The 271,403-nt window shown below is 39.8% G+C and overlaps 17 protein-coding genes and 1 long non-coding RNA gene across 75 annotated transcripts; 5 read left to right on the forward strand and 13 right to left on the reverse strand.

The window, feature by feature from the left end:
- Positions 1-14,280: 14,280 nt before the first annotated feature.
- On the reverse strand, positions 14,281-34,808 carry LOC108891710 (uncharacterized). 50 transcript variants are annotated; one of them, XM_018688992.2, is made up of 23 exons: positions 34,695-34,808; positions 33,271-33,431; positions 31,837-31,941; positions 31,567-31,671; positions 31,268-31,411; positions 30,879-30,983; positions 30,490-30,594; positions 30,220-30,324; positions 29,921-30,064; positions 29,532-29,636; positions 29,143-29,247; positions 28,873-28,977; positions 28,653-28,717; positions 27,898-28,512; positions 27,024-27,752; positions 23,916-24,536; positions 21,452-22,084; positions 20,596-21,327; positions 18,285-20,085; positions 17,625-17,801; positions 16,625-16,801; positions 15,916-15,962; positions 14,281-15,654 (listed from the first exon to the last, which is right to left on the reverse strand). In XM_018688992.2, the coding sequence occupies exons 2-23, from the start codon at positions 33,288-33,290 to the stop codon at positions 15,128-15,130; spliced, it is 7,272 nt and encodes a 2,423-aa protein (XP_018544508.1). In that variant the 5' UTR covers positions 33,291-33,431; positions 34,695-34,808; the 3' UTR covers positions 14,281-15,127. The 50 variants fall into 50 exon arrangements, with proteins under 50 accessions (XP_018544508.1, XP_018544511.1, XP_018544512.1 ...); XM_018688995.2 differs by lacking the exon at positions 31,567-31,671; XM_018688996.2 differs by lacking the exon at positions 31,268-31,411.
- Positions 34,809-46,707: 11,899 nt separating this feature from the next.
- Positions 46,708-51,494, forward strand: LOC108891724 (uncharacterized). The gene is made up of 3 exons (XR_001962349.2): positions 46,708-46,809; positions 47,217-49,022; positions 49,516-51,494. It is a non-coding gene; the product is annotated as an uncharacterized LOC108891724 (long non-coding RNA).
- Positions 51,495-51,873: 379 nt separating this feature from the next.
- selenok (selenoprotein K) lies at positions 51,874-54,162 on the forward strand. Its single transcript, XM_018689015.2, has 5 exons — positions 51,874-51,994; positions 52,500-52,590; positions 53,047-53,121; positions 53,517-53,612; positions 53,818-54,162. Exons 1-5 carry the CDS (start codon positions 51,976-51,978, stop codon positions 53,819-53,821), a joined length of 285 nt encoding a protein of 94 aa, XP_018544531.1. The 5' UTR covers positions 51,874-51,975; the 3' UTR covers positions 53,822-54,162.
- A 367-nt stretch (positions 54,163-54,529) lies between these two features.
- Positions 54,530-60,138, reverse strand: actr8 (actin related protein 8). The gene is made up of 13 exons (XM_018689014.2): positions 59,854-60,138; positions 58,790-58,960; positions 58,551-58,661; positions 58,176-58,280; positions 57,890-58,063; positions 57,312-57,405; positions 57,059-57,191; positions 56,718-56,871; positions 56,521-56,616; positions 56,203-56,343; positions 55,775-56,084; positions 55,338-55,501; positions 54,530-55,111 (listed from the first exon to the last, which is right to left on the reverse strand). The coding sequence occupies exons 1-13, from the start codon at positions 59,986-59,988 to the stop codon at positions 54,968-54,970; spliced, it is 1,932 nt and encodes a 643-aa protein (XP_018544530.1). The 5' UTR covers positions 59,989-60,138; the 3' UTR covers positions 54,530-54,967.
- A 374-nt stretch (positions 60,139-60,512) lies between these two features.
- LOC108891664 (uncharacterized) lies at positions 60,513-65,660 on the reverse strand. 3 transcript variants are annotated; one of them, XM_018688908.2, is made up of 10 exons: positions 65,632-65,660; positions 65,449-65,531; positions 65,330-65,354; positions 64,583-64,697; positions 63,464-63,567; positions 63,214-63,349; positions 63,039-63,131; positions 62,838-62,918; positions 62,042-62,325; positions 60,513-61,591 (listed from the first exon to the last, which is right to left on the reverse strand). In XM_018688908.2, the coding sequence occupies exons 4-10, from the start codon at positions 64,614-64,616 to the stop codon at positions 61,157-61,159; spliced, it is 1,167 nt and encodes a 388-aa protein (XP_018544424.1). In that variant the 5' UTR covers positions 64,617-64,697; positions 65,330-65,354; positions 65,449-65,531; positions 65,632-65,660; the 3' UTR covers positions 60,513-61,156. The 3 variants fall into 3 exon arrangements, with proteins under 3 accessions (XP_018544424.1, XP_018544421.1, XP_018544420.1); XM_018688905.2 differs by lacking the exon at positions 65,330-65,354 and having other exon boundaries at positions 62,051-62,325; positions 65,632-65,649; XM_018688904.2 differs by lacking the exon at positions 65,330-65,354 and having other exon boundaries at positions 65,632-65,649.
- chdh (choline dehydrogenase) lies at positions 65,637-76,357 on the forward strand. Its single transcript, XM_018688887.2, is given in 11 exon segments — positions 65,637-65,765; positions 66,964-67,417; positions 67,767-67,997; positions 68,947-69,113; positions 69,246-69,397; positions 69,541-69,670; positions 69,757-69,891; positions 71,178-71,296; positions 71,298-71,321; positions 72,755-72,857; positions 73,125-76,357. Coding segments are annotated over 10 exon segments (1,905 nt in total). The 5' UTR covers positions 65,637-65,765; positions 66,964-66,992; the 3' UTR covers positions 73,544-76,357.
- cacna1db (calcium channel, voltage-dependent, L type, alpha 1D subunit, b) lies at positions 76,035-160,474 on the reverse strand. The gene is made up of 50 exons (XM_051071136.1): positions 158,834-160,474; positions 152,098-152,566; positions 151,299-151,404; positions 121,406-121,545; positions 120,754-120,896; positions 118,847-118,999; positions 117,047-117,243; positions 115,059-115,162; positions 114,593-114,762; positions 108,894-108,981; positions 108,638-108,664; positions 107,942-108,102; positions 107,589-107,814; positions 106,900-107,107; positions 105,622-105,742; positions 105,279-105,393; positions 105,069-105,129; positions 104,851-104,911; positions 104,082-104,223; positions 103,722-103,851; positions 102,095-102,154; positions 100,543-100,649; positions 99,427-99,514; positions 99,155-99,262; positions 98,997-99,049; positions 98,765-98,911; positions 98,401-98,602; positions 97,984-98,142; positions 97,431-97,541; positions 96,905-96,982; positions 96,127-96,210; positions 94,602-94,643; positions 93,600-93,728; positions 93,329-93,394; positions 93,105-93,196; positions 92,819-92,978; positions 92,575-92,702; positions 92,271-92,367; positions 92,073-92,175; positions 90,570-90,671; positions 86,655-86,791; positions 86,118-86,234; positions 85,044-85,498; positions 83,098-83,124; positions 82,669-82,809; positions 82,338-82,495; positions 81,718-81,830; positions 81,412-81,546; positions 80,835-81,020; positions 76,035-80,275 (listed from the first exon to the last, which is right to left on the reverse strand). The coding sequence occupies exons 1-50, from the start codon at positions 158,970-158,972 to the stop codon at positions 79,970-79,972; spliced, it is 6,852 nt and encodes a 2,283-aa protein (XP_050927093.1). The 5' UTR covers positions 158,973-160,474; the 3' UTR covers positions 76,035-79,969.
- On the forward strand, positions 156,936-166,356 carry dcp1a (decapping mRNA 1A). Its single transcript, XM_018688897.2, has 9 exons — positions 156,936-157,118; positions 157,443-157,483; positions 158,420-158,547; positions 160,632-160,698; positions 160,874-161,012; positions 161,430-161,525; positions 162,493-163,077; positions 163,245-163,472; positions 164,248-166,356. The coding sequence occupies exons 1-9, from the start codon at positions 156,987-156,989 to the stop codon at positions 164,326-164,328; spliced, it is 1,497 nt and encodes a 498-aa protein (XP_018544413.1). The 5' UTR covers positions 156,936-156,986; the 3' UTR covers positions 164,329-166,356.
- Positions 166,357-168,520: 2,164 nt separating this feature from the next.
- Positions 168,521-183,710, forward strand: LOC108891653 (transketolase). Its single transcript, XM_018688888.2, has 14 exons — positions 168,521-168,844; positions 171,127-171,244; positions 171,750-171,863; positions 172,689-172,786; positions 175,896-176,087; positions 176,709-176,827; positions 177,929-178,125; positions 178,242-178,406; positions 179,104-179,260; positions 180,188-180,318; positions 180,429-180,512; positions 180,615-180,708; positions 180,890-181,012; positions 182,881-183,710. Exons 1-14 carry the CDS (start codon positions 168,738-168,740, stop codon positions 183,066-183,068), a joined length of 1,887 nt encoding a protein of 628 aa, XP_018544404.1. The 5' UTR covers positions 168,521-168,737; the 3' UTR covers positions 183,069-183,710.
- A 3,519-nt stretch (positions 183,711-187,229) lies between these two features.
- On the reverse strand, positions 187,230-192,428 carry LOC108891670 (L-glyceraldehyde 3-phosphate reductase). Its single transcript, XM_018688927.2, has 8 exons — positions 192,168-192,428; positions 191,876-192,034; positions 191,303-191,403; positions 189,757-189,843; positions 189,320-189,467; positions 188,882-188,961; positions 188,685-188,778; positions 187,230-188,211 (listed from the first exon to the last, which is right to left on the reverse strand). Exons 2-8 carry the CDS (start codon positions 191,985-191,987, stop codon positions 187,802-187,804), a joined length of 1,032 nt encoding a protein of 343 aa, XP_018544443.1. The 5' UTR covers positions 191,988-192,034; positions 192,168-192,428; the 3' UTR covers positions 187,230-187,801.
- Positions 192,429-192,478: 50 nt separating this feature from the next.
- Positions 192,479-196,545, reverse strand: nsun5 (NOP2/Sun RNA methyltransferase 5). The gene is made up of 4 exons (XM_018688899.2): positions 195,361-196,545; positions 193,757-193,964; positions 192,929-193,093; positions 192,479-192,757 (listed from the first exon to the last, which is right to left on the reverse strand). The coding sequence occupies exons 1-4, from the start codon at positions 196,283-196,285 to the stop codon at positions 192,583-192,585; spliced, it is 1,473 nt and encodes a 490-aa protein (XP_018544415.1). The 5' UTR covers positions 196,286-196,545; the 3' UTR covers positions 192,479-192,582.
- A 686-nt stretch (positions 196,546-197,231) lies between these two features.
- Positions 197,232-206,991, reverse strand: mybl2a (v-myb avian myeloblastosis viral oncogene homolog-like 2a). Of its 5 annotated transcripts, XM_018688868.2 has the most exons (13): positions 206,551-206,989; positions 206,253-206,312; positions 204,817-204,919; positions 204,534-204,605; positions 204,172-204,264; positions 203,836-204,056; positions 203,565-203,685; positions 202,237-202,290; positions 201,811-202,055; positions 200,933-201,635; positions 200,083-200,325; positions 199,350-199,550; positions 197,232-199,147 (listed from the first exon to the last, which is right to left on the reverse strand). In XM_018688868.2, the coding sequence occupies exons 1-13, from the start codon at positions 206,559-206,561 to the stop codon at positions 198,551-198,553; spliced, it is 2,724 nt and encodes a 907-aa protein (XP_018544384.1). In that variant the 5' UTR covers positions 206,562-206,989; the 3' UTR covers positions 197,232-198,550. The 5 variants fall into 5 exon arrangements, with proteins under 5 accessions (XP_018544384.1, XP_018544389.1, XP_018544387.1 ...); XM_018688873.2 differs by lacking the exon at positions 204,172-204,264 and having other exon boundaries at positions 206,551-206,991; XM_018688871.2 differs by lacking the exon at positions 206,253-206,312 and having other exon boundaries at positions 206,551-206,988.
- Positions 206,992-212,145: 5,154 nt separating this feature from the next.
- Positions 212,146-224,068, reverse strand: sgk2a (serum/glucocorticoid regulated kinase 2a). Its single transcript, XM_018688924.2, has 14 exons — positions 223,835-224,068; positions 222,186-222,288; positions 221,966-222,033; positions 220,790-220,851; positions 220,421-220,478; positions 219,514-219,597; positions 217,573-217,704; positions 216,721-216,833; positions 216,561-216,597; positions 216,342-216,428; positions 216,146-216,241; positions 215,320-215,475; positions 214,875-214,964; positions 212,146-214,217 (listed from the first exon to the last, which is right to left on the reverse strand). Exons 3-14 carry the CDS (start codon positions 221,978-221,980, stop codon positions 214,056-214,058), a joined length of 1,092 nt encoding a protein of 363 aa, XP_018544440.1. The 5' UTR covers positions 221,981-222,033; positions 222,186-222,288; positions 223,835-224,068; the 3' UTR covers positions 212,146-214,055.
- Positions 224,069-224,813: 745 nt separating this feature from the next.
- On the reverse strand, positions 224,814-241,162 carry l3mbtl1 (L3MBTL histone methyl-lysine binding protein 1). The gene is made up of 22 exons (XM_018688874.2): positions 240,904-241,162; positions 239,331-239,523; positions 238,051-238,232; positions 236,381-236,510; positions 235,580-235,742; positions 234,006-234,144; positions 233,694-233,742; positions 232,916-233,004; positions 232,200-232,304; positions 231,888-232,023; positions 231,170-231,261; positions 230,826-230,977; positions 229,850-229,926; positions 229,414-229,499; positions 229,020-229,130; positions 228,583-228,724; positions 227,846-227,948; positions 227,566-227,754; positions 227,431-227,480; positions 226,832-226,989; positions 226,691-226,753; positions 224,814-226,377 (listed from the first exon to the last, which is right to left on the reverse strand). Exons 2-22 carry the CDS (start codon positions 239,491-239,493, stop codon positions 226,243-226,245), a joined length of 2,514 nt encoding a protein of 837 aa, XP_018544390.1. The 5' UTR covers positions 239,494-239,523; positions 240,904-241,162; the 3' UTR covers positions 224,814-226,242.
- Positions 241,163-241,274: 112 nt separating this feature from the next.
- LOC108891668 (serine/arginine-rich splicing factor 6) lies at positions 241,275-246,327 on the reverse strand. 2 transcript variants are annotated; one of them, XM_018688922.2, is made up of 6 exons: positions 246,105-246,327; positions 245,530-245,690; positions 243,707-243,825; positions 243,373-243,575; positions 243,166-243,252; positions 241,275-242,995 (listed from the first exon to the last, which is right to left on the reverse strand). In XM_018688922.2, exons 1-6 carry the CDS (start codon positions 246,209-246,211, stop codon positions 242,542-242,544), a joined length of 1,131 nt encoding a protein of 376 aa, XP_018544438.1. In that variant the 5' UTR covers positions 246,212-246,327; the 3' UTR covers positions 241,275-242,541. The 2 variants fall into 2 exon arrangements, with proteins under 2 accessions (XP_018544438.1, XP_018544439.1); XM_018688923.2 differs by having other exon boundaries at positions 245,557-245,690; positions 246,105-246,325.
- A 1,278-nt stretch (positions 246,328-247,605) lies between these two features.
- eif2s2 (eukaryotic translation initiation factor 2, subunit 2 beta) lies at positions 247,606-253,535 on the reverse strand. The gene is made up of 9 exons (XM_018688928.2): positions 253,383-253,535; positions 251,400-251,583; positions 251,178-251,278; positions 250,843-250,972; positions 250,660-250,760; positions 250,261-250,409; positions 250,045-250,101; positions 249,856-249,941; positions 247,606-249,032 (listed from the first exon to the last, which is right to left on the reverse strand). The coding sequence occupies exons 1-9, from the start codon at positions 253,395-253,397 to the stop codon at positions 248,857-248,859; spliced, it is 999 nt and encodes a 332-aa protein (XP_018544444.1). The 5' UTR covers positions 253,398-253,535; the 3' UTR covers positions 247,606-248,856.
- Positions 253,536-254,572: 1,037 nt separating this feature from the next.
- Positions 254,573-259,894, reverse strand: LOC108891678 (charged multivesicular body protein 4b). Its single transcript, XM_018688940.2, has 5 exons — positions 259,555-259,894; positions 257,448-257,625; positions 256,905-257,019; positions 256,245-256,371; positions 254,573-255,992 (listed from the first exon to the last, which is right to left on the reverse strand). Exons 1-5 carry the CDS (start codon positions 259,736-259,738, stop codon positions 255,928-255,930), a joined length of 669 nt encoding a protein of 222 aa, XP_018544456.1. The 5' UTR covers positions 259,739-259,894; the 3' UTR covers positions 254,573-255,927.
- A 1,535-nt stretch (positions 259,895-261,429) lies between these two features.
- LOC108891677 (vesicle-associated membrane protein-associated protein B/C) lies at positions 261,430-268,896 on the reverse strand. Of its 2 annotated transcripts, none has more exons than XM_018688939.2 (6): positions 268,605-268,896; positions 267,182-267,334; positions 265,965-266,068; positions 265,612-265,692; positions 265,061-265,192; positions 261,430-263,525 (listed from the first exon to the last, which is right to left on the reverse strand). In XM_018688939.2, the coding sequence occupies exons 1-6, from the start codon at positions 268,660-268,662 to the stop codon at positions 263,364-263,366; spliced, it is 690 nt and encodes a 229-aa protein (XP_018544455.1). In that variant the 5' UTR covers positions 268,663-268,896; the 3' UTR covers positions 261,430-263,363. The 2 variants fall into 2 exon arrangements, with proteins under 2 accessions (XP_018544455.1, XP_018544454.1); XM_018688938.2 differs by having other exon boundaries at positions 265,061-265,243; positions 268,605-268,895.
- Between the last annotated feature and the right edge of the window lie 2,507 nt (positions 268,897-271,403).

The following is a 271,403-nucleotide window of genomic DNA, read 5'->3' on the forward strand; positions in this document are numbered from 1 at the left end:
GTTTCTCAGTGGTGAAAATGAACAGATACCTTTCAACGATGTCTCGGGATCAACTTCAAACTCTAAAAAGATCAACAAGTCAACTGCAACCAATGGGTTGTCACCACAGTTTTGAACATAATATAGCAGTAATAGTAGAGGTATGTTGGTAACCATTACTGCATTGATATGGACACACAAATTCTCACCAGTCAAAGACTTTCTCTTGTGGTGTGTGTGTGTGCGTGTGTGTGTGTGTGTCCATCTGCAACTTTGCCCACGAGGAGGATTCCTTACATGTTCAGCAGTGTGACAACAAGCATTACACCCCCATCACTCTACCATACACTACTGTCACTACACATTACAAGCTACATACACACACTCGCATATGTTGGTCTAAACCCAAATTCTAAATCTAATCAAAACCCTAAAACCAAGTCTTAACTCTCAAACAGCCCTTTGAGGTGGTGAAGGCTGGCCAAGATGTCCTCACTACAGTGGTCTCCAGTTAAAAAATTTGTCCATGCAAACATAAAAACAAGTGTACATACACATAACCACATACACACATATTCTAATATGTAAAAACAAGAATTCACACATTCAGTAAATACATTCACAGACACTCATCCATTCACGTCATGTTACAAATACATCCACACGCTCTTAGAGGGGGTCCCATCATAACCTGCAGCACATCATCCCCCTCTCTCGCATCACCTCCAGGACTGAACCCAACTTTGTTCAGTTTCTGTGTGTGTGTGTGTGTTTTAACCATGCTCTCCCCTGCTGAGTGACAAATCTCTCTGCCAAGAGGCAATCCGTCAAGCCTACAAACACACACACACACATACACACACAAACACACACACACACACATACACACACACACACACACACACAGACAGACACACTGTGTGTTATGAAGATTAAATATCACAGTAGCCTCTGATGATCCAAACCAATTCTCATCCTGTATTCTTGTTCGAACCTGCAGCTGATACACAGATCACCACAGGAATGCATGCTAAAAATGATCCAGACCAGTGTGTGTGTGTGTGTGTGTGAACTGCACACATGCACGCAGACGAGGAGAAGTACACACATAGCAAAACACACTTGCACATGCTAACACACACATACAATAGTTGGAACAGAGCCCTGTGATTTGGTGCGCTCAGCAGGGAGTCTGTTGTCACAATACGGTTTCCCATGGCTGGACTTAAAAGGAAAAATCCAGATAAAAACTACTTTCACTGAGCCTTCCACTCTGCTTAGACTGACAGGGCAACAGTTTAGAACATACAAATGATCCCATGATTGGGGAATTTCACACACAAACACTTTTACAGCCATCCATACATTTTTATTATACATTATGCACACATACATTATGCACACATTCAATAATCCAATAATAATGATAAAGAAGTTTTTTTGTTGTTGTTGTTTTTTTGTTGTTTTTTTTTTACCATTCTGACGTCTACACTTTTAGGTTGTGTGACAAAAATTGTGCAGGAAATGACATGGATGAGGTTGGTTCTTCCACTGCTAATGGAACTAAAGATTTCCTTCAGTATTTTTCAAAATGGCAGATGATGAGTAAAATCACTGTCAACGTATTTGTCCTGAGTTAATTTTGTGAAATAGTTATAGCACACTACTGCAACAAAACTATCTATCAAGCTATCTGCTGTCCATTGTAATAATGTGGTCCTAAAGCAAATACTTCTGCTAAGGTAGCCCGTAATTTTATCATTTCATCTAGATCCATATTTTCTGTTTATTCCATGTTGGCTAAGTCTGCATCACTATTCCCAATGTGTAAATGTATTCCATGTATTTCACATTTCATAACATTCATAACATACAATATGATGCAGGTGTTTCTCTTAATACTAGTTCACAAGTTCACTAATGCTTATGTACACTTCCTACTCACACAAATCACATTTCTATAGATTTACTCAGTGAACAGATGGATTCTGTAGGGTTTCAGGATAAATTTCTGAGGATCCATATTGATGCCACCGATTTTTATATTCAGTTGAGTCAAAAGCTCCAAGGAATATAACGATAAATCAAGTATTTCCCACAGCCACTCTCCCATTTAGTATCAGCAGAGCAGCTCCAGGTTATACATCTTAATGACATTACGTTTTTCCCTCCTCTCCTGTGGCTTGTGGCTTTGGAAGAGAGTAGTTCACGTTCACAGAGGCTGAATGGCCTGTCCCAGAGACCCAGGAATAACAAATTTCAAAGCTGGTATGTGCCTTTCTGAGTTCAGCTGGTATTTGCCTTTAAGCTCTTACCAGCATTTTATATATACAACACAGCAGAAGGGCAGAAACCTCCCCTAGTGTTTATTTGTGTTCAAGAGGAGCAGGATAGTCTCACAGCTCTTTTTATAAGCCTGGTAGATTCTACTGAGGTTTTGAATTTACACAAAAACAGAAAAGCTATTCACTGTAATCTTTCCATCACTGTCCTGCACAGAAGAGTTGGACTCTATATGTTTTCCCTTTCTTTAGACATAAATGAAAATACCTGACTTGTACCTTCCAGGCATATACTGTACTGTACACTGTAGACACACACACTCTCTGTCTGCAGCACCCACTGCTGCATTAAGCCTGCAGGTGTGTCAGACAGTGAATGGGAGTGATTTGCGGTGTATGTTTTAACATTTTGAACATCAATCACACTTTCAGAAACATGATAATCCTTCCCTGGGTATGTTGGTCTGTCCTGGGGGGGGACTTGTAAAAGGTTTGGAAACCGTTTTGTGGGATTTTAGTCCTGCATACCGAATCAGTGATTAGTTTAGCTGATTTATACCCCTAGAGGCAGAGAACTCATGTTGGACATATGAACCTGCTGCTGCTGCCCCATAATTCTTTTGTTTCCAGAGGTTTTGTGCCGGTCAACTTATATTATCTGTGATTTAAGTATTGTGAGTTATTATATCAATAAATGTTATATAGGCAGAATTTAATTGATTGATTGATTGATTAATTGATTTACTGTACATGTCTTAATCTATCATTCAGTAAGTTCACCTCTTGTTCACCACTTCATTCAAACACTTTTAAATAACTTCAAGATTTTGTCAGAGTTTTTGAGAGCCTGCACTGATTTGAATGTCTTTAAATGTCTGATGTTCTCTTCACTATTCCTGACATGAGCAGCAGCACAGTCACTTTTTGAGTGACTTGTGCCCTGTAAGATGTCTAATCTACAAAAGTCATATCTGACGATGGATCCATTTTAACTTCATGGAACTTTTGCCCGTTCTGATGGCCTTGTAGCTGCCATTTTTCTTTATTGTGTTTGTCTCTTCAAAGTTGTATCTTTTTACATTTTTACATTTTTATGACAAAGCTGATTTGTAGTCCTGTTCAGTGAACAGAGTCACTCCTATGTCATATGCATTTTCACATATTTTCCTGTTGCATTCACTGTACGGTAATGGTCGATATTCATAATTTGGGATATTTATGTACAACTACAAAATCTGACATTGCTGCAGCTTCACCATGCCCCCTTTTTCTGTAATATATTATATTTTCTGGCTCAATTTTGAAATGAGGAGTTTAGACAGGCTAACTAGTCCATTTCTTGCTACATTGCTTGTCGTAGCCTCAGCAGTGCTTTTTTTAACTTGTATGGTTTACATAGTTTAGAGTGTCCATACAGCTTTCTTTCATCTAACTCCATGTAATCTGCTGGCAGGAATAATGCCTAAATATTGCTGACTTTTAATAGCTGCAAAAAAAAAAGCTGCCAAAGACTTTTTACATCTGACTCTGAGACATCTGAGTGCAGGAGAGCTGACCAAAAAGTGGAGGAAGGACAAGTTACAGGTGTCCTTCCAGATGTTGAGGGACAGCTGGCATTTTTATCAGAGAACTGTGAAAGCCACTAAAACCATGCATTTTTCTGATATCATTGCCTCTAACTGTCACAATCCTCATGTCCTGTTGCTGTTAACTCTGTTCTTAATGCCCCACAATCAACCAGCCTGGATAACTCAACTGAAGTGTGTGAAAACTTTTTTTTTTAACTTTTTCATTAATAAGGTTAATAAATAAGCATTAGGGCCCTCATTAGTCCTCCATCTCTTTCACATGCTCTGCTGTTTTTGATCAGTTTGAGCTTGTCAGTCTGTCCTCTTTAAAAGATATAGTTGGTCATATGAAGCCTGCTAGGTCTCCTAACAATCCAATCCCACCTCATTTTTTCCACCATGGCACCATATGTGCTCAATATTATAAATGGCAGCCTAGCAAATGGAATTGTTCTTGTGAGTCTTAAGCAGGCAGTGGTGACACCACTGATTAAAAAGCCTGGCTTAGACTCTTCTGTACTTTAGGCCAATCTCTAAACTAAGATTCTGGAGAAAATCGTTTACTGCTAGCTGAAGTCATTTTTAGATGAGCACAACATTTTGTGCTCCCAAAATTTTGTGCTTGACATGAGCTGATGTTGACTTTGGCCTCATCCTACATTTCACTCTCTGTCAAATTCTTGCAGGGATGAAGAGAATCTGAACAAAAATCTTTATCCTACAAATCTGTATAATTTAATCAAACCATCCTTTTCCAAGAAACTGGTCTTCAGCTGAAGCTACAGCTGTCATGTTAATAAAGTTATTAAATATGAAGGATCGGGAGAGACAGAATAAAAGACAAAGAAGACAGAGTACCATTGATGGCATACTGAATCTGGAAGTCCCGGTGGGAGTTATACAAAGCAGGGCTCCCAAGGCACTGACCCTCAGCGCTGTTCTTCCACACTGCTTCACTTCTTCTGATTTATCACCCCATGATCCATCTTTCCACAGCAGAGGAGGAGAAGGGAGGAACAGTGAAACAAAACAGAAAAAGAAGGAGAATATGACAGAAAGAAGGAAACATGGAAACAAGAACAGCACTGTGCAGAGTGTGGAGAAAGGAGGCAGGGAGAGATGATCAGGAGAAGTGAAAAAGATGAAGATGATGGGAGGGGAGTGGAAATACAGATGACTGCAATAAAAAAATCCATAGTATCCATAATAATCAAGAGTGTTCTTTGGTTTTCCTTGAAATGAAGGGAAGGGAGAGGAAGGCAAAAGAAAGAAGCAGTGGGTGAAATGGGCTGAAAAGAAAAAAATCCACAAGGGAAGAGAGAGCAGATGAAGGCAAAGGGAGGGATGAAATTAAATGAGGACAGCACTCGGGGAATAGCAGCTGTTTCAGGGGTGATAAATGTTGTTTTGACACGTGTGTATCCACAGGCCCCAAGGTCACAGTTTAACAGAAGGAACGAAGGTCAGTTTGAAGTCTGGGTCAAGTCAAATATGATTCCCCAAGTGACAGCTTTGGAATTTAAATATATGGTCCAGCATGTGAGATTAACACAGTTAAGGTTTTCTGGTTTGACTACGCGACGGGTCACATTTAGCAAAGTGAGCATAGTGGCTGTAAGGAAGAAACAGTGTGTAACAGTGTAGAAAGAAATCCTCCACGTGCTTGTAGATAGAAAGAAAGCATGGAGGGAATAATATACAGTAATAAATATTACAACTTGTTGCTCAGAGGGCATGAGGGAATAGAAGGTAGATTGGAAAAGAGGTAGAACAAAATAAAACTGGGAAGAATGGTCAAAGAAAAGGAGGAAAATGTGAAAGGAAAAATGAGGGGAACTATCTGCCTCCATTATAACCATTAAATCCTGTGTTAATTCAGTGATTTGTTGTTGCACTTTTGACCAGAAAACAAAGACGCCAACATGCACACACACACACACACACACACACACAAAATCTGGAACCAATTACACTTTACCTGCAGGCTGCAGGCGACCCTCATCGTGCATGCTGTGTTTGGACACGGGCAATCAACACTAGCCTACATGTGTGTGGGAGAGAAAGAGGGGAAAAGAAGGAAGGAGGGAATCTCCACAATGCAGAGCAGTGGCTAAGGAAAGATACTGTAATTGTTAAGTCTGATGTAAGTGACCTGCAGGAAACGCACATACACAAAGTACCGATTGCTCACATCATACACACATGTCCTGACTGTGACTCTACAATATGTGGTCATGTAAATAAGTTGATATCAGGGGAAATGAGACAGATAACCAAGACTGAATGCATGATATGAGACTCTGACACTGATCCAACATGTAAAGACCACATCTAGATGTTGTGGCTTTTTCTTTGTCTTCCATCACATTTATTTTGGTCCAGTCTCTGATATTTTATGTGCTCTTGACTCGTGTTTTGGACCAAAGGCTAACACAAATAAGCTCAAAGAATTGCATCAGAATCACAACATGCACTGTCTCCACAAAATTGCTGTTAGATATCAAGTTTAAAACCACTTTTGAACTGTCCACCCACTATTTGGGTTTCGCTGTTGACACCGACTCAAGTTTGCGCAGTCTCTGTTTTGACTTGGCTTTGGAACGTCATTGTCCCCGGAGGCAGACATGGGCCAAATGAGAGTAGCTCATTTTGACATCAACAAAGGGTGATTACAGTTCAAGATCATACACATATCATGTTTGAGTGAAGCAGAGAGTTGGAGTAAAGCTCAAACTTGGGTACAAGCCCTCATGTCACCAGCAGTGTCAGGCAATTACACACTACTTATTACTTGTTGAGGTGATAATCATGTTATATTACTAACTACTCAACAGTAGAGATAAGTAGTTATATAACTTTATGTTGCTAAGTTTTGTCAAGGTGTTCAACGCTCACCACAGCTGTATTTAAAACATGTGGACATAGAAACCAAGACAGACAGACAATCAACACCTAGCTTTGCATCTGTGAGTATATGCAACACTCCAACAGTCCTGTCCTCCAACATTAAAGCTGCCAGTCAGGTCCCAATTCTGAGCAAAACCCAACTGATGTACAAGTGGCTTTGAAGATACCTCACGTAATTAAGATAACTTTGAAATTACCGTATTCCTCCTCTTTTGGTGAAACCAAGTCTTCCCCATGGGGGTGATATAGTCTCTCTGTGTGGAGTCAAATATAATTTATGTATGTAATGTAACCCTTTGGTGTTGCAATCACATAATGTCTAATCAAAAGCCAAAAATTGTTTTGATATTAAGTACAAATTAACTTGAGAGCAATATGTCACCGCAAAAGGTTCTTGACTGCACATAAAAGACAGAATATTACGATCATAGATTCCAGCCCCCTGTGCCAAACTAATGGAACCCAGATCAGTCTCTCCACTGAATGCACAAGAATGAAAATGATATCAACCCTCCCAACTAATCACTGATGAGACAACAAGTAATGACGCATTCATGGAGATAGAGCAATGAGAGTTACATAATTTCAACAAATAATAAAATAATCCTGTGGATAAATGCAGTCCAACAACTCCCTCATTACTTTTTACTGAGTGATAATGATGATTGGTCAGACAGTCCTGCACTTGAACAGGAGGATTAACCCACCACTTCCAGATCTGCTGTGTTGCACAGTTTTTTTTTTGAGGATCAAAAGTATCACATTATCATTAACCCAGACAACCTTTCAAGGCTATTGTGGTTTAAAATTTCCACATAAGCATCTATGACTCAATATTCACATCTGGTTTTATCTAAAGTTTGTTCACAACCACATAATGGAGGCTAGACATGTCTCAAATCTGATTAGACCTCGCTCCGTATAGTTGTATTGCTTAGGAAAATCGTGCAACATGTGTCTTCCTTCACCACTTTCCACCTCAGTGACAGAGACATAACTTAACAATGAGCTCTTTCCAGGGTTTCCTGTCCTTGGCAAGACTGTGTGCTACATCTCTCCCCATGAGACAATCGTGTGGGTCAGTTTGTCAGTGTTAAGTCGTGTGATGAAATCTGGATGAAATGAACCCCGTCACAACAAAGGGAATCAGTATAGTTAAGTACAAAATATATACGTACATTTTGACACAGCTGTGTTCATGTAAAGATTCATCATATCCTTGCTCCCCCAGTTTTCCTGAGAGTCATCATTGTTTTTTGTTATCCTTATGTATATATTGAAGATGTCATTAGGGCGCATTTGACTTACATATGAACTGTGGGTTCCTTTACCTGTTTCTGTTTATAAGATCAACCCAAAGCCTTAAAATACATATTCATTTATCAATGTCACCAATGTCATTGTCACTTATTTCAGTTTTTAATTTTCTTACTAATAAGAGCACTTCAGAAATAGCACATTTTACGTTTTGTTCTTTCCCATACCTGCAATAGTGTGTGTGTGTGTGTGTGTGTGTCTGTAACAGTGTAACAGTGTCTTTATGTGTTCTTTTATATATTATATTATTTTTGGCTCTCATCTCCAACTTGACTGTCTGCACTCTTTTTCTCAGTGTGTGTGTGTTTGTGTATGTGCGTGAGCGAGCGTGTGTATTTGTGCATATGTGGACTGAGAGAGAGAGAAAACAGGGTGATGGTGCATCATAAATGAAAGGTCACTGCAGCGTATTCTTAGCATGTGCTTCATATGACAGCCAATACATGGAAACACATGTTGGGCTCTGTCATGACCTCTGTTATAAATCTACAGAGAAAAAAGGATGTGGAGAGAAAAAATACAAACAGGAAGAAGAGAGACAATGAGAGAGATGAGAGGCAGATGCAGAAGCAGATGAAGCTATTGCACGGTTTCCAGACATTAAATATGTACGATGAGGCTATAAAATCCTATCAGTACAAAAATTAAAATGGGTCATATAACAAACAAAACACAACACAAACAAAAGACACAGGCAGGCTTCACCACCCATGTCTGACAAGAGATAAATGAGGATAAATAGAAACATCAAAGACTAGAAGCTTTTAGCAGAATTGGATGGAACAAGGAGGAGGAAAAACTGAAAAGATTTATGTAGTCTGTCAACTTTTTTCTGATCCTATAACTTTTTCCGGGGCTTCAGCCCAAAACATATTTAGCAATGTGTTAAGACAAAGTGAGGAGCTTTGATATCTAGAGGCTCCTCAGAGTAGAGCTGCTGCTTTTTTGTGTTAGCTGAGGTGGTTCAGCATATGATCAGGATGACCCTGATAAGTTCCCTGTGGTGGTAAAGAGGAAACTCTGGGACAAACCCAGAGGATGATGGAAGCCACAGAGCCACTCATGTTAGGAAACTCATTCTGTCAATGAGGGTTCTCATAATTATAAAAGTATAAAAACGTACACGTGTGAATTCTCAAACATATACATGTTTCAATGGAGAGTGTCTTAATGCTCTTCCTCCCTCCCTCTCTCTTCCTCTCTCTTTATCCCCTCCTATTTTACCCCATCAGGTCTCATCTAATCACTCAAGTACCAAAGGCGGGTGACCCCATCACCTTGGTGCCATGGTAACACCCTGCAGCCGTGCACCCTGGGTCCCTAGGATCCTGGGAAGGTGGAGGAATGTGGAATGTGATTGGTCTGTGAGAGGCAGAGTGGACGCATAGGGTGGGAGTGGAGCAACCTGAGGATGGATAGATTAAATGACAGCTGGAACACACACATACACACACACCTCACATGCGCAAATAGTGCAAATACACTCACACAGACACACAGGCAAGTGCACAATATGTTACTTCTGTTAGCCAAAGTATTATATGACATAATGCTGTGGACCCTAGAGCTACACACTCATTCACATACACACATTAATACACAAACGTGATACCTGTAAAGCTGCAGTTATCAGAGCCTAATTCACTTTGTCTTTCAAGGCTGCAGGGCAGAGGTATGAAGTGGTGGAAGTGAAAGGTGCTGAAAGCCCTTATTTTCATCCATTCACACAATGTCAGGGTTGAAATATTTTAAATACTTGAGTTGCACTCACTTTACTGCAGCTTACTAAATCACAGGGCCATTACAGCTTCTTTTTGAACTGTTAAACCAATTCTGATGGGCCAGGTGACATAAATCAAGCACTTTTCACATAGTTGACCCTGCTGATGAATGGGGTTTACATCTGTGCTCAGTAAAATGGATGCACAAGAACAGTAAAGTCACAAATCACTGATTTGAATGAACATTCAATATTGAGAGTTTAAATATTTAGTTTTGACTGAAAAGGTAAAGGAGACTGTCTCAAAGAAAAAGTCAGCTGTGGAGCACAGTAAATCACTGTCCTACAGACAAGTTTGTGTGTGTGTGTGTGTGTGTGTGTGTGTGTGTGTGTGTGTGTGTGTGTGTGTGTGTGTGTGTGTGTGTGTGTGTGTGCATACCACTCTTGCCCTTGTGTCTTTCTGAGGACCAAGTTTTTGGCCTTAATAATGAAGACATCTTTGAAAGGTGAGGACATTTTGGACAGTCCTCTCTTCTCTATCAGGTTGTTTGTGGATTAAGAATTATGGTAGATTTGGTGTTTAAGTTTAAGACTATAATCTATATTCAGGTTAGGGCTAAGATAAGAATTGGGATTTGGCGCATTGTTGTACATGGTCCCTTAAAATCAGCACTTGAACTTCCTGGAAAGCTGCTACTTTCTGTAAAACAGTGTATCCTCAGTCATGACCTCATTGCACTACCAGGTTTAAAAACACAAAATATGTTCACACTGCTTTCTCAAAAATACTTTAGATTTTATGTGAACAAAAAATTGAGTATATGAAGTATGATGCTAATATGTTATTGGCCCAACAGTGTAAATAGTTAGTAATGAGATCCTCTTCAACCTGCTACAATAGTATAATGCTTCTTACACATTAATGCGTCAGTGACATTAACCCAAAAATAAAATATATGTATCAGTGTAATACTCACAGGAGCCATTTACTTTTTACTTTTACATAAGTAATGTTAGAAATGCAGGACTTTACTGCAGTCTTTCAGTCTAAGAATCAGAACATTTCCTTCACCACTGGACCTGACAGAACATGGGGACAGAATCTGGAGCTTTAATCAGCCTGCACGCAGCATTTGTACACTCTTTGACCTCTAATGTCATAATTGTGGAAAGAAAACAGTAATGCTGGTTTTGTTGACCATAGTCCATTTTTTTACACTTACTCCTTGTGGTTCCAAAGAAATGTGATTGCACCATGACTGGATGTGGTGCTTGTTTTGGCATTAATTTCTGCTTGCATTTCACCCGGCTCAGACCACATCATCTCATCACAAACACAAGCGCAAAGAGCTTTTTTTTTTTTTTTAATTGGCAGACATGCAGGCACAAATTTGTAAAAAATGGAATGTATCTGAGTTTTCATTCATTCATTCATTCACTCATCAATTCTATATACCGCTTATCCGTTAAGGGTGGCGGGGAGGCTGGAGCCTATCCTTGCTGACACTGGGTGAGAGATGGGGTACACCCTGGACAGATTGCCAGTCCATCACAGGGCCAACACGTACAGACAAACAACCATCCACACTCACATTCACACCTATGGGAAATTTAGAGTCACCAGTTAACCTAACCTGCATGCCCTTGGATGGTGGGAGGAAGCTGGAATACCTGAAGAGAACCCACGCAGGCACAGGGAGAACATGTAAACTCCACATAGAAAAGTAGATCAGGACTCGAGGCGATAGTGCTAAACACTGCCGCCTATATGAGTTTCACTTTCATTTTTTCACTGATCTTTTTATCTACTTTTTTTTTTTTAAGTATTTAATGAATGTGCCTAAAATACAATTTAAAATTTTCATTTCTTCTTGGTTTTTCTGTACATTAAATACCTTGCAGTTATATGCCTCTGCCAACCAGTCAAGTTGCAGGAAATATGATGATATGATGTCACAGTTGAGTTAACGTTTAACCTTCTGGATATAAAATTTAATTGCTTCACCATTTTATCCTATTAGACAGTTGTGTTAAACTTGGCCAAAAACATGTTTTTTGTGGTCATAATGACCTTGAACTTTGACCTTAAACCACCAAATTCCATGGAAATCCCTCCAGGCTTTCCTGACATATTACATTCGCAAGAATGGGACGGACATGAGGTCGCAGTAACCTTGACTTCTGACCTTTGGCCACCAAAATCTAATCAGTTGTGCCATATTTGAAAAAGTTCCCCCGAAGCCTTCCTGAGATATCATGCTCACAAGAATGGGACAACAGACTACCTGAAAACATAACACCTCCATCCATGGATGTTGCCAGCATGGACAACATTGTAAACTACAACAGTTTGGTTGTCAAACTCATTCAGGCTTTTGTCTTGAGTTTTCATTAATGACTGCATCACCAACCCAGTTGTTAGCCCACAATGATCTCTAATCTGGACCTTATTGTGAGAAATGTAATAAAAAATAAATAAATAAATAAAATAAAAACGTAGAGATCTGTATGATCTGTATGTGTCTGAGTATGTTTTCACTGTATACAGGAGTAACCAAATGTCTGAGGGGTCTTACCCCCTTTTACTAAATTATTTACAATAACCCCAACAGAACCATTAAATAAAGCATTTTAGGGCCATTAAAATGTAGCACTTTTGAAAACACATTTTTGATCAATGCAGGAGGAATCAAAGTTTTTCAGTTCAAAAGCAGTGACATTCACTCAGGCACACAAAGGCCCTTGTATCCATTCAGCTGACCCACACAAACACTCATTCATCCCATTTGAGGCTTGCACAGGCAGCTCCCTAATCGAAACAAATCTACAGGGACAGAGGCAGAGTGAAACAGAGAGTGTGAGGCGCTCTGAATGTGTTGTCAATTAGCAGCAGCAGCTCAACAGTATGGAGTGAAAGATGCAGAAACAGGAAGGGTCCTGAATGAATCAGTTGTTATGAGGTCTGTGATGTGAGCCCGGAACTAAATGTTTAAGTGTGAGTTTTTCAGCCTCTTCAAAGATTTGGTCAAGAATTAGGTTTGTAGAAACAATGAGGCAGCTTGTGCAAAGAGGCCTTCAGTGGGCAGGTTGTTACATTGTCCTGGACATTTCCTTTCAGCTCTCAGTTTTCCCCTCCCCTTACTCCTTCTCTTGCCCCAGCTTTCATTCATAATTCATTACCGCCTACATTCACATCCTCACATACATGCACGCAGACTTGCACACACATGCCAGCATGCACATGAATGTATGAAATGTGGTGTTCATATTAAGTGTTTGATAACTGGTTAAAAGGCATGTGTGCCTATTTTAAGTGTATTGCCCTGTAGGTTTACAGTAGTGACCTGGCATGAGGACAAGAACAAGAGAACAAGAGTTTCTTATTTGAGCTGAAATTAGTCCGGTCCCACAGATGAAAGTGGACAGGATAAAATCAAATATAGTAGATTGATTTGTAGACTGTTTCAACAGCATCACTGTACTGTAAATGTGTGTGTGTGTGTGTGTGTGTGTGTGTGTGTGTGTGTATGTGTGTATGTGTTGTGTGTTTGTGTGCGTCCCAGATCTGGAGACTTAACACTGCATCTGCACTCACTCCTGCCTTTATTTCTCCATTGACCAGGCTTCCTGTCTGTGTAACATGGTAAAACAAAACGCACAGCAGGTTTTTGTTTGGATCCAGATGGAGGGAAAGGTAAATAAATCATGTCTGCCATTTGCCAATCTGTGAAAGACATAAAGACAAAGAAAAGGGGTAAGAAATACAGAGGGAGAAAGAGAGAGTCGTAAATGAAGAACTGGACACATGATGGACTGACACAAGTTAAAAAGTTAAAGAAAAAGAGGGAAAGGTGGCAGAAAGAAGGATACAGAGAGGACTGATCCAACTAAAGTGCTTATCGGATGGATGAACAGCATCTAAAACTGTCCCTCCATCCAGTTACTTAAACTGTCCCGAACAAAGGCAATCCATCAAACATGGACACTTCAAGCATAAAGGTGAGAAAGTAAGCATGCTTTGAACTTTTCTCTCAATTGTTAAACCCTCATTTTTATAGTTTTTTGTTGTTCTTGTTGTTCTTGTTGTCTTTTCGATTTCTGCAACTTTTCATGTATACAAACTCATGCAACACTATGAATGTCTTCAAAAATGGACAAGTGTCCCCATATTTAAACAATATCTCGTCTCCAGGGAGGCTTCTCATTTCTACTTCGAGTGCAGCCTTTCTGAACACCTACAAACAAAATTGCCTTTCAACATGGTCCTATGACACGTCACAGCTCAATGTTGTTGTGCTGTCCCTCCACCCTACAAACACAGAAGGTTATTAACAAGATAATGAAATTTAAATAATAATAATAAAAGTCAAATAGGTAACAAAATAGACTAATTCATGATGAGAAAGAAACTTCAGTACCTCCAATTACAGTAAATATACAGTTATGCATATACATACATATACTGTACATCTATCAATGTGTATACTGTACACACAAACAGGTCAAATCGGTTCAAAAAAGAAGCATTATTTATTCAATCAGGACATTTTACAAGCATAACAACAGAAACTGGAGAAAATAACTTTTCTGTATAAAGCAGAATCCCATTAGTCAGCATATTTCATCCTTTCATATATATATTTTTTTTACATAGTACTTTCAGGTATACCAGTGAGTGCACGTATTGTAAATATTCCAAAATTAAATCTCTATGGCATCCATGTCCTTCATTAAAAAAAAAACAAACTGACATCATATTATTGCTATAGTAGAGTAGTTCTCTACCAACACACTGTGGGTTATCACAGAGGCAGTTCCTCTATGACACTTTTCATTTTTATTACAGTCCAACCCAGGCTTACACATTCAAACATGAAACACATTGACTTGTGGAAGAAACAAACTACCTTGAACCTTTAATAGAAAAAACTCTTACAAAAGAAGTCCTGAATGTTTTCAACAATTTAGGCAAATAAAGTAATAAACATTAAGTATGTTTTTTTTTGTTTGTTTTTTTATTCACACAATTTTTATTAGCTCACAAAAATAACTAATCACAGAGGAGTCTGTTTAAATAGTGGCCCTCTGAAATAACAGAAATCTTTAATTCTGTGAATATAATGAACAGTTTGATATTTTACATTTCTACAACAGTCTGTATTTGTTTTCTTCATCTATAACATTATCAACATGACATGTTTTTATCTCTTCCTTTCTAATTCTAACATTGATATATAATATGAACTCTGGAAAACAGCACAATATAGTGTTTGCAGATATTGAAATGATCCAGTTTTGCTAATCTATCAAAATGTCAAGCATTAAGTCATCATGTTTTCCCACCACAGAAACGTTCAGTCTATCTCACACAAAGTCACAGAGCCCCTCTTAAACCAGAAGCCTGGGAAGAGTGGCTTTGTGAATTTGGCATGGAAGGTGTATATGAGGCTTAGCTTTCCTGATGTGACACTGTAATATCTCAGCGTACCACCTTCCCAATCCAGAAGCACAGCAATTTTTTGGCTAGGGGGCAGTTGAATAAGTTTGGATGTTTTTCCATGCATGGCAGTGTATCCAGTCCTCGAGCAGAGCAGACTCCAGGACATCTCATTGCATCCTAGGCCACCACTACTGTCCCATTTTCTACTCACATCTCTATATGACACTGCAATGCCAACAGTCCCTCTCCACTCCACCTCCCAATAGCAGAGACCTTTCAGGCCCTCTTCACAAAACACCTGACTCCTATTAAACCTGTCATCATTTACAGTTCGTGCAACCTTTTCCTCCACCTTCTGTACAGTTTTTACTTTTCTGTTCCCTTCAGAAAGAACAAGCCTCTTGCTTATTGTGTTTTCATCAAACTTCAGATCTGTACCATCTAACAGAAAGACAAAGACATAATTCAGTGTTGTTTTTGTGCAGTTAAAAGAATACAAAATATTTAAAACTATTTGAACAAGCAAAACAACAAAAATCAAGATGACAAAGAAAAAATAATATTAATTTGATAAAAAATAGTCACAGAAGTATCATGGTAAAAAAGTATATAATATTACAACCTACACTACCAATGAAGTTTGGTGATGCATATTATATGGGCCTCATCAGCTTAGTGTTTCAGATACAGAAAAATACTTACATTTCTTCAGTCCTGGCTTTAACCGATGCTCTCCATCATGGTCCAAACTGTACAAAATGAAGATAGTAGGACTGTCACAAACAGGAATTTGTACATTAGGGTGTAACTCAATGTACTCTTTCTTTTCCAAAAACCCGCTTCTAGATATTGTGTGCATATTGACAATGACATGACATGTAAGTCCTTCGTTGAAATGTCCCCTTATGATTTCAGTATCTTATTACATCCTTTCAAACTCCATTCAAAGACACTGCTGAGGAGTACACAGTGAAAAACAGCAAACTTCGGGTCCACTCAAAAACAAGAATTGTTGTCCCAACCTTTTCTTTTTGTTATATGTCATCACAGAAACAATAATAATCTGATACCTGTCATTAATAACATGCTGCTGAGCTATTAACCTTATGCACAGTGCTTGTATGGGCTAGTTTTGTATTGAACTGAACATGGCAACTTGGACTAGCAGCAGACTGAATGTACTGCTGAACAGAAGACAGTCTGAATCAGCACTTTGTCAGACCATATAAACTTATAATGAAAAAGTCAGGACAAAACTTTGATTTAATGAATCGCATCAGCAAATTAATTGATGGTTTCCACTTCCATTAGATCTTGCTTTAGTGTAAATGTAGTTTCAGCATAACCTGGAGAACCAGCTATATTTTTACCATTGTATACATATAAACACAAATTCAAAATCTTAACATACCACAGTGTCTTCAGCTTCATAGTTGGATTGTCTTTTATAGCTTGGAGCATCTCCCTCCCCTTTTCTCCTGGATGATTGTAACTCAGATCCAGCTGTTTCAGGTGGGATGCTGTGTTGGATGTGAGAGCTGAGGCCAGGTCAGAGCAGCCTTTCTCTGTCACCTGACAGCCTGACAACCTACAGACCACACACACGTGCACACAAACACACACACACAGGCACATGATTTTGCAAGTTTGTCTTTCTAGGTCAAATCTCAAATGTTTAAATCTGGTGATGTTTTTTTTCCTGGTGTCAGATCGTGTTTATACAAAACACATTACTTCAATCTCTGTCATTGCATTTGCATGAATTTTCTAGACAGCTGCAGCTCAATCTGTGACCTGGCCTTAATAATGCTGTCCTGATTATGAAAACAAAGGAAACACAGGCAGTGTACAATGTGAAGAAGAGTGTGAGATCCCCTTCGTTTCTACAAAAGGACAGCCCATATTATACAGTACCAAGAGAAATTGACCACACTTTTTTAAGTTAGTCAATTAGAGGCCTGCTTGTCTATTGTGAAAAACTGGATGTTATCATTTCTTGCTCTTACATTCTGATAAAACTGAGATCCTGGTCTGTGGTCCTGCTTGCCAAAGATACAGTGTTGTATCTGTATGTTGTTACCAAATATCTTGGTGTTAGGTTTGACTTTGGTTTGCCTTTTTCACCCTCAAAATGTAGCTAATATTAAGTGTTTTATGCCCATAACAGAGGCACATTTTCACACCTTTGTTTCAGATACTGAGATACTGGGGGAAGGGTATTACAGTTCTCTAAATCAAGGGTTTACAAGGGCTCCTCTTTACTTTAACAAAGCATTTGCTGCACTGCTCAATGCACTTTGGAATATTCATACTTAAATCTAAACATTACAACGCCCCATCATTGTAACTGTTATTGTGTGGGTTTTCTGTCACTCATTACAAAATGTACAATAAATGTGATGTACACTTACTTGAGAGTCTCCAGTTTACAGTGAAGATCCTTTAGGCCATTTGCAAGCACCTCCACACCTGAATCTAGTAGGTCATTATGACTAAGGTCCAGCTTTGTGAGATTAGAGGATGCAGAGGTGAGGACTAAGGATGTTAAACCTTTGCAGGACTCCTCTGAGAGCTCACACCAACTCAGCCTGTGAAAAGATTTGGAATAAGAAATTTTGCCAGAAACATAATTTGTGGAAAAGTCAAAGAGTTACTTATGGAGCAACAAACTTGCAGCAGTATTAAGAGTAGCAAGCAAGAAGCAAACAGTATGCAAGTACACTTAGTGTATGCAAAGAAAGAAACAAGGTGAGATTTTGTTTGTTCGTGAGGATGAAAAGTCCAGGCAGCTAGTACTTTTGAATTATGTGTGGCAGCTAAAGGCAGGGAGAGACTGGATAAGACTAAGTTCAGGATAACACCTCTTAGTTCCTATGGAGATAGCTACCACTAATCAAGAGCATTTAAAGGTACCTTTAAAAGGTGCCTAGTGATAGATCATTGTTTAATGACTGGGTGTCCATAAGAATACTGAAATAAATATGATTTTGTTATCTTGCTGTACACTGCATGCAAAATCAAAATCTATTTGCAAGAACAATAAATTATTACAATAAAATTAAAGTACTTACAAAGTGGTTTTGGAGACTTTGACCACCGGCAACATTCCCAGAAGAACTTTCTCTGATTTCAGGTACTTTTTCAGGTCAAACACATCAAGATTCTCGTCTGACATCAGCAGCACAAAGATCAGAGCTGACCACTGAGAGGCAGTGAAATTTTCAAATGCCAGTGTTTCTGACTGCAGGCACTTTTTGACTTCTTTCACAAGAGAGTGGTCATTGAGCTCATTCAAACAGTGGAAAAGACTGAGCTTTTTATCGGCATCAATGATCTCATTACTGATCTTCCCTTTGATGTACTTAATTGTTTCTTCGTTTGTCTCCCTGTTATTTTCTGCCTTTTTCAGCAGCTCTTGCAGTAGTTTTTGATTAGTCTCCAGGGAGAGACCAAGCAGGAAGCGGAGAAAAAGATCCCAGTCTCCATTTTCACTATCTAAAGCCTTGTCCACTGCTGTCTTGTAGAAGGATGCTGCAGGCAAGTCTGCAACCACTGAAGCTGGTTTGGTCAGCAGATTTTCACCTTCATTATTGAATCTATGGGAGACATAAAAAGCTGCTAGAAACTCTTGAATGCTCAGATGGACAAAGCAGAAAAAACTCTTCTGGTACAACCGACAACCCTCTTGTATGACCTGAGTGAATAACCCTGAGAAGACTGCAGTTTTTTTGATGTCAATGCCACACTCTATCAGGTTTTCTTCAGTGAAGAGAAGATTTCCTTTCTCTAACTCCTCAAAAGCCAGTTTTCCCAAAGATAGGACAGTGTCTTTGTTCCTTGTATTCCAGCATGAATATGTCTCAGAACTCTCACTTGTCTCCTCTCCACCATACTTCACATTAGCTTGTCTGCATTGCAGCAAAAGAAAGTGAATGTACATGTCAGTCAGAGTCTTGGGCATCCCTTCTTCTTGGTTTCGATTTACAAAGTCCTCTAGAACTTTTGAAGTGATCCAGCAGAAGACTGGGATGTGACACATGATATAAAGGCTCCTCGATTTCTTTACATGTGACAAGATTTTCTCAGCCAGATCTTTCTCACTGAATCTCTTCCTGAAGTACTCCTCCTTCTGTTCATCATTGAATCCTCGCACCTCTGTAACCCGGTCAACTTTACCAGCAGGGATAATATTGGATGCTGCAGGTCGGGAGGTTATCCAGATTTGAGCTTTAGGAAGCAAGTTTCCTTTGATAAGGTTTGTCAGCAGAACATTCACTGAGGTTGCCTTTCTCACATCTATCCAATCCATACTTTCACTGAAGTTTAGATCAAGGCGACATTCATCGAGGCCATCCAGGACAATCAGAATTTCATACTTGTCATAGTTGTTTATTTCTGATGTCTTCATAACAGGGAAGAACTGATGAATAAGCTCCTCGAAACTGTGTTCTCTGTCTTTTCTCAAATTCAGCTCCCGGAAAGGAAGTGAAAATGTATAATATATGTTTTTATTGGCTGTACCCTCAGCCCAGTCCAGCATGTACTTCATTGATGCAAATGTTTTTCCAATGCCTGCCACCCCAATCGTTAGCACAGTTCTAATGGATTTATTTTCACCAGATGCCGGTTTGAAGATGTCATGATACTTAATGGGTGTTTCTTCTCTCACTGGCTTGAATTTTGCCTCTTGAACCTGTCTGAATTCATGTTGAACATTAACCTCTCCTCTCTCCCCCTCTACGATGTAGAGATCTGTGTAGATCTCATTCAGAAGAGCAGAGGTTTTCTGCCTATCAATGCCCTCAGACACCAGCGTAAATTGCTCCTTTAGCTGAGATTTGAGTTTCTGCTGACTTGCAACATCAGGTTTCTCTGTAAGAAAATATTTTTATGTTACTGTTGATAGTAATTCCTATAACACCTAGGGTTACATGGTTGTTTTGTTTATTTTAACTTTTTTTTCAATACAATATACAATATTATATTATTGACCAACGTAAGTGTTGGATGCCCATGCTCTCAACTGACTCAACTGGAGAAGGTCATTAGCAAAAATGCTCTATGCTCTATGGGCCTGCCAAAATGTGGCAAAGACTTTTTCAGAGTATAAGCCAAATTAGTAACTTTTATGCAAATGAATTGGTCGCCATCTTCTGTGGCACATAGTGTAACTAATTACACCTCAGATAACTGTTGTGACAGACACAGTTAATGCAGCCAGCTATAGAGTGAACATAAGCTTCTTATACATGTTTAAAAATACAATTTTCATGATATTGACATTTTATAAATCAGGAAAAAAACAAAAATTCAAATTAATCACATAATTACAGTATAGCCCAGCTGTATTGTAAACATGTTCATCTCTTTTTATGAACTTACCTCGTATTTCTGTCATCCTGTCAATTGAGTCAACAGACAGCAGCTTAAGAGATGAACGTCGGGTGGTTATCCAGAGCTTGGCAGTGGGAAGCAGGTTTCCTTTGATGAGGTTTGTCAGTAGCACATCCACTGAGGCTGGCTCTCTGACATCTGTCAAGATGTCACCCTTGTCAAGAGAAAGCTCAGAAGCGTCCAGTCCATCCAAGATAAATAAAACTTTGAAACGTGCATAGTCAGATATTACTGATTCCTTGGTTTCTTTGAAGAAATGATTAAGAAGTCCCACCAAGCTGACTTTTTCCTCTTTTATCAATTTAAGTTTAGAGAAGCTAAGTGGAAATAGAAGTTCTTCAGCATCTTTGGCTTCGCCCCACAAAGAATCTTTCAGCCAAGTGAAAACAGAACATTTATCCTTTTTTTCAGCCCACTGTCTTGTAAATTTCTGCACATGGAAGGATTTTCCAATATCAGCTTCTCCGATAGTCAGCACAGTTCTGATTGTTTGGTCTTTTTCATCCTTGAAGATTTCAGAAATTGCATTCACTTTTGTCACTGATTTTAGCACAGGCTGCCCATTTTTCTCTTCATCATTGACCTCACCAGTGCTGTTTCGTGTAATTATGTGTTCTGTGTTCTTCTGGTTAGGATGCTTGATGTCTTCAACTTGTGTGTATTCTCCACGAAATCTTGTCCTCAGTTTTGCTGCCAGCTGCTGTCGGCGCTTCAAGGTCTCTGAATAAACAACAAAACAACAACAAAAAAATATATGTATTATACCAGCTTTTTTATTATTTATAATGATACTTACAGACCACACAATATATAAATTAGCTATGAAAATGTCCTAGTTTCTTACCTCGACATTCTGTCACTTTCTGAATATACTGAGAGGGAATCTTGTCAACTCCTGAAGGTTGAGAGATGATCCAGAGATGAGCAGAGGGAAGTAAATTCCCCTTGATGAGGTTTGTTAGCAGCACGTCCATGGATGCTTTCTCATTTATATCAGTCAGGTCCTTGTTTTTTTCAAAGTCAAGATCAAGTTTACATTTTTCCAGGCCATCAAGGACAAAACCTACTCTATAGTCATCATAGGTGGGAACTCTTAGATGTTTGATATCATTGAAGAAATCATTAAGCAGATCTTCCATGCTTTGATCTTGGCCTCTTCTTGAATTCAGCTCACTGAAATCAAATGACACTATCAAGTCTATGTCTTTATTGGAGTTTCCGTTTGCCCAGTCAACCATGAACATCTTTGTTTGAAATGTTTTACCAACACCAGCCACTCCCTTCATCAGCACTGCTCGCACTTCATTTTTTGTTGAAGTTTTGAATATTTTACTGTAGCTTTGTACAAGTTTTTGTTCATCTTCCTTGTTTTTGACAGCTTTTATTTCATAGAGTTCTGTGTCACGTTGACTCTGTTCCACTTCAGGCTGACTGAGGATTCTCTTCTTTAGGTTTTCTGTGAGTTTGCATTTTTTCTCTAAAGTGAGAAAATAGGATAGATATTAGTCAACAAAATAGGAGTTATGTCATAAAGGCAGTAATTTTCCATTGTGGTGTGAAGTCATCTATATAATCAGGATGTGTGTTTTTTGGTTTCAGACCACAAAGTTATATCCATTTCTCCACTAACACACAAACCAAACATACCTGCAAATTCACAACCCTGAGGCTAAGTCAGTCACTGAAAATCAGACATACTGTGCAGTGGAGTTTTTTGGTGTGCCTACATTACTAAAGCAAACTGGATCAAGTAGAAAGGTATGTGTTTTAGGTGCTACTTCATAATAATGCCTTCTCCATAAAGGTTCTAGAAGTTGTAACTAGCAGCTTTGTTAATGGTTAATAAATTTTTTTTTTTTTTTTCTAGTGCATTAATTGAAAAAAAACATTTGGGTTGCAAATTTCTGAAAGACTCCTCTGGTTGGTTCATCCTCTAACACAACACTTGCTTTTGGTTTCTTTTTCTGAAGACAAGTGATACAATGATGTACTTCATAGGGTCATTAAGACTTACAGACCTAGCTCAAAAGACAAAACATATGTAATGCTGAAGCATGAATTACACATGCCAAAGAGATTTTTTTCTTTTCCTGGCAAACCAAATATTGTTCTTGTTAAAGGCTTAATCTTGGTGCACAATATATTAGCTAATAATGAACCAATCCATGAGCAATTGATAAAGCCATTTATTACAATTTCAAAATCCTTTCAAGAACTATATTAGAAAGTGGTACTATAAATTTGATTTTATGTCATCATCTCAATAATCTTGCATTGTGGTTTATCAAATTCAGCCACCACAACATAAATACTAAGACACTGGTAGTGCATATATATTAACTGTATTGTGTTATGTTTCTGAAATGCTTGAATTTACAAATAAATCATAGGCTTATGTGATATTTTGCACTTAATTTGCTCCAGTGACCCCTGTTTCTACCCATGGGGTCAACATAGAAATTGTGGAGGAGTACAAGTACTTAGGGGTGTAGTTGGATAACAGGCTGGACTGGACCAAAAATACTGACATCCTCTACAGGAAGGGCCAGAGTCGTCTCTATTTTCTGAGGCACCTGAGGTCCTTCAATATCTGCCGGATGATGCTGAGGATATTTTATAAGTCTGTGCTGTGCCAGCCACATAGTGAGAGTGGAGTTGGAGTGTCTTACAGCAGTGTCAGAGAGAAGAATGTTGTCCAAGATAAGAACAATACTGGACAATTCTTCACACCCTCTCCATGACGTGCTAGTCAACCATAGAAGCACATTTAGCAACAGACTCATCCCACCACGTTGCACCACAGAGCACCACAGGAAGTCATTCCAGCTAATGGCCATCAACCTATTCAACTCCTCTCTCTAAGAATTTTTTCCCCCACCCGTGCAATAAACAGTTAACAATCCTGTACAAAATCAACCTGTAATTCATTGTAAATAGCATGTAAATATTACCAATGGTCTATATTTTTATATCTTTATACTTTAAGATTGGGGGTTATATTATTAGTATTAATAGTATTATTTTGTTATTACTTTATTTTATATAATCATATTTTATTTTACTGTATTTGTATTTATGTGTGAATTGGAGCACTGCAACACAACAATTTCCTGAAAGGGATAAATAAAGTATTCTGATTCTGATTCTGATTATACAGTATTCTTGACAAACCTATTCCATGGAATCATAATGAACACCAGAACGTGAGGGAATTCTACCATATCTGACCACTGTCATGAAGACACTGTATCTACTTTGAGTGTCTGCATCATTAAAAACGTCAGTGTTAGTGTGAATCTCTTTCTTACCTCGGCACTTTGTCACTTTCTGAATATACTGAGAGGGAATCTTGTCAACTCCTGAAGGTTGAGAGATGATCCAGAGATGAGCAGAAGGAAGTAAATTCCCTTTGATGAGGTTTGTTAGCAGCACGTCCATGGAGGCTTTCTCTTTTATATCAGTCAGGTCCTCGTATTTTTCAACGTCAAGATCAAGCTTACATTTTTCCAGGCCATCAAGGACAAAAGCTACTCTATAGTCATCATAGGTGGGAACTCTTTGTTTGAAGAAATCATTAAGCAGATCTTCCATGCTTTGATCTTGGCCTCTTCTTGAATTCAGCTCACTGAAATCAAATGACACTATCAAGTCTATGTCTTTATTGGAGTTTCCGTTTGCCCAGTCAACCATGAACATCTTTGTTTGAAATGTTTTACCAACACCAGCCACTCCCTTCATCAGCACTGTTCGCACTTCATTTTTTGTTGAAGTTTTGAATATTTCATTGTAGCTTTGTACAAGTTTTTGTTCATCTTCCTTATTTTTCACAGCTTTTATTTCGTAGAGTTCAGTCTCATGTTGACTCTGTTCGACTTCAGGCTGACTGAGGATTCTCTTCTTCAGGTCTGCTGTGAGTTTTTCTTTGCTCTCTAAAGTAAGAAAATATGATAGAAATTATTTAACGACTTTAAAAAAACATTTACGTCATATTGGTAGCAGTTTTCCATTCTGGAGTCATGTGAAGACATCAGCATGTGTTGACTTGCACTTAAAGACAAATGGATATTAAGTGTGGGTTTGTTTTTTTTTACCAGTTTTCTGAATATTTCTGATTAACTCAAAATCATGCACATTTGAAAGATGAAACATTTTCAGCAGGCACCACTCTAAAAGTTATGTGGGGTTTTTTTCTTTGTAAAAATAGAAACTATTTTTGGATCAAGTTTCTCTAAAGTGAGAAAATAGGATATATATTATTCAAAAACAACAAAAAAGGAATTATGCAATAAAGGTGGTAATTTTCCATTCTGGTGTGAAGTCATCTATATAATCTAATGTCAGGATGTGTTGCCTTGCAATTCAAAGGGGTTTGAAAGTGCCTGTCTTAGTTCTCTGAATATTTCTGATGTTTAACTGACAACCATTCAAACTTAAAAGATTAAACATTTTCAGCAGGACACTGTTGTAAAATTATGCCCTTTTTTCTTTTTGTTTGCAAGAATAGAAGCAATTTTTGGATCTAGTGGTTTAAGTTAAATCCATTTCTCCACTTGTGAACTAAGACAAACCAAACATACCTGGAAATTCAAAGCTTTTTTAATGATTAAATGTTTAATTGTCATGTGAAAACTGTTAACCCTGAGGCTTGGTCAGTCACTGAAAATCTGGCATACTATGCAATAGAGTTTCTTTGATGTGCATATATTTATAAAGAAAACTTGATCAGAGAAGAAAGTTGTATGTTTCAATTTCATACCACTTCATTGATTATTACTATTCTATGCTAGACGTTCTCACTATCGGCTTTGTTAATGGTAAAAAAATGTTTTGTTTTGTTTTTTTGGTTTGTTTTTTTTTACAGTGTTAAGAACACATTTAAACCATTAATTAGAAAGACATTCAGGTTGCAAAGTTCTTAAAAACTCCTCTTGCTGGTTCATCTTCCAACACAACACTTCAGGTGGTAGACAGGTGGTACAATTATGTACTTCATAAGGTCTTTATTAAGAACTTCTTTTCCTAGCCACCCAAATATTGTTGTTGTTACAAGCTTAAAACTGATCCATAATATATTAGTTATTTATTAACCAACCCATGACCCATTAACAAGACTATTTGTTACAACTTCAAAACCCTCTCAAGAGCCTTATTAGAAAGTGGTACTATAATATTGATTTTGTGCCATCATCTAGATGTCCTGTGGTTTGTCAAATTCAGCCACGTCATCATAATTAATAATAGACTGGCAGTACAGAAAAACACCTGCAACACTGCCATCATGATGCAAATTCAAACAAGACTAGGTCAAAGCCTGCCCCACTTCCAAACCATTTCCAATCATCTGTTCTGCATTGGTAAAATCCTGATTTTATAACTGTGACATCTTCTGACAAAATCACCATACAAATAAGTTATAAGCTCATTTGTGTCTCTGTGAGTTAAAGAGATCTGCTTTGAGAGGGAAAGCCCAACCTCATGCTTGCAGGGTAATACTAGCAGTCCTCTTCTATGAGAGGACTAAAAGTTTGTTGAAAAAGTCACAAGATTTTTTGCTAGGTGTTTAATAAAGTCGTTAGCAGGGTGTAAAATGTTGGTAAATCTAGTGACAAAGGTGATAAGTTAGCAACACTTCCACTGATGACATAATAGAGAATGTTCACACCAATTCACAGCAATGGCCAGTGGTGAAACTCCAACATTCGGCTAGGCAACCAATACTATATTGTAATCAGTCAGTCAGCCACTGACATTCGTGTATCTAAGGCTAGCCTCACTGTTGTGGTCCAGCCAAAAGTAAAAACCCCTTAATGATCAATTTCAGCAGAGATACAGCAAATATTCTTCACAGTATTTCATCTTTCCTGCTATATTTTTGTGTCTTGCCAAATCTTAAGCCTAATAGCTGCATGTAGCTGCTAGCCATCTTAAGTTTTCTTCATTATCAGAATTGGATCCATTCGGTCCAAAAAGAGTCTGGAAGAGGCAGATGATTGAATTATTGACCATAAGAAGTGTCCGATGTCCATGCTCTCAACCGACTCGACTGGAGGTCTCTAGTGCACATACTCTATGCTCTATGTGACTGTGAAAACATGGCAAGAACTGTTTCGGCATATGAGCCAAATGAATAACTTTCATGGGAATGAATGAGACGCCATTTCTGGTGGCACATAACGTAACTAATTGCATCACAGTTGTGACTCAAGGCAGCTAATGCAGCCAGCTATCATCTACATCTCTTTAAAAAATAATTGTGTATGTATGATTATAAAAACAAAAATTAAGACAATTAAGACAAAAATTAAAGATAATCATATTAATTCAATATAGCCCAGGTCTACTGTAAACAGGCTTGGGTGTAACTGTAGCCTTACTTATGGAGCTTTGACAGCCTTCATCTCTTTTTATCAACTTACCTCGTATTTCTGTCATCCTGTCAAATGAGTCAACAGGCAGCAGTTTAAGAGATGAAGGTTGGGTGGTTATCCAGAGCTTGGCAGTGGGAAGCAGGTTTCCTTTGATGAGGTTTATCAGTAGCACATCCACTGAGGCTGTCTCTCTGACATCTGTCAAGATGTCATCCTTGACAAGAGGAAGTTCAGAAGCGTCCAGTCCATCCAAGATAAATAAAACTTTGAAACGTGCATAGTCAGATATTACTGATTCCTTGGTTTCTTCGAAGAAATGATTAAGAAGTCCCACCAAGCTGACTTTTTCCTCTTTTATCAATTTAAGTTCAGAGAAGCTAAGTGGAAATAGAAGTTCTTCAGCATCTTTGGCTTTGCCCCACAAAGAATCTTTCAGCCAAGTGAAAACAAAACATTTATCCTTTTTTTCAGCCCACTGTCTTGTAAATTTCTGCACATGGAAGGATTTTCCAATATCAGCTTCTCCAATAGTCAGCACAGTTCTGATTGTTTGGTCTTTTTCATCCTTGAAGATTTCAGAAATTGCATTCACTTTTGTCACTGATTTTGGCACAGGCTGCCCATTTTTCTCTTCATCATTGACCTCACCAGTGCTGTTTCGTCTAATTATGTGTTCTGTGTTCTTCTGGTTAGGATGATTGATGTCTTCAACTTGAGTGTATTTAAGAAATCTTGTCCTCAGGTTTGATACCAGATGCTGCCGGCGCTTCAAGGTCTCTGAAGAAACAGAACAATGTTAAGCATATTATACCAGCTTTTGCAGTTTTTTCCAAATAAAATTACATTCCTATGCCTAACTAATTAATGACACATACAAATCACACAATATAATACGATTTATGAAAATGTCCTAGTTTCTTACCTCGACATTCTGTCACTTTCTGAATATACTGAGAGGGAATCTTGTCAACTCCTGAAGGTTGAGAGATGATCCAGAGATGAGCAGAGGGAAGCAACTTCCCTTTGATGAGGTTTGTTAGCAGCACATCCACAGAGGCTTTCTCTTTTATATCAGTCAGGTCCTTGTTTTTCAAGTCAAGATCAAGTTTACATTTTTCCAGGCCATCAAGGACAAAAGCTACTCTATAGTCATCATAGGTGGGAACTCTTTGTTTGAAGAAATCATTAAGCAGATCTTCCATGCTTTGATCTTGACCTCTTCTTGAATTCAGCTCACTGAAATCAAATGACACTATCAAGTCTATGTCTTTATTGGAGTTTCCGTTTGCCCAGTCAACCATGAACCTCTTTGTTTGAAATGTTTTACCAATACCAGCCACTCCCTTCATCAGCACTGTTCGCACATTTTTTATTGAAGTTTTGAATATTTCATTGTAGCTTTGAACAGGTTTTTCTGCATCTTCCTTGTTTTTCACATCTTTTATCTCGTAGAGTTCTGTGTCAGTCTCTTTGTTTATATTGTCTTTGAGGATTCTCTCCTTCAGGTTTTCTTTGAGTTTGTGTTTGGCATCTTTCTCTGACATGAGAAAATACAACAGAAAAAATTATGAGGACCCTTCAAAGAAAACTGGATTAACTTAAAACACTGAAATGAGACTGAATATCCAGTGTTATGAAATTTTAATTGCTTTGCTGAATGTATCCTTGTTGCAGTACCATCCATAGACTGGACGCAGCTCATGGTTGGACACCTGGGCACTGGTCCCTGTTGCTGGAGTGGGCTTCAACACAGACAAAACATTTCACGCTCACATTCTTGTTACAACATCAAACTTTAGTGCTTTTACCATCTTCAGTATTATTTGTGGGCTCAAAGATGTCATTTGTAGTTTATTTTCTCCTTTACTCCAAATATCGTTGAATCAAATCATCTTACCCCAGTTCTCCTTTACTGAAGTCAAAAGGGTCGTCCTTGGACCCGTCACTTTTTGTGGAAACATTGCTGGGTGTAAGGGAAACTGGTATTTCTCTTTCAAATGGTCTTTAACACAGATTGTAAAAATGTTTTTTTAATGTTAAACCGTAGCATTTAAACATCTTCCACAACATTTTTGCGCTTCAGGATGTAACTCACAGTTTATCTCATCTTTCTCCTTGAGTCTCACTGTTTCAGACCACTGACATCACCAAATTCAAAATATCTTACCCCAGTTCTCCTTTACTGAAGTTGAGAGGGTCGTCCTTCGACCAGTCACTTTTTAGGGAAACATTGTTGGGTGTAGGGGAGACTGGTCTTTCTTTCTCAAGCAGCCTTTAACACAGATTGTAAAAATGTTTTAATGGTGTCAAACCATAACATTTTAACATTTTCAACATTATTTTTTAGCTTCAATATGTAACCTACAGTTTGTTTTCTCTTTTTCTTTGACTTTGGAGTGAGCGTCAACACAGACAAAACATTTCACTCTCACATTCTTGTTACAACATCAAACTTTAGTGCTTTTACCATCTTCAGTATTATTTGTGGGCTCAAAGATGTCATTTGTAGTTTATTTTCTCCTTTACTCCAAATATCGTTGAATCAAATCATCTTACCCCAGTTCTCCTTTACTGAAGTTGAGAGGGTCGTCCTTCGACCAGTCACTTTTTAGGGAAACATTGCTGGGTGCAGGAGAGACTGGTCTTTCTTTCTCAAGCAGCCTTTAACACAGATTGTAAAAATGTTTTAATGGTGTCAAACCATAACATTTTAACATTTTCAACATTATTTTTTAGCTTCAATATGTAACCTACAGTTTATTTTCGCTTTTTCTTTGACTTTGGAGTGAGCTTCAACACAGACAAAACATTTCACTCTCACATTCTTGTTACAACATCAAACTTTAGTGCTTTTACCATCTTCAGTATTATTTGTGGGCTCAAAGATGTCATTTGTAGTTTATTTTCTCCTTTACTCCAAATATCGTTGAATCAAATCATCTTACCCCAGTTCTCCTTTACTGAAGTTGAGAGGGTCGTCCTTCGACCAGTCACTTTTTAGGGAAACATTGCTGGGTGCAGGACCATCCATAGACTGGACGCAGCTCATGGTTGGACACCTGGGCACTGGTCCCTGTTGCTGGAGTGGGCTTCAACACAGACAAAACATTTCACGCTCACATTCTTGTTACAACATCAAACTTTAGTGCTTTTACCATCTTCAGTATTATTTGTGGGCTCAAAGATGTCATTTGTAGTTTATTTTCTCCTTTACTCCAAATATCGTTGAATCAAATCATCTTACCCCAGTTCTCCTTTACTGAAGTCAAAAGGGTCGTCCTTGGACCCGTCACTTTTTGTGGAAACATTGCTGGGTGTAAGGGAAACTGGTATTTCTCTTTCAAATGGTCTTTAACACAGATTGTAAAAATGTTTTTTTAATGTTAAACCGTAGCATTTAAACATCTTCCACAACATTTTTGCGCTTCAGGATGTAACTCACAGTTTATCTCATCTTTCTCCTTGAGTCTCACTGTTTCAGACCACTGACATCACCAAATTCAAAATATCTTACCCCAGTTCTCCTTTACTGAAGTTGAGAGGGTCGTCCTTCGACCAGTCACTTTTTAGGGAAACATTGCTGGGTGTAGGGGAGACTGGTCTTTCTTTCTCAAGCAGCCTTTAACACAGATTGTCAAAATGTTTTAATGTTGTCAAACCATAACATTTTAACATTTTCAACATTATTTTTTAGCTTCAATATGTAACCTACAGTTTATTTTCTCTTTTTCTTTGACTTTGGAGTGAGCTTCAACACAGACAAAACATTTCACTCTCACATTCTTGTTACAACATCAAACTTTAGTGCTTTTACCATCTTCAGTATTATTTGTGGGCTTAAAGATGTCATTTGTAGTTTATTTTCTCCTTTACTCCAAATATCGTTGAATCAAATCATCTTACCCCAGTTCTCCTTTACTGAAGTTGAGAGGGTCGTCCTTCGACCAGTCACTTTTTAGGGAAACATTGCTGGGTGCAGGAGAGACTGGTCTTTCTTTCTCAAGCAGCCTTTAACACAGATTGTAAAAATGTTTTAATGGTGTCAAACCATAACATTTTAACATTTTCAACATTATTTTTTAGCTTCAATATGTAACCTACAGTTTATTTTCGCTTTTTCTTTGACTTTGGAGTGAGCTTCAACACAGACAAAACATTTCACTCTCACATTCTTGTTACAACATCAAACTTTAGTGCTTTTACCATCTTCAGTATTATTTGTGGGCTCAAAGATGTCATTTGTAGTTTATTTTCTCCTTTACTCCAAATATCGTTGAATCAAATCATCTTACCCCAGTTCTCCTTTACTGAAGTTGAGAGGGTCGTCCTTCGACCAGTCACTTTTTAGGGAAACATTGCTGGGTGCAGGACCATCCATAGACTGGACGCAGCTCATGGTTGGACACCTGGGCACTGGTCCCTGTTGCTGGAGTGGGCTTCAACACAGACAAAACATTTCACGCTCACATTCTTGTTACAACATCAAACTTTAGTGCTTTTACCATCTTCAGTATTATTTGTGGGCTCAAAGATGTCATTTGTAGTTTATTTTCTCCTTTACTCCAAATATCGTTGAATCAAATCATCTTACCCCAGTTCTCCTTTACTGAAGTCAAAAGGGTCGTCCTTGGACCCGTCACTTTTTGTGGAAACATTGCTGGGTGTAAGGGAAACTGGTATTTCTCTTTCAAATGGTCTTTAACACAGATTGTAAAAATGTTTTTTTAATGTTAAACCGTAGCATTTAAACATCTTCCACAACATTTTTGCGCTTCAGGATGTAACTCACAGTTTATCTCATCTTTCTCCTTGAATCTCACTGTTTCAGACCACTGACATCACCAAATTCAAAATATCTTACCCCAGTTCTCCTTTACTGAAGTTGAGAGGGTCGTCCTTCGACCAGTCACTTTTTAGGGAAACATTGCTGGGTGTAGGGGAGACTGGTCTTTCTTTCTCAAGCAGCCTTTAACACAGATTGTAAAAATGTTTTAATGGTGTCAAACCATAACATTTTAACATTTTCAACATTATTTTTTAGCTTCAATATGTAACCTACAGTTTATTTTCTCTTTTTCTTTGACTTTGGAGTGAGCTTCAACACAGACAAAACATTTCACTCTCACATTCTTGTTACAACATCAAACTTTAGTGCTTTTACCATCTTCAGTATTATTTGTGGGCTCAAAGATGTCATTTGTAGTTTACAATATTTTTGAGCTTCAGGGGGAGAGGGGGTAGAGAATAGCAAGAGAAGAACATACCAATACATAGAGTACCAGTACAACTTCACAAAAATATAACTGCAAAAACATAAAAACCTTCACAGGTGAATATTAACTTGCACTTAATTTAGACCTCACTTTAGAATAGGGAATATATTGTGAGTTACAGAGACTTAATTTAGACTTGTTTGGATACCATTAACACTGTAGTTTTGTTTTTTGTTATGTAATATTAGACCATATTTAGCCAGTGTTAATAATCGAGAATGACTTTTCTTGTGTTACTACGACCTTTCAAGGTCCATACTGAGCAAAGCATATTAAGATCATAATTCATGTACAACAGCTTCCTTACTTACTATCAATAAGCAGTAATTAGGAGGCTATTGAAGGAAAACTCTTAGTTAATGGTCTAGTAGCTGTAGAAGAGATTAGTAAATGCTTTACAAGTATGAAAATCTGCACATACAGTATTCTGCACAGTGAAGCTCAAACATCAGAGTGAAATAACAATAAGCAACACATTTCTGAGCAGAGGAGGACTTTAAGACTTTAACTATTAAGAGTGCAGCATTGCACAATGTATTTCATGTGGTTTCATCCTGGGTGAGGTGAGACTGAGCTGACTGTAATACAGTTCCACTTAATTCAATAAATTCACTTCAATTTTATTTATATAGCTTTGAATCATATCAGGGGCACTTTTCATATAGAACAGGTCTAGACCATACTCTTCATATTATTATATTTACCCAACAGTTCCCACCATGAGCAGGCACAGGGCGACAGTGGCAAGGAAAAACTTTCTTTAAAGAGGCAGAAACCTCAAGCAGAACCAGATTTAGGGTGGGCAATCCCTTTACTTGTCAGTCAAAATAGCCTTCTAGTATGAAAATCTTAACATGGGAAGCTTGGGAAGACTTTAGTATTTTTAACTGTGTCTCTTTCCTAACATTTGTGGATGTCTCAGTATTAAGAGTATAACATTGTATGGTGTACTTTATGTGGTTTGACATTCTGGGTGAGGTGAGACTGAAAGACAGTTGACTGAAAGACAAAGTTTCACTTACTTGTCAATTGACGTGGCCATGGCCCATTCCTCAAACGTGTTGGTTTAACATGCAATTTCACCTGTTTTCTGTTTTCCAGTGAAGTTGAATGCAGTGCTTGTATCTTATTCCTTTGTTCATAGTTGCATTATTTCCAGCTCTTTGTCTTTTTCACCAGGCTCCTGCAGTTTTAGCAGAGTTTAAATCGTATTTCTTGTGTTTTCTAGATGGCCTTGCCTTTGACACATAAGCCACCCATCATATTCTCTAGAGCAAACAGCAGGCTTCAATGCAGTCTCTCGACACTGGCTTAAAGGAAGATCCTCTTGCTCCCAAGACACACTCATGATGGGACACAAACTAAATATATTTATTTTCACCTGATACCATCACTGAAGAAAAAGTACTCTTACTTCAAGCCTTTCAATCCAGTCAACAAGTCAACCACAGTAAAAAAAAATTAAAAATAAAATAAAATTAAAATAAAGAAAAATTCATTCAATTCCTCTGACTTACATATATCAAGAAAATTTGTTCAAAGTCTAGGAGCCTCAAAACTTCTTACAAAGTTTTTGGGAGAACAAAGTTTGTAGTTAATAAAATCAACTGTAATATGTGGACCATAACCGTGTCAATGTAGCTTGATATACTGCACATCAAGGTCATCAAGGCAAATTATTTGTCTAACACTTTAAAAGCTGAATGTTCATTTCCAAAACCATGAATGTTTACCCCCTCCTTGAACTAAATAATATGCAATAAATGTACAAAATAGTTCTTTGGTTAGAAAAGCAAGTACACAGGAAATAAAAATCACATGGATAAAGAGGAGAAGTCTCATCAAAAGTCTAATTGCTTTTTAGAGGGTTATCATGGGAGGACAGCATCAGTGGTTTATGATTAATAAAATCAAGTGTAATATGTGGACCTTGACCTTGATGTATAGCTTGATAAATATCAAATATTGTGTGATTACGGATTGATTTCCACTTTTCCTTGGAGGTAGACATTACCTCAAAGACTTCTATAAATAAAGAGTCTAACTTGATAGAGATAGTAAGCACAAAGCACAGCACATTATGTGTCTAAAAAGCAGAATTTCCAAAACCATACATGTTGAGTCTTTCCTACAACTAAACAATATACTATGCTGTAAATGTACAAAATAGGCATGTGATCAGAGGAAGTAAGTAAGTAAGTATCACAAAGGTAAAGAGGACAATTTTATAGGCCACAGTCCTAATGTGAGTGCATTCTCAGCCATTATCAGGCAAGTAATATGTATTATTAGAAATGTGCAATTTGTATGCAACCATGTGGTCATGTAGGCCATACCGTTCACAGCTTATCCCATTTTATGAAACATGCAGGCCAACATGATAGCAAGTTACTAATATAAACACATTAAATTTCATAATAAAGTACACAGACTGCATCAATCTTACCAGTACAGATAGAGTTAAAATCCTTCAGTTGTATATAATTCACAGAGCTGTTTTCCCTAAAGCAGGCTCAACTCTTTTAACTGTGCTTTCCTGTCAGAGCTTACAGTTACGCATTCACTTTCATTTTCTTGCAACCCCACCCCCACTGAGAGGTACTGACATACACCCTAATAACAGGACACATATACATGAGATGTACATGTTCTTTATATTAGCATGAGTTCTCAAGTCATTATTGTCTCTTGTCGTCTCAAATTCTTGTATTCATTACACCCTGTGAGGCATTTCGTAACCTGTCACAGTTACAGCTCAGCTTATAATACAATCATTCCAGCCAAGTTCATCATCAAGCACAGAAATATGTGTGTTCTTTGCTTAAACAAGACTGCAAGGCCAGATACAGCTCCAACACCATTTTCTGTTGGCTGATGATACACCATCCTGGGTCTCATCACAGATGGAGATGAGTCAATTTACAAAGCGGAGGTCAGGGCCCTATCACAGTGGTGCAGTGACAGTGTTCTCTGTCTCTACATTGGCAAAACAAAGGAAATGACTGTGGGTCACAGGAAGCTACAGCATGTAGTGCAGCTGCAGCTGTAGCCTCCTTGCTTGTAACTGACTGAAAGCTCAACTGAACAGGGAAGTAAATGTACCTTTTCAGGAAGTGGTTCAGTTCGTTCACCCAAAAGATACTAAGTACTGATGATGTGCGTTTTAAGACACACATGAAAATATGTGCTGATCTCTGTTGTTCTCTTTGTTTTTAAATGTCTTCATGGCCTGGCCCCACAGTATCTGTCCAACCTGTTCCAGCTGTACGCTCTTTCACGTGCTCTCAGATCGACTGATCAGTCATCCCAAACACAAAGAGGATATCGAGAGGTGAGACGTGCTTTTTCAGTCGCTGCCCCAAAGCTGTGGAATGAATTGCATGCATTGAGATGTTGGCTTTTATTGTTTTGTCTTATTGTTTTATTTTATTGGCTTTTATTGTTTTTATTTGCTTTGTTTTATGTTTGTGTACAGCACTTTGGACATCTCTGAGTTGGGTTGGTTTTACTGCAACCCACAATTTGCTTCTTTATTATAGATTTTGTAAATCTAATTGATTTCCTTTGTAACAAGTATACATTCATTAGTTTTTTTTTGTTTGTTTGTTTTTTTGGATCCTTCTGTCACTGTAAGGTTCAGCCCTGATTATTTGATGATTATTTCGACTGTATTCTGGCTTCTTCTGACACTTGTGTTCTTTTGCTCTCCCACTAACCTATGGTATTAACATGTCAGCAATGATGGTAAGTGTTAGTCCATTTTTTTAAATTGTCAGTGGATTTAGTAAAACACAGCACCATGGTGGCTACGAAATCATACCTTAGTTAATGTGCCATATCTTTGTGTTGGTATTGGACAGTCAAAACACATGAAAAATATGCTATTTAAAATAATATGAAACTGAGAAAAACAGCAAATCCTCACAGTTGAGGGGCTGAAACCAGAGAATGTTTGCTTGTTTATGACTTGTTTATGGATACATTGTGCTGTGTATTAACTGTAAATTCAATTTACTGTTTATTTGTTTTATATCTATTCAGGTATGTCAGTTTTGATTTTATGTGTTTAATGATTCAGTTGTTTTCAATTAAATATCTTGAAAGTATTACTGTAACTGTCATTATTTCATTTAGGTAGTAGTAGCAATACAAAATAAAATAATCATACCAATGTTCTTATACTCCACTGTACTGTGGACAAGTAGTCATAAAGTCATAAAAGATAAAAAAAAATTCTGCCCAAAATGTTAAAAGATTAGTGATCATTTTGACTTTTAATGTTCTGAAGGGTTAAATGTAATCTTTTATATTTCTTGTATATTATGAACACACCGTCTTTCTTTGGGTAGAGCAGATCTTGAATCCCATTCTTTCTGAAGGCCTCCTGGTCTATACCTATACCTACACACACTTGACAAAAACCTGCACACACCCTCTGATATGAAACTTGATTGGAATTCAATTAAAATATGTACAGAGTAGAAATAGACAGATAGCAATATGGTTTTTTCAGGGCCGATACCGATACCGATTATTAGTAGTCAAGGAGGCCGATAACCGATATTTGGAGCCGATATTCATTTGCAGTAAAAGTGAAAATATTGGCGTCAAAATTTGGAATAATACAAACTCCAACACTTAACTTCATTTAAATGCCTTTAAGCATATGTTTATTAAACAGCTTTTCAGCTTTGCAACATGTTAAAGGCTTTTTTTTTATCTTAGACAATCGACATCTTTATTTTAAAATTCTAACAAAAAGTGCAGGGAGCTCTCAGGCTCAGCAGCATGTCTTATAAAGTTGAATGAAAACAAATAAATAGCTCCCTAAAGTTTTCTACAGTAAATAAAGAAACATATATCTGCTCTCCGGAGCTTCTCCACCCGGCAAAACTTTTTCTCCTCTCCCCGTGTGTGTGAGCACTGTGTATGCACAGCTTTCACTGCTGATTGGCTGTTACCCATGCCGTGGTTCTGCTGTAACCAATCAGATGGTGCTGTGGGTGGAACAATGCTGGAGACAGAGTAGTGACTGCAGACAGAGAGGCGCAGCAGCGTCAGAGCCAAAATAACCCAGTTTTAAATTGATCTCTTATGGGCCGTCAGATTAAAAAAAAGGCCAATGCTGATATGCGTCAAAACGCAGAATATCGGCGCCAATAATCGGCCTGGCTGATAATCGGTCTATCTCTAGTACAGTGACCTGAAAACTGGATTTCACTGACAACCCCCATTCAATTTTAGACACTCAGACGAAAGACATGAAACGGATTGAGGCAAAAACTGTCCAGAGTAATGAGAGATGTGGTTTTTCTGGACTTACTCACTCTGTGCATCAATAATCTAATATGGCCTGACCTTGTGGTAGCAGCTCACGCCCAAATACACAAAAATACATACACAAACTACATATTTGCACATAAGGACACACACAGTGTTTTGGGATGAAAGCATTTGTTGGTTCCTCTTTCATTAATATCTAATGACAGCTCTGTTTTGGTCAAACTGCCTTTGGGCCTTGCACACATGTATAATACAAATACACAAGTTGAAATGTTTTTTGGTGAAAGTAGAGAATTTCAAATTTAGAGGTCAATTTAAAGACACCCACATACATGCAAGTTCATGTTGTCATAGAGAAGTTTTAAACGGGTTCCAGCAAAGCAGTTGGGACACTTTTTAGCAAAGTGTGAACTTGTTCTTTTACCTCTGCCTTAGGGAGGACCAATTTGAATTATAAAGCCCAGTCAGACCATAAAGCGGTGCAATGAAAACCCAAACTACAACTCTCCACATTTCATCAAAACATAACTGTTGGTGTGGACTGTATGAGCCATAAATGTTTGATTTTATGCTTACAGCAGACAAAAGGTTTTGTCAAAATATAAAGTGAAAAATATAAGGTCTACCATGAGAAGTAAGTGTTTTATTCTCTTCCTTGTCACCTGCCCTCTCTGACTGAGGTAAGCTTTGGTTGGCTCTTAAAAATCAGTTCCTAGTGAGAGATTTTATCTAGCTTATTGTAATGTTGTGAAAAACACAATGTGGGAAGTCACGTTACTAAACTCTATTTTCGCTTTGTGCTTTTTCTTCCCTATCTCTCCTCTTGGGGGGGGGGGCACAGACTGTAACACAAAGAAACACAAAACACACATATGGATATGGCCCCCTGCTGATAGATTCATGGGGTTCTAAAACACAAACCCATACACACAGACAAAGAAGGCTAAAGTCTTCCTGTGGACAAGCTCAGCTCAGCAGAGTGTGGCAAAAACACCAAAAAAGGCTGAAGCTAACACATTCGCTGAAGCTTGAGTAAATACTTTTTGCTTATATAAATACATAGGCTCTAGGGTTGCACTAACAAATTAATTGGATTAGGTGGAAGTGTACCAATCAAACGTTCTACATCCTTTCCAGGAGCCAGTCTACTAAATTACAATTACATATCAGTCCCTTTCCCAGATTTTTTTTTCAGTGCTGTGACAGCAAAATGGATTTTCAACATGATAAATCGTCAGACTTTGTGAGACTCTTTTGTCATTAGATATTGATCACCAGCTCTATTTTCTGTTCTGTTTATGTTCTAGGACTGTAAATGCTCCATTTTCCTGTTTAAAAAAACAGAAACCAAAGATTTACAGGTGGAATTGTAATCAAATACAAAACAAAAAGAGGAAATCATCTTTAATATTTACATCATTCCCCTTTTGCTCTACCCTTTCTGTGCTATTGTTGTTTGTGGGCTATGGGGTTAGATCCATGCCAAATAAAATGTATACATGTCTATGTCAAATAGATCTATATTTATTAATATGCCTGTCCTCTGTTCACAGACATTTTCTCAAGTGGTCAGGTTTAGGCATCAGGGTGAAGATTTAGGGAGACTTTTGGTAGGTATCGTATTATATCTAAATATCATATTTCCTGACATGTCAGTTTCACTTAGATGTTCAGACATCTGCAGAGCAAACTACCTGGACAGTTTCACAGCCAAGACGCTGTCAGCATTAAACTTATCAGAGAGTTGAATCCTGAGTTGTGCTGTGAAATATGGTGGTGTGTGATATTTTACTGCTCACGCCTTGACTCTGAGGTGAGAGAGGGTTTTAAAGGATTAAGAGTGATGAATGACCTGGGATTAAAGATGGGAAGACTCAGCTTCAGTGGGAACAGTTTCTGTCATGTTTGTCTGTTTAGGTTTTTTTATATCTATGCACAGGTTTCCTATAGTCAATCACAAACAAGGGTTGGGTGGAAATGGCACTTTTAAGAACAGAGGATCTGAATAATAACTTTTTAAATTATATGAATGAGGCTACCTTTGAATTTTAAACAGTGGACAATAACATGCAGCATGCTGTAGAGGTGGAGGAGTGTGTGAGTCAGACAGGTGCAGTTGGCAGGGCAGTCAGACTGTGAGTGGCTGACAGGATGAGTTCATTTTAACCAGAAGTATAATTACACGATATCTCTACTCACATCACTCACTCTCCCCATCGCTCTTTCTGTCTCTGTGAGCTCTCTCTGTTATGCCTTCCTACGTGTTCTCTCATATCATTCATCTGTTTTTTTTTCTCATGCTTTCTAATAATACTGCTCTTATCTCATCATCAGTTACCAACTCTCCCACCCCCACCCCTCCCTCTCTGCCCCGTCTCCATCAGTGAAAGATGACCTGGCAGCCATCGGAGAGATAGGCCTGCTGTTATCTTCTCCTAGGTGACTACTGGTATGGTGTGTGTGTGTGTGTGTGTGTGTGTGCTAGAAGACTGATGGGGATGATATGAATATTCAGGAACAAAGAAGGCCCTCACTGTGGGATTAAGGAATCAGACGGCACATTGGCCTGACATTCCACAGAGACTCATGGTCTTTGCATGGAAACATCAACCTGATCCCACTGTGTATCAAATATCATCTAAAATAAGCTTCACCTTACATATAGTTGGGGGAAAAAAACATACAGAATTCTTTTAAATCTGAACATGGATGCTGGATGAATAGAAAAGGCACTGCAAAGATTTTGCGAGTAGAGATGCATTTTCCCCACATTAAAAAGAAAGTTGTGAGAGTAGTTTTACATTAAAAATAATCCACACCAAGGTCTATAATAACACATTACCTTCCTTACCTTGGAGGCAAAGTTAATTTGTGAGCCTCTAAGTTTGTGCATGACAGGGTAAGTGCTACACTCCAGGTCTATAGTAGCACATTCTTTAGATATCCACAGCACTCCAGCCTGTGAGCTGTCCATCAAAGAAATGTTTAAGATTTAGTTTATTATTTATATAAATAATTTGTTGTTACTCTAAGAGCTCAAAAACATTGTGTTTTCAAGTCTTCACCAGAGCACCATAAGAGAGGTGTCAGCCTCCTTTTGTAGTGCTATACTTTCATAGTTAAGCCATATTGTTACTGTCAGTTAAAACAGAGTCCACTACTGAGACTTAGACCAACATTAGCACTGCATCAAAATAATATACCCTCTTCATTAGTTTTCCTGCAAGGGTAATGAAATCATCTCTTCCAAGCAGAGTCCTAACCTAAATTCTGTGTAACTCATTTTTTCTCTGCACTTTGTAAAGCTGTAAAGCTGTAAAGCTCTCTGGTGATGTGGATCTAGCCAATGAGAACCCAAGGCTGTAACCGACGGTTTCTGTGAGAGCCCTGATGACTGGTGAGAGAAACCCTTTTGTGTAAAGTTGAAACCACCTTAAGATTAACACATACTAGATGCAACAGTATTAAAGTCAAATTGTTGTTGTGCTATTTTTCTCTTGAGAGAAATGTTTATGAATTTATTTGGTATCACAGCAGATTAAATGCATGAGATAAAAGGTACAGAACCGAAGACGCAGAATAGAAAAAACAGTACAAATGCAGCTGTATATTATAATACTACTTACGATATATTAGGTGCAACTGATTGTGGTCTAAAGTTGATTAATATACTGTATACACAACAATTTAACTGTTGAATAATTCATTGTGTCTAATATGACAGTTTCTGTCTTCCTGATTTTCCATCAGGACATCCTGCTTCTTTATTATCCCAGTGACATCTCTGGAGCAGCATGCCTTTAAGATTCAGCCTGATTCTCCTCACAGTTATTTTGGTGAACCACACTGTAAGTCATTAGTACCTGTAGTGGCATCCTGTGTGGGATGGAGAGGCTCTGAATAGACACTTGTCGATGTGTGTGTGTGTGTGTGTGTGTGTGTGTGTGTGTGTGTGTGTGTGTGTGTGTGTGTAGGGGTGTGTTTCCAGGTGCCTGAAAGAGATTTGAGTCTCTAAATGTTTCCAGTGGAAGAATTTAACCCCTGAACTCAAAAGGAAAGTGCTTTTCATTCATCAACAAGAAACTGGACACACACTCATACACACATACAGTCACAAGCAAACGCACTAATAAGCACATGTGGGAGCACTACACAGACACATACACTTGTTAGTTATTGGATGCCATGATGATTCATGAGGACATGGTGCATGATCATTTCCCTAAAGGCCAGACCTTTGACCCCTCCAGTGGCAGAAAGCAGTTTAGTTCTCCCTCAGAGAGGTCACATCCGTATAGTTGTCGGTGCGTTTTATTCTTCTTTCACCTCAGTGTCTCCCATCCATCGCTCCTCACCTTCCACTCACCTTTACTCTTTGCCTTCTCCAAGTTTCTTCATTCCTCCTGAGTTTTCATCACAGTCACCACTTCACATGATGAAATATATGGAAACATGGACTTTTACTTGTATTGGAGTATTTTTATGTTGTAGCACTGCTACTTTTACTCAATTAGAAGATCTGTCCTCAGCAACTTCGACCCAAAACTTCAAAATGGGAATTGTTATTTGTTTCACCTGGGCTTGACAAAACATCCACAACAGGCAATAGAAATGTGAGCATGGAAAATAAAAGGTATTTCTTTTTCCAAGAGGTTTGACAAGATTTATAGTGTTCTAGGTAACTATTATTAATGCTTTAAATTATTTATATTAAATTTGCAATTAGATCCATGTGGAGGATACTTTGCTTAATAATAAAATGTATTTTACAGTTAATTTGCATGCATATTTATACATCCACGTTCTGAAGATGGAAACGTTGCCAGTAAGCACTTAAGTTGTAGGGGGAAAATTTCTGGTTAGATGGTAGGATGTACAGAGCAGAACACATGAACACCAGGGACTGAGGTTTATGTCCTCTATCCCACATGTTGTTGGTTTTTAAAAATAAATTAAATATTGAAAACGTCAGCAGGTCCCAAAATGAACAAAACCATAAAAATAGTTTCCATGAGCTGTTACTGGAAGAAAAACAAATGAAATATCTTGAATCTGAATTACTGCCACTATAAACAATTAACAGGAGACTGGTCAGTGTTTCAATATGGATCTTTTCACACTTCATAAGTGCCTCAAAAACCTGATTTTCCACGTGAACACACACACACACACACACACACACACACACACACACACAAATCAAAAAGAAATATTTTCTCTCTGTATCTGTTTCCCTTCTTTGTGCTTGTCAATCTGTTTCTAACTGTCTTTCCTCCTCCTAATCCCCTCCTAAATTCTAATAAAGTAATTTGTTCACTGTTTCCAACAGGCTATTATAATCCACCATTATATATACACTCAGACTAGTCCCAATCCCTCCTGGCTATTTCCTTTCTTTTACTTATCAGTTGGAGCCAAATAATAAGTCTAAATACACTCATATCTAATCTCCAATAACCATTAACAGCTGAAACCAGCTTAGCTGCAGATATTAGGGAGGGGAGAAGGGGAAAAAAACAGCCGTGGTGGGGGCTGGAAGAAAGAGGGAAGGATAGAAAGAAAGCTCAACAGCCTACTTCTATGCTCTTCCCTCATTATTTTCCTTCTCTCTTTTTCACTCCTATCCTAAACGCCATCCATATGTCTTTAGCAGGCCTTAAAGACCCCTAATAAAATGTAGACTGGATAAATAATCTCATCGGTCCATAATTACACTCAACCCTTTTCCAAAAAAAAGTATACAAACTCTCACTTACACATGCTCACACATATATATCTGTGTTTCCTATTTCTGGACACATGATCAGGTTACAGGTGGATGTGCTTATGCTAACATGTGCGCACTCTCTTGCACTCAATTCTCAGACTACTGCCTCACTGTCAGTACCTACTCTTACTTAACACTCAGATGTTGAGAGGAAATGTCATTGGTCTGTGGTGGGAAAATCTTTCTGCTTATTTTCCTATTTTGACATCTGATAGTCTTACATTTGAACAGTATTTGTCTGTCTGTTTGTTTGTTTTTTGTTTGTTAGTTTGTTTGTTTTTTGTTAGATTATATATAGTGGACCACGTGTTTATGCATTTCTTTATTTTATTTTGTTACACAAAAACTAAAATATATGAAAACTGATGTGTTTGTGTTGAAAGAATGAAAGGATGAGATGGGACAGTGCGTGAACTTGTTTCCATATATTTCATCATGTAAAGTGATGACTGTGTTGAAAGCTCTTCTTATTGTGAGAGGGCCAGTCCACTTTTAGCCAAGTGAGGGTGTGAAAAATAGCCAACTACCCCAGTACTTAACACTAATGGACTCATCTATTATGGTCTTGTGAAAACACGGTGTAAGTGGGAGAACATTAGCATTTGTGTGTGTGTGTGTGTGTGTGTGTGTGTGTGACCAGCAAATGACTGCCAAAATGATGGATGAATGTTTGCATGTGTGTGTGTGTGTGTGTGTGTGTGTGTGTGCGTGCCTGTGCATCTGTATTTGTGTGTGTTTGTGTTCATGTGCGTGTTAAGGTGAGGGGTGTTGCAAAGCGATGAATGTGGCCACAGTTATCCTGTTGTTTCCTGTTAATAAACCAGACAAAGTGTTGGAGGTGGCAAAACAACAATTCAGTGTCCTGCTTCAATCTGATCGACTGAGTTCAAAAAGCACTGAAATATTTGGAAACACAGATTTTGACCAACTTTAAGCACATAATAAATAACCTGCCAATATGCAAATGCCTTTCAGCCCTCTTTGCTCTACGTAAACATGAAAAAAATACAAATTAACATTAAGCTCTTGTTTTTTATTTTGAAATGTATCATACAGTAATCATTTTTGTAGCTCTTTTCAGTACATGCAACATTTTCCAGCATTCATTTTACTCCAGTGAGATCAAGAAAGTATTGTGTTGATGTTGATTAAATGTGTTCCTGTTGAGTTTTGAAAGGAATCTAACAAGGTGGGCACTTGTGCTGCCCAGAGAAGTAATCCCCAATCCCCTTTACACTGATATCCCACTGACCTCTTTGAAACACCCACAATCTGACTCTGCTTTTCTATTTCAGTTTCCTAGAATTTAAAAGTTAATTACAAAAACACACACACACACCACAAATAAGCTGATTGCCAAAGTCTCTCAGCCACAAATCTGCACACATCACACATAATAAATACAAATATCTGAGATGAGTGTTGCAGCGGGGTGAATAAACCAGGCCACATTTGCATTTTGTCTTCTCGATTCCTCCAAACCTCACGCAAGACCAATCTTCAGTAATCATTTCCAGAAAGTTCTCTAAATGACTGACATAGTATATGTGAGCAGATAAAAAAGAAATCAGAAGTATTTGTGTGTGTGTGTGTGTGTGTGTGTGTGTGTGTGTGTGTGCGTGTGTGTGTGTGTCTGTGTGTGTGTGTGTGTTTCCTTTCCTCCTCACTTTTTCTTGTCTGGACATATCTTTACACTATATCACACAACTGTTAGCTACCTTTGCTTATACACAACAGGGACAGCCACCATCCCTGAAGAAAGCTGAATGGCATCCAGGGATATCACTGTGAACTGTAATAGTAACTAAAGATGCATCAAAAAATGTAAATCATCTGGTGTCTACACGTGGAAATTTTTACACAAAAGTATTATACTTTAAAACAAATAATAGATAATTTAAAAAAAAAAAAAAACATTTTCTTTTAACTTTCAAGTAACACAACTTGGCACACACACCACACACTCTAAAACAAAGCTTTGGAGTTTGTGAATAATATATCTGACCCACGCCAAAAGATGGAAAGCAAGTGATGGAAACAGACAGAAAAATTCACGCAACGCATTCCAACAGTCAACAAGTGCTGAGTGTTTCCCTGTGGAGCTTTTCTGACATGACTTGACTTTAAGCTGGCAATCCATAACACATTCATGTATCTGTCCATGGATGTGTCTGAGGAATGTGAATTCTTAATCATGTGGGTTAAAGGACAGGGGTGAAATACATTTAGAGGGAAAAGCTGAAATGGAGTGTGAAGGGAAGACAAAGTGCCAGCCTTGGAGAAAAAAAAGAGATAGGAAGGGAAAGAGGCTGAAGTTTCATCTCACTGTGTGTGCTTTAGTGTCAGTTGAATGATCATATAACAAATGCATATAAATACTCATTTTAATGAGGGAAAATACACTTAATTAAAACTCTCCTGACCATCTCCCTTGCTCCTTCTGTTTTTATGTGGGATCACTATTCTCTTCACCTGACTGTTGTGTAGTAACTTTGACCCCTCTGCCTGGGTCAGCCCTCAGAAGTACAGCCCTGTTTTGTCTGAACCTTTGACCTCTGACCCTCATGTCCATCAGAAGCAGCAGCAGAGGAACACCAGTGTGATTACAAGCTGCTTCAAAAACGCACAGCCGTCCAAGTTGCAGAACTGTTTCTTTTTAATTCATTAGCCTTTCCCAAAGGACAGTCTGGGAACCTAAAGGCACCTTCAAAGGGTCAGGAAGGTCACTGTCAAAATAAGGGATAGTATATTATCACTGTTGGTTTGTTAATGAGAAGGTAAAGCAGCTAGACACTCTGTAAACATCTCATTTGATCGATTCCTTTATCATTCTTCTGTCTCTGCTGCCATCTGGTGGTTAGTGGATGTCAAGGAACCTTGAAATCTGCAGATATTTTTACATAAAGATTATGTCTCAAATTAGTAAAACTCACCTATTTACTATTAAATAATTAAACTATTATGATGTGTTTTATAATAGTGATGGAAACTTATGGAAAATAACTTAGCAAATTGACTCAGGCACAGTGTTGAGGTTCTTGTGCTTCCATCTTATTCTACTTCATCCTTACTCTCGGCTCCATTTCATTGAGGGGAATTAGTTTCTAGCTATTTTTTAGTTTTTTAAGTTTCAAGTTTATGATCTATTTTATAACAACAAAGTGGGAAGTTCTTTACCTCAAAAATGATCATCAATCTTATCATCAACATGTCATATTTACAGTATTGTTCTCTCTACATTTGTTGTATTTTAAGTTTTGTACACAGATCAAAAGGATTATACCATAATAAGCCTGTAGCTGTGAATGTTAATGAGCTGCTTTTAACTGGATTTTGGTCTGAACGTCCTGCAGTGTTTTTCTACGTGGTTAACGGTTGGCTATTATGCTTTTATTCTGAAAACATCTAACCGGACGTGCAGGTTGTATCCTCTCTGACGGTGAGACATGAAGCTCACAGCTCGGTGATACAACAGTGGTGGACTGACTGAGTTCTTGGTACATGTCTAGTCGTAAGTAGAGTACATTAAAATCACTGCAAAAGTCCACGTGTTTCATTTGTTTACAAAACAGTATTAAAATTATAACACCTTATTTTAAATACCTATGTTGTTGATGCAAGCTAGTACAATACCTTGCTTGGTGGCTAACATTAGCCTAAATTACATTATAGCATCGACAATGATCATCGAGTTTATCGAACAACTTTGTCAACAAAATGGATCTGACGCCAATGATCTCTCTAAATGTGTTTTATCTTCTGCTCGGTAATGCAATTGTTCTGTTAGTTTTTCCGTTTATTGTGTTCAGCTCCTGCAGCTTTAAATAAATGCATCAGGTAATGTTAACGAGCTCCCTCGCGGTGGTTTTGTGTGAACCCTGATACTGGATGTTTCAGACATATTTGTTTCCTCCACAGAGACCAGCAGTGAACCTGGATGTCCCCCTGCACATCTGTGGACAAAGCAAGGGAAACAGCATAAAGACAAACATCTACTACCTTGATGTAGCTAAATCACAGCTACAGAGGCAGCTGCTCAGTTGTTAGCTTGTGTAACAGTTGGGATTGTCTGCCAGCATCAGACAGAGACAGTTCACACCTCCACCTGCAGCATGAGTGAGCTTACAGACTTTGAGAAAGGCCAAATAGTTGGTGCCCGGGCAGCAGGTCTGTCTGTCAGAGAAACTGCCCAGTTATGTGATGTATCGGGTCGAACTGTTCTCAAGGTTATGAGTGCTTATAACATGTACGGACATACTGCATCTGCAAAGAAGAACAGCAAGCGCAAGCCAAAGAGGAAACGGGCAAAAGCTGAAGCAGCTCCCTTGGAGAAACCAGTAGCTGAGTCTGAGATCGACACTCAAAACCCAGAGAAAGCGAGCGAGACACCTGAAGCTCAGACCAAAGACAAAGAATAACTTGGTCTGATATGCCGTATTTGAGACATTGTTATTATTTAGACTCTGTAATGTTTGTATCTAAAAAAGGCACAGCATGTCTTTATTTAACCCACAGTTTTTCATACTTCTGAACAGTTTCATCCAAGTTTGAGTTTTTGAGTTTGTGTGCGTGCGTGTGTGTGTAAGGTTTGAAAATGTTCTGTTACTGTTCTGTCAGCAAAGGGACATTTCCAGGCTCTCTAGATCAATAAGTTTAGTTCAATTTAAACCAGTGGCATTTGTCTGTTTGTGGATGCAGCTGTCAGATGTTTTCTGTCCAACTTACTGATGAAGGGAATACACAAATGGAAAATTAAATGAAATTGTAACAGTTTTCAGAAGCGTTTAATTTAAGCTCCACAATGACAGCATGCACACACAGTAAAACTGATATTGTCCTAGAGTTTTTCTCCCTATGTGCTCACACTAATCAGTGTGTTCAGCTGACAGTTGTATCCTGCCTGCAGTCCACAGAGGCTCATGTGCTGACGTATGTTTATGAGTTTCTGAGTCAACATGTTGACCTGGACCAGTTTTGTTAATTCAGAATCATAAGAATGTGTTGTATTTTTTTCAGTTTTTGGAGCGACATTACCAGTGCATCTATACTGTGCTGTGATTCCATTAAGAGGAAATACATGTTCTCCTCTCTGTCTGTGTCTTCCATCCTTTTCCTGTGTTGGGTCACTGTTCTGACCACCAGTTGTGAATTGTTTCATTAGTCTCCCATGGTAGATTAATTGATAATAAATAATCCTTAGTTGCAGTCCTGAGTCCCTGCCAGTCTGTTCTGGAGAGTACTGTTTTGACCACTGGTTGTGTTCATACTTTGACACCCCCTCCCCCCCAGAAATACTTTTTTTGTGATGTTTAGACCTTTGACCTCTACTCTGTGTCATGATCATCAGAAACAGCAGCAGGTGAAAAACAGGGTGGCTGTTGACTGCTTCAAAAACAAATTAGCCCTGATAGTTGGGGCAGTGCCTTAAATTTTTTTTTTTTTTTTTTTTTTTTTGATAATGAAAATATGACTTGTAGCACTAATTTGTTTACCTCAGAATAAGTGACTTCTCGTGTAGAACTTGAATTATATACCTTTAAACATTTGGAGCAAGAATAACAGAACAAGTGCCACACCAAAGTTAAGAACTGAGAGCTGTCGGGAAGTTGACACAACCCTTTTATTCTGAAAATTCTTACCGGATGTGTCAATGTTATTCTCCCTGGGGAAACGCAAACACAACATCAGCGGAGGACAGGCAGACTTCTTGGTACATTTGCAGTTGTAAGTACGTCACAGTTATCAGTGCAAACCTGTATGTGTTCGATTCCTCTTTAAGTAGCGTTAAAATGATAACAGGTCACTCAGAATACGTGTTTTGTTGATGGAAGCTAATCTAGTAGCTTGCTACCTGGTTAGCCTGAATTACAGCATCGAAAATTCACGTCGCCATAGAGTTGAATGAACACCTTTGGACGGTCAACACAAACTAAACTAAGGCTAATGAGTGCGCACTAAAAAAACTGCTCTAAATGTTTTTTGTTTTTTTTTTTAACTGATGTTAGTACGATATACTGTACGGTAAGGTGGTCGATATATTTTGTTTAGCCCATGTAGTTCTTAACAGGTAGTGATGGCTCCCACACATTGGTTGTTATGTGTTATGTCTTGATACTGAATCTACCTTAGCATACAATTATGTGTTGGTGTTTTAATCATGTGTAAAGTGGGTATTTCTCATTTTTAATATATCGTATTATCCCACCTTCATCTATAGACCAACGAGGACACTGTGAAACCTCAACAGCTTGTCAGTGGATCCCTGGATCTTTCTGCCTAAGGGTATAAAATAATGGAAACACCACATGACAGAGGACTTTTGAGCACTTGAGTAGCAATAACAAAACCGACTGCCTGTCTGTTGGCTCTAAAAAAACAAAAAAAGACAGTCAACACTTGTATAGAAGTGCCCAAAGCAGTATGAGTGACTTAACAGAGTTTGAAAGATGCCAGATAGTTGCTGCACGACTTTCTGGTGCATCTGTCACAAAAACTGCACAGCTGTTCAATGTTGCAAGAGGAACAGTCTCGAGAGTCATGACTGTATACATTAAACATGGAAGAACAGCATCAGCAAAGAAGAACAGCGGGCGCAAGTCAAAGCTTACTGAAAAGGATAGACAAACACTTCTCAGGATAGTTGATGAACACCCTGAGTATACAGCCTCAAAAATAACCTCAGAGTTGAACAGACACCTCTCTCACACTGTCTCCGTTAAAACCATACGGCGTGAGCTTCACAAAGCTGGTATTTTTAGAGGAGGAGCCAATCGGAAGCCAGAGACTGACACGCAAAAGCCAGATGAAAAGAACATGAAACCTGAACTAAACAAGGAGTGTAACTCACATAAAACACCTGAAATGCAAACAAATGCCAAAGAGTGTAGTGGACAAAAGGAATTGGGAGAACCCCAAGCAAGCGTTGAAGAGTACAACACAGAAAAATCTGAAGAGAGAATACAGCCTGAAGCCAATGTCAGGTGAAGAGGAGTCCAGCACACAAAAGTCTGGTGAAGAGAGCATAGGACCTGAATCCCAGACAGGTGAAAAAGACTCACAAAAGTATGATGACAAGACCACAGGACCTGAACCTCAGATCAGTGAAATGGAATAACATGGTCTGATGTATTGGATTTCAGCCTTTTTAATACATCTTTGGTCATGTTAAGGGAAAACCACAGAATGCCTTCATCCCCTAATGTTGCCAACTATTGGATGTGCTCATGGATCTTTAATGATGTTTGAATTTTGTAGATTTTATTATTTATTTTTGCATGAATGCATTATAGTGCAATGTTGATGCTTTTTTGCAATTTTTTTTATTTTTTTCTGGTTTACAAGCAAATATCATACCTTCAATGTAGATTATTGAGAATTAACTTAAATTGTTGAAAATAAACGTAGTGCCAGTGTTAAATAGTATATATTATGGTATTGTTTAATACAAAACACTCAATTCGGTACACATAATGAATCACAAAATTCAGGGTTTGTTTTGTAGTTTATAGACCAATGCCATGCTGCTGTTTTTAACTATATCTCATCATTTCATTTGTACTGTAAAGCATGGCCTTTTTGATGTTCTCTCAGAAAAACCTCTTGTAATGGTGTGAAACCATGTAGCAAGTGCAAGCCCATTAAAGCCTTCAAACATACTCCCTCTACTGGTTCAAAAAGTCATACTGTGTTGAAGTTAACATACAAACTCCCATGTTTGCAGTTGAAGAACTCCACAATGTGTAACTTCTAACACACCTTGGTATATAATGTTTAATAGTGGGGATATTAAGGTGTATTAAGAAATGTGCTGTGTTTTATGGCTTATTTAACAGATGTCTCAGACTATTGTGCTAAACTCTTGATTTTTGAGTTCAGGAAAGTAACAGTGTTGGTGTTGAGCTTCAAACCCAAACTCTTTGTTTCAGAATGTCCTTAAGAAAACAATGGGATGGCAGTTTTGTCTACTTTAGTCAGGCACATTTACCAGTATACACTTAATCTTTTCTGCAAATGTACTGAGTGATGGTTGCTGACCCCACCATAAGCTGTTGAATCTCAATCATCAAAGACTAAATTGAACATGTTTCTAGAGCCTGCATGTGCATGGCTGTAGCAGAGAGGGGAATGGCACACAAAGCATAAGACAGCACTGTAATGATTGTACTGCATATTAAAACACGACACAAAAAGTTTCAAGTTGTCTGTACTTTCTTTTTTTAAAGTTGAAATATACTCTTCTCTGTCAAAAGAGGTTGACTGTGGCTTTGGCAGGCAAGGAGTCCAAGAACAGCTACAGTGATGTCACATCATTCAGAGCAACTGTATGCAAGCCTTGTCAATCCATAGTAAACACATGATAAATTTATTGCACGGCTGTTGTTTTATTGCACAAGATTTGTTTTAGTGAGTAAACAAGATGGATATTAATTATTTCTATATAAACTATATTTGAATGATATCTTGTGTAGTCAAAATGATGATATGTCTATATGTGAGGGAAGTCTTTGGTTTTATTACACAAAAGGCTCACATTTTGAAAAATTCACTGTAATGATTTTTTTTTTTTTTCATATCGTCTGCACATGCGCGTCACAATGTGACGCAGCAATAACGGATCCGGAAGTACAACACGAGAGATAAACACAGCTGTGAAAGCTGTGGTGTTACTTTCAGCAATATGGTGTACGTGTCCAACGGTGAGTAGTTTCGCCTCGGTCTTCTATCTTTTTCTCACCCTAAGAGCAAAAATGTAGCTTTCTTGTAGATATTGTTGAACATGGTTTCTTTAAACACCACTAGTATGGGAATGTGCAATAGCAGCAAACCGGTTTAATGTAGCAAACTAGCTTGCTAACTAGCCTAGCCCGACTGGATCTGCGTAGCAGGTATAACTGCTAAATTAATATTGCATAAGAGGGCTTTTACCAGTTCTTCCTCGGAATATCATTTCAGTGTTGATAGAGAGGAATGTTTATAGTATTCAGTGTGCTGTATTTAACATTAGGCCGTGTAATCCTGCTGTGTTTTCTCTCGGTTGAATAGCTGTCAGTTTGTCAACCGGTAAACCTATGAGGAATGTATTCACACACTCTTGTTTTTAAATGAGAGTAACATCTCAAGCTTTGCTGTCCTCCATCACCTGATCTCTGTTGTTTCACCCATTTTTCCCTCTCTCCCTTTTTCTCTCCGTCTTCTTCTCAGGTCAGGTCCTGGACAACAGGTTCCAGTCACCGTGGCGACTGTCGTTACTGGTCGATCTCTTCTGGGGAGCCGTGGAGTTTATCGGCCTCTTGTAAGTCAGCCAGTGACTGAAACATTGAATCAAGTAAACGAAAGGCCACCTAATTAAGTATAATGGATGTGTGACCTTGTAAACAATGTTATCTACACGTGAATTGAAGTGTTTTTGTCAAGTTGTGATTTCTATTGTCCAATATTGTTGCTAGCGAAACTGATGAAAAGTGGTGGAATAGTAAGAAATCTGAAAGAGTTAAAGTCTACAATCACATCAGTGGCCCTGTTGGACAGCGGTGCTTTGAGCTAAATGTTAACGTTAATGTAAACATGCTGATGTTAGTAGGTATAATGTTTATCACGTTCACTTCCTTAATTCAGTGCATTAGCATGGTAACATTTTCTAATGAGGTATATGCTAAGGCTTATAGGAATGTAATGTGTTTTGCAAGTATTTTGTCATAATCCAACAATAAAGGAAGAATCTTTTTTCATCCACTTTTTCCTCTGCCAGTTTTAGGACATTGGTTCACCCAGACATGAGAAAGGATGGATCAAGTGGTATGACACAATACAGTGATGGCAGAGGGTAGGTCCCTGGTGCACAGTCATTTCTCCACACACTTACACACACTGGGGACATGCCCTACATGTCCCTGTGTCCTGAACAATGAAGATAACTAATCTGATGATGGCAGTGTAGTCTGTGTGTCAGCAAGTTCTGTAGCTGTCATATATGTAGGAACTAGCTGATTATTTTCTTTGGAATGGGGTTTCATGTTTAATTGAAAGAAAAATTTCATGCTTATACCCACTACTGCAGTTTACTTATGGCTGCACAGGAGTGAGCTGAGCACAGTGTTCACATCTACATAGCTCATCCCTTGCACTCCAGCTTTAAATATCTGATATAGACAAATTACAAAAACCTAATTTTATACCAGTGTTCCCTCTCACATTTCTCTGCTGTTGCATGCTTTGCAGGCCTCCAGGTCCCCCTGGTGGAAGAAGGCGGATGGGAAGAATAATTCATGGTGCAGGTCCCACCCCTCCACCAATGGGTGGAGGAGGATGAGGAAGGTACAAATATCTTTTTTCTGAATTAAACAATACTCTTACTCTATTTCTTGAGCCTGTATCACAAAGTGAGATTAGGGTTTAATCAAATTACTATAAGTTGTTAATGTTATCTTTTTAAAGTTGTTTCTCAGTTGCCCCACAGATATTTGGACATGATGTGAATATAACATTAATTCTTCACTATATAATCCCCACTTCTCTCTAGGTAAATGCCTACACAGCCAGTGTAGGCGTGGGGCTTGGGCTGTCCGTTTGCTGAGAACTAAAAGACAGATGATAACATCACAGTGCTGAAGCCCCTCATCCTCAGCTGCCACTGCCATGAGCAGATCCTTGACGCCTTTCTGGGAATTCCTACACATAGGGGCCAGAGTGGCTGATAAGGCAGCTAGCTGCACCCCTTCCTCCCGTTTTCCTGCTTCTGCCCTTCCACAATATTCTCCCAGAGATGTGTATCGCCGACATCTCAGTCATGGTAGTCCCTCCTGAAAACAGTTAAGTTAGTTTGTGTTTTGTATCCTTCTGATTGAATAAAAATGTGCACTGTTAACATGTCGCGTCTGAATTTGTCTTGTTCCATTATTATTACAATTGATGATGACTAAGCTTGCATCTGTGTAGAGGTGGACAATACTGACACAAATGAGACATCATACTTTTGACTCTGTACTAAAGTATTAATAATTGATAATGTGAAATATTATACAATATTAAACATAAGGAGTGAGCGCCAGTGTGGATAGTAGCAGAGCAGGTACAGGTATTCGTCATTCCTTTAACTCAGCTGCAACAGTTACATAATGTGTGTAAGACTAAAAAGCAGGCACAGGAATGTGAGGAGCTTTGGGTTGCACCAGAAGCAGCTTTCTATTTACATTCAGTATGTTCATAAGAATGGTGTATGCAACTATTGTGTATCCAAGTTGAACAGGTTTATTTACACAGCTCCAAACTTACATAAACATGGGACAATTGCAGTAATATTTACAGAATATTAACAAGTAAACAACAGTAACCCTCTGGGTTTTTGATGCAAGAAGTAGCTAACACAATAACTAAAAATAAAGTTTATTTGGGGTTAGCAGTGCTATAATTGACAAAGTAACACTATCAATATACTTCCCCATTACACACAGAGATGTTACACTGACTTTAGTCTTTGCATCTAGAAAAACACTTCAGGTTTAAATTTGATCATGTGATCAAAAGTTATCATTTCTAGCTGCTATGTCTTTCTGGTTGTTTCATGTTTGGAGCAAATTCTTAATTCCTTTTCCATGTTTACTCTTCACACAACAAACACCTTGGGTGCCACCATGTGCTTTTTAGGAACTTCAAGCAAAATCAGTTTGGTTTCACCAGACAAAGGCAGCTCTCTCACGCAGCATTCTGACACCAAAGCGCTGCCACTCCCTCTGGTGGATCCACATCTCCTGGGTAGTGTCCAGGCACGCCAGCACTGCTCCCCCCTTCCATGATATCAGGCGAGGGTCCATGTCCTAGAAAACATGCACATCAATGTACAGTACATTAGAGGAGCTCTGTACAGCATTATTCTACTTGTCCCTCTGGGCTGTATGTACAGTATGTTGTATGTAGCACTCATTAATTTACAACTTTTGACAAACATGGTAATATTGATAAATATGAGGCATTGACCACCATGCTACTTTGCCTGGATTACAGATCTATATCTTATTTTAAACACAACAAACTCCAGGTTACCTTTGGTCGTGTGATCACTTCCACATTGTCTACCAGCCTTCTGAAGGAGGGAGGCATCTTATTGATAATCCGGTGTAACAGAAACTCCTGAGCACCGTGAAACATGAGTCCTCCTCCCACTACCAGGATGGAGCTGTACATCTTTCGTTTGGTTTCGTCTGATGCTGAAAACCAAAAAAACAAGGTGAGGTAAAACGGGATGTCCTGAGCATTGAGAAACATCTATCCTCATCCTTTGTGTTTTACTTGCAAATGAAAAAAAAAAAACAAATAAACCAAATAAAAATGTTTTACAAACTGTTTTTATTTATTTCTACATATTCCATGCTATTTCTTTTTTCCCTACTCATCATACTGAAATTTTTTTACCATCTCTTTTAAAGAACTTTGTGTTACCACTTGGTGTTTTCTCCCCATAACCCTCTGTCCTTCCTTACCACAGCAGTCGATGCTATGCAGGATGGCCTTATCCAGGCCCAGAGCTTTGCTCTCAAACTGGCTCATGATTGCAGTCTTCCTGGAGAGGTGAGCAGATAGAGGCTCGTCCATCTCTCCCGCCCCCATCAAGCAATCCCCCTGGGTGGGCCCAAGCTCCATCTCCCCCTGCATCCCTCCTCCACCACCGCCGCTCCCGCAGCCCCTGGGCAGGTCAGACAGCTCGCCAATCCCTCCCTGACCACTCATCTCACCATCCAAAGCTCCACCTGGTCTGGAGATAGCCTTCCGGTCTGCAGCAGATTTGGAGGACTGTTGGAAAAAAAAGGGAGAATAAGCAAAAAAGGACAAGAAGCAAAGAGCATCTATCTCAGGAAATCAGACTGAACTCAGTGTGAAATGTGTACGTATATGTGAGTGTGTGTGTTACCTGGTCCTGTTTGCTCTGTGTGGCCAGCAAGTAGTGCTCATCATGAGGATCCTCTGAGTCACCTTGGGAACGGTACTGGAGTGATGTCATTTTTTGACCTACAATGCCAAATGTGGTTGGGTAGAAAAGACCCATGGGTGCCTATCTCATGCACACACACACACACACACACAAGCCAGAAGACATAAATGAGGAGAGAGACAAACACAGCCATATATAAAGAGTAATTCCAACATGCAAGCAGGAAACAAAATTATCTAAACAGCATTTCATCACAAAATTCAAATCAGCTGAGTTTTTCATTACTGTTGTATTTACCTGTAATTTCTCATCCCCTAGTCGAACCTGGAAGAGAAGAGCTTGGGCTTCTGGGAAACGTGTCTGGAATTCATGATCCTGTAGTCCTGATATGTCCTGTTAAGAACAAGCGGGGGGAAAATATAGTTTAGAATTAATCTGAATGACTGTACTATAACTTGGGAGGCACAGACCACACTTCCCTAACACAAACACACTTGGTCTAGATGGCAGAAGGTCTCTTTTAGGTGTTGCAGTAGCTGACAGTCCAGTCTGCTGCTCAGCTGACAGTCTCTGTAGGGAAAACCTGCCCTCTGCAGGAGCCAGAAAAAAGTACGGGTCACATCCGAGCCACCGTATGCCAAACACAACCTGTGGAATCCAACAGACAGATGGAACATTCAAGTAACTTGTAATACAAATGCAAAATGTTGCACTGAAAGCAAGATGTTAAAAATTCTGGGTTTCATGTATAAAAGGATTTACAGTATGATAAATTATGTAATAATACATTTTTCATAGACAAGATTAAACATAAGAACTCAGATCTCAGGCTGACCTGGAGTTCCGGTGAGACACTCCATCCTCTACACAGCAGAGACTGGTCTTCTGGTCTCCTACATCCACGACACAAGCACTGCTTAACCCACTGCCAAATGTAGCACACACCGACTCCTGGTGCACAATGATTGCTATAAACACACACACATCAGGGCAGAGGGTAAGTTGAGGACAAGAAGAAAAAAGAGACTGGATGTTAATGAGTAACTGTATGTCCTGCGTAGAGCCATACATGTATGTGTGTGTAATACCTGAGAAGCCCATATTAAGCAGCAGCATGTTGACAACCTCCTTGATATGCTGCCTGTTGTAGATGTCAGGGACCAACAGAATGCATCTGTAATACTGACAACCAGTACAAAAGCGAAGCATTAATGTGAGAAGAAAAGCATTTCCACTATCAGCGTAAATTGATCTCATTTTCAAAGTTTTGTTCAACTCTCTTTAGTTAAATCTTCAGAGTGTTTTTGAGGACCCTTAAACTTTGCTCTTTAACTTACTTTGTAAGATGCCACTTCTTACAGATGCCTCTAAGTAATGCAAAAGGTTTTGCACATATTAATCTTGTACTTTACTTGCGTTACTTTTGAGCATTTTAGTTGATCGCATTTAAAAAACTTTTACACATAGAGCTAAATAATACAATTTAATAGTACTATTAGTAGTACTAGTATTATCAGTAGTAAAAATATTTGTATTACATTATTATAAGCCTGTCTTCATCTGTCTTCTTTCAAAATTTGTTTTTTAGTTTCAACATGCTGATGAGCACTTTCAACTTTGTCCCACAGAGGAAAATGATATGAAGAGGTGAAGAGGTTTCTCCTACCTTTAAATCCTTAAGGGGGATCTCAAGATGCTTTTGAATGACATGACTCCAAATCGTCTCAAGGTCAGCCAGGACGGCAGTCAGTGAGCCTCCAGGACCAGGGTGTACATTGAGCTGACCTCTGACTATAGGCCAGTGGATGTTGTAACAGTCAGATGGATTCACATATAGAGCCTGCATGATGACAGGATGGAAGAAGAGAGAGCAAAATAAAAGAAAAAATAGATAGGTAAATTGTTTTAGTTGTTCTAGGTCACTTCAATGCTCTATTCAGACATGCACTAACCTCCTCTCCCACCAGATGAGAAGGATGGTGGGATGTGTTTGTCCATTTCACCCTGGAGCTGCTGTCTAGTACTGCTGGACGGATCTGACAATTATACGCTCTGGCCTGCACACAAACACAAAAACTGGTAAGAAATAGGTTCTTCCATACCACATTATGCACTGATGTAAACACTTGACTCATTTTTATAATCAGCAAATCAGCCCTCGCTGTTGCCCCTCTCACGCAATAAATGCAGGAATTGTAATGTAATTTATCTAATTTCTCTTTCCCATAAGCATGGAATAGAAACACTTTGCTATTGTAAATATTTCAGTATTACATATGTGCAACAATTCTCTCTCTTTCTGTTTCTCCCTTTCTTAATACACACACCTGTTCAGCAGACACAGGAGTCCTCCGCACTCCGTTTGACATCTTCTTGGACCAAATGGCCTGGTCGACCATTTTAAGCCCATTCTGCCTCTGCTCTTTACTCTCTGGTTTCTGGCAGACAACATGAAGAGACAATGAGAGTGAACAAAAAATGAAATTAATCTGAACGGTGGAGTAAGACACAGACTGAAAACGTTGTTGTGTCTGTATGTGGCTGTATGTGGTCATGAGTGACGTACATTGAGACCCTCTCTCAGCAGCCAGGCATCTTCATATCTGGGCTGTCCGCTTTGCTTGTGTCTGCGTGCTATCACATGTGGCACTGTCACAGGAAGAGTGTCTGTTGCTCTGCCAATACGGAGTGACCTCGAACCGGGGTGGATGACGACTACAAAATTGCTCTGTATTTGCTGTAAGAGAGGAAAATATATTTTGAGGCAATGTCAGACGAAACAGTATGTAGATGGCTAAATAATACACACATATATATGATTATTTAACATCTCTTTTAGTGGGTGGTGATATCTCACAGTATGTGTCCCAGTGCATCCCAAAGGAGTTGGATGGGGTTGAAGTTGGAGCACACATTAAAGTCTCAGATAACATTGAATGCTGTAGTATTAAGATTAATCTCAAACCATGAGAAATAGCCCAAAAGTACACAACAGTATGTGGGACCAGATAAGTGTACAACCTGGATAAAAACCTGACAATGACTGTCAAATGTTGGGAAAACTTCTACTTTAACAAAAGTTAATGATTTGATTATGAGAGGGAGGGATTTTGATTTTTTATTCTGTTTTTGCTGAATTGTCAACAACCACAAATGTTGACAAGTGCATTTCTATTGTTAGTTTAGACCTGAAGTTATTTGATGATTTAACAATTCGTTAATTTACAGAAAAGTTAATGGATGGCAAATATAAAAAAAAACACAATATTTGCTGCAGACAGCGCCTCACAAAACTGTTCTTACTGTTACCATTTCATGTGAATGTAAACTGAACAACTTGGAGGTTTTCAGCCGTCAAACAGAGTATCTGAAGACATCACTTTGGGCCTATTGTTATTTGTAACGGGCTTTAGCGAGACCTTTGACATTTTGTTGAACGATAAACCGAAAGAGCAATAAACAGTTTAGTCAATAATGATGAAAATAGTCTGTTTTGTTCCCTGTATAGTAACAGATGAGTTTAACAGACATTAAGCGTATTTTAATCCTGCTACACAGACTAACTTATAGATATTTAGACCAGTGTATTCGGGTATTTAATGTAAACATGAGTATCAGGCAACAGCTCACCTCCTGCAGGGGCTCTGGGATGGCCGGAGGAGCGATGGGTCTTTTCACCCCACGCTGTTGCTCCTTCTCTTTATCCTTCTCTCGTTCCTTTTCTTTCTCTTTCCCGTTGTCCTGCTCTTTTTCAGCCTGAGTCATGGCCACCTTTTAATTCAATAGTCTTAACCGTAAGAAACAGTGAGTGGCGACCTTTTAATGCTTGTAAAGTACCTCAGAAGACAACTACAAGCGAGGACCTTCCTCCTGGATGGAACGTTGCTGCAGCGGCGAACTCTACTTCCGTGTTTGGTCACATGGTACAAAACAGCGATTTCTAATTCGCCCAAAGAGTTCCCAGAGCTCAGCGGACCACGGACGTATTATGAGGCATCACAATACATTCATGGCACAGATACCTCCAAGCCTCCCACAACAGATCCACACTGACAATACAGATTAGATTTACTCATCTGTCACAACATATTCACATTCTTAGTGCAGTTTGCACTGTGTGGCTGTATTATGTAGGATACATTTAAAATATCCTCATTCAACTTTGACAGTCTACTGTATGTAACTTTTGGCTGAACTCATAATTACAGTGCAATGGTAAATGAGAAAATGTGGCTTAACAGAAGCACAAATAGAGATGAAGTCATAAAGAGGGAAAACTGACATAGTAATGGAAGCTATTTAAAGTTTATTAACATCAGGTATTAGTAACACGTAGCATGTAACATCATTGTATGGACTGACTTGTGCAAGGATTAAATTTTTTATCCATAAAAGGAAGAATGTGTCTTCTTTAAGAAGTACCACAGTCTCATTTACAATAAATAATGACTGAGACGTCCCCACTTCTAACTGAGCATGTCAGCATGTGAACTGTATTTATTATTTATATGCTGTAATAGCATAGTGCTATATGTGGCAGAGGACACAGTAGGTCAATCACTGTCATCTGCGGATGGCAGCATTCTCCATATTCCCTGTGGATGTTAATTTTACATTGTAATAAGTTTCTATTCATTACCATTTCTCGTTCCAAGTCAAAGAATACCTCAACTACCACCACAGCTAGATGGGCAACATATACATACTTATACCTACTTATCCTGTTATGATGCAGGAGTCTATCCCAGAATGCACTGAAGAGAAACAGGGCACCAGGGACCAGGGACAGAGCTAGTATACATAGACAGACAAAAACTCACTCATATCTACAAAATGGCTTTCAGTGTGAAACTCTGCATTTCATAAAACAGTAAGAATAATGGAAGAGTCAGCTATGCACTTATCAACTGTTCTCACCTATCTCTATATCAATCTAAACATTCTCATTACTGATGTTCAAACTGAGGTGACCACAGTTCTCAGTGCTTCTGCTTCTCTGGAAATGCTCCTCTACAGCTTCCCTTAACATCACTGTACTCTTCTCACTGTAGGAAATCCTTGGTCTGAAGATCTGATCTGATATCTTCCTGTCATCCTGCCTGTGAGAATGAAGACTCCTGTACAGTTTGTTCAAATCCTTCATCAAATAAAAAGTCTTGCAGGCCCTCAGTTCCAGCGCCAAGTTACTATGCCTTTTGCCCCGCTGCTTGCCCAGTTGCACCACCCAGAACTTAGCCAGGTCGTTGGCGCTCTTTGCATGGCTGGCCACCATGTTGAGGATCAGGGGGTAAAGGTCATGAGCTGCAGCTGGGATAGAGGGTTCTGGGAAGCCACGGTTGGGAGGAGAGTGGCTGGGCTGTGAGGAGGGCTGAGAGAAGAGAAGAGGAGAAGAGAAGAGAAGTCTGTTGTTCATTTTAGTTTGATTTATTTGACAATATGAAACAAAGGACAAAATCTCAGGGATTGCCCTGAGGGAATTCCAGGTACACATATTTTTGATGTAACTGGTTCTCATCACTGCAAACACACTGAGCATATTGAGTTTATAAGGTTGCATTGGTACGGTAACTTCTCTGTTAAAAGAATAAAATTCCGTTCCTGCATACAGCTAGAGCGTATATCATGTCTATAAAGTTGTTTACGAAATGCCAAAGATGACACAATGAAGTCCTTATTTTGGTCCTTGATGTAAAGATGCAGGGGTCCATGTAACCAGGTGACATCATATAAGCAACAACACACTAAATAAGGAATCATCACCAAAATCACTCCTATGCAGACAGGAAGAAATAGGTTATAAAAATTACATACAACGTACAATCTCTACCTGCGGGCAGACAATGAGCACTTGTTCTGCAGCCTTGGCCTGTTCTGTGAGCCAGCGCATTGGCCCAAGCTCTGCAATCTTCCCCTGCTGCCACATGTCGATAGCCACGCTGCAGCCACCGTGCCACTGCAAGAACTCTGCCAGAGCCACCACGGCCCGCTGGAAGGCTGAATTCTTGGCGGGGTACACCACCAGGACAGGAACAGGAACCGTGGGAGATTGCGGTAAACTTCTGAAACCAAGTGATGAGGCAATGTTGGCTCCACAGCTTTTATCTAGGGAGTGAGAAAACATTGAAAATGAGAGATTAGCTATCTTCAGTCAAACATTTTATATCATCTGGAAGGGATTTCCAAATTCGTAAGGAGAGGTTTTTGTTAACCCAAACTTGATATCTTTTCAATGTCTAGGAGGTGAAGCTTATGTCCACTGCAGGATGACAAGACATTTATCCAATAAAGTAGTTAAAGCTATGCTCCAATGTGACTGAGAGATCACTGTTGATAAGTTTGGAAGCATTTTGCAATTTTTAAATGTTTGGGTCAAATAGCAAGTGACCGGACATATCCAAAGCATATAAACAAGACTGGTAGATAAGCCTGTGCATCTATTGGAGGGGAGCATTTTTAATTTCGGAATTGGTATAAAAAAAATTAGCACTGAAATGAACCCCATTGTAGACACACAGAAGAAGAGTGCATTAAGATCTATTCCCATTTGTCATCTGCAATTTTGTTGCCTAGGTTCCTTTACCACTAAATATACATTTAGAAAGTGTTGTATTTACAAATTATGTAGCAGGAGCTCAGGATCATCAGAATAGCCAGTCCTCCGAAAATGGTGACAGTGATTCGTCCTTTTCTCACAGCTGCACAGACAAACACATACACACAAAAACACATTCCTTATTTTATTTCATGTAATTGGTGAGATTGACCAGATGAAGTGTATGTATTGTCAGTGCTTTTAAGTAACTGTGGAATCTTACATGAGGTAGTGGTCTCATCTGGAGTGGTCTTAACTGTGATGAAATGTGATCGCTCACCTCTGGGAACTTGAGATGGCTTTAGTGTAACACTTTCTAAAAAAACAAAGAGGACAGTTTTAACATTTTAATACTTTGCTGTTGATCAATAAAGTTGGGAATAAAATCATAAACTTACTTTGTGTTTTACGGCGCGGTACCAGTACACTTACAGACTTGGAGGAGACGCCACTCCCCAGTTGAGGCCAAGGGAGATTGCTAGCTTGGATGAGGTTGAAGCCATAGCTTGCTTGTACTAGAAAATTAAACCATTTCTACTTTGAAAAGATAACAGTCATTTTAGTGATTTTAATCATTTCAAACTCACGCTTACTGTTAAAGCACAAAAAATTTCTTATCAGTTATTGTTAAAATTCTATCCATGACACCTGCTCCAGCCCAGTGACACAGGTCAAATGTGGACTGTAATCACAGAGGTAGGATGGTTCCCCCGAAATTTCGATCAGAGTGCCCGTCAGATATTCAGTACTGGCTGCAGAGAGAGAAAATGACAGAAGCTTTAGGAAGAGCTCAATAAAGAAGATTTTTTCCTTCTCACTTCTCCTCCTATTAGGAATTCCTATTATCATCCTGCTTCTACATTTTCATCTCGTCTGTCACTTACTCTATCCTACGCTGTCAAAATTCCCTTTCATTTATAACTGACCAATGGTTATTCTGCTGCTCACACTGTTCTGTAAAAACCACTTTCTGTCACTCTTTGCCTATGTCTGTCAATTCACCTCCTCCCCCATCTCCACCTCATCCCGCATAACAATCCAGGCGATCTGGCTTTAATCCACCTTTGCTTGCATCAGACTATAGGGGATTCTTCCTCTCTCCTGTCTTTACTGCTGATGAATGCCTCAGTAGGATCTAATGTCCAAACTCCTTATGCACCTCTCCTTACTGAACTGAGGACAAACTATCAATTGGTCAGTGTAGACGTTCAGATATCAGTCAATGATAAACTTCATTTCAAATGTTACAGAGATCCTACCTGACTAAAGGCAGTTTATATATAGTATATATAAATAGTACACAAAAAGTATATATAAACTACAGTGCAGGTCTGTCTATCCCATCTATCCCATTTTAGTTATTATTTTAAATGTTCAACAACATCTTTTGTTTCGCTCGTGTGTTTCGCTACCATTAGGGGGCTCTTCCTGCCTAACACCTGCTACACATACTGCACTGATTATTTTCCTCTGTTTGATTACATATAAACATTTTATCCTCTACCTAGTTCACTGTCACCCTAACCAGACTAAGTCCTGTTTATCAAGAAGAAACCTCTTATGTTAGTGGATAAACATTGCGTAACAGCTTTTATTGTTTCAGCAGATAGACAGTAATCATCAATAAGCTGCTCAATAAGATGTATGTAATGATCAAATCAAATGTCAGAGAGCTCTGTTTCTGCTGCACATGTGTAGCAGGTGTTTGGTTAACCTGCACTGGTAAAACACTAATAAGATGTAAAACAACATGTGGTTGTCTCCTACCATCAATGCTGATTGCCCAGCTGATGTTTAGCATATCTTTTTCTTGTTCTGTCACAAGTTCCACTTTCAAGTCTGCCAGGAATGATGGAGACTTGATCACTGACAGGAGGGAAATCTAGAACAACAGAGAACAGTGGTCATTACTGTCCACACATTTATAATGTGTATATTATCATTCTCTGATATGTAACAAGATGTTAATTTAGCTGTTGAAATATATTGATATTTCTGTAACAGCTTTTGTTAAAATACTGAGGAACACTTAATGTAAAACCATTCACATCATCATACAGTCACATCAACAAGAATATTTCAATCAATGTGTTGACATCTGTTGTTATAAAATGTGTTGAAAACCTGAGAGGTTAAAGAAATAAACTTGTTGCTTACCCCTGGCCAACCAATAATATATAAAGTTGGCAATGCAATTTCTCCCTTAATCTATGCACTCAGGCTATTGGAATTTCCACTTTATGGATCATTCTGGCTGACAGAGCTGACTCTTCTAAAATAACTTAATGGAAAATTTTAGTGTCTAATCAGATTAAGGCTTTTCATGCAAAAAAAAAAAAGAAGAAGAAGAAGAAGAAGAAGAAGAAGGATGAGAAAATCAGAACAAATGTAACAAAGATACTGCTGTCTGCAAAGGGCCAACAAATACCCTTTTGAGTCAAACTCTAATATGGCCAATGGTGGCCTCAACTTTTAAAACGAGGTATTATTGACATATATATAAACACAACTTACTACCAAATTCACGACACACCACTTTCTGCAAACAAAATCCAAGAAAAAGATCACTTAAATAACATTCCGTTTTAAGTAAAACAATTAATCGCTCATTAATGCTGAAGTCAGTAACTTACAATTTCTTGTGAAATCACTTGGGCCTGGACAAAAGTAAAAAACATCAACACGACTTCCCACATCATGGCTGAGCACGGTTGACCTAAAACAAAAAAATAAAATAAAAAAAAATATATATGTATATATTACAATATTACAATCTACAGCATTTTCGACACTGACTAGTCAGTGTCACATCCTACCTGCAGCGCTCTAGCTGACTGAACTCCCCGTTACAGTGCCGCTGATTTTGCTATGTTAACTAAGCCCCGCCCCCAGATAACCATTCACTTGCCTCGAGTTAGTTCTGGTCTCCGTCAGTGCAAAAAATAAAAAGGTAGGCTGCACATTATTTTCTGCTGTTAAATTCATTTATAAACACTGTCCTTACGCCTGTATTGACATTGAGCTTCTCCAACGCCACTTCGGGTGAAATTAAATGTAGCATGTAAAGTCTCCATGTCCAGCAGCTCTGTCAACTGCAGACGACGGTGAGCTTTGGACATACTAGCAAGTTGTATACTTCACAAACATAGCGGTCTAGTCCCGAAATAAGTCTGAAGCGTACCGTCACTCTCAGCCTAACTCCTCAAAAGGTTTCAAATACAGTTTGAATTACTTTCTTAAAGCGTTTGTAGCATTCAAAACATGTTTTAATGAAGAAGAAATGTGTGTACAAATGTTGCTATGTGCCGCAGCAGAACTATAAAACCCAGACTGTTATGCTGATAAGCTAACGGTTACGAAATTGGCCTTTCGTCGTAAACATTTTATACAAACTGGCCTTAAAAGACGAGATTGAACGTTAGTGACATCCTACTGTTTCTGACTTGTGATTTTTTTGGTGTGTCAGTTTATCAGAACGTATTTAAGGAGTTCGGGTTGACACTAAAACTTATACTAAGTGGGTGTATTATTGATATGATACTCCTGACCTAGATATGTCTCCCTGCCTGTCTTAATGAAAAGACTTCACTTTGTCTCGTTATATGGAATATGCTTCAAATAAAAATATTTACGAGAAAAGACAAGAGAGGTGATTGCAGCCTTTGCTCGATAATCTTTTGCAAAGAATGCATATGACTACTAAAACACACACACCCACACACACAAATTTGAGCAGACAATAGCGCGTCTTTCCCTGTGCACGAAACCATCACATTTACTTTTAAGCTGACTAGACATAATCTTGGGATCTTATCAGGCTGAATCAGCTGTGAGGAGCTTTACATCCTTTCTGTCTGAAGCGCTCGATGCTTTATTTAAGCATGAATTATTAATGTAAGCATTTGATATTTAATGAATCACAAGAGACAAACATGAACTTCTCTCCTCTACAGCAGGGAAAATTATCAGGACATTTGGTCAGACATTTCTAGTCAATTTAGTTGCTAATAATTATAAAACTCTGGGACAGGGATAAGGTGTAAACAACAAATTTTTTATTTAGCATGACAAAAATGAGTGTTATGTATGGACATGTAAATATCATTCAACCAGCTTGTGTGTCATAAAGTGTGTCTTGTGATTCACAGTGAATGAGGAAAGCCCTCTCAGAACCAGGATGTTGTCTTTGGCCACACTAGGCCAAACTGGAGCCCGACGAGCTGCCACCATGACGCAGGGGAGATTTATGAGGGACAGCGGATGCTTGTTTACCTGTTTGCCAGAATGTCACTTTGTCCCCAAGACCAAAAACATGGGGCCTTCCCTTACCTGCTCCTCCACTAGCCATTACAGATGCTTTAGCACCTCAGCTGCTCATCGCAACAGTTCATCATCACCACATCAGAAATCACCATCTTACAGTTATGTCATTGTTGGGGCGGGGTCAGCAGGCTGCGTCCTCGCCAACCGGCTCACAGAGGATGCCCATGAGTCTGTGCTGCTGCTGGAGGCCGGACCTAAAGACATGTTGCTAGGCAGCTTACGGCTCTCATGGAAGATCCACATGCCAGCTGCGCTTACCTACAACCTCTGTGATGAAAAGTACAGTAGTTAAATTATTTCACTTGTCTGTCACTGGTCTTGAAATGTTTTGGTGCAGTTGTATTAAATTATTTGCCTCAGTGTCTGTCAGTAACGTTTTGACTTTTTATATCAACTTGTGAAATCTGCTTCAAAAACTAAAACTTTTCAGGATATTTTAGCTTATTAAAGCCATAAATATATGAATAAATGAAAAGTGGACATACAAATGAATTGTCCGTGTGTCACATTGGTGCAACATATTAGTCCCATATTTTGATATAAGTCCTAATGTAATAACATATTATTAAACTCTTCAGATATCTGCTCCATTTGATGCCATGATGTATTTCTATTCATTTCTCCTCAGGTATAACTGGTACTACCACACTTTACCTCAGGCTCACATGGACAACCGGGTGATGTACTGGCCGAGGGGCCGTGTGTGGGGCGGGTCCTCTTCACTCAACGCTATGGTGTACATCCGTGGACATGCTGAAGACTACAACCGGTGGCAGAGAGAGGGGGCTGAGGGCTGGGATTATGAACACTGTCTGCCTTACTTCAGGAAAGCTCAGTGTCATGAGCTGGGAGAAAACAGGTACCTAACAAAAATAGCTGGAGGGTACGTTTTTCATTACCTTTTGACTTATGTCCAAATTATTTTAATATGCATGGACCTAGTTTGAAATGGAATCCTAACTCAGGCAGTGCTAGTGCGTAGGTCCAATAGACTTTAGCCAGACTTTAAAATGTATCTCGATTGTTTTGTAACATGTGTAATGAGTTTTGTTTGTAAATGTGCTGCAATGCAGTGAGGATCTTATCAGGCAGACCTTCGAAGCCACAAAGCACATGCAAATGAAGGGCGTAGCAGCTATTGTATTAACATGTTAAAAATAGTACGATAAAGACTTTTGTGGTTTGGAAGCACGATACCACAGGTGAAAGTGATATGATGTTTATATTATAGTGTATGACAGAGATAAGGTAAACTACGATTAATGTTATGCTTCCACTGAATAATAAGGCATGAAATCTTGACTATTTTTTTAAATTTAGCAGCATTACAAACACATGAGTTCAATGGCAAGCTTGATTATTGTCTTTATTTGGGAATTGTTGTGGTGAAAACTGCTATAAGTTGAAAAACAGCAAATGTGAAGACTTAACATTTACATAATCCTCCTGGCATGAGGTTAAGAATTTCTGTGAAGTTTCCATTTAAAGGCCCTCTATTGTTAAATCAGCTCTAACAGATACAGTAGGTACAAGCAGGAACAGGGAGTACAGGTCAGTCCCAGTGAGCATATTTTCACATGCCTACATTTTTATGTGTTTAATGTTCATAATAAACAGCTTCAGAAATGGTTTTGATCTGATAGATTTCAGAAATATAAAGATTTTTTTGTGGGGACCCAGTTATCACTATTTATTCATTTGCTCTGACTGGATGATTAGCATGACTAATTAGATAACTAAGTGTTATCTGATAACTAAATGTACAACTAACTAAATGTTAGCTTTGTCTTTTTTTGTGTGTACTAAAGGTACCGTGGTGGCAGTGGACCTCTTCATGTGTCCAGAGGGAAGACTAACCATCCCCTTCATAAGGCTTTTATTGAGGCAGGGCAGCAGGCAGGATACCCCTTCACTGATGACATGAATGGATACCAACAGGAGGGACTGGGCTGGATGGACATGACCATCAATAAAGGTCTTAGAAAAACAAAACTTCTGCAATTACAGGACATTAAAATTATTAGCAAATATGCAGCATTTATATTGTATACCTTTTATGAATCAACCCCTTAATATTGTCTGCATTTCACTGTCTAAATCTGTCCAGGGAAAAGGTGGAGCGCAGCCAGTGCCTACCTTAGACCTGTCCTGGGTCGACCCAACCTGAAGACAGAGGTGCGCTGCCTGACCACCAAGATCTTGTTTGATGGAAACCGTGCTGTGGGAGTGGAATACATACAAAAGGGACAGAAGAAAAGGGTGAGATGGAGAGAATTCCCATAATTTTAAAAGAGACAAAATTTCACTTATCCTTCATGGTTCCTGCACAGTATATTCAAATGGCCATACACTCTTAATCTTGTTTAGTGATTCAATTCTCAGTTTTTCTGTTCTTTCCTCAGGTGTTTGCAGATAAAGAGGTGATACTGAGCGGAGGAGCAATCAACTCCCCTCAGCTTCTCATGCTGTCTGGGGTAGGAAATGCAGATGACCTGAAACAACTCAGCATCCCTGTGGTTCAGCACTTACCAGGTACATTATACACTGAGAGTTATTTTCTAAGCATTTAAAAAATCACGTTTTCTTTGACTCATACTCTTCTGTCTTGTGTTTCTCAGGTGTTGGCAGTAACCTGCAAGATCATTTGGAGCTGTACATCCAGCAGCAGTGCACTCAGCCTATCACCCTGTACAAGGCCCAGAAACCTTTCCACATGGTCAAGATAGGACTTGAGTGGCTCACCCTGTTCACTGGTAAAAGGCACCTACAAATGGAAACACACATATTCTCCTAGAGATTTAAAATACAGTGTTAATGGAGTTTGAAGAAATCAGCTTTTCCTAATTAACATGCAGATATTTACAGCATAGTTTTCTACAGTCTAATCAGATCATTAATAGATGTTATGCAACATAAATGTAATCGATAGATCACGATAGATGTAATCAGTTGTTTTCCTCCCATGAATGAGAACCAACCAGATGCAAGGAATTGTTCATCTGTTAATATAATTAAACAAGAAAAATCTAGCAACCATAAACAGAAGAAACAAAAATGAAAAGTAACCTACCCTTGTAGTCTCCTGTCTGCCCACCCTTAACAAATTCAACTTTTATTCCTCTGTACCAGAGCAGTTATGTTTTCAGGTTGTCCGTTCATCGGATTTTTGTTAACACAATATCTCAGTAACGCCTTGAGGGAGTTTCATCAAATTTCTCATAAATGTTCACTTGGACACAGATGAACTGATTAGATTTTGGTAGTTAAAGATCAGAATGACTGGCCATAACTCAAGAATTCACATGCTTATTTACAGCAATTGGACTGGCTGGCAGAGGCATACAACTGCAAGGTGGTAATTTTAGTGATGTGGAGGTTTTACAAGACAAATTAGTCCTCACATGATCATGTGAACACAGCAAATGGCTATAAATCTCTGGGCTGTCAGTCAGAGTTCTGCACAGGGTGTTCTGGCCTATAGAACTGGTTCTGTTTCAGAGGCTGCAGGTTGGCATGTTGTAATACACAGTCATGATCTGGCCTGGAGAGACAGCTATTGTACCCAATGCTATTTAGCTACAGATTGTAATTCACAGCTGGTGTTTCTTTCATAACAGCATTTATAGAGTTCTTTTGAAGAGCTGTCCTAATGAGGACTCATACATATCTGGTGAAATGACATCAGCTATGACAGACCACAGACTGTGGGCTGGTGGGTGAGCTTGGTACAAGTGATTATGGCAGGAAATTCTGTGGTACAGGCAGTGACTTCAGCAGAGCAGGAACAGGAGGGACAGACTCTTACAGACATGACTCTTACAGATATTTTGATCACAAACATAAACTACATTAATCACACCATTGGCAGACACACCACCAGTCCAAACAAACCAGAGACTGAAGTATCACAAAAACACAGGCTGCCAATACAAACCTCCATAAACACCCAGAACAATATTTTCTCAAGTCAAACAGATAGATGCCATTTGTCTAATGACACAGTACATTTGTCTCACTTACTATGACAACCATCCCCCAGGTTATGGAGCAACAGCCCACTTGGAGAGCGGAGGGTTTATCCGCAGTCGGCCGCACGTCACACACCCTGACATCCAGTTTCACTTCCTGCCCTCGCAAGTCATCGACCACGGAAGAGTTGCCTCCAAGGATAGAGGCATATCAGGTGTGTGTGGCTTGCGTTTACCAAACAATGGCTGCTTTTTGTCCTGGTGGGAAATATAATGGAGGTTTAATTAGAATAATAATATTAACATGGGTATGTGTAGCAGTCATCAGGATGTATGAGTATGCTGCCATTTTGATGTACAAGGAAATGTGTGTCTCTGTGTTTTGGCTGTTCTCTCACTGTGAATTTCAAGGCACAGACTGTTGGATATTCTAATACTACTGTAAATGGTGAAACTAGAACTACCCTGATGTTAGCCACGACTAGATTAGACCCTCATATTGTGTACAGGACAAAGGTGTGTTTTCCATGGAAAACCTCTCTTACCTGAGAAAGTGTATGAAACAACAACAGCTTCCTAGAATTTTCCTGACTGTTCACCTATTAACACTTATACTGCAGCCTCTTTTCCAGAGAAGTGTACTCACTGGGAGAAGTGAACCTACCAGGAACTAATTGAGTCCCACATTGTGTACATTTTATTTTTTATGTCCAAACTTTAAACAGGGAAACATAAAGAAATGTCAGACGTCAGCAAAATTACCATCCAGCAATTCTGCAGGTTTCTGTTTTACAAGTCAGTGAATGCAGGATCCATAAATAGCAAGTGCCATAATATTGAAAATAACTTAATGGATTATATCACTACAACTAGGGAAGACTATAAAACAGTTATTTACACATGTATCTACAAGTATGCAGTTAGTGTATGCATGGTCAGAAACACACAGTGGTCACTTTACTTGCACCACTTCTCACTTGCCATTTATCAGAAATGAACAGAATCTTGACATCTGGGGTTTTCCAGGAACATATGTTTTAGAGAAACACCACAACTTTCCATTGCGCAAATGTAGTTTAAAGTATATGTTGAGGTGCAAATTTCTGTGTAAATACAGTGGCCACATACCATATTTGTCACAGTGTGTGCCTCTCATGTTTTACCATTACATTCAAGTCACATGGCTAAGCATTGGTTTTTCATGAAAAAATGTTTTAAAAGAGGATCAGAGGATCTGTTACGAACACTTGCTGTTGTTCTGATGATATCGCCAGAACCTTCATAGAAGATCTCTGTTAGACTGAAACCTTAAGAAAACCTTAGATCCTTGAGTTTGTTTTTTGTCCCAGTGTGTGCTCTACATTGTGTGTGTCCTCAGAATCCTCAAAGACACATCTAGATGAAAATATAGTCTGCCAGCTGCACAGTGAAAAAAAGGGATACAAAGTGATACATGTCATTTAGGAAATATAGCAGCAACCTCAGAAACTGGTTATTAATTTCTTTTATTATGCAGGAGTATGTTATCATCCTGGTGGTTAAACAGGTCTTTGAGGAACCTGAAAATACCTTCAGAACAGCAGTAAGTGTTGTTAAAAGACCTTCTTGTTCTTTCAAAGATGACTGGGTGTTATTGTTTGCGTTGTAGGTTCATGTGGGACCAATGAGAAGTGCTAGTGTCGGCTGGATGAAGCTGAAAAGCACCAACCCTCTGGACCACCCAAATCTGCAGCCAAACTATCTCTCCACTGGTAAGATTCAGTCCCTGAATTCTCAAGAACCAAATCCATTAAAGGTTTTGAGAACCCCAGTTAATTAATAACCCCGGTTAATTAATTATCAATTATTAATCTTTTTTAATCAGTTTGTAACAAATATTCACATCTAAAAGTGTTAAGTATATCTCAGCAATGTGGGAATTTTGAGTTGGAGTGTGGAGGTGTGTTACAGCTGACATATATAGAATTTTAAACTCATTTATAAATCCACTTCTTGATTTTTACCTTCTCTCCTCTCAGATATTGATGTATGGGAGTTCAGGGAGTGTGTTAAACTCTCCAGAGAGATTTTTGCCCAGAAGGCCTTTGACCTGTTCCGTGGCCCCGAAGTCCAGCCTGGTCCTCAGGTCCAAACAGATGCTGATATTGACGCTTTTGTCCGCCGTAAGGCTGACAGCGCCTACCACCCGTCCTGCACCTGCAAGATGGGTTCACCCTCTGACCCGATGGCAGTCGTCGACTCGAACACGCGGGTCCTTGGTCTTGAGCAGCTGCGTGTGGTCGACGCCTCCATCATGCCTAGCATCATTAGCGGCAACCTGAACGCACCAACCATCATGATGGCAGAGAAGGCTGCCGACATCATCAGAGGTCGCCCACCGCTCGTTGACCCAGGGGTTCCCGTGTACAGACCACCAACACTCGAAACACAGAGATGACTACAGACAGAGTAAATGATATGGTATGTGTGTCATTAGGCAACAACAGCAGTGAACAACTTATTATGCGCTTGATGGGGAGCAGATCATTTAGCTTTTTGTTTTTTTCTTTTTAACCTGATTTATTGTAAATGAAAATCGTGAGGGTTTTGTCTTGATTTGCACACAAGGTAACATATCAGTGGAAGATAATTATGAAGGTCTGATATACGCAAGCTAAACTCACAGCCATAATGGTGTTGAATACAGTTTTAGTTTACATCTGAAATTCCGTTATTCAAGTATTTAACATGGTGTCCTGACTGTCTTCTGATGAAGGAACAGTAGCCTTGTCACTTTATTGTTTTTATTTTTTTCAATAATTTTGGTCTTATTTTCCCTTATAAAGTCCGTATGTCTTGAGTAATCTTAAAGCTAATGTGATAAAACACCCTGATCATGGTTTCCTCTTCCTCGTCTGCATAGTTAATAACTAAAAGCAATCGATTGCTCAGGTTAATGGAGCTGCCTCACCAAACTGCAGCAGACTTGACTTACCAGTGCTGAAGATCAAAAGATTTGGAAACATAGGTACTATTAGCAGACACTTGATTTGACTTAGAACTTGACTCAACCTTACAATGGCATTTTGATAGAGTCAGCTGTGTGCTGACATTTCACAGTGTCACATTGTGGCTGCTAGGAAAGATACTGAGCATTTGCATAGTTACTGTGAATGTAATGGAAATTTGTTCCATGGAAAATTTGAGTTCATTTCCCCTGTTTTACATTGTCAAATATGAACAATACAACGACTTGGACATGTTAGTATCTGACATAAACGACATAATAATAACAGTAACATTTCTTAGATAACCTTTTGACTGCATTATCCTGAGGTAACCCACAGAATTTAAATCCCACAGCATATGAAATGTTTTAAATGGGTTTTTTCACAATGATAAAATGTTCTGTCTTGAGTGATTGTTGTCTCACTGTTGATCCACAATCTGCACATCGTGCAGTCAACAGTCCCAGCAGCACTTCTTGTTTTGCTCAGTTCAGATAAGTGATCACCAAGGTGACATTCCTCTTCCTTCCTGAAAACCTGCAGAGTTAACAGTTTAACAAAATGCTGTTTTTATAGGTTTGTTGCACACATTTTACAGTGAGAAGATTCTAAAAAAACATCTATTTTGATCCATTTGTATAAAATAGTAATTTAGCCTGAGTCTTGTTTTAATTTAGTCTTGTTTTGACAGTAGTGTGTTAACACCTTAGCCTTATCTCCAGGACCACAGCAAATTTCATCAAATTCCAAGGTATGCACACCTCCCCCACTAGATGTTGAACCGTGAGGCTCATTGAGTTGCAGATCTAACAGATGTGGATTAGACAACCAGGTTTTTCTGGCTCAGACTCAGCAGCACCTGGCTTGTATGTTTCTTAATGTTTGGAAAGAAATGCCCAATCAGCAATCAGATATGGATTTTATTTGCTATGATCAGGACTCATTTTCAGTTGGTCTTGGTGACTTGGACCTGACAGCAGTAGAGATAAAATGACTCACCCACAAATGAGCAAAGTTCTAAGCCCATACTTGTCAGGAAAGTAGGCTTGTTTCCTGGCAAACAGCCTTTCATTGTTGACTACACACACAAACTGTTTGTCAACGCAGAAGTATACAACAGCTAGTGGAGAATCAACCTCTAGTTCAAACTCAACAAACAACACCAAAATGAAAATGGCCTATTTGCATTGGCCCCAAAAACATGATTTCATAACACTATCATAGCCTGACTTGAAGCTATTACACTACTATACATGTAAGTATTTGAAGGAACAATCGTTTTAAATCCTTTGCTTCATTGAGCTGGTGATTACTTTGGATGATTAAGTCTTACAGCTCACAGCTTTTAGTTGTCTTTTGGTTTGGGCCAGTCCAGTAGCTGTTTAATCTAAGTAGCAATAAATGCAAATTATATCTCAGAATATTAAATCCAGCTATTTTAGATATTGTGTGAAAACACTCTTTATGTCAAATATACACTAAAAACTTCTAAAAACTAAATTAAACTAAAAAATGTTTTTTGTATAGATTTTTAATGATGTTTCTGAAGAAGCTTTTAAAAATGATTGTGTATAACTGATTAGATGAAATGAAGTTGTTAATTACGATAATACCACTGGTGCCTATAAGATCATTGTGTTCTGATATCAGTGTGAATTACTCTATATACAGTATGTGACTGATTTCACTTTGGTCCATCCAGTACTGATAATATTAGTATTGAGCAGATTTTTACAATGAGCTTCGCTAAAAATCTTCCTTAAATTCATGTTAATTTATATTATATTCTTTTTCTTTGTTATCAGCTCTAATGGAAACCAACACGTGCTCAATGAACTCTAATCGTGTCTTATTAAGCTGTGCACTACACTACGAAGTATCTTCGTCGCATGTCTTTGTTTTTGTATTGTTTGTAAACAAACAGTAGAAACTGCCCTGACCTTGTCCTCATGACTTTATTCAGTGGTCCTTACAAAAATCCTCAGCAGGTTCATTGTCATTTCAGGCGAGAATTCAAATATACAAAACAGGGTTTTTGTTTTCATTGGTACAAAATCTCTAAGGTACTAGTATGTATGCTACAAAGTAGATAGAGCTATGTTCTTTAAATTTTCATACAACAAATGGGTAGAAAGCAGAAATCTTCAAGTTCATCACTTACTTTTTACAAACACTGTACAGATTTTATACATTGTTGTCATTTCATAGACATCTGTAAAGCAGTGGAACAGTACAAAAAATAAAGCTGTCAGTAGCACAACAAAGCTTTGTGTTGTTTTCTGTCTCTATGCTTCTATTGATAAAACTTTGGATAGTTGGACTGTGAATAGACTGCAGATTTTTTATTTATCTTTTTTTAATCTGGAGTCTCAGAATTCCTGACATGTTGTGAGCAGCAATGTTTGGTTTTATCAACTCAGTAAGGTATGAACTGTACAAAGTTATGCAGTTATTTTATTATAACATTGATGTTTGTAAAACCTTGTCATTAAAGACAAATTCATTTTTAATAAAACAATTAGTATTGATCTAGTAATTAGTATCTGCATTTCCCATCACTGTCATCAATGTGTAAATGTCAGACAGAAGCTGCTGTAGAAGCGGAGGAAAACATGGCCGACTTTTGAGCGGGAAGGCTTAATTCAGAGAAACCATCACGGGTTTAATCCAGCAACCAGAAAATCAATCTGATTATCCAAGATGCTGCAGCTCTGTGTTCTTCAGGGAGCTTTATCAGCTGCTCACCTACTCAGAAATGTGTTTCAGAGGGATATGCAGCAAAAAAAATTAAGAAGCATATTTCTACTTACAGCATGTGTGTAATATGGCTTTTGAAGTGCTCCTGCCTACTCTAAAATCTCTTTTAAAAAGTCATTAGACTCCAAAACAGTAAAACAGATTCTCTGCAGGCTGTACTGACACAAAATGAAGAGATTTGAAAGTGGTACATGTGTGATTTTGTGTGTGATTCTTGTTACTTTTCGGATGATGGCTGCTCAGATTTCAGTGCTACACGTTCCAGAAATCACCTGTCAATCAAACACTGACATGACCTTCCTGCCTTTGGGGTTTTTGGAGGTCTGAGTCTGCTGCTCAGATAGTCTTTAACCCACCATACCTTGGAATTTTGGGACACCTGAGGTGGCCAATCAGATCTATCACAACAGAAAATTATGTATATGAAAATGTTTCACATCATTACTACTTTAGATTTTTCATTTTGTGCAAATGCAGCCATTGCCACACAGTTTCCCTGACATTTAAATCGACACACCTGGATAGGTACCGAGGTAATAACAATAATATTTGTTAAACGTCTTAATTAAACACAATTTACATGCAGTTAGAAAATGCATAAGTCATATTGATCAGCTATTGTGGCCACTGAAACCTGTGTCTGTATGAAGAAATGAGTGCATTGACAGTACATGTGAAGAGTATTCCAGATACCAGCTCATATCCTGTTTCAGTTTTAATCTCTATCACCACAACACCCAACAGCAAACTGCCTTTTCGACATCTGCATTACTCATGCTCAGGCCTTTTGGCACCACTGTACACAAGAAATGGTGCACACCTCAGAAACAATTTAAAAATGGGGGGAAAAAAATATAAGTATCTGGAATAGTATTTAAATGTTGATGTGCGTGTAAATGCACTCAGTGATCCCTTGTTTTGGTTTTATATTGAAGGAGCCCTTTGATTGCACAGATTGAACACATTGCCCTGACAAGAGTTTTTAGAGTGAGGAAAATGAAAAAAAAGAAACAACATGCTTGTCCTGCCACGACCCAGTATTGGTTTTTAAAAGCTGACCTGAAGACAGTTACAGTTGACAGTGGCGGACAAACACTGGTTAGTGGTGGAGCCAAATTTACAGAACACTAAGTGAGAAATGCTGCTGAGCTTCGATGTTTTTCACCTTCGAGCGGGTTGTGTGTCTGTCCCCTTCAGACAAGCAGTTGTTTTGGGCATCTTGTGCACTCAAACTGGTGCTGGAACAAAAATGAATCCCACAAATAAAAGGTGACAGCTCACACCAATCATTTCACTCCAAGAACAAACTACGTATCTATATATTCTATCTCTACGTATCTATATATTGTCAGGAAATCTTTTTTTTTTAAAGTCTCCGTTTCTGTTGTGGTGTCTTGTGTCACACCTCTGTGTTGTGTTTTGATCTTGTTTTCTTCATCTGACTCATCATGAAACACTTAGGTGCCTGAGAGAACCCCCTTTTAATGTGACATATGATCTCATGAGAGCAAAGCTCAGCAGCTGATGATGAAGTAAAAATGCTCAGATTTGACCTAAGACTGATGTCAGACAGATGAAACTGTTGTGATGACTGTGCCTCAAATCTCTGGATCATCTTTGTTTCATTACAAAAACATATATTATCAGTCAAAGTCATAAAATGTGACACACATTACACTCCATGTGTCATATGGCTGGCACTTTTTCCATTTTCCTCAACAGTTGTTATGATCTCAGTGTGAACACTAATTTCTCCAAACTTCTCATTCAAATAGCCTAAAGCAAATGTAAGCAAAGAGAATCACTGCATATTCTTGTTTCTCCTCACAGTTTTCAAGGGGCTTTGATAAAAGTTCATGATCACTATGGTAAATAAGTTTATGACACTGTAATGGCGGTCAAACTAGTTTAAATAGTGTAATTAAAATGCTAAGTTGCTGATTTAGTATCTGTTTCCATGGTATGAGGGGAGAAGGGATTGTGTCATGTTTCTGTGTGTGTGTCTGTGTGTAATTATGCATGCACAGACACAAAACAGAAGGATATGCCTGAGGACAAAGTCTTTTCCACTGATATGTGATTTCCTTTTCAAGTCAAAAGCAACGTTTAAAACCTGAAACCCTGAACTGTGAACCCAGAGCAGCCTCCACTGTCTGGAATGGCTTTGGATCAGCCTGATGAGTTGAAATAAACCTACAAAAATATTATTATATATGTATGTTTTTATGACACTGTGTGTGTGTGTGTGTGTGTGTGTGTGTGTGTGTCTGAGGCCAAAATGTAACGTGAAGGCCGAGCAGCAGATCAAAACTGCATTTGTTATAATGACCAGTGAAAGGTTAAAATCACACATAATATATACATGAAATGAAACTGTGTTGAATACAGGGAATCTTCGGGAATTATCGGACAGCCAGACACATTTTGGAGCAGGACAAATGCAGCTTTGTAAAGCCAGCTCACCCTCCTCAAACACTGCACACTACTCACTGGCCTGTCACTGGTGTTTGTCCCTGACATTCCAACTGGAGAACAATGGGGTAAATGTTTTTGGAAAAATTCTCTTAAATTTTATGAGCAAAATCTGTTTCTAAATAAATCTAGTGTGTAATTCATATTGTGTTAGTGTAGCAAACACATGGATCTGTTTATGCCCATCACTTACCATGCTGTTTGGATTTTAGCTGCTGGACTCAGTGGTGGTCCTCAGTGGATATTGTTGGGAAAACTAACTTCACGAGATTTGGGGCCGGCTTTGCAAGGCTGCCAGGTTATTCTGCTGTATTACATCAATGTTAATATTTAAAATATAGAAAGAACTTCAGAGGAAAGTCATGAATTCTTGCTAACAGGCGGGCTGGCAGTATGATTCCCTCTGGTTTCAATATTTGCTGAATTAATCTCAGCTTTTCTGTAAATCCAAAGGTTTCTTTCATTACTCTGGCATTTCCATTTTCCACTCCACAGAAAGAGAAAACAAGGCACTTTGTTCTCTTATCCGTCCATGTTTTACATTTTCTGTCTATTGCAGGACTCACTTGAGCAGAGACGTCCCCTCAGTGTCTAACAGCAGTAGAAATTCAATTGAAAAAACCTAAATAATCCGGTGTGAGCCGCTGCTATAGTGATGTGATGCATATCATCTCATCTGTTAAGTCCTCCTCACATTTCACGGCCACGTACGGCTCCTCATCACTGTAGTCACGGATACTGTGGTCTCTAAGATGCGGGCTGGTGTGTGGGTCCGAGCTGACACTCCCTGAACCCCCATTGCTACCATTACCCATACTCCCATTCAGGAGGTTACTGGCAGCGCTCTCCATCTCGTCAATGGTCATCTCGCAAGCGTCTGCGATTTCGTGTTTGGTCACTGACACAAACTTGGGGTCTCTAGCGTATTTCCCCAGACCCTCAGAGATCAACACCTGAGAACAACGGGAGAAAAATAGCTGAAAACTGTTGACGTGACAAGAAGGATTTTATCAGCTACATGTCAGGAACATTCTGAACTGTGTGTGCATGTAACTGTGTGTATTTGTTTGAGTCAGTATGTGTACACCAGTGGTTCTCAAACTGGCCCTAAGGATATTTTTTCACATTTATTCAATTGGTGTTGTCCAAAGTGACGTAGATACAAGAGGTCAAAGAGAAGTCTTTGAGAAAAAGTGCATCAACATTCAGTTCCATGCCCCACCTCAGTGCAACAGGTCTACAGGGACATCAAGTAACACACAAGTTTTTAGAAATTAGCATTTTAGCTAGGTAGGAGGTAGGTCATGAATTTTAAAGCAGTAAACAGGAACTCAGCTGGCCAAATCAAGTTGGGTAACTTGTTCCAGTACCAAGGAACTAGAGTTTGGATTGAGATTTCCTGCCTCACAGGCATAGCACGTTGTTGGTTGGGAAACTGAACACTGGTCATTATTTTTGACATTTCATCAGTTAAACAATCAATCAAAACAGTTATCAACAGGTTCTACTCACAGCCTCCACCAGGCTGTTGGCACTGCCTCTCTTCTGCAGGAAGTGTGAGCAGCTCTCTGCAGGTAACTGCAGACGTGACGGAGAGTGGCTGCGGCTGGGAGATCCGTCCTGGCCATCTGTATACCATGAACTCCTCTTCACTGCTCCGGGGATGCTGCCAACGCTGCCGGGACTGCGCCAGTCCACCTGAGTACACACACACACACACACACACACACACACACACACACTTAGGGATACATTTTTAAACTATGTGTTCAACTTGATCTTGTCGCAATACATTGATTGAGATGCTAATTTTATTAAGCAGATTACCAGTTGAAACACAAATCCATTCCTGGAAGACTGAATCGAATGACATTAATTCATTGATTAAAATTAAGTAAACCAGTTGTATTTCAGGTATTTCTTCTGTCTATCTTCAATTTTTATTTTTATCTTACTATAAAAAATGTGCACATTGTGGGGTTTGGCAGTTTGGTCTAGTTCCAAACAATGTAAATATGAATCTTGTACTATTGATGGCAGCAATACACAAACAATCAGCTCCGTTGCTCTGTTGTTACAGTGATCAGACCTGTATGAGCGGTGTGTAGCAGGGCGAGCAGTCGAGGCTGATGGGTGAAGCGGGAGGTGTGGCCCAGGAGCGCAGTGACCTCGTTGGAGAGAGGCGGTGAATTCTGCTGGCATCGAGGCCGGCCACCGCCATTACCTGAGGTTGGAGTTCAAAGACCACAACAATGAAGAAGAATCAATCAAAGGTGGATGTTTTGGGCATAGAGAGCAGAGACAGAACAGGTGCTATTCCCACCAATCTAACTTCTGCGTTTTTTGACAATACTTATATTCATTCATCACAATATTCATCAGCAGAAAAAGGTACCTGTTGCTGCACCAGGTGTAGAGGAAGAGCTGTACAGGATGGAGAGGGTGGAGCGTCATCCTGACTACTTCTTCTGCGAAGACACTCAAAACTAAATGTTGGTCTGTTAGAGGCTACAGGAAAACACAAGAAACAAAAACATGTCAAACTTTCAATTTCCAACTCTGATTACTTACAGAATATGCATTGTTATATCACTCAAGAACAATGATGGATAAAACATTGCTCTTGAGTAATATAACACCTAACTCTACACAGTTATACATATATACTATATAATACAGCAATAACACAGACTAATATAATTTACCTTTCCATTACATTAGTACTTCTGCCATTTAGTTACAATAAATTGAATGTGAATGACAGTAACACAGTTTGGTTCGGTCAGTACTGTGCAATTATCTTGAATCAGCCCAGTTTATCAATATGTGCAATACATCTCTGTAATTGAGTTAACAATCACAAAGGAACATCCAAAACAACCAACTTAAACAATAAAATTTCATCTGAAACTACACACATACATTAAATCTGACAGTGTCAGGGGATCTCACTTCCAGGGAAGTCAACCAAAAGAAAAAAAAATACATTTGTGTTGTTGTACTGTGGTATCTCACCCTGAGGTGAGGGTAAAAACCATCTCCTGGGTGACCGCCTGCTGTCTTGGTAGATCAGCTGTTGATCATCATCATAGTAACTCTCAGGCTGGTGGTCGCTCCTAGAAACCTCTGGGTCAAAGTCTCCCTCTGCATCACATTGGTTCTTGTTAGACAACCTGTGAAACAAAAAGATAAAAACTTTACATCTTCATGAGAACTTTTTTTTATTAAAGTGATCTAGTGTGTCATTAAAAAAAAACAAACAAAACAAAACAAAAAGATGAGTGAGACAGTTTTGTTTTCCATCCTTTCTCAGATCAAGTCAGACTGACAGTTGCTGTTGAGGTACCTGTCCCTTGTGAGCATGATGTCGTCTTCATGAAACTCCTCTCCGCTGTAGTACTCTCCTGAGCCTCGCTCATCATCACTGTCCCCGCCACCCGGCTCCTCTCGACGAATGGTGGGGTAAAGTCCACCACCGCTTTCTGACCTGGCATCGAAATGTCACAATACACTGAGTCAGATATTCAACAGTCATATGCGTATGAAATGACACCTCCCTATCTTTTTTCTTTTTCTGCTGATACTGAGATTTTGATGTAGCTTCGTTGCAGTAAAGTATAAACATCTCTCTGTTTCTGTCTCTGTTGTCACATTCACTGAAACTGACATAATTTTTTTTTATTTACAAGAAGCTTTCACAGCATGTTTTGAGACACACCCACTACTGAAAACAATAGATTGTGAAATGAAGCTCTGGTAAGTGATAAACACATACCTAATGTAGGCCTCATAGTAGCGTGTTCTGCTCCAAGTAGGGGAAGGGATCAGTCACACAAACACGATTATTTGGAACAGCAGAGTGGAAAAGATGGGGGATGAGAGGTTGTATGCAATGACAAAAGACAAGTTAATTAAAACGCTAAAAAAAGATTTATGTACAGATGGGAGAGGCCATGATACTGGTTCCATTATGAATGTTGCCCCTAGCAATATGTGTTTGGCAATAGAAAGTAGTTCCAGTGAAAATTATTGACAGTGAGGTCTGTCATTGCTGACAATGGGGATGTTGTTTCTGGAAAGGGAAGAACCCATAAATTTCAGAGGTTGATAAATAAACCATAGCAGAAACTACAGGGCTAGATATCACAAGATGCAAGTAAGAAATTATATTTTTATTAATGAATGAAAATTTATGTTTTCACCAGGGAAATTCAATTGTAAAAAGTTAGGGGGAAAAGGATTCAATCACCACCACTCACACCTGGATTCAGATAACTGTAACGACTCTAAAAACTGTCATTAAAACAGCCAGGAGAGCTAACAAACCAAGTGACAGCAAGTATCTATAACCAAGTCCAATTGCCCTCAGTTCAACCCCTCTTGGCTTGCCTTGTTAGTACAATTATTATTCTATAACTTAAGTTTAATACGTTTGTGGAACAATTTTTTTGTTTTTAGCACGCTTTCATCATTATGAGGGAGTTAAAGCACTACTAGCTGCAATCTAACTAATGAAAATGGCCAGTGGGACACGAAACAATATCCATGAGGATGCTCTTTTGCAGTCAATTGTGTGGGCAGATGAGATGGCAGTGGGATTAATCAATTTGAGAAAAGAGTGTACATCAGTGAGGGGATGAACAAGGTTTGACGTGGCACAATGAAATCTGGTCGTGCTGAACAGGAAGCTCGGGGTAGTTTCGGGATGTGTCTTATCTAACATACCTTTTTTTCATTGTTCTCCCCCTCTGTTGAAAGTTTCAGAGAATACTCTGGCAAACAGTTCAGCAAGTGACCATGCAGTTGGACTGCAGTTGATGTGATACTGGCTTAAATCAACCGTATTTTCAGATGGTGATATTTATGTCACAGATCTGGGATGACAAGCCAACTGAGAGGAAATTAAGTCATTTTTCAAACAAATGTGCCAAAAATTCTCTGATTCAAGTGTGACTATTTGCTGGGTTTCTTAGTCTTTTATAAGAGTGAACTGAATACCCTTTGGTTTCAGACTGTAGGTCTGACAGAAGAAACAAGTTCAGTAAACTGGTAACATCACAAATCCAATAAAAGTCAATACTAAGTTATCACCGAGCCCTAGTCAGCTTGGCTCTTTTCAATCTTATCTATGATAACATGCTGTATAAATATAGATGGGTAGTAAATGAAAGGAAAAATCTGATTATAAGAGCGGAGAAAAATAACACATGCAGATGCTTCCACACAGGTGCACTACATGGTACAATTACATTACTAATATCCAAGGCCCGGTTGATTCAGATTTTTTAAACAAGATGGAAAGAAGGCAAAAGTGACATCTGCATCTGCGTCTATGGGAGAGACATCACCGGAAATTGCGGTTGACAGCATTACATCTCATTACAGAGATGAATGCTCATTTGAGAGTTCAGTGGTGCAAAAACCACAGGCACTGGTCTACAGAGAGGTGTAAAAATGTGATACAGTCAGACGAATCATCCTTCACCATGTTCTTGGGCAATGTTCTGGAGGCTCTGTTACACTGTGGAATTGGCCTTTTGTTGGCTTGGTTTGGTTCCACTTGCATTAAAGCTGTTCTGGTGGCCCGTGGTGTCCTAACACCTTACTAACTTTATGTTGGTTTTTCCTTTAATTTGTCACCCATCTGTACATAATAACTACAATAAGAGGAATTGTTTCTGTTAAGTCAATTTTAAAATCTCTTTGAGGTGATCCACTGACCTTGTGGAATGTGACCTCCAAGGCTTATCGTGCACTCCTTTGCTGTATGTGGACGCTGATGATCCATTTTTGGTGGAGGACGGGCGGTCTCGCCTTAACAAACATTTCTGCTGCCTCCCACTGGTCATGGAGAGAAGCGAGGGCACGTTGGCATTGTTGAGGTTGGCATTAGAGGGTATTGGCGATTGATGGCAGGTGGAATTACAGTGAGGGTAATTATACGGGTGAGGAGGATGATAATGGTGATTATACTGGATGGGTGAAGAGTTCATCTCTGTCTCTCCTTCCCTGTCATTGGTGCTGGCTATCCTGCCAGTTTGGGTAGGCTCAGTCGAGGAGCTGCAGGAGAAGGGCAGGATCTGTAGTGGGCGTTGGGTGACGGTGGTCGGGTGGGAGGAGCCTTGCTGATCGCCACTGACATGATTGATGTGGTTCCCAAACAAACCGCCATTACGCTGCAGAGACACCAGAAACCACAGAGCACTGATTTTAGTAATTAAGTAATTCAGTAATTTTCCAATGAATAACACACTGATTCATTTAAAGGTCCCATTTCAACACCAAGCATTATAAGTCTTCAGCATTATGCTGAAGACAGAAGCCAGTAATAACCTTTTATTTAAAACATCATCTATTTGACCATTTGTAATGTGTGTCTAATGTAGATATCCTTTTCATTTATCATCTCTACAGTTGAGTAAACATTAACAGTGTTGCTGTAATTACCCAAGAAACAAAAATCTCACAAAAGTCAGAAATGAAATACTCAAGATATCGAGAAACAAGAAAGTAGTTTATGAATGTTTTAATTCTAAAAAGTCTCAAATCTGAATGTGTATGACATTCCTCTCTACAGCACTACATGAAACTTGACTAAATGTGAATGAGTTTCATTCTTTCTGGTGTTATTTCTCCACCAAAATAGAAAGTGGTCTTGTCAATCGATTCCACTTCAATTCCACTTAACATCAACATAAAAAAAACTTCTTTGTCACATCAGAGACAAATCTTTATTCAAAGCAGAGTATGTTTTTGTCCTGAATCATGTCTGAAGGCAACTTTATGAATGATTACCCTGTAGATTTCCTCTTCTTCTTCTGCATTAGCATCTACTAGCCCTTCTTCCTGCAGGTCACATGATATGGCTCGACGGATCTCTGGTCCAATGTCATGCAGCGTGCGCAGGCCGGCCTGCAATGAGAGCAGCTATGATACCAAACCAGCCAGCCAGTATATGCTTTTTATCTATATCTATCTGGCTGAGAGATGATGTGGGCAAATGTTGCAGTTGTGAACATGTCTCTACTAGACCATTACAGATCCACTGTTACAGCAGTGACTACAGAGTGATTCATGAACAGTGACATCATGGTTTTAAAGGTAGCCAGACTCAGCATGAATCACCTGATATTCTCTGTGTTTTATGATATTAGTAACCTGACTGAAAAGTCTATGAGTAAACCAATATTTCTCAGGTTTCAGCAACAGAAACAATTATCTCAAGATTGTCTCTTACTTAGATGAAGGAAGTTTAGTTAACATTAAGTCACTGATGAGTTCAATGCACTGTTGGAGTGACTCCATCAGATTGATTCACTGTACTTTACTCACTTGTAGAGCCATGGTGGTGTTGAGCCTCTCCCATGAGCGCCTTCCCACAAGACCTTGCTCTTTGCGCCTCTTGAACTTCCTGAAGTAGTCCTGTATCAGGAAGGTGGCATAGAACTTCCCCACTGTTACCTCGTCATCTGAGTGAACAGACCAGACACACCAAAGCCTCCCAGATCAACACCACAATGCCGGATAACACAATATCTCAACACAGAGATCCTTTGTGTGTCCATAACATTTAAACAGTAAATCTGTTAATGGAGATCTCACCCAATACTGTCAAGAAAACAGAAACACGTCTTGGCAAAAAAGTCAAATTGCACTAAACTAAAGTCACTGAAAATATCACAATGATGAAGCACCACCACTGCAGATGACAATATCTTGACACTGAAACAAAATACCTCCATAATTATCAAAATGAAAAGAATATGGCAGCAAATATATTAGTCAGCAAAATGCCATAAATCCTCACTGCTTCAGCGATATCTATGCAAGTGTCTAGCCCATGAAACATTACTATTTCAAGAGGATCAAAACAGACCAGCATAGTGCAAAGGACTGATAAAACCAATCCAAACCATAAAGAATTAAACAAAAGTGTAGCTGAATGTTAATCGTGGCACTGTTAAAATATCAGAAAATGCGTACAACGTGGGCAGACTTTCTCTATCAACGGAGCTGTATGTCATCTCAAACAGCGGCAAGAATCTCTTACACTCAGCTGCAAATGACATTTACACATACACACACAAAGGTATGCAGCAGGTTTTAACCCGACAATAGATAATATCTGTCTGCAACTCCCATCTCATGTCACCTCAGAAAATACATGTGGTTATGAAATATTCCTCTCGCACACAAAAAGAAAACACATACACATGCACACACAATTGTTCATGCAAGCAAGTGCACGACTCCTCTTGGTCTCGTGTACCAAAAGCTGTTTATATTACAGTGATTTATGGCTGCAGTGAACACTAAGACGACACATATTTATTGTTAAATATCAAGTCCATCTCACCAGGTCCTGCCACACAGACCACTGCCACATTATATTTTAACTGTAGAATTTACCACATTTAGAGACAGACAAGCAGAGTTGTGTGTGTGTGTGTGTGTGTGTGTGTGTGTGTGTGTATGCATCCCAGAAAAACAGCAAGATCTGTAGCGAGAAGCCCATGCAAAAAGGCAGCAAAGTAAAGCAAGGGTCAAACCTACAGTTCCCCTCACAAGAGAGACAGAAAACACAGAAACTACATTTAGCTAGAGAGGAAGCCATGACTACACACACTATCTGTCATGCAGGGAGGCTAATCGAGTGCAAGGTCTGATTCACTCAGATAAAGTGGTTTCTGAAGCACTGGGGAGAGACACTTAGCAAGAAAAAAGGAGACTGAATTGTGGCGTGTATGAAATGTGGGGAGTTTTTTATCTTTCATCATCACCTTTTCTTGACACATTTAAGGTACAGAGGAATTGAGTAAAGGTGATAAATGACAGTGGAATGGGTGCTTTAAGCTGGAAGCATCATTCTTTCCAGTGGATCAAACGTCTGATGATGATCCATCTTAAAGCACCCAACACGTTTCTCTACATCACCCAACACAGCCAGAGAGAAACTACGAAAAGGCTCTGTTCAGAAAGAAAACCTGTGCCTGAAACCAAGATTGATTGAGACTAGATTTTTTTTTTTTGTAACATAACATGCAAAGAACATCTGAATAAACTGGATAGGTCAAGTCTCAGAATCTCAAATCCAGATTTTCACATGTATATGAATTTACAGGCCAATTATTTATTAGACAAACCAAATTTATGAATTTTAGATTTGTATGATTTAAACAGGTGATTTGACTCATTTTGACATATTTTGACTTATAAGAGAATAACTGTGTTGATCATATTAGGACTTAAAACTGACTCACTTGATAAGATGGTAAGATATAAATAATTTAGAATTTATCATAATAATGCATCAACCTGATGTGGGCAGATCTATGTATGGTAAATTCTATGCCCACAGGTGAAAAGCAGATTCTTTTTCTGAACATGACCTAATGAAGTTTTTTAAAGAGAGGTATCAGTAGTTTCATGCCACCAGACTAAAACAGAACTGCTCCAAAGAGCTCAGGACGGCAGAAAGACAAGAGAAGGCGGCCAAAAACTGACTAAGCACTCTACTTAAAGCAGTGGAAGCTGTGGAAGAGAGAAGCTTGGCAGAAAAGATTCAAAAGAAAGAGAGAGAGAGAGGGGTTAGCAAACTAATGCACACAGAGACATGCAGTCGAATAAAAATTGACAAGTTCTAAAACACAGCAGAGCTGAAGCATGGATGGCACTGGAAAATCTACATGGACACAACTAGAGAAAGCTCTGTATACACTGGGTCGAGAGTACAGTCACAGCTATTTGGGAATTAGTTAAAACAATGTCATTCAAAGACTCAGGTGTGTCTGTCGTCTAATATCTAGAGAAAACAAAATCCCAAAACACCTACCCCTTATGACTCAACAACCCACTGTTGCATGGGTGTAGAGAAGAGGATGTGGAAGTTGATCTGATAATGATATTTGGAAAGCTTTGCATAACTGAGGGCAAACCACAATCTAGCTTTGCTGTATGCTCACATTCATCAGTTTTCCTTCAGTATATGTGACTTTAATTTTAATGGTTTTGTAATAAAGGGCACAACATGTAACATCAAACCACAAAGACACATGCATCATGCTCAGCTGGTGTGACGGGAACAGGAGTCAACTTGTTTTGACTCACGATGTTGTAAAAAGCATAGAGGCACAACTGTAATTTACACAGTTATTGTGCAAGTATATATTAAAAAATAATGTAAGAGCAACCACACCTAATATCTACAAATATAGAGATTTGTGATAAAGAGTGGGATTATGACAGACACAGCAGTTAAAATGTGACTGACTGACTACGATAAGGAGCGTTTCTGCGAACTAAAGTGGAAGGAAACCGTAGCAGCCGAGCTTGTTCCCATGTTTATCTCATGATGTGTTGGTTGTGGTCAGCAAGTGGGCCTTGCTGCTTGAGAAATGCAAAAACAGGATGCTGAAGGTTTCTGATGGATTAACCCTCTGCAAAATCTAGCTGCCGTGTATTTCCCCTCTGTCGATTTGAAAGGTGGTCTTAAAGTTCATGAATTTATGGTTTCCGTGGATTGTAATAATGAGCCAGTGAAATTTCAGTTTCAATTTCAACAATAGGTTTTTTTCACAGCAGTATGTCACAGTAGAAAAAGCAGAGGTGTAAATGACCTTAAATTAAATACCAGCTGGGTGCTTGACAGCTGAAAGACAGACTTTGGGTTGAGTACTTAAACTCTCTCTGTTTCTCTCAGAAAGATTCTGTTATCACACCAAAATGGATTTTAAATGAAATATTAAAGATCAGTTTGTCCTTCCATCAAAGTGTGGTGTGATTGCTTGTTGATGCACAGCAAATAGTGCAAACTGAAGTATGAAAAAAATCAACAAAGCAACAGTGTGTGAATGACACTGACCGCCTTTTCAGTTCAAATTATAGGAATAGTAAATTTGCATTCAAGTGGCATGCCCATTGTTTGACATTCTTCCTCCTTCTATTAATACACATGAGCACAGTAAATTAGTTTGCAGTGTGACCTCCTGCTCACTCAGTGCAAATGCTGCACTAACAAAGACCAGATGTAAATTTATATCATAATATGAAGACTTCATGTTTGATGTCCTCTCTACTACGTGCTGGTTCACATGCACGCTCACCATTGCTAATTTGTGGGAAAATGAGAAGCAGTGTATACTCAAATCAAGTGAATCAGAGAGCGGTATAGATAAACAAAGAGACACAGTAAGGTCACAGTTTGAACGATGGTGAGCAGAAAATGATGATGTTGTGATGATCACTAACCGCCTGCAGGGGGCACCACTTGGTCCAGCAGCTTCATGCTGGTCCTTTTCCATATCTTCTTGATTACAGCTCTGAGCTCCTCATTGGCTTGCTCCAGGTTACCTTGGAAATGTGAAAAGTATAACTGTGAGGTTTGATTGAAAGCACCCAGTAACTGATGAATATGTTGATGGCATTAAGTGAATTTAAAAAATTTCTGCTGATAACTAATAAAATTCAAAATCATACGCATGCTTTGGAGAATTGACTAATTGGACACAGTGTTAATAAAGGACTATTGTATTAAAATTAGTATTAAAAGTAGCATGACACTAAAAGGGGATTGACTTCAAGCTTCTATGCATTTATCAAGGAAGGATCAAAGGTTTCCTCAGATAATAAAAGACTGGCATGGTGTGAGGATTTAAACTCAGTAATTTCCACTGAGGACTGGCAGAAGATTTGCTTAAAATCTCAAACACAAACAATAATGAGAATGAGAATGAGAATATATGTAACACCAACTCAGCTAAATAAATTCAACCCTAATAACCCTGACACGTGCTACAAATGTGGTAGAGAGGGCACACTATACCATTGCCTATGGGACTGCCCACGGATTCAGGCCTTTTGGAGTGAGGTGATGGATATGATTCTGCAGGTTACAGGTATAAAACTAATAATAGACCCCAAACTTTGTATCCTTGGTATTTTTCCGATGAATCATAACCTCAATAAGGCAAATAAATCTATGATTATTTTTTGCTTGCTACACTACACTATAGCCAAATCTTGGAAATCCACTACTAAACTAAGTATTAGTGTCTGGCTTGCAGGACTATCAGATTCACTGGCACTGGAAAAACTCATCTTTACGTTAAAGGGTATTTTAATTTTTGACAGTATGTGGAAATCTTTTATGGTGTTCTTAGAGGGGAGGAAGGCATTGGAGGCATGTTCCCCCTGTATGTAAACCATAAACAAATGAAATTGCCTTGTATTTATTTTACGTCTGATTGTTTTTTTTGTTTTTTTTTGGAAATGCTTTTCTTTAAGGGAGTTGATGGATTATTTACGTTTTGGCCTGTGCAAAATAACACATGCTACTGCCCTGTGATGTGTAGGGCCTTATTGTGATAGTTCTGATTTGCACCTTTATTATATCTTGTTGTAGTGTGATTATTTATTCTGAAAATTAATAAACACACTTGTTAAAAAAAAAAAAAAAAGTAGCATGACAAGTAGGGCTGGATACCGAACTTGGTTCTTTCATGGCACCGACCAAAATACTTTGATACTACCCGGTATCCAAAGATGCTATTGGAGTTAATCAGATGGAGTTAATCATGTGATCAAGATCTGATAATGCTGCCGGCTGCCTACTACAGTACAGGACTTGCTTTCTACTGCTCTAAGGCCACTCTTATGCCACATTTATGACCCTCATGGTCAACAGACTTAAAATTCAGTCTTTTTTTACTGCACCGAATGGCAAGGCACGGCTGCATGCAGGTGCAGACTCACCCTCAGTCTTAATCTTGAGAGCAGTGCGGACCAGAGCAAACAAAGTGGCATTAAACATGACAGTCCCGTCACTGTTCAAGGGCATGTTCATTGCCACAAGACGCTGCAACAGAATTCAAAATACAGATTAACAGGGAGGCATTAAATGTGAAATTAGTAGTGTGAAAATGAGTGTGTCGCTGAGTTGTGGAAACCCACCTTACAGGCCACCCTGTGAGGGCAGAGCTTGCCGAAGCCCAGTGGAGGCTGGATCCTCCTCAGCAGAGTCACCACATCAAGGTGTTTGATCCTGCCCCTGACGACAAATAAAAGACATTATTCCACTGAGCACAGTCTTCACTGTGATCTCAGGTCCTGATAAGTAATGGACAGTGAGAGAGTCATCAAGGGTATTATACCATCAACATCCCATCTGTACTGACACTAATATTTCTTAGCAGTAGTATGGAGTTAGCATAATAAATAGCAGGAGAAACCTTTTGTTGAAAGAAAGAGTACTCACTTGGCTTCAGGGTCATATTCAGACCAGATCCTTTTAAACTCATCCAGGTGATGAGGCCCCAGAATGGACCAATCACGGGTCAGATAGTCAAAGTTATCCATGATGACAGCAACAAATAAGTTGATGATCTGAAACCAGAACATACAACATTTTTGTCATATTTAGTGGTATTCAGAAATGTGAAAGTTCAAGTCTGTGCTAAAACATTACTAGTACTGAACACGGTGAAAGGCCTGAAGATTACCAGAAAAGCACAGAGCATGTAGAAGCTGATGAAGTAGATAATGGCAAAACCACTGCCACAGGTTCTCTCTTCTCCAGGGTTGTAGTCAGACTCTGAATCACACAGCTTCCCTGGCAGACAGGCCAGCATGATCTCCTGCCAGGCCTCACCTGTCGCACACCTAACATAGAACAAGAAACATTAATACAGCAGCAGATCAACATTATTTTATTACATCTATTTCTATTTCTATCATGATGATGATAGAATGGCTAACCAACAATTTAAGCTACACAAACACAAATACCTGAAGAGCATCAGGACAGCTTGAGGAAAGGTTTGAAAGTTGTTGTTGCGGTTGATTTGTGTTCCATCCACCATGGCTATTTTCCCAAACACCTAAAAGAAAACAAAGATATGTCATCCAACAAATAAGTCAGTCTTCTCTCAAATTCTGGACAAGACAAAATAAAGTGATGATTATGAAATACAAGTGTTACAAGTCTGGTTTTTATTTTTCTAAAATTTTACCTGCATTCCGATTACAGCATATATGAAGAACAACATGGCAATCAGGAGTGCAACATAGGGAAGAGCCTGGATGGGGGAAAAAAGAGAATGAGTCAGAGTCTCTAATTATTCAAACTTGATTTTCATGTTCATCTTATTTGTACCAACACGCTCACACCAACACCACATGTTGTGTTTTCTAAATGCTGTGCTATTTCTTAGGTTACACCTCCTGGCTTAGGCCTAACCTAACTTTCTAATTCCAATTGCTGATTCACAAAGGATGTCTCACCTGGAAGGACTTGATGAAGGTCCACAGCAGAGTCCTGATGCCCTCCCCCCTGCTAAGCAGTTTGACCAATCGCATCACCCTGAACAGGCGGAAGAATGTGATGGAGATGCGAGCGCTGTCCTCAGTGTTCTGAAGTGGAGGAGGTGAAGAGTGAATACAAAAAACAACAGAAGGTGCAACATCCAAACACAGACACTGATGAACCTCAGTCATTCATGCAGTCAGTCATACATGCACTCTTTCAGTCATCATGTATGAGTACTATTAGCTAACAAGCAGTGTATAAGTTGTTAAAAATAGCTACGATCAAATCTTCCACTTTGTGATCTTTCTGCGTCACTGCAACGACAACAATCAACACGCATGCAGAGTAACTGTGTCTTTGACACCATGCCATTAACAGACCTGGAGGACTTACACATACAGTATGTTTAACTCTGAATGGCTGATTAAAAACGAGCAACACACAGAATTAACAGTCCAAAGACAAACAAACCAAAGGACAAACTGTAGCTGATTTTTTTCACTTGATACAAACATCAGAAGTCTTCTTGTTATAGCACAAACACACAAGACCTTTAACAAGAAATGTAAACTGAAAGCAGTACAACGTCTACACGATGATGGTCATCTGACCACAAACACCTGGAAAATGCTGAAACGAAGAAATGACCAAATACCATACAGTGTTACTGTTCCCCTGTGTCATGCCATGCACCCAGACAGGACAAAATGTTGGCTGAATGAAACTGGAACCAAAATGCAACAAACCAGGCGGATTCAAAACAAGACTCTGACAAACACTGAGAGTTCAGTCACAAACCCTCACATTCTATTGAATAAGTGAAACCAAAAGCTCTGGAAGAAAGCATCTCAGTGTTTTCGTCAGTAAGTGAGTGACAGAGAGTGACAACAAAAAGATCTTGATGGTTTAACTTGTGCATTAACACAAAGGGGTGAGGGGGCTTTAATGGAGGAGGACGAGGAGGGGGTTCTTCTTACCCCTGGCTCCACTATCACCTTGACGACAGGAATGGCTGCCGACTTGAAACCAAAAGCCTAAGGTTAATCCAAGTTACACAAACCAGCTGTACAACACCAAACCATTCACGAGTCAATGCTGCTGTAAATGTCATCATATATCATCATTACCTTAGACTTATTAAACACATAATCACATAAAAAAAACAAACTCAGAAGCACCTTCACTTAAAGAAACACACCATTTCAAATTTAAATCACAAACAAGAACATCATCATTGTAAAGCATAAAGCCGTCATGCCAAAGCTCTACCACACACTCTCAACAGAAACAGACATGAAATGCAAGTATACAATGGTGAGGTAAAATTGAATATTATTATTTTGTAAAATACAATGTAAGTGTTAACATTGAACAATGAGAAAGCACTTACACACCTTCTTAAATTAAAATGATTATTTTGTTTTGTTTTATCATTACTGTTGTCTTAATGCAATTTCCCCACATACATGTTACATTTAATTATTTTGTAATTCATGCTGGGTGTACTGTAATTAAATATTTATGACACTAAACAGTTTTCCATTATCTTTAAATTTTATGACTTTTCAGTATCAAACTTTATTTGAAATTAATGGCGTCCTTTCTAACAGTGGCATCCTAAGTAAAAAGAGTTTGCTAGGCAAGTTCTTCTCCTTTTTTTTCTTTAAGTGAAGCTAATTAAGGTACAATGATTATTGTTATGTTTTTTTCTAGCTTAGGGGGGTTTGAAATTGTTTTTTATAGAATATAAAAACATGTTTTCTTGTGAAGGCAGGAAAATTCTCCAAATACACTGGCTGTTTGCAAGGGCAATTATATTTACAGGAAAAGAAGGAATAGGAAGATGTTATTTACTTAAAAAAATATAAGAGATAAATACACTGGTATTGTTTAAGTTGCAGAACCATACAACACAGCAACTACAAATATGTGCATTGCTGACATGCTCAAAGGGAATATTTAGCTGTACCTGCTGCAATTCATTTTGTAGATGAATATGTATATGAGAATTTCATAAAAATATAAAAGTGTTTTCTTCAAATATTCATTCAGAACAAACACATTCACATGGACAAGCCTGCAACAAGCATGGATCTTCAAACACACAGACACAGAGTGGCCTTGCAGTAGCAGTACAGCAGATTCAAAGAGGAATTTTCAAGAGGGGAGCATCATAAGCATCACAATGCGTAAAATGTTCCCCTTATTCAGGTAAATAACTATTTAATGTGGAGTGTCATGATTCTCATAATATACAAATAAAGCTGTTATACTCAAACAGACATTCAAAATCTACTGTCAAATCATATTAAGACTGCAATGTTGTTGCAATTTTACCGCATCATGAAACTATGGCTATACGCCAGTTTTAAAGAACATTAATTTAGGCATGAAAAAGCACGGAAATGTGATTTTGAGAGCAACTGTGATGCTAGAGCAGGGCCCTCTCACTTGGAGAGTCACAGTGAGACAGGCGTGCATGTGTGATAAATGACTACTTACATTGATCTCAGTGATGGCAATGTCAACCACGCTACCCACAACAATTAAGGCATCAAACGTGTTCCATGCATCAGCAAAATAGTTCTGCAAGCACAAGCAACAAAGACACACAGAAAAGAAGAAAGAGAGAGACAACAGAGCAGGAAAGAGAAGGAAGAAGAGGTAAAAAAAAAAAAAAAAAGAAAAGAAGTATGAAAGATAGAAAGAGAAGAACATCAAAACGTTGTGATTCGATATAACAGAGTGAGGTTGAAAGTCAAATCCTTCCTGCCGTTGAGTCTGTGAGAGTGTAACTTGTTTAATTCACAGAAATATTACTTATTATAAAACTTCTTTTATTTTATAAATTAACTATTATCTATATTATCTGTCATTAATTTTCTATTTCAAACGTATTAATACTTCATTTTTCACTCTCACTGATACAGTGGCAAGCTGAAAGAAATGGCCACCACAGACTTAAAATGAAACAGTTTAACAAGATCAAATTGGTTTAATGTAATGAACATGTTGGCATTTAATGCTGTTTAGTTGTAGACACAGTGTAAACAGCATATATGTGGTCTGTGGTGCTCATCAACCATTAAGTCCACAACAGATTCAGCAGACTTCATGAGAAAATTGGATCAAGCTGACTTAAAAAAAAGAGAGATAAAAAGATAAATCAAAATTAAGACAGGGAAGGAAGGGAAGGAGGGAAGAAGGAAGGAGAGTGGCAGCAGCATTGGGAGAGCAGGAAGAGGGAATGACAGACTTGTACATACTGACGTCTTTCTACCTGGCTGAGTATGATGTCGACTACACTGCCAATCACCACCAGAGCATCGAAGACATTCCAGGCGTCCCCGACATAGCCCTGAATATGGCAGCATGCACAGCCAGCAGGGGGTGGGGGAGGAGAGGGGGAGGCAGGAGAGAGGAGGGGGATTTAGGAAAGTACAAGAGGTAGAGAGGTTGCGGTGATAGGAGAAATGGAGAGTGAGGATGAGGAGAAAATGGCAAAGGAGTCACAGCCAGGGGGCAAAGAGCCCAAGAGTGAGCAGCATCAAGGGGAACCAGAGGGGGAGGTAAGAGGGACAGAAAGAGTGCATGAGGGATGGGTTAAAAGGAAAAGGGGATAAAATGTACAGCGAGATCTAAAGGAAAAAGTCTGAGCAAAAGGATTTAAGGAACTATACTGGCAGTTTTACATATATTTGCATATCGTTTTGTGCAAAAAGTGCAGCATCTCCAACAGAGAGGAGAGGAGAGGAGAGGAGAGGAGGGGAGGGGAGGAGAGAGGAGAGGAGAGAAGGAGGACCTACTCTGGGTTTGAAGGCGATGAGCTTGAGGATCATCTCCACAGTGAAAACCCCAGTGAAGACCATGTTGAGGATGTCCATGGCATTGTTGAACAGTTGAGACTGACCATGGTGCTGGAAAGAGACAGACAGACAGACTGATCAGAGACTGATGTATGCATCCTAAATGTGTCTGTATTCAACAGTTGCCATACACTGGTAATCCATCTCTTTAGGCTGACAGAAAGTTCATGATAACCATTACTGCAAAGAAAATTATGTACACTACATGGAAATAAGATCTTTTAAGACAATACTGGTGGTTATATTTTGATGAATGTTGAGGACACCATGAGAGCAAATCGTATTCAGATGATAAGACATGGATGTTTTAACTGCATGCAGCATCAAATTCAAACTAAATCATCCTTTACATTCTCAGACACCTGAATTAATCACTGATAATTTGATAAACTGGATAAATTAGATACTTATGTACTGTTAAATGACTGCCAGTAGATTCACTAGTTAGTTTACATCAGTCTTCCCCAAAGGACCAAATGGACAGATCACTTACCTGTATGGCCAGACACAAGGTGTTGAGGATGATCAGGACAAACATGACGTACTCAAAACCAGTGGAGTTGACCACATACCAGAACTTGTACTGGTAGGGGTTTTTGGGGATGTAGCGCCGCAGAGGACGAGCTTTGAGAGCATATTCCACACACTGACGCTGCAGAGGTCGTGAGGGCGGGTAAAGACAAATAGAGAAACAAACAGACTCATGTACAACTGCAATATGTCTTACGTAAAAGAAGCAGGCTGTTTAGACCAGTCAGTAGGATACATAATTTCTTTGTTTCGGAGGGTATGTGAATTATGGCATTTCAGCAGTAAGACTGTGATCTTTAATATGTCAGTGCAGCAGATCAATATTACAGTATTATACACAAACACTCACAAATGCACACACGCTCTAAGATCTTCCTACCTGGTTCTTGTCCAGTTCGCAATTCTTGTACTCTTTCTCCCCCTGCTCCTGGAAGGTGACAATAACGAAACCAACGAAGATGTTCATCATGAAGAAGGCGATGATGATGATGTAGATGATGAAAAAGATGGAGATCTCGACGCGGTAGTTGTAGATGGGGCCCATGTTCTCTCTGTTGGAGTCGATGGCCTTATACAACAGGCTGCGGGAACACGCACAACACAAAGAAAATCAAGATTATGAAGTAATTATTTCTTTCAGCTAGAGATAGAAGTAAACAATTATCAAACGTTTAAGTCTCACTGTTATTCTTCATACTGATGATTAAATCTGAATTGTAGCTCAGACATAGAGCAGTACTTACGTGGGCCATCCCTCGAAGGTGGAGACAGTAAAAAGAGCCATCATGGCCATGAGGACGTTGTCAAAGTTGAAGTCGCTGTTGTACCAGATCCTCTCCTTCACCATGGGCAGTGCTGTGTCCCCATTGTTGTAAAGAATGTATGTACCTCTGCGATTCAAAGATGCAGTGTTTACCATACATATCTGAACAAACACATAGACATTCAAGCAAAAGTCCAGAACTGGAAACTCACTTGCACTCCTCTGGGCTGGACTTTGCGTCATCTGTGCATCGATAAAATTTCCCCTTTATTAAAAAACAACACAGAAAGTTAGAGGTTTAAGTTTAACTTAAAGATCTTTATACTAATATTTGTTGCTCTCTTTCCCTCTCTCCATTTCCTCACTGTACCTTGAAGAGCTGCACGCCGATACAAGCGAACATGAACTGCAGCAGGGTGGTGACGATCATGATGTTGCCAATGGTCCTGATGGCCACAAACACACACTGGACCACGTGCTGAGAAGCAGTTAATTATTGTCAATAGGAATAAACAGTACTATTTCACAAGTAAAAGTGTATGCATACACAAATACACTCCGAGACACGATCACATGGAAAATCACACACACACACATTCACATACACACTGCACCATGTTGTACTATTGTACTCATTCTGACCTTGAGTCCCTTCGCTCTGTTGATGGCCCTGAGTGGGCGGAGGACTCTCAACACACGGAGAATCTTCACCACAGAGATAGCAGAGGACCTGTGGGAGAAAAACACACCAGTTACCATTTTAGTAAACTGTATTTTAGTATACTAATTGCTCACCTCTTGTCATCTAGTGCAGATTTTGCTATGAGTCATAATAAGAGATGGTGTTGGTTGGACTGTTAAGAGGATTGTCTATTTAACTGAATCAAAAGATAACACAGTTTTGTGGTGTGAAAATCTGTGTTCTGTATTTTGTAAGTGTTTACTTTGTCTTCTAGCCTTCCATGGCATGCTGGTTTCATACGGTAACTCAGCAGTGACACTAAATGCGAGTGTGTATGTGTGAAGTGTTCATCACAGCACATGCTGTGGTTCAATTATTGGACTATTTCTTGGCCAAGCAAGTGACTTCTTGGAGTCCTGCTAGTAACCTCCTAACAGCCTCATGGTGAGTCAACATGACTCAACTGGAATGGCACTCAGTAGAGTGTATACCCGAACGCCAAACAATCCCAACACGTCTGTCTAGATCTTATCCATCCGTTTAAATGGATCTGCACCAAAGTTTTTAGCATTCTTCCCCCATTCCCAATCCCTCCATCAAAGTGGGTGCAAGTTGCTTCAGTATGCCTACACCATGATGATACAGACACAGGTGAAAACAACCTCTATTGGAAGTGGTAATAAAGTCACCAGGCCAAGAAATAGTCCAGTGCATAGCCCCCTGCAAAACCACAACTTTGTTGTTTTTACACTTGGGTTCTTGTGCAGATTAAATACGATGTAACATATTAATTGATGAGCTTTAAAGGTGCAAGTTGGTAGATTTTGTAACTGCTTATTCCTGTTTTGGTCTGCTTTCAGCTTCATATGTAGACATGAGACAGACGTGATCTAACTTATTGGCAAGGAAGGCAATATTGTACATGTATTACGCAGATTGTTAAACTATTCTTTTATTACCTGCTACTTGCAAGGCAAAGAGCTGTGCTTAGATATGATGCCAAAAGAAAACACTCAATGATAAATTTCAGCCGTGACATAAAATCTTTTACTGATGAGAAACTGAATGATACGTACTGAATGCCAAAGGACACCAGAGACACACCAACGACCAGCAGGTCTAATAGGTTGAAGTAGTTTCTACAGAATGCCCCTTTATGGAGGAACGCTCCAAATGCTGTCATCTGGACAGAGGAGAGAATAAAGTCAGGACTAAAGAAGACAGATCTGCCATCAGACACATACATTCATACAAGGGGACAGCTTCAAATCAGGCTGAAATGGGATTTTGACTGTAAAAACTATTTAGATGATTGCCAAAAAACAATGTACAGTATCAATTTTCATAATTAATTTCTTCTTGTATATCTTCTTTCATTCACATTCATTTTGCATTTCAAACATGCATGTTCATGACAACAGTGCATGATGTAATGTGACAGATGTAGTGTCATAGAAATTAAGCTATAAAATACTCTTTCTGAAAAGCTAAATCTCAGTCACAAACCAATTAATAGAATATTATTTTTCTGATATGAAAGCAATAATTCTATTATATTAGGTTCAATATTTTAAAAATTTGAGACAAAACATGACAGCTGGGTTCACACTCACAAACACTACTTGAAAACACTGTGAAGGGCTTAAAGAATACTGTGATCAGAGACACGCACACACACAAATAAACAGATTATAAACAAAGCAAAATGTTCAGACAAGGCAAGTCAAAAACCACAACACTGATTTCTAGCGCAGATTAAGCCAGGAACTGTACTATAAACACTTCCCATAAAACGAGAGTAAGAGAGTAAGAGAGTGTAATCTCCTCCTGACAGAATTTCTGGCTTAAGCCATAATACATGAGATTTACCTGGTGCAGGCATGCAGAGAGCAAAGGGGTAGGGCAGAGGATTGAACTTTAACAGTAAAAAAAAAAACAAAAAAACAGAAACCTGACATTTGTGGATTTCTTTGAGCGTATTTTTGGAAGTGCATTGGCCCAAAAAAACACATGTAAATATAAGGGAGGGGTCACATCTCTGTGTACAGTGTGCAGTCAGGTAGCGGGATATAAAGCTTGATGTTAGTTCAAGTTCAAGTTCATCTCTCCACAGTTTAGCATATTTAAAATTTCAACATCTTACTGATAAAAAAAAAAATCAAAAATATTAGTTGTTGAAAATATAGGAATCTATCAGTCAATGTTGTTGAAAAGATTCAAAGATAACTGTTGGTGAAAGGTTTCATAATGCCACCAGAGTCATATAGTACCAATCAAGTTTCTATTTTTTATTATTCAGAAAGTTGAAAGAATTTAAAAAAAAAATGAGCTGTAATATTTTGGAACAGCTAAACAAGTAGTTGCACTCTGGAGAGCCACTGGTCCGTAAACTGGTCAAGGATGAAGAGGGGAAGCGGGCCGTGATGGAAAAGTGACTGACAGACTGACAAAAATATCGAAAACGCATGAGCTCCACGTTGACGGACTGGCGCCATGACAACAAGACAAGCAGGCGGCCGTTTTGATCAAAAATTATAGAGACAAAAAATGGAGGATGGGAGGATATTTGCAGCAAGCTTGGAAGTGGTGGGTTGTTGCTGAGGCAGCACAACAGTTTTTATTGTTTACCTTAATAAGGATCTCAAATGTAAACATACTAGTGAAGACATAGTCTGCATAGCCTAGGATCTGAGGAGGCAATCAGAGTGACACAAGCACGCGGGGTTACTGAAGCTCTACTCAGCACAACACAGCACGCAAAGGACATTTACCTTCAACAGGATCTCAACAGTAAAGATTGCGGTGAAAGCATAGTCAAAATAACCAAGTATCTGAAAGAGGCAATGCACAAGTTCGAGTCATTCCAGGTTAACAGCACAGTGAATGATCTGTCAAACATTTTCAACTGTAGATACAGAGTCAAACACAGATGAAACATTAAATCCCACTATATCAAAGCTGCACTAGGCAATATTTTAATGTGAAAATAATGTAACTAGGTTTTCTGTGAGCAACAAATATGTGAATTGAGATTATATATATATATATATATATATTATATGGCAAAACTTTAATTCACAGAAAGCTGCACTCACCAAAGTTACATTTTGTGCCTACAGTTATAGTGTTTTTGGGTAGCAGAGGAGGTCTTCCTGCCAAGCCATGCCATGAACAGCTGTGAGCAGTCGAGCCACGCTGGCAGAGTACACAGGTTTTTCCACTGCACTTCACAGCAGGATGAGGTTGTTTACTATGATGGGGTGTTGGAAGTGTGCTGATCATGAATCAAAGTTGAGAGTCATCTGCAGCCCCTATCAGCTCACTGTGTCTTTGCCTGTTTGTACTTTTCCTCCCTGCAATATTTAAAACTCCACTGACCAAACAGTGAACCAGCTGAATATGTCCATATCTGGTTGATTAGATCTGTTTTTATTGAATCTCCACTAACTTGGTGACAAAGATGTTACATTCCATGTAAACCTCCTACACAACTCCAACATGGCTGAAAGTAAACTGTAAAATAAAGATGATATCTGAAAGTACAAGCAGGAAAACATGAGTGAAACTAAACTAAACCAAAGAGACTCAGGCAGAAGCTGCAAAAACACTAAGAGCTGAACACAGCTCACTAACAGAGCTTTCCCTCTAATCTCCAGCACAGACACGCACAAGTTTAGCGTTAGTTTTGAGGACATGGCTGGGAGCTATATGAGGAGACGTCATAGATTGGCTGCGGTCGGCCCTCCTACTACACAGGACCACAGTGGTGGGGCTCAGTGCATCTATCCCCTGCTGTGAGGCTGTAGTGGAAACACATGTCTTCACGGCTTGGCTTGGCAGGGTGCGGCTAAAGCACATGTAGTGCCACGTCTGTTGTGAGCAGTTTGTTGTCATCACATTACATAATTTCCGAGTGATGACTTACAGAAATGTCAAGTTTCAAGTTGGATCTGATGACATTTGAAATTGCCTAGTGCAGTTTGTTTTGATTACATAATATGAAATAAAAAAATGGGTTTGACAGTAATTGTAGAAATAGGAAAGTTTCTGATGCAGTACTGTGTGGCAGTAACATGATTTGGTAAATAAGGAAGCAACAAATGTCCAGACTCATATTCTACAGTGTCATGTCAAAAAATCTGCAGTAGAAAAGCCCAACTGTCAGCTACAGTGAGACAAATAAACCCTCCAAATATGACATGTAAGAAAAGTGGGGAAGTCTAAAAGACTGTAGTCCCAGCAGTTGTTTACGTACAATATTGCGAGCAGAGAAGTTGCGTATGGGGTCCTCGGCAGCCAAAGAAACAGAGCTGAGCATGATGAACACCAGGATGAGGTTGGTAAAGATCTGATGGTTGATCAGCTTGTGGCAGAATACACGAAACCTACAGAGAGAGATGTGAAAAGAGAATGAAATGAAAAAGTGAGTAGACAGATAAAGACACAGAGGCAGAGTGTGTATAGTGAGTATAACAGCAAGTCTGGTTTTATTTCACATCTTTGATGTCAGCTTTTTGCATCTGCTATTACTGATTTTATAGGTGTTTGTTTTGTTACATTGAACAGGTTGACTTGTGTTAGTGATACCATCAAACCTGTACGAGACGAGACTCACGGGTTAGTGCTGCTGAAGATGAAGAAGGCGCTGCCCTCTGGGATGGGCGGAGTCTTTTCTTTGATGCTGAGTTCAGACAGCCTCTGGGGGCGGGGTCCAGAGGGGACTTCTGGGAGGTCATCATTATCATCGTCATCACACACTAGGACATAAACAAGAGTTATTTCAGTCTTCTGAATGTGAAAACAATCTTTGTGTGGTACTTGCGGTGATATTACTGAGGCTTACAGCAAATGAACATTTTGATTCCTTGAAGCTCTTTGCTCTTTACATGAACTGCTTTCAACTATTTATCTCTGAAAAGCTGTTTTAACAGGTGGAATTGATTCTATACATATACATTTCACAAAGTTTTGTTTTGTCCTCTTCTCATATTTTGTCATATTTAGTTTCTTTAAGTGTTTCTCTTTATACTGTCTTGGTAGCAGTGCCTTTTTTTTCCTCATAAACCTCAGTACTGCCTGTGGTCATAAACACCAGGAGCATTTGTTGTATTTATTTATTTTCAGTAAAATTTCTCTTAATACTGCAGGTGTTGCTGGAGTAGTCATTTTTACAGCTGCCTCACTTCTACATGCATCTTGCCAGCAAGTGAAACCAGAATTTGTGCCACAATCCCTGTATTGGGTGAAATAACACCAGAGACCTCAATGCCTGATTATTGTCATTGTTCAGACTTCTTGTCAGATACAGTCCTGTAAAACTAGATGAGGTGATGGATGAGTAGTGGACCCCAGTTTGAGCACTGCTCAGTTAAAGTCCCTTTTACCTGGAGAGTCGATGGCAGGATACAACTCTTTGTCTTCTTCCAGCAAGCCCTCTGTTGGCATCTACACACAGTGATCAGGTTTAGCCTTTTGAAAATGACTAAGATGAAAACTAAACCAGTGGTGCCCTTTTTAGACAGCTGGTCAATTTTACAATGTATACATACAAAATACATAAAATCATATGATTTGCATGATCTCTATGATCTCTGTCTTTTACCTTGGTCTCGCCATCCTTGGCTTCTGTTATTTCAACTCTCTTCTTATCTGTACTTATTTCCCTGTTTGGGACAGATAAAAGAGAGGGACTAACCAACAAGACAGGATGGCATTTTTTCTGCCAAGGGAAAGTGCCTGTGACAAATGTCTACAAAAACAATTTGACAGAAAATGTGAACAAAAATTCAAGTGTGAAATATTGAGGTTGTACTTGGCACTGTTCTTCCTCTTCTTGGCCTCCTCTTCCTCCCTCTGTGCTGTGTTGAGGCTCTCTGCGTCTGCCAGGTTGTCAACAGCAATGGCCAAGAAGACATTTAGCAGGATGTCTGGTAATGTGACTTAAGGAGGAAACACCGACCAACATGATGAAATCTGATCATTAAAATCTCCCCAGGGCTTTGTGGATGTGGGACGACACCAACTGGCTCAAACTGACAAATGAAACTTTTTCACACATGCAAGCACAAAAATGTGATATTGTGTTTGTGTGTGTGTGTGTTTTATGTATCACTGTGCATGAGCAGATCTGTGTGTGTTTGCTGCTAGTGGGATACAATTTCCACAGATGAAGAGGATGATGAAGTAAATGCAGACCACCATTCCAGAGGAGGCCGGCCCGCCGTACGCCATGATACCATCGTACATCACTGTATTCCAGTCTTCTCCTGTCAAGATCTGGTGAATACGATATACAGAATTTTCAAACATTTATCCTGTGACTGATTTGAAGAAAATATTTACCATGATGTCACAATTTACAATGTTAGTAAGAGTAGAACGAATCATATAAAGAACTTTTTTATTATCTATTTCTATTGCTATCACACTAATTAACAGGAATGGTGCTGTGTGTTCATGTCATGATGTTCCGCCCCATCCACACAATAACATGATTTCCTGAAGAAGCATTGTTCCATTTGTAATGCTTCTCTGTGATGTGACTGGCTGAAAGCGGATTGATTAATCACCACACCTTCCAAGTTATATCACACATCTCTCCACTGTTATGCACTCCTGATGCACCTACATGAACCAAAATAGCAGGTGCACTTGCAGACATCCATGTCCATGCACCAAAGACCTACTGCTTTGTGCTAGGCAATTCAGAGATTAAAATCAGGCCCAATGGTCAGATGGTCTGGCTTTAAAACCTTCGTGCCTGCACTGTGTGATTAAATAAACCTGTTCATGTTGTTGCCATAAATATCCCTTCACAAACATTTGGATTTGATTTGTAGTCAGCAGAGACATTTTCATGATATCTTTAACGGTGCTATATGAAAGTTTTTGCTATCACTACATACCCAATGTTAGCATTAACAGCTGTTTACTTACCAAGAATTTCAGCAATCATTGCATATAAGACAAGTTAGAATAAGCCTTCCGGGCAGAGCACTATTTCGAGGACAGACTGGATGCTACTGTGACTCACTATTGCAAAGGGGTATTGCGAGACAGGATGGGCCTAGCTGGTTAGCATGCTAACTTCAGTAGCAAAGCGAGAGTTAACATTGGCGTTGCTTTACACCACTGGAGACAGCTCTTGGTGAGTAAAGGAATGAATGAACTTAGAACACTGTTTCTAGACTGGTAAGTAAACAGTTGTTATGTGGTGATAGGAAAAACGTACATATAGCACCTTTAAAGAAATACTAGCAAATTTGAAAATACATTAGATCATCATTTTGAAAATGCTAAAATAATTATCTATTTTACCAGCAGAGAATTACTGTAGCATTCTGATTGTTATTGCAGTGTATGTATCTTTGTGACTGGACATTACACTTCCTGCAAATTGTATCTGAATGTCCTAAATAAAACCAATCACTCACCTGGAACACAGTGAGCAGGGCCTGGGGGAAGTTATCAAACGTGCTCCTCTTGGTCACAGTCTCATCAAAGTTGAACTTGCCCCCAAAGAGCTGCATGCCCAGCAGGGAGAAAATAATGATGAAGAGGAAGAGCAGCAGCAACAGGGAGGCGATAGACTTCATGGAGTTGAGCAGAGAGGCCACCAAGTTACTAAGAGATGCCCAATGACTAGAGAGGAAAAAATAGAAAACAAGTTAACAGAAGGATGGACACTCAGAATGCCAACCAAACACCTGGTTATAACATGCAAATACGTAAATTATAATGTTGACAGGCAAGGCATGAAAACTATAGAGAGCAGGGACATTCATTTCTGACTCGAACTCCCGCATGAGATGTGACATCTTGTAAGTATACTCACTTAGGACATCTGGTACTCAACACAGTGCTTCAATGAAGGGCTCTTTTTTTCTTATTGTTTTTTATTATTATTATTTGTTCACTTTTCTTATTTGTTGCACTTTTAATTAATCAATATCAATAAGTTTACATAATATTCTTAGCATTGTGACCTGTCTGACCTTTTGAGTGAGTTTTGTCACTGTCATGGCTTTCTTTTTGCACAGAATGAAAAAAAGAATAGGGCCTGAAACATTTAAGTCATCTCTATTGCATTCAGAAAACTCATGCACAACTTTCTGTTGCTCACCGTGTAACTTTGAAGATCCGTAGGAGCCGAACGCAGCGGAAAACAGAGATGCCCAGGGGAGACATGATGGCCAGCTCCACCAGGATGGTCTCTATGATGCCTCCACACACCACGAAACAGTCGAAGCGGTTAAACAGGGACACAAAGTAGGCCTGCAACCCCAAACTATACATCTTTACCAGCATCTCCAAGGTGAACATTGCCAGGAGAACTTTGTTGGCTACGTCTGGAGAGGAGAAGAGACAAGCAGATTTCAGGAACATCTGTGTATAATATTATCACATACCTCATAATTGAACAAACTCAAGACAACTGACCTAAATCAATGAAGAGAATAGAACAAAAATAGTTACCCTGTACTTCAGTGAGCCAGTCTGGCTGGTTGTAGTGTTCAGAGGCGATGGTGAGAGTGTTGAGAAACACCAAGATGATGACCAGCCAATAGAACGTCACTGATTTCACAGCTGCACGACACTTCCTGCGGCAAAATCGGTTCCACCGCCGCCACTGACGACTGAGAGACAGTTACACTTTAGGATCAGTGGTCAGGATACATACAGCCATGCTCAGAGGTTTACTTCCAAAATGAAACATAATCGGCCACGTTAAGAGATAATGTTTCCTAGTGGAATATTTCATGGTGGAAAATTTTACTGAATTCAACACATTTTGAAATGAACTCATCTGACTTATGACTCCAGTTATAGTATATAGTTATAGTATATATTTGATTATAAACACAATTTAACACATGGTGAATCGTATGATAGCACACCATCATCATGAATCAAATTAGACAAAAACACATTATGGCTGAGGACGGATTTTCAGTGCAAAGAGAGAAAAAACACGACGATGGAAAGGTGGTGAGACCAGGACAAAGATGGGAAATAAACTTTTAAAAAATTCAAATGGACATAAACACAGATGAAAACATAGGGGATGTGAGCAATTTAAATCTGAGGCAAAAAAAACAGCCATACAAGATGAGATGAAACAAATAAATGTATGAACACATCTACCATGCAGTGTCATGCCAAGGTACTAACCTGCACTTTGACTTAGTTATTTTTTGACTGGGGAGAATAAAACATGAAGCAGCTTTTAATAAAGGGCAACAGCATGTACAATTGTTCACTCTGGGTTTGAGTTACTTGTATGATTTGGACAAAAGCCACTGTGTCTTTTAACTGCAATTGATCTGGTCAAAGCATCCTTGAAAAAAATCAATGAACTCTGTTTTATAAACTCATTATGTGCTGACTGTTAATCAAATGTCCGCTGTTGTGTATGTGTCACACTCACCACAGAGGTCCGCAGCAGGGAGATTTGTCTTCCTCTCCATTGTGATTATCTGTGTTCACCGACTCTGTCTCACTAGTCGGCATGCTCGCTATGGTATCACACATGCAGGCACGCGCACACATGCACGCACACACACACACACACACACACACACACACACACACACACACCAAAAAGAAAGTAAGTTAACAAAAAGGTATAGGACAAACTTTGTGTCCTGAAGGAAACCAATAAAAGTGACATGATGATAGATTTTCCTATTGACACACATGCATTTTTGGTTTGGCTTGGCTCTTGGGTGATGGAATATGTTTTAAGTGAAATGTTCAGTATACAATATTAATAACTCATATTTTTAGCTGGTGATTGTAAGTATGGTGTCTCCAATTTGACCTTTTCTGCCTGTAGATGTGTTAGCTGAAATGCTCCTTCTTTAATGTTTCATGTGGCTTAAAGGCCAAGCCAAACCACCAGAAAAAAGAAAAACTAAAAATGTGAAAAATGCAGGTGTTAGATAATGTGTTAGGGTGACTCCTTCTCAAAGTTTGACAATAATTAAAAGGAAACTCAGCCAGGCTTTTCCTGAATTCTGAAATATTTTATTTCTCAAAGATGGAGACTGATGATATCCCATGCAACTGGGTCTTCAGTTGCAGAGCAGGTGTGAAACAAACTGTTCTGTTTTGATTGACAACTTTTAACATTTCTGCATAGATCAAGTCACAGTGAGTACATGCTACCAGACCTGAGACATTTATTTGATGGAAACCAGAATCAGACTATAAATATTGTTACTGTTACTATTTGGTCAAATATGTTGGTCAAGGTCTGTACACTGCAACATGGATTACTTACATAGTGACAGGGCTAAAACATACAGTATCATATATACTGTACATGCACAATGTATTGTCTTTATAAGTGACAAATGAAAGGAATTCAAAATGATGATGAGAGGATGGGAGATCTGAACACAAATACCGTGAAAGCTCTGTTTACATTTGACCCAAAATAGAGTAAATTCAATTCATCTCAGCAAGATTATCTGAAAACACTGATTTTGGCTAAATACATTAAAATACATTAAAGGGTGTGTCAGGGTGTAAAATTTAAATTGCCAAAATAAAATAAACATGAACTAAATAAAAATTGCTAGCAAAACGTTTCATTACAAAACTTTAAACATTTTGTTGAATTACAGCATGTTGAGAGTGCGACACATCAGCTGGAAATATCTAAATCCAGACAAATTTGAATAATATACTCATTAATTTGTGCATTGAAATTCATATCATACTGAACATAATTCTAAGTCAATCTCTCTGTTGTAACAGTTCTGTCAATTTTTGACATTAACTGTGATTTTGTTTGTTTTTTTAAGAAAAAAAGTTTATTTTATACTGTATCTTTAAACTTAAATCTCAAGGTGCTACATGTGCAGAATCTCCTGTCTCAGTCGGATTGTTAAAAATTGGGTCAGGCGTTTATTTCCAGTAAACTAGATCACTGCGATGTGGTTTCTGCTGGAGGAATGAGGCATTAAATAAACTCCAGCTCATTCACAATGCTGCACACAGAGTATTAACCAAAACCAACAGGTTTTCCTGGTTTAATTTCTCTTCACTGGGTCCAAGTAAAACAAAGAACTGAGAAACATGCTCACTGTGTACACACTGGATAGATTCCTTAGATCACCAAGCTAAGGTCTACTCACTATACCTAGAATAAATTCTAAATCAGCTTCAAACAATGTGGTCCTACTCTCTTACTAACTTAAACCTACATATATTATGATTTGCCTTTTTTTTTTTCTTTCTTTTTATCTTGAAGCACATTCTCATGAATTTTGTTGCTTCATCTTGCCTCAAGGAGATTTTTTTTTCTTTTCCTTTCATCTGTTCGGGTTGATTCATTTCACAAACTGTATGGCCTTGTTTGTTCTTTGTAAGGAACAATGCAATGCAATGAAATGAAATTTCCCATGAAAAGGATGGAAAGGATCAGACTGGTTTGACAAAGGGCATGCAAATGCAAAAGCACAAACAAAAGCATAAGCAAAAGCACATGCATGCAGAAACACCCTCCAGGACAAAACTCTCCTCAACATGCGCAACACAGTCCCAGACATTCACACACATTCAAACACATTTACCCTGTGTCTCTGTGGACTGAGTGAACCAGCCAAACTTTCCTTTCTTCTTCTCAGTGAGGTCAGCCAGCGTGACCCCTTGGTGTTAACAACATGCAGTTCACACAGCCAGACAGCAGAGGAAGCAGTGAGTCAGTACACAGCAGAACAAGAGAGAGAGGAATGTACAGCAAGAGACAGCTGCAATACAAACTACTGACACAGCTACCATGTCCAGAAGAGCTGCTAAACAACAGGACATACAGTGATATCATCCCTCTGTAACAGACTGGCTACATCTTATTGTACTTAAGTAAAATTAATCTGTTATATTCTGCTTCTAGCATGAAGGTGACTGGCAAGTACAAGGAAAGAGAAAAGTTAAAGAGGCCAGTTTTTAAGAATTCACATTAATTTGTTCATACAAAGCCAGTCAGTCAGTCAAGAAAACAAGAATGGTGAACATACATTTCTCAACATGAGAATGAAAACCCACAACAAACAACAGGTTTTAATAATATACTGTACAGTATATCTACTATCAGGCCCATATGAATGAGCTTACTGAGATAAAGTGGAATTGGTGTTTACATTGGCAGATAAATGACAAGAAAACTGCGGAAAAGAAATGCCAAGGATGCGCTTGAGGTAGTTTTGAAACAGTGTCTTTGGCCTGCTTGGTAGATATACAGTATCCTGTACTTTAAATTATACAATATTCTAAACAATATCAAAACTTTAGTGTTGATCGGGCTGCATCACTTAGGTCTATGATTTTCTGGACAGAGTAACTATAGAATACAATGTTAGAGTGGGAGGGATTAGCAAACAAGACTTCAGTGAGAAAACAGAAGATGGAAGAGCAGAGAAGAGAACAACGGTTGGTGACAAAAGAAGATATGAGGAAACAGAAGGAAGAAAAAGGAGGAAGAGGGAAAAAAAACTAATGTTAGCAGCAATCTACTGACAGTTTTTTTTTTTTTTACAAGGCACACAGACACTGCAGGAATCAAGGAAAGAAAGTTAGTACGTTGTACTGGGTGTCGTCTACAACAATGACAGCAGAAGTCAAGAGCAGGGCAACTACTGGAGGACAAACATATGCACTGACCGCACTGTGAAAGGCACTGTAGCAGTACTGAGAGGAGAGGCCAGGCTGCCATCACACATCACCGCAGGCCAAACCGGTAGAACTTATTCACACACTTTTACAATATCTACAGCTCACAGCAAGGCACACGATGCACACATTTTTTAAAAAGAGCAGACGGGTTTCAAGTGATTTACACCCACATTTCATGTTCCTGTTTCAAAATTCATTTTGTTCATCTTATGGATTCTGTCCCAGTATTTGATTAAAATATTGAAATCATTTATGTAAGTATTTCCCTCTTAGCAAAAGGAGTATGCTTTCAGCAGTAGTATATTTCAGATGAACAGTCTGGATAGGGCTTTATGATGACAACAGCTGGAGATGGTCACTGGCAGAAAGATGGTTCTACAAATAGGAGGAAGATAATTTCAGGAACTGGAAGTTTGACCAGTCAGACAACTACAGAAGTCAAAAACTCTGTGCTGCCATGAATGACACTGGACTATAGTAAGATTAGTTGTTAAGAACTCATTCCAGCAGTCTGCTTTAATCTCAGAGGTGAGAATTTTTACAACAGACCTTACAACATAATCCTCTTTCCCTCATTATCTCACACACAGTAACAAACTTTCACATCAAGTTCAGATCTGCCATTTTTCTCCACTGCTGTGGTACTGCAGTGGACGGCACTCTTTTTAACAGATGAAGTCTGAGTTTATATTCACACATGGTGACGGAGGCATGAAGCAGGTGATATACCTACTGTAGATAACAATGCAGATACAAGACTGATGCAAATCCCAATAACTATGAGCTGTGAACATAAATAAAGCAGGCCACTGCTTTCTCTATATGGTTAACCTACCTTTTGTCTTGCAATACAGAACATTGTTAAGATGAGTATCTCTGAGTGTTAACTGAGTGTTGAATGAGTATTAACATAAAGTAGCCATAGCTACCGTTATCCTTCTCGGGCTAATGGGAAATAACGGCGTCTGCCCTCTAATACAATCCTGAAACAGATTTCTAATTAAATTTTATTCAAGAATGAATTTTGGGAAATGAACAAACAAAACCTGAAAACATATGGGCCTGTGTTTGCACTGCACTTGAAAATCATTGCCAGTGAAATACAATAACGTTGTAAAATGAAGAGAGTGCTTAAAGGGAAGTGGAGGTAGTGTTTTAGTTTCTCAGAATCATAAATACATTTTTATGGACATTCTTCAAGCTTCATAAAACCACCTACAGCATTCTTAATCTAAATCAGTCCTCATTTTCACAGTCCACAGCTACCTCCCATTTCCACAGAAATGTAGTTATAGTAGTAGTTTTTCTCTCTCAAATACACATACACAGAACCAAACATCAACATTTACCCCTGTGTTGTCATGGTGACCAGCACACATAAGGCCATGCCATAGAAAAGACCAAAAATGATCGCCCACTCGTGTGGCTTCTCAAGTTGCTACCATGGCTGAAGACATAGTCTTCACTCACACTCACAGCATTGTTGCGCCACCTAAAGGAATGTTTTAGAAATCTTGTTGCACTCATCTACTAATATGCACTAATATGGTGGGGAGTATTTCATTGTACTCCAGCCCCCTCTGTGTAGCAAACATGGTTGCTAGTTCCACAGAAAGGGGATTACAACTCCCCCAACCTGCAGAGAGTGTATGTCTGCACTCATCAGTTCAATTTTGCAAAATGATTATTTATTTGTATGGATTTTTATGCATGTAACATTTACTTTTCCTCTATACACAGTGTGAGACTGCAGCACAGTGTGGTTTGCATATTATTGATGCAAGCAAAGATAAGACGCACAAGGGAGGAAATTATTCTATTCTTGACCTATTTAATGGCAACAATGTTAAATATAAAGGCAATGTAAAAACTGCAGGAGTAATAGAAATGATGTAAGAACATGTCTTAAGAGGAGAACTGTAATACTAACCCATTATGTGCTTCACTCAGTAACAATAAGAAAAAGAATTTCTCTCTTTCAGAAAGTCTCATTTTGGCACAGCATGTAACTATTTTCTGGGATGATTCTCTCTTGTCATAGATGGCAGTGTTCACAGAAATATATGTTTTACTGAATGTTGAATGTATCTTTGTAAGGTGACATTTATGATAGTGTCTCTTCATAGTATCAGATGAGATTGCTGTTTTATCAGTATGTAATCTGTGAGTGTTTCAGTGCACTTTTATTTTGTCATTTTTAATTTAACTCCTTGCATGCTTGAAAAGATGTATGTATTATTGTTCTGTAGCAATGTCTTTTTTAACAGCCACATGGCTGAGCCAGGGCAGGTACATAAAACATTTCCTTGATGACACATTCAAGGCAAAACATCAGTGAGTTTAAGGCAGAAAAAGTTAAGGCTTGGTAACTCACAGTGTTTGTACTCTTCACTTCCCTGCTTTAGACAAAGATAGCAGTGCAAAATGTATTAAATCCAGATAACTCACGGTTACGCTTGCCCTCCTCATCTCCCTCCTCCTCGTTCTCAGGGTCGATGTCCTCGGCCTGGGTGATCCAGTCCAGGTAGCCCTTTAGGTCTTCCTCTAACTGCTGTTTCTCACGTAGCTTCTGGAAGTCTCCACGAGCCTTGGCCTTCTCTCGTTCTTTGGAAAACTCTCTGGACAGAGCAGAGCATAATGACAGTCAAACCTGGGTGGCATTCAGCATCAACAAGTGCTTTTTTTGTCTGACAAGCCCTCAGCTCTCAAAATATCAATTTTCTGAACTTATTTGTCATGTTCAGGGTCACAGAACTGACAATCACTACTTATATTTGAAGAATTAAGGTGTATTGAACCATATCCAATATCACTGAAAAAAATAAGCAGTTACAGCAAATTTTGTTTTTTGTTGTTGTTTTGTTTTTTTTAAGAAAAAGATCTTATATTGACAAAAACACAACACAAAACCTACCCGCTCAACACACCCAAAACCAAGTTGAGTACAAAAAAGGATCCAAAGATGACCAGACTGACAAAGTAAACCCAAGGCAGCTCAAAGCCCATTGCATCATTCATCTACATGGAAACACAAGCAGAGAAAGAAAAAAGAGGATTACACATATTCAATATTGAAACAAATGTTTTATTCTAGTATTCTCATGCAATTACTCCATAGACATTTACAAAGACCAGTGTAACTGAGAACATTTTTGGTCTGATGCAGGCTTGGTGTTGCAGCCAAGTATTAATGGGTTAAGATGATGGTGGGTGCCCACTAAATTTCACAGTTTCTGCCAGTAAAACCAGCTACTATGTCCTCACCTGCACGATTATGTATAGATTCCACACATACACTGGATTTTAAATAAAATGAAATTGCAGCTCAAAGCCATTCTTCAGAGGGAGAGAGATCATCCACTCTCAACTCTGACCACTAGAGGGCACCATGTGAGAGACAACTGGGTTAGTAATGAGTGAGAGGAGGTATCAGAAGATGAGACATCTATTAGTGATGTGACTGAGGCAAATGACCGCACTACAGAGGTAAGGTGCCTTTTAATAAAGCTGTCTGGTAAAGAGACACTAGGAGTTGATAGTTGGATAGTTGGGGGGAAAAAACGGAGTCTATGGAGCACTATAAAAAATAATAAATCTGTAAATGAAAATAAATGTGGAAATATGAAGAGAAATAAATAAAAGACTAAATAAGCAAATTAAAAATGTGGCAAAAAAGTACATAAATACATAAAAATGTTATTAAATTTAAAATTATTCTTTTATAGTTATTTGTCTTTATATTTTCACATTTATTTTCTTATTCTTATTCTTTTCCTTTTTTTTTTAATGGCACTCCTATGAGTCCACAGCCTCTAGCCACAGCACAATACGCTGCCACCCACCCTGCCATACTTGATTGATTTCTGTAGCAAAGGTCAGAGGTCATATCTAATTTATCCATCTGTCTGTCTTTCCCTCGTTTAAGTTTGTCGAGTCTCCTTCCTTCAACACTTGAACAGAAGTATTAGCATGGAATTGCCATGGTAACACATACATGCATAAGAGAGAGAGAGAGAGACAGGATGGAAGAGAGAGAGAAGGAGGGAGAGAGGTTCATTATTTCCAAGATGAGGGTCTCCATCAATAAAGGGATGTGGGTGGATTGTGATGAAAACTCATTCTGAGTTGAGCTTCAATGCTGAGTGTTTTAGCTAATTAAAAGCTGTTGGTGATTTCTGCTAATGAGAAGCGAAGGGTTTTGAAGTGAGTCTGTGGGTTTTTTTGTTGTTTTTTTTTAAATACATTGTTATCAACTAGAATAAGGTGATGGTTCAGGCTCAGGTCACAGGTCTGATGACCATTCTGTAATAAAAATTAAATAGTTTTTATGGCTTGAATTTGTAGAAGAGACAGAAACAAATGGTCATTAGAGATTTTATATATTAAGGACCTCAATGAGTAAGTTTCTTGTAGCCTGCAGATTTTTGGTAAAATTAACCCTCTACTTTATCTTCAGACATCATTACTGTAACTGTGTCCTGTGTGAAATGTAACACTTTTGGATGGCATCTTATTTTTTTGTCCAAATGTCTTATGTAAAGTACTTTGGGTTGTCTTGCTGTTGAAATATGCTGTAAAAATAAACTTGCTGTATATATATGTTGTATATAATGCACATTACCTTAATTATGTCAAGTTTCATGACATAACTCAATAAATTGGAATACTACCATCCTTTAAATGAATATTTTCACATAAATATAATGACTTATGTCACCTTGTTTGAGAAGATGATATGCATCATTGCAGTTTTGTCACAATTTCCTAGAATCAGCATAGTTTCAAACATGCTGGATGTAACACAATATTTGTGTTTGTGTGTAAGTTTTGTCAAAAGTACCAAAAACATGGCGCCCCATCTGGGCTTCATTAGAGTAATTTTGATGCAGAGTGGCAGATTACCCAGTAGAGAACCTCAGTCCAGCCCTCCATGGTGATGCACTGGAACACAGTGAGCATAGCAAACAAAAAATTGTCGAAGTTGGTGATGCCGTTGTTGGGGCCTTGCCAGTACTCTCTGCAAACTGTGCCATTGAGTAGACAATGACGGCCGTGCCCTGATACAGCACACGGTGTGGGCTCCTCTTCTGCAAGGGCACCTGGGGGGCACAGAGATAGATGAATGTATTATTCAAATCAGTGCATAATAAAGACAAACAAACCAACTTGGACTCATATCTCACAAGCCCACCATAATAAGTATATTGCCATTCAATATGAATGGATTCTACTGCAGAAAGCTGTGTAGTAAACATGGAAATACTGACATTAAATAAAAACCACAGGGCTCTATTTCATTTGCACAGGTATTTACACTATAAAAGCCATCCAAATGTCTTAGCCTTTTAACATTAGTTGTCCATATGCGTTTGTTTCAGAATATTTTTCATAATAGTAACAGTACGAGGATTTATATGAAGTGGCCAACAGTAAATATCTAACTCCCTGCTGTCTTCAGAGACTCTGTAGACCTGCAAGTTTAGATCTTTTGACTGAGGCTGAGTGTGCTTCTGCTGTACTGCTGATCCCTTTAATCCTTTTGTCACCTCCTTTTACTGGTTATCCTATTCAGTCTTAGCCTCCTAATACACTGATATTTTATTCCTTTGTTTGACTGTGTTTTCTTGTGCCATAATTTATCTTTTCTTTTCTCTTACTCCTTCCATCCCATGTTGCTAAGCATCCTATTTTGCACCACCGACCTCATGGAGAACAGCAGTCCATATATTCCTTCATAGAGTCCTCTGGGTCATGTTTTGTCATTATATAAGCATTACAGAGAATGATGGTACAAATTAAACCCCACCCTCATCCATACATACATACACGCAAACAGTATATGCTTAGCAAATGAGCCCGCAACATGTTTAACTTTCCTTCATATCCACTCACATACAAATCCCCACACGCACTCATATTTTGCTCTAGACCTCTCGCGCACACACAACACATCACTTCCTCAGGGCCAGCAGAAAAGACACAGGCAAAGGTGGATCAAACTCACTGTGTCATGACCTCTCGACTTAAGCCTACAATGTTTCTCCTGACGTCCACAAACAAACAGATCAAAGTAACAAAGTGAAGGAAAGAGGGAGAGATTAAGTGGAAACTGTGTGAGAAAGAGAGGGATGACAGAGAGAGTGATACTCTATGAAAACTGCTGTCGTACTCCTGTACGGCCCACTGATCCCTGTGAGTTCAGCTGCTTCGCTCTTCTCAGTCAGCCATTTCAGAACATGACTGTGGTTTTGTGTGTGCGTGCGTGTGTGTGTTATGTACTGTATATACATTACATTTATGACCAACAACTGTCCATCAGTTTATCCTTATTTCTTGAATAATTCTGTTATGCAGGAAGCAATGCTGGGGTAAAGGTCAGGCATGTTTACATAATAGCCAGATATTAGTCACTTAATCACTGGATTTAATCCACCATCTGCTGTTCTGTCCTGTTTTCAACAGCTTGTCACCATTCACATACAAGGCACATGTGTCCATTCATTCTCAGGGATTAAGTCCTGTGTCTCTCTTAAGCTGCAATGTATACAGTACGTCTGTTAACACCGTGCTGTACGTTGGCTGTGGGAATTTAAAAATCACACATATCAAAAAGTAACTGGTTGAAGCAGTGAGCAAAATATCAGACACTTAAGAGTGAAACCAAAGATAAACGAATAAATAAATCTCTCGGCACTACCTTACCTGTTTTTATCACATAGCATGTGGCGTGCATTTTGCCAATGAAGAGTTCCAGGCCAATGATGGCGTAGATGATAATGACGAAGAGGACGAGCAGAGCAATGTGAAGCAGGGGAACCATGGCTTTAATAATGGAGTTTAAAACCACCTGTAAACCTGCAAACATACACAGAAGCCAAGGTCAGAAGGAACAACCAGACATATACAGAAATATACATGCATACCCAGCATAAAGCCAATGAGAAAAGCAGCAACAGGATGTTTGTTCTTTATCTTAATTAATCAAAAAATCATAGCTGCAAAGATTAGCTGATTAATGTGGGGCACTTTGGACCTGGTAGAGCTACTGCAGATGTGTTTTGGGCTGTATTGGATTTAATCTTAATGTAACCTTGTGAATTCTATTTTGTTTGAAAGCTTCTGATTCTATCTGTGCAAAGCATTTTAGGATCCTTATATCACTGCAACAGCTGCTGACACAGAAATGGTTCAGACTTGTGGCATGACTCCAAAGTTTTTTCCCCACAAAAGGTGCCGCTACTGCCCTCATATCAGAGGAGGAAAAAAACTTTTCTACAATGTTTGGAGACACAGGGGCTTTGGTCCAGTGTCTCACTCTGACTTTTTGGTCATATACTTTTCAAAAAAAAAAAAAAAATACCAAGGATATGACTGTAATGAAAATGGTTGAAGAACATGAAGCTTTTTATTTCAGGAACATTATTTTCAAGCTTGAGCACATAGATTTTTCTTCCCTCTGACACCAGAAATTTGGAGTCATTCAGATACAAAAGTCAAGGATGCATTAAACACCTATTTTCAGTACTGATCCATCTCCTGATTCTTTTCTCAGTTAAATAGTTAGGTTTGTAAAATGCCAAAGTGAAAAATGTTCATCTCAATTCCCTCATGCCTGCAGTGATGTCACTACATTTATTCTTTTGCCTGACCAACAGTCCAAAACTTAAATACATAATATATGACAAAGAAAAGCAGCAAATCCTCACAACTGAAAAGCTATACCTATGCATAGTTTGCTTGTATTTTTCCTTGAAAAGTTGAGTAACATTGGTCAATTATGAATGAATTTGATCAACTAATTGATTAATTGACTAATCTTTTGAGCTCTAGTAAAAGTAAAAGGCCAGTCAGAGGTAAGCAGATGGTTATTTAGTTGACAAATGGCACATGGTCAATCCTCTGAGTATACTGCACACACACGCACACACACACAAACAATAGTAAACACAGACACAGAGACACAAATTATGAAAGCTATCAGTTATCATAACGTGATTATCTATAGCTCTCTATGCATCATGCCACTGAGTAAACCAACAAACCAGCCACTGTGGCATCAGCAAACAAGTCGAAATACCACAGTTTAATTACACTGCATGTACCATCCAACAAAGATAAATGTTAAACTAGAATAAAACTGAAAATGTCGTTTCAGCTCAGTTCAACTTCATCTTTCCCAGAGGTCCTTTCCTCTCTGAGACCAGTGAATGATATGTTGCTATGGCAACTCAAAGAATGCAGACACGTTAGGGCAACTTCATGTAAGGTCAGATGTGAACTGAAAACAGAAACAGTGAAGGAAGCAGCCTCTCCTGGGTAATAAAGGAGAAAAGTGGGGACTACACAGATGTTTTCCTTGTAGGAAAGTAAACTTTCAAATATTCATGTTAATATATCTAATTATAGATACATAACAATGGCAACAGAATATAACAAACATGCAGTGATACATTTTGAATTTTAATCATTGCCTCTTATTTCAAATATAATTGATATAGAGTAGTTTGGTGCGCAGGACTTCTAAGTAGAAAAAATAAGGACATGTGATTTGACTAAAGACTTGCTTGTAATTGTTTAAGACTTAAAAACACAGCTCTGTGACAACTCACTGGGAACTCCAGAGACAAGGCGAAGGGGTCGTAGTACGCGAAAGGCTCGGAGGGCCTTGACGTCAAACCCCCCAGGTTTGCCTCCAGACTGGCCCCCAGAGTCAGCGTCTTTGGTTATCATCTCCAGAACCACACTGAACAACCTGGAGGGGATTGGGTCGAGAAAGGGAGAGGAAAAATAAAGAGGGAGGAAGAAGAGAGCAGTGATGGTGATGCCGTCAAAACTGAGCAAAAAAGGATGAAAGCAAAAGAGGCAGAAAGCAAAGAACAAAGCCACATGTCCTCTTTGTACTTGTCTCTGTGTACATGCACCTGTGTGTGTACGTGTGTGCTTATATAGATGGTTTATGTCCTTTATGTCTCTGCATGTTTACCTTTAGCTTTTAACACCTCATCACAGTTTACATCCCATTCAGGCCAGGTGGTCGGCTGATAAACCATCACTCTAAACAAGGCCTTGTTTGTGTTTGAATGTGTGTCAAAGTACATGAGCGCCTATATAAGCAAGTGTGTACGAGTGCACGTTCACGTATGGTTTAAGCTTGATTGTGCTCAAGAAATAATCTCATTGTTTGTCCGTGTATATGTTTGTGTTTTTGGTCGTGTGTGTTTGCACGTACATACATTATTTATCTGCTACCTATGAACTCACCCCACAATGACGATTACAAAGTCCAGCATGTTCCAGCCGTTTCTGACGTATGAGTTTTGGTGCATGACCAGGCCGTAGGCAATAATCTTCAGAAATGTCTCTATAGTGAAAATGATCAGGAAGGCATATTCTACTGTTTCCTGCATGGAGGGAATGGAAGGAGGGAAGAGAAAATAAAAGAGAGGAGGAGAAATTTTATTCATCAAGTTCACTAAAACTTTATCAAAGAATTTCACTGTGAGCCCAATAATGTGCTTGGGTGCTGCTAAAGTAAAATACAGATGCAATGATTCATACAGGTATAGGGCTCAACAAAGGAGAAAACATATTCCATGGCTACCACAACAGTTGGCATGGCAACCAATTTCTTTTTTCGACAAAGCCTGCAGAAAAGTATCTTTGATTTGACTTTGATCCACAGCCTCATGACTCCTGCTGACTTACAGTAAGATCAAGCCTCCAACAACACATTAAAAAAGGCAAATTGTCTAAACTGTCTAATTCATTCCTGATATTTATAATGACACGCTCACACTTGGCTTTGCCCGAGTTACATTGATTCTACAGTCCTCCAGTCCTTGGGCAAAAGCCTAAATTTAAAACTGTTCTCATGGTTTGGCACTTTCACCAAATGTACCCTGCGAGCTGAGATTTAATTTGCACATCACCTCTTGAGGACAAGCTGACTGGAATATTCTTTAAAAAGTCAAATCAAACAGAAGCCAGTGAAAACAGACTGCAGCAGTCAAACAGCAGTCCACCATTAGGGGCATAAAGAAATCATACATTCAAATAATTCTTCAGTTCAGTGTGTGTTATAATTAATTATATTCCAATATGTAGTGCTCATGCACACACACACACACACACACACACATCAACAGAGCTGACTTGTGCTTAGTTGTGGGTGTACAAGGCTTACGTACTCTGTACAAGGAGAAAATGAGTCTGTATCTGTGTGTGCATATGTTAATACACTCTTATTGTGTGTAATAAAGCTTAGTGGTGTAGCAAGAACAGCAGCAGCAAAAGGGAGAGAGAGAAAAATTTGAATTTATCAGACTTGAAGGAAGTGACTCTCATGAGTGGGTGGAGTGAATGTCTGGCTGTAGGTATGTGTGTGTCATGTCCCCTTTTCTGAGTGCAGAGAGCCGTAATATGACACTGATTTGGTTCTGGTTTGTGAGATGTGAGATTTGATTAAGAGATCTGTATTATTAGTTGAGGAAAAAAACATTTTAGTAATAAGATGTTTTATAAAACAAAGATGATTCTGCATAACTGCTACTGACTTCTGTGTTCATTTCAGTACAAACTGATGTAGATGTTGAGGGATGTTTGAAAAAGTTATTATCAGAGAGATATATGAGTTTTTTGAAGACATGGAGACACTTTTTGGTTCAGTTCCTGAGCATGAAAGCATCCATATATGTGCAATTTAACATATATTATTGTTAAATACATGTAAATGTCTGCTAGTTTAAAATACAATCTCTGTGTTCCACAGTCAGAGGATTTTTTCTTCAGTGATACTGAAAGAAAAGGACACAAAACATGTAGTTTCACAGGCAGTCACAGTGAGTGTGGATAATGTGTGTGTCATGTGGATAAAAAGACAAAAGGAAAGACGACACAGCATGTCCTGTGCTGTTTGGTTGACAGGTGCTCTCTGGGAAATGCAATGTAACACCAAAGCACTGGCTACTAAGCAATAAAGATGTTGCCAAAAAAAGGGGGCCAAAAAAAGTCAAATGTATGTCATCTCAAAGATGAAACATCTTTAGCCAAACTGTATGTCCTGCTGCATCATCAGCATGTTGCCATGGTAACGATGTATCTGATGATGGAAACGAGACCCTGAATTTGGACATTTCCACACACATCTATTTATCGTGCTTACACATTGTTTCACTTTCTCACCTCCGATTACTTTCTCTCGCACAGAAACACCTTTCACTCTCCTACGTATCTCACTTCTCTCTCTCTTTCCCTCTCTCTGTCTCTCCCACACACAAACTCTCTTTCTCTCTGTCTTCCTCTGTGTATACATCTCTCTCTCTCTGACTCCCTCAATGCAAAAGGTTAGTGAGTTGGCAGGTTTTAAGGCCCATTAAGCTAAGCACTTCTCTTGTTGATTTAAAGGACACAAACACACGAACAAGCGCACTTGGATAGCGTGCGCACAGATTCACACTGACACACATTCATGCTCACTGAAAGACACTGACAACAACAGTAATACGCACACTCAGACTTCACACCCACGTGCACACGGACAGAGAGACCTGCAGTAGTAGGCTACACACACTCAAACTGTATTTCTGAAAGGCAGCAAGCCAACCAGACAGACAGTTTCACACAGGGATTATAGACCGTCCTGGCAATGGGGATTTGGAGACAGCTACAGTCAGAACATGTATTTAAACTGCAGCAACTGTAATACAGTAACACCAATGTGCATAAGCTCCATAACTGCATGAACGCAGACTCTTTTCCATAGCAGTCTACTTTAGATTTTAGAGTGTATTTTCTTTTCAGACAGCCACTGGCTTTCATTAACACCGCCCTCTGCTCAAAAGTGCATTTTGCTTTGACATTCAACCTTCACTGAGAAGAATGATGTACGTGCAGAGTTTGACTCTAAAAGGCTGTTTTCACAGTCATCTGCTGAAGGGAGAAAGTGTTTCTGTGTTTACGTGTAGACATAAACAAGGTTTGTGACATCAAAACTAGTTTGCAAGCCAACTGTGGTTCAGTTACACACATGATCTGTAAACTGATCTGAAACCTCCAGTGAACATAATTGTACACAGAGAATTTTCAGTGAAGCAGGAGACATCTTTTGTCTGACAATTAAAACATGTAAAATGAAAATTATTTGCTTATTCATAGATTCTGGATTTTTAAATGAAGGATCAGATGTAATTGCAAGATTATTAAACTAGGTCATCAAATTCTTTGTGGAAAAATCATTTCAGATGCTTAGATAGATATTTTAATATGTCATGAAACATTTCTGGTGTGAAACTAATTTCTGTTAAGTAGAATAATGAATAAACAGAGTTGAGCGCTGTAATCCGCCACAGTGAACAGCTGCTTCTGCAAAAGTGTTTTTCCAGCTACAGTTACAGTCAATAGGAAAAATGCAATAACAAATCTAAAATGGCTGATGCAGGGTTTGAAAAAAATTCTTCATTCTTAGTAAATGGACTAAAACATGTAAAATCACTGCTGTGGTCCTTTTCTGCTGCAGAGGAGCCCAGATGCTTCCACTGATCAAACTCATGTAAATATTGATTTTTCTACAATGGCTGTGTCTTTGTGCTCCTAATTGTTAACTGGCGTAAGCTGAGTGGTGTGCCATTACAGTAGCTGGGTGATGACCTGCTAAGGTCAACAAGCGCCATGACTCAGAGCTGTTTCACACTGATAAGAGCCTTTGAAGCGCACATGAACACACACCTGCCTCCATCCAGTTTAACATTCTTGATCCATCCTCCTGTTGTTTACTTTGTTCTGAAATGTCCGCTCTTCTGCTCAGTGAGCAGCTGACAAAGTGTGTGTCCGGATGTGTGTGTATCTGTTTGTGTGTCTAAATCAACTGCATTCAGGTTGTGACGTGGGAGCGAGTCTGCGCCTGAAGAACAGAGATTACTGCGGGACAATGGAGACAACAAACGGAGTGATCACATGATCTTACACAAATAGTTAAAACACAAATACATGTATAAACAAACAGGAATGCACCCACACACAACACAATGTAAACAAAGTAAATAAAAAAGGATGCAATTATATGAATACCTAATTAAACTGTCAGGTCTTCAAAAATAAAAACAACAGACAGAAAAGAAAGAATTTTCATTTACTCTGTAAGTGGCCAGTAACACTACTAAAAGAGGTGCACTGCATTTTAGAATATGATTTTGCTGCTGGCTGTAGCTCATTCTGTGTGTTTTAAACTTTGTGATGAAGGGCAAAAACACACATTTATGGTAGATCCTTTCTTAAATGACAGAGACAACTGTATCCCATGGATTTTCTTGCCCATACAAATGCAGGATGAACTGCTACCCAAACCAAAATGAAAAAGAAAATCCCTGAAACAATGAATCATGCAGATGAAATGCTGCTACAACAAAAGCAGCAGACAGCAGTTTTCAGAGGGCAGGTGCATGCAAGCAATGTTAAATAGTAATAAAAACTAAACACTTCCTGCAGCTGCTTCAGTAAACCTCTTAGCAGCTGCCTGCTAAGAGCTTTAATCAGTGAGGGTAGCTGAGCCTGGGTTCATTTATGTTTTAACCAAGTGTGTACACCATATTTCTACTTTATGTAAGTATGTAAATATGAATATATACATGTTTTTTGTTTTAGCAGGTAAATAGAAACCAATGACTAAACAAATTTAAATGGAGCATTTCAATGAAACAATGAACCCGAACACCTAGGACAGCTTCAGTCTTGTTATTTCTTTAATAAAAACCTCTCCAAATGTAATTTTTCATTTAAGCCCATAGTTTAGGGAACTAAATAATAATGTGAGAAGACATGTTGTGCTCATGTAACTTCCCCTCCCCTCTTCCCTGCAGGGTACAGGAGTGGATTTAAAAAGTATGGGCAGAAAAGTAATAGTCTTTGCCCTCTGCCCTGTTACATACTTCATGATAGCTATAATACACATGGCATGATGTTACATAATGAATATTAAATCCCGTTCATTTTTCACATCCCCAGGGGGGATCCTGGATAGTAAGTGGAGTGTGAGAGTAACACGTGGCTCAGTCCTGAAGCTGTTTCTGCATGAGAGAACTAGAGTGGAGTCGAGTGGCGAGTGGGACAACAAGTGCCACCCGAACCCTGTCACCCTTCTTCTCTATCCGACCCTTCGTTCTGTTAGAACTGGGAGGAGACTGGGAAATGCAATGACCATACTGGTATACCAAAGAGATCAAGAGTTGCTGTGTTTGGTTTGGTTTGGTTTGGTTTGGTTTCATGATGTTTTCACTACTGCATCATGGTACTCCCCTTCTGTGCTTGTAGTACGGCTGTGATAGGGATAACGTTGCCATGGAAATCAGGCTTGTTTCATGTGTGGGTAGAGAATAAGACTTGAAGTCGGGATACTCAAGACAACTGCCTCTGGTACAGCACACTGACTCAGTATGATGCATTTCAGTAAATGCTTGGTTCTTAAACTTGAACGTCTTCAAAATAATACATTGTTAAATCTTTTGTAGCCAACAAATGACCTTTAATTCTCCGATTCAAGTGGGAATAAGTAGCATTTCATACATCACACTTAAAAGTAGGCAGGTTTAAGTAGGTTTTCTAAGTTCACATTTAATTTTAATTTACATATACACAATATACATAATATTTACATACGTTAATATTTCCATGTCCCTAGAGAGGGAAAGCTCTTAAACCTTTTTTTCATTTATTGTCTCAACAGCTATTTTCTCTTCATCCTGTATGTTTGTGTTTCTGGTGACATGTTTTGATGGTGATTTTATATTGATTTACAAGGCCTCACAGCGCCACAGACATTCCATCCACAATGCCCAATTTTGGATTTTCTGGCTTCAGCAAAACACATAATAGTGAGTGGTAATCCCCAAGTATGGACCTCAGTGACCATACTTGTGACGTCCCTTCAGATAAGTACGGAAAATTCCATGAGCGCTGTGTACATGTTTTTCTACAGCATGTAATTGCCATTGGCAACTTTGTTGTGGAAGAAAAAGGGCTAAGTGCATTTGTCCTGCTCCCCCTTAAACTTAACCTTCCATAGCTTTAAGATGTGTTTACTCAAACATAGAGCAAAGTACAGGCAGAGAGAAAGCAAAGCAGCTTAATTGATTTAAGGAGGAGCAGTGCATCCTGTAAGCTCCAAAATCCCCTATTTTGGGAGCTGGACAAGAAATTTTGGTTGCTTGAGCTGAAGCCAAGAGAGCTCATGGTCTCTGTGCAGGGGACGAACAAAATGTCCTAGATGATGTTTCTGCATTCGAAGAGACTGTGGAGCATATTTTCAGAAGTCAGTGACTACTTGGGTTAATAGAACTCAGAGTTCTGCCATTAATATTAAAAGATTTGAGGCTCTGTAACATGCAAATTCATTGACTGACCTAGCGCAGCCAAACCATAATCACTTGGCCTATGGTGGTATCGGCTGGGTTAACTTGAGACTTGAGCTGTACAGCAGATGATTGACAGGTCTTTCCTGCACTCAGACATCAGCATGAACCTTTCCTACACTTGACTGGATAAATGCACAAATGCACAGCAGCTGTTATGCAAAAATATTTTTGAGTGCATTATTAAGGTTCAAGAGTTTGGAGAGCAGTCAAATCATGTTGAAGGTACATCGGGGAGTTTTTGACCAGTCATAGTGCTACAGAGTAATGTTTTTATGAGTACTCCCCATTTTGTTTGTACCATGCACACGTACAAGGATCCACACAAAAAAAAACCCACATTCATTTTGCTGGTTTCACACTATAAAAATGATTGACAGTTGGTGGTGATAACACACAAAGAAACTTAGCAATACATCAACAGAGCTAAGGAAGCAGAAGACTGCTGGTTAGTAAATGTGTGTAAATAATGCAGGATTCAAAAATATTTCTTACTGATCATAAAAACATAACTTTGTTTGTATACAAGAGACTTAAAATTATATCAAATATTAAATTTTGTAGGTTTTGACCTTGGCTCGGGAAAACTGCAGAAAAACAGTAGATGGGGATAGAAAAAGAAGGTAGAAGGATGGCAAAAGAGGAGGATAACAAAGCCACAACAGAGAGAGAAGAAGGATAGGAGAGTAGGAGAGTGAAAGGAGATAGAGAAACAGAAAATGATAAAGGCACATATAAAGGAGACACAGACAGAAGAAGAGACAATCAGTGTAATGGATGTTTTAAGGACACAGAGAGAAACATAAAGTTTGAAAGCGAGTATAGCAGTTTATCATCCATCAGCTCTCTGATAATCTGTTTGTGAACCTTCAGTGAACTCAGAAAGAAATCTGTTTATCTACGTAGCTTTTATATACAGAGGGAAAGTTGGGCTAAAAAAACACACCAAATTCCTCCAAAAAATCTTAATCATTGACACAACAAACTACAAATGAAACACGTTTCTGACCTTTTCATTCTCAACATGAAGTGAGAGAAGTTTCACAAAGGTAGTATTTGTTGCAGGGTTAATGAATCAGTTTTCATTATATTGTTACTGTATTGTACACTTTGTCTTTAGGCTGTTATGGTAAAAATAATAATAATAATAATAATTGATTGGTGTGTTCCCCAGTAAGCGAAACTGGTAGCAGCAGTGGTGAGTTGGCTGTTCTCTGCAAGTGCCACATTATGTTGTGTGAATCTTTGCAGTTATACAAACAAGTAATTTTTTTTGCACTGTCCCACTACACATGACCACCTAATTAATTATCTGAATGTGATTTTATCTGATTTAAGATTTGATTTTTGATTTTTTTCTATTTATCTATTCCAGATACTGTAATGAAGCTGAAAAATATAGTTTTCAACATAAATACACAAATGCATTATTTGAACAACAATATAATGTATTAGAATGCTTGAATATGGGTCTATAGCAATGTACAGAAAATCCAGAGCCACCAACTGCTCACATATATTATATTGTGGAGAAGTACTGTACCCAAAACAGTACAATACAATAAGCTAGGATATGTTAGCAAAAAGGGCAGCACTGTGGATGGATAGGTTGACAGATGCAGGAGACTGCCATTAGTGTCCCATTAGAAACCGATTATTGACTGAGTCATTGTTCTTCCTTTTATCCATGACCTTTCCAGAAGCTTAACTGCATGTTTATGATTGTAACCATGATGATGGAGATCCCGTGTCCTTAAGGAAATTCTTATTTCAACCAAAACCATCCTCCCTTAAATGTAAACAAGTAGTTTTTGTGCCTGAACTTAACCAAACTGTGACCATTAAATAAGCCTAACTGCTGCTGTAAGGGTGCTACTGCAGGTGATGCTCAAATGGGTCATTTCAGGGTAGGGACAAACATCCTAGATGGTCGTTAAGGTTGGAGGATTGGTTAAAACATTTCCATGCTTTGATGTCAAATTAGGGTTATTATTATCTTATAGTTAATAATATAGTTATATTAAAGGAATAGTTTGACAGCTAACAGCTAGTTAGCTTAGCCTAGCATAAAGACTTAGGACTCAACCACATCTGTTTTAGGGCAACATTAATCTGTTGCCAATCTGATGATTTTGTCAAAAAGAACAAATAAAATACTCGGGAGTAAGTGTGCAGCAATGACACAATGATGCTTAAAAATTTAAATAATTTGATTAAATACTTTCAAGTCAGTGGGTACATTTAAACTAGCATGAAAATTGTTTAATGTGGTTAAAGCAGGAACATTGGTAAATCAGTCTTCATTTATGAGTGAATATGGGTGATTTGTACAGTGCTGTAACCAGCTGCTTTAGACTGTACGTAAAGCTTCTCCACATATATGAATTAAAATGGCTGGTGTGCTCAGAGACACCCACACAGTCCATGCACCCAAGACTTAAAGCTTTTCAGTTGTCATTGTGCTTGCATGATTGAAATGTGGTTTACAATAACAAATGTTGTAACAAAAATGTCTACAACACTAAATTAAAGTACATTTAAGTAACCATAACGGCTTCAGTTCCTAGTTCAGTGCTAGAAGATCAATTTTCATATGTCTTAAAAGGTTTGATTTGTCTCTCAAAGACATTGTTCCTGCTGTGATGATGAGCAGCTGATTAGTGTTGCTAAGACACTCAAAGTCCTGAACGCTCCATATGAATTATGCAGCATGATTTCCTGTACTTTACAACAATACAAGACTTGTTTCTGACCACAAACTGCAAATGGATATGAAGTATCATATGTCATACATTAAATCTACCAGAATCACTCTACATTTTACTCTGTTATCTAATGTTTTGTTAATGGAACCATTACACATTTTGAGTTGGCTACAAAGTGAAAACCAACACTTTGTGTTTGCTTCGATCCACATGTGTTTAATCTTCTCACAACCAAAGACTGGTTAGTGTAATGTGGCTCAAAATTGCTTCAGATGCTTAATATTGTTTCATCCATTTCTGTTTATTAATGAAGACTTTGTGTATATTTATCTTCCTCTCAGTGGCTTTAGCCTGAAGGAAGAGAAAACTCTCTCCTCCTCATTTCTCCTCCATCCCTTCTTCCCATCAGTCAGGAGCTGCTGTGACAAGAGTCAGTCCACTGTTGTTTAACACACTGATGGAAAGGACATGAGGCAGGTTTGTGTTTACTTGAATAGTGCAAGAAAAACAACTGTTCAGTCAGGAGTGTCTTTGTTGGTGACAGTTTGTGCTTTCATATGAAGTCGGACATTGTTGAGGACTGTGTGTGTGTCCTTTATCTACTATCTTTAGGGAGACCAAATTCAACTTCAGAACTTGAGATTTTTGTAAATATATTTAGGGTCAGTGTTGAGGTTAGGCATTGATGGTTAAAGTTAGGGTTAAGGATGGTAAATGCATTATGTTATCTAGGTGTGTCGTGAAGGGAGACCTTGAGTCAGAGAGGCCGACATAATATAATAATACACATATACAAGTAAGACATCCATAAAATGACTGATTTGAGTGTTTCTGAACAGACGTATACAGTGGTTTGCCTCTACAGAGCTCTCTTTGCCTTCTGTTGACTGTATTCTGTATTTTTTCCCTCTGGGAGAAGCTCAGCAGCAGCAGTGGCCACATATGAATCACTACTCAAATTTTAAACATATCAGCACTTTCAGCACTTTTTACTTCATGCACACCAAGATGATTTACTGAAATGATTAAAAAGAATACTCCTGTAATTAAATCTTTTGAGTGTTACAAGATCAGATTCTTGCAGCAGGAAAGAATCGTGGTTTTGCTGGTCAGTTTGTAAAGAATATCAATTCATTTTGGCAAATCAAAGAAACTAAACTCTGTATCTAGTCTACTTGTAAATATAAAAATAAAACCAGAGATTTATCACATTATCAGAAGTTAATATGTCGCTGCATAGAATATATCCTCCCAGACCTAAATCCATTAAAAAACATGAAAGGTATGCACACATGTATATAAATGTGGCCTAAGCACAAATGAAGATGAATTAATTTTGTGTATTTTATAATATTTATATATTATATAAATATATTATATTTATATATTATATCTTTTTTTCAGTCAGCCAACTTTAACTTTACAAAGCAGATTAGCTGGCCAGGTTTACAGAAGGTGAACTGCTTTAAGTCACAAGGTAAGCAACACAAATCCAGTCGCCTCAGTTACCTGAGGCTACGAATAATCTGACAGCACCGAGCTATCAAGCAAAAGTGAGTGTGAGAATGAGGTGCTAGATGTGCTAGAGGCACTAACTGTATAATAGCTGTACAATAAAAGAGTAATGTTCTGTAGATGGTTGCTGAACTGATGAACATGCATTTTCTGTGTGGTTGTTGATTTCAGTGCTGTATGTGAGATTTGATTTGTGTTTTTCAGGTGACTCCTCACTCCAACTATGTAGTTTATAGTGTGTGTGTGTGTGTGTGTGTGTGTGTGTGTGTGTGTGTGTGTGCTCAAATTGATTAGAGAGAGGGGCTGGCCCATACCCCCATCATGCCTGACCTGCCTAATAGATCAGCTGGGAGCATCACACAGACACACACATACACAAACACAGAGCAGACGTAGGTTCACTCGATGTCACTACCCTCAGTGATGATAACACAAGCTGACATAACACTCAATGCCGTGCGGCTCAGAACAGTGTGTGTACGTGGTGTGTGTGTGTGTTTTCAGTCTAACCGTGGTCATCCCCCACCCCAACCAACAGGTGCTGCAGCATCCCATAATACTCTATCTGTGACCGAGAGCTGCGATGATGTCAGCCTGGGTCACATGACATAAACGGGAAGTCACTGCCATAGCAAACAAGTTGTCCTGCGTACGTAATACAAAAAAACACATGATCCAAATAATTCCAGCTCACTAATAGATCCTACAGCACTTACACTAATTATGACATTAGTAAGGAACAGAGAATAAATTCACATCTGCTTTCCATTCGGAGATCTATTTTCCCCGCTCTGCAGGACATACAGGAGAAGGTGGAGACCCAGAGCAAGATGAGGATGATGACCTCTGACCTCTGACCTCTGATAAACCTCAGCCTTATCTTGCACATTGTCCTCTCTGAATCCTTTATCCGTTATATAGTTTGCTTTACAGTTGTGACATTTTGGCACACTTGGCTTTTCACTGCACATAATGTTTGAGCATGTGGCAAATAAAATATGTGAATCCTACATAAACTACATATACAGGGCTGTTGTTACATGTAATTCCCTTCCATCTCTCCACATAGTAAAAGTAGTTTGAACAAATTATAAAACTTGATTAAGGATCTCACAGATAATGAAATATCTGTGATTGGGATAATGTTTATATGAAACTTTGCAACTCTCTTTAAGATGTCAACATGCCTGATATGAGAAAGTTGTTGCTGTAAACCAATATATGGTTTTACCTTAATTAAACTGCAACATGTAACTAGCAGCAAATAGTGACAATAATCTTGTTCATCTTATTGAATTCTTATTAAATATCATGCTATAATGGAGTAGATGATATAAATGTACAGTACTTTTGCATTAAGGTCTTGTTGCTAAATCTTAATATTTTGTATTAGAAAGCACACTGTCCTTTAAACCATTACTTGCCCAAATAATAACAGTAAAAACATGTGTCTTGTTGTTAAAATAAAGTTTCCTACAGCTGGGTTCAACAATCACATCTGGTCAGGAGAAATTAATACACTCTTCTCAGAGAAAACTGTAACAAGACTAAGAGTTTAAAGCCATCAGCCAGCAGCTATCTATGGCTATCATCTAACAGTAGTTGAGATATTCAGTCTGGACCAAAGTGATGGACTGACCTGCTAATCAACCAACAGGCCAGTACTGCCTTCCTGTGAGCCATAGCATTATGGAAAAACAGTGCACACACTATTTCACACAGCAAAAAGCGCTACATTCATAAAGCCAGTGACTGATCAGACTTCCAGTTCCTACTGTGTATTCCCAAAAAACATCTAAGGCTTTTTAAGAATTTACCAGAGACAGATGACACAAAATATCATAATCAGCTGGGGATGTGTTTGTAATAACCCAGCAAACAGGAGGAAACAAATGGTTCTGATGGCCAAGCACTTGTACTTAGTCTGAAGTTTGATATTCGCCAGCAAGGCTTCTGTTTTAACCAAAATACCTCCAAGTTGATATGATGACTCCAACTCTGACAAGCACAGTGCCTTTCCTCTGCCTCTCTCGCTGCTCTGCCAAAACATTCAGTGGCAAATAAAGTTCCACCTCTGCCAACCAACCAACCAACTTCCTGGGAGAAACCCTTCAAGTGTTTATGCATGAATATATTTTTGTGGATGTCTGTGTGCTCATGTGACAGTGAGAGTGTGTGTCAGTGCGATTCTGTCAGTGTGCTTGTGTGTGTGTGTGTCTGTGTGTGTGTGTGTGTGAGGCCGTGTGCATGTGAACGGGTGCATGTAGGTGAATCAGTCAGGCGGCCAGAAGCGGGCTAATCAGCTCCTATTAGCTTGTGTTCCCATTGGTCTTAATAAGATTAATGAGGGCCAGAAAGGCTGAGGATGCGCTGCTCGTTGCTTCAGAACACGACCACAGGCTGAACAGAAGACCCACCGATGTCATCGCCAGTGCTCTGTCTTCTGCAAGGCTGTCATGTCAGCAAGCGATTCTAAAGCCCTTTGATCACCCATCTAAATTTATATCATATTTTAAGCTTCTCTGAAAATGCTGTTTAAAAAAAAAACTAGGATTATCATCACACACACATGCACAGAGTACACGCTGTTAACTGAGGAATTAGGTCCGCTTTACACAACTGTCCATCTCTCTCTCTCACATGTTATATTCATGAGTGGATTTATTATTGTTGCTTCAATAGGTCATTAATTATCTTCACTTCTCATGTCTATTTACTGCAGGTTAGAGATGCACAAGCTTGAAGTCACTTCAGTCAAGTCACTTCCAAACACAAACAACTTGGTAAAATGTAGTATGCCCCAAACCCTGCATGAACAACAGACCTGGTTTCAAGCTGATAATCTGAGTCCTCTGAATCCTTCAGGGTTTGTTTTTTTTGTTGTTGTTGTTTTTGATATTGATTGATATATTGTCCGTCATGTAAATATATACAGTATGTTCCAACCAAACCAACCAGTGCTGCCTGCACTAATTTACAAAATCACCTAAAAGCCGTTCTGTTGACAGTGAAACGTCTGTGCTCATTCATGTTGACGTTGAACCTACATTTAACCTACTGCAAACTTGCAACTCCCTACTTTCTGTTAAATACTAGCAGGAAAGGAAGGAACCAAGGGAGGAAGGAAGAAAGGAAGACTGTCGATAATCCCACTTTGTCCCGGAGCACATAGTGGGAACAAGGGACAGGAATGGAGAAACACAAAGATGTGATTTATATTGTCAGCCTACCGCCCCTCCTCTACAACAAGTCTGCTTCTTTCATGTCTCTCCTTTTTTGGCTTTCCTGCTCCTCTGTCTGCCTCTCTCTATTTCTCTCTGTCTGTTTCTGGTTTCTTTCCTTTTCTGTCCCTCACTCCACATCCCTCTCATCTGTGGATACAGAGATCTGTCCTCTGATATTGTGTTAGATATACATGAAATCAGATAGAAATACAGAGGAACAAGGGACAGGAATGGAGAAACACAAAGATGTGATTTATATTGTCAGCCTACCGCCCCTCCTCTACAAGTCTGCTTCTTTCATGTCTCTCCTTTTTTGGCTTTCCTGCTCCTCTGTCTGCCTCTCTATTTCTCTCTGTCTGTTTCTGGTTTCTTTCCTTTTCTGTCCCTCACTCCACATCCCTTTCATCTGTGGATACAGAGATCTGTCCTCTGATATTGTGTTAGATATACATGAAATCAGATAGGAATACAGAGGAAAACACTGTAATTGCCACTTACTAATAATTAAACCGATTAGCCTTTCCTGAGAATCATGTGCCTAATTGTGTGAGAGAGACCGTGTACTGTACAGCATGCATACAGCAGTGTATATTTTATTCGAGGGAATATAGTGTCAAGGCTATTTTACCCCTACATCTCAGAGTGAGTGGAGTTAACGCTAATCTATTCACTCATTACCTGTGATTAAACTCAACAGCCCAAACCAAAAGGGAGCTGAGAAACCTGAGGTACACACACACACTTACAGCTGAGTTTAATCCAGTTAGCAGACAAGCAGAAGCCAGGGAGGTGTCTGAGTCACAAAAAGTTCAACCTGTACAGTAGATGTGCACTAAATATCCCCAGAGGTAAAGACTCATTTAAAGTTAGGGAAGATACTTGAAATTGTACAAAAGTTGTACTTTTCAGGAGAAAAAACATTTTTCTACATTCCTTACATTTGAAGCCTGATTGTTAAATGCAAAACCTTAACCCAGCTGCAACAGTTACACTTGCAGTAATAGTCAATTTATCTGTTGCAGTGTATCATCACACCAAAATAAGATGCCTTTTATTTTCCTTGTTTGCCTAAATTAAATTATGGTGCTATCTACTGTACAAATCTTTGTCCTATATGGCAGGAAGTGAACACTCCGCAGAGAGAAAGCTGACTCTCTTTATTATCAGATGAACTTATTTGCTGGCACCTCCAAACTCCACTTCTATACCAACATAAATAAGAGGAGATGTGGGTCTGAGCAACACATAGGTTTCAGATTTAATCGCATTTGTCGAATCAAAAAACAGTCTTAAAAGTCATCAGAGAAAAGATTCAAAACAAGGCTGACACTGACCATGCACCAGTCAGATAGATCCAGAGTCATCACCTGATGCCACAATGATGAGTGAAATTGATGTGGCAGAGCACCGCAGATGATATTATCTTCGCCAGGACACCTTCGTCTACACACGACAGCTACTGCATGTCAGTCCTGGAGGAGGGATGCTGCCTTTGTTGCTCTCTTTTTGTCCCCTATTGAAGGTTTTGTGTGTGGGTGGGGCCCCTTAACCAAAATAAAAGTAGAGATATAAGTAGAGCTAAGAGAGGCAAATATGTCTTAAGAATAATAATAATAATAATAATGTCTTATAGTGCTTACATGATGACTGCTTCCCAAAGAAGACCAGGACAGGCTCTCGATTTTCTTAAGTTTGTTTCTAGTTAGTTGATTTCACAGGCTGACCAGTAACATATCATGAGCCATCACTATTAATTTGTTTGTTTGTTAGCAGGATTACACAAAAAGCACTTCACAGATTTGCACAAACCTTAGTGGTGCAAATCTGTGATCCCATTAAATTTAGGTTAAAGGGGTGAATAAGATCTAGACAGACTTGGCATAAGTATGTGCTCATTATCATTCTAGCTGCTATTGGAGTTAAAACAATGGGGAAAATGGCTGTTAACAAGTTTGCACCTGACAAGAATTAATCAGAAAAAAAGAGAAAAATATAGGTTTTGTACCTATGATTGGATCATTTGAATCAGATTTTAAAAAAAAAATCCATGTTCTTGCTCTGTTGCAGCATCAGTCCAGACAGTGTTTATCGATGGTTCAGCAGCTGAGTTTGGCCTCTGAGCCTTTCTGTTCTCTCTGCTGGTTTTCCAATTAAGCCCGTATGATTCTAGCTTGCATCTATTTTTAGTTGTGGATATTCATAATCCTGATGTCAAAAGAGCGAGCGTGGCCACAAACACAGTCAAAACAGCCAGCGTCGGTACTGGCTGACCATCAAAAGCTACTTACTAATCTGGAGTTGGTATTAAGATCGTCGACCACAGCAGCATCAGAAATCTGCCTCGATATGAAACAGTTGTGTGTGTGTGGTGATATGGCTTCCTCAGTCTACATCTGTAAGTAAATGACAATTCAAATGCTCTGGACACACACACACTCACACACTACTGCTGCTGCTCAAAGCTGCTCAGAACAACATTAATTCAATTAGAAGCTGAATGAGCATGTTAATATCAGATAAACAGCAGGTCTCATTCAAAACAGAGACTGAAAGAAAACAAGTTCATCTTCTCTCTCTTGCACTTGTCTCCTCTTCATCCTTCCTATCTCACTCTCTTCATGCTCCTCCTGCTCTAATTTCACCTATCTTGCTCTCCTCCTCTTTAATTCTTCCCTCTTTTATCCCATCCTCATTCATCCCTCTCATCCATTTGTCACCTACAATCTTGACCTCCTCCTCGTGTCTTTGCCTTTTTTTTCTTGCTTTTATTATCTCCTCCTTGCCCTCCTTGCATTCCTCTTCCCCTTCTTGACCACTCTCTCGTCCACTCTGCTCTTCACTCAATTTCCTGATCCCCTCTTTCTCCTCTCACTCTTGCCTCTCATGTTCTCTTCTTTTCTCCCCATCCTCTCTCTCTCTCCTGTTGAGAGCCTGCTCTTCGGATATTCCACAAGTCTCCATGGCCACAGTTGTCACGGCAGCAGGCTGTGCTGTATGTAAAAACGAGGTGAAGGAGCGACACAATGAATATAAACACCCAGCTACTTAGAAATACATATACAGTTTAGTTATTAGCCTGTGGAGTTGTTTCTAAATAACCACAGCGCCCATATTTTTCATAATGAAGGAACAGGTCATGTCAATATGTCAGTGTAACAGTGTGGCTCACTCATGTGTTTATAGTAGTTTCTCGCCAACAATGGAGCTTGCATAAGCTAAGTCTGGTTCTGGATATAAAGAAAATACCTGTCAGTAATGTTAATTCACTGATGTTTTGGGCTTTTCATGGGATTTTTTGACAACAATCAAAATATAGAAAATCGCCAACCTTATCCTTTCAAAGAAAACAACTTTTTATTGTAAACATGCACAATTTCAACTATGAATACAGAAGCTTAAACATGGTGCCATGAGAAGATGATGTTGAAGATCAGACGGTCACCATGTCATACTGAATTTTTTAATTCACTTTGATCTGACCATAAAAAATATTGCTGACAATCTGGGAACAAGATAGTTGCTGGTCTACTTTTTACATTACACACAATTTGGCAGTTAAATCACAGTCATCCTGGTAATCCTCCACAAACAAGTGAGGATTTTAAAAATTACTTTTGTTTCCTGGAACCTTTATAAAAATCTAACCCAACGATCTTGTTTGTGTTAACAATATGGTCATCTTTACATCCCTGATAGCACAGCAAAGGAGAGTTGATCACAAGTCCTATAGTAGGCTACAGCGATTTTTAATTTCAGGCGCTGAGAAAACACCAATATTCAGGCCTTCTTCTGATGGAAAACTAAAATAGTTTCTATGTTGTGTATTAGCCACAGCGTCTAAAAGTGAAACAGACATGCTGCAGGCTTCACTGCAAAGCATCCTGCTGTAAAGGAGAAAACTGTTGTATGCTACAAAGAGATTTAAGTTCTCATTTATCCCACGAGCCATAAACCTGCTTAGCTGTAACAGATAATCTCCTCATCACATTTCCTGGTCATTCAATCCACTGCCACTTTCATTATTCACTTTGAACAGTTTTCATTCAAATAATATACATTTGTCATTTGAAACATGGAGAACCTACAGAACTGTACCAACAAGGAGGACTGACATTTGTCAAGACACAATAACAACTGGATCTATATTATAAAGTTATTGAATGATGAAGGGTTATAGAGCATTTCAAAGCAAGTATTTTGTTTTTGAAAAATCTATGTGTCTTACTTTATTCGATATTTATTGTGATTTTTTTCTGTTACACCAACTATAATACAATAATTGCATAATAAATATGTATTCTAAGATATAAATAATGGAAATAATGTTTCTTGTTCAGACCAAGCACAGCATCTGACCGTGCTAATGAAAGGCAGGTACATGTGAAATGTGATTTAATATCCTGTGCTTCATTTTGTGCTTAAATGTATAGAACAAAATGAATATTATCTTTTTTGCTTCTTGTCTTTTCATTGAAATTAAGAGAGCTTCGACTCAGTGGAGAGCAATGTAGGTCAAGTCCAGCAGAACACTCTGTTTTTAGTCTTTTGGTCTGGTGTACAAGGCTTAACACTGTATTCATTAACTGTGCTCTGGTCTGTGGCTAATGTCTGAACAAAGTGTGGTTTTGGAATACAAAGCTTTAAAACCATAGAGTGTGTGTGTGTGTGTGTGTGTGTGTGTGTGTGTGTGTGTGTGTGTGTGTGTGTGTGTGTGTGTGTGTGTGTGGCAGAAAGAAAGAGTGAGAGAGAGTGTGTGTGTTTATGTGTTTTTGTGTCCAACATTCCCTGTAGTGTCTGTGGTCCCTGGGCCTTTGGGTGCTAAGCAGTCAGTCCAACAGGCCTCCTGACATCTGGGCATCTGTCACCCCATGGCCTAAAAACCTGTAAAGCCCCTGGGCTCTGTTTAAAATTCACAAACACTTGCATAACACTGAGTCATGCTCACATAAGTCTCATTGTGTGTGTGTGAGTGAGTCACAATTTACAGTATATTGTTCATATTAATATCAAAGTAAATGTAAACATGTAAAGTATTTTATGGATGCAAATGGATACAGCTGCTGCTACAGGAAAATCTCAGGAAAGCAGCTTCTGATGAGTATTTTGCTCTAACCCACTGAAACAAATATCTCAGCCTTCCTCAATGAGAGTTAGTATTATTTTCAATTTAACAGACAGTGTATTTGTGGGCATGTTTGCTGTAGTTATACAGAGAGTCTATATTTAACACATGATAATGATGAAGAGGACTGACAGCTCAGAGAAGGAAGGAAATGACTCACAATGATGGGACTGCACTCTAATAAAGCTGTATGATCACAGATGTCCTGAGGCTACTTTAACAGAGACTGCATGCGCGCGCACACACACACACACACACACACACACACAGATAGATGGGTTCTAAAATAAATTTATGTTCCTCACTCATGATCAGAATTTTCCTTTAGATCAGGACACACACACACACACATACACACACAAATGCTGTGTATGTAATTTTATAAAACAATATCACTGAATATTTGTGATATAATTATGTACATTTCTGGGAAATCACCTGAGACACTACTAATAGATAAAATAACCAGGGGGAATGTTTTGACTAATCCAGTGAATTAAATACATGACATATTGTGGTACATCATCATGACAATGCAAAAATCATATTAATTTGTATTGTCATCTGTATTGTCATTAAAAAGTCCCACACATTGATTTGCAAGATTGCTTACAGTGGCTTCAAACGCAAGACTAATTCCAGCAAAAGAAAATCCAGCTTATTTAGACCTATAGTAAGGTTTTATTGTTGTGGCAACTTCTAGTGAATATGACATGGGGAAATGGAGGAAGTTAAGTGACACTGTATAAAGACATAGTCCATGTAGTGAGTGTTGGGTGGATGGATGGGTCAGCAAAACACAGCTCATGGAAGTGGGGATCCTGTGTTCATTTCTCATTTGAAACCAATAGTCACCATTGTTTCTTTTAACCATTACCGTTCCACAACCTTAACTGTGGGTTTACTTATGTAACCATGTTGATGAAGGTCCTCTAACCCTAACGGAGGAGTTACTCTAACCATGATCTTAGTTTTGTGCCTAAATCTAACCAAACCATGACTGTTCCATAAGTTTATCCACATGTTTCTACTTTTAACCATGCCGATGAAGATCCTCTGCACCTGCCACCATACAGGCGCTTTTTATTTCTCTAATGGGTCGTATCAGAGGGTAGGGACAAATGAGCTATACGGTCATTCAGGTTGGAAGATTTGTTTGAGACGCCCAGACAGCTGACAAATTTATACTGTCTCACAGTATATACTATCATATTGTCCACCCCTATCAATTAATTGATTTTTTAAAAATACACTGATAACAATTCAGACTTAACATGTTAGCATTCGTTTTCTGCTTTAACAATTCAAAAAATCAAGTTTTTCCATTTATAATGAAGCAGCGATGAATGGTTGCTGATACATACACATATACATTAAGTTAACATTGACTAATACCTCTCATTTCAGATGAGTTTGGTATTTTTACTTAATTTATGACTTAGATGATCCATCTATTATCAAATTACAGCTTAATGGTTAATTGACTAATCATGTCCGGACTCTCTCTCTCTCTCTCACACACACACAAAGAGATAATGACCTTGGACATATGGCAGTTCCTATGTTAACAACACACAAGGTTCCCAGATACATTTACACAAGTTTCACGCATGAACCTTCTTTCCTGCTCATAGTGTGGTAGCCCAGTAGACAACACTTTGTATCCGCATGGCAATTCACCCAGGATGAACACACACACACACACATAAACCCCAAAGCTTGTGAAACTGCTGTTGACATTTCATAAGACACACACACACACACACACACACACACACACACACACACACACACACACACACACAAACCTGACACGTGGATAGTGAGTGAGCTTTAACAGACTGTAAACCAACAAGGTAAATGAAGCTTTAACATTAACTATGGTCTTCTGCACACTATCCAACCCACTCTCCATCCCTTTATTGTATCTCTCCATCCATCCTGTCATCAGACTCTTAATGCTACTGGTTTCTGCCAGTCAAGTAAATCATCAATTCACACACTCAAAAGTCTCCTACAGATAGATTTATTGAAATATAATCAAATAACAGCAATAAAGTAATAATGAAAAGCAGCAATATGAGACTGACATTCTACATAGTTCGCTCTTTATCAGCAATTCATATCCTGTGGCATCCATTTGATTCAAATTATTTTACACTTTTATTGTAACTGTATGAACTAATTTAAGGACTTGTTCTATTTCTGTCGAAGGCCAGCGCGTGGGCAGCGTGATCACTTGTTATCTGATCACAGAGCAGAAAACACAGCCTGTTGTTCTTTTCACTTTACGGGTACAAGTTGTGGAACACCAAGTCCCATTTGGTGGATATCTGGACAATAAACAATGTGAGGACTTATTAACCACTATGACTCTAGCCTGTGTAGGGGATGAAATCTTCTGTTACGGTTTATGTAATGTTATACTAGAAATTAAGTTTGTTTGTGATTCACAGTCTTATCATAATATGATATTATATATTATATCTAATTGTATATTATACAATTGTGCATCATCATATCGATTTGCAGGTCTGTGTTTTCTTCTCCATATAAATGATTTGTCACAGCACTGTGAAAGTAAAGCAGGAAAAACAACATGACAGTGCCAGTACAGACGAACGGCAGCACATGAAGCAGGATCAGTGGCATATTCACAGGTGTTACATGGCTGTCCTTCACCATTACCTAGTTCAATCTTTTAATAAATTCCATCAGTGTCAAAAAGATGTACTGCCACCTGTCCCTCTCAGCTTAAACACACACACACCGACCGTGCTTCTCTGTGCCTGGCTGTCAATGAGAGGGCTTCACCTCACATACAGCACACTCACATAAAGACACCTTCATCCTTCCTCACACCCACCTACACACACATGCAGTGTATTCTGTACATGCACACACATATAAATGGAGACACTGCAGCCGCAGGATGCAAACAGACTGAAGCCACACATTTTAATAAAATGACAGCTGGACATGCAGAATGTGTGTGAGGATGTGTATAGAGTGTGTTTGAACATGTATGTTTGTATCAAAATACTGCCCTGAAGGCTGACAACTTGCTAGGTCAACAACCAGTCACATGCTGCCCTAGTCTGATCACCAATACAATTAATTGATCTCTCTCTTTCTCTCGCTCTCCCGCTCTCTCTCACACTCTCTTCCTTTTAGATGTTTTAAATAACAGATGATACCAATGCTGTGCCAAATGTCTTCAGTCAGCATCATTAAGCATCAATATTACTATGAATATTTTTCTGAAAGTGTTTTATATTTCCATACATGGTATTCGATGCACCAACACGTCAGACAAAACTGTTCATGCACATTAAACACAAATCTATTTCATGTTCTTTTAAGAGATTAGCTCATTGGTGTAAATAGTTTTCTTTATTTTGAAGTACAATTCACCAGTAATGATTCATTAGGACAACACAGTTGTGCAAAACAATAATGTCACACAATCATATAATCATGATATGACTAATCTCAGTCACTGCTGACAGCAACATACCCATAAAAGAAGCTGTAAGTTCTGAGGAGCAGTCTTCCTGCATCGTCCTTTCATGTAAAGAAAAAGTCACACCCACAGACACACACACTCACGTGCTTGATGGAGTAGTGTGCTGCTTAGTGTGACTCTCATTTCCCCTGCGCTCTAAACCTTTAATCCCTGACAGAGAGAAATATGACGCAACCTGACATTCTGTTCTCAGAATCACACACACACACACACACACGAAGAAAAACACAAACACATGCGACTCAAAAAGCACACATCATACATGACTGTAACACATGCACATACACATAGACACAAGTGTATGCAGACTGTGTGTGCAAGTTGTAGATATACACACAAACATGTACACAAGCACACACGCATACACACATGGACACACACACACACACACACACACACACAGCACAGATTGAGCAGATGTATCGTCCGCTGGGGTATGTTTGCATCCGTTGAAGTCACAAGCATCTAGTCTGTGCTTTCACTGCCTGACTGATAAACAACAAACACAGTCACATACACTCATAACACACACATAAAAGTGAATGAACTCAGTCCTGTGCTGCTGTTTAGGATGAACCCGCCCACCTCACAGCATTCAGGTCTTATGATTACTGTTATATAACCAACTCAAGCATCTTTCTGAATCACAGTGAGAAGAAATGAGGAGACAAAATAATCACTTTATGTTTTGTCTTCACACAAAATAAAAAGGTCCTTAATGCAACACCGTAAAAACAGGCTGCACATCTGAAAAATATATCCTTATTCACACTATCAAATGGCTAATATCTATTCACTTGTGATGCACAGCAGGTACATGCACATGCACTGTGAGTGTTGTGCTTAGCAACAGGTTTATGGTACTGTTACTTTCCTGAGCAAATATGAAATTGCTCTAAATTAGATAATTATAGTGGTCAGAAGTACATTTTCTAACCGTCTGTAAAATAAATCCCATCAAGTCTAAACCCTAGACCATGACACAGAACAGGCACTTTGCTTGACAAAACAGTCTGAGACCTTAAACCCACAAACACTCTGAAATACATTTAAAACCACGAAATTGGAGCTAAAATTTCCATGGAGATTTCAATTTTTGCAGGGAGGTTTGTGAGAATGACTTTCATTTTACATTTAAAATAAATTAAATCTGGGTGATGCTTAATGCTGTGTGCTTTGACTGGAGTCTCAGGCACCTTGAAAAACCCCTGCTGCAGAGTCTGACTATGGGTTTAATCAGAAAATTATGTGGCTTGTTACCATGGTTTTAACTCAGATATCCAACCCTGCATTAGCCAAAAGATTATTTACCCTTTGATCTCTGACTCATACTGTTCATGTGAAGGCTCACCCACATGCAGTTAAAATGGAATCCAATGATGATAACAGAATAATACACAATCAGTCAGGTTAACTGGGCCAGCACACTGGGGAGACATCATCTTATGATACTGACAGGACATCTGAGAGTGTAGAGTATAAATAAATCTGCTGATAATAATTATAGGCAATATCCTTTACATTATGTTTTTGTCCACATTTTACATTGTTATGTAGCACTTACAATACACTTTTTCTATTACTGACTATCACACCTGCTCCTTTCATTTCATGCCAGGTTTCTATAGACAGCAGGTGCTCAGACAGAGCTAGGTGATGACTCAACATCTTGTTTCCATATAAGCAAAATTCTCATATCATTCTTTGCGATTCAAACATCTAAAGAATTTATCACAGAGAAAATGCTTTCATTCTGAGATTATGTTCCAGGAAAACACTGGACTAACCCATGGCTTTTAGTTTTAAATGATGTGATTTTATATATTTTGGTACATATTGCACCATAATTACAAAGACAATCACAATAATAATCTTGACTTTTTTTTTAAAATCTATCTGTACATGCCTTTAATGACACACTGGCGAATCCCAAGCACTAATGTAATTCAAACCACATATAAATACACCAAATCTGGTACCAAAAACTCTTCATACCATTTTGACATGTTGTTAACAACCCAGTAGAGGGATGAAGGGTTTGGTAAGAACAGGTCTGTCATTTTATCTTTTTTCAGTTGCATCATAAATGTTTATGTGATGAAATGTCCAATGGCCTTAAGGCGCCAAAACACTCTGCACTGATCAGATTTAATCTCACCAGCATGATGTTGTATACTTTAGCTTATATGGTAATCTTCCATCTTTTGATTTAGTAGTGAGAGCATGGGTAGTTTGAGTGATCACTGTCAGATCTCCTCCTCCTATGGATGTGATGTGGATGTTGATGTTGTTCAGTCTTAAAAAGTCTAAAATACTTCATGATAATAGGTTAGGGAGAAAAAATAACCTACACAGGACAGATGTCAGAGCAGTGTGTAGTCAGGATTAGTTTACAACCCCTCAATAAGCAGCTGCTTGCAGATGGTTCAAATTCATGCTAAGTAGCCAGATTCTGTTCAAACTCACAGAACACTTAAATCCTAGCAGAAGTTCCCAAAAATACCAAGTATGTTGGGCTGAAATTCTGTGAAATGTGAATTTAATTTTGCGCTTGACATCTACCAGCCATTTGATGGAAATCTGAAACTTATGAGACTGCTGAAATGGATTCATCCTCTTTGCAACCAGCCAAACCTACAGAGAGAGTAACATTATGTTCTCAGACTGAGAATAAATTCTTCCCTGAAATGATAGGAAATTCTTTTTCATGAAGCAGATGGTATTGCTTTCTGTAAGCTATAGCTTTGCTAATACTGTGGGAGCAGACAGTCTATCCCAGTAAGCCAGGTGTTAGACAACTGGTTTGAGTGATCTGCTGGTGAAAAGACATGTAGGCATTGTTCTAAACTGGCTAATTTTGGATGAGTTCTTTTAAGCTTAACACACATATTATCATTGTCTTGACAGTATTTCTATTAAGTTCTATGAGATACCCTCCTTATTTCTTAAAAAAAAAGCTGCTACCTGCAAGATGCTTTACCTCTACAGAGATGCCCAGATTAGTCTGTAGCTTTTTTTAATAGGATTTATCCAATAATCTGTTACTATTCTTCAAAAAAAAATCTAAAAGCTCAATCACATATAGACTTTATATCATGATCATAGTGTCCCAGTCACTTTTCAATGACCTGACTGAGCATTTCCGCTTTATGGTACATACACTACATGCCTTTAAGCCATTCATTCACACACACACACACACACACACACACACACACACACACACACACACACACAGCGCCTCTGACTCCATATGCTCATACAGCAGATTCATAGGACTCTTATGGGATTATAAGCTGATCAGTAGTGTATGTTAGTCAGCTAGCGGTCAAAGGGGCCGTCATAAGTCTGCTAAATCAATAAACGGCTTAATAGGATACTAACCATTCTCTACTCTACACTGTAAAGGGAGGTGGAGGGGAGAGAGGAGAAAAAAGGAGGGACGCTTTGTTAAATAAAGAGAAGAGGAAGAATAGACAAAGGAGAGGAGACAACGATGAATACGAGAGTAGAAAGCATAGGAAGAGACAGAGACAGTTAGGACAGAAAGACAGGTTTAATAACCTGAGAGTAATGAAGAGATGAGGAGAGAGTGGGATGCAACAGTGTGAGCAACAAACAAAACAAAGGTCACAAATAAGAAAGGATGGCATGTACAGTAACACTGCAGGCCTTCATGCTCAATTTCAAACTGCTGCTTGCATGTTGTATTTGGGATGACGTCTAATATCTATGCTAGCACGAAACATTTTTGTGCAATAACAACATGAGCTGACAGCGATGTCAGGAACACGTGCAGAACTACAAAACACATCACTGTCCTTCATGAATTTGCATTTCTTTTGTTTGTTTTGAGGCCATTCACTTACAGTTTGTGCTTGAGAGCCTGACACTCTCTCTGCAAATGTTTATAAAGTTCTCTGCTTATATTTCTTTCTATTGTTGTGTGAAGTTGTCCTTGAATGTTAATGCTGACTCAGCTAAACTGCAGGGAAACATTCATTCATTCATTATCTATACTGCTTATCCATTAAGGGTCGCGGGGGGCGCTGGAGCCTATCCCAGCTGACTTTGGGCAAGAGACAGGGTACACCCTGTAGATCACCAGTCCATCACAGTGCGGGGAAACAATTTGTATATATGTAATATTCAAAACAATAATGGGTGAAAATTTGATGAAAATAAATAAATAATTGCAAATATACGGGTTAAACTTTGTTTGTATCTTCAATTAACTGTAAACTGCTAACAAGAACAAAAACTAAATGTTTTTGATGCATTGGAGCATCATTCCTGGAATGACAATAAATTGTTTTGTATTTTGTATGTTTTTTGCGAAAATTAATGAATTGATAGTAATGATTTGAAAGCTTTGTCATATTGTCAAATTCTGATCTGATCATTCAAATACGCATTCACATGTAACTTGGATGGATGGATGGATAGATAAATAGAAATTGAGTCAGTCACATGACAGTGATCATTTAAATCTCCTCTCTGTCAGTGGAACCTCCCACTTGTAAGCTCCCGCCCTACATCTCTTCACCCATCCTCCCATCCATCCCTCTTTTCCCCTCTCTCAGTAACCTCCACTCATTTACTGACGACTAATCCACTGCCGTTTAATCCCTCAACCTGCTCTCACACACACATAGACTAGTCTCTCACACACACACTTTCTCTCTCCTCCTGCATACTCAGTCCCTCAAACTCACACACATTCTCTTATATAAAATAAAACAGATTTCTCACCACAAGCAGCAATATTTCTTCAATGAAAACACTCCACAGCTCTAAATGATATATTCTCCTTGTCTGAATGGGATAAAAAATTCTTATGTAAAATGGAGGGACAGAGCTGGTGCTTACTAAAGAGGCTTGAAAGCTGCAGGTTGAAACAAGGTATGCTTTAGGTCAAATCTATTTTACATTACAAGTCATACCACACATTTTAAAATTATTTTCATGACAATGGGTTCAGCTCAAAAATCAACTGGAAACCTGCAATTTGTAGCTTTGATGAAGGTATTCAAACACAAAGAACATTTTGTTATTTGCATGTCATTGTCATATAGTTGTCTTTTTGCGGCAATACAGTGAATAGCTAAGTAATGCAAATTTAAACCACTTCATGGTTGTTAGGCTAAATCGTGCAGAAACACCATGGTATGGTGATTTAAAAGATCTAGCATGAGATCTAATGAGCAAAGCATCAGTATGCACATTCATCTGGAAAACAAATACTTTAAACTGCTTTCTTTTCATTTTCATGGCAAGTACATGTAAGGACTTATTTTAGCTGCAGTAGCTGTGTCCCCCTGCTGTCTGTTTCTCTTCCTCTTCTCCATCCTTTGCTATGAAGGAGTCGATCAAACAACACCTACTCGCTCTCTAAAAAAGGATGGAGCAGAAGTTGTGGAAATACTACAGAGCTGAGAGAGACAACCCATGTTCCCCAGAAACTTGAATGAATTAAAAAAAAAAAAAAAAAAAAACACACATTTCTCAGTGTATTACAGTGTTTGCACTGATGCACTGATTATGGCTTCCACAGAACATCCAGACAGTGGGCTGCAGCCATGATGGTGGACTTTTCTTCCCACATTTGAGTGTGGTAATTTGGATATTTTAACAGTTTTTGGAATAATGGAATAATATTCAACAAATAAACTGATCATGAAAAATTATTTTTAGTTGTGGCTCTAAAAGTTTGGGAGAGTCTCATCTCAATGCCATCTAGAATACAACATTCAATCATCAAAATACAACATGACCTGAGATTAAATTGAATTATGATTATTATGATCAACTGAAAAAAAAATCATGATTAGAAATCTCTGACAGAACAGAGACACAAAAAACTGCCTTCACGTTCATATTTTTTCTCTCACACACACACACATACTGTACATTGTGCACTGTGTGTGTTGAGAGTAGACTTGGACAACATGAATAATTCCCATCTGTTAAGGGAACATGCTACGTTTCTCTGTGTCTGTCTCTCCCTCACTCAACATGCACACAATACCACACACACACACACACACACACACACAATTCCCTGTGAAGCTAAGAAGGTCCCTTGCCAGCCTCAGAGAAAAAAAGCAAATGTTTGCACTGCATGGCAAAGTCCTCTGAGGACATCGCTACACTTGTAGGATTAAACTACTACCAGAAAAAAATGCTGCTCTTTTGGCAATAAAATCTGAGATGAAATGATTTTCAGTGAAATTAAGTGAATAAACACACAAATTCACAAAAGCAGGTTTCCTTCTAGATAATTTTGATCTTTACCATGTGTTGGCATCACCATTTATACAGTAGTCACACTGCCAGTTAAGAAATGTGTGTCATTTATTCAGACCTTATTTGTTTTGTACACATACCAAAACAGCTATATTTTTGTTACCCAGGTTAAAATAACTTTGTCAGTTTACAGAGATATTAAACTGCTGGTTTGCTTTTTTTTAAAATAAGAATAACATCTAAGTGTATTACATATTCAGATCTGAGTTGAATTAATTTATTATATTCTATTGTGTCGCAAGAATAATTATTTTGTTTACTGTTTGATGCTGTCAGATTACACTGTAATTATGGAGGCACCAAAACAAACTGGTTTCCACAGCTCTCACAGCCTCTCTGTCTTTTCACCTCAGCGCTGCCCTGGCGACATGTGACACGCAGAGCGGGTCATCCCTCTGTGTGTCACATGTCGCCAGGGCAGCGCTGTGTGTGTGTGTGTGTATGTGTTTGTGAGCGCACCAGTGTTTGCGTGTGTCAACAAAACAATGAAACCCGACACATCCATCCAAATATTGCCGGGAAAACCCTCTGACGCAACTCACACATTCAGCCACTCACACTCATGCAAAGGTGTTGTGTCTAGCTATTGTGTGTAATCTGGCTGATGACAAATAGTGGCACGAGCAGTCCAGCAGCACAGTGCATGTGTGAAAAAACTATTTTAACCTTTGGTGCACAACAACATCTGCGGAACCACATACAGAGCAAAGAAATATGCAAATTATTTCAAAAAACTAATTCAATCAGTAACTTTTCGTGGTATCAGGGGGAAATAGTTTTAATTACACCAGCTCACAGTGAAGTGTGGCTTTTCTAGAGTAATGGGGACAGTTTCTGAATTCTTTTTTTTTTTTAGTGCACTAATAATACAGATATGGTTTAGATATCCAAAAATTTGAGCAATGTCATCAAAACAATCTGTGTGTTTAGGCGACACAGGAGTTAAGTTACAAAGTGTGTTTGTGGATTATTTGGCAGAACCTGAATCTCTTTCATTCTGCCAAATTAAGGTTGCTGCTGCAGCATCAAAGAGCGGCAACATAAAGTCTGTTCTGAATGTTCTCACAGCTTCTAAGTGCATGTTGTTAAGCACCAGTAAACTAGAAAGTCCACTAAATAAGCTGATCTCATTATTTCCATTGTGATTTACATGTGTGTCTTTTCTATATACTAGCCATTAATATATATGGGCATCCTTCTAACATGCTGATCTGTACCATCACACAGTATATCCTGCATTTAACAGCAACAGGGATACGTGCATTGCGGTACGGCATAGTTAGCGATATTTCAGCAAACCCCTGTGTATCCATTACATCACCAAGCCTTGTTTCTATATTTTCCAGTAGGCTCACCAGTTCTTGGTTGGTAGAATTGGAATCGTCTCCAGGGAAAGGTATGTAGATGGCTAAGGCCACACAGTTGGCAAAAATAGACAGCAGTATAAAGATATCAAATGGTCTGGAAAACACGCTGTTAAGGAACACAGTTATCTCAAAGAGAGGGGGAAAGGGTAAGTATCAAGGTTTTTACATTTTTTTATAAACTGTGTCGTCCTTTGATGAATCCCTGTATTTTTCTGCAATAGTCTCTTTGTTTTTTCTCTCACTGTGGCAGAGAATAACAGGCAGAGAGAAACTAATGTATTATCCTTTAAAAATTACATGCCAAGGTAATGTAATAATGTAATAATGTAATTAAATCAACTTGATAACAAGTGTGTTTAAATCCCATCAGGCAGATTCTAAAATGTTATCTAAATTCAATAAGAAAGAATTAAGGCATGTTTGGTCCTTTTGTTTATTGAACTCATCTGTTCATTAATCTAACTATCTCTTGAAGTCTTTCATTAATCAACCCAACTGAACATCTAACATTTCATTTAAGCTTTAACACAAAAGTACCTCCTACATAATTAAAGTCTAGCACTTGCAGCCTACAGGTCACTTCTATACAACAATAAATACAATGGAGTTATTGTTCTTTATTTCACTGGCTGATAAAAGTTATACATTCATTCATTAACAGCCTCCCTCCCAAACATCCATCCACACAATCTATCCATACAAACAAACATAATCCATTCAGACAGACACCCAAACAACTGTCACTCATCCATTCAACCAGTGCCTGTGACTTTGGGCTAAAGGATACTTCCACTCCACCAGGCTGATGCAGGCCCTGCGGATCGGGTTGTTGAGGGTGAGGCAGAACAGAGCTCTGGGTGGCCTGCTGTTGGTGGATCCTCCCTGTTTTTTGCTCTTGGCATACTGCTGCCTCTTCCTCTGTGCCAGTGAGCCTACAGGAGCTGGTCCAGTGGTGCAAACTGAGGGCCGTGAACCCGTGTCAGGCTTTGCAGTATCGCCCTGTGCTTGGCGGGCGGCGCTGATGGCGGCATGCCAAGCGAGGACTGGGCTGACACCAGTACCAGTGCCACCGGCGCCCTGAATGCCGCTACTGGCCCCAAGGAGGCCATAAGATGAGCCAACGGGCTTGCCAGTGCTGGCCGGAGCCTGCAGGGACTCTGGTGGATGGAGCTGGTGCAGACGGGTGTGGCTTTCTGACCAGAGCGCCGAGGCGTCAGTGGAGGGTGTGGTCCTTCTATTGCTGGCATACTGTGCCCCTGGAGGGAGAGGAAGGAAACAGAGATAAGATGGCTTAACAATTGTGAGCAACAGCTAATAATTTCAGTGCATCCACTGGGTGGCATTTTCAAATTCTACACACTAACAACTGACAATTTTCAAATTACAATTTTCATAAAGGGCTTTTCAAACAAGGTGGGCAAATTGCTCTCCAGGAAAAGTAAACCAGTCATAATGTTGTATGAGAACACCAGCATAAACTGCTACACTAAGTACATCATAAAAAACTTTTGCCTGAGTGGGCCACTTTACAGTCAAAAAGCAAACTTGTCAGGGCTCTTTCTGTATCACAATTTCTTGTTACTTATCAGACAGGATATGATAAAGATCTATCTGCAATATATTAATATTGACCCGCTCTAGCCATGTTGCTCCATTTCAACATATCATTTCAAATGATATAATGATAAATAACTGGAAAATATGAATTCCAGTGACTATAAAACACGGGTGATAACTTGTTGGTATCACTGCATATGAGCAGCAGTTTACACTCAGGTGTAAACACAGCTGGTGCTTTTTACATCAAAGGAGAAAGAGACCCAAAAACACAAACACTGATCAATAGGACTTTCTCAACACAGAGCGTTCACTTGCTGCAGGTTGTAAAATGAAGTTTTACATTTCTGTGCCAGAATATCATTAGGACAAACTGGCTAAATATAAAGAGCTTTGATTAGGGGACTGGATATACTCATTTTGCAGTTTATACAGATAAGAGTGTTGTAATTTCACATAAAAGCCTTGTGCAGCTTTAATACTTTCTGTAAATGTCCACCAGGGCAAAAGAAGATGAAAGCTGAAACTGAATTAGAAATGAGCTGCAGAAGTGGGAATGTGGGAAGAAGAAGAAGAAGAAGAAGAAGAAGAGGAAGAAGAAGAAGATTGGTTTGAAGGGAGTGCGGAAGAGACAGAGAGAGAGCGGGACAGCCTGCACGAATGAGAGACAGAGAGAGTCATTAAAATCAATGCAAACCTCGAGTGAAAAAGAGAGTGCCCTTGACACAGTCACTTTGGTTCACTGCAACTCTACAGCACAGGGAATACTGTCACAGCTGAACAACATTTAATGTCATCCAACTGAAAAGCTCTCACACTCAGATGGCCAAATCTAAAACACTGATCAGTCATCAGGAATGTATGTTAAAAGCATCATAACTCTACACAGGTGGAAATGTCTTGAGTTTACCCCGAGCTCAGTCTGACCAAACAAGTGGAGTGTGATTAGAAATGATATTTAGACGCAAATTCAAAATGTCTAGTCTGAACAAGGGAGGTGATAAACGTGCAGGACAGCCGACCCTCCTCCTCACCATCATCACCACAGTTGCAAAACAACACGTGCAGTCTGTCATTTAATGAAGATCACAGCCTGTCTAATACTTCTGAGATGTAGCAAGAATTATCTCAGCAGTCCTGCTGAATGTCGCACATCTGTCACACAACTGTTGACTCTCTGCTGCTGACTTTACTTTAACCTGAGGCGGCTTTTTAAAATAGTTCGTTTGGACCACCTCTAAACCGTGACAACCGACAGGGGTTTACTTGAAAAGTTGATCATAGCGTCTCTCCGCTCAGTGTGGAGAGCGCGCACACATCCAAAGCGTCCTCTACGATCTGTCACATGGTTTCAAATTGATCACTTGACCATGATTTTAGACCAAATGCACACAGTCAACCATTTTTCGGAGAACTAGCCGCAACTCGTCTCCCAGCGGGATTCATCACATCCACGCAGCCCCCAACAAGAGCTTACAATGTTAATACTCAATCTCTTCACTAAAATAAGTTGATAAAGCATCTTGCAAACATTCACACAGAATAAGCAGACATCCAGAGAACAAACCATATGAGCGCCCTCGCCCCCTCTCGCAGCGCTCCAACTCTCCTCCTGCGCTCCACGCACGTTTTTTTTTTTTTTTTTTTTTTTTTTTTTTTACCTTCAGACTGTTCATGCTGTTCTTGCATCCTCGAATCCACATTGAAAAAAAACGTTTTAAATCCAACTCATCGTTGGAGAAACCATCCGAAGGTGTCGTCGTCGCGCGGCGAGCCTGAGCCGAGCCTTTAACCTGAATTATAAAATGTTTTCCCAGCGCAGACCCTGACAGGAGCGCCAAACATTTTCGCCACATCCGGGTGCCTGCCTGCAGATTCACGGCGGATCCGAGAGGACGCGCTGACAGCAGCAGTCAATCCACTGCTGTCAATTATTCTCGCTGTGGCTGGGGATGGACTCATACAAGTTGGAGCAATCACATAGGCTACAGTATATATACCAGCCTACTGGAATCACATATACAGACCGGAAATGCACCTGTTGCTGCCCACTGGGAAACTTCGAAAGAGCTCAGCTCAAACGTGAAAATCTGGCTCGATTGCCAAATGTTTTCACACAAAGATGGTGATGCTTTAAAAATATATCCAAAACGCGAATAAATTAAACGTTATGTGAACAGAGTCCCACACGATAACAACATACAAAACTGGGGAGATGACAATAAATAACTAGTGAAGCCAACAAGGACTCTGTTGGTAATTAGAACTAGTTGCTTAAATTGTATTAATGGTGTTAGTGTAAATTAAGAAGCACGTGACACAGTGACACAAACACAGAGAGACGCCTACAAATAAAAAAAAGCATCAGTTCCCAAAGCTACTAAGCTACAGATACTGTATGATTGGGCCGTTCATATAGTATGTATTGCATCTGCCTACGCTATATGTCTGTCACTGTTTCAGTTCAATGTCAGTTTGCAGTCATGACACAGTCACTTATTATAAAGCAAAGGAAACAATTCAGATCAGTGAAAAACTCTTCAACAACAGCTGATTGTAGACTACTTTGACTTTCTCCTGCCAGGGAAATTTCTGGACAGGAGGATAAACACCGCGCCCTTATCCAACCCCTGCGCTTAAGCCCCTAAAGAGTTACTGTATTGCAGGTCCATGGACTTACCCCTCAGGGGTCTTCCCCTTATAATGAACGGCATTCTGTCACCTGGCTCTTCTCTGGGGCCTCATAGCGCCGTTGTCTGCCCTCGCTCTGCGGCGGTTTGAGAGGAAATGAGTTGTCGGAGCTGTGCTGGAAGGTTACCAGTGATTGGATTACCTGTGCCTGTATGGAGGATAACAGTTTCACGGTAGCGCGTAATCCCCCGATTATAATCCCTGCGCCAATGTTCCCTCAACAGAGGCAGGTGAAGCAGGCAGCTGCAGCTCAACTGGGCCATACATGCATGTTTGTTTTTCTCCCACAGGTTTGTATGGGATGGTTTTAAAGATGTTCTGTCCAAATGACTACAGTATTATACAGGATTGGGGGCACTTCCTGGAGTTTCTATTTATTTTTTATTTATAGGCTATTTTTGTCACTTTCAGTGTGTCATTGTGGTTATACAAAAAACTAAAAAGTCATGACTTGACATACAGAAATCTCGTGAATTCACTTAAACTGTAAACAACTGGTTCACTGGGAGTGAAACCAAAACTCAACAGGACATGTTAACATTTGAACAGCTCTTCACTTGCACAGAGGCTGTCAGATTAAAGACCACATGTCAGACTGGACTCAATAATAAGTGTCGCAGCGCAGCCCGGTGGTAGGCTATTTATGTGACATAAGACACTGAAGACTGTCCATGATTTCTGCAGATACAATGTCTTAAACATAAAGATCATAAGAAAAAATTATACAAGTCTTTAGTTCATTTTATTATTGTAGAGGTCAAGTAACACCTGGAAAAAAACACGTTTTTTTTCCTCTTCAATATTACATTAAAATTTATATATTAAGTAAACTTAATAAATTGTATAACTAGTTTTCATTTTTGTTTTAATGTAGTGTAATTTAATTTACACAGCAGTAAGCAAATAATCTGGTCAAATCATCGTCCACTGTTGCTGTTTGCACACACATGGCAGCCTATTTTGTCACCACGAGTTTTTTATTCATTAATTTCATTAATAAACCGGTTTCATCTTAGAATCAGAATCAGAATCAGCTTTATTGTCATTATAGAAAGTACAATGAAACTATGTGAGGCTACCCTCCAAAACAAAATATAAGATCAATAGAATAAAAATAAAAATATATATACATCTAAAATGTAAAAAATATATATGTACAAAATGTAAAATGAGCAGCGTATAAAGGGGGTCGTGCAGCATAGTCTAGAAAGCACACTTGCAAAGCTAAACTCATAAGGCTAACAGTTATTTCCTACAAACATTTCGTTTTTAAGCGGCACTCTAACAAACTGTGAAAAACCTAAAGTAGTCCACATTTCAGATTAATCTCTGCAGGATAAACAACTTCTTCTTCGGATTTCCGGGGACAGCGGAAGTTTTAAGTGTCTGCAGAAATCTGACCGTGTGGGAGCAACAATCACATCCAAGATGGAGACCGTAAATGCTGGACATATGATGAGCTTGGCAGCTCTACAGAGACAAGACCCGTACATAAACAGACTGCTCGATGTTACTGGTCAGGTTGCTCTTTACAACTTCAACTCCAAAACGAACGAATGGGTAAGTTTGTCAAAGGACCCGAAACTGTTACATTTTACATAATTCACTTAGCATGCTAATGCTAGCTCCTCGATAAAACCTAATAACAACCAAGAATATGTCAGTATTTGTAGCTTCTCCATATTTGTTCACGGACATATTACTTTGACACTCGTGTCATTCTGTTAGTGTTTTAACTACTTTCCTGGAATAAGGTAGCGTTATCTTACCTGAGCAAACATAAATTAGCTGGTAACGCTAGCAATCAGCGTTCGTAGCTAATCTTCAACACGGTTTGGATTAGCGGTTGTTGTTTTTGACACATATGGTCACTTTTCATTTCAGGAGAAGACCGAAATCGAGGGCACTCTGTTTGTTTATGCCAGGTAAGCATATAACGTGTTTTAATAATGTGGCACAACGACCATAAATGTTGTTGTGTAGCATTACGTTTCTTTGCGCTGTCATTTGACGTATTGTGCACACGTGTGTAGGCCGCATTCTTTGTAAACAAACATTATCCGCCGCTCGTTACAGACACATCACACACACACACATACATATCTATTTCCAGCCTTGTACCCACAGTTGTTCTTCGTGAGACTCCATTAGATTGAATATGCCCATAGTTTCAACATTGAAAGTAACTCTTACATTTAGGCATTCATGAAGAAGCTGTAAAGTAGGACGCCGTTAAACAGAATGGCATCTATAATTTCTGTTTATTAGTTTACTCCATATCAAGTGCAATAAACAGAACAATCACATCAGTGTTTGATGTGATCAACTTTTTGCTTTTAAATTCTTAGGGAATTCAAGTTGCACTCGTGCACAGTTTCTCAAGGCACTTGGCAGCTAGGTTGTTCCAAGCATCTTGAAGAACTTGCTCACAGTTCTTCTGAGGAGACTGAAGAGTGATTCAGTCATGTTGAGATCACGGCTCTGTGTGGGATTTATCATCTGTTGCGGTACTCCTTGTTCCTTTTGTTGCTGAAGATAGTTCTCTATGATTCTGGCTGTGTGTTTGGGCTTGTTGTCATGTTGCAGACTGAATTAGGGACCAATTAAACACCTCCCCAGTGACATTTCATGATGAATAAGAGCCTAAACACATAAAGTTCCTGAAACTTTGCGCAGTGCCTTTAAAATGATACATTTGATTTTATAAGATTACTTTTCAATATATTAATTTAGCATACTTCATTTTTAAGTAAGTTTGTTTGTTCTTGGTCATGAAAAAATATGTTTATGTTTTAGGTTATAGGTTGTGTTTTCCTGCCAGAGTATTATTTTACATTGTGTGTAATCATTGTTTGCATAAGGTCTGCCTCTCCTCACCATGGTTTCACCATCATGAACCGACTGAGCACAGAGAACCTAGTGGAACCAATCAACAAAGACCTGGAGTTCCAGCTGCAGGATCCTTTCCTGCTCTACAGGAATGGCAACTGTGAGTATCTTTTAACAGGAGATGCTTATTGACCCTTTGTTGCCATCACACCATTACAAATGCAGTGCAAAATGTCAAAAATCCTGTCAGTGGGAATACCATGCATTGTTTCTTAGCAACAGGATCTGTTTCTGCTCAACTACCACAAACCACTGCTGTATCACAGAGGCTGATGTATACACTGTGCATATCTTTGAAAGCACCAAACCAACAGCTGTACAGGTGTTGGTGACATTCTCTGCTACACACACACATTCACATTAAGTGGAAAAGATCAAAATGGTACCTTTGAAAATGCCGAACAAACACCTCCTCAGCGTTCTCTGGAACATCTCTTTTCCCTTTTGCTTGAACTCATTTTGGTGTCCTGGAGTGGCATTGAGCAAGAAAACCTCTTCAGAGGAGACTTTCCCACTCATGACCATACATGGGTCTGCCTGATTGCAACAGTATCAGCTTGGTTTGACTACAGTTGATATTGTGCTGCATTGGGGCAAAAGCAGCCAAAAAGACCTATGGGTTAGAATCTGACTACTTGTAGATCTATGTTTTATTATATAAGTTATGCATTTGTCTTGGCTTTATCCAGTGAAGTGCCAGTGCCAGAGTAAAGCTCCTCTAGCCTCTAGAAAAGAAAGGAGTGATAAAATTCCTCAGATCTTCAGAAAGTAACTGACAGCACTGCCTCCAAGGTAGTCTATCAGAAGTCTGAACAGGAGTTTCATCAAGGCAACGAATAAGGAATTGGATTGTTTTCCCATTTGTTTGCTTATCAGAAAAAATAACATGGCGAGGGTCAACGTCAGAGTAGACTGTTCCCCTTTTGGACTTGGTTTGCAGATCAGCTTGGCTGGTATCGAAGACATGATTGCAGTACGCGTTAATAATCAGACCAGAGCAGCTACTCCAGACGTTTCACTTGAGTCCAAGTGCTATTGTTGCCATTTTAATTCCTCTCAGGGGGCAGAACTAACAGACACAGATGCTGAGTTAACAATGGTTGACCGTATTCCTCAGGTTGTGTTGGAGATACTTCCTGGAAGCTGACAGTCACCTCTGGACGACTGGTCAGAGTGAATTCCTCCTGGTAGTGTCCTCCCCCGGTTTTTATTCCATTGGTTGGTTTTGACTGTTTGTGTAGTTCTCCCACTCAGGCTTTTTCTGTCTTTTTGTGCTCTTCAGTGATGAAAAATATTGTCTGACAATCCTTTGGTCCTTCTTAGACAGAAATTGGTCTCTCACACTCCTGTCTGTGTTAGTTTGGCGTGACTGCGCTCCTACCAAGGTGAGGTTGTTGTGGTATAGAGTCCCAATTCCTGTTGTTGAGAGAGAGAGAAAACTCCTCAAGGTGGTTGTAAGACTCCTCTGTCTGCTGTGAATTAGGGAAAGCAAAGAAAAAACGGTGAAGGCTGCATGGGAGAAAGATGGAAGCTTGACTGAAGAATGAAGAGACCGACACAGAGAGGAAAGATTCTTCAGGAAGATGATGATAATTGTTATCTGTGTCTTGATCTAAGTCTCTTTGAGTACTGGTGAACTCGCTGCCTGAGGCTGACAAGTGCACTCAAAGTTAGAGAATACTGTTTAGAGAAACCTGTGTACTTTAACACACACACACACACCTGTTTACACCTCTCTATATCCCCCCGGTAGCAGTAGATGCTGCAGGGAGGCAAACACTCAGGTTGCTAGGTTACCACAGCCTCTTGAGGGACATTGAATACGCCAGCGTTTCATCACTAACACAAATGACACACAAGCAAGGTTACACTAACAAGCTGTAACTGCTAACTTCCAGGTTTTTGTTTTGTTTTACATTTTATTGTGCAACATATAATCAGTTTCCTTTGGGTGGCATTGCGATACTTAAAGTTTTTTTTTACTGTGATTGATAATAGTGATTGACAGATTTGTACTTCAGATAGACTTCAGATAGATAATTAATTCTAAACAAATTGTAAAACCTTACAATTGGTTATTTTGAATGGTTATGCAGTATTTTATGTGTGACCAGTTTTATGTAGTGTAATGTTGTAGACAATGTAGACACAGTGTAATATGTAGTATTTGTGTTTTTCTTCTAGTGGGTATCTACAGTATTTGGTTCTATGACAAGAGGGACTGTCAACGTATCGCTCAGCTGATGGTCAAGTAAGTAGCCAGATATGTGTATCATGTGTCTGTGTTTGGATGAGACAGAACAGGGCATTAGGTATTAGCATTAGAAGCAGCTCTACTTTCATCAAAGAGTACGTGAATACAGATTTGATGCAGCAAATAGCAACTAGGTGTGTAGACAATGTGTCAAGCTTTCCCTCTCCCCTAGGATTGTAAAGCAAGAAGCAGACCATGCCCAGAGAAAGTCACCAGAGAGGGCAGAGCCTGGGAGGACCAATGGCATCGCAGAACCACGGCCCATCGACATCCTGGAACTACTCAGCAAAGCAAAGGAAGAATACCAGAGAGTGAGGAGACAAACACACACTTGCAGATAAACAAATATGCTTGCCTTTGAAGTATTTTTAGTACTGTCACTGGATATTTCTTATCCTTTACAAGACTTTTCATTGCAGATTATACAAACATACTTTGATCACAGTGTACCTATCAAGAGTAAAAATGTGAATTCAATCCACACCTCTTGAATTCTGACTGAAGCACTTTCATAGACAGACTCATAAATCAAACACATGTATATCAGAGGTGCTCAATCTGGGATTATTTTAGGTGTGGGGGTGTCTGTTAAAGCGCCTGGAGGCGAAGTCTGAATTTATGCCTATTCTTGCTCCTTAACCCCTCATTTTAGGCTATGTATTTATCCTCTGGTGCTTTTGAAAAATGAAAATGGCATTTAATTTCTTTCTGTGTGTGATGTGATGCAGGCTCAGGCAGGTGAAACAGATGGCTCTACAGAGCCAAATGTGAAAGCAGCTATCAACGCTACAGAACATGCCCACAGCACACCACAGCCTGAAAAGGTACATACATTACACAAACATGTTTATTCCATTCACTCCTACATACAGGGACTGTGGAGGAGGACAAAGAGAAGGTGCTTGTTTTTATCCCAGGTGTCACTGTCATCCCATATATGGCTGAGCATTTGGCAGCAGAAAGCTGCTGATAACGTTGGTTATGTTGTAAACAGGCAGACAGATACACTCCTCCAATGTCACGGCTGCTAGTGCTGGTTATTTTGTCTCCGGGGTTTGTATGAGGCGGGGGGCCGATTTTAACCATTTTTGACAATTTATCACGGCAAGGACGATTGTGTAGGAAGAGAAAAAGCTGCGTTAATACAATATGCATAATGTATTTTGTTGATATACAGCATACATTGCAAGCCTCAATAACAAAATGTCTGTCCAGATAAGTATGATATGGACCCTATATATCTAGGAACACAATCCAGAAGATCTGAACACAGCCTTTTTCTGTTCAAATTGTAGTAAGTCAGAGAGTTTGAGGATCAAGGATATGGACACACTTTGGACACAATTTGTTTTCATTTTTACAAATTATGCTGATTTTTCCTACATTCCCGGTCACTGGTTCTATTTTGGATCCAAGCCCCATTTTGAAAAATACCAGAATCCAACACTAATGAAATCTCCTGTCATTTTAATGTCACTTCCACGGGGGCTGTCCCTATCAAACCACTGGGCAGCATACATTTTTACAGCAGCTACTGTTGCTTTCAGCAGTTACAGTGACACATCAGCAGATCATAATAAAGCTGTAACTACAGTGAGTGATTCAGTAATGGCAAAACTGTACAGTAGTGCTCTCTGCAAGCCTGTGTCTACATTCAGCGAAAGATTTTTTTAGTGTTCAGAAAAGCAACGTCAGCCAGAAAAGATCAGAGTAGCTGTTGATAATTTTTTTCTTAATCAACTTGGTGTAGATTTCTACCCAGCTCACAGATTTGTTCTTTTTACCCACCAGAGCTCTCACACAGTGGTGAAGCAGATCACAGTTGAGGAGCTCTTTGGCTCGTCCCTTCCTAAGGACCCCTCTCTGCCTGCCATGCCCGCACACACTACCACCACCACTGCTTCCAGTGACCCCTCTACCGCCTATATCCAGAACCAGTCCTATCCCACTGCAGCCCATCAAAACCCCAGTTCCAACCAGCGGCACCAAGCCCCAGGCCTGCTCCCAGCTCCTTATGCACTACATCCCAGCCCTGTTTTTCAGTCAGTAGGCCCCAGGTCAGACCCCCAGCCTCGGTGCTCAGTTTCACCTCTCATGGTGCCTCCCCCTGGCTCGGAGCCCCGTGCTGCTCCCCCTGGTCCTGCAGCACCGCCAGCAGCTTCTCCGGCTTATTTGGGACAGGAGATACTCAACACACTCAAACCGGCAGTGCCATCTGTGAATTCAGACATCCATAAACCTATCCTCGCACCCAACTTCCTACCAAGCCTGGTCCCACCCCACAGCTTCCAGGAGCCCATGGGGAAACCCCTTCTCCAGCAGAGCAAAGAGATGGATGTTTTCTCTCAGCCTCCAAACCTGATCAAACCAATTTCAGTGAGTTGAAGGATTTTGGGAACCTGCTTGCTAAAATCACCCTCATCAGTGTCTTGTCTGTCACATGTACTTTGATACCGAAACAGAATAGATCACAATCCAGCATGTTGGTTTTTCTTGTGTCATTTCTTCCCCTTTGTCTCTTGTTTCTCCCTTTATATTCTCAGGCTGTCCCCATGAGTCCAGGCCTTACTGTTCCAGGATCCGAAATTTCAGTGCTTCTCTCCCCCAGCGCTTTCCAGCAGTCCAGTAAGACAGCAACAGCAACAGCAGCAGCATCAGTGGTCCTTCCTGCCCCCTCTGAGACCTCCTCTACCCCTGTAGGAGCTGTAGAGCCTCCTCCAGCCCCCTGCAGCAAAACACAGTTACAGGAGACTCTGATATACCTCATTAAGGTACACAAAGGCATCTGTTAGAATGGAATAAGTTATAGCTAAAGCTGGTCACTGTTATGTTACCATTTGATGTCCGGATTTGATGTTGACTGCTTTAAAGAAAGAAAGAGTTTTGAGCCTTTGATTGAAATGATCACACAATTCTGCTGAAACTGAAGCCTCGTTTGTCATCAAACGTGATTCTCTGAAAGTGATACAAACCTTGAAGCTTTAGCAGAATCTGTTGTATGTTGTTGTATGTTGACAACATGCTTCAGAGCCACAGTGTCATCTGTAACTGTTTGTCACCACCACACAGATGATGGAGATGAAAGAGATCAATTAAATTGAATTTCATGTAGAAGATGTTTACAGGAGCTTTACAGATGAAAAGTATATTAGATTATAAGTCTGTTAAAAATGACAATGCAAATGGTGATTACAGGTTCTACCGGATCTCCTAGATGGATTTCCTGGCAAAAAGAAAGTCCAAAAGTAAAATCTGTTCATACATTACAGGGTAATACTGTGTTAGTTTAAAGGTGCCACCACTTACTTACTTTCACCCTCAACTCAGATTTGTCTATAGATCTCACAATCAACAGTTTTCGTTGGAACTACTTTCTACTTAAGTAAAAGTTACAGTTCGTTATAATTTATGACATTAGAACTTTCCAGATGTTATAATGGGAACATAAAATAATTAGTTAAAAGACTGAATTCTTGAGAAAAATGTGTTCTCTTATTCATGTGTAGTTTGTTCATTCATTCTCTTGTTTACTTTCTTCCTGTCTAGAACGATGCAGACTTCCTCAGTGCCATTCATGATGCTTACCTGCAGACTCTGTCCAAGGACTTCAGCAACATGAAGCTATAGTCCCACTCCAACCATCACCACTGTTTAGGTTTAGTGCTACGACCCCTTTATGACCCGTGAGAAGAACAGAAGTTAATGGGAGTTTTAAAAAAGTGCAGCAAACAGGTTTCTGACGCACTGTACACCACAACTCTTCAAATCTAGTCTAAGGGTTATTATAGCATGCGCCTCACTGTTTAATCCTCTATTCCTGACTCAGAACGTATTGTTTTTTGAGTCCTCACATAAACACCGATGCTGTCCCGGCTTCTCACGTCAATTTGGATTGACTTTTCGTCTGCATAAGTTAAAGCAGAACTACTGTGGGAGAGAGGGATGAGATAAAACTTCCCAGTGTGGCCTTGAGTTTTCTTTTTTACTTTAGAAAAGTGATGAAACTTTTGGCCATGTCCTGATAAAGTTTAGCTGTTGCTGGTTTAATTCTCTGGAAGACAGGACCTCAGTGGAGCTTCTGTGACCTCAAATTGTTTCCCTCTTGACATTTGGACAGATGGATTTGCAGCTTAGAATCACAGACACTGCTTTTCTCATTTATCTTGCGTCTTTTGAGTTCTCGCAGTGCGAGAGCATGGGAACACTTACAACACACTTAAACTCTGATAAGTATTATTATTAAGAGAAAGACCTCTGTGTTGGGGACCTGAGAACTGTTTTGGGAGCCCTTGCAGACAAACTGTCCACTGTGTGGCTTTAAAAAGGACTACTCACCTTCCTGTTTTCACTCGCTGAATCCTCTCTCTCAGAGACACTGATCAGACATTACAGTTTTTGTGGCATTTGTTTGTCAGTGACTCTTAATAAGGTGGAGATTGGTGAGGATTTTTTTCAACCCTTGTCTAAGGAAGATAAAGAACTTCCATTTCTGTTTGAAGCAGCACTTGCAGCTAAGACCTCAATCTAAGAATCAGTTCCTCTTGGCTGTTTTTTTTTTTTTTCTTTTAACATTACAGACTGTGACTCATTCATAAAGACAGACAGACAAACGCACAAACCTGCTTCTTTGCTACCTTTCCTTTCACAACATTTCTCCTTCTTTCTCTCTTTGTTTCTCTCATCATCTGAGTCGATCATCTCTCCTCCTCCAGTTGAGCTCGGAGTACTTGATGTTGTTGGAGGAGAATGTTCAATAGACCACTGTTGCAGAGCCTTTAGGGAGATACCAGCATTTTGAAACGGTAGAACTAAGTTTATCTGAACATCTTGATCTATAATAAGTGATTTTTATTTGAATATCACAAGCAAAAACCACAGATAGTGCTGTTACGTTTGGATTCCTGTTTACATTCAACCCGTTATTAAATTGCTTAAAAAATAGGGGGAGCTGATGTGAATTTGATAGCTTCAGTCTGTTTCTAACTTACCACTTTTAACCAATAATCCAAAAATAATGATGATAATTGGAAAATACCTCTGTTCCTGCTTCTCAGTTGATTTTTCCAAGCCACAATTAAGTCTTAAGTCACAAAGACTTAATACAAAACAAATTGTGGTAATTTTGCAGTAAAATGCTACTGCAGCACTGTAAACCCTGCAGACCACAGCTGGAGCAGGAAGAAGCACATCTGTCTCCTCGTCATGTGCAACTCTGAATGGCTGTAGTCGCTGTTCATGAGCAAAGAAAGCTGATCTAAGGTACATCAGAAAATCAGCTTTCAAATATTTAGGAAAAAAGTTTATTATTAGCATGTGTGCATTTCTAAACACAAACAACAGGTTACTAGGTTTGATTTGCCATGCTGACACATTATGTTTCGCACACATACAAAAGACCATTAAATCTAAAAATAATGTAAAAGCATGAAAATGTAAGGTGTAAGGCTTTCTAACAAATGGTGCAGTATAGTCTGGTCTTTAGTACAGTTACATAAACAATCAGAGTCATTTAGATGGAAACAATGTATTTTTCTTAAAGTTTTGTTAACAACTTGAAGTGCAGAGATCAGTTCTCTTCATCTCACTTCAGAAGAGCTTCAAAATCATGTTATTAAAAATGTCTCCCCGTTTATAATTGGAAATATATGATTGATTAATCTGTCTGATTGTGACACGACGACTTTGTATGAGATTCTGCCATTTGAATGTATTTGACGTTTACTCGCAGTATATATGTGCCAGTCTTGTTTTCCTCCATGTGCTGCCTGTTTAAGTTGAGCTCAGATCAATACAAACTGTTAACCTTGTTTTTCTTCCCCCTTTTATTTGGCGGATTTTAAATTTAGAATCCAAAAAGGATACGTCCGCAGCCAGACAGTAAACCAAACAATTTGTACACTTCATTGCCCTGTTATCATGTTTCATTTCAGAGGTGATTTTGCCAACACTTCTGGCATGTGTTGGTTAAATAAATGCACACCAGAGGAATTATTGAAATGTAGAGATTGTTTTTAATTCCAGTCACATATTTAAGATTTTAAGGTTATTTTACATTGTGGTATAATTTATCTTATTGGCCAGAGATATGATTTTTGGAAAAGTCTTTGCAAATTACATTAATTTTCTAAGATTGTTGTCACTGTGCGTAATTTGGTTTATTATGACTATTTTGTGATATTAAAGATTTGAAAATAGAGTTGGCTGTTTTTGTTTGATGCTTGGAGGATATGCTGTGTGTCGGTCAACTGTGAAAATAAGCTTCAAAGACAAGACAGGAATCTGATTTTATCTTTTGAATGTTAAGTAAGAGAATATGTAACTACAGTATATTTCTCCATTTCAACAAATGTGGTATTCCTTGACTTTCAGGGGTGCAGGAGAATGGGGCAGTTTCTTTGTTTGACCACCAGATGTCACTAGCTGCCTACTGTTAACCTGCTGTACTGCACAGTATACAGTTTAACGTTGTATCACTGCCAGCATTAAATTATAATCAGTTGGTATTAGGCCCATGTGAGCATGTGTTTCATCAGAGATCTTGATCTGCGAGTAGTTTTCAGGGTTCAAGTGACAAAATGAATATCTCTCTCTTTCTCAATATTGAGATATTGATTAACTTGATTGGCCAAGATAATGTTTATTATTTCCCCCTTTTATCAACCTCTCCAGGTCCCTGCTGTCCGAATGTGCAAGGTAGTCTCAGCCAATGTCGCCCCTGACTTTAAATTTCTGAAGACCACAAGAAAAAAGGTCAGTCTGCCAAAATCAACCATGTAGAACTTTGAGCAACTCAAAAGGAAAAATAACCTTCGACTCAGAGAGTTAAGAAAAATGTGTCTACCACTGTCAGTTATTACTGAATGTCATGTAAGTGCATGTTGCAGGTGGAGCTGGTTTCTGCTGCAGCTAATCAGGTCAGACTCAGTGGGAAATGTCATTAAGGTAAGCTGTGGTTTGTGATCCTTCCCTCACCCTTCCTGCCTCCTCAGCATAATGCTGTAGCTTTACAGGACAGAACTCTATATACTGCACTCAACTATATCATGATTTACTTGTCTATTTGTTGTTCCTCTCTAGGGGTCTTAATTCTTTCAGTTTGGATATTGTCATTATAATATAAGAGTCTAATTTTTAATGCCTTATCCACCCCCCTTTCATAAAAGTCATTTTGTTCAAATACCAAATACATTAACAGAATGATTCTTCTTTCTTGGTGATACTGGAGCAGATATGTGACAGCTGACAGTTTCACATCCATACTGCCACATGGTGCAGCTACAAGAAAAGTCCATTAGTATAAAGTGAGAGCAACTGAAAATCTGATTCTAGGTTACTTTTTTTTCTTTTCTTTAGCCATTACAGATGCTTTTGGCCATGGACATAGGCTACAGTGAGAATATAAGCTCCCTAATGTGAAGATGAACCAAAAAAGAAATAATGAGCTGTAGTTTGTTCCTGCAGAATCTTAGATGATTATGCCTGTACTGTGCAGCTACACACTTTATAATATTCATGTAATAAATGTACAGTTCTCTCTGTAGATATGTTTATAATCAGTTCATCTTAAAATGATCACAGTGCTGTACACATTTGCTTTTCTGAAAATCCCTTGAATAATTTCATTACATTCAGTACGAAGCCATTGATATTGAACCTCAGTGTACCTTACTAGAGCATGCCTGACAGTGTGTGAGCGTACAACTGTGCGCGCGCACGCGTGTGTGTGGCCTTGGTCTCAGCCCAAAGCCCTCCTACTATTGGCTGTTCTCATGCGTGACAGTTTGGAGTAACTGTAGGCTCATTTTAGCCCCAGATTAGCCATATTCATAGGCTTTGCTTGCAAACACGCCCCCTCCCTCCTCTCTGTGCCTCCCTCAGGTTCCAGCAGCACTGCCTCTTTTTAACCCCTGCCATCGTCCGCCGTGCACTCATCGCTTTTTAATTCTCGGGACAGCAAACCGGGGACTTTTAACTCTTAACTCCATTTAACCAGCTTGTGTGTGCGTGTGTGTGCTCTTCTTCGGTGCATCGGCCAGATGGAGGACTACCATAAACCAGACCAGCAGACGGTGCAGGCGCTCAAGAACATCGCGACCCGGCTCCGCATCAACTCCATCAAGGCGACAACTGCGGCGGGCAGCGGGTAAGAGGAGAGATACGGAGAAAATAAACCGAGCTGGAGATATATAGTAGCAGGATACAAGAAAACATTGTTACTGTCCTGGGCATGTTACTATATGTTTTATGCACGTGTTAACTGTTTGAAGGACAAATAAAAGTAGAGGAGAAATGCGTAATAGGAAAGCAAGATCTGATGGACTTCGTGTCCATCAGAGTATAAAGCTTTCAGTGGGTTAAGTATATTGCAGACGCATGATATTAAAATGCACAATGTGCCTAAACTTAAAAATATATATATTTTCACTGTGCGTAAAATAGATCTGTGCCAGGTTTGTGCGCAATTTACGCACTTCTCCAAAAAGGAGATTTCTTATGTGCGAAGGTTCAGAGTTCATTTACTTGTCATTTTCGCATCAGGGTTTCAGTTTGCAAGCCTGTTAAGTTTCAAAAAACGATTGGGCTTTTTGCATTTTATTAAGAGGTGTGTTTGCTTTGCACAGCCGATCCCCTCTCATGATAAAACATGTACCAAATATACTCAGATGTGGAGGTTCGCTCATAAACTGCTGCAGGTGCACCAGTGCGCCGCGCTCTCCCTCTTTCTCTCTTAACCCCTTACGTACTCTCTGTGATGGGTTATGTAACGGAGGAGGAGCAGAGACCGGATCGGTACATGATCCCGCGCAGCTAGTGGTGCGGCAGCGGCTCATGGGGCGACGTGGTGTGTGGAAGCAACGGAATGGCACTGGGGGGGAATGGGGGGATTTGTGCCGCGCCTGCGTGCGTTGGTGCAGCTCGCCACACCAGCGGTCAAGTTGCTAGCGGGGAAAGTACGATGTCCGGTGTGGAATTTCAAAATAAAATAGATTGAGAAATGCATTGCCACGTTTGGTAGAGTGTCAGAAATTAAGAGATTATAAAGCAAAAGAATTTTAAAAAAATACGTGAAACTATGAATGTGATTTCTGCGCGCCTTTTTCAACATCCGAAGCTGACTATCCCACTTACAGCGGGCATTGTGGCTATTTGATTTTCTCCAGTGTAAGTCATTTGGGACATGTTTTTAATGAAGGGCTGAATGGATGTGTGACTGTTCCTAGCAACCATAGGACTGAGCCTTGAATAGATGATACAGAGTTGACCAAAATATATCAAGAAATGCAATTTCTTGTTTGAGCTCGCAAAGATAAACCACATAGAGAAAAACAGGTTGAATAGATGTGTGCTGTGTAGAAAAGACCCTTTTAAACTCGTATCTAAGGCTCAGCTCTTCCTTCTAGAGTTTGTCTAATGACAGAGAGGAGGGGAGAGAGCAGTGATAACAACGAGGAAGCTAATATACTGTAAACCCTGCTCTTCCAAAAATGGGAATTTACTGGATTTGTCCTTTTTTAAAAACAGTTTGTTTGTTTGTTTTTTTATTAATCAATGAAGCTAACACTCAAAAAGAGCACTGATCAGAAGGCTCTTGAGATGTTGGACAGCTGATGATACCTGATGGATGCACAGAATAAACTGAGACTGTAGCCTGCTCTTTTCTGTTTATTTCATGAATTCCATTTTATCATCACAGTCTGTGTTCATGCCTCAACAGAACTTTCATCCCTCATCCCACATAAGGTCTTGATTATTCATCATCTTCTTTGGTTTTTGCTTTGGCTCAGTTTTGATTATTTGACCACATTTTCCATTTCAGGGCAGTGAGAGAAAAAAATGCCTTAATGGAGGAGGCCTGAGTGAGGTATTATTGGCATGTGGTTTGAAAATAAAGTGAAGAATAACATGCAAGCAGTAAAAAGTCGTCATAACCTTTTTGTTGTCATGACTTTAACAGTTTGGGGCGACACACTGGATAATGTCTTTGCACTGTATGTACATGTATATGTGTGCATGGTTGAGAGAGAGACATCCTCCAAATGCATTCACACTATTTGATGTGTGTGCGTGTGTGTGTGTGTGTGTGTGTGTGTGTGTGTGTGTGTTAGAGAGAGAGAGAGATATTGCATATGTACTTACTGACTGTCTGACCCTGATAAAGTCAGTCTGACTAGCGTGCAGTCTGCCTTACATAACTCTCTGACTACAGTTGGTCTGGCATGAATTAACCCACTAGATCAAAGTTGACAGTCAAACTCTTCTTGCTCTGCCTCTCGTTTTCTGTCCTCTTGTCTCCTCTGCATCTGTGTGTACAGCTTGTTCTGAACATGATTATAGATTTGAACTGAAGAATCAGGAGGCTGGAGTAAGCATTTTTAATGTGATTGCTGTCTGTCTAACTCCTTTCTCACCACCCTTCTGTTGCAGTCATCCCACATCATGTTGCAGCGTGGCAGAGGTCATGTCTGTGCTCTTCTTTCATTCCATGAAGTACCGACCTGAAGACCCCCGTAACCCCAACAATGACCGCTTCATCCTCTCCAAGGTAATATACGCACCCACACGCATCCATATGGGGGCAGTCTGCAGAGACATCTAACAACTAACTTCCTGACTATAAGGTGACACATAAAAAAAATTATTATAATTATTATGTTTAAGTGCACTAATATTTTTTTTTTATTATAGTGTCACCAGTGTCCAAACAGATAATTTATATAAGGTTACTCCTCATTTATTACTGTGCCAAATTAAAGTCTTGAGCGCACCTTCCTGAGAATATGGGTTTATGCCTGCTTGTGTTTTTATGTGTCTGTATTCAGCTCTTAGTCAAAACAGATAATGTTCTACTGTTTCTCTTGTTGAGGTCTTATTACAGTACCCAACCATGTTTAACTGTACACAAACAGTGATATCACTTTTATCTTCAGCTCCACCAGACCAGGTACACAGTGTGTGATCAGTGCTTCACGCTGTAAATACACAGACAAGGCACTTTTACAAACTCGTTTGCGCGCTGACCTTTGACCTTTTTACCTCTGCCCCCTCAGGGCCATGCGGCTCCCATTTTGTATGCCGTGTGGGCAGAGACGGGCTACCTGAAGGAGAGTGAGCTCTTCAACCTCCGCAAGGTCGACTCCATCCTGGAAGGACACCCTGTGCCGGTGAGGTGACATTCAGACCTGCAGGAGGTCCTGGATCTGAAAGCTCATATTTTCCAATAGACCAACATATATGCCCCAGTAATACGAAAACACTTTACCAACCATTCTGTGTGTTGATTTGGGATATTTTACTCATAGCTTATAGCCCGTGATTTAACTACTAACTCTTGGATTTGTGAAGTTTAAACCTAAATAGCCGTCTGACATAAGTTCAAAACACTTCCCTAAGCTGTTTCATGATGTCTGTTACTAAATCAGTTTGATTTAGCTCCTGGTCTCCTCCTGCATGTAGCCATCTGTCAAACTGAAGCATTTTTATCCAGTTTATCTGGGCTTTGGGCAAACACTGTGACAGCATCTAAGAATCTTGAAATATTAATATGACATGACCAAGGAAATGTATGTCGCTGCATGTAGCCATACTGAAACCTTGAAATATGTAGCTCTTTGAGTTCTTGCTTTTGGCAGTTTAGGATAGTCTCATTCTTCCTGCCAGAAACAGTGGTTCCCAGCCTGGAGGCAGAGGCTGTCCAAAGGGTTGCAAGATACTGTAAATCTCACTGTGAACATGAACACACTTACACAGATGACAGACATTCTGTGTACAAGCAGGAACATGGTGACAAAGATGTTCTTGTGTGACAGAGACGGTCCGTCCTTGACTCCTTTCTCCCCTGCTGCAGACATTAATGACACTCTGTTCATAGAGTCCCAGCTGTTCTTGCTATTTTCTTGCACATTAAAAAGTGCACAAAAAACAATGAGCTCTCCAACAATATTTAGAATAATATATATGTTTTTGTGTGTGTGTGTGTGTATTAACAGAAGCAGCAATTTGTGGACGTGGCCACTGGATCTCTGGGTCAGGGGCTGGGAGCTGCCTGTGGGATGGCCTACACTGGAAAATACTTTGACAAGGCCAGGTAACATACACAAAACCACACTCATATAAACACGCACGCACGCACACACACACACACACACACACACACACACACACACACACACACACACACACACTGTCCTTGAGGAGAAGACGACCACATGCAGAGACTCTCCGACATGCACAAGACATACATGCAGGAGCTCAGCAGCCCTGCACACATCTGCACATATTAAGGTGGATGATATGAAATTATGCATGACACAACGTACGCTGCAGCGAGCCGCACCGACATGTGACATTTCAGCCCGGAGCTCCGGATAAAACCATAACTGACAGGCCTGGTCTGGGATGACATTTAGGCAACCACACAGAGCACCGGGAGAGCTGACCTCTGATCAGTTTTACCTTCAGATCAGGATCAGGATGAATGAGGGTTATCTGCTCTGTAATCTAAGATCAAAAAGGTCTCCAGGAAGAGATCAAGTGGTGAGAGAAATCACTGATAGCAGGGATTCAATTGTCTCTTCACAAAGGTGGAATTCAAATTTGGATCATTGCAATTTTATTTAAATTAAAAAACAGCACACACGTATGTCTGTTAATTCTGCAGCTGTTTCTTTGATACTTAATGTTCCATTTCAAGCATAGTTACATTACAATATATTAACATGCCTGTAATGGAGTTTTCAGCTGACTTGAACTGCTATAACAGATCAGTCCACATGTATCTCCTTTGTTCAAGAGCGATCTAGAAAGAGCCACATGGCTTTCAGTCCGACAATAGAAAGATAGAGCGGCATGGCCTGTAACAGGACACAACACATTCCACTCACATCGCCACAGAAGATGAATATGATACAAATGCATCAAAGCTGAACCCTTACTTTCAGGAACATAGTTTGACCCATTTCATTATGGACAGAGCAGAAGGAGACCGTCTCAAAGGCGATTTTTGTTTTTGCACACAACAGACACAGTGAAACAGGCGGTCAGGGAATGCCGTAGTTGCAGTCTGAGTTGGCTGCCCTTGATATCTCTCTCACTCTGCATTCTGTGTGCACTCAATTGTTTCTGCTCTAATAATCACACATGCAAGAGCGCAGCCCCTCCCCCATCTCCCTGCCTCACCCTTTCACCTCATCTTCTAAAAAAGGCTAAATCCCATGCTGTACCTCTGTTTCATTTATGCATACACAGTAGATTATACCAAATACACCATGCATGTTATTGCATATGTAGCGTGTGATTGTGCATGCACGCACAGGGGTGTGTGCATTCCCCGTGCGATGCTCGGAGCAGCTTGTCAAGCTAATTTGCAGCAACGTAACGGCTCAAGACTCACTCACAGGGCTGCATAACTGGTTTCATAACATTATCTGAAGCAAAAACTGCTGAATGGCAACTATATCTCCCCTCATAGAGAGGCATGCACCTATAGAGACAACCTACGCTGTGATAACAACAAAAGAATTTCTCTTGGGCTGGAGTAGCTAATACAACAATTGCGAATGTTAATCTTTGTATTCGTCACATTTTATGTTCTTTCAGGTCTAAGTGTAGCAGGAAATCCTACAAACAACCAAACAGACCTCTCAGCATCTCAGAGGGTGTGGTTTATTAAAAAACGATACATGAATGAACCCGTCAAATGCACTTATCAGCAGTGCTGAGATGAGACTGAATAATTGATACCGTTCATCTCTTTACGCCTGTGTGAGTCTGGTTCAATACTCTGCAGTTGTAAACATGTAAATATGAGATTAGTGGATCAAATGTAGGCAGGGTTTCTCCTCATGCTCCATTGCACTAAACCTGTGGGATAATACAGTTTATCACAGAGTGTATTGACTGGAAGGGGTTCGGTTTTTTGTTGGCAGAGTGTAATGATGTGGGTGACACAATGAGGTAGAGGTGTGTGTGTGTGTGTGTGTGTGTGTGTGTGTGTGTGTGTGTGTGTGTGTGTGTGTGTGTGTGCCACTTGGTTTGGTTTGGGCTGTTTTCAAGGAGAGGTATCACCTTGTCTTGATCTGTTATTCGCATCTCGCAAAGACTGGATGAGCACACGTACACACCTCCTGAGGGATTACATTACTCCTGTAGCTGAACCTACTGTAGTTGGATGCCCTTCAGACTGTGTGTGTGTGTGTGTGTGTCTCAGTGTGTTACAGCTGCAACTTTTACCACTGTCACATTTTTGAAAATTGTAGAATACAGGTTAAAATATAGGTTATGTATAGATGAAACATATACATACATACACATGCATGTATATGTATATGTAAGAAAGAAATTTTCAAAAAATGTGAAGAAAATTTATAAACCCAAACTTAATCATTTTTCAGTTTGTTTTTTTGATGCTCTTTCATATTGTATGTACTGTGTGTGTGTGACAGCAAATAAATAATTACAATAATAAAATGCTAAGTTGTTGAAGATTGAAAACAAGTCATCAGTTGCTGAAATGAGAAGCCATAATAACCCAGGTCATTTATATTTTAGAGAACTTAAATGATCGACACAAGCCTGCAGTTTTTACATTTCTGTTCTCCTCTGTATAAATCATTATGCACAAAAGAAGAGGAGCCATTTCAGAAACCGACCTGCAGGGTTTACAGATCAGTTAGAAATCTATTTCTTTCCTCCAGCCTCAACTCTCCACCTCATTTCTCTTTCTCTCTCCATCTCCACCTCTGTGGAATCCCTCTGTTCTCTTTCTTCCCCTCTTCCTCTCTTTTCTCTCTGTGCCGTGTGTTTTTTCTTTGCACTCAGGGTTGGAATGCGTGGTGTAATGCGGCGTGTCTCGGCCGATCTTCCAGCTTTAATGAGAATGTGTCTATTTGACTGGAAAGCTGTCAGGAGTCGTTACGCCACAGGAGGAACTAGTGAGGATGATCCGAGTGTGGCAGGGGGGCAAAGTGTGTGTGTGTGTGTGTGTGTGTGTGTGTGTGTTTAGGTGTGAGGGTCAGCTGTCACATCGACTCCTATAGGAGGGATCAGAGTATGGGAAGATGTGCCAGGAGGGAAAATGGAGCTGATATGGAAAATTACTTCTTCCCACTATTCATCTCCATCTATATGTATACACACAAAATGTAGTTAAAACATGGAATCTCTCCCTCCCCCTCTCTCTGTCTCTCTGTTTGTAGCTATCGGGTGTTCTGCCTGCTGGGTGATGGAGAGCTGTCTGAGGGCTCAGTGTGGGAGGCCATGGCTTTTGCCTCCTACTACCAGCTCGACAACCTGGTGGCCATCTTGGACATCAACCGCCTGGGTCAGAGTGACCCGGCTCCGCTGCAGCACCACGTGGAGAAGTACCAGCGACGCTGTGAGGCCTTTGGGTGAGCAGGTTGGGTAGTCACGGGGAGAGGGTGTGCGCATGAGGGTTAGTGTTAAATCCTTCAGTGCTGAAATCTAAATCTAAGGACAAGTAATAAACACCAATTTACATAATAGTTATTCTCACAAAATATGTAACCTTCAGATTAGTCAGTGATGGAAATAATCATTAGTTCCAGTTCTAGTATCATTTTATATTCATATTATTTGTGTTTTGTCAGCATGCAGCTTTGTGTGTGAGATGCAACGTAATTTTGTGATCCCGTATTGAAAGCCTGAGTAAAAATTGTTCTAAAATCACAGTAGAGAAGATATCTGTCCCTCAGGACCAAAGTGTGTTTGAAACAGTTTACAAAAATATTCTAATCTGACATTTTTTTCATATGGAGTTGTGAAAATGACCTGCTGCATGTCATCCCTGCGACACTGTAGCTACAGTATAAAGCACTGCGGTAACATCATAAGTAGAGTGGTGATGACTTTTGAAACCTGCGTGACTTCCACTAGGATTATTCCTTTAAAAGGTTGCAGTCTCCAGAGTTATATTCATCCAGGAAGATCAAAATTCATATCAACTTGCCTGGAGGACTGCATTTGAAATTTCATCTCCTGTGTTTTCCTAGCTGGCATGCAGTCATCGTGGACGGCCACAGTGTGGAGGAACTGTGTAAGGTGCTGAGTCAGCCCCGCCACCAGCCACTCGCCATCATCGCCAAGACCATCAAGGGCAAGGGAATCCCAGGTATAATAATGAGTTACATAGTGGTCAAATATCAGCGCACTGCAACCGTGTAATGTGTAGAATTTAAATACTAACTCTGAGTGACATAACCCATAACAGCAGAAGCATTCAGTAGCAATCATAACACACACACCAGGTTTCATTACGTGACACTGGGCATTTATTAACCTGCTTCAAAAACCTGTTGCTAAATGATGACTAGGTAAAATTGTGACAGTTGACTGGGAATAATGGCCCTGTCAGAAGTTTTCTTAACTGCCCTGGAGACCCGCCGTCAGAGCAGAGAAGCATTAACTCGCCATAATCCTGGCAGCGCTTTAGTGCTTTAGCTGCTGCAGCTCACTAATCCCCCAGAATGTGTAGGATACACTCACAGCAACAGCCCATTGTGCAGGAGTTGTGACAAGAGTCAAGGGAGAGTGTGCGCGATTATGTGTTAGAGTGTGTGTGTGTGTGTGTGTGTGTGTGTGTGTGTGTATGCGTGAGAGAGACACAAAGAAATGAAAAAAGACAGCAAGGTGTGTGTGTAAGAGAGGAGTATGTCTCTGTTTACACAGGACTCTGTCAGAAATCATGAAAGTTGTTGGAAACCTGTGACCTCCTGATTCAAACCGTTGACTTTTAAAGTCGCCTGTTGTGACCCACTGAGGTGGAAGATTGTTGTGAGTGTGACAGCTGGCCATGGTTTATGCAGATCTGCATGTGGGTGCACATAAATGTGGATACATGATGCAGGATAACAGGGTGAATTTGGTTTATACAGCATTTGTACTTTTTATTTTTAGTTTGACTAAAATTTTCACCTGAACATTATTAATACCACAAGTGCATAAAGGTTGTTTCTGAACTTTGCTGTAAGAAAACAGTGGCCAATTCTTCAGCACTATGCTTTATCAATTTAGCTTTGTCTGCTGACTAATATTTTTTATTGTCATGTGTGCTGTACAGTTGTACTAGTTTTTACTTGATGGGATTTGTCTAAGAAAAGAAATAAAATAAATCTACGTAAATAACAAAATGATAAAAACTTATTATATTCATATTATTGGATTAAATTTGCAGTTGTACTCAGGGGTGTGTTTCTGTCTGCGTGTCTTTCAGCGGCTGAGGATAAGATGGGCTGGCATGGTAAACCCCTGCCCAAAGACATGGCCGAGAGCGTGATCAAGGAGCTGCAGAGCCGCATCATCAGCTGCAATAAGCGCCTCTATCCTGCTCCGCCCACCGAGGACGCATCGCCCGTCAGCCTCCGCAACATCCGCATGCCGAGCGCACCCAGCTACAAACCTGGAGACAAGGTCTGATCGGTGGTGGTGCAGCAAAGCTGGGACAGCTATCACAAATCAGCTAACAATCTGTGTATTACATAATAGAAGCTAATTGATTGGTTGTCTGTTTGTCCCCGTGTCATCAGATTGCCACGAGGAAGGCGTACGGCATGGCTCTGGCCAAGCTGGGTCGTTACAACGAGCACGTGGTGGCTCTGGATGGAGACACTAAGAACTCCACCTTCTCCGAGCTCTTTAAGAACGAACACCCCAACCGCTATGTGGAGTGTTACATTGCTGAGCAGAACATGGTAAGCAGAAGAAGTTAGAAAGCTGAGGAGGTTTTGAACCAGAGCCCGAAACAAAAGAAAATTAAGTTCAGCACTCACTTAGATTCACTGTATGTCGTAAATATTAAGTTTTCTAATGCATGTGCACTCTCTGATCTGTAACCCTCCATTGTGTCATAGTTTACTAACTGCAGCATGAAGTGTTTTTGCTGTCACATCATCCCTTGAGCACCGTTAAAATAACCACCTCCTAGTGTTCGTGCTCTAGTTTACTAACATCAGCATCATAGTGAATCCTTGTTGGGTCCTCCTACACAGCAACGGGTCACTGTCTGTCTGGATTAATTAAAAATCTGCATCATCGTCATGATTTAATGTGAAATATAAGTGTCATTATGTCATTGTGCTCTGTGGGCCTTTCACAGCCTTGTAATAACAGTGACCTCAACAACAAGGGCTTATGCTGACTACTACATTATTTACATAGGAGGGCTTCAGATTAACCTTATTTTTTTTCTTGTTGTGCTACCATGGGGATGAATTGAATGATTAAAAAGGTCATTATTTGGAAAAAGTATTTCATATTATGAACTGTATTAATTTTGATATTTGCATTCTTTATTAAAATGTACATATTTCATTTCACTGAAGTTCGATCACTCCTCTTTTTCTTCACCCCTTCCTTTTGCCCCTCTTTTCTCTCCCTCTCTCTTTCCAGGTGAGCGTGGCGATAGGTTGTGCTGTGCGTGACCGCAACGTGGTGTTTGCCAGCACCTTCGCCACGTTCTTCACTCGGGCCTACGACCAGCTCCGCATGGCCGCCATCTCTGAGAGCAACATCAACCTCTGTGGCTCCCACTGTGGGGTCTCTATTGGTCAGTGGTGCCCGCCTCTCTTTCCACCAATCATTGCCTGATTTAAAATGTGATCAGTGTTATACAGTATGTTTGTGGTAACATTAGGTGGCATTTTGCAGGACTAGAAGGAGGGTATATTGGAATTCAGATGAGAAAAGGAAAATAAACTTTATTTAGGTCAAAGTGTTTTCACCGCTGTGAAGTAACCTCTGTGCAAACCACTGTAGCTTAGCATCATTTCACACACCACTTTCAGTATTCAAACATATGCTCTAATGGTCCTCCATATTAAAGCAACCACAGCTTCAGTGACCTTTGACCCATAGGTGGAAGTAGCTGCAGTCATTATGACCTTCACTCTGACTCACCTTTTCTCTCACTACACCTTTGGATCGATTCAGCCCAGTGAAGGACATAAAAACAAGTCAAACTGATGATATTTTTCAAATGAGTGGCTTGGTCAGAGTAAATCCAAAATGTGCACAATGCAAAGCTGCCTGTGGAAGATATTTCATCACTTGTTGTTTTATCACGTTTTGGCTTCTTTGATTTCGCTGCAGTGGGTTGAAACTCTCCTCAGGATGTTTTGGTTTTTAATTTCCCTGAATCCTAAACCTTTTTTCCCCCTCATTTTCTCACCTCCTGTGTTACTTTTGTCCATCCCCCTCTCCCGGTGTCAGCTCTCCTCCCCTCCTCCCTCCCTCTCTCTGTCTCTGAGTGTCATGGAGGTGACGACAGGGCGGCCTGATTCTCTCTCACCTCTTCCTCCTCCTCCTCCTCCTCCTCCCCTTTCTCCTTCTCCTCCACCTCCTCAGGTATATTGCATGCCCACCTTTGCAGACTGAATGCATGCCAGTCTACTTGAATTTATTCTCCAGTCTATATTAAAGATGTGAGTCTTACTTTGTGTGACCTTTGTTTGTGTGTATATGTGTGTATATTTAGGTGAAGACGGGCCCTCTCAGATGGGTCTGGAGGATCTGGCCATGTTCAGAGCCATCCCCACTGCAACGGTCTTCTACCCAAGTGACGGCGTCTCCACTGAGAAGGCTGTGGAGCTTGCCGCCAACACAAAGGTACTCATCATCATCTGTATTAAGAAATACAGGGAAAAAAGCACAAAAATTACAGTAACAGTTTGTGTTTAAAGTACAGACTTGTATAGATTATTTCTGATTTGTTCTAGGGTTTGTGTTTCATCCGAACAAGTCGTCCAGAGAACAACATCATCTACAACTGCAACGAAGACTTCCATGTTGGACAGGCCAAGGTTTGTGTCAGATTTTTATTCGCTTATTACACCAGTCTGACTAGTCTATGTCTGTATTTCTTTACGTCCACATACAAATATATATCTTCCCTGCCCACTCAGGTTGTGTATAAAACCAATGATGATCATGTGACTGTGGTTGGAGCAGGAGTGACCCTCCACGAGGCTCTGGCTGCTGCTGAGCAACTGAAGAAAGGTACAGAGACACAGAACAAGAGAGATGGAAAAAAAATAAAGCCAGCTCATGACAGCATATAAATATATATTGTGCCTTATTGCTTCTCTTTATAATTTGATGTCTGAAGACAAAGTATATAGCCTTTCATATGAAGTGTCAGTTGGACTAAGGTGAGTCCTCCACCTCTCTCCTCCCTTAGAGAGAATCAATATCCGTGTGATCGACCCTTTCACCATCAAACCCCTGGACTCCAAGACCATCATTGATAACGCCAGGGCAACCAGAGGACGCATCATCACAGTGGAGGACCACTACTATGAAGGTGAGGAGTGTGACACACACACAGAAATCACAAAATACCTTCCAAACAAAACAATGTGACTGAGTTAAGTTTCTTTAAATCATTTAAACTTGATCAAGGTGCGTTTCAGGTTTCGTCCGGCAACATCTGGAGTACATGATACCAATGATACTGTATGTCACAGACATGACACAGTTCTGTAATACGTTTTTTCAACAGGTCCAAGTAATACAGAGCAATATAAAGTGTCATTCTACTGCATTAATTGACTAAATTTTATGATCATACACAGTTAAACTCAGGACAATCACTTCCGTGGGAGTAGACATTAGCAGGAGAGCTTTAACTGTCGGGCATTAAGATTAATATGCAGCTGCTTGCGTGTTTATGCTGCCTGTGTATCAGCTCATGAATAAAAAATGCCCCAGGCAACAAAGGACAAAGATCCATCTGCAGACAGTCTGAGCGAGCCACGAGAGTGAGACGCAGAGCAAGAGGATGGGAGAAAGAGGACTGAGGTATAGGGACTCTGAATATGGCAGAGAATTGGGGTGAACATTGTGGGTGTGAAGAGAGAGAGGTGGAAGATACAGAAAAGGTGAAATAACAGTATATCGAGGGGGGGAGGGAGGGAGGGTGGAGGAGGAGGAGCTGAGAGACCCTGTCAGGGTTTCTTAATTTCAGCTGCGGCCTTTAGGCTCCTGCTGACCTACATACAGTACCAGCATGACAAAAACAAGTGTCCAAAATTTACTCTCTCACTCTCGTGTGTGTTTTTGTTGCCATACGTGTAGTTGCTTTCTCCATCCTTCAGATCCTGATAGAGCCAAACAAAGAGGATGATAGAACTGTTGTCTGGTCAGTCCCTTAGCACAGAGGAGTTGGAATATGCATGTATGTGGACATGAGAGCTGCAGATATAAAAGGAAACTTTCCCCAAAGTTGAATTTGTTTCTAAATTTTTGTAATTCTGTGCACAAACACCCACGATCAAACTGTCAAATAAAGGAAGCAAAAGCTGAGGGCCCCGTGGTAATCTGTTTCACAATCACTGGTGAGAATAGTATAGAATAGAAAGGTGATACTATTTTTCTCCATATTCTGCATGTGTGCATATTGTCATTTTAGCAAGGATTATATAACTACATACCCCCAGGAGTCATAGCCACAAAAGAGCAGACAAAACCTCCTGGGAGCTTAAGGTGTGTTGAATGCTAACAACATAATCACTTTAATCTTTGTTGGTATCATGAGTTGTTCAGGTTTTACTCTGTTGTGCAGTAGTTGGTACACTTTTATGTGAGTATATGGACAGAAAACCACTATGTTGATTTTCAGCTTTTTAAAAATGAAATCATCTTTCTATGAGAAGTTATCAACAGTGCATTTCTAATTCTCTGTGCTCTCATGTGCTCATCAGTTACTGGTTAATAGATCAAGCAAGGGCTGGGAAAAATGTAGGAGGGAAGGATGAAGAACAAGCGATAACTTTCTCTTTTCCTCATTCCTCGGCTTTCATGTTCACTCAGTCAGAAATGTTTGAGTGACAGTTTGGAGTGAGAAGTACAAAAAAAATGTGAGAGCGAGAAGGGGAGGGAAAGGAGAGGAGAGTCTTAAGGGGGTGAAAGTGAGACAGAAGAGGAGTGAGAAAGTCGAGGGAGGGCCGCGTCAGTCCTGTCGGTCCGCATCACATCACTGTAGAGCTCAATTGTCCATGGAGGTTTGAGAGATTTAATATGACAGAAGGGTGGAAATCAATGGAAATTATCAGATTAAAGATCAAATGAGTGACTTCAATCTGAATTTTAGGAGAAATTCTTGGAAATGGTTTTGATTGTGGTGAACCCTGTAAGCAACAGTCCTGACTGTTCTATTTTCTGATTCCCCAGGTGGTCTCGGTGAGGCAGTATGCTCGGCGGTTGTGAACGAGACTGGTTTCACCGTCCACCGCCTGGCAGTTTCCCAGGTGCCACGCAGCGGTAAGCCCCACGAGCTGCTCCGAATCTTTGGCATTGATCGTGACGCCATCGCTCAGGCTGTGCGTAAGGTGCTCAGCAGCTCTGCCAACGCCAAGTAAGAACACCACTGCAGGGGGCAGCAGCGGCAACAACATGGTAAAGGACTCTGTGGTAAACTGGTGATTACCATGGAGACAGCAAACATACAAATAAACCAACACAGAGGGAGGGGAAGCACTTCTGGCCCACTCACGCTCTCCTCCCCCATGAAACAATCTTAAGAGATTTGTTTGAAAAATAAAAAAAAGATAACATTGTTTTTCTCTTTAATCGTCATCAATGTGATTTGACAACCCCACCCCAGATTTTTGCCCCATCAGTTTGTGAGTTCAGTAAACACACCTCCGCCCCTTCACACACACACACACACACACACACACACATCCACACCTCCACCCTCTAACCCTTCCTACCTCCCAGAGAAAGTTCTGGTACTGCTGTAGTGTTTGAGTAAAAGCAGTGAACATGGTTTGGAGTAAAGTGAAGTCTTTTTATAATTTCTGTGGAACCCCTCTCACTTCTTCAGCGCAGCGTTTCCCACGTCTGCGCCCAGTATGACTTTGTAAATCCCACCCCACTAGAGCCAGCAGGGTGTGGAGAAACTCTGGTTTGGTCTGTTTGAGCACTGACTGTTTTTAACCCTTTTGACCCTGACTTGGATGGGACTGCTTCACACCAATAAAGGGATGGTTTCTTCACAATACCTGTGTCTCACGTCTTTTCTTTTGGGTTATGGTGGCATGAAACAAGGATCAAATGTCACCCTGAAACCCTGTAAAAAAGACAGTTTTCTTAATTTTACATCAAAATGCTCTTAGCTCACATCTTGGAGATCGTATTTTTAATACGCTCAGCTGAGTAACAACATTTTCTGTCTCTGCCACATCTATTATTTTCTTGCAGGACATTACAACATCTCATTATATCTTCTTGGTTGGCCCATGGCTAAAACTTTGGCCTATAGGCCTCTTTGTTATAGTCAAACTAGAAGCATAGCGATGCCAATGACATCCACCATATTTATCTCTAGTAATAATTTCCACTGAGTTTTCATCAACACCACCAACAGGTCAAAATGACGAAATACATCAAAATGAAAAATTTGAGACCAAATTCATGTCTCCATGTTAACTCTGCTAGTTTACAATGCTATCATCTGCTGAATGTAGCGCAGTCAACCTCTAGTATGCTAGCAGGTATACATGCTGACTCGCTAAGGTTAATGGCAGTATTTCATGCTAACCAATATTAAAGTTGGCATGTCAAATCAGCATGTTAACATTATAATATGCAAACAGCTACATGCTACATGTTGGGATGTTGGGTAGCACAGTGGTGCAGCGGTTATTGTTGCCTCACAGCAAGAAGGTTCTAGGTTTGAACCCCGTTCACCCTGGGCTTTTCTGTACGGAGTTTGCATGTTTTCCCTGTGTCTGCGTGGGTTCTCACTGGGTACTCCACACTCCACAGACCTGTAGGTTAGGTTAACTGGTGACTCTAAATTTGACCACAGGTGTGAAAGGTTGTTTGTCTCTATATGTCAACCCTGTGATACACTGGTGATCTGTACAGGGTGTACCCTACCTCTCGCCCTATGTCAGCTGGGATTGGCTCCAGCCTCCCCGCCACCCTCAATGATAAGCTGTATACATAATGGTTGGATGGATGTTGGGATGATAACGTGCTAATACTCACAAATGGCTCAATCTAAGAATAACATCATATCGGTGTGTGTGTGTGTGTGTGTGTGTGTGTGTGTGTGTGTGTGTGTGTGACTGCAGGGTTGCTATTATTTTTATATTTATTTATATATTTTTCTATAGAACAAGTCCCTCAATTTCTCCTGATGGTCACTTTTTTATTGTTTATAAATTAAATGTTTCATTTGTAGGAGCAGGAATTTGCTGTTCTTTCAAGTTGACATGAGCAACATGTTTAAGTTTACTAACCGTCTATGTTCAACCTCAGTCAGCAGAAAAGGGCTCAGAGGTCTTTACATTTTTATGTCCTCTTACGTAAGCATGTACATAACACATATATATTCTACATGTAGAGCTCAGCCCCACCTTATGCAGTCTGTGAGGATGTTGGTTAAGCTCAGGTTTAAGCGCACTAGTGAGTGGTTGAAGTCTGAAGGATCATACTAGGCCGCATCCGCCATGTGGTGTGCAAATTTAATGTGTGTTAATAATTGAAAAGCCCATTGAAAGACTCACAGACTGCAGCATGTGTATGTGAGCATGCACATATGAGACACCAAGAACAGTATATGTGTGATGTACTGTATGGTGTTTGAACTGTTTACTCTGGCATTTAAATGTTAACTTTAATTCAGGTTTTACTCAGACTGGGCTTTAAATTCATTAAATTAATATAAATTCCCAAAGAGGGCTGAACTCTATGTTACATTTATGACCTGTTAGTACAATAATTAAAAGAAATTGTAACTGATACCATGTTATGTTGCCTAAATGATTACTACACAAGCTAAAAACCTTTCACAATTAGATGTGAAACAAATTAGGAAATGACAGTCTGACTGTACTTTATGATGTCTTGCTTTCTTATTTAATTAGAGACTTAGAGTAGTTGCTGTTGTAACTCCCAAGTGTGAAAAAAAGTAGTCAACTTAAGCCCTAACACTGTGATTTCTGAGATATGAATACTGAAATCAAAATACATCAGTGATATGTAACTGTAAAACTGTTAGTATTTGATGGTTTATACTTGTACTCGTGTGTGGTGGATTGTTTTTTTTAGGATTTGGGCTTTGGCCAGGATTTATTTATTGTTGCTTATCTAAGACATCTGTAACAATAAAAGGTGATTTTGTGTAAAGCTTTATTTAATGCAGATGGTAAATCCACTGGCACTGAACATAAGCTTCAATCAAAGGTAAGCACAGTTGTATTTAAGCCTTTCATGTGTGTAGATTTAAGGTGGAACAACCAAATGCAGAATTACAGTAAAATCCTGACTCTGTTGTCTTTCTGTACTTCACAGCTCTTTGTGCACTGTACTGACAGAACTCCAGCTGGTGAGAAGGACCACAGAAGATTGGATGTGATATCTGGCACAACCTCTGACCCTGGTCCTATAGCGCAGTAGGAGTCTGTCTGGTCTTTGAGCTGGACAGAGTGTGTCAGCTGTGGGTGTGTGTGAGGGTGAAAAGTAAAATGGACTGACAGATTGTGTGTGTGTGTGCACATACAGTGCATGTGTACATGTGTATGTTCACACTGTTCGCACACTGTACTGTAGGTGCTGGGAGTGTAGACAGGCTGGGCGTTTCTTTCCATCTAAGCATCTGTCTGCGTATCTGTCAATCTGTCATATGGATTCTTATTCACTAATGCACAGGCAACACAACACACACATTATAGTAGATATGAGCACATGTGCAGCGGCTCACACACCTCCTGTCAAATTAAATTGCTGCTACTTCAGCACGTTCAAAACACACATACTGTACATAACATGCATAAAACCCCCTACATTAAAACATGCCCCCAGCACGCACACAGATGAATTAATTACTGACAGCCTGTATATAACAAACACACACACACAGTAATTACACTGCACCCTTGCCGAAACCAGACACACAATCCATAACACACACACAATCCAGGCTGTCACAGTCCCTCTCCTTTACACAAGGCTGTACATTTCTATCATATAAGTTCATTTTTATACTCTGACCTCTGTAACATCTTTGTGTGTGTATGTATGAATGTGTGTTACACACTTTCTCGTCATTTGTAGGGCCAGACAGTGCTACAGGGTTCCCCACTTCCTTCCACCTCACTGAACCCCTGCCCCCCGACTAATGCACACACAGACACACTAACATGGCCAGTGTCTCAGACACAAAGGAATATAAATGTACAGTACATTGTTTCATGATATCATTTTAAAAGGTCAGTACACCTAAATTACAGAATATATACGCATATAAAATAAAATGTATGTGTATGTATATATTTGAAGCTGTACTGCACCAATGCTGAGAATTTCTGATGCTCAACATATGGAAGCATGTAATTTGTGAAACTTAACAGCAATATCTCTCTTTAGGAATAATGTCCTGGTCGGTCTAGTGTGAACGCTCTGCATGACTGGATACCACAGGAGTGGGTGAGAAAACTTTTTGTTGTGATTTGGGTGACATGTTCCTTTATAAATGTGAGATGAATAAAATGCTAGGGCCACAGCAAAAATGGTGGAAAAAAAGTTTTTATTCACTTTTATATACATTCCTTTAAAGTGTTTTTTGAAAATGTTCATTGCAAGAAAAAAAATCATCTGAAATATTACATTCAAGTAAAAATAGAGTGCCATAATTCAGACACTATATCTCATTATGTTATATATATATTTATAATACAGCTTAGACAACTGAGACACTGAACTTTCTCTGAATTGAAGACATACAAGACCTTTTTCATGTAAACACTGATTATTAACTGTAATGAGAAGTTTCTCCCTCTAAGCGGGCAATGTAGGAGAGAAGTGTTCAGTTTGTTTAAATGCGTCTTTTATATAACTACACATTTATGATAAAACTAATTTTCACAAGCTTTTGCCAAATGTTCTTTATCATCTGTCACAGAGGAGCAGGTAGTCTTTGTGAGCAAAAACTGATACAGATCAAGTGGCAGAAATCTGATTTCCATCAGGAGTTGCATTTTATTGTTTTCCATTATGTGATTGTGCTGTGGGAGATGTTACGCTTCTGTCCTCACCCCGTCTGTCACATCCAGTCAGTCATTCAGTCTCCCCTCTCCCCCTTTTAGCTCCTGTACTCATCCCCGCAGTCCCCAATGAGCGCCATGAGGTCCCTGGAGCGGCGTGTCACTGCTTCGATGGTGGTGAGATCTTCCGCCGTGAGCTTCAGGTCAGGGCTGCAGCTACGCAGACTGTCACTGATGTGCTGCCCCGCCCCTGCGACGCCTAACCGACAGCCCACAATGACCCCGCCCACCGCAGGGCGGTCCAGCACGAAACGCGTTGCCACACTGGCCAGTGAGCAGTCGTATTTCTTGGCAACGGTCTCCAAGGTGACAAGGAGGTCCTGGAAAAGGTTCCAGCCGCCCCAAGTGTCGATCATGTTTTTGTACTTAGAGAGGGAGGCGGTGTGGAGCTCCGCCCTAGAGTTGGGCTCCGCCTTCCCCAGATAACGCTCTGAGAGCAAACCGCCAGCTGAGAGAGGAGGACAGAAGAAAAGGGGTGGTTAGAGCGATGGAGGAGAGAGGCAGGCAAAAGAGATAATGGAGTCAGGGAGGCAGGAGGAGGAGTACAGGATGGAGTGAAAGGAGAAGTGGGAGGAGGAGGTGGAGGGAATAAAGGGAATGGATGGAGAGGGTGGGTGAGGCAGGAGAAGGGAGAGGAAAAGGTGGGCAGGGATGGAGACTGTTGAGGTCAGGAGGAAGATGGGAGGCAGAAACAGAGGGAGAGAGAAGGAGTAAAGCTGACAGAGGGGGAGGGCAGGCAAGAGAGGATGTGTCGTCATGTTGACTGACTCCATCTTAGAAACCCACCATTTTACATCTTTACGCTACGAGGGTAAATATGCTGCTTACATCATTAAACATGCCCTCCTCTTTGTATTTGCTCTTCTGGAGCGAGTAATACCACTTCTAAAGCTATAATTTACATTCTCTGTTGAATCTCACCCAAAGTGCCGTAAGTGAGGAGCTTGATGTCGTTAGCCAGACAGAACTGCTCCATCTTCGCTGCAGGTCGCTGGTCAATCACAGAGTACTGAACCTACAGAGACAGCCACATTAAAAACTTCAGATTCATCAGAGGAGGAGAGGGAGATCAGGAGCCTGATGAAGTAGGGTACAAACATGTAAGGGGGAAGTGTTACCTGGTTGCTGGAGATACGGATGCCTCTTTTAGTGATCTCCTCCAGTCTCTGTGTGTCAAAGTTAGTGAGGGCAAGTTCACCTGAGGGAAGAAGAAGGAAACAGGTGGGACTCGCAGAATAAAAATACAGAACTTGGATCACAGGACAGGACAACAATAAACTGTCAATTGTTCTATTTTGAAACTATTTCCACAGTCAATAAAGAACTTTAACACACAACTAAAATATATAGTACATATAATTCAGCCAATAAAACATGAAAGTATTGCAGTCTCCCTATATGTACCAGCACTGATGTATCTGTGACAAGCCAGTATCTATGTGTATATGATAACTGTATTAAACATAAACTGGTCAGTGAAGAGTCCACATGTGTTGAGTTAGTTAGTGTTATCTGAACATGTTGACATTACATATTGTGTACTGCACGGTACATACGTATGACTCCCTCTTGCTGCAGATCAGACAGGTGTCCCAGCGCGTCCAAGTATCTCTTGTCTCCATAGTCCCACCAGTGGAACTGAACACAGTCCAGACTGTCCACCTGCATACGGGCCATGGAGCGCTGCAGTGCCTTCTCCACCACCTGCACACACAGAAACACTTGAGCACCTGTGGTCCTTTTAAAAACACTTGAACTATTTAATGTGCTTGGATCTCAGAAAACAGAGGACATGGAGAGAATCATTTAAGTCTGGACTCAACACATAGAAATAGCAAAAATATTCTTTTGTTAAGTAGACTAGTAAGGTGATGTCCTGGTTCTTTATAAAGACACACACTGCTCTCTGGTGGATAAAACTATTCTCACTGTTAGCAACATGGCAGACTGAGTGTGAGTGTCGCTTGTCTTAACTCATTTGTCAGAGGCTCACCTTGCGGTTCATTGGTCCTGGTCTTGGCACATATTTGGTCAGACTCTGCAGAGCTGGAGCAGCAGTCTCAGAGGATCTGGACTTCAGCTACAGATCAGAAAAATAGTATAGAAATTACAAATGACAGCTGAACAAACATCTGAATTGCGCTATGTCTTGTTTCTGCAACTTGCACTTAAATTATTCAAAATTATTAATATTGTGACTAATATCCTGCAAATTATAAAATAATGCACAAAGTTTATTTTACATTTATGTATTGCATCCAAAATACTGTGATGTAAATTGTCTAAAAAGGTGTGCAGGTTAAGTGTGTGTGTTGATTAGTTTATTGTAGTAATGAGAAAGAGCTTAGAGAGCATGTGTAACGGCAGAAAGAAAAGCTGGTTGGATGAGAGAAGAGCTGTTTGTTTCTCTGCACGTTATTCCAGGTGAACGGGTGAGACCGTGGTCGATACCATTAGACTGTCACATCACATCAGCCACAAAAACTCTGATCTGAGGCACACCGGGACCTTTGTCTGTGTGTGTGTGTGTGTGTGTGTGTATGAGAAAAGCAGAGAAAGCATTTGCTACTTCTCATGCGTATCTGAATGCTTGTTTGTGTGTGTGTGTGTGCACACGCATGTGTAGAGTGTGTGAGTGTATCTTTGAGTGTGTGTGTTGACTATCAGCAGCTCTGTGGTAAACACAGACACTAACAGCTGGAGTGAAAATCAATGGTTGGGCAGAACTGAGGTAGGAATATCCGAGTATGTTTTATAACTGTTTTACCCAAAAGTACAGTAGTATGGTATGTTCCTGATATATTCAGTTTACTTAACCATTTACAAGAAATTTTGAAAAATTAAAGTTCGGGAAATTCCTTTAAAATTTTTCATTTATTTAAATACTTTGGCAATTTCATTGTTTCCCCTCGCCCTTTTCATTTTAGCATTATTGTCAAAAGAAATCCTGGGACTCCTGTAAAAAGTATTTACAAGCAAAATAAATGTTTTGCAGGGTAAAATAACACACTGCAGCTGGATTTATTTGTATCTTCATTGTGTAATTCACACAGATTATTTGCTGTTTCTTGTTCTCGATCTTTGTTTCTTACATTCATTCTGTCTCTTCCTTGTACATGTCACACACACAAACACTGTGGAGCAGTAACTTCAATCTACCACAGTGTGTCAGCTCCCCCTTGTGTTTCAGGCCACAGAGTCAGGCAAGATGTAGCGTCACCACGCCCTCACTGTTATATGACAGTTGTCTCTACAGATAGCAGGCTAGTTACACTAAAATGTGCAACGTTACACTTCATTCAGAAATATTTTCCGTAAGTATTTATTCATTAGAATTTATAAGGATTCTTACTCACAATAGTTAGTGTTTTTTTTCCACCCAGGGAGTAGAGTTAATCCTACACTGGTATCTTATATCATGTAGTGAGATGATGGAAACGGACCAAACAGCAGGTGAAACTGTGTGCATGTGTAAGTGAAGTAAGTGCTTATTCAATCACACTTATTCATACAGTGTGAGTGAGTGTGAGTGTGTGTACCTGGCTGTTGAACTGTCCAAATATTTCCTCTGCAGGCCCATAAATATCTGCCATATCAAATGTGGTCAGACCAGCGTCTACGTAGGCCTGCATGGCCTCAACTGGAGAGACAAGTGAAAATAGCACAGTCAGGCAATGTAACGTGTAGTTAGAGTAGGTACAAACAGTGCAGGTAAGATGAAGTCACAATATAGTACCACTAACATGTAATATATGTATAACATCTGCTTTGCATGTTAAGATATTTTCCTCGGTCAAATATTTTCAGGCTTTACCGCAAAACCCTTATACAGTGGCAACTGAGGTTAGAGTATCTGACTCTTTTTAAAGCTCTGTCCCTTTTCACTACAAAGCAGCTACTGACTCAGTCTATACACAGGGTTTGACACGACTATAAAATCTCACCTGGTAAATACTTGGTACATCTGATAAAGTATGACTGAAAAAGTCTACAAAACATGTTTTCTGTGAGAAACTAGTGCTCCACCTGTGATATCCACAGAATTCCCCCAAAAAACAAAATGTCTGCAATTTGTCCGTAATGTTTCCATGATGTCTGGGTTCATGTATTACCTGCTCTGGCTTTGTCCACCGCTCCGTGCGCCCCGGACACCTGCCACATCCCGTTCAGGACCCGGCAGATCTCCAGACCTCCGGACAGTCTCACTTTGGGCACCGGGGACATGTCGCTGCCAGAGCCGGGGAGCAAGCTGCAGGAGGCGACCTGAAGGTCTGAACACAGCTACATGTTAACTATCTTTCTTCCATGGTACATAAAAGGTAAATACACAGAGAAGAGCAGAGTTCATATTTTCCTGTATGTAGTATAAAGGTTAAAATCAGCGAAATCAAAAAGGTTACTTACTTTACGTTTGCTACAAGTTGTGCTTGAGTAAACACCCGCGGACCCAAACTGTGACTTGACGAAACAACGTAGCTATAAAACATTGTTCAACAGTTACAAAACATTTTCGTACGGTTACAAAAGCCATGAGGGTTTCGACCAATGGGAGTCTCTGTTTGGCCGGAAGTAAGCGCCTTCTTCAGAAGGTTGGATGCTGGTTAACTGCCCCCTACTGGTGAACACCTGTCACTACACCTGAACCTCATTACGGAATAAATGTAAGAGGAGAAAACAGCTCCGCAGAGTAACAATAATGAGGCACAGAGACGGGATACAAGACAAAAATAATCTTTACTTTTCAGTTAATTAGTCCACATGTCTCTTCTTTAAAACAATAGACACAACATCATGTCAAAGTCCAATTTTTACTTTCTTATCACTCTGCTGTTGCTGCCTTCTTCTTCCTCTTCCTCCTCTTCTTCTTGCCTGGTGTAGTGTCAGTCTGTCTGCTGTTCACCTCGTCTGCAGCAGGCGTCGGTTTGTCCTCCATCTCTGAAGCTTCAGGTGTCTTCTCACAGGCAGGTGGAGCAAGAGCGATGGTCTCAGGGTCACTGTGACAGAGCAGACAGCGAAAGACAACCTTCTTTACAGTCTATATTTATTATGACAACATGATGACTGAGGTACAAGTAGGAATCATACACCAAAAATAAATAACAACAAAAATTTCTGAGATTATTTTACTCTATATCAATAACTTTACATAACACTCCAGTACTGACCTCATCTGGCCAGGTTGTCCCTGCTTCGTGCTCCCAGCCTCACTGTGTTTCTCCAGCAGAGCCACAAAGAAACCATGTGTGCGGGTCTTGGCGGTGCTGGCGCGCAGACACTGAGTGAGCGGTTCAAGGCCTCGTTCAGGCCACTGAGCCAGCAGGGGAACCAACCTGGAGGAGAAGTAATAGTTTGAGTGATACCAGCACCTTAAGAAACACTGAGCTGAAAAAATACGTTGTAGTTTTTTCCAACAACTACGATGACTGAAGTTTCTCTGTAATCTGTACAGGGGAAACCATCATACAGGCAGTGGGTGACTCTGACTGGCAACTATCAGAAATGTACTAAAAGGCTAAAAACAGGCCAACATACAACATCTCCTGACTGACCAACAGGCAAAGCAGAGGTTTCATTGTTGCCGTTTTTTTTTCCTTTTCAACATTATTGAGAGATTTCTACAAGATTCTCATGACAACAGTGAAACTGTCCTGCAAGTTTACTTCTGTTCATTAAAAGCATTGAGGGACCACCAAATACATAATAGAAATAATTATTCCAGTCTAATTTATTTATCTAATAAATATGAATATACAGTATCAGTATAATTTTCACATCAAGCGACAAACATGTGGAGCCTCGATTCGACCCAAAAATTGAGAAATCCAGTGTCTGTGTGGTTACAAACAATTTCTCTTGAAAACAGACCAAATTCAAATTGAAGGAAGGATGCAAATACTCTGAGTCACATGACCTAGTCCTAGACAGTCAATATATAAGAGAAATGCTGGAAAAGAAAATGCTAAAAACTACAAGTGCAAGTGGACTGTTGCTACCTGAAGCCAGGGTTCTGCTGCAGACAGGCCGTTACGACTTCCTCGTTCTCCTGGCTGTGGATGGAGCAGGTGGAGTAGACCAGGCGTTTCAGGCTGGGGAACCTGAGGCCGTGGTTCAGGCACTTTAGCTGGAAGGAGGCCAAGGAAGCCAGACGAGCCCGATCCTTCTCCTGGTCAGCAGAGGTGTCGTCCCGGAGACACACCATACCTGGACCCCACACACAGATTACAGAAATGATATTGAAGAATCTTGGTTCTGAAATGCAGATAAAGAGCTACGGCATATTCTGCTAACAGTTAACATGAATATGAGAAAGGAGTCAATCTGTGACATGTAAACATTTTTCTGATCACAGACCAAGAGCTGCTGAGACAAAGCTAAAAAAAACATGTTGCTCATACACATCTGTATGTTTGTCTTTTCCTCTGCACGTTCAGCATTTTCTGAGCATCAGAAGCTGCAATAGATGATCTAATTCTGGCACACATTGATGCTCCTGGCTTTGAGCTGTTTGATTCTCTCTGAGCCTTTTTAAAGCTCTGACTTACCACAGTGGTTTACTGTGCATGGAAATCATTTATACAGCAATAACCAGATCTAAAGTACCAACAATACAATGTACAAAAAGTCCTGCATTCAAAATCATAATTCAGTAAAAGGAAATAAGTATAATCACCAAATATAAAGTATCAAGTGTGGCTAATGTTTAGTTGTAAGTGACATTAATAGATTATCAGTATTGATTTATCAGTGTGCACAGCATTTTATTGTTGTAGCTGGTCAAAGTGGAGCTCTTTTTATTTCTGTTTTATTTACAGTCAGACTGTGTTGTCTCAATTAAAGGCCAGGCCACTCAAAAGGTTCACAAGATAAATCTGAGGGGGGTCATGAGATGAATGATGGGAGAGGAGAGAAGAAAAAACAACACCCTGAAACATAAATCTGTGTTTATCTTTTGGACTGTTTTCTAATATTTGCCTTTTTTTAATAAAATATGGGATCATTTTTATCTTTGGGCCTCAAACACATACTGATATGTGAGAAGAGGCCATTATTAGATACTGTTTTTCTGTAAGGGGTCTCAGAGCCAAAAATGTCCAAAACCACTGGATTAATCTGCTGTCAAATCAATGTAGTCAGGTAAAGAGCAAAATATTCCATCTGTGGTCGAGTAGAAATAATATAAAATGTCTGAGGTACACACACTTCACTAATCCACACTTGACTAAATCTGCTTAGTTATTTTCTACCACTGATAATGACATGGAGTTAGGTTTGGTGGCACTGCTCAGCTGCTGTGATGCTGCAGAACAAATCTGTGCAAGCTACACGACACCTGACTCTGACCCAGTGACCCCGGCTGGAGTGCTGGACTCAGAGTGTGATGCAGTGGTGAGCAGTTTATATAAATTGTCTATCTGCTCAAGATGGGTTGTGATCTTACTTGATTGAAAGATGTATGGATTATGTGACTATGAAGCTACAGTCAGAGGTTCCATAGATTCTCAGGCCTGTCAAACAATCAGAGGTACACTTATAAAGACAGCAGGCAAGTGATCAGAAACATGGATCATGCACACAGAGGGATATCTGGTTACTTTACCTGATCCACTGCAGGAGGGATCCAGCAGGATGTATTCAACATCTCTGTACTGCGCGCTGTCAGGGTCCACCTTCAGGAAGTCCTGGTTGGCCAGCTGCTGACAGGTGACCCCAGCTCGGAGCAGGAGAGTCGACATGGTGGTCAGACGCTTGGCATCCAAATCAAAGGCAAACAGCTTGCCCTTGTTCTTCATGAGAGCTGCCAGGTGGCTGGTTTTGTTGCCGGGGGCAGCGCAGGCATCAATGACACGGCTGCCAGGTGGGGGGTTGAGGAAATAGGCGGGGAGACAGCTGGCTTTGTCCTGCAGAATGATGTGGCCGGCCTTGTACAGGAAGTGGTCATGGAAGTCCGTTTTAGGAGAGAAGACCAGCAGCTCCGGCAGGTGCAGGTCCCTCACAAACTCTTTCCCCTTCAGGGTTAAGTCGTCCAGCCTAGAGGCCTGTCCCTGATAGGAGAAGCCATCCCTCTTCAGGTAGTCCACAGCGTCCTCCACGGTGGTCTTCAGGGTGTTCACACGCACATACCTGGGCAGGTGGTCCCCGGCGGGCCGCTGGACGCTGGCAGGGAGGAGGTCTTCATTCTTGCTGACCTTCTGCTTTACTTTCATGCGGGCCAGCTCCGCCTGCAGCCTGGAGCGATGCTTCATCATCGTGACCTTCCAGGAGCCGCCGCACTTCAGCCCCTGGCCCATCAGCAGGTCGTACACCAGCACCATGGCCAGGTGCAACCTCAGCTTGGTCTGTTTGAGCAGCTTGGTGGACTCGATGAGCTCCTGCAGGATGGGGCTAAACTTCTGGGTCTCACAAACCAGAGCGAACAACTGTTTGATGTTGCCAAACTTACTGTCGTAAACCAGAGTTTTCAAAGCGCCCTGCTTCCTCTCGGCTTTCTCCAAGATCTCCGCGGCTTTCAAGTACAGAGCCATGGCGACAACGAACCTCAAACTAGCTAAGAATCCAGAGTTACTTGTTACTTTTTTTTAGCTAGTTACTGGTGTTTCACTCGTGACAGTCCGCCTCACTTATTCCTGCCGAAGCCTCCTTCTCTCTCTGGCGCTGATCAGGGGACAAACAGTGGTTTTTCTTCTCTCATTTAGGTTTTATAAAAGCTTCTTCATGGTTACTTTTCTTCCATGCACATGGCAGAAGAGGGGTCATCACTCCGGAAGTACAAACTGACGCACTGTTTTTGTCTGACGTATTGGTCCGTGCAGCCAATCGCTGAAAGACGATAGCCCAGCTCTCCCTAAACACATTTTATAAACATGTTTACATCCCAGCAAGGTTAAAGTTGGTTTCTAATCATTCGTGCAAAAATTAACGGTCTCATAAGGCTTTGGTTTCCCGAAGTCATCTTGATTTTATTTTTTATATGTGTTGGATTTTATTCTTTCTAATCTTTTTAATGTGCGACCGGTCTCACAAAGACAAACTCTGACTTTGGCTTAGACCTAGCTAAAGACAGACTTCAGATTTATCAGCTTAACAAAGGTATTAAGTTCATGAATTCTGGGTGAATAAAGAGCTTTTTTCTAACCAAAGAACATGGGCAACTGTGACAAACCATTCAGTCTCAGAAAAGATAAACATACACGGTGTAAGGTGCAAAAAAGAGAAATATTTATCAGAAAATCTAAAACAGGTGAAAACTGTGTAAATAGTGATGGCAATAGTGTTGATACGAGATGTACCACTGCTGCCGCTGGTCTGCAGATGTCACAGACTGTTACTAGGGAAACAAGAACCTTCTTAGGTGGCTAAGGTTTTTTGGTTTTAAAATAAATCGGTGTGTATTTTTGTGAAACTCTTTAACTTGTATTAAGAGTGACATAAAACACATAAATGAACTTGAGCATTGTGATCCATAGAAAATATAGAGAAAAATATCTTTATTCTTTCATACAAGTACATTCTCCATGTCCATATTTTCAAGTGGAGACACAAGAGGTCTCAATTTCACACTGGTGTTTATCAGCATAATATGATCAATTAGCACTGCAATAAAATCAGTCAGCTGTTATTCAATGTGAACTTTAGTTTGTTTAAAAGACTACCTGTCTATTACAGTCAAACTAACATGTAGAATGACCTTTCCCATCAACTCCCATCAGAGATTACAACTAATTTAAGAGCACAAACAGTTGATGACTCGTCAAGGCTCTTGAGAAAAAAAAAAAAATTCATTGGTGCACCTCTAATGCATCACTGACCAATAAACAAAGAAAAATATACACAAATTGTAAAAGACTAGTAAAATAAACATGGCTTTTACAAAAAAGCAGAAAGAGCAGTCTCATTCAGTTTACTGCCAAGTAACCAAACATATAGTCCATCTGCACTTGGGGCACTGCATACAAAAATAATTTACAATGAGTGAACGCGGGGGGGCGGGGGGCTCATCACTTTTTTGCTTAAGGATGTGATTAGTCATGCACACACTCTGTTTTATCTCCCAAAGAAAACAGAAATAAACATCACATTCCTGCATCAAGAGAAACAGAGGCTAATGATAAAGCCCTTTTATTCTGATCTGATTGAAGCATCTTTAAAATTGTCTTCATGGCATTAAGGGAGATTTATGCCTTGCTGTCTGCCACAGTGTCTTTTTTTAATACCAGCAGTGGGGAGAAAATGTCAGACTCTACACAAAAGGCGTCTGATCACATTCCTCCTTCCGCCTTTATCTGTGAGACAGCAGTGACAGCTCAAGATCTTCAGAGGAACTCATTTTAGTTTGAACTGAATACAAAATACAGATTCCTGTTCACTCCTCTGGCCTGCATGTTCTAAAGGCATCATAATGCAAGCTGGGGATTACATTTTTACAAGTCTTCATTACATGCTGTTTATGTGAAAGGCAAAGAGAAGCTGCCTTTCACTTGGAGCACTTGCAGTCAGAGAAATGACACTATAGGCTCTGATGGCAGGTCACTGGTTGCCATTGTATGTTATTTTCTTAGAGATATTCTGAGTAGACTGATCTCATGTTCTATACACTTTTAATGTAGTTTGCCGCTGTTGCCTTATACTGTTAGATTGAAATGATGCTTAAATTCATTTAGTTAAATGTTTGAGGAAATTTAATTGAGTGGGATGGTCTGTTTAATGCAGTGTGATAAGTATGGAAAAGCAGGTGTGGAGGTCCTTTTGGTGGAGGACAAAATAACCACACCCGGTTGTGACTTGACCCATCAGTGTTTAGTGACCCCGCTGTGCTTTTTAACAGTCTTTGTCTTCAAAGAGTTTTTGTATAGAAGCAGTCTCTCTGTGGTGTGAGGTGGCAGGCGGTTCCTCTTGGCTCTTACAATACATGCTGCCATTGGACAGAGCCGGTCAAAGCCCCCTGTGGTGGCCGGTATTGCCAGCAGCTTCCTGGCAATGCCCTGGAGCTCGGGGAACCGAGTGGCAGATCTCCAGTACGGCACGCTGGAGCTGCTTTCCCACAGTGGTTCAGACAGGTACACATCAAGCTCTGACATCTTCATGGACTTTGCAGGCGGCTGGAGGAAGTTGAAGATGGATTTGCGCTTGAGGTCATTTCCGCTGATTCCGTCACAGTTTTCATCTGAGCTGGCACCAGATGCCTCCATTAGCGTGTCGGCTTGGCTCTCCTCTTTGCCATCCTGTTCCTTTTTCACCTCATTTGTCTGGTCTTTCTCTGCTTCCAGAGAGGGAGATTCCGAGGCCTTCGTGCTTTCTAATGCAGCTTCCACAATGGTTCGAGCCTCATACTTTGATGGAGGAGTTAGGAAACCTGTCTGGTCCTCCAGTTTGGCATCAGAGAATGGCTGGAAAAAAATTTCAAGACAGGGTCAGAATTCTGATTCACAATGTAGGTATCACTGTAGTTTTTCTTTGAAATACTCCATATAAACACAGAGTTCAATATATACACAATGGTTTGCAGAAATTATTATAAAATAGGTATAAAATGAATTTCATTTCATCAGCTCTACGGAGAACAGCCAGGCTTCAGTCCTAGTTCAGTACCTGCATTTTGATCCTGGGGTCAAGCACAGCAGCTAGTATCATGTCCTTCTGATGAATCAAGGATTGGAAGTATGTGTAGAGGCCTGTGCGCAGGGCCTTGTTGAAGTGGGTATAGTTGGTTGCACGGCTCTCCAAGGTCTTATCAAGGCCAATGAGGGAGGGTATGATGAATGAGATGGTCACACCATTTCCTTGCAGGACCTGGGTTAGAAGAGGCAAAAAGGAACATTTTCTGACATAATCCTCCACAAACAGTACCCATACTACAAATACTTTATTTCCATACATGTATGTAGTACTTTCAAGTGGTTTGCAAAGAAAAGATGTGTCTAATTCTTGAAACAAGGCTCAGTGGACAACTGACAAATTAAGACACAAGTGATTCAACATTATTGGATTTATTTTAATGTGTTTTGTTAAAGTAAATCAAAGTGGAAAACTCAAATAATGTAGGTATAAGTTCTGTGTAAGAAGATGTAGCACAATGCTATTTTAGGCTAACAATGGCAAAAATGCTTGAATATTAAAGATAATTTTTATTTAAACATCAGTTACTAAGAGTGACATTCAAATTTTTTCCTTAAGCAGATTACTTAATTAAGGGCCACAAATAAGTCAAACATGGGTTACACAAGAAAACCAAGATAATTTTGTCCAAAAAGGTGAAAATATAAAATATTAAGTTAATTAATTTTTTTTTTTTTTTCTTCTTCTCATTAACATTCTCATTTACCTGCAAGGCCTCCTCAAAGGGCTCAAGGAGACTCAGGATGTCAATCACTTGGTCCCTCTTTACCATGACGAGAGGTGGGGCACTGGCTGTGTCGTTAGCCTCTATGCGAGCCTGGGCAAGGAGCGTCATGATGGAGCTCCAGGCAGACTCCTGCACCATACGGCGCAAAGACAGCATCATGGAGTTCCAGCGACAATTACTGGAAGAAGGGCACAACGACACGTTGCATTCCTTCAACAGAACCTACAGGGAAAAAAAGACACAAAATGGTGATGCTAAAACATTTCAGGAAAGAAATATCTGAGCTCTCTGAATCTCTGTTGCTGTAAATAAATGCATCAGCCCAAAACTAAGCCTCATCAGTACTAAATGACTCATAACAAGGTATTTGGTACAACAAACCTACAAAAATACCACTTACTTCAATATACAGCTGTAACAATCTCAACAAAGATAAAACATTTTTACATTAAAAACTACAGGACTCCTGGTTCATCTTGTCTTGGAATATACATGTTGTATTTCTAAAGACTGAATAAGTAAAGAAGAATTAATTATATGTCCCCACACAACAAAGAAAGTGAAGTCAAATCAAGCTGGCACATGATCTCTCTCAGGTCATGTGCAAGATTGACTAGAGATTTCCTCATGAAACATGACCAAACTTTGTTGTTTCAGGACATAAAAAGTCAATTACAACCAGACACCCTGCCACTGCTGCCTCTTCTTCGATTGTAAAATCTATAAATCTGAGACAGGCACGCTGACCTGTGTTTTGTGCCTTTTCAAGAAGAATATAATCCAGAGTAATAAAGTTGAAAATTATGTTTCATTTGTTTGTTTCTCCTACCTCACTCCAGTAGGCGCTGCTCCGAAAGAAAGCCACAACGTTGTGGACCTGTGAGAGCAGGTTTTCCACTACCCTGGAATTCTTCAGCGCCTCCTTGATCACCAGCTGCAGCGTTTTGGCCACACAGATGGTTCTGGTGCCAATCTGCAGTTCTGAAAAGGGGGACTCCGTTTCTGGCATCTGGTCTGACAAGAATGACACCATCTCGTCTCCATCTGGTTCTCCCCTGTTGGATGAACACATGATCTTGTAATCGCAGAACAAGTTGTTCCCAGCCAGGGTTTCCTTGGCATGGTTGACGAGGACGTAGCCGATGCTGCGAGGAAATATGCCGTAGCTCAGCAGCACACCTTCAAGCTCTCTGGCCACAGCGGCATTGAGGTTTTTGTGGCTGAGGTGACGGAAAGCCACAATGGGACGGCGGATCTGCCAGGAGTCACTGACAAAGTGGAGCTGCACGACCACGATGGGCTCTTCTACTGTTCGGGATTGATCCCCAGCCCAGAGATCAAATGTGGCATGAATGGCCCTCTCACCATCTTTGGTTCTGGCAAGGCAGGCTTTAAGGTCCCGGATGAGCTGAGGCTTGATGGTTCTCTCCACATCGTCGTAGAGCTGCAGGCCAATGGCACGCTGGGACAGCTTGTTGTATTCAGGGTTGACGGTACTCATGAAAGACCTGAAGCCTGTGCCTTCAACGAAACTGTAGAGAACAAAGATTCATTGGCATTGTACATTTTCTAATGTGGTATGTGAGTGTCTAGACTGGCGACTGAATATTAATCTTAGCATGTGGTAGACATACAGCCAAGACAGCTAGCCTTTCTGCTTCAGGAACACACAAGAACAAATTAACAGCCACTAGCACTAAAAGTCACCTGAGTGGCAGCATGTCTTCAGCGATCATCCTCAGTGCCGCATCAGCAAACTTTTTCTGGTCCACTGGTGCGGCTGTTGGTGGAGCACCTGAGCTGGAGCTGGGACTGGAACTTGAACTGGGGGGCAAAGAGGGACTGGGAGAGGAGAACTCTCTCTTTGATGCCAGAGTCTGTGGAGGTGGAATGGGTGTCTTTTGTTTGGCTTTCTGATACTCCTTCTGTTTCTTGTTTTTCTCTGGTCTGACCTAGAGCAAAGAGTAGGAGGGTGAAACCAGGCCTGTCAGCTGGGAACATCTTGGGATGAAAACGTAAAAACATTTAAATATGTTTTTATGATATTCATGCATCAAAAACCACCTCTTAATTCAAAGTTTACAGGGAAAAGTTTTAAAGAATGTTGAAAGAATTCATCAACAGAAAGCTTACCACTAGAGGAATTACTGGTTCAGCGTCCAACACAACATCACACTTGAAGTCCACCTGTAACACAAGATATATTAATCCAGAATAGTGTTTGTGCTGCAATTTATTATAAATAACACCAGAAGTTGTACTTTTTTCCCCAATACATGGTCTGATCAGCAAGGCACAAAATGATCAATATACTGATAATGATATAACCGTATGGGTTTTTAATATGTAGCAAGCAGTGTAATACACTAGGCACTTTATTGGGGACACAACACTAATACTGAGTAGTGTCTTGTTTTGTTCTAAACCAGCCTAAATTCTTCATGATATGGATTTACACAATATGTGCAGAATTGTCAGCTGCACATTAATGCTGCCTCTCCTGTTCTACCACACTGTAAAGGCATTTATTGGATTCAGATATGGTGATGGGGAGGCCACTGAACTCACTGTCGTATTCATGAAACCAGTGGCAATCTCTGCTTTGTGACATGGTGCATTATCATGCTGGAAGCAGCCATTAGAAGATTTGTAAATTGCTGTGGCATTCAAACCATGATTGATCGATATTAAGGTGCCAAAAAGACATCCCATTTTACCACCAGCGGCAGCCTGTCCTGTTGACACAAGGCAGGTTGGGTCTGTGGATTCACACTGCTGACACCAAAGTCTGACCCTTCCCCCTGCTGCCTCATCAAGATTTATGAGCCCAGTCTACATTTTCCTAGTCTTTAACTGTCCAGTTTTGAGCCTGTGCCCACTGCAGCCACAGATTTCTGTCCTTGGGTGACGGGAGTGAATCTTGACGCTGTCCTCTGCTGTTGTAGCTCATCTGTTTCAAGGTTCAATGTGTTGTTCATTCTGAGACACTTTTCTCCTTATCACAGTTGTAAAGACAGGTTATCTGAGATAATGTCACCTTTCTGTCAGCTCCAATCAGTCTGGCCATTTTCCTCTGAACTGTCTCATCAATATGATGTTTCCATCTGCAGATCTGCTGCTCACTGGATATTTTTAGTTTTTTGCACCATTCTGAGTAAACTCTGGAGACTGCTGTGTGTGAAAATCCCAGGAGATCAGCGGTTTCAGAAATATTCAAACTGGCCTATCTGGCACAAACAACAAGCCACAGTCTGAGTCAGTGAGATCAATTTTTTTCCCACTCTGATGTTTGATCTGCTCCTGACTTTTATCAGCATGATTTTATCCACTGCGTTGCTGCCACATGATTGGCTGACTGGATAACTGTACAACTTGGCATGTGTAGAGGTGTTCCTAATAAGGTGCATAATCAACTGAAAGAGCCATATACAATATGTGCTGCATTCAACTCAGTACTGTACCTCTCCTTCCACAAACTGTTGAATGTCAAGGGAAATGCTGTCAGCTTCGTCTTTGTACAAGCCCAACTCCGCTTTACGTTTGATGGTGGCGTTCCAGTGATTCTTCACAGAGTTGTCTGTCCTTCAAGAAGAATTAAAGATGTACATTAAAGTCTCTGTGTCACCCCTGGGTAAAACAGAGTTATTTTAAGAGCAAAAACAAAAAATGCAAGTGACTGCTCATCATCCACCTTGTTAAATTTCAGCAAATCAATCACCACTAACAACTCACCTTCCAGGGAGTAGCTTGGCGATCTCAGCCCACCGGTTTCCCAGAATGGAGTGGGCTTTGTAGATAATGAGGTCCTCCTCGTTGGTCCAGGAGCTCTTTTTGACCAGTGGGTCAAGGTGGTTGTGCCAGCGCTCACGACACTGTTTCCCCACCCGTCCTTTTAAGTGCCTGGCAATCAAAGTCCAGTGTTTGGTGCCATATATGCCCACCAGCTCTATTATCTGTCCAAAGTAAATACATATACAAAAACAGATGTACAAAGTGAGACAGGAACATATTAACTAAAAACTATGTTTAAAGGAAGTCTGCATCAGATTTTCTGTGTAATTTTTCCACCTTTTCATCTTCCTCTTTGGACCAGTAGCCTTTGACTAAATCAGGGTCCAGGTGTTTTATCCAGCGGTGCATACACTGTAATTCTGTCCGCCCCTGTCACCGCAACAGGAAATAAACTCTTCTTTTTAAAATGTTTGGACAAGTCGTTGCATTATTCAAGACTAAAATAATTAAACATGGAGCAATTGGTAACATTAAGATGTTTACATCTCTTAAGTTTAACATCATGACAGACACACAACTGCAAGTCCTCTGGATTTCTTTTTTTTTTCTTTTTTTTTAAAAAATAAACTTCCCTTTGCTTCATTATGATTCATTCTTATTCTCTTTCTCAACTGATTTTGTTTCTGCTGAATACTTACAGGTAAAAAACTGGCGATAGTTTTCCAATCTTTTTTCCCAAAGTTGCTGACCAGGATTTTGAGATTTTCATCCTGAGCACAAGACAGAATCAGTTCAGACACTGTATAATATGAGTTTTACTAGCAGCCGACAGGTACAGGTTATCATGAACCCATTACAACAACATGGGTAAATCACAGAGTTAAGTCACATTACAATAACTGTAAGTTAGCCATGTAGTTTTTATTGAATTCATAGTTTGCTACTTTTAACAAGATGGTTTATAGGTCTCTCTTCACTCACCTCTTCCTGAGTCCATTTGACTTTACACTTGGTACCATCCTTCTTCTCTGCTGTGTCTGAATCAGTGTCTATGCACAGATTACTATCTCCCTCTTCTTCCATTCTGCAAACACAGAGTTGACCAATAATCAAAACAAACATATTACTGGATATAAAACTTATAGAGACTGTGTGTAAAGATACAGAGCACAATGTCAACAATGTACTTTGATATGAACATATGGTTGATATGGACCTGAGAATGGTGCTCTTCAGTTTTTGAAGTGTCATTTTAGCCTCAAGTTAGACTATTACATTAAAACAAAAGCAAACACATCACTTCCAGTAGACTTCACACTAGTGTTAAATGTCCCATTTAGAGTGATCCCAAGATTTTAAAAAAAAAAGTATTGGAGTGCCACTTTTGGCTAATGTCTGTTAAAAGTTACTCTCTATAGTACATTCTACAATACCACAACTAGCATTTCAAGCCACCTGCAAGTCAGCAACAACATCTATGGTAAAACAACGACACAGGACACTAGACAGAGATACTCAGAAGGAGGTAAACAAATACTGGCAGATAAATCTGTTCTCTGAAATATAAATTCAATAGCAAGATGTTGCTGTCAGACCTTCAACTGTCCTTATGATGCCTAAATCCCATTGCCTTCTTTCACTATGTTGAAAGGACATGTACTGTACACAGCTAAAGAAAATCTGCAGTGGTTTGTGGTCAAAATGCTTTGCCTATCTCATGTCTAGAAAAAGCTGAAACATTAACAGAATAAACACGATAAACAAGACGTTTTAGGGTCCACTTTTTCTCTCTTATTGTATGTCTGTCTTTGAAATTTTCTCTGAAATTTAGTTTAAGAGGTAACTTGGATGTGTTGATAACTACTGAACCCAAGAGGAACAAAGTTACCACAACTACTTTATAAACAATTAAGACGCATAAAATTACGTATTCATGTAACTTCCGTGACCCGAAACCTCATCAACAAACTTGCATGATGTGCAAGCGAGCTAACTTCCCACAGAAAAGCTGAGGTAGCTTAGCAGCTAACATTAGCTGCTGCAAACCAAACTAGCAGCTGGACATGAATATGTAACGTTAAGCTGTATCTCTGAACAAAACTGTGTGAAACTCTCAAAACAAAATTGCTGCGGTCTATCTGCCCAAAACGCGTGACAAACTATAACTTACATTCCAACTTGGCTGTAACTTTAAGCTAATTAACTTTGCTAGCAGGTCCCTTGCACACGCTCGAGGAAACGTTGACCGACAGTAGAGTAAGTAGAGCGCCACTCTAGCGGCACATGTGCGCAAATGCAACAAACCGGCCCAACATTTTAATCGGTGAAAATGGGATGTTTGTGATCATTTCGATGTTTGTGACTAGAATAAATAAAGTTAGCTGACAGCACAATAGGGACAATACAGAAATGCCTACCTAAACTTCAGATTGTGCAACTGCTTCTGGAAAACAGCCGGGTCCAGCTTTTCCAGTTCACTACCATGACACAACAGAACAACGGCTTTTAAACGGACATGGGGAAGAGGAAACGTCTCACTCACACTCTCATACACAACAGAAGCAAAGCAACCACTTCATTTACAGCTATAGCGACGATTACTTGTTAACTATTACAGCCGTGAGACGTTTCTATCCTGAGCATAGCACAAACACACAGTTTTTCTCAAATAGGGGAACGTTAACATCCTGGAATATTTTTGTTACCCTCACTTACCCGCACGACATCCCTCTCCTTTCCAGTCTCTGCCCCTCGAGACACAGACTAGATCAGCTAACAGTGTGAACAGCAACTAAAACAAAAGACGATCTCTTTATACATATATGTTCAGCTACGAAAACACACACTGAATGAAATTCATGTGTTAGTTACTGGAATAGAGAAACAGTTAAGGAACTCGTAGTGCTGTGTGAATAGAAATAGTAAAAAAAAAAAATTGCCCGGGACTGAAAATGAGAGGTCTGTTCAAGAACACCAGGGCTGCACAGCAGCTCACACTCCCCGGAAACGATCCATGTGGGTGACGGTTACAACTGACGCTAACGGCTAACGGCTGCTGATGCTCAGGCGTTGACTCTGTACTCTATATTCAGGGCCTCGCTTTCTAAAGTTAGCATTAACAAACCCGTTTAGAGAAATAACCTCTCACAATCAAACATTCATGGATGCTGCCGACACCGGTTTGGAATTGCAGTCATTGTAATGACACGAACCCCTTCACGAACTTACAAGGGGGTCATTTATTTCTGCTAGGCTACATGTTAGCACCGCTAAGCAATGCTCAAACACATACACATTGTCAATAATTATAACTTCAACTATGAAGATACACTGTATATTATTACAACTGTGTTTTACTAGAATCTCATTCATTATCCCTTTACACAAGTCTCCATACAAGAGTGCCCAATGGAGAAATGATAGTGCTTTACAAATACATTCATAAACACTTATGTAACTATGTTATGTTATAAACCATTCATTAAATCTTTATATACTACCTATAAAAGCTGTAGTGGGAGTTTAAAGTGAACTGTTACCCATTTTATTTATGTCAACTTTATTTCAGGTGCGTCTTCCCCAGTATTTAGCATCAGAACCCCTAGCATGCTAATATTGCCCAACCTTGTGTGTGTGTGTGCATGTCTCTATGGATGTGAGGACATTTTGACTGGTCCTCACAAAGGGCTGTTTGAGAATTAAGACCTGGTTTTTGAGTTACAATTAGAAATAGGTTTAGGTTAGGGTTAGGGTAAGAGAGCGATAGAAGGACCAACATGCATCTGTGTGAGTGAGTGTGTGTGCGTGTTTTGTGAGGTTACACCTGAAAGTTGTACAGCCTCATTCACTTTGCCTATTTCAGCATGATCCCTGCTCTCTTCATCAGTGTTGCTAAGCAACTGTTGGTTCCTCACAGTTACTACGGTTACTTTACTTACTTACCAATGTGTTTCTAACAAAATGTGCCGTTTATATTCTTCACTGTTCCATGTGTGAGAAAAAAACATACTTTCTTTATTTATTGCTGGCACAGCTTTTGCACCTAACCTTCATCTACCTTCACCTTATCTTTGTCTTAACTAGTGAAATTCTGTTGCCCACATAATGGTAGTGGGGAACACATAATATTATATTTAATGCATTAGAAAACAAGCAGAAGCCATGGCTATCTGCTTGTGCTCTAATGCATCAAGTCCTATCAGAGTAAATGACCCCAATCATGTGTTGTAGTTCTCTTTTTTTACCACTGAGTGGGGCAGTTCTACAGTATTGCAGATGGTGGGCTCCTTTTGCCTTCTGTCTACTTTATTCCTTAAAAGTGAACAAATGTGACTTTTAGGATTAATAGTTGACCTGTTGATTGCACCTACACAAATGAAAATAATGAGTCTGGGCAGGTAAAAGTGACCACCGTTTCAAAATGAAGGTCAAATATGTATTAGTCAATGTGATGTAATCTAACATCCACCTATTTTTGGTTATGTATTTGTTTATTTTATAATCCTCTTGTAAACTTTGTTCTGCCATCACTTTTCATGTATAGAGCTTATCCTGTGTATACTGGTGTGTACTAACAGACCCCAGTTAGACTAATAACCATGTCAGTGGAAGTCAATTGGGAATACTTTCAACAATAAAACACTGTTGTGCAGAGATAAAACAGAAGAGAAGTGATAAATACTGCTAACAACGTCACCTTCTTGAAACTCTGGTATATATTAAATCATTTTCAGGAATTATCCCTTTTGCTCTTTTACCTATTCACTGTTACCTTTGTTTCACTTGTGCTTTTATTGCTTTATTTTGTTTTACTTTCATCAGCCTCTTTTCTGACCACTTTGCTATGTTGCAATGGAAACAAAGTTATCCTTACTATCTGGCCTTATCTGGACCTTATCATACAGCCTGAGACATATACAGCATATACAGAAATAACTTTGGGAAAATATAAATATGCTTTTTATTAACATATTATATACCATTACAATATACTTTCATACTATTTCTATTCATTTTGTCCATTTTGTCAATAATTATGTTGATTCCATGTGAAATAGATGATTGTCATTTGCAATTTTTAAAAACCTTTTTATATCCTACCTTCCTACCTCTAAAGGACAGAGATGTTCAAAAACCTATACAAAGTATACAGCTGCCTCAGACACTGGGAACAAACTATAAATTATTAAGAACACATTAACAACACATGGAACACTTCAGTCTAATTAAAAATCTTCATAATAACTAAGATATTTTAGAGGACTAAAATGTTGTTGGTACACACCAATGTTAATGTTTGAGGGCTTAGGTTGTCATGCAGCTGTTGAGCTCCCTTTTTTACAAATGCATTTAGCTACTAGATTTTTATTAGTGTTTTAGATGTTAAAATTTATTGTTTGTTGAACAATCAGCACAGACTGACAACAGTCAGTGTTGTCAGGCATTGTATTTGCAGAGCTTAAGTATGAGGAGTCTGTGTGTTTGTGTTATGAAACAAGTTTGGTGCCAAAAGGACTTTGAACAATCGTGTGCTCACCCTCTAGTCTGCGCAGTATTTTCAGGCACATCTGTGCATGGTGGCCCTGAGGGTCAAAACACAACAACATTTCAGAAAACATGACTTCACAAAACACAAAACATTCATATTGTCACTGATCAGAAACTTCATAGTACAGTGACGCTTATAGTTTGACCATGGTTATGCTCTAGCAAGCAAATTGGAAGGTATTTCAACAAACACTTCAAAAGCAGCCTACATTCACAGCAACTGTAACCTGAAATATATCCAGTTCTGGCCACTCAATTACAAACTCCTATATCTCATGAAGTATGCCAATTAACTTGTGCCAGTGAGGGATGTTGAGCCCGAAAGCCAAGTCTTTCAGGGGAAGATTTAGTCTCAGCACAGAAAGCACAGACAAATGGCCACAGTTGATTTAAGGCTCACACAGCTGAAAAACTGCACTAAAAATAAAAGTCTGAAAATAACCCAGCATGGTTACCACTTTGGCTTCTGACATCCTCCAAAAAGCAGTGTAATTTGTTTTTAGGGTTATTTCCCCTCATCTTTTCTCTCCCCTTAATAATCGGACAAATCCCCTTAGATTTATATGGTGGCCCCGTAACTGTATATAAAGTAGTTAAAACTTGCTCCACCTTAAGCAGCTGTAACAGTAACATGATGATTGCACACTAATGTCAAATCATATAGTAATAATATGTCAGTCACAGGGACCAAACTTTCTTTTACTTACTTTTAATTTTAATCACATTTTGCTGCTAGTATGAACTCTTTTTACTTCATGCATGACTTTTACTTGTAATGGAGTATTCTTAGTGGGTCTGAATACTTTTTCCACCACTGTTGAGAGCTTAGTCATCTCAAACTTCACACATATTGTTGTCAGAATCACGTCTGCCTTAATCAACTATCATCTTACCACTACATTTACTAATACACTTAATTTGCCTTGTCGATCACGGAACATCATTGCTAACTCCTGGAGATCCAACAAGGGCTCTCCACCTCCTACACGTCTTTGTTGATCATCTTCCTCTTTGATGCCTCTGATAAGAGCTGACCTTCTTGATGACCGAGGTTGACTGTAGGAGCCCAGTCTACACGCTGGACGTCTCTGCCCCTTGTGAAGTATAACATTTGGTACTCAATAAAAGCTCTTCGTGGTTTCTCGGTTTGTCTCGGATTTTTGCAGCCTGTTAACACCACAAATCACTGGCATCTTGACAGCTTGTGATAATTTCTTCCTGTGTAGAAAACTACTTCCTGCCCTCCATCTGCTTCTGTTGCTGTTGATTTCTTTTTTATAGTCATACAATGTACAGTTAGTCAGTGATATCATTTCTTACCTATGCTACAGACAAACATTTCTTATTTGTTATGAGTTTGAGAGACTTAATATTCCATTTTAATTAGAAACAAATGAGAAATTTCACTATGGACATGAAATGTCCCTGATAAAATAAAATGGTTAATAATAATGAATATATTATTATTTTTAGAATTAAAGCAAGTGATGGTATTATTCCCTTTTAGTGTTGGTTGGCACATATTTTTGAGGTCTCTCCAGAATGCAATACAATATGGGCAACCACATGACTTATACTCATGGTGTTATTGTCCTAGTGTTGTAGAGACATTTTTGCTCATTATCTCTGAACATTTATATAAAGTATACCAGTCTAGGTCTGAATACTTTCTGAATGTGCTGTATTTGAAATGATGCAGTACTGATTTCACACAGAACAAAAACACATACAGATGATGTGCAAATTGAAGTGAACAGCTGACTGTTTTAGTTGTTTCTCTGTTCTGTCATCCCACTTGGTTCTGTTGGCACTGTTCATGGATGAATACAATTTGTTGACACCCTTGATAACACACACACACACACACACACACACACACACACACACACACACACACACAAACACACTGTATACCAAACAATCAGTATGTCACGACAGAGAGACCACTGCAGTAAAGGGGGTAACAGGAGCTAATTGACTATGATTGTGATCAGACAGGTTTTAGTCACGTATCTGACATTTGGAAGTGAAAAAAGAGGAAGTGGTTTTGATAAGGGTTGGAAGAAGTATCCAGACTAATCACGTTTATGTGTACAATACAAAGAGAATCTGTTATAAGAAATGGTCCTGCATTCAAAATCACATTTAAAGTACAAAAGTATTATCAGCAAAATGTAGGTAAAGTTTTAAAAAAGTATATTATCTCTAATGCAGGGTTAACTGACTCTAACTCTCTCCAAAAGACATTGCTGGTTATAATTGAGTCCAAAAAGAGTGATAAAAATATCTCCCTCTCTTAATCTCCAGCTGACTGAGGAAGAAGGTGTTTTGATTCAAATCAACTTATTTGACAAGTGCTCTATAAATGAGTGCATGTATGTATCTTGAAACAAGCAAGAATGGAGCAGATCACTGCACTAGAATGGGGGAAAAGTTGATTTTAAAGAATTCTACATGTATATAAATATTTTCAGTGTAAGGACTTGATTCCTGATTTTTTTTTCCCACATAAAATTCATCTTGTTTTAGAAGTTGATCACATTTTGAATGAAAAATAATATGTAAAATAACTTGTACATATAGCTGAGCTAAGTACCTATAGCTAAATATAATGGTGATAATCAACTCCAAGTCCAAATACATCAAAATTGTATATGCAACATGAAACAATTACAAGCTGGTCTGTGATTGGCTAATTATCAAAAACATTGTTTCTGTTATGCACACATCATGTTTAATGGTTCATTCAAAAGAACATGTAAATGTTTTGACAGCTGCTTGATTTATTAACAAGTTTTCTCTGTGTACACACACACACACACACACACGCACACATGTGCACGCACATATGGATTTTCGCTCCTGCTGACATCAGCACACAGTGACACTGCTGCTGGCAGCATGACCTGACAGTGTGTAACGTCAGCCTCTCTGTTTACAGGATCAGTCAGGGAATAACAGCTCGGCATTAGGAGTTACAGTTTTAGAAGGCAAATGGTGAACTAGAAGAGTCAGAGCAGCGAGTGTTCCTGAGAGTCTTTGAATCTTTTAGACCATTTACATTTAAATGAGTAAATGAAAGCAGTCTTCGAAGGTAACCAATGGCTCTCTCCTTGTTGGTGCATTTGGATTCAAAGAAAAGCATCTGATACAGTATTTTGTGAAATTAAAGCTTTAAACAAGACCAAAAGGTAATTAGTAACATACTACCTTCAGGAATTGGAATAAAATGTGAACACATTATCCTCTTTAATATCAGATGCAAAAACAAGACTTTAAGTATATGTGAATGAGATAATAAAAATGAAATGCGAGGACATCAGATGAACATTCTCTAACTATATCACTCAACATCACTGCCAACATCAAACTTCACCCATCACCAACTTCATTTCCACAGCAGAGAGGCACTTCATGGTTTACACTGATAAAATCACATTGCTATAGTACATAAATCCTATTGCAAAGCTGCTACTGTATATTTACAGATGTTAGATACAGTATTTTCATAATAACATGAACTCTTAGCCAGTTACAAAGCTAATAATAATCTCCAGACAAACCAATGTGAGGACTTTCCTCAGTTACAATACAGAAAACAAAACCACATAATTCACATAATGTTCACACTGCAGTGTAGTTAACTAACATTTTAAAAGTCTACAGTGTGGAGTGTTTTTTTTTTTAACAGCAGTGCATCATGGGCAAATCAATTTAAACATATAGTACATCAAAAGATAGGACCATTGTTGTGAGGACAAGCAGCTACTGTTCCACACTAGCCGCATTACTCATAGTGTTATATTGTTTCACCTCCTTTGTCTCTTTGGTCAAAGACTTTCTTTGGGTCTTTAAGGAGAAACAAAAATATATTGAAATTGATTTTATGATCAGTCACTTGCTTCATAAATGTCTACAGCCTGACATCCCTTTGCACTTTCTCTTTTTTGTTTTATGTAGTAAGAAAAAATAATTATATGTGCTTTGTGTACTTACTAACAATGGTTACAACAGGAGGTTTGGGAGAAACATCCTGCACAGGAATCTGTCTTTTGAGCCATAAAGTTTTGCAGTATTTTCCCTGTGAAATCAGAACCTGCAGAACAATGTAAAAACAGATAAAAGCCAGTGGATGCTGCCAGTCATCTCAGTTATGGACATAATACCAATGTTTTAAAGCTGGCTATTTACAAAAGAAATATGTTCATATTGATCTGTCTTCTTTAAAAATGGGATCAGTGGGACAGACATCACTAAGTCTGGATGTACACAGGAAGATAATGTTGTTTTCTCTTTGATGTGTATAAAAAAGAATTCTAAAACATTTTTTGTGTAAATCCAGCCTCAGGTGTTCTTCAATAAAACTAATCTGCATTGCATCTTAAAGATGCTCCACATGCCCTGCATATTTGGTAAGATTCCCTGCTATTTCTTTAAGAGCAGGCTGCTCTGCATATTTGAACCTTCTTTGATTTCATTGCAGGCATTTTGTTTTATGCAAGCTGCCCTCTTTGCTTCACCCTCAAGGTGAACAATTTGGAAATCCCTGCAGTGGATGCACCATGGGACGTCTGCAGTGGTCGCCATAGTACACGAGAAGATCTTATTCTCATGAGATCTAATCTCAAAAGAGGTGTAATCACCCTGTTCGAGATTGTAAGGATCGTGGTGTCTCACAGAAAGCTGTCCTCAGTGGCAACAAAGGAGAACCCGTTGAAGGCGTTGCTGGAGCTGGAGCTGGTGCTGGCGTTGAGCTCCGGGGTCCGACTCACAGAGTTAGGAACCATTTCTCTGGTGAACTCTGGATCGATATGCTGAGTGTCAGCTGGGCCTCTCTGAAAGATGTAATATTTAGGTACAGAGGTGAACTTGTGGTACACTGATGTAGGACAGTGCCTAAAATGGTAACCCGAATACATATGTAATGGCTACCTATCAGCCAATCATAAGAACATATCTTCTATTAATAATGACTTAGCCAGGTGCCTTCCCAGCTAAAAGCATTAATGAAAGGTTCCCCCCAAGAAAAACCTTCTTGATTCACAATTACTAGTGTTTCTCGTGTTTAAAGAAGGAGAAAATGTTTTATTAGAAGCCACTATTTTAATGCTGTTGACAGAAATTCCAAAGAAAATGGCTGCACAAGATGTCTGTTTCTATTGGGCCTACTTGTCAAAAAAATATGAAGAGGTTAAACTGGTGAGCTGCTGTCTATCTGAAGGAGAGGATAAAAGAATTAAAGATGATATGTACAGTGACAGACATTTAGAAAGGAATACAAGAGTGAGTTGTGTTGGCTGATCCAACTGGAAAATGTGTTGAGTGTGAAAAAACCTAAATGATTATGGAGGAGATATGTGGGAAGGTACCAGAATGTGTAGATGGACACAGGTAGCTGACAGAGGACAGAGCGCGGGAACAGACTTACTATGAAAAAGGTTAAAAGACACGAGCAGCTACAGCTCACAAAGAGACAACCAGACAGAACTCACCACATTAGGGTTGTAAGGAGGAGTGATTCTCTTGTGGTAAAGGTCATCCCAGTTGATTGGAGAGAAGAAGGTGTGGTTCTTTATTTCTAACTATGAATAACAGAAAGAAAAGTCACACATGTACTGTATAAAACTATGCTGACATTTCCTGTCCTGACACATTCCCACACTCCCACAAAAGTTTGTACAAGTATTACACTATGAGAAAACAAGTCAAAGAAATTATGAAGGTGGGGTCACTTTGGGCTTCTGGTTATCTTTCAAATAAGCTTGTAACTTGTAACCCTGTAAATAAGCTTAGTCCACAATTAAAGCATAAATTAATGCAGTTGTCCTTTGAAAATATCCTTTGTCTGAGACCAAGCTTATGTCTTATCTGGGAAACCATCTGTTACGCAGCTACAGTTGGATGACTTTTTTTTTTTTTTCAACGTAACACACTTACAAAGTCGGCAATGGCCCCAAGGCGCCTGTGCTGGTCCTTCTGCAGAAGACCCACCAGCAGAGAGCAGACGGCATCAGACTTCCCTGGAGGCATTGGCAGCGGCTTGTGGAGGATCCCATCGTACATTTCGCTGACGTCACGGCTGTAGAAAGGAGGCTGAAGCAAAGGCACAGGTACAGCAAACCTGAAGTTTCCCACGATATGTCCGCTTGTATGAACATATATGAACACATAAATGCAAAAAAGACACATTCTGCATGTGTAAAAAAGCAGACTGTATCAAGAAGTTTTACAGTTTAAAAAACTTTATCTTGTACATATGGCCTCCTGCCACCATAACTCAAAACTACTCTTTCATCATTACATAGATTCATGACATGAGATCCAAATTTAATTTGCTGTGGATATTCAGGGTCCCGAGAGGATGAACCCTAATGTTTTAATATTCCTGTGATCTTTCCTCCAATACTGTGATCAGACCAAAATCAATGCATTAAAAATCATCATCTATCTATAGCTATTCATGATCCCCAGACTCTACAGGCGGAGCCATTTCGATTTTGGACACTCCCTCGAGATTTCCTTTAGCACCACACTCAGGTTTGAAGGAATAGTTTTACATCTTGGTAAATGTTAAGTTACTGCCAGCAGCTAGCTTAGCTTAGCGTTAAGACTGGAAAATTAAACTAAATTAATGAGTTTTACAGATGCTGGTAGGCAAGTTAAACAGCTGCTAGATGTAGCTCCATATTTATTGTACAGATGTGAGAGAGATATCAATTTTCTCATCTAACTCAGGACAGAACCAATAAATCAATACACATACCAGGCTGTAGATCATCTCATAGAGCACTGCTCCCAGACACCACCAGTCCACGGTCCTGTCATATGGTTCCTTACGAAGAACCTCTGGAGCCAAGTACTGCAGATGGAGAGAGGGATAGAAAGGAAGAAAAAGAAAGAGCGAAACCATGATTAAGGTTAGACATGCATGACTTAGAAGAAGTGTATTCTTTACTCACTTCTGGAGTCCCACAGAAAGTGGAAGTGGTTCCCTCTGGTTCCACACCCTCTTTGCACAGCCCGAAATCTGTTAGCACCACATGACCCTGCACACAGAGAACACAAGCAGGCATTCTTCACACATAACAGTATGTTGTTGGTTTTTTTTACAACACAAGTGAGGGAGTAAGAATTTACAGTTTCAAAGCACTGAAGCAAATGTGTTGAATCTGACTTACCTGAGAGTCTAAAAGAATGTTCTCTGGTTTCAGATCTCTACAGGAAACATTAACAAGCAGATCATCAGTAAAGAAAGAAAACATTGATAAATTGTGAATTTATCTCATATTCTAAGAAATATATGAGCGTGTATAGTGTGTGAGAGTATTTCAGTCTGACCTGTAAACAATGTTAAGAGAGTGAAGGTAGCCAATGGCGCTCGCTACCTCTGCGGTGTAGAACCTCGCTCTGGGCTCAGAGAAACATCTCTCTCTCTGCAAGTGGAAGAACAACTGCAGAGAAACAGACAGAGACAGAGCATGAGATGGATGGATGGAGGAATAAAAATGACATTAAAGAAGAATTGGTAGAAGAAGACAGATAAGGGCTAAGAAGACAAGCAAAGCGACAGAGGGAGGGAATGTTAGTAAGCCAGCTAAAATGGCGACCTGCATATCATACAAAACTAAATATTAATTCAATATTATACAATATTATATAATACAAATATTAATTTACTTTTAACTGTGGTCTGGAGTGAAACACCGGACCATTAGCATAGTAGCACAAAAGCCTAAGTGCTTAAAAACAGGTCTGGTGGCTGCACGCCATCGAACTGTGTCTGATTTTATTTGATATGAGTAAATAAAGGATTACTTATTAATAACAATTCAGCCTGATGTGTCTGAGCAGAACACAAAGGAAGCAACATGTACAGGAATAATGTGATACATTAAACCAGGTCTTACTCCAGTTTATTCACAGTTTGGACACGAACAGCTGTACAAACTTATAGAACCCTGCCACAGTCAAAAATATTCATATAGTTTAAATACAGCCGGCCCTGGAATTTATTTTAGAAGATACTTTAAGACAATGCAGTTTTGTTTTTGTTTGTTTTATTGGTGTTGGTGTTGCAAATTTGATGTCATAGCTTGAGTCAGTCTCTATCCCAACTAAAATTCAGCTCATTTAAGACAGGACTCTCTTTCTCTCTATCAAAATAAATGAATAAATAAATAAATAATGTACCTCTCCCCCATTTACATAGTCGAGGACAAAGTAGAGTTTCTCTGGGGTCTGGAAGGAGTAGTGGAGCCGAACCAGAAAAGGGTGTTTCAGACTTTTCAGCAGCACATTTCTCTCTGCCATAATGTTCTTTTGCTACAGAGAGACAAGAGAAAAAAACAAAACAGAAGAAAGGCAGTTCAGAGTTTGTGCAAAACAAACATACCTTTGCTACCTTGTATTTTTATGTGTTATGAGTAAATTTTCACTGAAGTGTTGTAAAAACAATTAAATCGCGGACTACGGGAAGAGTAGCTAATAAGGATCTAAATGAACAATAAACAATAAACAAAAGAGAGGAAATGTGCAGGAATCTTAATTTGTTTTCCATGGGTGATTTCCTGGATCTTTTCCAACACTACCTGTAGTTCACAGAGTTGTTTTGTTGCTGTGTGTTCTGTATTTATCATATGGTTCATGGCCTTCATCACACTACATGAAATGCTCTCTGTCATTCTGTCTTCCCTGTTCCTTTCTTGTGTATACTGTATCTAACATGCTCTAAGAGAAGTGCAAAATCCACTGACTATCTTTTTATTCTTTGCAGATACACACTGTAAAAAGTTGTATGACCATTTGACTACAGTTTAAGCCGTGAAAGCTTCTTTTTTATTAACCTGAAGTTACTGTGTGTGCATTCTTCTGGACAAAGAAAATTAATTGAATGATTTCTTTTAATACTGATGCTGTGTGCATGAGCCAGAGGACATGAGGGTGGAAACATTTACCACTATGCCACCATTTGTTGCCACCCGCTTTTCCTGTGTAAAATAAAGGAGGCATGACCCACAACGGCTGTAACGCTAGGTTTTTGATTTTAGAGTTTTCACAGCTTCACCAACACGGCATCTGGTATCACACAGGACATTAGAAATGTAAACATTTAAAGTCTGCATTTATGAAATATGTTATGAGAAATGTTAAATGGCTAAGGGACGGAAGCTAAGGAAAGGAAGCCAACGAAATGAAACTGCCACCAATGAGATTACAGTCTTTCTGGTGGCAGACAGACTCCACCGCAAATAACAAACTTAACTTTGAGAGGGAGAGAAGCTGAGGAAGAAGGTGGAGGATGACTGCAAAAACAATCCAGTTTCTACATTTTCTTTTAAGCACTTTTCCATCTCTCCTTTAGCTGTAAAAAGGTAGATATTCTCAGTTGTTAAGTCTTTGCATACTGTATGTTTGAGTGAAAACCACATAACACTTCAACCTGAGCAGAGGCAAACACTCCAAATGAAAGAACGACAAGTGCGTTTGGTCAGATAATCTCACTGAGTTGTCAGACAAACACAGAGGTGGCCCAGTTTATTTTCTGGGAGTTGTAAAATTCGTCCTTTGTACGGAACAAGCTGTAGATTAGATAAGATTCAGATCGTGTTGCTGGGTCAAAACGCTGTTTACTAATAACACTCAAAGATAGTCGCACACAGTTCATGCACACACATTTTCCTCTTGGCTGAAGTTGAGATATTTTCCACCTTCATCTGCTTTTAGTTGGGCACATCAGAGCACTGTGTAGTTCAAAATATGTTTATTTACTCTAATGGACTTCCTGCTTCTAATCCTCATAAAAATGAATATGATTGGATCACTTATCAGACGTCATATCGAGGCTTTGTGGTTGGTAAGTTTGTATCAGGTCATGCTTATAAGCAGCAGTACAGTTAGAATTTTCAAAATATTTTGTTCTGATGAGATTCATTTTGTAGCCAGATGACAAAATCAAAAACTGTGTTTCTGAAAATCAAAACTCTCCTTTATCAAGCTGAATAGTGGAGAGTTAGAGTTTAAGGGTGGTTTGGTTTGTGTTAGTGTGGAGGTTGGGCTCATAATGAACTTTGTAGAGAGAAATTATAATGGCAGAAAAGTAAAAAACTTTTAACAGTGGACAGCAGAGCCCACCTCTTTTTTCTTCAGGATGACTTTCTTCTGCAGCACTTTGACGGCGTAGAATTTGTTGTCGGCTTTGAGCTTGGCGAGCAGGACCTGCATGAAGGTTTGTTTGTTAGGGCTTTGTTTGGTAAACAGGCTACACCACCATCCACACACACACACACACACACACACACACACACACACACATACACTGTCAGGACATTGCATCAAACCCCTCTAAGAACAGCACACACAACACAAAGATATGTGATCTGTGGAAACAGATGATACTGAGAAATCTGAGAAGCATGTTGATACAAAAAAAAAGGACTGACATCGCCCTGCGGACAATATAAACACGATTAGCACCATTTTTATGTTGAAATACAAACTTGCCGACAAAGGAAAGTAATCATATCGAGAGTTTATTGTATTCTTTATGAGAAACACTCCTCTGCTGCTTTTTTAAACTTTCTACTATTCTACTGTTCCATTGACTGGGCCTCAGAGGACTGAAAAGTTAATAATTCATGAAGCAGGCAGTACATTTTGATCAGACAGTAGTCAGCAGATAGACTCTCTCTGACCCTGTCTGCAATGTCAGCAACATGTCAGCTCAGTATCACTCTCTCTCTAATTCTCCCTCTCTTCTGTCTCACAAGGTCAGTACAATAAAATCGCTGCTGCTAAGTGGATCCGCAGAGAGTAACTCTTAATCTATACGACCCGCCATTAATGCCTGCTGCGGGGTTTATTATTTCATGTCCTCAATGTAACCCTCATGCCAGAGAGGCCTCATCTGGTTTAAACCACTTTCACTGAGGAGTCTCTGCTGGTCAATATGTGAACTGAATGAGTCACAATAAGGAAACTGCAGAGGGAAAAACAATTACAACAGGGTAGATAGATAAATAAGTAATTGTTCCAGTGTCACCTTTCCAAAGGTCCCCTTGCCAATGACAGCCAAGAAGTCAAAGTCAGTGGGCCTGGCACTGAAACAAGACAGAGAGTAGTCCATTAAATGCATTATACAGACGTACACAGTAATCTCAAAAGCACTGTATTTGTATTAGCTTACAAATGCTGGAAAAGTCGTTAGCAAAAAAAGTGTCCTTTGTCTTTAAGAATGTGTTTTGATGCATAAATGTAGAATATACTGTATAAAAAGATGGTGTTTGTGGGAGTCACAAGATCTTCTGAGGATCTATCAGTATCAGCAAAGACAGTAATAGTTTGTTTTCTACAGCTTAATGAAAAAATCTCAGTGTACTATAATAAAGAGAGCTACAGCAGAGCTACTGACTGTGGGTTTGCTGAAGGTCCCAGGTTGACATCATCATGAGGAGAGGAGGATGGTGACCACATCTTAAAAAAAACCACACACAGTTCAACTATACAAAGAAAAACTACACTTTGCATTCATTCATCTAAACAAAGATACATTAACTATGAACGAATGATATCTAATAACAGTCACTTTCATTCACTTGCACTGTTCAGCAGCAGCTATACACATGACACTGTGTCCACACTATTATTTTCAGGTCATTTTTGAAAAGAAACACCAAATCAAAATATCTTCTCCTCGGTCCTGTTTAGTTTGGCGAACAATGACATTGAGTATTATCAATGATCATATAGTAAGGTATGGGACAGCATCAGTTTTCCTCAAAAACCTTAAGAGTCTGGCGTCATGAGATTTTTTACTTTGCAAAAAGCACAATAGTGGGGTGTGAAAAATCTCTTTACTTCTTGGGAACTAAAAAACAAAACTATCAAATTTACGGTAACCAGGTTTGTGCGGACATGACCTTAATGGTCTGGTCTGACGGAGCCTAGACAAAATAGTCCAGGAAAGAGAAACTGGGCCTCACACTCCAATAAAAGTGATTTAATAGTCATTTAATATGAGCATATTAAACTATATGTTTGTGAGTGGTCTCCATAGACTGGTAACACATAACAGACAACAAAAGCACAAAAGCAAAGAATATTGAGTCTTAAGATAAAAACATGATGATCTGAGTCATGTTGCCACATACTGCATGATTACTGTGAACTCATGATGAGAACATCTCACTGATGGAAATCATCTGATTGATATGTTTAATGAATTCCAGAAATTTATGTTGTTGTTGCCACCCAACTCGATTACTCAATTATAGCAGTGAAGGAGACGCCTTGACATGACACAACCTAATATAATGTGATGTGACGTGAGATCACGCTGGGTGACCTACAACACAAACAACCAAAAACACACCAGATCATCTGAATGTTTTGCTAATAATAGTTTGTTCACATGCAGACTTTAAACAAACAACCTTTTCTTAAAAATGGAATTTGAGCACTGCTGCAGGCATGTTTCCTCCTTCACATGATTAAACAGGCCCTGGCCCCAAAATGAAATAAAGAGAAAGCATCAAGCGAACATGGAAAAGACGATCTCAAACAAGTACAGAGATTAAAATATACTCACATTACAGTGAGCCATGACTATTACCCATTCCAGTCCCACTGGAGAGTTAGCATCAGTGTTTGACAGACCTGTGAGAGGAGAGGAGACAGGGTCAGCATTTGTGGTGAGGAGTTCGTGATTCAAACCATCAACTTTTATTCCTTTGACCTCGTCTCATTACACATAGAAATTTCTTCTCACGAGACTCAGAAAAAGCTGGGCAACACACACGCGCACATACCTTTCTTCCGGTGTGTGTGTGTTTCTGAATCAACTGCTGACCTCTGTATGACAGCCCAAGGATCCGGAGGAGCTGGTAGTACTGGTTTGTAAGGAACAAGATGCTGGAACAACAGAAGCACAATGAAGGACATTATATACTGTGTGTGTGTGTGTGTGCGCGCGCGTGCACACATGTGGGTGGAAGAACTGTATCAGTGAACACGTTTACATGGTAAATATTGCTGTGTCACTCTAATATCTCTCAGAAAATACGGGATAACCAAGCTCTCTGAAACACACAGGGAAAGGAAATAAAAGTCCGTATTAATCCAGTTTATCTTTTTCTTCAGGAATTCCAGGCCTGTTCTTATATTTAAAGATGATGGAGGTGCCAAATCTGACATTTAATTTTGCAGAGTGAGTTTAGTGTAATTTTATAAAGTTGATGAAGCCACACAGATCTGCAGTGAATCAATCCAGACGCACCAACAAAAAACATCCTGCAGTAATCTCAATAAACTCCATGTATGCAAGAAAATACCACTCTTGGAGATCACTATATAGAGAAATTAATGTCATAATAGAGGAGTTCTAGGCAAAACAAGCATTACCTAACACTGGTTGTGTCCAGTTTTTATTCATTTTTCTCAAGGTAAATTCCTTTTCATTTATTATATGATAACTTCACTGTCCACACATGCCGAAATGCTGCACAAATAAAGTGAGTTCAAGTGATGGACAGTGTGTCGGATTCTTTGGTTTTTGATCACATAAACCTGTCATAAAGACTTTTTTAAAACTACAGTGCTACAAGAGCATCCTCATTTTTTTCTTTCTCCTTTTGGATAAAGACATTAATAGTCAAAAATGAAATGCACTTCCTTGATAGGCTGTCAAGTCAAGGTGAATTAATATGAGACCTCACGTTGTTAATAAATAAGGAGAAAGAGGGATAGAGAGAGGATACGTCAGCAGGTTAAAATGATCACTCTCGACAGTTCTAAATCATCATGATCGTCTTTTAATAACAATGATCTCCCACGGGAAGATCAACAAGTAAAGCTGCTCACTTTTGCCAGCAACATTCAGGGAAAACAACCTGAGGCAAACATCTGCTCTGTGTACAAAGGTTTACTCCTCAGAGGAGCAAGAGACTCTGAACCACTAAACTCCAAATAACCACGGTGCATGAGACGAGCCTGACAGAAAAGAGACTTCACCCAAGAATACTCTAAGTACCGAAACCACAAAAGACATAGAAACTAACTATGTAATTACTGCACAGCCCTTTTAAAATAAACATTAGGCCTTTTGATTTAAAAAGGAAGAAAATGTGAAAATACAGGTTGGTTGGTTTCTCAGCACAGATTCCAAAACTCACAAATATATACCAATGAATCCTGTAAAAACAGACAGTCTGATCTCTATATTAGACTAATAATGATTCCACATGGAGATCAATAACCTGAGGTAACTATAAACTAAGCATGTCACATATCATATGTCTGTATTGGATTGCATTGTGCCGGAGCACCACCACAATACTGATCAGGAGAGAAGTGAGAATCAACAGATGTCTAACCACAAGCAGAAAAGAATCTCTGTAATTCAGCAGGAACTTAACAGATAATCCAGGTGATCAGTGTGAAATCAGAACAGTTTGCTCACCTGCGTGCAAGGGGATGAGGTGATCAGCGTGTGCAGGCAGCCCGATCTGGTCAGGACACAGAGGAGACTCAAAACAGAGCTGCCAGAGCTGCAGGTGTCTCACAGCTGAGGCTGATCTGAGTTCAGCTCTGAAATATTGTTTAGATGGTCATAAAGGAAGGTCGACTTCAGGGGAGTGAATCATTGATCAAGAGTTCCAAGTTAGCGAGAAGTGAGGCGGAGCAAAGCTTCTGACTGTCAGTGACTCTGTGTAGGTGTGTGTAGGTGTGTGTGTGGGTCAGTGTGTGTCCAGACAAAATAATTTAACTCTCTCTCTGCTCTCTGCTTTCAAAATAAGACAAGGACAAGTAGCAACCAAGTTTTATTTTTTGTTACATTTACTGTTTATATTCTTTATTCTATTTATTTTGCAAACAGATAGCTGTCTATAGAGAAATACTATATGCAACTGACTCTGCTCTCACTATTATTTTAAATGAACAGCTTCATAGGTTTACTCTGGGAATGTACTCTTTGCTTCTACTTAATTTTAACTGAGGGTGGATTTCAAAACTTCTCCACTCCTGCAAATAAGCATGCTTTTATTTTAAAAGCAAATCTCCAGTCTTCTAAGCATCCTCCTTCCAAAGGATATAAAATAAATCCCATACACCTGCTGTTACCTTCCTGTATGAAACATTTACCACTCTGCAGTCAATGGAGTACTTTCATTTTGCTGCGTCAGGCTGCAGCAGCAGATCATCAGCGACGCCTGTTTTTCTGCATCGGAACATGAAGATAAGCAGTGAAGGCAGAGAGGGCGTGAAAGGAGTCACCACCACAGCCAACTGTTGACAACAATATGGTCAATAGGGGGGTGTGATACAAGAAAAAGTTTATAGTCAATAGTGCAGCACACAGGCCACACCTGCCAGAGACAGGAAATGCAAAGTGTGTGTGTGTGTGATCCTTGAAATAAGACGAGAAGCAGAGACTTGCATCAGACAAGACAGCTTTGGACTTTTATTAATTCATATGGACTGAATGACATTTGTGACCCGAGATTATCTTGACACACACACACACACACACGCACACACAAATCCCACCAGAGAGACACGCAAAGTCAGATTCGAGATTCCAGGAGCCCTTAAAACTTTCCAGTAAAATAACTTTCATCTTACAATATCAAATCCATACATTATTTTTTTTTTTTAACCTATTCTGACATAAAATGTAAACATCTCAAAGAACACACTCTGAAGGAGTTTCCATCACATGTAAACTGCAGAGAACTCCTTTGGCTAGATATCAAATCCTTGTTTATAGTGCTAAAATGTGGATTTTTGCACTCTCTAGTGACCAAGTGTGGGAATATCATTGTGTAAAATCCATTAGGGTTTCACAGTTGTGCTAAAATGCCAATGCAAAGTGTCCTTTTCATCTAAGTCATCTATTAAGAACTGCTAAAAAATAATTTAAGATTTTTTGCAAAACTAAAAACTGTGTTGTTTCTGTTCTCTGACTCAGATTCTACATCAGAGGGTAACATTTTACATTACAGCTCCTGCTACCACTTGAGTTTTCACAGTAAAGTGACCACAAATGACTAATACTTAAGAATAATCAGTCAACAGAGAATGAGGCTCTGCCACTAACATAAACCTTTTCCCAACAGTCTGAACAAAGCAGCTTATTTACTTTCTGTTACAGTGTTAGAATCAGTCTGATAACATAAAGGAGCTGTGATATAAAGTGTTACTAACTACAGTACATCTGTCTCGACTTTTTTATTGCACAAAACGTGAAGCTTGTAGGAGCCTCACTGACCAGCCTCGCCTACTGCATTTAACTCTTTTTAATCAGATTTTGCCCCCCCCCCGTCCTCCCATTTCAGTCCCTCTTAGTCAGCATTTATATTTCCCTCAATTCCTATTAACACCAATGGTGTTAACCAATGGTTTTGTCCAAATCTGGCTGGAGTACTCATGAAAATTTGGTCATGTGTATTTTTTTCCCCCACAATGAGTCCACCTGTGAAAGGATGGTCTTAGTACAGTTCCAGCTCATTCAGGGAGTAAAAGCATTAATAGTATTAGTTTCTGAGTATCTCCAGTGTGGCTGTGAGTGGCAGCAGGATCCACCCTTTTGTCCCAAAAGACTCCTAAATAGTATTTGTATTTCCTAATTTCCCTTCTTCTTCTAACCTCTCCTTTATTCCCCCTTTACCCTGAATGGACCCCCACCACCCCTCCCTCTCTCTGATGGGTACAGGACACCAAACACATGAAAAAAAAAGGGGTCAGGATCTTTTCCCTGCAAGAAAATGAATTTGGCACATGATGATTGGAGGCTCGCCAACACCCCACCCCCACCCCAAGCCATACCACCCCTCCCTCCCCTCCCCTCCCCTGCGAGTGAGGACGGGCTCACTTGAGTCCCTCGTCTGTGCTCTTGAACATGAGAATGGCGTTGGAGATCTTGAGGGCGGGGCCAAGCTTGATGCTCATGATCTTCACAATGTCAGTCTGGGTGAGCAGCAGGAAGGCCTCCCCATCAATCATCTGCAGGGACGCAGACACAACAGTGGTGATGGACCAGGTCATACTCACGAGGGGGTGGACAAAATAACAGAAATACCTTATTATACAGTACAGCAGCTCTGAAAATGTAGCCCTGAGTCAATCTGATGAAGATTACAATGGCCTGTTTTACTTTGAGATGGTCTCAGGTGTTAATTTGATTGTGTACAGAAGAGCGTCATCAGCAAAGAACAGTGATGAGAGAAGAAGATGCTCAACAGTGCTGACTGAATGACACTTAGCAGACAGTTGTGAATTAACCCAGTATTTCTTTACAAACACCCTGTGGTCTCACCTCTTCCTTGAAGAGACGAGCCTGTTCTTCACAGCCGATAAGATTCTGGACAAACCTGAAGACCTGCAGCACAGAATTCACATTTCAAATAATCAAAATACAAATAAATAAATGTGAAGATAGGCGATTATATTTACTGACCTCTTCGATGCTCCATGCCGCCACCTGACTGGCATGGATGCCCTGAACGCCAGGCAGCAGCTTACAGTGCTGCTCCCAGCAGAGAGACAGAGTCCTGTCCGACTGACCGCTCAGAGCCGACATGAACAGTGACGGATACACGCCCTCCGAGGACATGTCTGAGGACAAACACACGTTAAAAAACACACACTTCGCAAATATTTCAGATTAAAGCTGCAGATAAGCCTTTTTTTTCACAACAGTCAACAATTTTGACATATCATAGCAGCAAAAACACAGGTGCAATTAATTCCATTTGATGACCTGGCTTACTGTGAAACAGACTGTGGAACAGCACCTCCATTAGCAGTGTCAGTTCCACTTGTGCTTTTCATACTATGACAGGTCAAAATGTCCAATTTGACCATTTTTATAAAAAAAATCAAATTTTTTCCAAAAAACAGGTGTTGCTGCCAAACTGTGTCAGATGTGACTCAGCTACAACATTCACACCTGCACATGTCATGAGAAAGACTGAGCCAACAAACTGCCATCCACATCTCCTGTGTTAATTAAATCCAACAGAAGTAAGAAATACAGTGTGCATTTAGAAAACTCACTCTGGTAATCTCTCTGCTGGTTCTTCCTGTATTTAGGAGGACGACCAATCCTGAAAAAGGAGGTAAAGATTAATGTGAGACAAAATCCGACCTAAGTACACACACACACACACACACACACACACACACCTTTACCTGCCACGGTAATGGGTCTTCTTGGTCCTCTGGCCAAAGAAGAGGTTCCTCTTGCACTCTGAGTCTGACAGGTCAGCCTTCAGCCTGCCCTGGTTACGCTCAGCCAGTGGGCAGCCGGATATGCAGTGATGGGCGGTGAAACGACCGGTCACATGGCCTGAACCGTCACAACCAGGAGTTGGACACTTCCTGTTTCAAAGACACATGTCCACAGTCAAATGAAAATCTGGCCTCAGTGACCTCAGTAAAGTCTCTCACTCATGTTTTCTATCGTGCTGACCGATTGTGGAAGCTGTACTTGTTGGTTCTGGGGTGGCTGATGGGTTTGCAGGGAACAGAGGAGGGGTAGGTCGACTGACCCGTAGCAGGAGGCTCCCTCACACCTACGTGCATACAAACACACACAGATGAACCCTTGCGTGTATATATACATATAGACAAACACAGAGTGATGGTCACAACCCCTCGTCCAAAGCTGCACTGTATATAATTATTTATTAAATTACAACATATTTACAGAGAGAAAAGCACAACCACTATTATTTACACCTGTGCTTTTTCTGCTGTAACATGTCCAAAAGTCTTTTTACAGCAATACATAATATTAACAGTACACACAGTATACACGTAGATCATAGGATATTAGAAATAACAACACAGACGATTCAATAAAAATGTAAATAGCACCAGAGTAAGTGGTGGAATATCGATTTCAGGATAATTTGGTTTATTAACAGGATTTAACACTGACAGTTATAAATACAGAAAAAGGGTTAGGGTTTCTTTTTTAAAAATAGTTTTTTAACAAGACACTTAAAGAGGCATTGTAATTTCAATTAGTATTTAAATTTACACAATATCCTCATTTTTTACTTTTCTATATGCAATGCAATTATCAGTCAGAACAGAGTCAGAACACAGAATATACATTTTTCCTACAATTTAATGCCGTCAAGAAGAACTGACTTCCAGTTTTCCAGTTTAAATGCAAACAAAGTGAAATACTGTAGTTGTTACCATGTGGCTGCTGTGTTTTGGGGTCCCGTGGGGGAACTTTTAGTGGGTGACCAGTCGCCTCACACCAGCCTGCTGGATGTATGTCTGGGTGATCTGAGTCCATCCACTCATCATAGACATGACTCCAGCCATCGTAATGGACCTGGAGGAGCAACAGAGATGGAGCTATAACACGTATGAACACTGTACATGCACATGCACACTTTAAACACTTACTCCAACGGGCACATATAAACCATTAGTGACAAGGCCCCTGCTGACAAGTACACTCGGTTAAAGCTGTAATGGACTTAAGGGAGATGGAGAGACATTTTAAACAAGATCATAAAACGCCTATCCTCAGACACTTAGTACTCAAATGTTCAGGACTCACACACACACACACACACACACACACACACACACACACACACACACACACACACACAGAGTACTACCTTAATGCGATGAGTCTCGACCTCCTCCACTGTGGCCACTCTGATCAGACCAGGACTTCTCTTGTCCACAGCCTCCAGTTTCATCTGAGGCTGGAAGCTGTGGGCCACACGCTAAAGACACAGCAGAGGATGAGGAAAAACACCTTCAAGCATACTTTTAAAGAAATGGCTAAACTTGCAGCATTCTTAATTTCTAGTATTTAATTGCTATGTTGTAATACTACTGTGATTACATACGCCACATTCTCTAAGTAACTGATATGACTGTGACAAAAATGACCCTGACATTATCAGTATTATAACTATGGCTCTCCTCTGCCTGCCTATAACACAGAGCCACACCACAGTTCACCTAGATTCCTTATGTGAATTAAATGGTATTCTCTGTTCTCACCACTTTAAAGGCGTCAGGAGCCACTGCTTTAGAACCAGTCTCCTCCAGGTAGCGAGGCCAGGAGAACCGGCCCTGGTCTGGGTAATCTGGTGCAGCCAAAGATTTCACATTGAACAGTGAATACAAACATAAACATTCATCCCATGCTACGCCCACACTGTGCCCAATATTCCTCTTATCAGTAATTTGTGCTAATATTTGTGATTATATAAAAGTATATACTATAAAACCCATTAACATTCCTCTACATGGAAAATATATTTGAAGTACTTCCTTCCATGCATACATTTAGGGTGTGATGTCTGTATTTGTACTGTTTAATAAACATCAGAGGAACAAAAGGACAATTTGAAAGAGTTGCTTTTTAAGTGTATGACCTGCGGTTCGACTATGAACATGATTAAAATGAATGATTAACAGGGAACACACTGGTCACCTTGGGGTGGTGTTAGGGGCAGGTTCCTCTCCTGGCACCAACCAATAGGATGAATGTACGGACTGCTGGCATCACACCTGCATATTTTGATAGCCAACAACAACATCCACTGTTGTTATAAAAGAACATTTTTAAAAGTTTACAGAAAAGTTGGTAGAGACAGAAATAACACAGACTATAATAAATGCGCAATTCAGCAGTTTAATAGATTCATGGTGAAGAAAAAGCTTGTGAATTAAATGAGTTAGGAGGCTGCAAAAAAGAGAGCTGTCAATCTGATGCCAGAACTGTTTTTACTTTACTTAGCTGATACTGGTTTAAAGCATTATAGAAACACAAAATCAATGGCTGCACGTAATGTGAAAGGCCTCACCAGGGAATGTTTCAAGCAAAGATGAACCCTCTGTATGTGATATGTGAGGCTCAGTAATCTGCTGGACAGTATGGTTAATATGGCACAATACAGCACTATGTCCCCCATGTATTTTTTTTTTTTTTTTTTTACTAAATTTAAATTTAACGCAGATTGTTTTTTTTATTCTTATTTCATTTTGGGGGAATTTAGGCTGAAAACTAATGTTGTTAAAGCATTAGTATTGTTAAACACATGCTGGCAGGTAAGAGCAACCTGGGGACCTCAGAGGTGATGACCAAGATGTTTTAATGAAGATCTCTAATGAACAGAGATGTGATTATCCTGGTGTGTCTTTATGTTTACAGAACCTGGAGAAAATAAACAGAGAGTTCATACACTCTAAAGGTTAATCATTTTTTTGCTTACACTTTAACCATAGCAACTTTATGTGGTGAAAGGCAGGAAATATTATAGGAGATATGTGACTCTGTTCTCAGCATTCTCAGTCTACATTTAACAATTTCTGAGCAAATCACAAGCCTGTCCACAGTTTCTCTATAGCTGCTCAGTATCATATTAATTCAGTCCTTTCAAAGAGCGCATGCATTCAGAAAGACTCACCAGTAATCATATGTGTCATCCCAGTTGTCAAAATGAACCAGGAAGCGGTCGTCTACCATGTCAGTGACGGTTGCTACACAGATGAGGGAGGGGTTCATACGGTCGACAGCCTCCAGCTTCATTCCTATCTCGAAACCGCACTTCACATCGATCTGCACAGAAAGCAACGATGTCAAAATTATGTGACACAGACTAACGGTCACTATCATTATAGATATTATTGTTCAAAGCCTTTTTTGAGTTGTCTCATCGGATTTGGAGATTTTCCAACATTAAAACTTTAACCTCATCCATGTAGATAATACAGCTACCATATATTAATACGATTATATAGCAACAGTTACCCTCCCAGGACTGGCAAACAATTCTTTGGGAGCCACTTGTGCTTTAGTCATTCTCAGGTAGTTGGTCCAGGTAAACTCCTCCTCTTTACAACCTGCAGGAAGGACAGAAATACACAAGATTAACAAGATTCATATTTTGGCAAAACAGCATGATACTTAGAGGAATAATTATGCTAATTCGCTTTCATTCCCAGAGTTAGATGAGAGGATTTGGTAACACTTTCATATCTGTATGGTTAATATACCAAACTTAGCTTCCCATAAAGACTGGAAACAGGTGGGCTACTTTCGCCTAGTGCTGCTCATGGTGGGAACTGTTGGGTCTCTCTCTGTAAATACCATATTTTAAAAAGTATGGTCTAGACCTGCTCTATAGGAAAAGTGCCTTGAGATGACTTTTGTTGTGATTTGGCGCTATATAAATAAAATTGAACTGAACTGAATTGAATAACTGCATTTGTAGTCTTTATGTTACGCTAAGCTAACTAGCTGCAGGCACCAGCTTCATACTTACCATATAGACATAAGAGTTGTATCAATCTTCTCATTTAACTCTTGGCAAGAGTGTAAACACACGTCTATTTCCTCATATTTCTTTAAAAGAGAAGAATTATTGTGTGAAAGGATAAAGATAAGTAAAGGACGTCTTATTTCACTCTGTTTAAAATCTGTCTGGTCTTTGGTCTTTCATGACGTACAGAGTGTTGTCACCTCTGACCTTTGGGAGTGTGCAGTTTGTGTCCTGTGCTCTCACACCACCCTGCAGGGTGGATGTCAGGGGAGTTGGCATTCACCCAGAAGTCATGGCAGTCAGAGTACCCGTCAAAATGGAGTCGCAGCCGGTAACCACAGACCTGGGCGACGACATGATACATTACAGAAAAAAACAAAGCAGGCTGGAGGAGGCGACACCAGGCTGAACTCCTCCTGCATGCAAAGCAGTCTGCGAATGTGAGGGGTGATTTTTAATCCTAAATAATCCTCCTGGCCATTAAGATCCATCGACCGTGTTAATGGACGTCTGGCTCACCTCGGCCACAGTGAGGACGAAGTACATGGATGGATGCTGCGGATCGATGCCTTCCAGCTTCATCCCCTGTTTAAAGCCATTCTTTACTGTTGGCACTCTCTGGGACTGGACACACAGGATAAAAGAGCAAATATTTCAGTACAGAACACACAGAGATTAAAATAAAATTGAGTGGAAAGAAATTATACTTGTTGGGAAATTGGATCAGGGGAAAGAACAGAGGATAGATAAGAACACAGCAAATGGACTAGTAGAGATTAAAGCGATGTTATCATTCTTGTAGTAATTATTTTACTCTATTTTCCCGAGGACAAAAAGTCTCTTCAGGGCCAGGCTTGGGTAGCAAAAAATGTTCATATTGTTAAGAGGAATAAATTACTTTCAAACGAAATCACTGTAAGAACTCCCTAGATATTACATCCTATGACAAAATAAAAAAATTAAAAAAATATATATATATACATATATATATATATATATATATGCCTTTAGCTGCATGCATCACTTTCTCCAACATTTACATTTCTCATTTCCTCCCTTGACAATGCGATACCATTTTTTCTGCTAAGGGCAACAGAATCGTCCCTGTTCTCTAAGGAGAGCTGCAGTGGCAGTAAAAGAAGTAGTAAAAAATCATGGGTGTACAGGGGGAACCTGCGTGTACACGGCACTAGCTCAGGCTGAAACTACAGTCTGAATATTAGACTCTAACATACCTCTTGGAAAAGCTTGTTGGGAGCAGCAACAGCTTTGGTTTCTTCCAGATACTGAGCCCATGTCCACTGCTCTGTCTTACTGTCTCCAGCTTCACCAAAAATACCAATTAGTTCATTCATTTATACAATGTGCATTAGAGCAAGATATTACTGGAACACAAGCTCAAACTAAAGGAAACAGGGAGAGGAGTGCAATGGTGTAACAGATGAAAGAAAAGAGGTCAGGAAGGGAAAGAAACAGATTCCCTGAGCAGCTGATGTTGGGACGTCTCTGCCTCTGTTATATTACATGCAAGTTCTAAATGAAAATGTCTGTTTCAAAAAAAAAAACCTAAATTGCGACATTATATTATCTTCCTCCATTCCTATATCTGTTCAGTCTGTAGGGCTAGAAATTGAAATAAAAGAACGAAAGGTAATTAAAGGTCAGGGAGGGACAAGATAAAAAGTACTGTGCATGTACAAGGGTTGGATGAAATAACTGGCACATAAAAAAATTAAATGTCGCAGCCCTATGATAAATATAACCACGTGTTTTTGACGGTGTCACAGAGACGTTGATCAGCTTGAAGGTATAATTTGTGCTGTGGTATGCAATCGCATTATATCTTAAGGGAAACGTTGCTATGACTTCACTTGACATTGTTAAGGCGTCCCCCTCTGTGAGTGGGGGAAAGCAGGAAGGGAGGACAAATAGGTGGAGGAAACAAATAAGCAAAGCAACACAAAAAAGAATGAAAAGATGACAGAGAGACAGGTAAAAAATGATGAGTCCAACCTCCTCTGATTTGTCTGCTGTCTGCTTTAGAGTCATCCATTTTCTCATCCTAAAAAAGGTTAATAAAACCTACATGAGTGTAAAGAGTAAAAAGACAATACAGTCACTGAATTTAAGCAGATTTTTGATAAGAGAACATTTTATATTATTTCCAACGACTATTTAACCTCAGTCAGCTTTTCCCACCATGTTGCTTATACTATACAATACTTTATGTATAATAATCATGCACATCTATCATCAGATATGAGAACATCTGGTTATCATTTGGTTATCTCCAGGTGTTAAATGGAAATAATAATGCTGTCCCACCGTTCCTTCAATGTCAGAGTCTTCCTCCGAAGGACTTAGGTACTCCTTCCTCTTCCTCTTCCTCATGGGTTTCAGGTGATCAGGGTTGAGGGAGGAGACCCTTCCACCTGCTGGCACCTTCTCCACCCCGGCGCTCCTCCTGAAGTGCAGATACAGAGGACAGATGTTAATTTTTAATTTTTAAACAGATGTTAATTTTTACCTCGCACACTCAGCTATGGATTGACTTTGTTGTATTTTTACAGTACCCTATTTGTATAGGATAAGTTTCCCAGAATGACAGCCCCACTGCAGTGAGGATATTTCACAATTTTGCAATACTTTGCAGCAGACTTTGAGATACAGTTGCTGTTGTTTACTGGGTGCATTGGTTACCTTCAGTAAAACCGCTGTAAAAACCAAGTCTACAGTGTTTTACACATCATCAACACACCACAGGGAGCATGTTGCATATTTATTCTATTGTCAGTGTTCAGAGGACACACCGGATGAAACCCAGATGCAAATCTATAGCAGCAACTAATAACAGTGCTTTGGAATGGCATCTTTAATGAGGGAATGACCCATGGAAACAAGAAATCAAAAGACAAAAAAGGTGGCAAAGCAGAGCACATCATCGGTAGTAGTTTTAGGACGTCTAAAACAGTCTTGTAAACAGTATACAAGGTATGGCTATCAAATAACAAGATTAATGCTGTGATACAATTTTATTGAGCATAAACATTTTTCAATGTCTTTCTCCTTCAACAGACTCTCCTTCTGCGTCAACACACCGCTGTATTCAGGTTTTCCACTGATCAAAGCAGTAGAGTAGGTTTTCTTCTGACAGTTGTCTCCGAACCTCTTTCTTTTCTCAAAAACGTGTTCCTCTGAGCACAGATTTGACCTTAGGAATAAGGAAAAAGTCAAGTGATCGAGCACTGTGATTTGTTTTTGGGCCAGAAACTGCTTTACCTTTTGATCAGGAGTCAGAAGTTTTGGGACAACTTTGACACACACTTTTGTCATGTTCAAATTTTCATGCAAAATTTCCCGAACTGTCAGTGGAGACCATTTCTGCTATCATTCTTATATTGAGTCGTCAATCATTCTGAACAATTTGTTCAGTTTGTTGAATGTTTTCAGAATTTTTTGATGTGCATGGGCACCAAGAACGTTCATCATCTTGGACATTCTCTCTGCCTTCACAAAATCTTTTGTGCCATTCAAACATGCATGCATGTGACATGCACTGTTCACCATACAATGCACGAAAAGATACAGCTACTGTTTTGTTGAAATTTCACAAAAAAATTCCAGTTAATGCCTTGCTCAACTCAATAGCAGTTGTGCATGAATACCCAACCTTTAATATATAACACTTGGTGTGACTGTGAACCACGAGGTTTTATCCTCATAAGCATAGTCTCATTATTTAATAGCCATACCTCGTAAATGTCAGATATAAGAGTGAGTATTAATACACAAGTGACTGATATACTGAGAACTAAAAGAGAAGAGTGTGTGCATGAATGATTGTGCTGGTGTACACTTCTTTTTAAAGCTACACGACAAAGCAGCTGTTGTGAACATACTTGTCGGTGACGGGCTCCCTGCGTAGCTCCTCTGTGTACGTCCTCTGAGCTCTGGGATCATGGTTATGTTGTCCCAGTCCCACCTGGACTTCAGGTTTGACTGGCACCAACCTCCCCGGCTCCACGGCCACACCTCTCACAGAGCCAACAGGAGCTGACACATCTGACAGAAACAGGCCAGTCAGTGAAAAGGCTACAGGTGAAAACTGATGATAGAAATTTAAAGTTCAAATCAAAATTATGTTTATTTCCTTTATTGAATTCACATGGGATACGTTTGTGTATTTCTGGTATATTATTATGTTTATGACTATTTCCCCTACTTACTGATTACTTGTATCCATTTTTTCAGCTGTAAATTAGACTTTTTTTTCCCAAACATCGGAGTGATGCCTGCTTGATATTTTTAACATGAACCTGCAGCTGCACTCTCTCCACTTGTCAAGAGGAGCTCTGCTGCAGCTGATGTAATTATCGCTCATTTCTGCTTAATACACACACAAGTGATCATTGAACACTGTGAAATGCTTCAGATATCAGTGCTGCCATGTATAGAAAGTGATGGTTCTTGACTAGCATGACACCTGCAACACGAGCAAATACAATCTGACTTTTTTTTTTCGTTGAACAAAATAGCATTTCAACATATTCATTTTTTTTGTCAGGCACTGAAATTGACAGCTACCAGTTCTGAAATGTTTTCAGTGTTTTTTGTGTGCAAAGTGAAAATGTTTCATCAAATTGTAGTATTTTGTGCTCAGTCGCTGACATTTCTACAACCTTATATAACCATGAGTCTACCTGGCTTGTCTGCCGGAGCAGCTTCTGCGTCAGTAGATCTCCCAGAAGTCCCTGCTGCTGGTTCAGTGGTGCTGCTGGTGGTCCCTGGGGTGATCAGTGTGCTCAGCGTTCCAACGTCACTCACACAGAACTACAACACACACACACACACACACACACACACACACACACACACACACACACACACACATATGCATCAATGGATCCATCTGTCAAAATGAGTCCTGATGTTTTATCGTATCTATTCAACCTTTTTTTCTCTGCAAAACAATTTATCAGACATTTACAAAATGCGCAGTGCTGCCTGTCTTTTCCAGGTTTGTAGCCTGTTCCAATTCAGATTCCTCACAGATATATAAATGATCATTTTAATAATTCAACAATGTTGTGAGATATTACTGTGATTAGCACTCACTCTTTTTGATGTGAGAAAACATGCATCACATTTTGCTCATCTTGTAGTTTGGCTTTGTTACTGTTGCCTCCTTTATACTAATCCAGATGAATGAGTTCTAGTACTTTCTGATCCAGATGTTAAATTCTAATTCCATTCATACATGAGAAATTTTACTGGATCAGTTTGTTCGTTGTTAATTGCCGAATGCCTCCCTGAATAACTAAGAAGGGGAACAGGGTGGGTGATGAGATTATAACCTGTCTTTAGAGCTTCTCAGACGTGTTAAAAGCTGTCTGATTAGAATCCAATCACCCACATGAGTACTTCCAGTAGATGCACAGGGCCTAGACTATAAGTCATCGGCAATAAAGCTGTCACAGCAATATTTCTGTCTTTATATGACAGTTACCAGTTGAGATAAACAAGAAAAAAATGCCCTTACTAACATTCAAAGCAAAGACATAACAGATGTTGTAGTTTGTCAGTGTGCTGGCTGGTACATCATCATGCTCACTGAGAGCAATAATAGACTCATATTAAAGGCTGACTGATGGCCAGTAAGATTAGATCTGTTTGTTCATGCAGTTAGATGTGCCAGGTTGGCTATGTGGAAAAAAAACTAATATGAAACCATGGGCACATGGGACCTGGCGCGCAGAATTTTCACAGTGTCCACTTCAAATTTCCATCATAGTCCAGGTGGAAAAATCTGCCCTGAAGCAGTGACATAATAAAATCAACAAGGACACTTACTGTTTAATATTCTTCTTGTAGCAAGCCCTACACCTTGATCTCCTCATAATATGATGTATATATATATAGTATATCTCACCACAGTCTTGACATCAGTTTAATGGTTGCAATACCTAATAATAATAATAATTTTCATCACTCTTTGAATTTACGGACATTTTTAAATTGATTTATATTTTTATATTGACATTAATTTAAATGTTCAACACAACATTGTCTGTTTCCTTACATTTTACAGATGTGCGCCTCGTTTAGTGTTGTCTCGCTGCAGTTGATTTTGTGGACAAAGGTTTCCAACCTGAGTGTGATGTGAGTTAATCTAATTGCTGTGGGAATAAGATCAATGAGACTTTACCAAGTGAGCTGCGATCTATAAAGCTCTTTAACAAGAAAACAAGCAAGTGAGAAATAGCTTGAAATCTTCTCTAAGCAAGATGCGGCGAGGAGGTGTAGTTTACTGGGCTGCTACACCCACAACAAGGTGTAGCATAATCTTCACAACACCAGGAACATCACTCACCTTGAGGTTGCTGCTGGGCAGGATGGCCATGCCCTCCTTCCACTCCAGGACATGGACGATGCTACAAGCCCCACCCACCTGTGTCAAGGTGGGAGTGGCCGTCTGACTGGCCCTGCCTCCTTTACCTGGATCTCCCACAGCAACCGCTTGAGTCACCTCCACCTTATGGCTGGGAGCAGGAGCTGAGGAGAGATGCATCCAGATTTATTAACTTTCTGCCTGAGCTCACCCAAGAGAGCAAACTTCACTTAACTCATCACATAATAATTTCACTGTATCAATTGGTTTTATGTTTCTTATGTTTTTAGAAGAAAAGGTAATTTCCTTTATGGTGCATCAGGGGACAAAGAGAATTATTATAAATAAAATCATTTAATATGCTTTTTATAATAATGGTCATGTAACAAAAAGTAGAAAATCTATCAAAACCTCTGTGTTGTTTCCTTTACACATACATTCTATTTTATGATAAGTAAAGTTGTATTTATATCTTTACTATAGAGAGCACTGTCCTGTCTTGGCTGGTGTTTAATTCTACCATCTTTTAAGAGGTTAAGAACTGTATCTTTTAGGACCTCTCAGTTGCTCTGTGTGGACATATTAACCTGTATTACTGCAGACCAGTGTTTCTTTAGACACTACATAGAATATTGTGTGTTTCAGTAGATGTGCAGACAGACATGATCATCATTACATCCAAATACAACTCAGAGCCAAGAGAACGATCTGGTTCAATCATCACATTTTGAAAGAGTACACGTTGCATTTTCAGTAAATCAAGACATTTGATAAGTGCAACCAAATTGATATGCAGCCATTCACACCATCCACACTGAAATGTACATTGTGTGCCATGGCAGAAGGATAATGTGTTATGCAAATCCTCTATACAATACTTCAGGACACACTTATGCAACATTAAAAGAATTACAACAGAATGGTGGGACATTAAAGCAACTGAATGCTCTGACCATGCTTATGTGAAGATATGACAATTATCTATATTATCGATTAATGATGATTATTTTTCAATTAATTGTTTGGTCTATGAAATTATTTTTTAAAAATGTCCATCACAACTTTGCAGAGCCCAAGCTGATGTCCTCAGCTGCCTTGCTTTCTCTGACCAAAAGTCCAAAACCCAGAGATGTTCAGTTTGACAATTATATGTGACAGAGAGAAGCAGCAAATTCAGCTGTTTAAGAAGCTTTAACCTGAGAAGATGTAACACTAGGTTTTAACAGCTCTAATGACACTGCCCGCCTCAGACCTGTGCTCACCTGGCAGGAGGAGAGCCGTGGTGGTGTGGGGCTGGGGCCGGGCCTTTTTAGCCACACCATCACTCCCACAGATGAGGACAGCCTCGTTGGGGGATGAGGAGGACGGGTCCAAAGGTCTACGATCTTCTTTGGCTGGAGCCTCCATGTTCACTTTGGCACTCATAACAGCGTTCCTGTCCTTTACTCCGGAGCGCTGGAGAGCAAAGAGTGTGAGGAACAGTGTGAAACAATGCTAAACGGGGGACAGGTTTTTGACAAGATGTATTTCTGTGGTTTCGTGGTCCAGGTCCCATCTAAAAATGTCTTAGAAGAGGGATCCCTCCCCTTGCTGTTTCTGTGATTTTGTTTATTTTTTTGGTGGTGTTTATTTGTCCAAATCAAGGGTCAACATAAAGGTGATGTTTGTTGTCAATCATTATGAGGCAAATTGATTGTGATTTTGGGTAATATAAATAAAACTGGCTTGACTTGAGATATCTAAAGTTACTATCATTATGGACCCTTTGTTCTTCAACCTTCAAAATGTTTTTTTTTTCTCCCACTGGTCAGATCTTAATAGTTTTGTAATACTTTCAGCATTAATTTTAAGGTAATTACTGTGTGCAATACACAAGGGGGCATCCATTGGAAAAGGAAAATAACAGATAATATGACATCTGAGCCCACTTTGTGCTAAATCGTTTCTGAACACATAAAACCATTAAATCCATCATATAATCATAGAGCCTCTGCTGATACACCTTTTTTCTTTCTCCCTTTTTTTTATATTAACTGCCTCGCATTTCCCCCAAAATGGCTCCTAGACATATGGATTACGATTTGAAAAAAAACCCCAAACAAAACAGAAAACTACACAAGAAAGACTTAAAATGTTTCCTCGGCGTTTCTCTGAACTTAAATAAAATAAGTGTTTTTTATAAGAGTGTCGTTTTACACAAAAAATGGCAGAGCAGAGACGCCTTCCTCCATCAACAGCCATGACCCCGTGTGACTTTTTGACGGCCATCCATTACCCAGAATTTAAAAAATTGATGATATGTGACACACCAATATTTACGCACAAGCTTCCAAGTCCACGCGCACACGTTAAAACACAGCATTTCAGTTAAAATGGCGGAGGATCTGAAAGCCTTGAGCCAGAAACAAAAATATGTAAAAGCAGTGTCTCAAATCCCGTGGAAATCCCATTTACTGAAAAATGAACCCTGTCACCCATTCCGCCAACATCTCAAATGAAAGAGCAACATTTCCACCTCACAACAACGATAGGCATGTTAGATATTTTACTAACCTCGGCGCAGTTTCTTCTACTATTTAAAAGTATTTAACTCGATTAGGTTAATGAAACGCCTGCTATTATCAAATATATATTTTGAAGATGAAAAGCTTTGTGGTTGATAATATCCATAACGCCAAAAACGCTTTACCTCAAGAAAAAAAACATACTGACACTTGTCCCTTTTAAATGTCTGTGTTTTTAAAAATGCTACATGTCTGCTATAGTTGGAAGACAATGATAAATGTGAAATAAATTCGTGGTTGCAGATCATTTCGGAACTGAAATTTGGCTTACCAGCTCTGATCTCCTGCGGCTCCGGGGCTCCGATTGCGCATGCGCGGGCCCACAGTACAGTCACCGCTCACTGGCGATAATACAACGCCGAAAAGACTTCAGTGCAACCGCTCCACTTTCTGTAATGGTCGATATGTGAAAATAATGTAGTGCGCTATCGATTACGCCGCACACGGTTCAACAGCTGTTCCGCCACTTTTCACTTCAAGCACAAACAAACGGCTTCTGCCGCACATCTGTGCACGGTCTGTTAATTTCCACCACCCCTTAATGAAAGAGCATTTATTATATAATTAGCAGGATATAGGTCATGTCGATACCGCAGTCAAGGTTTTTGCAATCCTGACACAAAGCAACATCACGCGGCGAGATTTATTCTTTAAGATCTTTAATTGAACATACAATAAAAAAGGACATTTTGTTAGATCTCATTTTCCATGGAGAAAAAATACAAATCTGTTCCACAAGATGGAGAGAGGGGCTGCATTCAGTTAAGTCTGATGATGTTTGTTATTAAACCATAAGCAGACCCTCCAGAGATTTGAATGGGTGTACCTTTCGAGTACAAAAAACTCCAGTACTAGCTGCACACTTTAAATAAGCAGAGGCTTGACAAAACCCTAAACCCCTGACTCAAACTTGCAGAAAAAAAATGAAATAGAAATTGTAAATTTACTATCAAAGCTGTAATCAGAACAAAGCAGGAAATTCAAGAAAATTGGGACACAGCATTTGAGGCCTTGAGGGTCTAGCCAAACTGAAATCCATAAGAAAAAAAAGAGTGGCCTTCCACAGATGCCCTGCTCAGTCACAAAAAGAAAATATCAGTGACAACAAAAAGAAACAAATCAGGTTTTTCAATGCTGATCACATGGTCTATATACAAGAGGTTAAAAAGGGATCATAATAGTCCTCTAATGTAAGTTGTTCAAACATGAAATACAAACCCTTATCATTTTCTTGTAAATATGCGGTTCTACAGTCCAAGGTCTTGCATCCCGGTGTGCATTTTACAGTCCCGCAAGACAACACCAAGACTGATGATTCTTTGAAAAACAATTGAGACTGCAGATCAAAACGGAAACCAAACGCTCCAATGCTGTAGCTGTACGCTACTTTTCTCCCACAACCATGCAGTCTGAATGAGTATGAAACCAGAGTTGTATCAAACAATGCCTGATGGATGCTGCAGAGTTGAAGATCAATCTACAGATCTTCAACTCAACAAGATCTGTTGAAAACAGAGGTGGTGTTAAGTACAATAAAGACAACTTAACTTTCACTTAGCCATCACCAGCTTTTAACTTGAACAGACTGGCAAGACAAGGTGACATTTTCGAGACAGTGACTGAAGATATTGAGACTAGCACTTTAAGGTTTTTGAAATCAGGGAGAAAATGTGTGATTTTTGGGAGGCAGATGATTCAGAGACTCAAGTGATTCCAAAAAAGTAGCCCTATCACTGTGGCGCATCCTCTAATAAAACTGCATCTAAAACATTTTTCAAGACAAGTGCACACTTGAAGGAGAAAAGTAGACAAGTCAGGAAGCATAAGCCAGTATGACGACACTGCTTAGTATGTACAGCATAGGGCTCAAACTCAACAATGAGAGACAGGCCTTCCTTCTCTAGTTCCACTAATCCTGAGAAGCTGATCTAGACCGTGAGCGAGATCTTGAGCGGGACTTTGAGCGGGAGGCTGAACGCTTCTCCCTCGACTTGGATCGGCGGTCATCATCCTGTGGGGATGGGGAGCGGGAGGCAGATTTGGCAGCGCGCTCCTCCTTCCCGTTCTCTACTGGGGAAGCTGAACGACTGCGAGACTTCTTCTCACCAGACATCTCCTTGGAACGACTGCGAGAATCTCGCTCTGACTTTACCTTAGAGCGGCTCTTTGAACGGGACTTGGATTTCCGGTCGGCCGAACGAGAACGTGACTTGCGGGAACGTGAACGAGATTTGGATTTGCGGGATCGAGAACGCGACCTGCGGTTGCGAGAGCGTGATTTTCTTTCTCCTGACTTGGAGCGAGACTTCCTCCCAGACCTGGAGCGGGAATGATGACGTCTCTTGTTGCTGCGGGAACGAGACCTGGAAGTAAAAGAAACAGCTTGCTTTACCTCATGTTTATGTTATGATTTAACAAAATGTTCATGCAGGGCCCAACACACAGCTTATACACCTTGTGTATGTCAGTTCTTAAAACTAAAACTTCAGTCTATATTTTCTTCCCATTTTCTCAAGATTATGTCCATCCTCACCTGGAGTGAGATCTGGAGCGACTCCGGGAGCTCCTGCTCCTGTGGCTTCTGCGGCTCCTGCTGCGAGAGCGGCGGCGACTACGAGATCTGAGGATGACAACACAAAAGTTACAAACATTTTCACAACCATTTCTTGCTCAGGACAGGGCAGTTTACCGTGCCTAAAGTTATAGTTAAATAACTTATCCGGTGGTGTAACATTCCTACCTGGAGCGGCTGCCAGAGTAGGATCTTCGCCTGCGGGGCCTGTCCTCCACCAGACGAATCTTCCGCCCATTGATATCCGTGCCATCCAGCTTGTCTAGGGCCCTCTTCATGTCCGAGTGAGTCCGGAACTCGATCACGCCCTCGTTGGTGCGTTCCTTGTGGGCATCTGCATAGGTCACCTCTCCTGCCTGACGCATAAAGTCCTGGTGGACACAAAATGTGGAGGGGAAAACGATGAAATACGCTGACAGTCTAAGTGGTGTAAATCGTCTTGATGACTCGCCAGTTCATCAAACCAAAGGAAAACAATAAATGTTTGTCTTCAAGAACATACCTTCAGGTCCTGCCAACTGCAGCGGCTGGACAAGTTCTCCACGATGAGACGGTACTCAGTACGGACTGGGGGTCCATACTTATCTCTTCCAGAGCGGCTTCGGCTGCTGTAACCACTACCTTTAAAAACAACAGCACATGAAAAAAAGTTAGAAACAACTAAAATGGCCCAGACACAAAGAACTACTGGCCTGGGTTATCAAATGAACACAAGGCAGAGACTTGCCAGATAAAAGTCCAAGGGGGTAAAAATTTGAACTTAATTATGAAAGGAGTCCCTCTGATCCCATTTTCAAACACAAAGCTTCAAGATAAGTGATCTACAAGCCACTGCATGGGCTCTTTAAAGTTTGTATTGTTCAGCATTTCGAAGTTGTTCTCTGCTGCAAAGAACACCACTGCATCTGTTTCCGGCAATACAAAGCCTGTCTTACTTCGGGTACATCACACTGTGATGCTTTAGCTGCATAAACAAATGGACAGTGATGTTCTTTCAAGACCTCTGAACCCTGTAACACAAACAGAAAGGAGGCATCCACATAGGTTGCGGTCAAGGACACTGTTCGATCAAATTGAGAAAGAACGGTGTTGAGAAACACATACACCAATCTTTTGGTATTTGTTATTTGACCGGATGTCAGTCTGAAATTTTTCCACTTTTTTCACTTACAACATTTCTTTTGCTTGTAAGTTCTTTACTAGAGCCGATCCACTTATGTTTGCTGTCAACATAGAAACCAATGGCAATCCTCACCATCGCCCCTGGTCTATTGGCAAAAGGCTGCTGTCATCATGGCTTCCGGTTAGGTCAGCCAAGGATCAAGGGGGGGCAAAGGTCACACACACATTGTAAGGTGAAAGCCAAGGCCAAACGGGACAGGCAGTCATCTTAGCCAGTCATCTTTAGCCTCAATGGACTCTCAGCCTCAGCCCGCAACTGGACTCTTTCAAATTGAAACATCAAGGACTTTTGTTAATGTCGAATATAAAAATATATATACCAATGTTAAAATACACATTTCACAAGAAAATGTTAGTCTAGTCCTAATGATAAAACTACACTAGCTAGGTTTGTGGTGATTACTTGTGATTAGCTTTCTTCTGTGGTGCAAACAAGAAGTTTAGAAATTCACACCCTCAAAAACATGACTCACCATAATAACAGAATTATCTTCCAAGAGAACTTTGGAAACCGTGATAAGAAAGCCTTGCTTTCAAACTATCTTAGCTAATGCCAACTCAGCTTAAACAGAGTTCTGCTATTTGAGGGCTCTGACTTGCAGTTTTTTGTTCAATCCCAATAATGGACCACAGACCAGTCAAGTGCAGCTCACTGGGGAGGAGCAAAAATCTGCAGGTCACCAACCCGTGATGGTCAAAACTGAGAACAACTGTTCAACAAGATGAGATCGAGGGGGAAAAAGTTAACCTGGATTCCCTGAACAAGAGGAATGTAGATCAGTATTTGGTTTCAAAAGAACTTCTCCATGTAGTCATACATATAATAATATCTGTGAACTTACTAACAGTATAGTATCATTACTTAAATAAAAGCAACTATTAAAGTTTGCATGCAATCTGAGACATAACACACGTGCAGCCACGTAACACATTAACAAGGGATTGAAGGCTTGGCTGGCTATAAACCATGACAGTGTATCTGATAATAAAGTCAACTTAAACGGACAAATATCTGTGCTTGTGCTGTAAGCCTGTCGACAGCGCCAGTATGAATCAACAGAACAGCTCTCTGTGCAGTCCACATCGACACCTCACCCCAAGGGGAAGGGGAAGAGAGGGTATCTTGTAATAGACTGCACTTACTGCGCCCACCACCCCAGTAACCCCCACCGTAGCCATCTCGGTCTCGCCGCGGCCCCCGGGCATGTTCGACGATCACCCGCTCCCCGCACAGCTCCTTCCCGTTCAGCTCATATACGGCGTCGTCGGCATCCCGGTTATCCTCGAACTCCACGAATCCATACCTGGGGAGGAATAAAACGGAGCTTATATGTAACATAATAATAAAGTCACAACAAAAACGTTCAATCATATCCAGTTAACGGACTATTCATTCGCTCTGAACTAGCTGGCTAGGTATGGTTAGCTGGGCCCGCTAGCTCCGCGCCGTAACAAACACAAAGACGCCATGTTGGCCATGCGACATTTGCCACACGAGCAAGACCAAAGTTCAGGAAACAAATAATGTTTCAGTCGTTAATAGAATTATTCCAGCAAAACTAACTCAGTAAGTCAGTTTTGCAAACTGGCTTGCCAACAGAGAATTTAAAAAGCATTAGCTTGAAATCGTGAAATGTTGCTTTTAACGGCATTGACGTCGTTAACACGAGTTGTTAACACGGGTGCTAGGAAACGTTAGCTGACCACCGATAACTCACCCGTTTTTTAAATCGATTTCCATGAGTTTCCCATATCCGCTGAAAAATCGCTGAATGTCTTTTTCGCGGACATGGTAGCTCAGTCGTCCAATATACACTCGAGGCATGTTTTTTCACCAATCGCTCCTGTTGATGTTCTGGACTATTCTTTGCCACAGGTCGTTACCGAGCTCGACGCTGCCGCCGCAGGGAGTGAGGCTGCTAACGTTAGCTCCTCCACCAAGATACTGTGTGCGACTGCGCTTAACCAGCCAATCACCCTGCAGTTCAAGGTGAGAGATTTCCGGTACGGAACTTCAAATAAAAGCTACTAAATCAGGTGGTTTTGTCACATACAGACAGGAGAAAATATAAGTTAATCAATCATAAAACTTAATCGAGCCTAGTATCCAAATATCACTCCCTGAAAACAGTATAACGACTTCAAACTTCTGGGTTAAATAATTGCCCTGTCGAACCCAGCTGTACATAATAGCAATACTACATTTTATGTATAGAGCACTTCTCAAGATACCCAGACACACGTGTGGCAGTTTCACTATTTCCACCGGCACACAGGACTCTCACTCAATAAGATGATCGACAGTAAATTCATTGGCAACTATTGAACCAGCTTTAAAAAACTGAATATTTTTGTCCCCCCTTTTTATGACTGAAATCAACATATTTTGTTTCTTCCATGTTAATCAGACAAGACAAGCAATCGGAATGTCAATGTTGTTTTTCACTATTTTCTAAAATTTTATACACTGAACAATTAAGTGATTAATAAAGAAAAATAACTCAGATGTTAATATATAGATTATGAAAGTAATTATTTGTTGTAGTCTGACCGCTCTGCTGTGATGGAAATAATACTATCTTGCTTGATTAAAGTAAAATGAAAATAATCTAATAGAGGTTTTACAACAAATGAGCAATATAAACAGAGAAGGATTAAAAGATTCTGACAGTCCTACAAGACCACAACCACAAGATGGAAAATGGAAGATCTGTCTTGTCTTGTAAATCTTGTAGTTCAGTTGTCCAATTTTTGTAACTGTTATGATTGATCAAATTATGTAGACCCGTGGAGTAAACGTGGGCCCCATTCAGCCCCTGGGCAGTCGCCCAATTTGCCCAGTTGGTAGTCCGGCCTTGAAAACAATCATCAGATAAAGTCTAAAAAGTATGAAGCCACTGATGGATTGCAGTTGTTCATAATAAATGACACTCTGGTAGGTGACACACTTTTGAACAGAGCAGAGGGTTCCTAATGAGACAGATCTTAACTATAATGCATTATTTGCGAGTAACACTTGGTTGGCCCACAGGTGTTGCAGCACAGTGACACCCATGGTAGACGTGGACCATCCTGCTGCTTTAAACAGCTGCCAGGTGAGAAATAAACCTGCTGCTGGGTAATCAATCACAGAGCTCAAAGAATGCAGTCATTGTGACTAGGTTTACACATGAATTCATATTTAAAACTGGAACATTGATGTGAGAACAGACAGAGCAGTGATGGAGAGAGAGAGTAGAATATTTTATTTTTGTAAAAACCAAGTTTTAAAATGATTCTAGCCAGACCTTCTTATCCATTTTCTTTTCAAACCAGAACAGAACCAATATCATGTATCCAGCATCACTGGACAAAAACTCTTTATATCCTGGCAGCTTGTATCATTAATGTCTTGAATCATAGTTGAAAAGAATGACCTGTGAGAGGAGACCGACGCAGCAGCTCGGAAGCTGTTTTTTAGGGGAAAGCATCTGGGTGTTTGTGTTAAGAGACTGGCATTAGCCCAAGAAACGTACTCCTCTTTATCTTGACAAACTGAATTTTATCAAATTTCACATCCCTCTAATCAAATCTTCAGTGTTTGATAAGGCGTGTTGATCCAAACTTTTGAAGTCAGAGAAATAATAAAGTACATAACTGCTCATCAATGCCTTAAAAGCACATTTTATCATTTCTCTTTCTGTCTCACACACAACCTCTCTATTAAAGTCTTCAGTGGGAAGGTGTTCTCCCCTTTGAGTTTGACTTTATAAAATGGCCAAGGGGAGGTCTGTGTTAGGAGCCTGTCACAGACTAGTTAACAGTGACGATCTCTGTGTGTACTCCAGCCTGGTGACATTTTATCTTTGATAAGCTAGGACAAAAGATTCTGGGCTGGCAGCTTTTTGATTTAAGGCCAGACCAGAAACAAAAACACAACCTTCAGGTTAAGCGATGTTAAGCTTAAGAATAAAGAAGCAACCATGAGCCACGAGGTTACAATTGACAGAGCAACTAAGCTCCGTTATTGTAGATCAATTTAGCTCAACTGCAATTTGGCTGGTTGCGTGGAGAAATGTATTCCTAAACCAAAGAAATACTCATGTCTGGTGTATGTAAAGTGGGAGAAGAATGAATGAGGAAGGATTCAAGCCATATTAAATCAGGGTTTTCTTTCAAGAATCACAACAAATGGGAAAAAAAAACCTAGGAGGGTTCATCAGCCAGACAACAAATCAAATGCATCCAACAGTGTATGAGGTACACATCATCTGCTTATGGTGCCTGAACCCCATCTGCCAGCTTTAGATACTCTCTCACTCCCTGCCTGGTCAGGCCACGACACAACTAAACAACTGCCAAACCCTCCCACAGTTCGATTCAGAGAGTCCTTTTAGCAAATCGAGGGGGGCGTCCGACCCCAGCTCCGGCCCTTCAAGAGGGGAAAGGGGAGGGCCGAGAGGAAGAGGGGGAGCCCAGTTTCGGTGGCCTTTAGTTGGCTTTGGCGCGGAGCTGTGCCCTCTTGCCCGTCACAGCCTGGAAGCCGGTCTTGATGCTGGCGACGGAGCAGCGGGAGTGGCACGTCTCACACTGCAGGAAATAGAGGCGAGTGTCTTTCTGCAGGATGGTCTCTGGGGAGCGGCAGGTGTGACACGTCACGTATTCCTCTGCAGGTGAGAAGACTGTTATTAGCACTGCAGTACACACAAGAGCTCACTGTATGTCCCCTTAGATGTTCTTGGTAAAGAAGTACAAAATACTTTCTGTAACTAGTACATGTGCATTAGTACTCCAAAACCTGTAAGCTGACTTCCTAAAACGGGTAGCATTTTCCTTTAAAGTATAATCTGCTGTTTAAGTTTAACTTTATTTGACAAATATAGATATGATTTCAATTAAAACTAAACTTAATTGATTAATTATTCAACACACTGTGTGATTTACTCGTCTCTATCCTTGTATGTGCTTTTCTCATTTAACGTGCACCGACCAGTGTGTCAGTCTCCCAGTAAATCACTTGACTTGCTCACTGTTGACAACCAGACCTGTGTTAGGTTTTAGCAGAGCTGAGCGAGACCCTGTGCAAACTTGAACAATAAATTCTGGCCAGAGTTGTGATGAATGATAAAGACCTATTTTCAATAAATAATAGCCCTACCCTTATCAGATGAAGTCTGTTTAGAAAAATGATCTTTATCAAAATAAGGTAAAACTGACAAGAAGATGAATATGAATTTAAAATAGACATTAATCAAGTGTTTATACACTGCAGGAGCTGTCACTTAAGATGTAATTGCAAAGTTTTATTATACAGGACATGTTGTCAATTTGTATGATTTCAAATAAGATTAATTTCTCCAAATAAAAATGATTTAATAATATCTGATGGCCATCTTTTGGTGGAAAAGAGACTGTTTGTGCACAAAACATTAATTTGACAAAAGAAATTTCAAAAAATTAAAATGTGATTTCTGTTCACTGTTCACTTACTGATATATCTTCTCAACACATTTTCTATCTGTTTCTGTTGAAATCTGCCTTTGATCACAAGCTGGTTATTTCCATCTATGGAACCACTGTTGACAGGAGGGAAAAAAAAGGCATGAAACAAAAACACAAACTTTGGGCGCATGTAGATGTTTCCTATGTGAACTATATACTGTAAATACAAAGACGTACCTTGTTCCCAGCTCAGCCAACAGGAAAGCAAGGAGATGTTTAGGTTGACGATGCAACCTGCGAGGTAGAACATGAAAGGTCAGTTTATAGATGACATGAGACCATCATTCATCCTATTTCATAAAAAGAGGAGAACTGTGAGTTTGATACAAGGCTTGAATTTGGTTTTAGTCAAGCACGAGAATCAACGTGAACAGAGGTGGGAGGGGGGCTCACAGTTTGCAGATGTCTGTGAAGTTGACGAAGGAGGTTTTCTTGGTTCCCACTCGGACCACCTGAGGAGGCTTCATCACAAACTTCCTCTTCTCTCCGGCCACCATGTCTGGGTTCTTCTCCCTCATGATGTTGAAGACTCGGTTCAGGAGCTGACACAGAGACGCCACAAAGAGTTACACCAACTGTAGCTGATCCGATTTCATTTGTGTCAGTGTTCCAGGAACATGAGATATATAGATACAAGTCCTGATATTTGGGTAAGATGTTTGGGTGGACAAGAAGACTTTGCATCTGTATGGCAGCATTTTCAACAGATCTATCTTTCAGGTTCCCTGAACATAAATAAACTGTCCCACGTCGAGTCTTGCTTGAGTGTGTGTTAGTTTGCAGGTGGCCTACCTCATCGTAAGTGTAGTCTCTTTCCGAGCCGGCCCAGGCTGGTCCTGTGGAGGAGCTGAATGAGATTCCATCGTTGTTCTTCCCCTCATCGTCCTCCAGCGCTGGAAAGACATTAAACAAACACTGTCACACAGGTGTCTCTCTTTAGTGCTCTACATTACAGAGGCGGTGACTTATTCTCACCGTCGTCCTTCTCCAGTGGCTCGCCCTCATCAAAGTCTACTTTCTTAGGTTTTTTCTTTTTGGTAGGAAGCATCAGGTCCAGGTTGTCCTCCTCCAGTGCCTCTGTCTGCTCTCCTTCAATTTTTAGCTCCTGGTTTGGACCAAATAAAAGGTGAAATTCAGCGAGAAGATAATGAGAACTAACCATGTGAATGTGGTCAAGACAAGAGACAAGACTGATGGGAAAGCAACAGTAAAAGTGGAGCAGGAAGTGAAATGATTAGAAAAACAGAGAAATACACAGGCTATGGGAAAAGCAAGAAGAAAAAAGAAGTTGTGGTTCAGCAGTGACTGACCTTTAATCCCTCTTCAACATCATTATCAAATACTTTCTTGGGTTTCTTCTTCTTTTTCTTCTGGTTGAAGAAGTTCAGGTCATTCAAATCATCAGACGGCTCTAGAAAAGATTTAGAAAACCTGCTAAATGTGCAGAGTAAAATCCATCAAGAAGAAGAAGCCCCGACAGCGAGGCTTATACAGGAGCTTTCAGTGGGAGCCATCTTTATTTTCATTCAAACCTTTCTTCCTGCCCTCATCTTCATCCAGATCCATCTCCTTGTCCTCTCCAGCCTCTGGCTCTGCCTCCTTCGCCTCCACTTCCTTAGCCTCTTCTCCTCCCACACCCTCTCCTCCGTCCTCTTCCAGCATGAAGGGCTTCTTCTTCTTCTTCTTCTTCTTGGTCATGTTGGGATCAAAGATCATCTGAGGGAGAGAAAATGAGGGAGAAATTAAGTTTTGCAAACTGACAACAAGATTACAAAGTGATGGCTGACATGGTTCAGCTGTGACGTGTCCGTTTTTCCCCATGTGAGAAAATCTGTGGTTCAATAACCCTGAAGACCATCTGACAGAGTTACAGAAGAGCATGACCGGCCACTGGCCAACATCATCTGGTCTAAATACTGAGTCACTAGCTGAAACTTTAAATGTCCTTTCCTAGCTTCGACCCTCTGTCGTTGCAGGTCATTTTCAGTGTTTTTCACTGTTATCACTGGAAGTTACAGTACAATGTAACCTGATATATAAACCTACCTTATGAAGCAGAGGAGAAGGACATCTCTCCTCTGCTCTGCTGATGCTGTTAGTTTCATATATCAGGTCACCTCAGAGTCTATTATCACTCATATATTTACTCATACCTGCCATTTACACTGCGTTTGTAGTCATGGTTACTTTCACCTATGAAAATCAATTCACACCATTAAATAAAACAGGAGTACTTTTGCTACACCTTCCTGCAGTTTCACATATTCTGCACCCTATATTAAAACAGAAATTCAACTGCAGACCAACACTCACATAGAAGTGTCTAAAAACTGAGACAATCATTCATTTAGTTTGTAAATGAATGATTCATCGACAGAAAACACATCTGCAAAAATAATCTCAGTGTAAGTCGTGTGATCGTCGTCTGATTACAGACTCAATAATTTTGTTTTCTGCGATTGTAAATATATTATTTTATTGTTCTGGACTGACTGCTGGACAAAACAAGCAGTCTGAACATATCAGCTTGGTTCAGGAGAATTGTGTAAAACATTTTTTACTTTTCTTCCTGTCACGTTATGGAATAAAGGACTGATCAGGAAGGAACAATACAGAACAATCGATAACGAATATGACTGAATTGCAGCCTCACAACACAGACACCAGTCAGTCATTCATAAACAAGTATTGATAATCAACATAATACATATGTGAAGATATGACACTTGACATTGTAATAATGTATAATATAACTCTTTCTCGTTTTGACGACTGTTGGTATCTCAGGTATCTGATGCAATTTTCTGAAACCATGTAATTGTTGTAGCTGAATGACATGGATCATGGACTTCCCTTTCCTTGTTTGTCGTCGTATCCATATTGACTAACACTAGTTGAGAAAATAAAGAGAAGAAAATTTCTCTAAACTGAAGCGGACGTCGCCACAACGAAGCCATAACGTAAAATTGATTTAAATTTCCAGCTGGAAGGGAAATAAATTCCATAATATTTATTTGTAATAATGTTAACCAGCCGTACAGTTGTTCCTGTCACCTCTATGTCTTGGAGGAAAGCTCACTGTCTAGAATAAGACGAGCTAAATTAAACCTCGGCAGGTTTTTGTTAGTGAGTGAGAATAATTAACCGTTAGCTCCGCAGCTTAGTTAACGACAAGCTAACGCTAACACTAGCTAACTTCAGCCCTTCAGTTTGAGTTATCCTGCGGCTGTGACAGGACGGATTGACGGGCCTCGGGGGGTATTAATAATCTACACGGTACGGTAGTCGGCAGTACAGTGGTTTGTTGGGAATTTTCTTGTCATTGTGGCTCGGTCGGGCCGTTGTTAGCTCGACTGCAGCCATGTGAGAGCTGCTGCGGACAGGGAGGGGAAGAGCAGCGCCCAGGCCCAAAGTCATCCTCAACACCCATCCGATCCGATAATTCACCCTAAAATTCACCCAACAAGTCTACACACCGGCACGGACTAAACGGCAGACAATCCACGGTGACTCACCTCGTCTCCTGACATGTTTGCGGTCTGAAAAGTGGCTGAAATCCGGCTACTTTTTGTCTCTCGATCAGTCCCACACCGCTGCGCCGAAAATTTCTTGCATCAGCGCTGGAGCCGCAGTACGCAAGCGCGAAGGCGACGAATCCAGACGTGATTAGTCCGCGACGGCGTGTTCCAGTCGAGCAGTGTTCAAGAGGAATACTGCACAACCAAAACTGATGCTAAAATAATAATATGATATAAATATGTCCATTGTGGTTTTGTAGGGCTATAACACATCTGCTGCGCCATGGTCCTGACAGAGAACGAACAAATTAGCGGCTTGTATCTAATATTATGTATATGTTATCAGAGTATTCTGGATAGTCACAATTATTCTACTACTTTCTCCTAATGTTAGAGTATGTTCCTTTAATGAGCATAATTTAAAACCCAGTTCATCCCATTCTGAGCAAACCTGAACAGGGTCCAAAGTGTCAACACACCTGTTAGCATGTACGGTAAAAACACAACTAATGATGGTCAAGAGGAAAAGGTGTGAACATTAAATCTGAAACCAGCAGGACAGATATAGTTACTGTTGTTTGATACAGAGGCTCATTAAGAAAGATTATTGTCTCATTACTTACATACTCTAATTTATTACTCTTACTAGCATGTTGCTTGACATTTCTCAGAAAACGTTGGTGTCCAAAATGTCTCACTCACAGTGGCTTACATATTTTCTGATCTGAATTACAACTGCTTGAATCACCTAGTAATTGATTAGTCAATAGGTAGAAAATTAATTGGCTATTTTGGTTTGGATTGGTCATGAGATTCAAGTTTTCACACATATGCTGGTTCAAGCATCTGTAAGAAGATTTAATGTTTTTCTTCTCTGATAATAAACTGAATATCTTAGGGTTCCAAACTGCTGGTCAGACAAAAGATTAAATTAAAACTTAAATTAAAACTTAAATTAAATTTAAAACTTTACCCAGAGCTCTGGAAAACTATGATTGATATTTAATACTATATTCTGACACTTTATAAATGAAAAAAACCTTTACCTGATTAATCACGAAAATAATCACCAGATAAACTGACAATGAGATTACTCCTGAGCCTTAAGTGTCTATAAAACTCCAGCTGCAGAATGCACTGATATCACACAATGACAGTGAAAAAATAAAGCCTCTACTACAATAAAATACTTGAAAACCTTTAATGATTTTGCAAATAATATTGTCATCTGGATAAATAAAACATAGAAATGCAAACATGCTTGTCCATCCGTCCTTGTGTTATGTTTTTTTTCCTCTTGTTTTATGTAAAAAAATGTACATCATGACTTTGAAAAACTAAAGGAATTAACTCTTTAAACTCCAAAATGCTGATGCTGTGGATTGACTATGATCTAATCTTTTATAAACCACCATCGCCTTCTGGATGTAGTTAATAAGGTGTGACAATAGTTTATTATTATTATTATCATCATTATTTTTTAACATTATACAATTTAAAACAAAAACCCTTTATGAGAAGGACCGGGACAGACAGAGCAGGATGAAAAGTGTTAGGTTAAACATCTCTCTTTCTAGCTGTGCGTTGTGATCTGTAGCGTGACTTCCCATCGTTGCATGCTTCACACAACCTCAACGGTACCTCTCAGTGACGGCAGAAATACAGTATATAAAAAGAGACACATTTGGGATATTTACACCAAATAACAAGAACCACTGGTGAGAATGCCTTGAAGGGAGGTGGGAGGTGGGGATGGAGGTGAGGAGGTCGCTGAAATGGCGACAAGTAGGTGGTGGGGCACAAAACACACAGCCTGAAACAAAAGAGGAGGTTTGGATTCTGGCAAACACACAGCTCCATACATAGCTTCTTCGCGCAGCGCATGCTCAACTCTTCTCCTATTTTAAAGAGCAGTTAACAACAACAAAAAAAAAAAAAACCAGAGAGCAAAGGATTGTTATTTTTGTCAAAAAGGAAAAAAAAAAATCCAGCGTTTAACGCCACAAAATACAGGGTAAATATGTGAGTCAGAAAGAGATATTTGAGGATTAAGCTCCCGTGAAAATTCCCACTGTCATCCAGTGACGTTAACTAACAACGCCACACAGCTTGTAACACTAATCTGCCAACAGCTCTGTCATCGCGCCACAGAGCTCATAATATCACACTTCAATATGAGCTCGGTGGGTGCTGAAATAGCCCAGGGACCATGAAGTGCTAGTACTGTATTAAAATCGAAGGTAAAAATATTAGGGTTACTTTGCCAAGGTACAGTGATAGAGCTTCAATATAAAAGCCCCCGATTGGCTCGTTTTCATTGAGCACTGAGGGGGCGGGTCTCTAGATTTAGGGTAGTGAGGGGGATGGAAAAAGAGAGACTACAGCATTTTCGCTTTTTTGTAGTGTTACATAAAGTTGACGGTCAGCTCTCCTCAGACACACAAAAAACACTCATACACAACATCCTATCAGTCCATTCATTCCGCCCTTTGTTCCTTCCTCTCCCCTCTCTGATGCAGGTATGATGTAGCGGATGCTGCGTTTACATGGCTTCCATCGCCCAGCGCTGCAGGTCCTCCATGTCGTCCTCGTCCTCCTCTTTCTTGGCTGTAGGGGTGGAAAGAGAGAAATGAAAGATGTGATGATCTCGCTGGTTTCCAGAACTCATCCTGACCTGGGAGTGTCCAAAGTGACAAAGCCTCTACTTTACCTGCTGAGTTTATAGCCTTATATCAAATCTATTCCTAACTCCAAACAGAAGAATTCCCAAAATGTAAAACTAATAATCATAATTTTAAAAAAAAGATGCCTCCGTCAGGCACACAGAGTTATAGTACAAGTTCTTGAAAAATTTCTCACCAGGTCTGGAGGGTAATGAAGTAGAAGGCACGTTGGGGAGGGGGACATTCTCTGGTCCCCCGATCTCCAGCAGGTTTTTGTCCAGCTCCTCCTGTTCCAGCTCATCCAGCTCTGCCAGCAGCTCGTCCTGAGAGAGACAAACACAGCAAATCAGCACTGTAGATGAGGATAATCATTACGCCAAAAATATAAAGTAGCCGAACTTAATACACACAACACAGATGAAGATTTTTTTAAAGAATTAGTGCTGAGTGGTATAATCTTGTGCATCTGGGCGCTCAGTGAATAAAACGTCTCATCTCGCTGAGAGTTAAATTAAAATATTTTGAGTCAGTTGACTGAGAAATTGAGAAAGAACTTCATTCATTCTTTCTGTCATAATCATCCCAGGATGACTATGAATAAGACCATTCAAAATCCAGACTGATTCGACAGCCTTAAGGCCAGTCAAGTAAGGAGTCAAGGAACATAGAGGTCAACAAGCTGCGTTCAGCCTGGTCTACCGGGGGTTACTCTGTGTAAAGGCAAAGAGAAACACAATGTGTCTGAAAAGATTCAGTATTCCACTGTGGGTCAGGCGTGTGTAATGTCAGAAACAAATCAGCAGGGCTCACACGCCAGACTGAGAAAATTAAATCAGATAATCAAAGTCTCACTAACCTCATCAAACTCCTCTCCGAAGCCGACGGGTTTAGAGATGGCGTCAGAAATTTCCTGGGCCAGCTCCTGCTGCTCCGTAATGTCCTGCATCAGGTCGTCCACCTTGTCAATGTCCCTGAAACAACAACAACAAGGAGAGGAATCAAATCTGAGTAAAAGAGAATGCACTGCAGTAACTTTTAACCAAGCGTCATTTACCTACACCTGCTGATAAGCTGACAGAGTGATGCATCAGGCATGCATGTGCAACCACGGGTGTGGTCCATTTAATGTGTGAATTAGATGTTAGCAGGGAATTCTGTGTCAATGCCTGTTGAGTATACATTCATCATATTTATTTTTCATTTTGTCATTCGAGCCCAATTTCAAATTCAAATAAAATCCAACGCTGATGGGTTTGGATTAGGGAGCTATTACTGTATGTGGGTCAAATCCTCTGTATTTTGCTATGAGCAAAACATTCTCATCATAATCTTTCTATTGATTTAGAACAGAACAAATCTTTTCTCAATTGAGAAGCAGTGACTGGATGCTCGCTCTCACATGTTTTCATGGGCAGACTTCATGGCCTTGGCAGCGAAGCCCATGTTCTTGAGCACTTCAGTGTTGGTGTTGGCGTTCTCCAGGGCCTCCCTCTGGAACTCGATAGTCGACAGCGTGCCGTCAATTTGGGCGAGCTGCTTCTCATACCGCTTCTTTCTTTTCAAGGCCTGCAGGGCCGCTGAGGAGAGAAAAGACAGGGGAGAAGATGAGCGGAAAACGAGTCAGGAACGGACACATTGTCACAAAGAAGACTGACAGTGTAGAAATGTAATTCAGTGAAGTAAAACTGTGAATCATGGGGATTGGTTTGTCCTTCAACAGAACAGTAATGTCATGGGAGCTTGAATGAACAGATAAACATCTGCAGTGTTAGTCAGCACCACATAATCTGCTCTGTGATCCTCCACTGCCTGGTAATAAAATGCTTACACGTTTAACATGTTGGTGACAACTGGAACGACGAGGAGGACAATTAGAAAGAGCTCATGGCGGGCACTTGGCAGATGAGATGGAAAGACTGGTAAGTAGAAATTAATCAGCTACAATAGTCACATGACTAAAACCACTAACTCACTGACACCTGATAGGCTGAGGTGAAACTGTCAGAAAGCGGCATGCTGAGCTGACTCATCCTGACAACCATTGTGGAGTTGGAATAATAAGAGCAAAGGCGACAAACACAAAGTAATCAAGCCAAGTACAAGAACACTTTCTTCATTTAGTGCAATGTAACACCAGTCAGATTCCATTTATCTTTCTTTGTCCAACACTTTGGTCAAGAGCAAAAAATCTCAACAACTACTGACCATATTGACATGAAATTTAGTTTGATATTTGTGTTCATCAGAAGACAATGACGTGGTGATTTGGTTTTTCACTGACCTCTTGTTTTGCACCACAATCAGGTCAAAATTTTACCCTTAGTCAAGATGTCTTCAAAACTACTGCCCAGACCTGCATATTATAGGCTCTGGATATTCATGATCACAGCAGTACAGTCAGGTCAAAATGTTTACTTGCAAAAGAGTTTTAATGGCCAACCTGCTATTAAACTTTCTGAGTGTTCCTCTAACACCACACTTAGGACAAAATGTCAAACTTTGCCAACAACATTCCAGTTTGATTTTCTTGCTCTGGTTTATGCCAAAAGTACTTGACTTCAACTACTACACCTACATCTAGGAGACAACAAGAGAGGACATTGTTGTTGCAAGGAGGAAAACATCTTTAGGCTAGACAGCCTTCACAATAAGAGCTCCCTACTTCTTGAACACGTGATGTGTGCTCTATTGCCGTTGTAATGGCCAATTAAACAAATGGCATAAGGACAGCATTTGAAAATTGACCCTTTGGCAAACACTGGCACATTTATGGTGATGTTAGCGCGTGTGCATTGTCCTTCACATAAATAAACACTTAATTTGGAGTCAGAGTTAAGTCTGATGGTGGCTGTATTATATTTTTCTTCCACATTACTCATCATTACTATTGATAAAGTCAAGTTCACAGGTCGATGCATTTGTTTTCTGACCTTATTGGCTCATATAATAATCTTGCAGGCAGCTGTGGGACCTGCTGGACGTCTGTAAGTTTCAGTGCACTGTATTGACCAAGGTGCAAACACGCCCACCTCTAAGTCAGTGATATCACGTCCTTTAAACACTCCAGTGCTCAACCCTTGTCCTGACACACACTGTCAGTATCTTTATGGCCAGCCTGCCTGCAGTAGAACACCTGATTGTAGCTATGTCGCTTGCCACACCTTTAACTAGGTTTTCCGATTGCTTTTAATGGCCACTAATCGATCACACGAAAACATGATCTTCAGAGTCACGAAGGCAAAAGACAAGGCTAGCGGAGTGAAAAGAAGTTAACAATAATCAACAATCAGATCATTTAATCTCGAAGGCAGCCAATAAAACATCCACCTGCCTGGGTGTTCACCATGGCCGTGATAACGACGCTCGGTGAGGCTGCCAACAGTTACGACAGCTCGGCAAACTTAGCCAACTTAGCTAACATGCTAACAGATAGCTTCGGGTTACTGGCTAGACTATTTGATGACAAATAGTGGAAAGTATGAGAAAATCACGCCCTGATATCCCACCTCGTTTGTTTTTCGTGCCGTTTTTCTTGGCGATCTGCAGCTCCTGCTCGATCTTTTTCTCCAGAAATTCCTGTTTCTTCGTTAGCATCTCCTCCGTCTCTCGGAGTTTCTGGATCGCCTCCTGCGGGCTCGGTCCCTTTCCTCCTTTTCCTCCTCCTCCAAATATTTTACCAAACAACGACATATCTGGGATGCTACGACAGACACTATTTATTAAAAAAATAAAATAAAATAAACACAATCTGCGAGATACCAGAGAAAATGGGGCTTGGCTACCTAGCTGCTACACTACACTGACACTTCGCCCCAGCCTGAACCTGGAAGGATTGTTGATGTTTTTCTACTTCCTGGATAAGGCCCGATGACGTCATGAGGCCCGATGAGAGGGGTGGGCGTTGCTTGGTGCCACTCTGTCTCCACCTGCTGGACAGCTGCATAACTGCAGCACTTTTAGTCGTACTCCTATTTGAGTAACGTTTGCTAGGAAAGTACTTTTTTAAATTTGACAATATATCTGTGACCCAGTTCTCAAGATTTATGTCTTCAGTGCCACAGACAAGGCAGGAAGGTAGGAAAGTGTTGAGAACTGCAGAAAAACACGTTGGTTTTGGTGTTTTCACAGCCTCATCCTTTCATTTTGTCATCTTGTGATTTTTCACGCAAAAATGCCAAACCTTTAATAGTTCCAGCATCTCAAATATAAGTATTTGCAGCTTTTAATTATTTTAATAATTCTGGGTAACTGTGATGGGTATTTGTCATTATTTTCTGAACTTTTAAAGATAAAACAATCAATAAAATAATCAACAGATTAGCCCATAATTAAGACATCATCATTAGATGCAGTCCTATGCAAAATATTTAAAGCTCCACCTAAACTGCATACAACATTAAAATCCTGCTTTTACATTAGTGGATGAGGAAAACATTTTATGTACAGGGTTATTGTTAGGGTTTTCTGCTTGTATACTTTTACTTAAACATTTTAATGCAGGACTTTTACTTATGATGAAGTACCTTTCCAGTGTGGTACTGGCACTTACGCTTCTAAGTATCTGAATTCTTCTTCCACCAATGGCGGCCACACCTTGACCACTGACGTCATGACAGGTGTTTTCCATCACCTGTCAAAGGCAATACTTCAAGCGCTTAAAGGCATACATACCGCGAGGCTTGGTAACTATGCAGGCGGCTCTGTATCTGAGACAGGTTACATACATTACACTGGATTTATTTCTGTCTTTATTTCACTAATATCCATAGTGTTGGTTTAGATTCAGACTACAGACAGTTTCAGGAGAGTTGGGTCTTTAAAGTTTTGTTTTCTAAACTCAAAACATATGAAGCTTTATAGTTGTGAACTATTTTGTATACACTGCAAGTCTTTAGTGTCTTAAAGGGGGATTTCAGGTGACATTAAATAAAGAATGGTTAAATTGATGCAGCAGAGGCCAAAATATCTTGACCTCTAATCCCTTTTGGGTTAAATCCCCATAAAGCACTGATTCTACACTTCCCACAGTGCAACTAGATTTCCTCAGACATCATTACCACGTAAATGGCTTGACCACTTTAATCTGTAGCCTCAAAGTCAGGTTGATGACATGATAAAGATTCTCAGTGACTGAGTTATCATCCTTGTTGAGAGTAAACTGGTGTTCATGTGTAAAATCAGTGGAGTGTCCCTTTAATCTGTTAGGAGCAGAGACTTTTTTTTTCCCAGTTGTGCACCCACATGGTTGTTTTTTCTATTCTACTATCAAACGGTTTTTGCAGCCACACACACATGCACACAACTTACAACACCCTTTCAGAGACTGCAGTCTGAACTAAATGTGAGAAAGAAAGGAGTAAACGTTTCACAGAAACAGACAGTTGGGGGTTTATGTATTTTAATTCATTATGATGCTACATGATCCATGGTGGTTGTTTAATTATTTTCTTCCTTTACTACAGTATGTTAATAACTTTGCCAGTTATCTTTTTAAGTCTTTTTATTTTTATGTACATACAAAAGAGTATCCAATTACTGTGATTACATTGTTGTGTGACTGTGTCTCTGCATGTGTGGTCTGAAGCGTTGATGCGTTTTTTTGTTGTTTTCTTTAATGTAGTGTGTATTCACAGGTCAGTCCTCCTCCCAGCCGCCCACATCCCCACGTCTCTGCTCCCCAAGCTCCCTCAGGCAACGAAAAATACAGATATTTCTACTTTTTTTTCTTCTGTTTTTTTTTTAAACCAAGTTTGCTGAGATGGTCACGTGATAACCTGAGATAATACAGCTGTGTTATCTCAGTTATCTCACAACCACCAGAGCCCAACAGGAAAAACAAAACAAAAAGATGATTTTAAAGGAAACAAAACACACAAACTGATTAACCAGACGGAAGATGGTCCCTTTTGTAAAGACAGTAATTTTTTTTTGTTTTGCTAATATAACTTCAACACTCAAAGAAATAATAATAATCATAATAAACCCAGGTCATTTCATGCAGACTGCAGAGTGGACACTTGAATATAGTGCATTTGTATATATTAAACAACAGAAGCATCGTGGCTACATGGTAATATAAGGAGAAAAAAAGCAAACAACTGCTGTAATACACTAGAGGACGCAAATACAATACTCCAGGGGCAAAATTAAACAAGGCGGCCAAAACTATTGTTACATACTGTATGTTATACATTGAAAATGTCTGAGTTGGTTTTGCATGACAAGTTCACTGGTTTAAGGGGCCTTTTTTCTGTGTAGTGCCACTCTTTCTCTCCTGCAACCTGAGAACGTAATTATCAAGAAAGTGTTAACTGGGAAAATCTGATGCCTTGAACTAGATAACAGTTTTGTTTTTGAACTAGATCACTGTGCAGTATAAATTCTTAATCATAAGCTTGATTTTACAGTCAAAATTTTACAACTGGGCCAAAAATGGATTTATTGAATTCCTACAGATTCTCTGGATCACTGAAACTGTTAAATCAAACCCCCCATTTTTCTGTTGTGTACAGGAAATCTGTTCAGATTACTTTTTTCTTTTTTACACCAACCCTCTTCCTTCGTTCTAAAACAGCCTGTGTTTTCACCGTTTGTGGTCTCCTCACATAAAAGCATCCACACACAGTCACATCAGCCCTCCTGCAGGAGGCAAAATCAACAAGACACACACGCATGGCTTCTACTGGCTCACATTTTTACCACATACTGTTCAGAAGACAATACACAGAGTATGAGTCTAGGGAAACAAAACGTCTTTGACTGATCACTTGTGTTCACCTCTCCTTGCAGATTATCAGTAACAAGTGGAAAAGAGATTATCAGAAAAGGAGTGTTAGATCATTCTTATCGACAATGTGGGTGAGGAACTTGAAGACTTAAGAATAAATGAAGAATCATGAGACATTCAGCCAGCGTGAAGCCACTTTCACACCCCACTAACTTTGACCTGTGCAAGTTGGGGAGGATCATTAAGGAAGGAGGGATGGACGGAAAGAACAGATCAGAGGTGGTGATCGTTTCACAAAAAAAGAAAAAGGCAAGACCTGTGACAAACACGCTCGCACTCATGGTTTAACTTGGGTTGCCTTCCTTTGTTTTCTTTTTACACATTAAATTATTTTCAATCCAGACAAACCATCGTGATATTGCCTTAAATGTTAAAAAAAAAAAGAAAGGAAAAAAAAAAAACCGAGAGAAATCAACATAAACCCAGAAGACAGCCCTGTTGCCATCATTGACACGTGTCCTCCCGAGCATGCCGCCCGCCCGTCCGTCCATCCGCCCGTCCGTCACTGTGCTCTGTCCGTCTGTGTCTCTACAGGACCAGCTTGCCAATGATGACTCCAATGACAAAGAACAGCACGCAGAATGCCAGGACGCGGGTGCTTAGGCCTTCGTCCCTCACAACCGAGGTCGCCATGGCGGAGTGAGGAGTGGCCATTGACGTCACCTTCCTCTTCCGCAGCCCATCATCCTCCTGCGATGAGGAGAGAGGAGTCAGAGATGCAAACAGCATGAAACCACATCATTATGTTTTTTTTTAAATCAGATTTTGTTCAGCAACGAGAACTGACAAGTTTACTTTTCAACTGGAAAATTTCCCACTCAGTGAATATTTGCTAATAAGTCATTACTGGCTCCTCCAACACTTAAAGAATCAGGAGTGTACACGGTCGGGCTTAAGGGCCATCAAAGTGCACAGCCTTGTTTTCAATGAGCTGTATCTGGAGCAGGTATAATAATGCAGCCTTCAAGTGCTGTCAGAAATATCCAGTCACAGTTTAAGTACACAGAGAAACAGCAAACACAATTACAACACTAATCTGACACCTCCCGAAGTAAACAAAATAAAGGGGTTTATGACAAGTTGGATTTTTGATTTTCAAATTAAGAGCTCAGGACACAATGTGGCCATTTTCACATTAAAAACCAAAGGGGAGTGGCTGTGAGCTGAATGCAGCAGCCTGGTGGACTTTCATACAAAATAGAGCTGAGGAAAACTCTCACTTACTGCTGTTTTGAAATATTTTCTAGGTAAACTACTGAAGATAAATGCCTGTTGTTTTACAGTGCATACTGCATAATAGCTTTACAAATCCTTGAGTGATAAACAATGTTTAACTTGTCTCTCATTTTGATCATATTTCTGATCAGACAGCACATGAATGTTCAGATCTAACAGAACAGTTCTTCAGAACACAATGAATGCAACCAGATAGCGAGGGGCAATCCATCAGGACGAGCTGCTCCTACTCCCTACAAGCCTCCACTCTGTCAGTGCCTCCCACATGTTATGAAATAGATGACTTTCTCTACACGTGTCATCCAGACTTTTTTTTTCTTGCCAAATTTGTTTCAGTGCCGCCTCAAAGACTGCATCACACAGACATGCAAGTCTGGCATGATGTCATTTGGAGACTTTATCTACATTTTAAAGAGCTAATAGCTGCTCTCCCTGCAAAAAGCTGGCAACACTGGTAGGTGCAGGAGAGAGAAACCTTTGTACAAAGCTCTGCCAAATGCAGGAATAGGTTATTAATTTTTATTCATTTAGAGGCTGCTGGACTTAGCCCTGACAGACAAAAAAATATTCCTGGCACTGATACTGAATGATATTATATTAGAGATATTAGATATTAAAATATATAAAACAGGGATATTTCAGTTTTTGCTACTTTTTAAAAGTTACATAATGTCACCTGATATATGCAGCTTTTAACTTCTAAAGCCTCCTTCGGAAAGTATTTTCTCATCAAAGCCACGGCTGAAATGATTTTAGAGAAACCTGGGGCTCGTGTTACGATTTTCAATAAAACAGGTTTTACTTTACCTTTTTAAATCATTTATTTATTTCAAATACTGTGTAACTTGTTTTTTTCAAACCACAAGACTCGACATTCAAGAGTGTTTCTGTTTCTCTTTGTCTGATAGAGGAAGTGCTGTAGTAGAAAATACAAGCCTGAGAGAAAACGCAGACAGATTGTCTCTTTTATTTGTTCTAGTGCATCTCACCCTGATCTGTTTGTTTTCTTCCCGTAGCCTCTGCACCTCCATCTGCAGCCGCTTGCACTCCTCCATGATCTTCTTCACCTCTCCGTCATCCAGTGAGGCGCTGGCTGACTTGGGCAGCGCAGAGTGCTCAGTCTTAACAGAGGAGGTAGAGGAAGACACAGTTTTGTTGCTTTCACTCTCATGCTGTGGAGAGAGAGGGTGAAGGTTGAGGGAGGGCGGGTGGGGTGAGAATAGAGGGAGAGGAAGGAAGGAGATGAAGAGACATGCAGAGACGTGGCAGGGAGTGAGATGAAAGTACAAACAAATAAATCATAGATGAATAAATAAAACATGTAATGGGTGATACACAGTGGTGTGTTGCTGATGAATAGGAGACTGAGAAAATACTGAGCAAAAGGGGAAAAAACTAATTAAACATGCAATGTGAATGTTTCCATTTGATTTTATTCTATGCAGTGGGCCTGACATGGCTATAATTAGCAACTACCCCAGACACTAAATGACTGAATGCATATAGTAGCCAAAAAAACATCCACTAACAACAGACTTACAGTTTTGTCATTTTCTAGAGGCATCTCAAATGTACATCTCAACTTTGAATCCATCAGCTCTTCAGGCTTTGCCTCCTTCCACTGTGATCAAGAGGGAAAGCGAGACAGAAAGAACAGTGAAGGTTTGTACATGGATTTATTTTCAGAATAGCTTCTGCACAGTGAGACAGGCAGATGTAAACTGCAATATTCAAGAGTTCAGTTGGAGGAACTGTAGGTTATGTCTATAGTGTGGTTCATCAGGGTCAATTGGTCAACTGTGATGTTGTTTCAGGAATAAAAAGATCAATAGTTATATATATGACAGAATACCCATTGCTTAATAAGAACATTTTTTATGCTCTGGTACTCACCACTCCTTCCATGTCAGTCATGTCATATGGAGCAAGCATAGACTGCACCATGAATTTGTGTTTACTCTTTTCATTGGGGTCATAGTCAAAAGGCTGTAGCATAACTGTGGACAAAAACAATGACAGAATGGAGAGCAGGAACATTAGGGACAGACTTACTTCCTGAATTTCCCCATAATAACTATTAGGCAAGCTGTGAATGAAGATATTAGTCAGGTTTATGATTTGGGATGCAGTGTGACCTGCTTCACTCCTCGTGAACTACTTGACTGCTTGTCCTGATATTTTCATTTTTATCAATGAATGATCATTTGTTCAGTCATCCATTAATATACCAGAGCTGAAAATGAATCACAATTCAAACTTCTAGATGTTTTTGTCCCATGCCACCTATAATAACCCAAATTTTCAATGTTTGAACTTATTTTATTTTTAACAGATTCCCACTTTACTTTCTATGTCGTAACAGATGTGATTATTTCTTTGATTTAATAATATTGCTTAAATTTACCAATCTAACTATGCAGCTATTGTTTCCAACTCTTCTTTTATTCTTCAAATATTTGGGACAAAGCAGCATTTTGAGGGGATTTTTAAGCCTTTTTGTGGATATTATTACACAGCACAGTACAGAAGTTACACATGTGCCTCCTGATAATTTCCCAACAATATTTCTAACCTCTCAAGTGACCAACTGTTGTATCAGTACAATGACAAGTGGAACTGAGACTGGAAGATTTATTTTGATGCTGAAACACAGTATGTGCTGGCTAGTTCAGGTTTTATTGTTCTATGACTGGAACTAGATTAATTAGATCATATGAGACTAGATATCATCCAGTATTTTGATGACCATGATAGCTTGATATAGCTTTAACACCATATTCTCTTTGTATTATAACCTGCATTACAGTAAAATGATACAACTTATTTTAGCATTGCTGATGGGTAAATGATCAATAACTGCCTCCCTCTGCTTTGCCATTAGATTCACAATTGTAGTGATTTTTTGTCCTTGGACACCAAATGCCTAGCCCTAATTTAGACATACTGTCTGAAAACAACAACCGAATATCACATTATTAAAGCACCAAGTGAACTATCCAGATATCTGATTGTATCAGTGTCTGAATGAGATGTGAAAATCACACTGAGGGTTTGAACTCTAACCAGGCTTATCACCTGTGTTGCCAAAGGATGCAAAAACTTTTACGAACCAGAAACATTGATGGAGGATCCAGCGTCAATGATGCCACTGTTTGGGCGCACACAGTATCTACGAGGAGCGGTTGTCTTGACTTTGAAACACACATTTCTCTCTGTGGGGTTGGTGAGCTTCAGAGTGGCAGTGACGACATCTGTGAACGGGCCTGAGGAGGACACAGAGACAGCACAGTGACCTGAGTGTATGTGTAAACTTAAAAACTTGCAGTTTGACGGCTGATATTTGTCATCTGTGTGCGTTGCTTAGGTTTCATGTTGAGAATCAAAACTGGGTGGGCAGCGACTGATTTGATAAAACGCATCCAGGATGAATGTGCAAGGGGTCTTTGTGGGGGACTCCACAGAGTCTGCCCTAAACATTGCACATTAAACATTAAAACAGTAGCAATAGCAGCAAAGTGTGCAGGCATTTATTTCATTATTCATGCCCCATCCTCAGCCAAAAACTGGATGCTGTGGAAAACTTACACCTGACAACTGCTAATGTTTTTTTGTTGCTTGTGTAGCATTTAGATCATCCTCACACTTCCCCCTCACAAGACCGTCGGACCACATTTAATGGCTCTGGACAGAAATGTTCAACCTTGGTTATGGAGATTTGTGCTGGACACTGTGCTTTCTGTTCAAATCAGCTATGCTGTGTGGGCGTATGCATCTTCTCCAGTCTTATCTCTGCTTTCAAACCTCTGCAATAATCAATCAGTGAACAGCCCACCACTGACTGATTCTATCACCTTAGGCCATCACTTGACCCATTTCAGCAGCAATATCACACCCAAAGTTATCTCAGCCGATATCCTTGGCATTAGACTGGATCAAACTGTTTTTTCACACTTATTCTGCCTGGATATAGAAAAGCTGGAAAGGAATTCAGGAATGCACAGGGAGAGTTAACTGTAAAGCTCCCAGTCGCAGCTTGCTAGCTTATAATATTATGAAATAGGTATGGTGATAAGGCTAAGCAATGACACCCTGATCGGAGAAAATGCTAGAATAATCATTTTTTGACAGCCGGGTGTGAGCAACAATATTAAGCGCATGGCGTGTGTCAAGAATTAGATCACATCATTGCGGTGGTGTTTCACCTGCTGTCAGGGGATATAAGACAGAGGCAGGGAGCAAATGAGTGAATTAGAGAAATGGGACGGCAGGCCTGCCCTGACGCTGCAATGACAGCTAGCCGTTTGACTTGCTAGTCAGATTAGCTGAATGCTAGCTGTTAGCTCCGTCGCGCACAGTGTCGTTTCACCTGTTTCAACGCAGACTGCAGCTAGCCACGTCTGTCTAATTTAACAACAGACAGTGACACCTTAGCAAACGTTGAGTGGTTAATGCTGAAATTGATACACTGGCTGTCATTAATGGCTTGTAGGTTAGCTACCTAGCCCCTGGCCCGGCCCTCTGCTCCAACGTTACCTCTGAATTTCAGTTCGTGTTGTGGCTCTAGCACCAGTACTTGTTCTGGTCTGGCCATGTCCCAGAGCTTCTTCCTGTCGTGACGGCGAGGACAACAATGTTTTACCGCAGGTGGCCCGGAGAGGTGAAGCAGCTGGCTCCCGAAGAAACAACCCAGCCGTCCACGGTTTTTTCGTACGGGAGGGAGGAGGATTACAAATGCACCACCGCTCGGACTGACTGACTGCCACCGACAGCTGCTGGAGGGCTAACGTGCTAGTGCTAACCGTGCTAGCAACGGAGGGAGAGACGGGAAGGAAGGAAGAGGTGACGTCACGGGTAGGGCGGGGCCGAGGCTGAACGTCAGCTGACCGTTACAAAAACGTTTACATCTTGAATCGTAACACTTCTGAAACATAAACTGTCGCAAAGGAAGCGCAACGTCCACAACTTAGACACAGAGGAAAGTCAGTACTTTAAAACACTATAGATAAAATAATAAGTAAGGCACCAGGACCAGGGCTGTAGCCAGGGGTGGACTATCGGGCAACTGCCCTGGGGCCCCAAAAGTTTACTCCACTTGTTAGCAACCGCTTTAACACACATAGAAGTCACAAGTAAGGAATTTTTCATGGCGTATTTATATTGTAGAACGAAACGTGAAAATGTTTTGAGCTTGTGTTTAGCACAGACCTTACTTCAGGCATTTAACCAAAAACTCATAAAAAAAACCCCACTGACTTAGGGGCAAAGGAACCAGGAGTGCTAAAATGCTAACTCACTTCCGGGTTTTAGGACACATTCCTGAACCACTCTACTGGGTCTACATCATTTTAGAAAATTTGTTAATTATTTGCACCAGTCAATTACAACATCAGCTATGAAGAGTCCTCCATTTTGCAGCCCTGCTCATGTCGAGGAAAGGTTTTAGTTTATATTTTTATAAAACTACATTTTTTCAAATTGCTTTAATATTTTGTCTATAAAGTAATTAATACAAATACATTTTCGAGCAAAGTAGTATTATTCCATTATAGGAGAACAACAACTATTTTCATTATCAATAAGTCTGACAATTATTTTCTTCAATAGTGGCATGATCATGTATATAAAAGGTCATCTCTTTTCCCTGAAGCCCAAATTTACATATTCAGAGACACAGTTTTGTCCGAGCCCCCAATAACACAAAGATGTCTGGTTTACTATTATAGAAAACTGAGAAACTGAAGCTGGTTCCAACTGCCATGTATAATGGAGGTCAGCAGGAGCACATCAATACATTTTACAAACACTGAGGTCATGAATCCCCTTACTGTACCTCCAAACATCATGAGAAGATTATGAAACCAATTATGAAACCAAAAGAAGGCCTCTAAACTTTTTTAATAACCTTCATTTTTTGGGGGGGAAAAGTATTTAAGTTTCAGTTGACTGTTCAGTTGTGCAGTACTTTAGCTTAGCTTAATCCTCTTCACACTGGGTAGTGCATAAGACCTCCACCAGAGCTTGCAGTACTTTACAGTCCTCCAAATGCTGTTTCAAAACCTTCTCCACAGTGCCAGGAATACAGTTCTTTGCTGTATCTATGGCTGTGATATGGTTCATACTCTTTAGAGCAGGGGTAGGTCCTTCTTGAGTGCTCCAGTCCACACGTTACAAAACTTTTTTTTTAAAGTATATATCTGTGAGCTATCAAACAATCTCCCTCCGTAAAGAAGTTAGACACAGGCTAACAATCACAAGGCCGTACATGAGTCATGAAACAGCTGAGTCAGGAGTCTCCAGATCTGCATTTGTGAATCAGTTTCCACTCCTGGGAGTTAGTTTCTTTGGACTCTTATACAGAAGTCATGATTCATTCCTTAATTCAATTGTACTACTTTTTCATCTTTTCTGAGTAGCATGGCTTTTAAGTGTCATTTCCAGGCACAGCATTCCTCATTGATGCACAGAGAACTTCCCAGCACTATCTAATATAACTTAGTAGTTTCTGTTTCATAAATTTTACTGCTCACACCTCCAGCAGTCCTGCAGCTAGTTCCATCATACAATGTGTTACAGCAGATGTAAGCAACAGCAGCAAGCCTACATTTATTTACATTAAACACACAGGTAGATGTCAGGTCTGAGTGGTTACCCTGCTGTGCTTTTCCCCTGCCTCCAGGTCACAGTTCACCTTTACACACAGATCTTCCACAGATGACTCCATTTCTATACTGGAAAAAAACATATATTGCTCCCTTCCCTTGCTGCTCCCATCATGCTCCATTTCTCATACAAAATAAATTAGCAGGTCTCATCAAGATTGCTGCTTTTAGTGCATCTTCGCCTTGAGGTCTATTCCTGCATACTTGAAGCAACAATTCTCACCAAAAGCAAAATTTCAGTCATTTTTCTACTCACCTCTCCATCAGGTGAAATTTAACTGAAGTTGGTAAGACCACCAAACATGGTATAAATTAGCTCCTATAGAGCAGTCTGTTGGTTGCATGGCCATTATGTCACCACTCGAAAGCATCAGTACACAGTACATTTCAACAAGGTAAATGTTGGATTGCTGGACACGCAGTGGCTATAAAATGCTGTCTGGAGAAAATCTGAAACTAGAGACTAGCTTGTGTTTGAGCTATAAAAAGACAACAAGGTCTACAAGGTTTGAGTAAGTCACTGATGAATTTCTATTTTGGGTGAAACCACTCCTTAAAATAATTTTCCTTTACCCTGTAAGTAGCCTCAAAATTGGCAATATTATTCTAATTCACATCAACAGCGTCACATATAAATCCTTTATCAGCTTGTTCCAGCTCTATGTTGAAGATA

The sequence above is a fragment of the Lates calcarifer genome, linkage group LG6, assembly GCF_001640805.2.
Source record: "Lates calcarifer isolate ASB-BC8 linkage group LG6, TLL_Latcal_v3, whole genome shotgun sequence".
Taxonomy (NCBI): Eukaryota; Metazoa; Chordata; class Actinopteri; family Centropomidae; genus Lates; species Lates calcarifer.

Excerpts from the sequence above, each read along its gene's own strand:
- cacna1db (XM_051071136.1), bottom strand. The coding sequence starts at position 158,972 with ATGGTCATGAGTGGGAAAGTCTCCTCTGAAGAGGTTTTCTTGCTCAAT. Across the intron at positions 103,852-104,081 it reads ATCTTCAGCAGCACTAACCC|GTTTCGTGTATTCTGCCACA; the intron begins GTGAGTCTCGTC and ends CTCTCTCTGTAG. Across the intron at positions 92,176-92,270 it reads CTCACAGGGTGGCCTGTAAG|CGTCTTGTGGCAATGAACAT; the intron begins GTGGGTTTCCAC and ends ATTCTGTTGCAG.
- LOC108891670 (XM_018688927.2), bottom strand. The coding sequence starts at position 191,987 with ATGTCCCCGGTGCCCAAAGTGAGACTGTCCGGAGGTCTGGAGATCTGC. Across the intron at positions 189,468-189,756 it reads CAGGACCAATGAACCGCAAG|GTGGTGGAGAAGGCACTGCA; the intron begins GTGAGCCTCTGA and ends CTGTGTGTGCAG. Across the intron at positions 188,212-188,684 it reads CCTCACTTACGGCACTTTGG|CTGGCGGTTTGCTCTCAGAG; the intron begins GTGAGATTCAAC and ends CTCCTCTCTCAG.
- LOC108891653 (XM_018688888.2), top strand. The coding sequence starts at position 168,738 with ATGGAGGACTACCATAAACCAGACCAGCAGACGGTGCAGGCGCTCAAG. Across the intron at positions 176,088-176,708 it reads CGACGCTGTGAGGCCTTTGG|CTGGCATGCAGTCATCGTGG; the intron begins GTGAGCAGGTTG and ends GTGTTTTCCTAG. Across the intron at positions 180,709-180,889 it reads TGCTGAGCAACTGAAGAAAG|AGAGAATCAATATCCGTGTG; the intron begins GTACAGAGACAC and ends CTCCTCCCTTAG.
- nsun5 (XM_018688899.2), bottom strand. The coding sequence starts at position 196,285 with ATGGCTCTGTACTTGAAAGCCGCGGAGATCTTGGAGAAAGCCGAGAGG. Across the intron at positions 193,965-195,360 it reads TCCCTCCTGCAGTGGATCAG|GTATGGTGTGTCTCCGGGAC; the intron begins GTAAAGTAACCA and ends TGTGGGGTCCAG. Across the intron at positions 193,094-193,756 it reads CAGCAGAACCCTGGCTTCAG|GTTGGTTCCCCTGCTGGCTC; the intron begins GTAGCAACAGTC and ends CTTCTCCTCCAG.
- LOC108891677 (XM_018688938.2), bottom strand. The coding sequence starts at position 268,662 with ATGGCCAGACCAGAACAAGTACTGGTGCTAGAGCCACAACACGAACTG. Across the intron at positions 266,069-267,181 it reads ATCCTCCATCAATGTTTCTG|TTATGCTACAGCCTTTTGAC; the intron begins GTTCGTAAAAGT and ends TTTTGTCCACAG. Across the intron at positions 265,244-265,611 it reads CTCTAGAAAATGACAAAACT|CATGAGAGTGAAAGCAACAA; the intron begins GTAAGTCTGTTG and ends CTCTCTCCACAG.
- dcp1a (XM_018688897.2), top strand. The coding sequence starts at position 156,987 with ATGGAGACCGTAAATGCTGGACATATGATGAGCTTGGCAGCTCTACAG. Across the intron at positions 160,699-160,873 it reads ATCGCTCAGCTGATGGTCAA|GATTGTAAAGCAAGAAGCAG; the intron begins GTAAGTAGCCAG and ends CCTCTCCCCTAG. Across the intron at positions 163,078-163,244 it reads ACCTGATCAAACCAATTTCA|GCTGTCCCCATGAGTCCAGG; the intron begins GTGAGTTGAAGG and ends TTATATTCTCAG.
- LOC108891678 (XM_018688940.2), bottom strand. The coding sequence starts at position 259,738 with ATGTCGTTGTTTGGTAAAATATTTGGAGGAGGAGGAAAAGGAGGAAAG. Across the intron at positions 257,626-259,554 it reads CGGCACGAAAAACAAACGAG|CGGCCCTGCAGGCCTTGAAA; the intron begins GTGGGATATCAG and ends TTCTCTCCTCAG. Across the intron at positions 256,372-256,904 it reads TCGGAGAGGAGTTTGATGAG|GACGAGCTGCTGGCAGAGCT; the intron begins GTTAGTGAGACT and ends TGTCTCTCTCAG.
- l3mbtl1 (XM_018688874.2), bottom strand. The coding sequence starts at position 239,493 with ATGAGTGCCAAAGTGAACATGGAGGCTCCAGCCAAAGAAGATCGTAGA. Across the intron at positions 238,233-239,330 it reads CACGGCTCTCCTCCTGCCAG|CTCCTGCTCCCAGCCATAAG; the intron begins GTGAGCACAGGT and ends ATCTCTCCTCAG. Across the intron at positions 232,305-232,915 it reads CCAACAAGCTTTTCCAAGAG|TCCCAGAGAGTGCCAACAGT; the intron begins GTATGTTAGAGT and ends CTGTGTGTCCAG.
- mybl2a (XM_018688868.2), bottom strand. Across the intron at positions 201,636-201,810 it reads GAAGACATGCTGCCACTCAG|TTTCGTTGAAGGCACAGGCT; the intron begins GTGACTTTTAGT and ends TGTTCTCTACAG. Across the intron at positions 200,326-200,932 it reads GCAGCGCCTACTGGAGTGAG|GTTCTGTTGAAGGAATGCAA; the intron begins GTAGGAGAAACA and ends TTTTCCCTGTAG.
- sgk2a (XM_018688924.2), bottom strand. Across the intron at positions 217,705-219,513 it reads TCATCCTGAAGAAAAAAGAG|CAAAAGAACATTATGGCAGA; the intron begins GTGGGCTCTGCT and ends GTCTCTCTGTAG. Across the intron at positions 216,834-217,572 it reads ACTATGTAAATGGGGGAGAG|TTGTTCTTCCACTTGCAGAG; the intron begins GTACATTATTTA and ends GTTTCTCTGCAG.
- actr8 (XM_018689014.2), bottom strand. The coding sequence starts at position 59,988 with ATGACTCAGGCTGAAAAAGAGCAGGACAACGGGAAAGAGAAAGAAAAG. Across the intron at positions 57,406-57,889 it reads TCCCCCTTAAGGATTTAAAG|TATTACAGATGCATTCTGTT; the intron begins GTAGGAGAAACC and ends ACTGGTTGTCAG. Across the intron at positions 56,872-57,058 it reads GTGTCTCACCGGAACTCCAG|GTTGTGTTTGGCATACGGTG; the intron begins GTCAGCCTGAGA and ends TGGATTCCACAG.
- LOC108891668 (XM_018688922.2), bottom strand. The coding sequence starts at position 246,211 with ATGCCTCGAGTGTATATTGGACGACTGAGCTACCATGTCCGCGAAAAA. Across the intron at positions 243,576-243,706 it reads GCAGTTGGCAGGACCTGAAG|GACTTTATGCGTCAGGCAGG; the intron begins GTATGTTCTTGA and ends TGTGTCCACCAG. Across the intron at positions 243,253-243,372 it reads TACTCTGGCAGCCGCTCCAG|ATCTCGTAGTCGCCGCCGCT; the intron begins GTAGGAATGTTA and ends TGTCATCCTCAG.
- LOC108891710 (XM_018688992.2), bottom strand. The coding sequence starts at position 33,290 with ATGGCCACGTCAATTGACAA. Across the intron at positions 31,672-31,836 it reads TTCAGTAAAGGAGAACTGGG|ACCATTTGAAAGAGAAATAC; the intron begins GTAAGATATTTT and ends TCTGTGTTAAAG. Across the intron at positions 29,248-29,531 it reads TTCAGTAAAGGAGAACTGGG|GCTGCTTGAGAAAGAAAGAC; the intron begins GTAAGATGATTT and ends TCTGTGTTAAAG.
- eif2s2 (XM_018688928.2), bottom strand. Across the intron at positions 250,973-251,177 it reads ATGTTGAAGAGGGATTAAAG|GAGCTAAAAATTGAAGGAGA; the intron begins GTCAGTCACTGC and ends GGTCCAAACCAG. Across the intron at positions 250,761-250,842 it reads GCCACTGGAGAAGGACGACG|CGCTGGAGGACGATGAGGGG; the intron begins GTGAGAATAAGT and ends ATGTCTTTCCAG.
- LOC108891664 (XM_018688904.2), bottom strand. The coding sequence starts at position 65,514 with ATGATGTGGGAAGTCGTGTTGATGTTTTTTACTTTTGTCCAGGCCCAA. Across the intron at positions 63,132-63,213 it reads ACCGCGCCGTAAAACACAAA|AAAGTGTTACACTAAAGCCA; the intron begins GTAAGTTTATGA and ends TTGTTTTTTTAG. Across the intron at positions 62,919-63,038 it reads AGATGAGACCACTACCTCAT|CTGTGAGAAAAGGACGAATC; the intron begins GTAAGATTCCAC and ends TTGTCTGTGCAG.